The following is a 288,358-nucleotide window of genomic DNA, read 5'->3' as shown; positions in this document are numbered from 1 at the left end:
TGTAGAAAGGTAGGTGTGCGATAGATAGGGTGTTCACAAACTTTGATGCGTTCTCCATTATTGTTTCCCAGTAATTGATCGCCTGTCCTAGATTCTTCCACCAATCCTGTTGTTCCTCCTCACTCCATGGCTCTATCTTCATCATGTCTCCTGTCCCTCTCTCTGGGGAGGATGGTAGTCCTGTGAAAGGGGGAAGTATCAGCAGACTGAGCCTGAGGAAAGGAAGGCAGGATCTGCTCTGAGCCCTGAGGCCTCTCTTCTCCTCCACTGCCTGTAATGAATGGAAAGACTGACCTGGTTGTGCTGCAGCCTGTGCTCATATTGACCCGGTTCTCCTCCTCCACACCATCGTGCATCATCTCACCACTGTGGTGTTAGAGCAGCCCCGAGGCCCTCCTTTAACCAGCCCTCCCTCCCACACACTCGCGCGTGTGACGCTCTCGCAGAAATCCACAATGTCACTGCATCTTAAATCAGAGTTCTGAAAGGCCCCTGCAGCCCAATGGCTGACCAAATAAACCTCTCCAGACATCACAACAAAGCTTTCCAGTGCAGGCCTTGTAGAATAAAGGAAGGTCAAATGCAATGAATGGACATTTTTTTACTCGAAATGGACAGTTTCATATTTGGATGGACAAAGGTAATTGGTCATTCATTCGTGAGCAAAGATTTTCCCTGCGTTTCGCAATCCGAAGCTCTGTCTGTTTTATATTCGGGGTAATAAACACTCCCAGTCTGAACCGTTAATGGCCTCTGCAATTGAATGTTTTATTTTAGCCCATAATGAGGACTTTATAAACATTAAATATCCGCTTCTAATCAACAGACACTGGAGGCAAATCTTGAAATGACCTTATAGTCCCTTTTAATGAATTCGTATTAAGCCAGTGTCGCACGCTTTGTCTGTCTCGTTCCTTTATGCGAGTGTTTCGCAGTAAATAATTATTGTGTTAGGTGACCTGGTTATTTTTCCTCTGCATATTCAATTACTTTCAGTATGTGCAGGACAGCTAGTGGTTGTGCTGTTATGTAATGATCTGTTGCTGTGCAGGAAAAGCATCCTCTCCATGCCACACGGCGGACTGTCCCTGGGGCAGTGGACTTCTCCAATCAAGCTAATACAGGAGGAACAGCGTGGAGAACGCTTGTTTTTTTTTTTTTTTTGGGGGTGGGGGGGGTTCTGTCAGAACAGAGGGCCAAAAATTCCTCCTGATGTAGGGAGAGGGTTAAGAGAGAGTGCTTGAGTGTGTGGAGGGAGGTTGCCTGCAGCTGGACGAGTGTGGGTGAATTTACCTTTAATTAGTGTCTAATTACAGTAACTGGCTTTCACGCTAAAACTGTGCCTTCACGTCTGAAGTTAGAATGGTATTGGTGTCAAATATTTGGCCTTTGTGGGTAGTAGTGCACACGCTCTGAAGAGTTGCACATGTGAGAGGTGAAGTAAACAAATGAATGAAAAACTGTGCGGTGAAAATTAACGCTTTCATTTTTGTGAATATGTGCTCTTTTTGTGCTAATTACACGCCACACGTCCAGACGCTCTCTCCCGGACTTGTGAAGCACATAATAATAATATTAATAGTATTTTGTTGATTCTACATTTATTTGGGGATTCAATGCGTAAATATACACTACTTTGCAAAAGTCTGGGGTCGGTAAGATTTTATGATTACCAAGGTTAAAAAAACCTGTAATATTATTACAATTTAAAATAACTGTTTTTAATATATTTTAAAATGTAATTTATTCATGTGATGCATAGCGAATTTTTCAGCATCATTACTTCAGATGTAATCCTTCAGAAATCATTCTAAAATGCTGATTTGCTGCTCAAGAAACATTTATTTTTATTATTAATATTGTAATCAATGTTTAAGACAGTTTTGCTGCTTAATATTTTTGTGCAAACCTTTTTCCCAGAACATTTGCAAATGATTTTTTTGAATAAAAAGTTCAAAAGATCAATATATATATATATATATATATATATATATATATATATATATATATATAAATAAAAAAACTTTTATAAAATTGTCAAAGTTTTTGCTGTCACTTTTGATCTATTTAATGCATCCTTGCTGAATAAAATTACTTATTTCTTTCTTTCCAATGGTAGTGTATTTATAATTAAATTAGTCACAGCTAATGTGATTAATCATTGTTAATCATATAAAACTGTGCAGTTCATTAGTGAGAATTTATCATTATGTTCACATTCCTAATAACATTAATCATTTGCATTCCTAATAAAATCCCCAAATAAAATGAAAGTATGCTGAGCAAAGTATTTTAACATTGAAAACACCTTAAAAAAGTGGCTAGGGTAGCATCTCAGTCAGTGTGCATTGGATTTAAAATAGATAAGTGCTGGTGTTTTTGTGTGTGAGCGTTTGATACGATCGGGCCGAGCTGTGTTCGGCTCCCTGTTTTCCTCGGCACATCTAGGCATCTGTGATTATCCTCTCACGGCCACAGAGGGAGCTTTTCTCACTCTGTCTGCGATAATGAGGAAGAGACTCGCAATGCCCTCAAGTCATTTCCTTTCTCCTCCCCCTTCTCCTCTGTTTCACTCTATCACTCATTCTTCACCGGCATCATGACTTCACTCCTCCACACGTCTCAGTTCCCGCTCTACTATTTCATCTGTGATTATGGCTGTAATGACAGCTTCTTCTTTTTGTTTAGATGGTTCTCCACTGTTTTGTTTATGAACAAGCCATGCAGCCAAAGTTGCTGTGGAAAGAGATTTTGTTTTTCTGTAATTCACAGACAGGATTTATCCGTTTGACAATGCCTTAATGAAATGCTGTTTTCGTTCTAATACCTAGAAATAAACATTTTCACATTTTCTGTGCTGTGTGAAAATCTGTGAAATTCTTCAGAATGGTAAAATGTGTCACATTGCTGAGTACCACATTATTTTTGGTGGCTGAAGCATAATCAAATTATCCAAAATATTTAATAACTGAACACACACAGAGTTTATAACTTTTTGAATAATGGATGTTATAATTCTAGGCAATTCTGCAAAGCTTTCTGATTCCATGTGGGCTTGGATTTATGATGCTGCAGTGCTGATAAAACTGCCTTAATCAGTAAGATTCTCTAGCAGAAAGCTTCTCTGGATAAGATTTGCTGGCAAACAACATGACTATGTTGGTACAGGAAAACCAGCAACAACCAGCATAAACCAGCAATTTGTGCTGGTCGTTTTGGCAGGGAATTTATGTTTTGAAATCTATTGATTTGTGTTGTCTTCTATTAACAGGTGAAGGACTGCACAGCTGTTGAGACCTCCACCTTGTGGACTGATCTGATCATCGGGCTGCAGCAGATGTCATGGATCTGAAGGAGCGCAGGCACCGTACACTGACCCACGGCCGCTGTGGGAAAGATTTGCAGTTCACCACCTCCTCCCTGGACAACGACGAATGCCGCGTACCCACCCAGAAATCCTACAGCTCTAGTGAGACCCTGAAAGCATTCGATCATGACTCGCGCCTTCATTATGGAGGATGTGTGGCGGACCTGGTTCACCATGAAGCAGATGAGTTCACCAGACAAGGAGGTAAACACACAAGAGATATACCACAAAGTAAAGACACAACCACATATACAGCACACATGTAACTCAGAATTGCCGAAGATACAGCACTCAGTGTAATGATCATATACCACATGCATTTGACAGTGTTGGAATATTGTATATTTGATCTTTTAGGGCAATAGGAATGTGTTTTAAAACGTGAATCCTTGCTGAATACCTTCTTTTTTTTTCACGGTAAAACCATTTATAATGTTACAGAAGATTTTTATTCAAATAAATGCCATTCTTTTGACCTTTTTTATTTTTTAAACAAGAATCATGAAAAAAGACCACCAAATCAGCATATTAGAAGGATGATGTGACACTGACGATTAACACTGACCTTTGCCATCACAAAATTAAAGTAAAAATTACATTTCAAAACAGAAAATAACACTTTATTTTACATTGTCCGTTACATATGTTACATGTACTTACTATTGTAATAACTGTAAATTATACTTAATTACATGCAACTAGCCCTAAACCAAATTATATAGATCAAAATATAAGTACACATTGATCATTAATTTTATTCAGAATTTAAATGTATAGTTGTATGTAGTTGTATAGTAAATGTATAGAAACCGAAAATAGTTATTGTAATATATATATTTTTTTATCTAATAAATGCAGCTTTTTATGACCTCAAATCATGGAATGGCAGAATGTACCTGTATCAGTTATTCCATTAACTATGAAATATACTAAATTACACACAGTTCAGTTTAACTTTATTATTAATCGATCACATTTGATGGTTAGGGTTTTTCTTAAGCCGAATTTGCTCAGAGACACTTATGTGCACACTAGAGACAAATGTCTGCGTCTAAATATGCCTACTTCCATACAATATAGTAGGCGAAAAACAGTATGTGATTCGAACAGTATGTCCCAATTCAAAGTATAAACAGTAGGCGAAAAGTACCCGGATGACCTACTATTTCCGGTGAGATTCTGAAATGCGCATTCAATGGACATCCCATGGGAGAGGATATATGAATGGAAGATTGACAACGTGGTGTACGTAGTACGTCCAAATTTCATTCATACATTTTTTAAGGTCACAAAGTAAACTTTAATCCAAAATATAGTACCTACTATTTAGTATGCAATTTTGAACGCAGACAAAGTGTGATGTTAGAAACATTAGACGTGAAGATCATTTTGTGTCACTGCTCCTAAACTTTGGAACTCACTACCCTTTACTCTTCGTAACATCTCTTCTCTATCTACTTTCAAGACCCAGTTAAAAACATGCAATGCAATAAGAATCCAGTGACAAACAATTTGTCTGTCCACACTAGATGTGATCAAAAATCAAAGCCAATCAGAAGAGTGTGCGTCACAATGAAATGACCAAATTCATAAATATTGCACGATTTTTACATACTTAGTAACTGTAAACAATCTTTGTCGTAGAATACACTTGCTTGTTCACATTGAGTTCACAGTTTCTTTTCATGTATTCAGATCTGAGGTTAATTATCCATCGCTTTCAGTATGTCTATAAAAGTCATGCAAAATGATATTCAAAATCACATTCAATTATTTTAATATCAAATAAAGGACATGATCAGTACCTGAGATTATCATTGTCATACTTTGTATGTTGTTGTACCAGCCACAATGTCACAGAAACAAATAGAATTAGTTTTAAAATAGAATCTTGCCACCCGTTGCGGCTGGTTAGGACAAAAACTCTGATTAACATGGAAAAGATGCCGTTTATCCCATGTTACAGCTTCACGTCGGTGTGTGTGTGAAGCTTCACACATTGGACATGGTGTAAAAACAAATTTAGATGTATCAGGAATCATTTTGAAATCAGATCATAATTGCCTGTAGATTTTCATACCTAGTTAAGGACTAACACCACTTCACTCCCCTCTTTTTTAATAGTATGGTAGGTACAATTTTAGGGTGGATTTTGGATCAACAACAACAAAATCACATTGTGTCTTCTACATGACATGTGTTGTACAGAGAAGGGTTGAAGCATAAAAGCAGAATCGTTCAGTTAACAGACCTTCTCTGTTATTATGCATGCTGCTGGAGAGAAGTGCAACTCAACCTCAGAGTGCTTACTTAAATTACAGGAAGTCCCTCCAAGTCTGCCCCCTGCTGCTTCAAATGTGTCACCTATTCCCAGCCTGATGCCTCTGATCCGCCGTCACCTGTTCAGTCTTATTCGTCGTATAGCTTATGCTGGTCGACCCGCTTCATGCCTCAGGCTGTAGACTTGTTGCTGACTCTATGCAGGGGTGTTCGGCACAGTGCATGCTAAAATAACAGGAGACTTTTGATCGGTGCTGATTCAAATTGAAGGTGACTGGCTTACTAGCTCAAACTCAACTGATTGATTCAGATACGGTACCCTTTGTGTAATCTTTGTGTTTTACATCCCTTTTTGAATGTCTTTGATGATGCGAATAAGAAAAGCCAGCCGCTTCAACTGAGGCAGGCTAGAAAAGGAAGCAGTAGAGGAAGAACAGGAAGAGAGCGAGAGAGTACTGTCTAAATGCTACACCACCATAATGAGCCGGCTGCTGTGGATCCGGAGCGGGGGTCATCTTTAAAAAAAGCAGGGTCAGGCCTGCGAGTCGTCCTCTGCGTGAGCCGCTGCCGGTGCCGCATTGATTTCACTGAAATGGATTTCAACTCGATGCCATTGATCAGCGCCAGACCGGGTTTTCAGAGCGAGGGAGGAAGACAAACCCGCTGGAGAGATTGCAGGCTCTTTTCTCTCCATCCATTCAACTGTTTCTTGCCACAGCACTTAGCCACTGACAACAGATCCCAGAGCTCATGCAGCCCGGGGTGGAGTGGCCTGTGTCCCCTCGGGGGATGTGTGGTGACAGCGACAGTGAGCAAGAATTATGGGTAGCTTTAGAGGACTGGATTGAGGGAGGACAGATAGACAGACTGACAGGCTGTGGAGAAGCAGAGAGTTGGTAGCCGTCAGATTGATGCTACTTGAGGCGCTAGCGGCTCACTGACTGCAGATGCATCCGTGGGAAGTGTTGCCACGGGAGACTAACAGTGTGCAAGGGCCATATGTAACAGCACTCAAAGGGCACTGCCAAATTACGCTCCTCTCTCCCGCTCACTCACATAGTCATCACGGCCCACGTAAACGGTTGCGCAGAAAGGAAGCGGAATATTACTTTTCAACTTTTTTTAAGAGAGCTATTTTCTGTCCGAATGAACAGTCCAACCTTTCACTCCGACTGCATTCCGTGTTTAAGGACACAACATGCTTCTAATGCTCATGTATGTCATGCTGAGTGCAGATTTGACTCTAATGCTCCTCAATTTAAGCCTCTTTGCTGTGTGGGGTATGACAATTTGCTCACAGGTCAGGACTGTCATTCAGATAAGGTACTTAAAGCATTCAGACTGGACTTTTTTTTTTTTTGTATATACTATTTTTTTGTACTAGCTAATGACCTGTTTGTTTGTTTATTTATTTATTTAATTGGTCATGCTCTTTTCCAGTTTACATTTTTTACATTTAGCTGTCAACTAATGCTCACTTAGGTAATCCCGTTAAATGTAATCTTTAGCAAATCTGAAAATGAGAATTTACTTTCATACGTTATATTGTGATGTCTACATTAATTTGTAGCATATAAAGTGGATGATATTTTAAAGTGTTTATTTATATCTAAAAAAAATAGTTTACAATTTTGAAAACAGTAATTGGTTGTTGAAAAACATGAAGAAAAAATGCATAGTTTTGAATGACATGAGGGTGAGAAAATTATTGAATTAATTTTCATTTTTGGGTGAACTAACCCTTTAAGTCATTTGTAATTTGTTGTTAGCAGTTCCATTTTAGACAGAACAGTGGAGAACTGAACTGAATCAGTCAAATGGTCGTAAATTACATTGACTACGTTTACATGCAGCCAATAACCCGTTCAAAACCGGGATATTAGCAATAACCCGGTTGCGCACGGCCATGTAAACACCGGCAAAACCCCGGATATGCTCATATCCCGGTTTTTAAAAACCTGGATATGATCCCTGGGGTACCCCTTTTCTAACCCGAATATTTGGTCATGTAAACGCGTATCGGCATATCCCCATCAAAAGGAACATTGATTTGTGTTCTGCGCATGTTCTATTCGCAAGGAATCTTGGTCTTTTGAGTAGAGACGGCGCATACAAAAACCCGCGTGCAGTATACTGGAAGTAAACAAGAAGTAGAGGTAAACATGGCGAGACGCAGCACAGCACCACACTTTTGGAGCGAGGAGGAAATTGCAAACAAAGGCGATTGCTATCTGCCCCAAACTATTCACTATCCGCGTGCTGCTGCTGTTGTTGTTGTCTTTGGATACAGGAAGAAGAATCGGAAATGACGCATATTGCATCTTAAGGTTGTCCGTACGTCAAGACGCTAACCGTGCGTCGCCGTTTACATCGGGATATTGCCAATTCCATGTATACAGGAGTAACTCTCTCTACTCACGAATGTAAACGGGTTATTCCGAATGTTTCAGAAACCCAAATAGTGACCTTAACCCGACCATAACCCGAATATTGACAGCTTGTAAACATTGATTTGTGTTCTGCGCATGTTCTATTCGCAAGGAATCTTGGTCTTTTGAGTAGAGATGGCGCATACAAAACCCCGCGTGCGGTATACCGGAAGTAAACAAGAAGTAGAGGTAAACATGGCGAGACGCAGCACAGCACCACACTTTTGGAGCAAGGAGGAAAGCGCAAACAAAGGCGATCGCTTTTTGCTCCGAACTATTCATTATCCGTGTGCTGCTGCTGTTGTTGTTGTCTTTGGATACAGGAAGAAGAATCGGAAATGACGCATATTGCGTCTTAAGGTTGTCTGTACGTCCAGACGCTAACCGTGCGTCGCCATTTACATCGGGATATTGCCAATTGATTACAAATTCCATGTATACAGGAGTAACTCTCTCTGCTCACGCATGTAAACGGGTTATTCCGAATGTTTCAGAAACCCAAATTGTGACCTTAACCCGACCATAACCCGAATTTTAACAGCTTGTAAACGTAGTCATTGTATTGAATTGGTGAGGTGAGGTAGATTCCTAGCATCCCTTACTTTGATTTGGCCACTTATTCCTATAAACAGATGTGTTCTACATCTTAGGAATGGTCCCTCTTAGGTGAAAATGAAAACTGAGCTCTATGGCTCACCGGTGGCTCTCAAGCGTATGGTCCAGCCACGAGCGGTAGGCCAGTAGATCGAATGTTCCATCACTCTCCGCCCCTCTATGTCTTCACACCCCTGCAGGGGCACATCTGTGTCTACAGAGACACATCTGTGTCTGCACAGGCCTTTGGTAGAGATGCCACACTCATTGCCTGTCCTGCAACACCATACATTGCAGCAAGCTTTTATTTTGTTATTTTTTTTGCTGTAAACTTTGGTTGCACCTTACTATTTGTGATGGGGACACTATTGGCAACGCTTTGTGTTTGTGTGTGTAGTAATGCTAATTTAACTTAAGTTAGTCTAATTTACTATAAATAAAAAATGTATATATATTTTTAAAAAAAATAGCAGAGTAAAAAATAGTCTATTAACAGCCCTTTATGACTGTATAAAATGTGCATCTGGGTTTTTTTATAGACGTCATCACTCAGAATGACAAATAATTGCCAATTCGGAACTAACCAGTTTCACATTAGGGGCTTTAGGGATCCCTCAGGGGTGTTTATTTGGATCCGGTTTGATCCTAGATTTGTATGTTGGTTTTTGTTCCAAACGTCACAGGCTTTATTGTGGATTTCGGAGGACAGCAGCACATTGCCTAACCTCTAATTCCTACTTTATGAGCTAACTAAAACAAGCTGATAGCTTGTGCATGGCATTCAAAGAGGAACAAGAACAAGCTAGTCATCTTCTGTTTAGAAGTCCCCTAGCAGTTTGTTTATGAAATTGTACTTGACTTTTCTCTGACTCGTTCTTTCCCACTCCGTCCCCTCTCCTCACCCTACAGCTGTGGTTTTGATGTGGAATTAGCTGTCAAGTCACACATTTCATTGATTATTTTATTTTGTTGATTCTGTGCTTTGTTGGTTTATCGCAATAAATCTGGGCAGGAAAAGATCAAAGGGAGAACAAAAGAACCTGCCGGGTATTAAAAATAAAAGACTCTGAGATTAAATGCAGTCTCTCTCTCCCTCTCTGTCTTTCTGTCTCTCTCTGCCCTCATCACATTCTATTTCTCATTGCCCTGTAGCCTTGTCCACTCTTCCAAACACCCTGGAACTCTTTTCACATCAACCTTGAGACAGCTGAGAGTTTTCTTGTTTGCTCATTGATGGCTTGGGAATTGGTTTCAAGTGTCCCTGAAGCTTCCAGACGCTCCTCTGTCTGTAACTAGTCTGCTTGTCAACCCGTACAAGCAAAGCGGTTCATTTCAAGGCAAATAATTTTAAGCCTTGGGCTTTTAATTAACCCCAAAAACATCAGAAAAATGCTCTAACATTTATTTTTAGGACAAGGAACCAAAGTTTACCCACATTTCCTGACATTGTATATATATATTTTTAAATACCAACATTTACATCTCCACGTTTTAAAATGAATCAGACATTATCACTAGATTTGAGAGGATATGTTTTAGCACATACGGTATGTACCGTTTCAATTGTTTTATCTCTTTATTTATCAAAATTATAGTGTTGCATTCTGCCTCATACCCTTACAATAACCTGTCCTCAGACTAAACCTTAATATGTCCTTTATTTATAAATCTGAATACCACATATTTATGAAATTTGCATAAATATAGCCAATATAAATAACAATCTTGTTTGTAACGCAATTAGTAGCTTTCAACATTAGAAATACAAAAACATATGGCATGCACAAAATATAGTTTAACACCTTAAGATATTCAGACTAAGTGATGATACACTGGGCAACTTTTTGAACAATATTTCTGGTCAATGTTGTTGAGCAATGTTGCTTGGGCACTTTCCCATTGAGAATGGGAAACAAATTTCTATAGCCTATGTATAATTTAGATCGGTCGTGGGTCCTGTGTCTCACCTGGCTGCATGTTGACGGCAAGATTCCTCAAAAAGTTGCCCTGTGTATCATCACCTTTACAGAGCGTTCAATTGATTGAGCTGAAGATCATTTGAAACAATCCTGTCTCAGTTCATTTACTCATTGAAGTGTATGATACATATTTGACACATTATTTTTGTATCTGAGTGTGTGACACATATTGAGTGATAGGCAAGGGAGGAAAAATCATTTTGTGAAAAACTCAAGCAGCGGGAGATCACACCCAGACAGGCGAAAACTTCTGAACAGAAGAATCCAGCATTTATTTATTTATTTATTTATTTGTTTGTTTTGTATTTTTAAACTTAGGTTGTATGTATATACCAGCAGCCTTACAATGATTACATTAACATGATGTCTCTTAATCTTTTAAGAATTTAATATGGCATATTCTTGCTGAAAGCCTTTAATCTGTTCTGGAATCTCTCAAGGCAAATGCACATTATGATCACAGCCAACATTCTCTCATTATGTTATCCTGATTCCCCTGAGGGCTGAATCGTTATTTTATATACAGATACTGTACATGCATGACCTCTGCCCTTTGGTCTAAAGAATTATATATATATATATATATATATATATATATATAATTCTTTAGACTAAACGGATAATATATATACAGAGATCATGCATGTATATGTATATAAATAACAATTCAGGTATATATTACCTTATTTATTCTTTATTTTTTTATTTAATTTATTCAACTACTAATGTGTAAAGGTGTGGCACCCCACACAACATTTAACATAACAGTTTAACATTAGCTTACAGGATAAGCATGGGCCATTTTATAAAGTTATAGTTAAAATTGTTACAGTGACTTAAAAAAAAAAGATAGTTTTAAATTCTGATTGGATGATCCGAAGCTGCAGTAAAATGACTATAAATGCACACCTGTGAGTGCAATGTGAGTGTGATATAGATCATAGATAATACATTGCTTGGCAACCACAACCAACCTATACTGTTAGAATAATCTAATCTAATAATTCTAAGGCAGAAGTAAAGCATTGTAGCTGCAGTGGATGGCTGAGACATCTAATGAAGGAGCTTACCACATCACCAGGGCACAATATCCAAAAAGACAAGACTGAGTGGCCAGTCTGAGCCCTGAAGGCCATCAGGGGGTCAGTTGGCACTTAATAGCGCTCATGATATGCCGATTAAACTTACAGTTTGGACAGCTGTGTCACCTCTTCTGACACCAGCCTGCTAAGCTCTACCTAATTACAGATGTCATTCCTTGTATCTCTCAGGCTGTTGTTTTATCCCTCCGTAGAAATGATTCTTTTAATTATTAAATATTTTGTACAGTATTGCATGGCTAAGTGGCTGCGATTTGGGGCGCTTTTGCCCTTGGGTTCAATTATGGTACTACGGTGCTGAGTGCAGGGTATTTAATACTTTGTCAAATCCAGCCTTATACAGCATCTTACGCAGCGCCTCGAGACTCTAAAACATTCAGAGATTTCTTTTTTTTTTGAGAGAGAGAGAGAGGTTAAAATGACACTTTGTGTAATGAGTAGCGAGCTTGTGTTGTAATGGGAAACACTGAAGGTCTCATAAATTAGAGATACGTTTTGGAGCTCTCTGGTTTGATCAGTAAACACAACCCAAGCCATTATACAAGTGTAATGGAGTGCCAAATGCAGACAGATGTTTCGATAAAATTGTCACCACAAATTTACAAACTGTTAACCAGTATGGATCCCATCTTGAACGCTATCAGACTACCAAAAAAATATACTCACCCTCTTAGCTCTCCCCAAGACTTTAGATCTGCTTCTTTCGGGCCTTCAAACATGTTAGCGGTGAAGCCTTTTGCAGCGTACACGATGGTGTTAATATCAAGGGCTTATGTCAGGTGGTTTATGAGAAGCAAAATGGCTCCCTGTGGGGTCAGATCTATTTCTGCTGCCCAATTAAAAGGTGTTGAGTGGCCGCGTGGCGCAGGTGGTTCACATGGGGCAGGGCGTTTGACACTGAGGGCCCTGTTCTTGCTTAGCTGTTAACTCTATGTCCCAACATTAATGGGGGCCCTAATGATGTGCTATGCATCCTGGGAACAAAGTATGCTGCGAAAACTCACTGGACACCCACTGCTGAGCGTAAACCCTCTCAATTAACACCCTGCCCTTCTGAGACCACCGATGATAGCATACCACGTACGGTGCCAGCACGCCCCACTCAGGATCTGATGTCACAGGGACAGGTAGGAGGCTCTGAATCAGACAGTGTGCTATATGTGATCCTCACACGGTCAACCAAGGCGAAGTAGCAGTTTCCGCTCGGTATCTGCAGTGTTTGGAGACGTTATTTTTACAGTGAGGTGTTAAAATATTGCACACTTGCTTGTAAAAATAACCTTGTCTTGTCACATCTTTACCTTTTATTCTTAACGTGTGCCTAGTTACTTTTTCATAAATTTTTACATAAATAACAAATAACACTTCCATTCATTAGTTTGGGGTCAGTAACATTATAAAAAAAAAAAAAAGAGAAAGAATTTAATGTTTTTATTCAGCAAGGACACATTAAATTAATTAAGAGCGCCATTAAAGACATTTATAATGTTACAAAATATTTCTGTTTCAAATAAGTGCTGTCCTTTGATTAATCAAATAATCCTGAAAAAAGGAACGTCATTTCCACAAAAACATTAAATAATTAAAAATATAAAAAATATTAAAGGAGACATATCATGCTTTTAAATTGTTCCTTTTTACATATAAATCATACATTTGTGGTCTATATAAAGCGGAACTGCAATGCTTGGGTCTGAATTCCTCATTATTATAGCTCCACGGGCCCCTTTTTTACCCCTTTTCTGAGGTGCTTCTGAGATCAACTCGTTTTGGTGCGGTCTCTTTAAATACAATTGAGACACTTCATACCCCGCCCCCTCTCCAGGTTGCAGAGGTTCAACTCCACCCCGTTCGGCCATTTTTGTAGTCTGATAGCAGAGATAGGATTATCTAGCGGCACAACTTTTTATTCACACGTTATTAACAAAATGTCAACAACGGAAGACTTGTCCAGCCAGCCTTAGATGTTCGAGCCAGAGTTGGAGCCGGAGCGAAATGAAAATGAAGACGACGAACCTGCAGAACAACGTCTTCATATGGATGTATCGCAATGGTGTGTTACTGTATTTATACATGAAACTTTGGTCTTCCGACCTTTTACCACCGTGTCGATTTATTTTGATTAATATGTGCGAGGGAGAGAGAGCAAGACAGCGTCTAGTTTGGAGACGGTGATGTCTTGTTTACACTTTCGCCTGGCTCCGAGAGAGAGTGCGCGCGCGCGCGAGACCGGGTCTCTCTCTCTGCTCGTTCTTTCAGTTAAACATGCGCCACAAGCGCGGCAGTTCATCTACATTAGACGGTGTAATGAAGCGTGTGGGTTACTACATCCAACAACCGATCATTTTAACTTACCCTCTCGTAACTTCTGCATCCTTTAGCTTGGACTACAAAATTGCAGCGAGAAATAATAATGGCGGATCGCTCGAAGTGTTGGGCCGGAAGTCAATGTCCTTATTTGGCAGTTCCGCTGCAAATACTGTGACGTGATAGTTCACAAAACGTCATAGATAACAGAAAAATCGGAACAGGTTGAAAAATATGACCAAAACAGAATATAAAGATATCAACGAAGCACCTGAAGAGAATAATTTCATCTTTTCTGTACTTCTAAACACTCCAAATATACAACAAAATGCATTTAAGGGCTAAAAAAGTGCATTTAGCATGATATGTCCCCTTTAAGCAGCACAACTGTTTTCAACATTGATAATAACAAAAAATAAATAAATAAATAAATCTTAAGCAGTGATGCTGAAAATTCAGCTTTGCAATCACAACCATAAATTACATTGTAACATTACATGTACATTGTTTACACGTGTGACTTGTGATGTGCTACACCCCAACATTGTGTAACTGTGGCAGTAGCTGATTTCCCATGGAATGCAGTATGTCATCAGTCAATTATGGAAAATCTGTATCTCTATCAAATCTAAGTGTATTAGTTACTGGCAAATGATGGAGAACCCAACTGCGTCTCCATAGCAATATAATTATAGAGCACTACATTATCAAGTTGCTTAGAGAGCACAATACAGTGAGTGTTGAATAAGAGGTGAATCTGAATGGGTTCTGATTGATTGAAGGTGTCGTGATTGTGTGTGTGTGTGTATACGTGAGCTGAGAAAGCGAGCGGATCTAGGTGTAGATATCAAGAGGGATGCCGAGCCAGCTGTGTCATTTCATTAATGGCACCACATTCTCACAATCCACCTCATAGTAATGTCACTTACCTTGAACACAGCAGGCTGACCTTGATTTATCTGTTGACTGCATAAAACAATTTTTTTTTTTTTTTTTTTGAAATTACAATTTTCAAAATTCAGACACCTAATCTGCACTTAAAAAGTATGACTGTCAGAACTCACTTTCCTTTTTTGCAATGACATTTAGTCAACCAAGAAGTTGGTGTCATCTAAATAAAAAGAAAAAAAAAAGTGTAAAATATGGTCTATAAATAAATGTAATATAAATGTGGCTCTGGCTGATATTCTCACACAGAGGCAATTATTAATTTGAATGTGTCTAAAGTGTCCAAATTCTTTTTGGATTCACTGTACATTATATCTTATACATATTTTAGGTAGATGTGACAACCAAACGGCAACCTTCCGGTCTCTCTCTTGAATCCAACACAGAAGTGAGTCAAGTGACTTAAACTGCAATTCATCGACTGACCGTTAGAGACAGACTCCAAAAGAAAGTCAATCCCAATCCCCCATGTTAAAATGCCCAACTTTACAGCAGAAAAAACTATGTTTACAGCCTGGTACAAAAAGTGGTTTTGATCTATATAGCTATTTTTGCCCTTCATGACAACTGTGAGGGGGGTGAATTTTTTTATAACTCATCCGTTTAAATTATATTAAGCCTTAAAGTTCTGCATAATTACGGGCATGGTCACTTGAGTGACAGGTGGATTGCCGCTGCTGTCATTACTAACCGTTTGTCTGTTAGCCGTCACATCAACTCGCCTCAAATCCATCATCAAATCCCGCCTCTTTTGCCCATTTTCGGTTTTCCGGAGGTGACGTGTTGCCAAGATGGCGACGGCCGGCTCCGCCCACTTTGGGCTTCAAAAGTGCTCTTCAGAAACCTTGGGGTGACATCACAGACACTACAGTTGTGTCCTAATTCAGGGGCTGCATCCTCCGAAGGCCGCATTTGAAGACCGATTGCGTCACAGCGGCGCGACGAAGGCGGTCCCAAGCCGAAGGATCCTTCTAATGCGGCCTACTGTCAGTATTGTCAAGTCTGAGGTTTTCCCGCGGAATTGATCCTTCGCAAAGACCCGCCTCCCTTAGTTACTGTTGCTATGTCCGACAAGCTACGCTGCTCTCACGCCACACCATGTTCTCACGCAGTGAAAAATACATTGCGGAGCAGAGAGGAGACTGACAACACGCTGACAGACAGGACAGACCAGGTTACTTTTCGGTTACTTTTGATATTAAATATATTAAACAAAGTCTCACCTTTCAAATTTGGTCATTTTTTAAAAGGAATTTAAACGATACTTACCGTTTTGTGGCTCTTTAATGTGTCTGACAGATCGCTGTAGAGCATCAGTTAAAGCTGCTCGTGAACCGATCATCTCTTCCTTCTAGTTCATTTATAGCATCATGAATGAACATAAGAAGGAATGTTGTTTTAAACCGCGGAAAGGCGTCAGTACATTCCGTTTTTCAAGTTCAAATCCGCCCATGCTAATCTGCTATCTCTCCTGACTGCTTTGTCGGACAAAATGGCGGTTTATGATTGGTTAGATCGCCTGTCAATCAAGCTCCCTGCGAAGGGTCAATTGGGCTACTTTTAAGTTGTTGCAGTGGGTAAAAAAAAAAATGCGCAAAAAAAAAATGATTTCCACCCCCGTAAATATGATTTCGACACTCCAGCACCCCCAAACCATCCTTCAGACACAAAAATCCAGTGGAGAATTCGGCTGCCCGTTGGAGGTTTTTGAACTTTTGTTGCACAGACCTGGCAACCCTGCCTACTGTCCTTCATTCCCCAGGCTGCAAAGGATAGAACGAGGAACCAGCACCAGCAGCAGCCAAGAGAAACGAGACCGAGAGGATGAGCTGATCGAGATATTTAGGGAGGGCATGAGGTTTCAGAGAGACAGAGCTGAGAGAGAATGGACAGATTGTTTTCTCTTCTTGACAGATTGGTAGAGAAATCAACTTTTGGTTATGTGAATTAAAATTGGTAAATTAAACAATCGTATAGGCTTACATTATTTTTATGTAAGTTATAATTTGTAAATGAAACAAAAAAATAATTTCTTTGCATTGTTGCAATGCAAGGTATAACTTGTAAATGTAATAAATAAATTATTCTGTACATTTATTTTTGTCATGTCAATTAATTTGTACATTTCTATACATTTTTACTTACAGTAGCCTACTTTTTTATAACTATTTACACGATAAGTTACGTTTAAGATAAAGAAAAACAAAAAAAGTTTAAATTAACAGTATACATAAAACAATTGAAAAAAAATGTGAAAAAAAAATCTGTAGACTTTTATTGAGCTGAGCAGGAGATCCTGGTGGTGCTGCACAGAGGCCCTAGTAAGGCCTCTGCCAGTGGGACATCATCTGGGATCAGTGCATATTTCCTCTTTCCACTAACAGGTTTGCAGGGCTGACTCAGGCGTGGGCTGCCATGTCATTGGGATGTTCTCAGAAAGAGGGAAGAATAAAATAAATTAACTCAAATACTCAAAAATCAAACCATAAAATATTTTAACATGCAAGCGATGACAGCGGCCCTCCAAGACCGAACGTTGCCTATTCCTGATCTATAAGACATATTTTTACTGTTTCTATTATATACTGTTCTTATTTTTTTAAACAATGTCTAACATCATAATCTAATATCCATGTGTAAAAAGTAAGTTTTTCATAAAGTACATTATTTGCCTCTGAGATGAATTGGAGTTGAATAACAATCTAAAGTACTTCAAAATTATACTTTAATCCAGAGTAAATGTATGTCTTTACATTCCACTACTGGTTATTTGGAAAATGAAACGAACAAAATGTATTGTCACTAACAAATTGTTGCTAGCTGTATCCCGGGAGTTGTTCAATGAGACGGTCTAGTTTTGTCGCTTAGTAACTGTGACATCCATTGTGACGAGCGGCAGTAACATTTGTACTGGACTTTATATATACTTTATATAAGTTATATATTTATAAACATATAGTTGTAACTGCCTAAAAAATCTAAAAATGTTCACCATAGTCAATTTATGTACATGATAAAATCAAAAGAGTATATTTTTATTATTAGATACATTAGATTACTCGAACTTGAAACCCAATACTTACATTTAAAAGTGTAATCTGGCAATTTCGTCTCCGGCGCGCAATGAATTCTGGGATAGGCAAGGCTGCAAAGGATCCTTCTGATGTATCCTGCATTCACAAGAAAAGAAGGACACATTTGCAGGCCGCATTTTGAAGGAGCCTTCGAATTGGGACAGCCTTCGTCGCGCACTTAGAAGGACGTGGCCTTTAAAGGATGCAGCCCCTGAATTAGGACACATCTTACGTCCATATTTTTTTTACAGTCTATGGTGACAACTTAAAAATGGTGTACCCCACGCGTAACTCTTCCCAAAGTTTCCTTTAAAAGAGTTAAAGTTTAAATTTTGTCAAGTGGCAGATTTAAATAAGATTCAGTCAGCGCTCACTTACTCTCGCAGATTCCCACAGAGCTCCATTTCCTCAGTGCATGCCTTCAGTAACAATAATAACCATCAGCCCACAGAACATGAACAAACATGCAGCACAAAGACGCACTCTGGAGCAGGTCCATTACCCGCTATCATCAGTAGTGGGGTGTGGGGGGTTATAGAGACCGCAGAGAGGCATGCCGATCTGGACGCAGAAATCACATCCTTCTCCCTGCTGAAGCGGGGGTCTTTTTATATTACTCAAATGGCCAATCAGCCCACTCTCTCCGGAAAGTCAAATGCTTCTTTCATGGGCCTGATGAAGCATAATGACCAGAAGACAATTTACACTCTTGGGGCCCAAAATGGGATTGAGTCAGTCCTTGGGGATGTATAAGGCCCGTAAATTATCCCAATGTGTGTCCGGGCACCTGTACGAGGCTTTAATGCAAAAAAAAAAAAAGCCGTAACACACCTCCAGCCAAGACATCAGCACGGTATGTCAGATAAGAGTGTCTAAAAGCCAATTTTTTAGATCCAATGCAGCACCCCTACAGTCTCCAGAATCACTAAAAGTTGAATTTTTTTACTTTTTCAAATGACCTGTTGGACTGATTTGGCACCGGCTTCTAAAATGGAATGGGAAATGAGATGAAAGATTTTGCTAGGGTTTTGCACACACGCACGCACGCACACACTTTTTTTCTCTCAAATGATCTGCCTACTACTGTACCTTCTCTTCCAGCTTTTACTTTATTTATTTGCATTTATATTATACTTACAGGTTCATTAAAGTGGCGGGAAAGAGTTAAGACTGGAGTAAGGCCTGCTGAAAATTCCTATTTGCCACCACATTATGAAATGAATAAAAGTTATGTTAAATAATATTTCACAATATTATTTTTTGGTCAAAGAAATGCCTTGTAAAGCATGAGAGACTTCTTTCAAAAACAAAAAAAAATCTTACAAAACCCCATAATTCAGTATGAAGTCTTAGTCTTAGTCTTAGATGTTAAAAAGTCTTAACATCTAGTTTACAGTGTACAAAATACCATTCTAAAATAGAAACAAGAAAACAGCATGATCAAACTACATAGTGGGTTTGTGTACAATTGCATTTGCACGGAAATGTACTTGTCTAGTGGGTTGCACAGATACTTTATCCAGCCTACTCAATTAAGTTTATGCATTTCTCTTCCTATACCCCTCATAAAACAATGACCTGTAAACAGTTTCTTCAGATGGTGCCAAAATGTTGCTGGTCATTATAAAAACTGTGATGTTTTAGACAACTATGGAACAGGACAAATTGTTTTTCTCCCTCAGAGGCTATTGTATTTGATAGCTGCAGGAAGCAGTTTAGTAACCTCAGCAAATGCATGACATGTAAGAATTGAGTTCTACTATTTGAGGACCACTGTCAGGAAAAGAGTGAGCACAGGAAATATAAAGCCAAAGGTCAAGATAATATGGAGCATGGTGGCTCTTACTGCAGTTACTGGCAGGAAGAAGAAGAAAGAGGCATGATCCCTTAGGAGCTTATGAGAGACATGAGGACAAGAGTAAAGTCCGGATGATCAGAAGTAATGAAAAGTGTGTAAATGACTAAATAACTCACAAGAGAATAGGGGCAGAATCTCTTGTTTTAAAAAGAAATGCATCCACCACACTCACACACACACGTACACTCACACACACAATGAGAACTGAGAACTTTAAAAGAACATTTTGATGTTAGGAGACATTTTGATGATATTATGAGGTCTTCAGGATGGTGGGTCTTTTTTTGCGGCCTCTTACTGTGAAAGACCACCTTCTTTGGGAGTTGTGATTTGACAAGCTTTGAGTGTGCTTTTGGGATCGGTCCCCACTCCGGGAAAGATTCCCAGTTTGAGAAAAAGATGCCTGTTATTTTGGTTTACTATAGTATTTTTCCATCTGGCTGCACTATAAATTTGTAAACATAAAAAGGGAGCAAGATGGTCTTTTTTTTTCACAGTCTGCAGATTTCCAACAAACATTATGCGAGTACGTGTGTTCATGCATATGGCACTGCTTGTAAGCTGGACAGCAGAAAAAAAAAAATTACTGGAATCTTCTTCAAAAGTATCCGATAATTATACAACACTTTCGAATAATTTTAATTGAATGATTTAAATGAAATATGAAAATATGAAAAAAAAAAAAAAACAGCATTCTGCAGGTCATTGACAAATACGATTTCATCTGCATATACTCACAAATGCCACACACACATATGCATTAAAGTGTTTGCCATCAAAAATGTCACTGTTTCATACAAACCTGTTTTAATCTATTTTATACTTTTATGAAAGGCACAACAGTGTACAGACAAACCTGTTTGTGAGGTGATGGAAGAAATGTTCATACAGATCGAAGTACACACTGTAAACCTGACGTTATTTAGATATAATACATGTTCCAAGTTAGTGAAATAGTTGGGTATTAGGCTAAAGGTGGCATTTTGTGTTGTTGCCCTCACAGAGTACATGGATTTTTCCCCGTTCCTCAGCTACTTCAATTCAGGTACAGTACGGTCTGACTAGAATGATATGAGTGCTAGTTGTGTTTGTAGCATTACTAGCAGCATAGGAATATTCAATGTTATTGTGTAGCTGTGTAGTAATATTATTAGTAGGCCTAGTGAATGTATCCAGTTCTCACAACTTAAATGTAATTTTAAAAGGAATAATTACCTTTGCACTACTATAATCAAGTGTTTTTTTATTTTATTTTGCTTTATGTCCACCCACCGCATAGTCAGGAAAAAAGCAACTCTATTAAGGTCTCTTGATTTTAGCAATATCGATCCCAACTGCTGTAAAGATCCCTGCCTTAAAGAGCGTTAATGAATAAAATGGCTTCTTCATTTTCAGCTGATTGGAGGGCATGCATTGACTCCTTTAATTACTGGAGAGAAGAAATTGGTTGTGCATGCCTTATCCTTTAATTGTTTTTCCCACAGCCAGTCCTTAATTGGGACTCCCTTGTGTTTATCGATTCACTTTGATGTGCTTTAATTTGGATGACGTGCTATATATATATATATATATATATATATATAATAGTTTGCAGAGGGGTTCTGCCCAGCTCTCTGTGAATGTGGTTTGTGTCAAGGCTGTGTATGCGCATGAGTGCGGTCACACTCATCAAAGCAGGAGGTGTTATGCTGTGAGGGAAATTTCACAGCAGGTAAAGAGCTGCAGGATCAAATAGGCCCCTTAGTCCAGCACCACACATGAGATGCTGTCTGAATGCACGTCCACTGATTTGAGCAGTTAAACCTCGGGCTCCTGCTGCCCCCTTTTTCTTCGTGAGGTCTGTCTTAATATACTTTGAAAGTTTAGTTCAGCTCTATTCAGTTTTATTCATATATACTGTTTTTCACAGTAAATACTATATTGTTCCAAAGCAATTTTACAATAGTGCCTTAAAAACACCAGAGCACGTAGTGACAAGGAATCAAGACTGAGGAAGCACATTTAAATGCATAAATTGTTATATTCAAACACATTCAATTGTTATATATTGAACAAACTTTTAAGCTTTAGAATATTGATTGATTGATTGATTGATTGATTGATTGATTGATTGATTGATTGATTGATTGATTGATTGATTGATTGATTGATTGATTGATTGATTGATTGATTGATTGATTGATTGATCAACCGTGTTTCAGTTTTTCAGAGACAGTGTAGAGAAGACAGGACAATCATGAAAAGATGGGGGATGGCACAGAAAAATTACTTGAGCAAGATCAGCAACCGATTTAAAGCCACATTTTTCTTCCCCCACTAATGATAACATTATCAAAATAAATGGCTTTAGACTAAAGAGAAGTCTCTTCACAATGTTCAATACATTTGTATGAGGATAATGCATTAAATTCACATTGAAATTGATTTTATTGGCTGTTTTAAATAAAAGTTAAGTTGATACTTCTGTGAGGCTGTTCTTAATAAAATCAAGAAGAAGCGGGATATTGCTTTCAATGGATGAGGAAGAAAACCTATGTTCAAAATAGAAGCTAGTAAATCAGTCAGTTCTGTCTTTCCACTTCTAAAGTTAATAAGAGGATAGTTTACTGTATGAAGACTAATGACATATACACTTTTGAAGGTATAATTGTAAGCAGTAAAATAAACAATCATGATTTTGGCCTGGCCATGTAATTGTTCAAAGGTACTTGAGTAAAGTACACGTTTCATAACCCAATACGTATGTATAATAACTGTAGTATAATTACTCAAGTACCATACAAGTGTGTCACAGCTTCTCCTTTCTGTCCAGAATGAGCAGCAGAACAGAGAGGGTCGTCACAATGCCAGAGTTTCAGAAGTTGACACAAGTACCACTGACATTTCAAGATTTGTGATACCACAGTAAAAACTATTATGCTAAATAACAACAACCAAATTAAAACGGTTAAATATTATTATACATTTGAACAAATTAAACTAAAAGTGTGAGGCCTTCAAGTATTTCGTAATTAATAAAACATTACTCGTGCAATTATTCAAGTAAACAGTTAGAAGTAAATCGCAAGAACAATGAGTGGTTTTCCCTTTTTCTTGTCGATATTGTTGTTTGATTAATATTAATGCTCTAATTCTTGTCTGGTATCATAATATATGTTTTGTTTTAGAATTGAGATGCTGCCAAAGTGCTGCATTGTGTGATTAATGTCCTGCTAAGTGATGATTTTAGGTATTTGATGCTATTAGAGAGTGCTTTTGCAGTGCATTGACTGTGATAGACTAGTTCATTATGATTAAGATTAAGTTGCAATGTCTAGTTTGTGTAAATGGCTTGATTTCTTCACAGGGTGCATCAAGGCAGCATCAGTTCTATCATGCCAGTTCTTCCACATGCATCAACAACTAACTGATTGTGCTTTGTTCTGACCACTTTAGGGAACTTTACTTTAGCTGAGCTGGGCATTTGTGAACCATCCCCACATCAGAACGCATACTGCCCTGAGATCGGCCTCTTGCAGCGCGGTTACTCTCTGAGCGCCGGCTCCGACGCAGACTCTGACCCAGAGGGCCCTATCTCACCGGAGAGAGCCATCCAGCTGTGGGGGGGCCAAGGCATCAAGTCCCGTCGCAGTTCTGGCCTCTCCAGCCGGGAGAACTCAGCACTCACCCTCACCGACTCTGACAACGAGAACAAGTCTGATGACGAATCAGGTGAGAGATTGTTTCAGAGAGCGAGAAAGCAGCGAGCGAGTTTCGTGTTTATGAGAAACTGAGGGTGCGAGAGAAATCTTTAAGGCTTTTAGAGTGTAAGGTGTGTGAGAACAGATGCCAAAAATGTGCAACATGTGATAAAACATTCACTTTTATATGCTTTCGACTCATTTAGAGCTGAATGCATTTCGGATACCTTTTGTGTTTCTCTTACCTGGGTGTTATAGCCTCACTGTGCATTGGTAATCATTCCCCAATGACACAAGACGCTTTGTTAGTCAAACTGCAAGCTAATCTGCCACTGGAAATGCGTATAAATAGACTGGATACATCATGACATGTCACACTCAATTAATATAAAAAGATTGTACACTCAATTCATTTAAAAAGACTGTACCCCCCCCCCCCCCCCACACGCATCTCTGGATATCTTCTTCCATTGATGTTGTTGTTGACGACTGAATCCTCATCGGCACCTTCCTAGCTGGAATTCTGCAACGTGTTCCTTGTTTCCACACTTCCTTGTTAATTTGGTGGCATCCTTAATCTTAGTATAGTTTGTAGAAAATGTCAGAGTAGGTTAATGAAAAGACAAAACCCGTCCTAATTAATTGAGTTCTCACCATATCACACCTCAAGCAGATCCATCAGCTGTGAATTCCAGCATCGCACAAACTCGCTCTGACAATTTATCAAACTACTCTATAGCTATTAAACACATAAAGAAACACCTTGGAAAGCAGTCATCTTCATCTTGCCGGCTGATAATTGCCTCACAGATAATTGCCATGCTAATCTCCCGGCCGCTGTTTTTTACGGCACAGAAAAAATGCGTAGGCACAACATGTGCCAGTCACTGGATACCATGCCTGTCTGCTCCGACAGCAGTGGACGCAAACGGGACAGCGTCTCTCAGCTCTGCACCGTGGCTCATTCCCACTGAAATCCCAATTAAACATCACCTAGGGTGTGCCTGATAATCTGGGCAGGATGTGTCACAGAGGAACCATCTATGATAAATTAAGTAAAATAAAAAGTAAACAAAAAATGTTTTTTAAGCTTGTAATATTACCTTGCACTAACAGCAGTGATACTGAGATTCAATAAATATAGGTTTGAGTTTTTATGCTTTTTAGGAGACCAAGCAACAATTTACCTAAAGACACTTGGGCTTATACAATGCAAAACTTTGTCCAATCCCATTTATAAATAAATGTTGCTGAATCGGGAAAATCAAACCAATTTTAATTTTACCAGATACAGTATGTATTCAGTATGCTATTCCAAATAGCATAGAATATTTTTTATTATTTCTGCTATGTAAAGATAAGATTTCAGTTTGATACTATTTTTACAATATATATTTGAAGTAATTAGGCTACGTTTAATATTCAGAATAACATGCTATGAAGATATATATTTATGAAGAGAATAATTCAATATCCTATTCCAAATATTATTTCTGCCATTTAAAGATAAGAATTCAGTATGCTATTTTGAATAGTATACTAGCACACTACTCTTACTAGTTCTGCCATACAAAGAAAATAATTCAGTATACTTTTTTGAATAGCAAACTTGCATACTACCGTAAGGGTTTCTACAATATAAATATTTGAATAAAGGAATTCAGTATGCTTTTGCATAATGCTAGCATACTATTACTGTTTCTGCCATATATTAAATGAGTTCAGTATGTTACTACTAGCGTACTTCTCTTGCTGCTTCTGCCATATAAACATCAAAAATTATGAATTCAGAATGCTATTAAATTTAACATACTACTACTGTTTCTACAATATAAATATTTCAATAAAGGTTTTCAGAAGGTAATTCATATCTTAATATGAATTCAGTATAGGCTACTAAAGATGTAGCAGAAATAGTAAGAGTATAATGCTATTCCAAATTCAATTATCTTAACCATTTTACTGAGCAAATGTGGCATGTGGCATCTTGTTAGGGCCAAGGGGCTAACATACGTTTACGATATCAGTCAGACAAATTCACAGCAATGGCTGCCAAGAGCCAATCAAAATACAGCTGCCATTATTTTAAATTATGATCAATTGTCATGGACGTTTGTATATAAGTGTGGTGTTTCCATTAGGATAATTTTACCTAGTTTTGTGAGAACTGGCCTTAAGCGTCATTGGATTCACTCTGTTCTCAACACATGTTCTTAAAATGTTGCTTTTGGCTATTTGCATTTTATTTATTTTTTTCTGTGGTGATGCTAACATGAAAAAAAAAAAAATAGATAAGGTGTGACTTATACCTCTGTGAGTCTGTGCTTGAGAAAATCAAGCTTTCTTGCTGCTGAACTGAATTAGAAGCGGGATATTGCTTTCAGTGAATGTGTTCTCACAAGGAAGAAAGCATATGTTCAAAATAGAAGCAAGTAAACCTGTCATTTCTGTCTTTCCACTTCTAACACTCTTTGAAGCCTCACCCTCATCTTTGCCCCTTTTTCTTTCACAATTGTTGTGCATGTTGTTGCACTTCAATATCCTTCTCTCTCTCATCTTCCTTTTTTTTTTGCCCTGTTATATTATGGATGTGTCAGCAGCACCAATCACGTTGAAAGACAGGTGTCACTCACAGAGGGAGAGAGAATGGGGTCAGAAGGAAATTTTCATCCATTATCACCCACCGTCTGCCTCTTCCAAAATACTCTCCCTGACGTAAAGGCAGCTTTCAAAGTCTACCACCCGCTTTGACTTAAACATCCATTTGTGCTTTTGAGATGTTAAGTCTAGACATGGGCTTACTAGTCAATATCTGATTGGGCACGGAGTCAGAAGTTGTTAAGATAAAAATAGCAGCCGCTCTTCCAGGTTCTTCAGACAAGCAGCTTTTAACAAAGACTCGGCATTGCTGAAAAATACAGTAAAGACAGCAAAATTTTGAAATTATAACATTTAAGAATAACTGTTTTCTATTTTAATATATTTTAAAATTTACTTTTGTGAAGCAAAGCTGAAATTTCAGCAGCCATTACTCCAGTCTTCAGTTTTACATGATCCTTTAGTTATAATTTTAAAGACATTACTGTCACTTTTAAACAATTTAATGCATCCTTGTTGAAAAAACAAAACAACCCAAACGGTAACACTTTAGTTTAGGGTTCATTTCACTATTAACTTGTTGCTTATTAGTATGTATTTTACTAGGATATTGGCTGATTATTATTATTATTATTTATGCCTTATTCTGCTTAACTCTATTCTGCATCCCTTAATCAATTCCTTTCCAATACCTAAATGTAACAACTACCTTACTAACTATTAACAAGCAGTAATTAGGAGTTTATTAGGAGTTCGTTAAGGCAAAAGTTGTAGTTTATAGTGAGAATTGGACGCTAATCTATAGTGTGGCCAAAAAAAAACCCACATTTGAATGGTATATATCTTTCTAACTTAAATATGCATTGGTGCATACTGCTAGTTTGTCAGACAAGTTCCTAATACATAGTCTTAACATAATGGCTGTTTATGCAACAGGCCACTGGTCTTTTTAAAACAACCTAACATAATGATCACGGTCTTTGAAATATCATAGTTAATGTCAAATCCTGAGTGCCTTCAGATCAATGAAGATCTTGTAGCATGTAGAAAGTGTTTCAACAAACACACAAAGCACTTGTTGGTCAATGTCAGCTTAGCATTAATCTAAACTAGCTCTTGCCTGGGTTGATATAAGAAGTGTCACCGCCGAGAATTTGTTTGTAACAGTAATTCCATATATAGCACATCATTCACCATCATATCAAAAGCTTCATTCATACTGTAACTCGAACACACTAGATAGTGTTTCGAGTCAGCTCAATTTAAAAAAAGTCAATAGGAAATTAAAGAGTGTGATTCCCTCTGAGGCGGATAAAACAAACCCTCATTCGACTCTTTCTGCTTATCGATGGCGTCTGTTCCGTGTAATCCTCTTAGAAAATTTTCCTCGCACCTTTTTGATGCTAGGTAAGGTGCAGAGGGAGTTTGATAATGAGGCCAGGTGATTGTCTTATTAAGCAGCCTGGATGAAGCCTCTTCGATTTGAGTGACTGATTAATGCCCACATGCTACAGCTCTCAGAGCAAAGAGTCAGTGATCTTTACGTGTCTGGGGTTCCATTACACCGCATTGGTGCTGTCATTTTCTGCTGCTGTCTCTATAGTATTTAACTCTAGTATTTCCAGTGTATATTGCTATTCATGCAGGTGCGAAGCATTGGCCGGCTGTCCAGACGAGGGTGGCTGTCATTTCTGCACTCTGCCGCGTGTTTGTTTGCATAAGTAATTGCACTCCAGCCAGATAAGAAATTATCCCATCATTCGGTTGCGGTCCCATGCGAGTTACGTTAGGCAGCGGTTTGGCGATCAGTGTTTCGCATCACGTTCGGTAAACAAAGCCACATTGGCGCCCCATGCTGCGAGAAGAGTTGGGCGGCTTTTGTTTGCTGGATTATTTGTATTCTGCCACACTGATCTGACTCACTAAACATTTAAGAAGCTTTGTTGGGGACTCAGAAAAAAACAATTTTTTCTACTTGAATAATTAAGTTTGAAACTTAAATGTTTCCCTGCTGTGTGTCTGTCTGTCTGTGTGGGAAGCCCATGACCATAGACATGCAGCACATTGAGCATGACCGATAACTACTGTTGTGTATCAGAGAGGATTGTGGCACTGACCATTACGTTTCATTATTACAACAACTGCAATTGTTTTCCCTTTTTTTTTTTTAATCAGCTCCACTTTCTCTGAATGAATAACCATGAATCATGCTTTGGTTAATGTGAATTTTGCAACGACATGGGGGCAGTCTCGCATTAAACCAGCAAGATTGAACCAAACCGATTGTGCCCCTTTATGCAGACGCGTAGCACAAGTGAGATTTGTGCCGAAGATTATAGAATGAATGAGGCTCTCTGCAAATAACTGCAATCAATCCTGTAATGGGAGCATCAGGAGAGGTCTCGTTAATACGGAAGAAAAGAGCATCAGTAGAAGAAGAGAGAAATCAAAGTTGCATGCTGGGATATTCATATCTAAGAGGGGAGACTGGAATTATTTGATACTCGCTGAAATGAGTTGACTGCATGTGGGCTAAAGGAACATCGTACAGATGCATGAAGCGATTTGTGTGATTGCAGGATGTGTTTAATGAATATTGCACTATTTAGCATACGCTGCTGAAAAAGAATGCTGATTGGTTGGCGACCTGTGGGATTGTGCCAGAATATATTTCTTGAAATGATGTTTTAACTGTCTTTGAGGTGAACTCAAATAAAGAGTTTAATTGCACAACTAATGACCCTCGATGAAACGCATCAGCTTTTACGATTGTTTCTTACACATCTCTTGTTAGGCAAATGGAAGGGCTACTCCACGTCAAATACCAACTGTTTATGAACTCCAGTTCAGTTTTACTTTTCAGCCGCCGTTTTGTCCTTTGCCATTTATAAATGTTTAACTTCTTATCTTACGTTGAATAGAAACAAGAAATCAATAAACAACATTTTCTTATGGCTGCTCGTTGACAGTGAAGTGGATACAATCATTTGTGAAGAAGCCTCTCTCTTTTCTGTCAGAAAATTTTAGCGCTGAGGTTGAGTAAAAGCTTTTTGTGAATCTCCACAAAGGTTGTATCGACCTCCTCCACTAAAGTTGTAAAGGAGGGAAATGTCATTGATGGAAGGTAAACAAACTCTGACATGTTTAAAATGAACGTGCATGACAAAAAAAAAATGTTTTGATTGCAATACTGTGGTATATTGAATATACAACTGCATTTTATTATTATTGTTAATAATATTAATACTAACAAACAAATAGGTACTTTTTTGTTTTGTGCTTTTTTGTTAGTGGTTGATATTCACTATATTGTTACTTTTTAAAAGTGCATGCTAATTTTTTGTTGTCCTGGTCGATATGTCAGTGGGTTTGTCATTTATACTGGCACCTTACACTGACGTCAGAATCACACAGAAGTTGCAACACTGAGAAAAAAAAAAAAAAAAAACAAGAAGAAAAATTACCTTCAATTTTTTTTCTTTTGCAAGTATTGCAAGATTTAAGCCAATTTCAGATATAAAATTAAGTAAAATCTACTTAACTAATTTAAGTTATACATACATTTAAATAACTACTTTTAACTTGGCCAGTTAGAGTTTGTTGAGTAATTTCTACTTATTTGAAGTTTATTTAGTTTCAAGTACATTTTACTCAAACAATATAACATTGAATTAAGACGTTCTTTCAAAGTGTATGCTCTACTCAGAACATTTAAAGGGATAGTTCACTTTGAGATTAAATTTTGGTATGTTTTAGCTTACCTCAAGTGCATCCAAGATGTAGGTGTCTTTTTTTCCGCAGTAGTTTCATCGTAGTTTTGATATGCTTAGGTCAAACCATTCTTGTCTGTCAGTCATATAATGCAGGTCTATGGTCACCCCCTGAAAGAGCATGCACAGAGTCCAAATTAAAACAATTCCCCATCGTCCAAATTAAATAATTCCCCATCGTAAGTACACATTGATGGCCTAAGACACGAAACAAGCAGTTTGTGTGAGAAAACGAACAGTATTTATATCGTTTTTACCTCTTATACACAGCCACGTCCAAGTGATCTGAGGGCGCGCTCGCATCCTGGTGTGTGACGTACACAGACTGGTGCATAGAAATATACACTAGATGTCGCCTTAAAGACATTCGTTCCAATGAACTGCCGTAGCCAAGGCGACATCTAGTGTATATTTCTATGCACCAGTCTGCACACACATCACACACCAGGATGCAAGCGCGCCCTCAGATCACTTGGACGTGGCTGTGTATAAGAGGTATAAACGATATAAATACTGTTTGTTTTCTCACACAAACTGCTCGTTTCGTGTCTTAGGCCATCAATGTGTACTTACGATGGGGAATTATTTAATTTGGACGATGGGGAATTGTTTTAATTTGGACTCTGTGCATGCTCTTTGAGACAGTGACCATAGACCTGCATTATATGACTGGCAGACAAGAACGGTTTGACCTAAAAATATAAAAAATGAAACTACTGCGGAAAAAAAGACACCTACATCTTGGATGCCCTTGAGGTAAGCTAAAACATACCAAAATTTTATTTCAAAGGGAACTATCCCTTTACGTAAATAATACGGTAGATATTGTGTTGATAATATATCTACATAATAGAATGTGGTGCCCACAGGAACACAGAGACCTCAATGATAATATTCGTTGTGTCATTTTGAGTAGAAAATGAACCCCAGATGTCACAAAACAGCAAGTTACTAATCTAAACAACAAAATCAATGATAAAACATTGAAAATACAGCTGGAAAACTGTGAAAAATGCTACCTTAATAATTATGCATGCCCCCGTGCATGATGGGAACACCAGTATCAGAAAGTTGAGTATAGGTTTTATTATGTTAATATTTATGCTTTTAATTTCCACAAACTTAAATTGAGTACTAATATAGAATTTACTTTTTTTTTTAATTCTTGCCTGAACATTCACTGATAAAAATGATTCTGTGGTGGAATAAATATTACAGAAAAAAACCCTGAATAGTTTTTTTCTGTAATATTTATTCCACCAATGAATCATTTTTATCAGTGAATGCCATTGTAGAAATCTAATGCACACATTTAATTCCATGAAGTTATGAAGATTAAGCAAATAATATTTGGCTAGTCATTTAATCTCAACATGATGTGAAGTGTGCAGCTATTGTTTTCTGTTGACCTAACATACAAACGCTGAACAAACAAACAAATAAAGCAACAAACTGCTGCTCTTTTCATTTCCCCAAACGTTTAGGAAAATTTACGGGCAGCCAGCAGCTATGCTCGTAAAAGTCTTTATACTGTCGCCATTTGCAGGTGAAAGAAGAACACTTGTAAATTTCTGCTGCGGTGTCCATGTCCTACATCCAAATAATACTGATCTTGGGGAAGAATGATTAAACCATGCATTAAAATAGATGATATAAGAGTTGGCGTGGGCATTGATTCAAGCATTAAATATTCCTGCCTTTTACAACTCTCCCTTGAGAGGTCTCTTTCAGTCCTCTTCCTTGCTTCCCATCCAATATTGGAGTCAAGATTGCCATTGCTGGGTTCATTACATTGCAGCTTTAGTTAATGAAACGGACCCAGGCTGACGCAGGGGCCCTTTATGTGCTCCGATCAATCGGGCCCCAGTAAATCTGAGCTTAACCGTCCCCTTTCATCTCAATGTAATGTTGATATTTCTGCTTCCACTGGCCAACCGTCAGACACCACAATATATCATAAAGGGGGGTGAAGATGGAAGTTATATTTAGCTGCTTGACCTTTCTGAGACGTACATCTGTCTGTCACCCTACAGTCTTTGTGTGTGTGTGCTGTGCTGATTGTTATTTACTGTCGACAATGCTGGTCCTAATGTCAACTCGGGGGGCTCTATTAGTCGAACCTGTGGTGCACACACACACATTGGCTAACAGACACATGGTAGCACAAAGTCACGTCATATTTAGCGATCCTGCTACATGAAAAAAACGTTCCCACCTCGCTGTGTTTTTATATGAAAATTCAGGCACAATCAACATGTGTCTTCTTTATAGACTTTAAACACTGGTTCTCATCTTTTCTTCTCTCTCTATCTATCTTAAAAATAGAAATGCATACATACATACACAATCTCACCGCTCCTACGGAATTATTGTGTTGAAGGGAGCAAAACAATAGTGATTTTAATGCACTTTTATCTGCATCAGGACCAATTTACTGTTGCCTTCCCAAAAAACTAAAATTTCCATTGCTAACCAAACAGCATGTGGTCTCTGCTGTGCCTACATCAATGCAGCCAGGAATCATTGTGAACGCCACATTGTATAAAGACTTTTATAGTAACAAATAATGCTGGGATTAAAACAAAAAACAAAAAAAAAAACAGCAGTGAGTGTGTGCATTGCTTTCTAATGCTTTCTCTTTCTGTAACTCTCATTCCCTTTTTCTATATTTGTCAAATACACAAAGTCTATGTTAATTTGTCAGACATGATCACTATAGAAACAAAAGTTTGATTGTGGGAGTGCAGTGTTCAACTGCCGGGCTGATTACTTTATACAACATTTGATGTCTACAATGTGCTCTAATTTGCTGTTGTAATGGAAGTCATCAGTGTTAATTCTCAGCTTTGATTTTCTACAAAAGATGGTGATTTAGCATTGCCCGTGGTCTCTCAGACACCTGATGTTCTTTTATCAGACTTGAAAGCAATTTTACTATTATATTTAAAAAAAATCACATTTAATAACACCCCCACCCCACCCCATCCATTCATTTTTCTGTGGTCAATTTTATTTTTCTTACTTGTAATCTACTTTGAGCACCATAATGCCAGACAACTGCCCTTAAATCTAATGCATTGTAGGCCTACTAGTAAAAAACAACATGAAACATTTTAAAAATTACTGTTTAGATGTGTTGATTGTTTGTTTGTACTTTTACATACTTGAATATGAATATTTGCCATTTTACTAGGCTCAGTGGATTGTGGGATTGACTTGGTACCTTGGTACTGTATGTCTTATTTGCCTATTGTTTTGAAAAAAAAAAAAATTCTTCTGCCAAATAATGCCATAGAAATGGCCTCATAGACATGATGACTTAATATCCTCACTAGAGTTTGGAACAGAGCATTTGATACAATTGGTAAATTAAACAGTCATTTTTTTTAAGAATACCATACACAAATGAATCATCGCAAACACAATCAACGGGGAGTGTGTCTAACTAACTCTTCTTGTATTTAGTTTATATGCAGCATTGACGTAATAAAAATTGCTGTATTTCCTTTTCTTCCCACATTTTTGGCCAGTGTTGTCAATCCAGAATCAGTGAGTGTAACAGAGCGACATACAGCAGTGAAGGCAGGCCCCCAGGGGCTCGATCGCAATGCGATTCGTGTTTGGGTCTAAATAAGTTGATTGAGTTTGCTGGTGACAATGTATAGTGCGAAGGACTCTGTAATGTTGTTAGAGAATTAGTACCCCATGATGAATTGCATGACAGAGCGGCTCTGACAGCCCCATGGTGGTTTACTCTTAGCTGTGCAGTTTATACTCATTTAAACACCAAGGACTTTTCACTTTTGTTTAAGGCATTTATTCCCACCCCCATGTGTGACAGCCCAGCTCACTGTTAAATGGTAAAAAGCCCTATATGTTTGGATGAAACTTGTAGAGTTCTCTGCCTTCTAAGGATTGCTTTTTTGGGGATGTTGAAGGGTACCGTATTTCCACAGGGTTGCAGAGAAAGCCGAATTGGAAAAGAGCCAAATTCTCCTCTCGTCAGAGTCAGTGAGCGTTCTCCATAAAAGAGAAATAACAGTGAACAGGACAAATCCAGCAATGAATACAACTGTGTTTCTGACTCAATAAAGACACAGGATTTGAGCCTGTAGGGCTCAAGATATTAAACACTTTAAAGTGCACTTTTTAATGTGTTGGCTTGAGTTGCTATAATTCAGTGAAGGGGATTATTGATCCTGGCTGCCATTTTCTTTTCTCAGTCACTTCATAAAGAATCGGATGACTGGGGAGGGACTGCTGGGTGTGGCATCCTTCTTCTCTTTTCTCCATTACTTTACCTCCTGATGGCATCGATCTCCAGGCTGGCCTCCTCTCCAGAGAGCCGCCAGAGGATCTCTCTGGGCTAGGCTAGCTGTTATTACAAACCTCTGTCTTTATAAATGTGCAGTTCCTCTCTAAATTATGTCTGGAACAGTTGTCTGATCATTTTGTACCAAGCTCTAACCAAAAGCACACACAAGAAGAAAAGAGATTATTGATTATTTGAACATCACATTGTAGCAGAACAAACACCAATAATTGGGAGGGAGAACCCTCCTTGAAAGACAAAACTTTATAGAATGAGTCACAATTCTTGCATCCTCTAGGTAGGTTTTAATTTGTTTGCATGCCTAACACAATGCTTTATGTATGTTTTCCTTCTCTCTATTGGTGGAATGACAAGCAGAACACGTTGTGCCAAAAACAGAGATGTTGTCTGACAGTTTAGCAACTCTAGACAAGTCTTTCTCTTGTCAACTAGGCTACAACTAAATCGCTTTTCATTACAATTCGAAGTAAGTTCAAAACTTACTCAAGGCTAATGTTAATTAGAGCATAACACTTTCTTAAGATTATTGTGTTGATGTATGAAGTTAAGTCAAGAAATAATCCTCCTGACTCTCCTCACTGTCTTCTTTTCTATCGAACACGGTAGCTGATGATGATTTTTATTTTATTTTATTTTATTAACATTAATGACAGACAACAGCAAGAATACTAGGCTGCTGTCACTTTAAGAACGAATGGATGGACCGAATATACTGTTCACTTATGACATAACCGAGAGAATACTTTTCCAGAAATAATTGACATAATTTTGTGTCTATGTGTCTGTTTAAGCGCAAGTAAACGCGAAAGACTAATCATTAATAAACACACTTATCATCATGATTGCTATCTTACCAGAGATGGAGAAAAATCCTACTCTTGTTTCTTCTTCAGGTCAGTCATATTCCACTTTAAAACTTTACTTTTATAGCATGTTTGATTGATTAGCTATGCACTATTAATGCAAATAAGGCAGAGGCATGAAATAAACATATCAAGTTGTGGTTGAAAAATACTGCATTTCTAGAGGGATGTTACCTTATGCTGTGGTTGTTACGGTGGTGAGGAGAGAGTGTTCTGCTATGATTTCTGTTCTAAGTCATGGTGTTGTGCTGAGTGAGAGCAGGGCTCTCATTCATGCGGGTCCTTTAGTGGAGCAGTGGGCCGCACCCTCACCCTCACCTCCATCCTTTCACCGTCCTCTTTCTAATAAATGTGCAAATTGCGTCGGTTTGTGAACCCAGGAGCTTGTGCTCGTCAAGGTCACTCCATGGCCATGTTGACGGCAGCATGGGAGTGGAGAAAGAGAATAGAAAAGACTACATTTCCACAGAGACAAAAGCAGTGTGGCCTCTCTGCCCCTGCTGTGGGAGAGTGGATGTAAATGTATTTATACATATTATTGAATACTGTAAATACACACTTTCTATATAAAAGTGACCTTGAAAGTGATCTGATGAATAACCCTTTGTAAATCAAACTGGTTCTGTACATGAGCTGCCTGAAAGAACTGATTCACTAAAATGAATCGAAACCATGCACAGCTTAAAAGGCCACAGCCATTCAAGGCCAGGGTTTCCCTGGGGGTTCGTGGAGGAACTGTTGGGGGTTTGTGTAAAAAAAAAAAAAAAAAAAAATGGATGGAATATTGCATGTCATTTGACCATTACTAATATGTTGATAAACGATTGAAAATTTGACTTAAAATCTCAATGGGTACATCAAGTAAATATTTTTGTTCAATGCGGTTCGGCTTACAAAATAATTGGGAATCCCTACCCTCTGCAAAAAGAAGCTTATTGATATAAAATCAACACTGTTTTGAAAGCAGCTAAGCTGTTGTCTCGCTACTGAAAAAAAATATTACTAGCATCACTGCTGTTTGTTACCTCCTAACACTGATCAGTGTCATGCCAATATTAGTTCATCTCTGTCAATGTTGCCCACGATGACAACAACACTGGGTGAATGGGACTCTATCCTCCAGGTAGCCACTGCACTCTCCATCTCAGCATATTCAACACCCATTAAAAATTCCAATTATTACTCTCAAAGCCATACAGATCCTGAAAGCTTATGCATCCTGTACTGTGATTTGCTTTGCAGCCCCTTATGGGTGTCTCCATGGGAGCCATAACAGTAGTAAAATATTACCCAACATTTTTTTTAAAACGTGCTGACTACAACAACACGCAGCTAATTGAGAACTTACTCGCCAATAATGACTTATCATACTCTGCTCAGCACAGTGCTGATGCAGGCAGGCTCATTTAGCAAGCCAGAGTTTACCGCTTAATGAAGTCTGAAAAAGTCAGATGGAGAGAGAGAAAGGACAAGGGGTTGCATATGGATTTGGCCACTTGAAACCCCCTCACTGCAGTGTCCCTTGAGTATGTATTTTTGTTTTTTCTACAACCTTCATTTACACATTTGCTTAATGGGCAATTCGGTGAAAGTATCTAGGAGTGCTGTTTTTATTTATGTTTTTGCCAGGTCAGTAGGCTAAATGTGTATCATAGCCATTCTCTGGTGATGCAAGAGGCAATTTTATGTATCACTTTCCTAATATTCTCCTGCTAAAGCTATTGAGGCCTGTTGTCCCTTTGCCACGGCCTCCACTGTAAGCTGTCAGTCAGTGCAAAAAAATTCAAAGTGCATATACGAGCTGAGTGTACATTGTATGTGTGGTTAGAAAAATCGAGCTAAACGCATCCGCGTACACACATACTGTGCTGATGAAGAAATTCCTATCTCCCAAACTGTACACATAACCTAGCGTATGCATAAAAAAAAAAAGAATACTAGCCGATATCATTTTCTTTTGTAAGTCATTGCCCCTAGATTGTTGTCTTTCTGTCTTCAGAATGTATGCATCTATCTCCAATAGGTGCCATTTAGGTTGATGGATTTGGATAATCTTTCTGGATCAGTTCTTCATGTATCTCTCTCCACATACAACTAGTCACACATGGCCTGATGAAGGCCAGATCAAATATCTTAACATTACCAACGGTGTCCCACAGGGGTCAGTTCTTAGCCCCATTCTGTTCCTCCATCTATACTCTCTCATTAATTGAGATCGTAAACAAAAGAGGCATAACGTTTCACAGCTATGCTGATGATATACAGCTCTATTTTAAAAACTACCCCAGTGCTTCCACAGCACTAGTAAAGGATTTGCCTTGATGGAATCAGCCTATTTGCAGCCATAATCATAATGTTCTATCCCCTTTTAAGTACTCTTATCTAATTCTCTTCTCTGTTCAGCACTCTGAGATTGCTTAATGCAATGAAAAGTGCTATACTAATTGAAATGATTATTAGTAATGGAGTAATAGTGAAGATAAGATTGATATTTGCACAAGCATGTATGCTAGGTATAAACACCCTGATAACTAGTGTTGCTTTCGTCAACGAAAATTATGACGAAATATTGTCGTCAACGAACCGTTATCACCTGACGAAAACGAGACGAGACTAGACGTAAATGCATGGTCATGTGACGATGACTAAAATACATGTATAATGCAATATCGTTGACGAATAAAAACGAGACTAAATGTGGTTTAAAAAAATAAAAACTATGCTAAAATGTCTCTTCATTTTCGTTGACCAAAACGAGACGAGACGAAATGTTAACGTCACGACGAATGAGAGATTTGTGCGTGAACCCATAGCTTTGTCGGCTTTAAATTCTGGATTGTGATCTGGTCACCCGATTATCAGCGAATTTAACAATATATTACTCCATTAGTTATTCTATTAAAATGTCTCATTGATGTATTTGACACATTCATAATCATTACTTTTGCCGGTTCTTTGTGACAGCTGCATGTCTCTGGTTACATGAACACGTCACCGCATCAGCGCCAGAACATGGAGATTTTATTTTAGAGAATAATCGCAAAACCTATTCGATATCCTATAATTAAATAAACTAATCGAATATCCAAAAATCGTGACTCATCCCTGCATGGAATCTCTTGTTTCTTTTCCCAAATCTTCACTCACGTCACGTCTCACCCATTTTCTAAAGGTATTATAACGTTTCTTGGTTCGCTTTTAATTAGGCCTATTATATTCGTATTCTTTACTGTGGTAACGTAGAAAAACGCTGTAGGACAGATGGCCTACATTTGTACTTGCATGTCAAATTCTTTTTAACACAGTTTGGGCTTGTTATATAGACATAGGGCGCGTTAAGTTTAGTTGTAAAGCGCGCTTCACACGCGCGGGTGATTTTTAGTTTCACTTTCTCTGGCAGCGCAATCTCAAACATAGCCTAAATATTTCGGCCTTGTGGAGGATAAAATTCGCTCTTCAAACCAATTTATATCAAGTAGAAAAAACAAAGATATCATACAGAGATCGATATCTTCGTGTTTTCCTGCGTCCCACATCCCTCTCAAAGCGCAGAGTGTATATCACGCGTCTTTGTGTGGAAATATAAAACGAGTTTTTTTTTTAAATAACCCCCCAACCACCGCCGGTAGTTGGTCCATTACCGCGGTGGTAAAAAAAAAACCTGCCACCGTCACAGCCCTAAATATAGGCCTACTAAATAGCCTATAATAAGATAGCCTTGTTTGAAATTCTATATTGACTGGGTTATATAGAATCACATTACTAAAAAGAGACTAAAATACAATTTTCATTGACTAAAACTAGACTAAAATGTCATCAGTTTTCGTCGACTAAAACTAGACTAAAATGTCATCAGTTTTCGTTGACTAAAACTAGACTAAAATGTCATCAGTTTTCGTCGACTAAAACTAGACTAGACTAAAAAGAGTATGAATGTGACTAAAACTAATAAAAACTAAAATGACAGCCTGACACAAAGACTAGACTAAAACTAAAATTAAAACAGGCTGCCAAAAACAACACTACTGATAACTGTATAATTTTTCAGAAGCTCTCTTTGTTTCCGGTCCTACTTCTTCAGTCTTTACCTACTGTAAAGTGATGGTAGCTATTGTTCTGTGGCAATGACATAGATGAATTGAGGTAGGGATGTTCTAATTGTTTCTTGTGAGGGAGGCTGTCTGGTCTCCTCCCCCTTTAAAGTAGGAACCTCCATTCCCTTTTCTCTGTGCACAGCTAACTGTAAGTGAGAGCTGTTTGCTCACTCACATGTCCAACCCTTCTTCCATTTTCATCCCTTTCTTTTTTTACCCTTCCAGATCTCTCTTCCATATTCTCATCTAATTCATGCACTGTTTCTTCTTGACTGATCCTTTGTCTTTGTCTTCTGTTAAATTCACTTTACCATTCTGAGCTGCAGTATTGGGACATAACTATTAAAAGAAACAATAGTATTAGCATATTTTTAATTGGTTCACCTTAAATTTAAATTTATTTCCGCTATTTAATTTAAAGAAAAAATCTTAACAATTCATTTGTGTCCCTTTGAGACACTTTACGTTATGCTGCTGTTTATTTATTTATTTTCAGTGTCTCTTTCTCGGGTTACATTGTTACGCCAATAGATGGTGACAAGTGTCTTTTGACTGCCATTGCACCATTTAATCAAAAGATTTGTTCAAAAAACCCTGATTAAAAAAAGAAACATGTGGCTTATGACCGAGTCATTGAATCATTCTCTCAAACTATTTATTCAAAAACAAAGCAAGCGACTGTCTTTATGAGCGAGTCACTGAATCATTCACTCAACCGATTTGCTCAATAAAACAAATGCATATTGCATATATCATTAAAAGTCATCACTACTGCGTGTTCCTGGGTGTAGCAACGGTTCTGCTGGTTTGGTTGGAACTATTTTTGTTGGCAGAGCCAAAGGTAACTGTAAGTTATTCAATATGAACCTTTCTTTGAGCTGTTTTATAAAAGCAATATCACACAAGCGTGCAGGCAGCATTGTTATTCATCAGAAACAGCCCAAGCCATTGTTGCTACTTCTGACAGCAATCCCTAACTGCCAGGAAGCACCAACCACTGACAGTTCACCTGGAGAGATAGGGAACATGTTAAACTATGAGCTTAAAAGCAGCTGTTTGCACTAAAGCATCAGTAACTCATTGGTCGAGATCACGGTCATTTGACCATTTTAACTTCCTTGAACTTCCGTAAAACTTTGATCATATAAAATTATTTTAATAAGATAGTCATAATAATAAAACAATGTGTTTTGGTGCAGCAAGAGTGATAGTGTACGCGTTAAATTCAGAGCTCACCAGTTGGGATAACTGTCATTTGACCGCTTTAGTTGTGTTAAACCTCCATAAAACATCAATCATATAACATAAAAAGTCCATAATAATAGGTAAACAATAGTAATGTGTTGTAGCTTCCAAATTGGTATATCTGTTTTCATTCAGTAGTTTCTATATCTAGCTGGGGTGGCAGGTAGCTGACCTTCCAGTGGATCGTGGCAGGTCATGTGACCTGCCAGTGCCGGCTTTGGCTAGCCAGCTGAAGATTGAACACCCACTCACTTGTAACGTGACATTTACGAAATAGTAACAGTTGGCTGAATCATTCATACTATGTGCTATAACGGAAGATTGTATAGCGGCACTCAGAGTGTTATATTATTTGTATTATATTTTTCTGAAATAGGTAACACATTAAAAGTAGCTTCTCCATCACTGCCGATGTCGTTAACTGCTTTTAATAGTGAGGCTGATCCAAGAATGGTTTTGGTTCAATTATTAGCTTTGTTCAGTCCAGGCCACCTCAAACTCTCAATTCCATTTACAACACTGCTTCAGCAGGGTCTCACATGCATAACAAGATGTGCCTTGAGTAATGTTCTCATCTGCTGGAAATAACACAACTAATAGTGAGATGCAACAAGGCCTTGCCGCTCCTATAATAAATATGTGGCACAAAGCGAGTGTGGCTCCACGGCAGATGCAAATTAGAAAGGGAGAGAAAGTTGTCAGATTCAGTCACTGCTGCTGAAATCATTCTAATCTTTTTACTGAGGTAAGACCACAGGAGAGCTCAACAACATGCAGGCCTGTGGCGTATAGTCACATCCTGCACGTTTGTGAGAAATGAACCTGTTTAAAACATGAGATGCAGCTATAGAATATAATTTACCTGGGTAGTGGTTTCCGTCTCGGTGCTTTAATATATTGTGTGTTTGGGCTTTTCTTTTTTGCTTTTGTTTTCTTTTACATTCATCTTTTTGTTGTCTCCATTGTCTTCCTTCTTTCCCATTATGCCACTGAAGCGTACCTTGAAGATGACATGGATGATTTCGATGACCCTTTCGGTGATATTCCGTTCCGTAAGTTGCCACTGAATCTCTACCCCTGTGAATATGTCCAAACAGAATTCAATACCCTGCTCCTCAAGGAGTATATTTTGTTGTGTTTTATGTATTTGTGTGAATCCATCCGTGTGCTTGTAAAATAGAGAGTTGTTTCCTGTGTAGCATCTATTAACCTGATCCACCTGCTCATGTTTATTGTGCTTGAGTTAACTTCCCAATCAGAGGCTTCTGGCCAACGGATGACACAAAGTCTACTGTTATTTGTTAATCATTGGCTTTGCCACTTGCAATATTTTTTTTTTACAATGATGAATTTCTAACCAATTTATTTAATATTTCTCCACTTGCTTTCCTTGGACGCAACAAAAAAGGGATCCGGGCACTCTTTCCTGGCCTTCAGAAAGGTACATGCTGGACTAAAGCAATAGCTGTTGGTGAAATTAGTGCTAGATTAGATTGTGGTTGTTAGTATTCAAAAGCAGTAGATTTGTTTGCATCACGGGACACTATTTCACCACTTAACTTTGCCACTTGTTAATTTGGTTTCCTGTACTTGAAGAAAATTTCCCCGCAGACTCTTTTTTTGCCTTCAGATCCAAGTCTTATTTGCTTTGTCTTGAAGCATGGATTCATGGGTAATGCCTTCTTATTGAATTTTAAAGTTTTCATTTGTAGCCAATTACGCTGTGACAGCGGACCGCATTGCATTCAGCTTTCTTTCATTCTAAGATAGTCTCTGCAATCCCAGAACGGACTGCTTAAATATATTAAGATGACTAATTATCTCCCTGATCATCGGAATATACTCACAGAACTGACATCCTCGCATGGAAAATGGATCAACCCCTTCCTTAGACTCGACATATAAATACGAATATAAAAATGCAGACACTGTGTGATAGGGAATAGAAAGGAGCCATCTGGCAGCGTTGTGCGGATTCCGACGAGGAAGAGGTGAGATTTCATCAGATGCAAACAATCACTGTGCCTCTGAAATGAAAAGGAGCAGTTCAAAGGTGACCTTGTGAATACAAAGCTTTTGGCAATGTTGTTATCAGAGGGTTTGAAATAGCATTAGTGGCAACATTATTAATTTTAATCCGTTTCTTCCCGATTTGTTGGTGGTACTTATGAAAAAATCGGTCGGTTGACATACCACACACATGGAGATCCACTCATAATGCCCCTGGAGTTCGATTGGGACTTAGAAGAACAGAAGACAAGACCCTGTGGAATCAGTGCTGCTCACTGGGTCTGATTGATTTGGTAGTGTTTGTGGTGTTGTCAGATTGTGTCTCCAGGAAAGTGTAGGACTTACCCCATCACAAGCCTACACATTATAAACTCCATTAATCATTATTCTTTAACAGACTCTGTTACCAATTAGTTTCAATGTTTGGCAAAAAAAAGGATTTTTAGTCAATTTATCATGGGCATTGTATAATTATTAGAACAATTACCTTCGCGGCAGAACATGTTGTTGCTGTTTTCCATCAGGGGACGTGAGGGGTCCACGTCTCCTGGTCCTCCGTTCTAAATGGTTTTGCAGTGACAGCTTAATTTATGTATTTCATTTTGATTTTAAGGTGGCAAACGATTATAATGAGTACTTGTTTCGCTTTGGGCCATTTAATGCATCTCAGTCGTTCTCTTCTGGAAGCTAAAAAATATTTCTATCGAATTGAGTGTAGGTGGTGATGGGACGCTGGACTAGCAAATTGTGGTTAAAAGTAATCTTTCAAAGAGCCCCTTTTTATATCAACTGTAGAATGTTTATAATTTTATGTTTTTAAATAATAAGATGCTTTTGGTCATGTGACAATGAATTTAAGCTTGTCTGTTTAAAGGTTGTCTGTCTTTGTCTTTTTTGGTTATTTAACATAAGTTAGCCTGTGTCAAGGTATTGACAAAGGTATTGGCTGCTTCTGCGTCAGTGTTTAAATGTGCTTCTTGTGTATGAAAAGTATCTGTACACATGACAGGTGGCAAAATTGCAAGAAAAGCCCATTTGAAATACTCCCTCACCTTGCTGGTATTCCAAGTAGACATTCCGTAGAAATGGAAAAAGTAATTTGACAGGAATTTGATCAGTAATCTGACAGTAATTTGAATGTAGTCTTTGTAAAAAAATATCAACCAAAACATGAATTTGCTAAATAAAAATGTACACGACTAGTAATTCCAATGTGGACTAGCAGCAGCTGTATCATTTAGTTGACTAGTCTAGTGTATCTCTTGTATGTGCATGCATTTATTTTTCTTACTAACGGCAGAAGGTCTGGGCTCCATAGTAACTTTCATTGGCGAAAGACCGCCCAGAGGCCGTCTGACCGACATGTAATGCAACCAGTCATAGTTAATTTTTTTCAGTGTCATGTTTTGGGACATAAAAATGTAAAGTTGATGTCCCGTGCAATGCATTCAAGAATGCAAGTTTACTGTAACAATGGCACAATAAGCGCTCATTGTCACACGACAGCTTTCTTCTTCCATAAGGGGGTTTGGCATCATGGCGGCTTTGTTTCCAGGTGGACCATTAAAGGGGGGGTGAAATTCTATTTCATGCATACGGAGTTTTTTACACTGGTAAAGAGTTGGATTCCCATGCTAAACATGGACAAAGTTTCAAAAACTAAGTTGTACGTTTGAAGGAGTATTTTTGGAACTTCCGGTTTGTCACAAGTTTCGGAAAGTTTTTTTCGAGTATGGCTCTGTCTTACGTAAGATAGAGCGGAATTTCCTTATATGGGTCCTAAGGGCACTTCTCCGGTAAGATCGCGGGCGCGCGCACTCGTAGAAAAGAGCAAGAGAGTGAAAGCAGTTCGCCTTCATAGCGCCCTGCCCGGCTTTTGGGAAGTCAATGTCACCAAAGAAGTGTGTTTTTGGTTGCCAGGGCAAGCAAGGGACAACCCTGCACAGATTCCCAAAGAACCCAGCGTTAAGGCACCCGTGGATGGAGTTTGTTTTCCTGAGCATAAACGGAGTTGTGTAAGACTGTTGTTCCCTGCATTTCGACGATGATTGTTTTATAAACTAAGCCCAGATCGACGGATTTGCAGATCGTCTAATGCTTAAGGATCGAGCAGTCACAATGATAAAGGTTTGCGGTCGTGCGTTGGAACGGTGAGTAAAACTGTTGAACAAATGTCTCTGTGTGTTGTTAGCTCGGCGCGTTAGCACAGCTAAGCTTCGTCCACACGGCCCGCCCCCAGCCGCTCGTTTTTTTCCGGAAAGACTCGGTACAGCCAATCTTTCAATTAAAAATATAATAAAACAAAAGACTTTTTGGAGATATGAATGATGCAATATTACTCTATAGGTACTCAAGATTAACAGGAGATTGAGTGAAAATGAGCATTTCACCCCCCCTTTAAGGAAAGCGACACACGTGTCTCCCGGAAGTCCTGGAGAATTCAACCAATCAGATGACGACTTCGAAACTATCCATGTGTATCCTATTATGTGTGCCATATTCATCAGACATTCAGCCAACTGTCCTTGAGACTACCCTAGTCATACCTTTGCGGACTTATATAATCTACGCACACCAACTCCCGGAAGTTGTGTAGCAGCCAACCAATAGGCGATTTTAATCAGCACTCATCATTTTTATATGCAATATGCATCAGGCGCTCCGTGAACGGTCCGTGGGTGGTGCCGTCTGAGGCAAAGTCTGGTTTCTGATGTCCTTCTAGACCCTGAAGGATTGCTCAGCAGTCACAGTGCTAATTAATTACAGCGGCAAAGCCATCTGGCTATCAGTAATCCCAGGTAACAGCTTCAGACAGCTTTCAGCTTTTATGACATCGTTAGGGGTTATGCTGTATCATGGCTAACATACGCTTACTTTGTGACATAATGTTTTCACCATGAACCATATAGCTCATTTGACTTGTGATAGTACTGAGCATTTATTCTCGGCTATGGCATTTGAAGTTGGCATTTCTTTCACACCTTCTCTCAGCATTCCTCCTTCCCTTCAATATTCCTCCATCACATGCATTTCAGATTCTTGCAGTGAAGCCGAGGGCCCGATTCTGTTTGTTTTGCCAAAATCTTCAGGTTTGTTAATTAACGAGAGTATCAGGGTGTAATGGTCACGGTGCTGCGGTCTGGTCATTTTGAAAACACTGCAGGAGATAATAACAATAGAGAGAAAGAAAAAGAGAAGTGAACTTGAAAAGAGCCAGGCAGAATAAAGGTTAGGGAAACGGTAAAAAATTTCGCCCACAGTGCTGCATAGAGATGGTGTATATTTCTAGTTTTGGTGATAGATGGTATAAATTAACATTTGCCTCCCCCACTGGCACAACAATACTTTGTTTCTCTCAAAGCTGAGTTGTTTTTTTCTCTTGTGTACAGTCTTAAGTCAGTATGGATTCCAGAATTGTCTCCAGCATGTCTCCGCAAGGCCTCACAACACATTCATCTCAACCTCCCAGAAGGATCTGATTGGTTTGCCATATCAGGTCTGGAGACTTTAGTTTTCAGACGCTCTCAAAAGTTACAGTGCTCAATTATTATTCAGTCCTCGTCTTCTAAAAGATCTTCCTCCCAGCCCTGAGGCATGATTGGACGCCCACCCCAGTGTGCTGCAGGCCAGCCTCCGTCGGCTCAGTGTGGCCCCCTGCAGGGCTTGGCAGGTGGGCATAACTGCATCAGTGTGATGCTTAGACGTACTGGCAGGCTAGCAGATGTGCCTATTAGTAGGGTGAGCAGGAGTCTCCATCCAGCAGAGCGTCTCTTAACACTCATCATCTTTACTGGTTTATCAGAGCCCCAGCGGTGTGTCTGAAATCTCCTAGATAACCACCATCCTCCTCCTCCTCCCACTCAAGGTGACCAAACCAGTGCAAACCTCCTGCTGCTTTCTAGGAAAGTGTTGGGGTTGGACGTCTGCGATCTTTAGCTTCTTAAAGTCCCACTTAAACCTCTCTCCTGTCATTCATATCTCTCCACACAATCGCAGCCTCGTTTTCCCCCTCAGTCTGCAAAGTACAAAGTACGCTTACTGTGTGCTGTTTCTAAGCTGTATGACTGTGTGTCTTCAACTATGGCCATTTTTGGGCCGTGGATCTTTAGTTATACTTCACAATCTCAATAGTTTATTTCAGTTGTCGATAGAATTGGCAGTGCATACAGTATGCGGACAAAATGTAAGAAGTTCTGTAATTTAAAAGTCTGAGTTTTCTTGGGGGCATCATACACATTTATTTTAACACTATAAATATTGAAAGTAGTGTTTGATTAACTTTTTAGATTAGATTTAAAACATTAATTCAAATGTTTCATAAACATAAAACTTCATATTTTTGTTGGATTTTCAGTTTTATGAAAGGTAAAACGTGAACATGAAAGGTAAAAATGGTTGAAAAGTTGTAAAAAATAAATAAAGGTATGATGAAAATGTTTTAATCAATGTGACATTCATTTAACAAAAAAAAAAAAAAAAAAAACTTAAAAAAGGTCAACCCCTGAGATTTAAAAGTGATTAAAGTTGAAGAAATCCATATACTGTGTGGCAGTAGAAATGTGTGAACCGTATTCTGCTGTTCTGTTTATACCGTGGCATATATCCAATTTTATAAATCTGAAACTAAGCAGAAAACTGTGGCATATTCTCCAAATTATAATGCTATTCTATTATATTTAAGCCAGTAAATAATTTATAAATAGGCATGTGTGATTATCTGATACATTCAGCATTTTGCCATTTTGAATAGTTCAGCTAAAATACCTATTGTGACTCACCATTACTACAGACATCCCAACCTGCACAAAGTCATTTCCGGGAGTCAAGAAATCTCCAACGGGGGGGGGGGGGGGGGGGGGAGTGGGGGGGTTTATGTATTCGGTTCGAGAAATCTCCAACGGGGGGGGGGGGGGATTCGGTTCTGATTAGTTCGGTTCGAGAAATCTCCAACGGGGGGGGGGGGGGGGTTCTGATTAATTCGGTTCGAAAGTAGAGATAAAATCCCGAGGCACACACGCACACTAGCGCACACACGCAAGGTCTCTCGCTCCCTCTCTCTGCTCTCTCTTGCTTCCGGGAGATTTTAACTGATTTGCGGGCATCAGGGAGCCGCTATCAATATGCGGGAGACTCCCGGAACTTCCGGGAGACTTGGGATGTCTGTTACTATACAATTACTATGATTTTAGACATGCCACCCACACGGTTTTCCTACAGATGGATTTTTTTGTTGCAAAGGGTGGCTTAAGCTCAAGATTTTATACTTTTTAAAACCCCCAAATCTTTCTGCTTTGCTTCCAAATCCTATCAATATTCATCCAAGCTCCCATGGTTCCATCTCACACCCATGATTCTCCCTGAGGGCTCCTCTATGAGCCCCCTGCTGGCCGCATACTCTCGCTGCAGGATGGGGAGGGGGCCTCCCAATGCCTCCCGCCAGTGTTCTAATCCAGATTGATCTGCACGGCACGTGGCTTCATCGATCGTCCCTCTCCAGGCTCTAACAGAGGCCCTGCAGTCTGAGTCTGTTTTGCTTCCTGTTGGCAATCCTATGCATGTGTGCTTGTGTGTGTGTGTGTGTGTGTGTGTGTGTATGTGTGTGTCATGTGTCAAAGCATTTCAAATTGATCTACTTCAATTCATTAGAGGTCTCTGCGCCAAGACTATTCTTGCCATAGATTCACCTGTGATCTTTCCCACCTGTTGTTGTATGTGGGGTCCCATCTCTCCCAGGTCTACAGCTTTGGTTCATCTAAACCTAACATGACCAGTCAATAAGCTAATCGTTACCTAATTGGATTTAGCAATCTTTGTGACTTAGAGAGCCTATGAAAAGGGATTGTTTCTCTTTGATTAAGGGTGATAGTTTGTGTTTGGAGTCACTGATCATTTTTATTTCTGTGTCCATGGAAGAGGCCACAATAAAGGTCTGTATTTGTTATTATAATTCAATGATAGTTCACCCACAAATGAAAATGTAATTCCACATCCAAATGACTTTTTCCCCATCAAACACAAAAGTGGAACTTTTGAAGAATATTCTGGCCACTCCTTTCAGTATAATCTAAATAAATGAGCCTGGGAATATCAAGCCTCAAAAAGTATTGAAAAGCTTCATAAACACTTAGAGTCAATTTAACTCCAGAACTTAATCAGTCAGCTTAGGGAATTAATCATTCCGATGATTTCGTGAACTAGATCATCAGATTGATTGAACATTTCTGACTCAAAATAATAATTTGTACTCAAATCAGACATCATTTCTGCTCTAATGAACAATCATGAATGTTCCCAGGAAAGCTACAATTTGCAGTGAATTTAAATTTTGGTCTGTGTCTTGCACACATTATATATTTATACTTTTATAGTGTTTTTCTATCATTTTGAATAGAAGTTCAAGTCAAAAAAGAATGGACAGGATATTCTTCAAAAATTCACTTGTTGTGTTCCACAAAATATTCAAGATATTCACAAATGATCTTCGTTTGCATTCGGCAGAAGAAAGAAATCATGCAAGTTTGAAATGACGTGAAGTGAAAACAACACTTCAATTATTTTTTTCTGTAGTGAACCAGTGTTTTAATGACATCTTGTATCGTTAGAAAAATATTACTCCGAGGTAAGATCCAAGGGGCAGATTTCTATGATACTAGGCTGAGGAAGGGAATTACTACTAACAAGACTGACAGCATTTGCAAATGCATTAACCAATCAAAGGTAACCTTCTCTCAAATGCCTCTGCAGTTCCCATGGCAATAGGCCACCTGTTGCAATCCCTCAGGGAAAAGAGCGTAGATTTCACATGACACGTTCCCTTGGTGACACCTGTATATTTGGGGTTAAAAAAATACTGGTGTATTAACATGGGAGTAATTGCCATCTATTGAATCAAGAGCAAAAGGGCTAAAATTAAAAAAAGGAGAGAAAAGAAAAATTTCGATTTCGTTTCGATTTTTTTCCGACTGTAGATCTCACAACAAAATCTGACATTGAAGATATTGAGTGGATAAATGAAGCATGGTTTTGCTCACCCTCCTCCCCCCGGGCTGCAGCCAAGGCGTCAACCTGATTTAATTCTGCTGCTGTCTGGTCTCTCTGTTGCTGACTTACCGGGGGTGAAGTGACATGGAACTGCGAGTCCACAAATCCATTTTAATTCTCACCTTCAAAGTGAATCTAGTCTTATCCATGGAAGAGATGTAGATTTACAGCAATAACAACAGCTGATCCAATATGCTTTATTTGCACATTGAGACAGATGCTAGTCAATTTATTGATATCAAATAAGAATGCGCCATTGATCGAAAACATTGTTCAGCAGAAAAGGTGTGGCGAGAATGCCAATATTCTCATTTAAATAGGGCTTGTCTCAATCGTTAGACCCTCTAATAGGCATGCTTTGCATTATAAAAAAAAAAAACCTGCATAATGACAGAAAATAAATGTAAAAACCTACATTAACACATTTGTTGTTCAATTTACAAGAAGCTGCGTTTCGTTGAGGGTGCTAAACGCTACAGAAATACAACAGATGACGGCTCTTAATAAGTGGGCATGAAACTTTGTGCAGTGAACAGATAGATACAGAGAAACAGATGTCTGCCACAGTGTGTTCGATAAACGCTCAAAAAACGTTCTCTAAATAGGGCTCGCATCTCAATTTAACCTCAACCTGCCAGAATGTTCTCTCTCTCAGAGGATCTGCTCGGTTTTCAGATCAGGCAAGATGAGTCGAGAGAGTTGCAGAAGATACAGAGAAACAGATGCCTCCATGCACAAGAAATGTTCTCCAAATAGGCCCTTTTCTTGTCCGCAACAGACACAAACACAATGTTGCTGAATGTGCAGTCTTCTCGGTTGCCTTTCTTCTTTGTTGTTTCTTTCTGTCGTATATGCTGTCCCACCGGTCTGCTCTGCCGGGAGCCAGAGCTCTGATATTTCCGATGTTTTTTAACCAGCTTTCCTACAGGTCTAATGCAGAGTACATAAACCTGAAGCTTAAAGACTCACAGTTTCAAACCGTTTCTGATGTTCTGACTAGGTGTGTAAAGACCAATTTCCTCCCCTACTGTAGCTTCAATCTCTAGTAATTTCTGTGGCCTTTTTCTTGCTTGTTCAGGTGGTGCACATGAAGATTAGTAAGCCAAATTTCAAATTATTCACGCTATAAAAGTGTTGGTAATCTTGGGTGTGAATTGGCTAAAAATCTGGGATTGCAAACGTAAAATATTGAAGTGCAACAAGAGTCAGTCTCGTATAATGACTTTGGCTTAAATACCACACATTTGTTCTACTGTGTTCCCCTTCCTTCCTCCAATTTCAAGTCTGTAAATTGAGGCTAGTTTCAGCTATATGATTCAGCCAGAAGAGATGGCAGCTCTATAATTGTGCTAATGGTTTAAGTCCTCTTGCACTTTTTCTTTTTGACTCATCAGGGGTTGTTTCTCTCTCTTCCTCTTCTACTTCGCCTCACTCTCTCTTTATCATTACGTGTCAGTTAAACTATTGTCCTAGCAACCACAATTCAATCAATTCCAATTCAGGATCAATTGCAAACTCCACAAATCCATCCTGGCAATCCATGAAGCTTGCCTTCCCATTGGCTTCATCCACTCTGTCCGTGATCAATAGGTCACTCCTCTCAGCCCTATTCCAAATGAACAGGATGGTCTGTTCAACTACAGTATGCAATTCCTTAGCTCCGCTGAGCTCACACTTAAAAAGAGTGCAGCTTGTTGCTTTCTTTCACTGTTAGGCCTTCAACTTTAAATATTGAGATATTTGTTAGCAAAGTCTTGACCTAATCCTAGTTCTTTCAGTGTAAATATATGAGGTATGGCCCATATATCCTTCAGCCTCAGGTCTTTATTCTATTTATTCAGTTCAAGTCTAAACTTAATCAAGATTGTGAAGTGGTTATTTGGTTAAAAAGGGATAATTATAAGAACATTGTGCAGTGTGTTTTCTAAATGGTAACTTTACTGCTACCTGCTTAAAAGTCAGCCTTGGCATTCATAATATAAATCATGGTCATTATTTACAGATTTGAAAGACATCAGTATGCTCTTATTACAGTGTTTGCAAGGCTGCTGTGATGATATTACTGTATATGAAAAAGATTTTTTTTTTTTTTTTACAATGTAAATGTAGGCTATTGGTACTTTTGATCAAACTTGCAAAGCTGCCGAGATGATATTAATAGATTTTTTGTAACAATATCAATTTATTGGTACTTTTGATCAATTAACCAGGCAAAAAAATTATAAAAAAATTAAGATATAATTTAAGATTTGTACTATTTATATTACACAGTGACCATGTGTCACTATGTGTAGAACTAAAGTCTACAACCTAAACATACCTTTGTACAATTTATGTGCTGCCTTAAGTGCTGATTTTTTTTGTTTTCTTTCTTTTTTTTCAGGATTGGCAGATTGGATTTCTGCATTGTACGACCAGTATTTTTGTGTTTATTTACAAAACTGCACATATGCCTTTGTTTGCAGTCAATGAGGTGTTTCGTTGACTCCTATTATAGATGATTTGGTCATTACACACATGCAGCCAACAATTAATGATTGACTCCAAAGCCCTTGGCTCTGGTTGACCACCTTCACCTCACTGACAATCAATGTATTAGTCCTTTCACCTTTCTTATGAATCGATAAGTTATTTACTTCCCTATTAAAGATGAATAGCCACTTCTGCTAAATCTTTTGAACATTCTATACCATATGAATAGTCCCTCCTCTTAAACTAATGCACAGTTAATGAAACACTCCTGTGAACCCAGCTAATCCTATATGCACTTCCACTGATACAGCCTCCTACGCGTAGGAAGGGCCACAGGCCTTTTCTCTGATGCAAGCTCTTGAAGCTCCCAGATGGTGAAAAATGGAAACAGAAAGTGGAAAATTAATTGTGACCGCAGTCAAAGCTGTTCGAAATGGATCGGTGTAGAATATGTAAGAAATGTATGCGTTTCCATGGTGACAATAGAAGCTTGGTTGTTGTCAAATGCAGAGGATGATGTGTCACAGAATTTGTTGGCGGGAATGTTGTGTACCTCTGCCTCACCCAATCTCACACTTTTGGGTGTATACATACTGTATGCCAGGATGGATTATTGTCCTGCAAGAGCCAGGGGCACAAGTCTGTTTTAGGCCTCCTTTTGTCACCCCACATACTGTTTCTGTCAGAGAGGGCATTGTATTATTTTGTAACTGTGGCTTTTGTGCAGTTGTGCAGGTGTGACTTAACTTTGATTTCATTTTTATTCATTTTTTTCTCAATTCTGACTTTATTTCTTAAGATTACCCCATAAAAATGAGGAATTTTGACATTAGCTTCTTGTAAAACTTTTTTTTTTTTTTTAAATACATCTTGACAAGTGGCTGTAAGCTTTATTTTCATCCGTGTTGAATTCAGTATGGCGTCTAACCTGACTAAAGTCAATAGTCTTATTTATTGTTGTTTGTGTCAGTGTTTGTATTTAATCCATGTCTACCAGACAGTGTTCATGTATAAGGCTTTAAAGTTGGAACAGAAAGTTGAAATTGCCGAACATAACATTTTTGTAATTAATAAGAAATTGCATTAAAAAGATAACTAATAATGTAGCAACTGCAAGACATTGTCACACTTACTAGAAAGAACACACTCTGTATTTAAAACAAAGGTGACAAAAATCTGGATTCATGTATTTCACATTGTGCCAGCAGTCATTGGCATCCATTCAAGTGCTGATTGCCTGTATTAATTTTACACTTGCAGTGCTTTGTTTCTGGGTGCCAGGCCACTGTGGGTCTTCAGCTTGGTGTCCCTGGCAGTCAGGGGTCCCACGGCACTGGCCCTATTAGCCCGAGACATAATCCATCCTTCCACTCAAGCATGGCAGTTCATGCTGGTCGGTTTAGCAGGGAAGTATATGAAAGTAGCATTGTTGTTATTGACTAAAACTATTTTTTTTTTTTAAAGAAAGAAAGAAATCGTTGAAATAAAGTAAAATAAAACATATTTGAGATGAAAAAACTTAAACAACATGCAAATTAGAAATCTTACATTGGCAACCAACTTAAATAATTTGAGTTAAGGTTAAAGTACTAAGAAAATTAAAAAAATAAATAAAACTGAAATAAAAAATCTAAATCAAAACCTATATAAAATAACACAAAAACGAATAAAGATGACAAAAGAACATACAATTACTAAAATTAATTAATTGAATTTAAAACTGAAGATATTAAAATAAAAGAGAAATAAAGATAATGAATAGATACTTTAACATAATTAAAGGGATAGTTCACTTTGAAATTAATTTTTGATATGTTTTAGCTTACCTCAAGGGCATCCAAGATGTAGGTGTTTTTGTTTCCGTAGTAGTTTCAATTTTGATATTTTTAGGTCAAAAAATATGACAGGTTCTTGTCTGTCAGTCATATAATGCAGGTCGATGGTCACTGGCTCAAAACACAAGCACAGAGTCCAAATTAAAACAATTCTCCATCGTCCAAATGAAACAATTCCCCATCATAAGAACACATTGATGGCCTAAGACACGAAACGAGCGGTTTGTGTGAGAAAACGAACAGTATTTATATTGTTGTTATCTCTTGAAAACAAAACACGTCCAAATGATCTGACAGCGTAGCCAAGGGGTATAGATATATACATAGATGTCGCCTTGGCTACTGCAGTTCATTGGAACGAAACCGTAGCCAAGGCGACATCTATGTATATATCTATACCCGCCCGCGCTGTCAGATCATTTGGACGTGTTTTGTTTTCAAGAGATAACAACGATATAAATACTGTTCGTTTTCTCACACAAACCGCTCGTTTCGTGTCTTAGGCCATCAATGTGTTCTTATGATGGGGAATTGTTTCATTTGGACGATGGAGAATTGTTTTAATTTGGACTCTGTGCTTGTGTTTTGAGCCAGTGACCATCGACCTGCATTATATGACTGGCAGACAAGAACGGTTTGACCTAAAAATATCAAAATTGAAACTACTGCGGAAACAAAGACACCTACATCTTGGATGCCCTTGAGGTAAGCTAAAACATATCAAAAATTAATTTCAAAGTGAACTATCCCTTTAATACTAAAATATCTTCTTGAATTGTACAGTACATACTCAGCCTTACAATCACATCTGTATAAAGGGACACATACACATGTACCCAAACATGCAAATGCAGATAACCTTCCTAACTGAAATCTGTTGTGGTATTTGAGATATATAGAACAGGAAGTTCTTTAGATGACAGCACATGTAGGGATTATCATCATGCACACAGAGTGTCTATTTGCATGTGTGTGTGTTTGCTCAAGGCTTCCTGTGGGCTGTGTGAGAGGCAACGCAGTGTTTAGAGGACAGCAGCACAATATGGACTCTGCCCTGACAGAGAGGGAAGAGGAGGGGACTGATGTGATGAGTGTAGGACCAGAGGGGTTGTGCAGGCTTTAGGGTCCATTTGCTGCAGGGTGGTTGAACAGCTGTTCACATACACAACCCAGCTAAAACCAGATTGAAATGTTGTTCATCTCTGAGTAACTGTGGAGTCTGTGAGATAAGGGACATAACTCGTTTGATGTGAATGAAAATGAGGCTAGTAACAGTCCATTTGATATGTAGTAGTATCATAGGCCATGCCTAGGCCCCACACAGAATCGGGGGACTTTCCAGTGCTGATTTTGAGGGACATTGTGCAACGGTACCTTAATGTCATTCATTCATCCATTCATTCATTCATTTGTTCGTTCGTTCATTCATCCATTGGCTGAATATTCAAGAATCGTTTTTCATTAGTTATTTATCAGGTGCAAATGCAAGAGGTGGGGCTTTTTTTTTTAAGGCGATATACTACAGGTGAATAGGTTCAAAATTTTAACTAGCAGATATCACCATGAAACTTTCCCAGTTGATTACCTACATTACGATGAGAAAAAAAAGGTATTACAAGTTTTCTGTAATTTAATGTTTTAATATGCAAAGTAGGCAATATCTAATTAAATATGCGCTAATTTGCATATATTAAAAAAAATCTGAGTATTGGACAAAGCCAGGTTAAAATTATTTTTTCATTGTGTTCACATATTAGATGGGGAAAAAACATTACAGAGGGATTTATGGATATCTACTTTTGGTATCCTGTAAATCAGAATATACTGTCAATAGCCTAAAAAAATGATTTTTGCCATGTTTTTTGGAATAAAATGTTATATAAATCAAGCTAGGAATAATATATTTACAAATCCCTCTGTAAAATGTCTTCATAATATAATTAGGTACAAGACTGGAAAGTTTGGTGTATATCTATGGAAGTAAAATAATGTCAAATGTTTTTGAAAAATTTTATGAATGAATGTCTTGTTCTAACTGTTGCTGGTCTTCGTCAACAACACGAGCTTTTGCACCTCCTGCTGGTGAGGTTGACTAACAGCAGATGGAGAGTATCTCGGTAGTCTATTGCTTTTCCTGCAGTTCCGTTGAATTTACTGTCGAATTTGAACCACTGAATTTGTGGAAGCGAATTTTGCAAAGCGAAATAAAATGGACCGAAAATTGCCTGTTGAATATTATAGGTTGTATTTTTAAACAGTTTGAATATTTTGAAGTGAAATATGAAAGGTGAATATGGATTATTGAATTTTTAATAATGAAAATGTGTTTGAAATGTTTTTAATTGAAATATTCACAGCTTAAATATTCAACCATGCTGAATTTCAGCCCATAAAAATGCAAGCCCTTAAAATACAATGCATTAAAATGCAAGCATGATTAATGCAATGCCTATTTTTTTTCAAGTAGTGCAATTCAACAGGCTTTTTATTTCAAAAACATTTGACATTATTTTACTTCCATATATATTGGTGCTACTGAAGTGCAGATTTCGGACTTGGAGTATGAGAGAAAAGTCATTTTGAGTAAACGGGCTTTAAAGATTTATCATCAGCCAATGAGATTGCGCATTCAGTCCTTTTAGTTTCACGATTGGTTGCTGATAAAAAGGAAATGACCATATTTGGATCCGACAGCATTGTACAAGAGAGAGAGAGCTTTCTAACGGTGTATATGATGACAGGGAGCAGACAGCGATCGCGGAGCAGCTAGATGTTTAAGAACGCCAACTATTGTTGAATTTATGAGAAATCTACAGACACAAACAGACAAAGTGTAGTAAAATAAAGACCTAAATGTGTATTTCGGATTTTTTTCACCTCAAGTCTGAAAGAAGACATGTTATTGAAGACAAATATCCAAAAATCTCAAAATTGACCAGTAAAAAAAAAAAAAAAAAATGATGTTTTTGCCTGCCGTGTCTCGCCTTAAAATAGACTTTGTTTTTATCAGCTAAAATTGTGGAAAGGCATATTTTATGCTTTGTTTGCTGAATAATCAACACGGAGGTAAACATTGTATGACAATGAACAAGCTACTTCTATCATCACAGCCACATTTTTTGGATGTCAGTTTAAAAATGGTGGCAACAAATAGAATTGCTTGATTATGGATTTTGCAATGATTATTTAAAAAAAAAAGTTTTCCCAAACATTCTGCCTTTGTGTTGGTTGGATAAACAGATATTCTAAACCAAAGTCATGCCACTGTTTGAGTGAATGTTGCTATATTTACACTTTTCAGGGAAATCATCAACATACAAATGGCTTATTATAGTTGTGTCTGCATTTTAAGTTGTGATAGGAAAAAGTCAAAACAGACTGCCTTTAAAATGACTGAGCTATTGAGCAATGCTTTGTGACATTTCATCACAAACTGTCCCATCACTGTGTCTCTGCGGGTGTGAAGAGACATATTGAAAGATGTTTAATGAACTACTTGACCCCTCGAGCAGCAAATGTGCATGTTCATGAAGACATGAAAGCTACTCTTGCCTTTTATTTTTGGATATGTGTGTGTGTGTGTGTGTGTGGATTTCACTCCTCTCTCTCTTCATCAGGTTGCTCATTAAATGAGCATGTCTTTGATGAAAGCATCTAATCACAACCCCTACTTCTGTTAAAAATGATATGACCAGTTTTGATATTTCAACCCAGATATTTCTTGTCATCCTACAAAAGAGCCCAAAATGCCTCTGCATTTGCAAAATTCATACTTTCTAAAAAACAAAACAAAAAGGTCATAAGGCAAGACAGGTTAGGCTGACCTGTAGTAGACATAATAGAGAAAGCAATGTGTACAGCTTGTAAAACGGTACCCACGACAGGCTTTTCCTTCCATTAAATTGTATTTACAACTCTGAAAAAAAAGGCTTTTACCGGGTGGGTCTCAGGGGCTGCAGACGTGTGACCTGTTTCAGACACGCTCTCCTTTAGGCCCTCGAGACTATGAGACCAGACTGAGATTTCTGTGATCAAAGGTGCCACTGTGACAGACCAAGCTTGCCCTTGTTTTGTAAACCACCACCACCAATCTTTTTGCCTTTTTATTTGTCTCAGTACTACATGACTAAATTAATTTACATTTCTTTTTTTTTTCTTTTTTTTTTCTGTGTGAAATGCACTCTTTACTCTTCTTTACAGGGATAGTTCACCCATAATTTATCCACCATCATGTCATTCCAAATCCAAATTGCTAAGCTAGTCTTCTATACAACAAAACAAATATTGTGACAAATAAATAAATAATGAATTAATAACAATAATGAAAAAAGCATGGTCCTACTTTATATTAAGTGTCTTCAACTGTGCTAACATTTAAATTAATCATTTGATATAGTCATTGTACCTATATTTAAAAATACTGTACCTGCATGTAATAGCAGCTGTAATTATTTCCCGTACCTGTAGTTACAAATATATATGGAAGCTTGTTTCCGCCACAAAATAAAAAAAATAAAAGATAATTGCGACTTTTTATCTCACAATTGCGAGTTTACATCTCGCAATTCTGACTTTATTTCTCAGAATTGCGAGATATAAAGTCAGAATTGCGTGATATAAAGTCAGAATTCTGAGATATAAAGTCAGAATTGCGTGATATAAAGTCAGAATTCTGAGATATAAAGTCAGAATTGCGAGATATAAAGTCGCAATTGCGTCTTATAAAGTCAGAATTCTGACTTTTTTTCTCGCAATTGCGACTTTATATCACGCAATTCTGACTTTATATCTCAGAATTCTGACTTTATAACACGCAATTCTGACTTTATAACACATAATTGCGAGTTTATATCTCGCAATTCTGACATCTTTTCTCAGAATTGTGAGATACAAAGTCCAATTCTAAGGGGAAAAAAAGACGGACTTTTTTTTTTTTTTTTTACCTCAGAATAGTTTATATCTCACAATCCTGACTTTATAACACGCAATTGCGACTTTATATCATGCAATTCTGACTTTATATCTCCCAATTGCGTGATATAAAGTCAGAATTCTGAGATATAAAGTCAGAATTCTGAGATATAAAGTCAGAATTGCGTGATATAAAGTCGCAATTGCGAGAAAAAAAGTCAGAATTCTGACTTTATAACACGCAATTGTGACTTTATTTCACGCAATTCTGACTTTATATCTCGCAATTCTGACTTTATATCTCAGAATTCTGACTTTATAACACGCAATTGCGACTTTAAAGCACGCAATTCTGACTTTATATCTCGCAATTCTGAGAAATAAAGTCAGAATTGCGAGATGTAAACTCGCAATTGTGAGATAAAAAGTCGCAATTATCTTTTATTTTTTTTATTTTGTGGCGGAAACAAGCTTCCATAAATATATAATTAGACTGTTGACCCTTCCCTTAACCCTTAAAGGGTTAGTTCACCCAAAAGTAAAAAAAAAATGTCATCATTTTCTCACCCTTAAGTCATTCCAAACCTTAATTTAGGCTTTTAATCATATGTAAACATTCATCAAAGCACATACAGTATCAGTTATGGTAAACGGAAGCTCAATCATAAACTCTTGACGTGAGAGACTCAATGATGTGTTATGCAGCAAGTTTGAGCTTCCGTGAGAACAGAAAGTACAGTTGAATACCAGTACTTGTAAACCTGTCCCCAACCTTACCTATATCCCACCTCAATGGCAGCAAAAGAGTTTTGAAATACAACAAGAATATAGAATAGAATAGAATAGAATAGAATAGAATAGAATAGAATAGAATAGAATAGAATAGAATAGAATAGAATAGAATAGAATAGAATAGAATAGAATAGAACGTTATTGTCATTGTCATTAAAACAACAAAAGACTATTTAGCAGCTCATAAGGATTGGCTTGTACATAGTAAGTGCAAATAGTAGTTAACGAAACCTAATATAAAGTGTGACCAAAAGTACTTTAATTTAATTTTGACCTAATTGATCTAATTGTGTCTATTGTATGGCCACAAGTGAGTTGAAATATAGTGTATAAATAACCTCTTTTAAGGTTCTTGTGTTTTTTCCAAAAAACAAAAACAATATTATCCATTTAAAATAAAATGAGGGTGTATAAATTATGACCAATAAAATTGTAATACAAATACAAATTGTATTCAATAAAAATCCCCCCTTTTGTTTCATATATTTCCGATTCCCTGAAATAATATATAAAAACAACAGTTTAATGATGCTGTTTAGACAGAGAGCTGAGTAAGTGGGTGTGTTTGTGTGTGAAACACAGTCGTATTTTCATTTTATGTGTATAGATGACAGAAGATATACAGGCAGTTTCAGACCAAAGCGATCGACCAGCTCTATCAAAGGGACAATACTGACAGTCATAAAGCTTTCTGGTAGGGCTACTCCACCCTCACACTTATATTGCAATGCTTTGCTTTTGTTTTTGGGTTATTTATTTAACAATAATAATATTTTTTTCATACTTCAACTTTCAGTTCATTCCACCCTCCCTTCCTCACTGAAACTGCACCATCAAAGCTCACTGAGACCTTTATGAGAGCACAGAAAGAGCCTGGTTTGTCTCTCATTCTCTTTGTCCTTTTGTTCCCTGTGCTGAGAAGAGATGAGAGGGAGCTGAAATGATAGAAGAGCTTGATTTGGTTTTGTGTGTCTGTGTGTGTGTGTTGATAGAGAAGACTGGATTTGGCAAGACCAGCCCACACAGAGGCCCTTAACACACGCTGACCTTTAACACACACACTGACTCTTATCTCACACTGACCCCTACCACACAGAGAGTCTTATCAAGCAAAGACCCCTGCTTCTCCTTGTCAGACGTCTCAACCTCCGGCCGCAGTTAAGAGATTGAAACACCTCAAATATCAGCGTTATGATGTGAAGTTCAGGACGTGTACACGTTTTAAATCCTAAAAAAGCATACCTGTAGTGTACATATAACCTGAACTTAAATTTGACCATAGATTTGTTAATAAAGGTCTTATTGTGCATGATTTGAAAGTGCAAGTTATTCAAAAGAGAAGAAATGTCATCATCTTCCAATGTACTAACTTCTAATTCAGAAATGATATTTTCTGCTGGCATAATCAAGGCCACATGGGTTAGAAAAAAATATATATTTAAGATCCCATGAAACCCAAATTAAATGTATGGGGCTTTTAGTCATGTCTATTGGCTTTCAAACAATCTATATGCTAGTGTACTCCTAAACGTTGACCTTTAATAGATGTACACATTATCATAAATCTATCTAAAAATAAAGAGTTTTTTCTTCTCCTGGGAAACCAGACCAAAAGTGTTAATGACTCATCTTTCTCCCTAGGCTCTCTAGAATAACCTGATTGGCATTAGCAAATAGAAATAGTAGATCATGGTTTATGACTTGACTACTATGAAATACAATTACATTTTGCAAATACAAATTTATATTTGAACATATTTTAAAATGTATTTATTCCTGTGATGTTAACGTTGAAAAAAAACCCCAGTAATTTTAATCATTTTAATAATTTACTCACTTTACTCACTTAAATACTTACTAATAATTTACTTTTAATAATTAAACATTATTAACGACAAGTGAACAGTAATTAATAAAATAAGAGCAAATACGCAAACTACAAGCATAGATAAATACAATATAACAAAGTTAAAAATAAAGGTCTAGCTAACAGTAGTATTTAGGTACAGAAATGTAATCATTAAATGTATAAATTAAATTAAGACCTAATGAACAGATCCAATATAATGATACACAGCCGATTTCTTTCTCCAAGTTTGTTCACTTAAGACATAACCGACTGTGTTTACAAGAATACTTAACATAATTTTGTGTGTATGTGTCTGTTCAAGCGCAAAGAGATGCGAAAGAGGGATCAATTTTGTGTTTGCGCGGTATCTCTCCCAAAAAGCATCAAGTTTCATGCCCTTTTGTTTTGAGTAAATGTCTTGCTAACACGTATAAATCTAGGCTTCACAGTGTTCATTGTGGCATTTTTGTCTGTATAATGACAGCAGGTTGGCAAGTGATTACCTCTGATGAGCTCAACCCAAAATAGAATTGATTCATATTTACATTTATGCATTGGTCTATCCAAAACATCTTCCAAGTAAACATTTTAGCAGCATACATGTTCCTCGGTAGTCAAACCTGTGACCTTGGCATTGCATTGCACTGTGCTGGACTGCAAACCAGAGGATAGGCCTCTTCCTTAATGGGATCTAGTCAATATTATTCCTTTTTTTTTGGCACTGTGAATGTTAAACTCTGCTCTTTGTTTGCATTTCATTAATACACAAATGCTTTGTTTAATTAATGAAATTGGTTTGTACAGATGACACGCTGTTCTGTAAGAGAAAAAGAGGAATGGGAAAAAAACCTAGATATCCACACACGCACAAAGAGAAGTAATTGCTAATAATCATGCTTGACTCTGTGAGTTAAGCACTTGTGGAGTGGCTGTCTGTGTGTAGGCTATGACTGCAGCGTGCCGTTCGAGAGCGAGCATCCTTATGCGCAACATCCCACTACGGCCTCTGCCGCACACACACGGATTGCGCATCTAATAAGAGGTTATCTCCCGAGAGAAAAGCCCCCATCAATCATGCCGTATTAGTCTATGGAAAGGAGCTGCGTGCTGATTGGTCGGGAAGCTTTGCTAATTGGACTTGCGTTGCATTAGTGCTGCTGCAGGGGGGCCGTGTTTTTCCTCTGTAATGACGGATAGAGCAGACGGAACGCATATGTGTGTGTGCGAGGAGACGGCGGGCCGTAGGAATGGTGTAATGGTGGGTTGAAGGGACAGATTAGGAAATGGGAAGTTTAATGATCCTGTCTGCAGTGCCGTCTCTGAGCCAGCTGCATGTCTGCGAGATCTAAAAGAGACGTTTCCCTGAGGGAGTCTCCTCGGATGAGCACTTGCACACACCGCCGATGCTCCTGTCATGCCATTTTCATCTCAGGATACGTTGGCGCGTGACTTGACTGTTTTAAAGATATGCCGCTTGGATGTGTGTATGATTTTGCAGTTTATGTAACATTCTCACTGACATACATTGAGTTTGAGCATAAGTGTTCACAGGGTTGGAATAGTGCATTCAAAGGCCATGGCGCACCAAAAAGCTACTGTGTTGTTGCCTCGCCTCGGTAGCGTCTGGGCCAAAAAGCTGCACTTGAACAGACCAAAAGGACTAAAAGTGACAACATGCTCCATCGGCCAAAATACCCCCGACTGGGTCCAGCTAGTTCCACTGGTGCGGAACACACCACAAAAACTAGGCCGGCTGACACTCAACAACGGCCAACGCCCGAACATTGGCTTGGCGTGTCAGGGCCTTAAAGGATTAGTTCACTTCAGAATTTAAAATTTCCTGATAATTTACTCACCCCCATGTCATCCAAGATGTTCATGTCTTTCTTTCTTCAATCGAAAAAGAAGGTTTTTGAGGAAAAAATTCCACGATTTTTCTCCATATAGTGGACTTCAACGGGAACCAACGGGTTGAAGGTACAAAATTGTAATTTCAATGCAGCTTCAAAGTGCTCTACACGATCTAGCCGAGGAATAAGGGTCTTATCTAGTGAAATGATCGGTAGTTTTTCGCCCTACCCTACATTTTTCGCATGACCTTTCCAACACGATTACGTAATGCATGAAGTCATGGACGTGCAAGACGAGCATTTGTGGTTAAAAAGTTTTTTTTTTTTTTTTTAAATGACCAATCGTTTCTCTAGATAAGACCCTTATTCCTCGGCTGGATCGTGTAGAGCACTTTGAAGCTGCATTGAAACATTGGTCCCTGTTGAAGTCCACTATATGAAGAAAAATCATGGAATGTTTTCCTCAAAAACCTTAATTTCTTTTCGACTGAAGAAAGAAAGACATAAACATCTTGGATGACATGGGGGTGAGTAAATGATCAGGTAATTTTAATTCTGAAGTGAACTACTCTTTTAAAGGCTTTTCATTCCAGAAAGTGTCTCGTCAGGGCTACACAAACCCATTACTTTAAAGGCCTGCTGTCAGATCAGTGCAGCAGAGGCCGGTCACTCCGATTGAGATGCTTAACGTGAAATCTACAGCTGCTACATCATCAGAGTCCGACTGCGATCAGGAGACGAGTTGTAAACAGTGTAAGGAGTGTTTGTTAGTGTATGTAGTATGGAGGAGGCTGTGGCAGTTTCCCAAACCTGAAACTCGACCGAACTTTTAAAGCTACTCTACTTCTAAGCCTCTAAAGACATCTTTATACTGCAAAAGTGGCACTGAAAGATATAAACCACAAAAAGAGAAATTCATATTTACATATAATGTGGCACACAGGCAGTATATTTTTACATTAATTTACACAGGAATCACAATCTCAAAAAAGATTGGCAGATTTTTTTTTTTTTACAATGTTACCTTCTGTGTGAATTTGAATGCACAGCTGTCAGAAAACAAGACAACAGCAAAGTTTAAGGTAAGTTTAATGCAGTGTTTCATTTACTGAGATGTTAACGACATCAAGCTGTCTCTGACACTCAGAGGTGAGGCAGGCCAGAGCTGACAATTTTTGTCAGTTGTCACTGAGCATTCTGCACTGCCTTCAATGCAAAGCAAGGTTGTTGTCGTTCACCATAGGTATAGAAAGTTATTCTCTTTCTCTTGTTGCATCTCGTCTCTTTTTGTGATTTTTTATTTATTCTTTTCTGTTATTGGCATTATTGTTTTCCACACAATATTGCCAAAGCATCATTCTGGTCCTGGTAATGGTGGTAATAATTGAATAATTGAAACAGTATATACAGTATATATTTAAATATTAGTTATTATATTTGATAATTAATAAAATCCTTATAATTAAATAATTCAATCAAATTAAAATGGAATAAAACACTCTGCAAGAAATGAATGAATACTAATACTGGTATAGATATACGCAGGCTCCTCTCTTGTCTTGTCTCGTCTCACATACAGTACGTACACATATGTAGAAAGAGAGAAGGTGTGTAAGCGTTGTGCCGTCAGAGCCTGACAGTCAATCAGGTCACACACAAACAGATGAATGAAGGCACAGATGCTGCACTCTTCCGAGCCTCCTCGGCCGATTGGCAGTGTGCTGGGCTGTTGATAGAGCGCTGGCAGCCGTTCAGCAGACTGCTCAACCTCGCATTAAACACACACCCGCCCATTGCGCTTTTATGCCTCTCCGTAAAAAACTCTGTTTGATCTGCCTGACAAAACACACAGGCTCACATACTGTTACGTGTGAGCAGCCATGAGACGTAAGCCTATGTTTGCGCTGTGACATTCTCTGAAAAAAACATCATGAACATGTGTTAGGGCTGCACGATATTGGGGGAGAAAACAGACATGATATTGATTTTTCTTTTTTTTGGGGGGGGGGGGGGGAGATATAGCAATAAATACACAATTTTTCACTAAATTACTTAAATAGTTTAATTAATTAAATAGTTTAATTAATTATTATATCATGAGCTGCACAAGTGTAAATCAACACAGTGCCTTAAAAAAAAAAAAAAAAATCCTACTATGGAATTTTGTAAATTACAATATTTTTCAGTTTCGGTTTCACTGTGTAATGTGGAGCAGGTTCCGTGGTCAGATTGCGCTGCCGGTCAACGACAGTAGCGATTTATGACAAGTGTTTATTTCCCTACAAGCCTAGAATCTATGCACTCCTTGCTCATAAATAAATCAGATAAAAAATGATGTATGCACCTGCCATTTCAGATGCGGGATTTGTATTTATTTGTATATATTTTATGTATATATATATATATATATATATATATATATACACTCGTCATTGTTTCTTGAATTTTTTTTCATAAGATTCAGCTATGGATGTCAATGTTGTAAAAGCTGAACCGGTGGTTTAGGATGGTAGGTTGGGACTGAATGGCGCTCGTTCATTCTCCTCTCTGTAGCCGGTCCTGTTGGTGGTCACTTTGCTCATTGAGTGTGGGCTGAGAGACCATCTGTTAGTCTCGTCTACCGCTGTGACCCTCAAAAGAGCATTTCAGCAGACAGGCCAAACCCTTAGAGCATCAGCGATGGTCACAAATTGTATTATAGACTGTTGTCCAGCAGCATAACTGCTGTTTCCATCAATCTATGTGAATGTCTAATGTGTGTGTGTGTGTGCGCCTGTGTGTTGGACATGAGGATTGGCTCAGTGGACAGGTAGGCTCTTTGGGGGTCACTGGTGTAACAGACTGTCTCCTAAACCCCCTGGCTTTCCAATCCACCTGTCTATGTGAAGTGATGAGGGTGAAATCCTGCTTGCTGCACCTGAGACCCTCCTGCACACATGCACATAAAAGATGCACACATAGGCTCTGTTCCAAAACACAATGAGCTGTCTGCTGTCCACATAGCCAGCTACCTTCTAAGGCAGCAAATAGAAGCTCACAAGCAGGGTCCCAAATTAGCTTTATCCAGACCTGCCAATGCTGAGTGAATTGCTCAAATTACCAGCCAAAAAAAAATGTTTATTACTGTATTTTTTTTTTCTGTTAAAATAATAGTCCAAATGACATTTGAATTTCTTCATGTTTTCACACAAACAGTGTATTTGTTTTAGTTGCTTGATTTGAGGAATAAAAAAAAAAAATGTAAAGGCAAATAATGTCTGTAAAACATTTTATCAATTTGAGCCTATTAAAGATACAATTAAAGGACTGTTAGATAACCTACAAACCTAAACTTTCAACTATGGCTGTGAATAGAATAAAGCAATTATTTCCAACCAGTCTTTAGAAAGCGGAATCAAATAATAATACTGCCAAATGTTATGTATATATCTATTTTTTTATTTTTTTATGCTATTTATGCATTGTAAAACACTGCTGTTTAGGTAAATGTTTAGACATGAAGACACGTTTTTAGACTATCACTTGGCACTTGACAGTTGTTAATTATGGACATAAATTTACTATGTAGCATATAAGTGGTGTGTTTTAATTAATTGAACTTACTGCTGTGTGTGCTGAAATTTCTATGAGGGAGAAGCACATGCTGTATAATTTTGCATTGGGAACAAACTTCACACCTGGGGCATACCTGTGATGCCTAAAAATGGTCCCTCAATGGGTAACTTTCTAGGCTTTGGAACTACACATTTACAGTTCACAATAAAGATTATACTAGCTAGTAGCTGGTAACTCAGCCTCTTTTGCTGAGCAGAGAGAGGTTGTGCTCCATGTTCTTGTTGAATCGGATCTAAACGACCACATTGTATCTTGTTGTGGGAGAGCGATAAAGAGAACATGTGTCCTGTTTTGCCCTCATTTTCATGGTTCTCCATTCTAAATGGCTGTGAAGTGCCATGGATTCTCATACTCCTTTATGAGTATTGATAGCTCTATCTCTCTCTTTCTCACTCTCTGCCTCGCACGCTCGCTCTCAACTATAATGTTTTAAAGAGCAGAAAATGTGAATTCGAGAGTTTTGTCATTCTCGCTGCCATGGTAACCACTTCGGCATTTGTGGGGCCTGTGTGATGGTAGTAGTGCAGTCAGTTAGTGGAGTGGAGGGCTGTGCGGGGCCATGCTGATCAGCCATCATTCAGAACCCAGCATCTCACATGCCACCTCATGCTTTGGTCCTCTTGGTCTTGTTTTTCCTTGTCTTTACACTGCAAAGTCTGATAAGAAGCTGCAGCTGTTGTAGGGTTATGCCGAGACAATCATGTATCACTCTTACTTTAGGTCTTTTTTATTCATATTTATTGATATTTATTTATGTGTTTATAAAAGAAAAATGTTTTCTGATGGAAGCAGGCTTCACATGGTTTCTAGTACAGTATGTCAAAGCTATTAAGCTGGTAATCATATTCTAAAACACAGCTTGAACTGATGGTCACTAGACATTTATTTTAAATGTATTCATTTAGCACAGCGGTTCTCAAAAATTATTCCTATTTAATTTAAAGGTAAAATATTTAACATATAGAGTTTTGAGTCAATACATCATCAATCCTTCATAGACAACATGTTTTCATCTTACCCTGATTCATTATGGTAAGTCTAGTGTTTATATTCGGCGGGATGGTTTTTGCGGGAAATTGTGCACATGCTTCACTCACCCGTGTATGTCTCATCATATCCGTAAATAGAGAAAAGTTCCTCCGGCCACTTTGACGCATGTATGGTGAGGGAGTGGCAGAGGTTAGTTGCCACAACGAGCGAGAAAGGTTGACATGGAGCAGCTAAATCTCGATCCTCTGGGGAATCACCTATTTAAAAAAAAAAACACTGAATAGAGGAGAGTCTGCTGGCAAAAAGAGAACGCAACAGAGCACATAATAAAACAAGAATCAACACTGGCTTGGCTTTTCGGAGATGACGAGAACTGAGGGATTTAAAATGTTGTAATTATGGGTTTGTGTAGCGCTGTGCTGAAGTACCTTGTCAATTAATGGGTATATCTACAGTAACGTCTTCAGCTAGTCAGCTTATGATTCTTTCCATCTAAACTGGTTAAATCTTTTAAACCTAGTAGTGAATGTTTTATGAGCAGTAGGATTATCGCTCTCTTTTTTTAGTTATGATAAATAACTTTTTACTTCTACTCAAAGCAAAACACATCTGCCTCCTTTACCACCATTATCTTCAATTGAAGCTGACTCGGATCGGTGTAAATATTACATTTACACAACCAAAATGTTCTTCTGAAAAAATGCATTTTTGTTTTTTAACCGCTAGAGGGACAAAAGTTACATTTAGTTAAATGAACAGAATCTTAATTAAAATGCAAAATGTACAACATTAAACTGACATCATATTTTGAGTTTATTTTATTATAACAGAACTATCTCAGGTACTGTATATATCAGCTTAGATTGAATACTGTCTTGAACAAAAGGGGGCCTTGGAGTCAAAAAGGTTCTGATTAAGCAGATGCTTTTATTAGCTAGTTCACATTGGATAGTTAGACTACCAGCTGTTAAAGATTAATTGATCAGCCTGGTTAGAGTTGATAGACCAGTTTGGGTAAGTTGCTGGGGACTTGTTTAACTCTATTCCAAAGTGAATCCTGAACTGGCTGAGCACTAGCTTGTCCGTTGGCTTAGCTTGTTCTAGTAGACAATCTTGGGCAGCGTTGCTAGAACTAATAGAACTAATCAGATTAGATTAGGTAGTTAACCTAAAAAAAAAAAAACACATCTTAAATGATTTGAACTGCATGAACACCATAACCTGCCCTGGGTTTTCTGGAAAAGCACAAAACCAAAGTTGTATCCAAGTATTTACTGAATGAGCTGGTCAGAGTTGACCATTTTAGTGCAGCATTTATGTAACATTGCATCTTTTTACAAAATTTGGACGTGCACAGAATGTTCTTATCAATGCAGAGTGAAGACTCTTGTTTTCAGCCATTCATACCATGTCTCCCTCTCTCTCTCTCTGTCCTGTCCTGTTCTGTTTTCACCTTGTCAGAGGACTGGGCTGAGATCGGATCTGTGCATATGCATTATTGATTCACAACTCTTCTCTCACACTGACCAGAGTTCACAATGCCCTTAATCTCCTTCATTTTCCCCTCTCTCTCTGTGCATATTTACTCACTCACTCACTCACTCACTCACTCACTCACTCACTCACTCACTCACTCACTCACTCGCTCACACAAGCTTCTGAAGAGAGACTTTGTGTTATCTTTAATGAAGTGTCAGCCATCATGAAATGAAACAAATGTGTTAAGAAAGAAAGAAAGAAAGAAAGAAAGAAAGAAAGAAAGAAAGAAAGAAAGAAAGAAAGAAAGAAAGAAAGAAAGAAATATTAAAAGAAATATTGAAACTCATCTAAATTTCTTTATTAGTATTATTACCATATTTTGATATGCAGTGGAAAAAAATATTCCTCCCCATTTTTTAGGAGGGTCTTGGGGGTCCCTGATAATATATCCATCATAAAATTTGCCCATAAAATGTTCTTGTGTCCATTTCCTGCAAGTATCAGTAGATCGCAAAAAACATTACTATTGACTATTGATGCATTCAAGGCATGTCAGAAAGTTTGTAATTACGAGTTGAATGCACATGAACATCACCACAAAGTCATAATTACGAGCGGGAAGCAATGGCGGAAGAAATTAGTTTTCAGTCATGATAAATTTAATTCTGCATGCCGACAGTACAATGTAGTTTTAACACGTTATGTGTACTGTTAATGAAGAAGAGAGATAAAGTTTGCCAGAAAACTGGCAATTTACTCATTTAGCCAGTTTATGAGCTGATAAGCACGAGTGACCAAACTACATTTCCCATCATTCTCTGTGGCAGCATAATAATAATAATAACAACAACAACAATAATAATAATGACACATATAATGTGCATTCTTTGAGTTTTCCAAACTTGTAAAAACAAACTTGATATTGTTTTGATATTGCCCTCCCTATGATATTGCCTGAACAAAAGTGGTCTAACTGCACAGTGTTGCCCTGAGACAACGAACAGTTTTAGTATATAAATAAAAAAATGCACATGCATATATTTTTTAATATAAAGTTATTTGAACTTAAACATGTTAAAAAGTGATATTTATCTTACTAATTGGTGGCGCTGTGTACCATGTGGCTTTGCTTCATTAAAGGACTGCTCCACCCCCAAACAAAAGCTCACACCGACTTCAGCCCCTCATTTCATTTGAACAGACTTGTCAGGTTATATTATATCTAAAAAAATATATATATCTATAAAAAAAATTAAAGGGGCGGTGTGAGGTCCAAAAAGGTAGTTAGTTGCCTGAGGCCAACACCATGCCATATAGAGGGTTAAATGACATGTTTAAAATCAGAAATAAAATCTGAGAACTATGGTATCATAAATTTTGCTGCTTCAGCTCAAATCAATCAAAACCTTTTTTCAGCCTGTCCAGCGAACATATTTAACTAAAAGCGACTGGCTCTTTGAGCTAAAAGGTGAGACTTTAATTCCTTTAGCCACCATATTGAGCCATGCGTTTTTCTTTCTATTGGCCTATGCATTTCTAGTCTACTATTTCTCCGTCTTCTCCCTCTCATACGGTCCTTGATGCATCGCTAGTGTATTATTGACTGTTTTTTACCTGTCCGTCATTAGTCACTACGTGATCATCTGAAACACGTGACACCTAGTTCAATAAAATCCATATTTTTTCCATCTTATAAGTGATCTCATGCCCAGCGCCGCAGGCCTCACTCTGGTCTTCTCTTCTTGCTGTAGCAGCGCTCTATTCCACCACTGTTTCCACTTCTCTCCTCTCACAGGCCCTGCTGTTCTGCTGTCTCAGACACCTGCGCCAGGGTGACCGCTCTCCCACATAAACACGCCCCATCCCGTCCTGGCCTGTCCTCTCTGACCCAAAACTCCTTTCCGCAGCTTGCTATTCCTTTTCCCCTGTTTGAACACTTGCTCTGTTGGTACGAGGGGCGAGTGTTGCCTGTGTTTGCACGTATAACTAAGAGAGCAGAAGTGAATGAAAGATTAGGAAAGATAAAGAGGAGGAGGGCAGAGGTGAGACAGAGGAGAGGATAAAAGAGGGATAAGGATGAGACAGAGGGAGATGAGAGGGTTCGAGTGCAGAGTGGGGAAGAAGAGGAAGAGAGGGCTGCTATTTTTACAGCTCTCTACAGGGAGCCCTTGTGGCATACCGTTATCCATCTTAAGACCATGCACACACTGAGACACTGAGAGAGTGCATGTACTCTATCTGTATTTGCTTGCTCTCTCTCTCTCTCTCTCTCTCTCTCTCTCTCTCTCTCTCTCTCTCTCTCTCTCTCTCTCTCTCTCTCTCTCTCTCTCTCTCTCTCTCTCTGTTACACTCTGTTAAAACTGTTACACTCTGCTGCTCTCTCATCTCTTTGCCTATCTGTTTTTTTTCTCTGCTTTGACTGTATTCACTGCTTTCTTTTCCTTTTCATTTTTTGTCCTTTTGTCCGTATTCTATGTGTTTGTTGTTTTCTATTTTGTTTCCCTTTTTTCCATTAAGCAGTGTGTGGTAAGGTAAACTTCTCATCCTTATGTTTAGGCATGTTTCATGATTTTCACTTCTTTTTGAGGAAAGGTTTGCTATTACTTTTACTAAGTAATACATCTCAAAAGCTGTATTCAAAATTATGAACTGCCAGAAGACTTTGTGTTTAGTAGGCCTACTTCGGTTCTCAACCATATTGACCCGAGTGAGCCCTCCCATATTGGCTAAGCTATTTTCTCTGGTATTTCTGTGTAATTATGTAATGCTATTAATTATGGCAATGCCTTTTGTTTTCAAACTTAATAACTTATTAACAGAATTAACAAGTGAATGTTATTTTAATTAAACCCAGGAGATTAGGGAACACATATTCACTGCTAACTAGGAGTTTTCCCTCAATAAACTCCTAATTACTGCTTATTGGTAGTTGCTGTAGTGGTTTTGTTTAGTTATGCGGTAGGATTAATATGGTCATGCAGAATAAGACATTAATATGTGCTTTATAAGTACTAATAAACAGCCAATATACAAATAATATGCATGCAAATAAGCAACTTGTTAATATTGAATGTGTTCCCTGATTTAAAGTGTTTCTGATTTCAGTTTACATTTAGATTTTTTTAGCATTGTAATTAAAAATTAAATAAATCAAAATGTAATTAAAATGCTAAAAAAATCGATGTATTTTCCCCCCTCAATATCTATTTGTTTGAATTAAAAACTTACAGAATCAGAATCTTATAGAATTAAAATATATTACAGTTTCAGTTAAAACAAAAGGCATTGTCATAATTATGACAATGTTTTTTTGTTTTAGCTGATACTGTAATATATTTTGATTCTACATTATATAATTACACACCGGAAAAAAAATAGCTTACCCAGTATGGGAGGCTCGTTCAAGTCAATACGTTTCAGAACCGCTGTACTACAGTATACACATGCATATTTATTAAACGGTCCAAAAGTCTTCTGACAGTACACAATTTTGAGAGAGAAGTTTTCTTAGGGCCCCCCAGGTCCCCGGGCCCCTGGTTAAGAACCGTTGGTTTAGTATGAATAAAAGACAGACACAATATATCGGTCTTGTTCTTGTCCTTGTCATGTTACCTTCAGCCATATTTTAAAACTGACCTCATGGGATAGAAATATGTCCGCCAGATGCACAGATACTTATTCTGACATGCATATTTTCACATAGTATATAGTAGAAAAGTAGTTACATTGATAGAGATAGACTTAAGTTGTATCCCAAATGACGCACTATACACTATGCATTTATACACTGCACTTATGCATTCTGTACTCAACCGTGTAGTGCATGAATTTTATAAGGTTATTTTGTCATTCAGCAATGATGCCCCTACCCCTCCGCTACATAATTAAAGCTGCGACAGCTGAGTGCATGAAGTGTCCAACATTCCACATTTCACAACAATTCTCTCTTTTTTGCAGTCTGTTCACTTGATTCACCTTCATCTTTAGTGATAGAAGAGTAATGGAACAATCTGACAGTCACATCCAGGGGTACGACTGACCATGAGCCTAGACAGAGTATTTGAATTAAGATTTATAAAGGCACTCTCTGTACTCGCCGTATCTGTTTCTCTCCTCCCTGCCGTCTACACAAACATTGGTGCTTGCTTTTTCCTGTCACAAGCAATTAATCCGACCATTGCTTACATTTATTGATCCGGCTAAGATAAGCAATGTAATCTATTCAGTTTTCCAAAGAGGCAGATTTAATGAATGATTTCAACTCATGTTTGCAGGCATGTAGGAGGCATGGGGAAATCAATGCCTATGTTAATGTGCTGCCCTGTTCCGGGAAGAATCCCGGGCTGGTGCCAGCTTGCACTTGGATAAACGGCGAGAGCGCCATCAGTGCTGGAATGAGGATCAGCGTTCTTCTTAGGACACAGAGAGGGTGTTAGGAAGTCTACCAAGGCCAGAACGAAACAGCTGAATTTATCATCTTTAGCAGGAAAAAAAGAAGGAAGTGTTTTGATCTGGTGGGGCTTTGTGAGAGTGTAGTAGGGATCTGGGCAAGTGCCATGAGTGTGAGCCACTGTGAGCCTATCAGCGACATCCAGACCACTCTAGACGCTGCTTAGATTATGATCCTTCTGTTATCCCTTCTTCAGAATGCTGTGTACTTCCCCTTGTCTGTCAACTGTACACTTATCCCATTAGCCCGTCTTAAACCCATCCCATTATTAGTCTGTCTGTCTGTCTGTCTCTCTCTCTCTCTCTCTCTCTCTCTCTCTCTCTCTCTCTCTCTCTCTCTCTCTCTCTCTCTCTCTCTCTCTCTCTCTCTCTCTCTCTCTCTCTCTCTCTCTCTCTCTCTCTTTCTCTGCGTGTGCGGGCGTCTGAGGAGTGTGTGAGCGAGTGAGTTGTTACTTTTTTCCTAATGTTTACCTGATGAGTCCATAACAGTTGAGAACTGTCTGATTGCGATCAGCAGCAAAGTTGGTGCTTGTAACATTGTGTCCGCATCAAGGATGAACAAGGCTGTTGTTGTCTTTTTGAGAGAAGTCTCTTTGATTCAGCATTTAGTTGAATTTGGTTTATCTGTTTATCCGTCATCGTACTTTTTTATCAGTTTAGAATCCTTCTAAGAAGGTTATCCTTTCAAATGTGCCCCCATTCATTTCTAAAGATTCACTCGAGCGTTTGTTAGGACGCTATGGTAAACTAGTGGGGCCGATTAAAATGATCCCTTTAGGATTAAAAAATCCAGAACTCAAACATGTGATGTCATTTAGACGTCAGACTTTCATGATCCTGAACGCTGAATTTCAATCTTTGAATACGTCAGCAAAAGCCACTGTGCTGGGTAAAGATTATACCATTTATATCAGTACTGAATCAATGAGGTGTTTTACTTTTGGGAAGTATGGTCATACAAAACTGGTATGTTCAATGAATAATGAGGCTAAACATTCATGTGATTGAGCTTAATCCTTCTACGGAACAATTGCCTTCTGCTCCAGGAAATAATGAAGGTGAAAAAATAACAGTGACAGAATTGATCAGGGAATTAAAGCGTCTTCTCTCTATAAAGATGGAGAAAGTGCTAACGAGCCTATTATGAACGAGCATGTTGACGATTTGGTACATTCTTCTGTGAATTCCGTTGTAAGTGTAAATGACAGCACAGTGCGGGCTGAAGTAGAGTGCGCTGACGCAGATCCCACCGGCACAATCGGTGAACCGGAGCGACCAGTAGAGCGGGCTGAGCTTGTGATGCTTGGTGGCGAGTCAGTCGATTCGCAGGCATTAGGATTCAGCCTGTCTCAGGGCGATGCTGGTATGTTGATAGAAGGAAGTGAAGTTCAGTCAATGGATTCTGATAGTGACACTTCTGACATTGCAGAAAATCGTACTATTGCAAATTCTCATGGAAGTTCTTCAGCGAATGGTCACAATCTTAAATTAAAACATTCCAATTTTACAGTTCACCAAATTAATGATTTTCTAGACAATACCTTTAACCAGCGAAGACCAAAACTTGAAAAACACTTCCCAGATTTACAACTTTTCGTTGATTCATGTACGTTGGCAATAAGGAAGGCAACACTGGAGGAGCTTGATTAGCCTAAACGCTACAGGCTCAAAAAACATACGAGCACTGTTAAAAAAAGATTAAAAGCTCATTTTAAGGACTATATACTGTATGGGGTCATGATTGCCAGTTTATTTTTTGGGGTCTTTGGATACCCTAGCATTATCTTTTCTTTTCCATGGCTTTCATAAATATTGGATCTTTTAACATCAGTGGATGTCAGGACACAAAAAAGGCAGACATTATTATGCTTCAAGAGACTCATTCTGACTTAAAGAATCAGACACAATGGAATTGTTATTGGAAGGGAAATGTTTTAATGAGCCACGGGACTAATCTTAGTGCTGGTGTTACTATACTTTTTTCTCTATGTGTTATGTTTGAGATAATACCTGGTCGACTTTTAAGAGCAGATATTATGGTTGGACAAATTCTTTGTCTGGAGCGTGACTTGACCGATTTTACGTTGCTAAGAGTAATAGTGGTAGGTTTTATAACAGCGTAATAGTACCATCTTTTCTATCTGACCGCCATTATATCTCCGTAGCTGTTTCTGTCCTGTCTTCTAAAATTCACACTGGCACTTTAACAAGAGATTATTACAGGATCACTCTTTTGGTCACTCTTTTGGCCTTTTTTGGCAATCCTGGAGAGAGGAGAGATGTAGTTTTCCTTTATTACTGTAAGTCAGTGGTGGGACATAGGCAAAGTGCATATTAAGTTGTTTTAAGTTTACACCAGAACTCTCAAAGAAAAAATGAGATCACTTGAAGAAGACATTCTGAGACAAAGTAACCATGGGGCACTTTCCTATTATGAGGACCTCTACTGTGCTGAACCATGTGACAGATCAGCAGCAGAACAACTTTTATGTTATCTAACACAGTTATCAGAGGAAGATATCCTTGAAAACCCTATATCATTCACTGAACTTTCTCTTGCCGTCCAGGAGCTGAACCGCCTGGTTTGGAAGGTCTTTCAGCGGAATTTTATCATGCCTGCTGGAAATTGAGTGGAAAGGACTTGTATGCAGTCTTTCTGGAAAGTTTTAACCGAGGGAAACTTCCACTGAGTTGTCGGAGGGCAGTCATAACGTTGATTCCAAAAAAAGGAGATCTTGGGTTCCTTAAAAACACTGATATGTGTTGATTTTAAAATTCTATCTAAAACTTTAAATCCTTCTAAGGAATTGCTTATTTCAAAAAGCTTTTGTGGATTTTTTTTGGGGAACGGTCAGCATTGGTTTATTCCTGGTATACTTTACCTTCCTGTGGCCTTTACAATGGGTTACATTTGGGTTGTCTATACTAACAGATTTTGGTGGGATAGGCCTTGATAAACAGTTGTTTTTAATGGAAAAGCCCTTTGAGGAGAAGGCACACTGTTTCTTCCCTAATTTTCAGATGTCAGTAATTAAATCATGGAAATATTTAAACTTTTCAAGAACAGAAGATGTGCACTATGGGGTTTCAGAACCTTTTTTTAAATCCCCTTATAAAACTACCATCTAATTTGTTTAAATGCTGGGGTTAGTAAAGCAATGGATTTAATTGATTTGACACAATGTCCGTGGCGAACTGTGTTATCACTTATTACTTAAAATCTCTGAGAACTGTGGATAGGATAATCAAGTGTATTAGGGATACTTTCCCCCCTGCATTAATGTACTTTATAAACTCAGCCCTGGTAAATGGTTTTACACCTCAGAACAGCTGAAGGTGATCCCTAAATATGGAGGACTTGGGGGTAACGCAAACCAGACTACATTGTTTAAGGGATATGGGGATTTGGTTTTTCATAATGTGGCTAAGAAAAATCTGTATTATATTTGTGTTAAATCTGTGCATGTTGGACATTTGCAAGAAAAACAGATACTAAATGGAGGGCTAAGATCTCTATATGTGAAGAAGTACATCCATCATGGAGAGTATTGTATACACCTCCTATCTCTAAGCGATGTGGAGATCTTCAGTGGAGAGTACTCCATTGTGCTATTGCCTCAAATAGCTTGGTTTCAAAATTTAATAAGATGGTTCTATTATGTCCATTCTGTAATGCTCATGATACTGTTTTTCATATGTTTTTTGAATGTTCAAGATTTGGTCCTTTATTTGGAATGCTTGAAAAGTTGATCACAAAATTTGGGTTTTCATATAACAATACCTTGTTTATATTAGGATATAAATATAGAAGGTCATGGCAACAATGTGCTCTTGCCAATTTTTTAATTGGCCAAGCTAAGTTAGCCATTTTGAAATCCCACCCATGTAAAAGTGCAGGAAAAGAAGTTGATATGATAGCTATGTTTAGGTCTTTAATAGAATCTCGAGTGACCATTGAGTATACATATTACAAACACACTGATAATGTTGCTTTGTTTGAATGGAGATGGGGTGTGAGAGAGGCACTGGTGACTGTGAGTGAGTACCGAAGTTTAGTTTTTAATTGGTAAAATGTTTGTCTTCTGTTTAAAGGTGATCTAAGTAACTTTTACCTTAACTGGACAGCTTCGGAGTCATTGGAATGGTTATATTACTTATTTCGGGTTAAATGGTGGTCGTTTCGCACCCCCCTGGTGCCCGTGAGCGGAAATCCGCACTTGCAACTTTGAGCCGGCGGGCCGCCCACCGTCGCGCCAGGAAGTATCGCGTGATATCAGGTCTTGCGATGTAAAGAATTGCTTTACGGCCAAAAGAAATCTGCTAAAATGCTGTCATTATTGCGCTTCCTCAGGCTGATCGAACCCGAATGAAGAAGACGTTTTAAAGAATGTCCAATCTGCTTTGATGTCGTTGATCTACTAGCCTCTGGTGTCTGAGAATCGCCAACGAGTTTTTACAACAGTGTTGTCAAATATCTATTCCGAAGCTCTGGGGGGAGCTCTAGAGAGAAACATGCGAGCAAAAAGCGAGAATACAGTGAAGAAATCCCGAAACTACTGAGCCCCGCTTTAAAGGTCCCGTTGCATGCGATTCCATGTTTCAAACTTTAGTTAGTGTATAATGTTGCTGTTAGAGCATAAATAATATCTGTAAAATTATAAAGCTCAAAGTTCAATGCCAAGTGAGATATTTTATTTAACAGAAGTTGACTACAAAAAACGGCTCGATTGGACTACACCCCTCTACATCCTGCATTAGTGACATCACCAGAACCGTTTCTTGACTAACCTCCGCCCACAGGAATGCTCCCTCAACTCTACTGGCTACTTGCGCACTTCTTATAACTTAGCCTACTGTGTTTACTCAGCTCTTACGGTGATTTTCTGAAGTAAAACTGACGCTTCATCTTTTGTGTGATGTACAATAAACTTTATTAAACTCATCAGTACATGTTTGATCATCATTCAGACAGCAGACTTGTAGGCTATTAATAAATAATGGATACATAGCCTACAAGCAGATGACAAATACGTTATAATAACCGTAATTAAACTACTAAACCATACCTGTTTCATCTCTATACAGCAATCTGACTCTGTAGGCATTATTGTCCGACTCGAAATGAACGCCGTTACTGAGAGTTTCTGATATTATCATCATTCCGTGAGATGAATTTTTCCTGACAGACTGAGCACGAGCTCATGAAGCTCCGCCCCCTGTGTCGTCCAGCAGCACCTCATTTGCATTTAAAGGGCACACACTAAAACAGTGCTTTTTTCTGAGCCCCAAAAAATGTCAATTTAAACATGCTGTAAAAAATGATCTGTTGGGTATTTTGAGCTCAAACTTCACATACACACTCTGGGGACATCAGAGACTTATTTTACATCTTGTGAAAAGGGGCATAGAACGGGACCTTTAATTGATTGAAAATGTATTTTGTTTATATATTTTTTTTAAACCCTTAATTATTCTAAATAAAAGGGGTTAAAAGTATCTCTCTCTATATATATATACATTAAAGGAGATAATATGTTGAGAATCTGCTTGTTTGTGTGTTTTTGTGTAGTGATGAAGAGCCACTGATAGCTGACATTTCTGATTAGTAGATTTGCTCATACTTCAGATTTCATTATCACCCCACCACTGACTGATCAACACAGCACTCATCACTCTGTTTATCGCATGCTGCTATGCTGGCACATAGGTGTAAATATGCTGGCTATAATAGGCCTGTCTGCATAGAGATATGATACACTCCAGCAACCATGATGACACACGTAAACCTGCAGAGGCTAGTTGTCACTGTAGACCTGCTTTATATCATTCATTTTGCCTTTGTGTGTGTGCATGCATGGGTGCATGTGCTTCTATACGTGTCCCTGCCATTTTGTTAAGTAGATCTGACGTGACTTTTAGCAAAGGTGCATGAACGTGTGTGTGACTAATAGTACATTTTTCAGCATATCGTTAATGATGTTATTTCAGTCACTCAGATGAAGGCATGTTGAAGCACATTATGTTAATGATGAAGAGACTTACGATCTTACATTTTCATAGAAAGATGACTGAACTGTCTTTTAAAATGTCTTTGGCTGTAGCCTTACACATAGCTGTTACACACATACACACATCGAATTTTCATGCTTTATGGGGACTTTCTTTTGACGTAATGTTTTTTACACCATACCCCTAAATAATACCCCATAATATGTTTTATAAGCAGTTTTCCTCATGAAGACCAAAAAATGTCCCCGCAAGGACAAGGATTTCGGTTATTGCAATTTTGGGAATAATGTAGGGAATACCTAAACCACACACACACACACACACACACACACACACACACACACACACACACACACACACACACACACACACACACACGCACACACACTCATACACACACACACACACACACCTGTGATCGGCATCAATTTATTTCTGTTACTGCGCATAGTCTTTATAGCTGCATTAAAAAAAAAACTTAAATCAGTGTTACACTCTGCCTCTTTTTGCTTTATTAAACATCTTGATGTAGTCTTTTACATTCTTCATCTTGCATTATTTGTAAATTATCGTTAACTTTTTTCCATTCTTCACAAGAATATTCAGGAGAAATGAAAAAGGAGCCTGAGAAGTTGTTTTTATTTTGAAAGCTTTTCTGTGACTTTCAGAAAATAGGATAAATGTTACACTTGGCAACCAACCTGGTTCATTTCTATGTAATTAACATGTGAGGGTCCAAAGGGCTGAGATCTTTGCTCTGAAAGAAAGCCTTCACAGCACTCTTTATGGCGCACAGGCACTTGGCTTTGAGATGAAAAGATGCGTGTTGTTCGGTGTGCGTGTACGTATGAATTGGTCTATGAAAAAAAGAGTTGTAATCTAAAGGTTGAGCATGTTTATTCTTATACTCCTGCAGATGACGTGTGCATGTGTGGAGGAAGTACACAGATGCACAGCAGGAGGTGGGACAAGGAAAGTGAGTTTTTACGTCATAAAATGCTTGTTTTTCATAGTTCTCCAACTTTATTATACATTATTATTATTATTAGGGGTTCAAGCAGGGTGCGATTTGTGAAAAAAAAACAGAGGGGCGGATGTTTTGAAACATTTTTATTCATAAAAATAAATCATGAGAACATGAACTTCATTCACTGCATTTGCTGCTCTGGACCTTTTTCATTGTTCCCAGCTAGCTAGCTAGAGTTTTCAGGCTGAACAATTACATAAATATTTGTACTTGGTGACATTCTGAAAAGCCGTACATGGATCAAAGCTTATGGACAGGATCAGATAAATCAGAGCTTAGATTCTCTGCCCGAGCCCGAATTTGACCCGACCCGGGCCGGGCCCTTGATCCAGCACTTGTAATGCAACACATCACGTGTCATGCTCAGCGCCTCCTCCACTCGGGATAATAATCTTTAAAAATATTTATTTTGTTTAAAAAATATTCTATATTCTAAAACCTTGTTGAATTAAATTAGAGTTGTAGCCTACTAGGGCTACTCCTCCTAGGCCATCCAAAGTTCATTCTTGTTCATTTTCTGTGTTCATTATTTTTCACGTTTTATTTTTTATTTTATTTTATTTATTTTTTACGTTTCTTCTTTCAGATCCATTTGCGATCCATTTCATTCTGAATAAACAAACAAGGCAGTTTACATGATTTGTCCTTGTTGCATTATTCATTATGATAATAATTAATAAATGCATGCACAATTATCCGTGAACTTGATAAATGTTGCAGATATGTTTTACTATGCACAAACAAATGCCTTTCAACATATGTGTGCAAAATTCAGAAGCAGTAAATGAACGTGCAGCAATTTGTACAAATAGAGTGTCTGTAGGCCTACTATATGTGTTGTAGCCATTAAATAAGCTCATTTAGTTTCATATTTGTAAAAATATTATAATGTTATTTTTTTCCATCTATGTTGATTTATGAAAAGTGAACAGCACGAGTAAGATAGGATGTGCAGTATATTGGGAGACTTGGAGTGGGTTAGACATGATTTTGACCATTTCATTAAGTTTTGTTTTGTAGAAAGCCTTTCTTTAAAGTGAATTTCGTTTTGTATAAATTGTATCTTAATTTTAATAAATTTTTCATCAACGGATTGCATGTATTTAATAAATAAGAAGCAAATATAGCAGACATAGGCTATATACCTTATAGCTTGAACCCCGATAAATGCTGCTTGCAGCTTTAATTATTATTATTATTATTATTATAAAAAGCTTGATGCTTTGCTCTGTGCGTTGGGGAACGTTGACTGAAATCACACAAAGGGTCTTTATTCATGTCCTCCAGCCTTCTGCAGGCCTGTTAACAGAGCTCACACATGTTGTACGACTACACTGAGAGATCAGTACGCATTGAATTTGCTGGGTTATTTTATTCAGGACAACCTGATATCCGGTGGGCCCCTGGACTCCAACACTTTGTCTATTCTAATCTGATCAGCCTATACGAACAGCCACATTCCAACAGCTCCATAATATTCAGACTATATGGATAATATACACAAACACACGTACATCTGTAGCGATATGCATCTCACGGCATATGTGTGGGTGTGTGGTCTGAAGAAGACCAGGGGTTGACAGGTCCCAGGTGTCCAAGGTTGGGTCTACAGGCCCTAGAGAGTTGGAGAGTGGCACCTCTCCATGAGGTTCAGCTGTTCTTTCGCCATGCCTCAGGCCCAGTGAAGATCTCTTTGATGGGCAGAGACAGACACCTGCGGGCCCTGCACCCACAGGACCTCTGGATGTCTGACTCAGACACCGTGCCAAAATCACTCACCTGACACACCTCAGGCTGTCAATGTTCAATGGTGATGCAAACAGAAATAAATAAGAATGTGGACACCCACAGAAGTTTATATAGATGGTGCTGTGGCTTAGCAGTACATGTTCACTGAAATGTTCCTTGGTTTACATGTGGGAAATGTGGTTTTGAGTTTGGCCTGAAAAACTCGCATGTAGTTGGAATTATTGGTTCTACCTCTTTCAACTATTTTATTAAAATATTGTATTTAAAAACATTATTTTTATTTGTACCATTATTTAATGTGTTTTTGGATTGCTCTGCTGACGAAACACTGCAAAAAATATCTTCTATCTTCTACTACTCGCATGTAGTTGGAATTATTGGTTCTACCTCTTTCAACTATTTTATTAAAATATTGTATTTAAAAACATTATTTTTATTGGTCTTATTTTTAATTAAATAATTTATTATTTTATTAAAGTATTTATTTTATTAATATTATTTTTTCTCATTTATTATGAAATGTCTTAATTTATCAAAGTTGATATTTATTTAATTATTTATTTATTATTTTTTTACATGTATTTTATTTTTGATGAAACATATTTTAAATGATTTCTTCTCTTCTTGTTCTTCTTCAAATTTATATTAAAGCATGAAAGACATACATATAGATGTACACAACATATAAAAAGCTTTATGTGTGTCTCATAGATCTTATTCAGAGCAACGTCATGACAGCCATTAAAAGACCTGATAACTTTTAATTTTCCACAGCTCATGTTGCCTGTAGTTTTTTGTCTACTGAAACTTCTTAGAAAGATATTTTTTGCAGTGTTTCATCAGCAGAGCAATCCAAAAACACATTAAATAATGGTACAACCCACTTAAGAGATGTATGCCTGTCCCTCACAGCCTCGCTTTCATTCCTGATAAAAATCAAAGATGGCGCTGCTGTGTATAAGGTCTGTTGGTCCACACACTCAGTGGCCTCAATTTCACACCCACTAGATAAAAACACCCACATTCAGAGGTCAGTTTCCGTTTAATGGCGAAATTGAGCATTATGTAAAGGTCCGCGCTGGATACGAACCCCTCTATAGGATCGACGGATCAAAAGCTGAGCTCTGAAAGGCCACATTGATGAATGCGGCTGCTTTGTCACTGCACACACTCTGTGGCTTCTGCTGCTTTTGTGCCGAGTGTGTGGGAGAGATAGAAGGCAGAAGATTGATTCAGACCTGTTGCCTTGCACCTATGCGAGGGCTATTGTGGGCATAGGAATGAGAGGCCTTCTCTGCTTAACACTTTGATTGAAAGCGAGGGAGCTCCTCTGTCAGGTAGCTGAAAGCCTGTGACTGATCTCTCTGTTGGCTTGGGGCGTGGCCAGCTTTGATTGACAGTTGGGTTTCTATAATGGGCAGACTTCTCTTCTCAGAGGGCTGACAGAGTGAGACATTAACGTGTGGCTGACATTCCCTGCTAAACACTCAATGGGCGTCATCTTTGTTGCGGTACAAGTCCTATTCTAAGTGTGACTAAGAACTAGAAGTGGCCTGTCTGGCTAATGTGTTGTTGTGTCATGAAGCAGTTTTGGCACTAACTGTTTTTTAAAGGATACTCAGACACACTTACAGACCCACACACACATCTCTCTTTCTTAATCAGTGGTGAACAGTTGGGTTGAGTCCACACTAAGTGCCTTCGTCACCCGTGTCATCGTGGTGGTCCTGTTCCCCATGTCTCCTCTCACGTCAGACTCTAATTAGTAAATAACTCATTAGCATGAGGTGATTAATCACTCACTGGAAGGGCCTGTGGGTGACAGGCTGCTGAAATGCTGTTTGCTTATGTGTGTGTGACTTTCATTTCACTTAAGAGCAGTATTAAGGAGTCAAGGGATATGGGTTAATGAAAGAGCAAAGGAGGAGGTTTGTTCTTATCTCAAAGACAAGATTTTCTTCCAAAATAAGTTTTAAATAAGAATTTGTCTCGTCATGAAAGTGTGTGCATGTGTCATCCTCATACCTATGGCTTTGCACTAACAAAGTTTACAGTCGTCATTCATTCATTCATTCATTCATTCATTCATTCATTCATTCATTCATTCTGTCTGAACATGAACCATGATGTATATACTGTAATTATTCATTACCCTTGACTATAAGGAATCCAGGGTTGGCTGGTTAGCATGGTTCAGTTTACTACTGTATTGTCTTATTTTGGTGTGTGAATCCATTTTACTTGCATCAAAAACTCAATACTGATTCATACTCAAAAATCAAAGATTTCCATTACTATTTTTTTTTTATTAATATATCCCATATTATTAAAAATAGTGAATGGAATCTTGTAAAACAACACCATGTAAAAAGTAATTTTGTATTCTGGCAATTTTTCTTTTATATTATATTATATTATATTATATTATATTATATTATATTATATTATATTATATTATATTATATTATATTATATTATATTATATTATATTATATTATATTATATTATAACCTTTTTTTTAATTGCTCACATTTATGCATTATGTGATTGGCTAGAAAACCGAGTGGCTGTGAACAAAGACAGAAGTATTCGAACTTTACTTTCTTGAGGTCATGCGCCAGCTGAGAAACAAACATTGACATGATTAGGAATGCCAACGGATATCTTTCTCCAGGTAGTACAGACTTCCTTAGTATATATTTACATACCATAGTGTTATTATCTCTTACATCACTGTACCATGGTATTTATATATAAGAGCAGAAGTATATGACCTGATTCAGACAGACCTGGCTTTCCTTCGAACCTCGGAGCTCTTGTGAAACCAGAGTGAGTGCTCAATGAGACGCCATTTTGACTGACCCCATGTCCTCTACCTCCAGCTAGATCATATATTTTCCTCCTCACATATACTCTCTCTTCTTGCTAGTTTGCTTTTTTGTTCAGTCTTTTTTCTCTTTTCTCTCTTCAGTCTCGAAACTGTCTTTGTTTCTTGTCTAACCTCCACCTTCCCTAAAGATTAGTATGTGTATAGAAGTGTGCTATAACCTGTGTTCATGGGACAAAGACAAAGGAAGTGAAGGAGAGAGATGGATTCAGAGAGACGGGGAAGAGCTGAAAGCTACCGCCAAAGATAGTTGCATAGAGATGTTGATTCCCCCTGTGACTCTCTCCCTCTCTCACTCTCTCTCTTAACTTGTTAAGGGTAGAAGCTTCATCCAGCTGCTCCATCCCTCTGGTCTCATATAATCTAGTCCTTCTGCTCCTGCTGAAGGATCCTCAATTACAGACTCATAATTCTGCCTCCTCTAATGTCACAGAAGGCCATCCATTAATCTATGTCTTAATCTGCAAGACGTCATCCACCTCGTTCCAAGTTTTATGAGCCTGTTAGCATTTGTGAGCTATTGTGTCCTTGCATGGGGTTAAGCCCGGTGCACACTGTGATTTTTGCCATCTGATTGTAAAAGATCCATTTTGTCTAGGAAAAATTGCCAGTGTTGGATTGCTTAGTGCAATCAGATGGGTTAGGGTTTTGAAACTGAGACCTGGGGACTCTCAGGGATCTGCAAAATATTTGAGGGAATTTTTTTTTTTACAAAATTATTATTTTTAGAGTTGTCAAAGTTAATGTGTTCATATAAATGAAATATGTTACAAGGAATAATTTAAAAAATTGCTTTAGTACAGTACAAAAGCCAGTTATTTAATTTGAGTTTTTGCAATGTCTCACTTTTTTCCTCACACAGTATAAATTAGTTTTTATCACACTCTTTTTAAAGTTGAAAATATATACAGTAACCATCTTTATGTTTTAGGAAGGGGGTCCTTCACACATATACCAGACACAACATCTGCAGCATTAGCTCCGTGGTTTTTTGTGGTATCATTTCAATTTCATGTGTAAATGAACATGTCAGAACGGACTTGGACTGGTGAGTTAAAACACCCAGTTAATGCTGGCAATTGTGACTGAAATCTTAGTTAAGCTTTAAAAGACTGTTGATGTGGCATATTACCACACTTTGGCTTTTACCTACAATCTCATTGGGGTCACATTATACAATTTGACAAACAACAATCATAAAAGACAGCAAAAATTACATATCCAACTTTGGTGAACTGGAATGTCAAGTCAAGAATTTCTGTTTGTCACTCCTCTTTAGGCACTTTTATTTTATCTATGTTATGGGTCAGTTGAGTTATTTGTCTGACAGTCATTTTCCAGGGAGGCTGAAATGTTTGGTTATGAAATTTGAAAGCTATGATTATGAATGCTTGTGTATCTTAATTCTTTATTCTTATCACCAGCTGTTTGTCTGTATCGATATTTCTCACTAACATGACGCTTTACAACAGAAGATGGTCTGCCTCCAGTCATATGTGCATATTGTTTTGACTCAGTGGCTTTGTCACTCTTGTAATTGTTCATGACTAGCTTCCCGCTGCTGTGTGCACATGATTGGCCTTCTCGAGTTGTTGCCATGGCAATGTTGCCTTGAGTGACAGGCTTGGAGGCAAGTTTGGCAAATGACGACTAAAGCTGGCCACTATTACTAACTGGTTTCTCAATGATGACCTGCTGGTCAGTATACCAGTACCTGAGACTGTCAGGACTACATGAGTAGGCATAAGTCATCCGAAATGAGTGTTGATGTGTTTGTTAAAATCAAAGCTTGTGTAAATGCTTGTTAAAAAAAAAAAAAAGCTTAAACCAGCCTAAGTTTGGTGTGCTGGTCTCAGTGTACAGTAGCTGGTCTCCCAGACTGGTTAAGCTGGTGTTTACTTGGGCGAGCAGCTGCAAAATGCTCAAAACTCCTCTAAAACCAGCCAGACGAGCCTGGGAGACTAGCTAAAATCAGCAAACCAGTTTAGACTGGTTTAATACATCTCTAGTAGGTTTGTCGGATGCAGTTGTAGACTTTCATACTTTTGTGCAGTGCAAATATGTATGTGATGGCATTCTAAAGTCCATACACTAATAAAAAACAGTTTGCATAAATACATTGATATGGCACCAATAAATTTGCAATTATAGTCGGCAAGAAGATTTCTGTAATCTCTACATATCTACATATAGTGCAACGGCTACAATCAGTCTTTATGTCCTTCCTCATGAGTAGAGGCGACCCAGATGTCAAAAGTGCCTAGCACAGCGTTTTGCAAGGTATGGGTCTCTGAGCATCAGACATCTATTTTCCCAGAGAAAATTTTTCTTGGTTGATACTTTTTCTGGGTTTTTTCATTGCCGGTAGCCTCCCCAGGGGCTTCCCAGGAAAGGTTAACTAGTCTTTTCTTAAGCCTTCACCGGATGACAAATGGCTGTGTTCAACCCACGGGTCCCTTCGCTGCCCATCCCGTACCTCCTTTAGCTCATTCACATTCACTTCCTCTCACCCTGGGCCAGAAGAAAGAGGGCAAGAGATGAATGGAGAGATGAAAGAACAGTGAGATAGTGGGATGTGTGTGATGTAAACGTAGTGTGATGGAACTCACAGAATTGTGAAAGCTGATCCACCCTTTGTTGTCTGACCTTGTCCTACTCTTCCTCAGCAGCCATAGATACTAGTCACTACCCATTCTCACAACTAAATCTAGTGTATGTGGAGTCTGTGATTTTTTTATCACATTACCAGGGCAGGAGCCATTTGCTGTGAGGCTGTGTCGCTGTGGAATGGTGCCACAAATTATTACAGGCTGTTATGACCCTGTCTAGGATGAGGCTACTACGTACACCGGAATAAGAATTAATTATCTTCTTGACTTTTTTCTTGACATCAGAGGTTGAGCTAGTCTCAGCCGTTGGCTGAACGTCTGATGAATATGGTACACAAAATTGGAAACACTTCAGGAGTTTCAAAGTCGACAACTGATTGGTTGAATTCTATTTCCGGGAGACGTGTGTGACGCTTTCTTTTACGGTCCGTCTGGAAAAAAATATGCCATGCCGCCAAACCTCCTTATGGAAGAAGCAAGCCGTTGTGTTTACAACTGTGACAATGAGCACTTAACGGATCAACTAAACGCTGGATTTTCAAAAGTATGTGAAGTACTGTATATAAAGTTCATAGACTCTTTAAAATATGTCCAAGAGTTTTACTCACCAGTCTGTTATTGTAGGGACATCGACGTTGAATTTTCACGTCCCTAAACAAGATGCGGAACACAAATAACATGATTGGTTGCTACATGTCAGTCAGATGGCCTCTGGGCGGTCCTTGGCCAATGAAAACTGCTATGGAGTCCAGACCTTCAGACTGATGGCAGAAGGTCTGGACTCCATAGCAGTTTTCATTAGCTATGTGAGAGTAGGTTTGAGCATACACCAAAACAACAAACCAAAACATATCTTCAGAACAAACCGATCAAACACACTGTAAATGCAAACATGGTATTTAATTAAAAATAGTAAACTGACCTTAATCATTTTTTTTCTACCTGCAATTAACACTCGCTTTTAGTAAGTTACTTGTACTTTGAGGTTGAAGAATCATAGCAGCTCAGTAGGGCTGGGTATCGTTCCAAAAATTTCGATACCAATACCGATACCGATACCTTGATTTCGATACCGGTTCCTGACCGATACTTTTTTCGATACCAATTTTATGAAATCCATTTTAACAAGATTACATAACACATTACCTCAGAAAAACTTTGGTTTTATTTTTTCAGTTTGACTCGTGCTCCTTAGCCAGTGCACAAAGGAACAACATTTTTTTTTATAAAGAGCTCATGCTCACCAAAGGTGAATTTGTTTGATCAAAAATACAGTAAAACTTGTAACATTGTGAAATAGTATTACAAAATGTAATTTATTCCTGTGATGTCAAAGCTAAATTTTCAAAATCATTACTTCAGTGTCACATGATCAGTCAGAAATATGAAAACAATGGGCTGCTTAATATTTTGGAAACTATGATAAATTTTTTCATGTTTCTTTGATGAATTCAATTTTCAAAAGAACAGCATTTATTTGAAACAGAAATCTTTTGTAACATTACACATGTTTTAAGGTCATTTTTGATCACTTTAATGCATCCTTACTGAAAAACAATTCTGACTAACCAACAATTTTTTTGAACGGCAGTGTACACTCATGTCATGTCATCTTCTTCCGCTTAGTGTACACTCTGTAGGTTATTATTGCAATATAAACACAGTCAGAGTGACAACAATCTACAACAAGGTATCTCTTCATTTACCAGTCGAAGACGAACCAACTTTCTGCTCTTATGTTTACTCCGTGCACTGTCAAGGGCTTCATCATATCTGTCGCATATTGAGCAACTTTAGGCGTGTCGTTGTGCATTTCATATGTATTTGTTTGAGCACTGACGTTGACGAGTTAACCCCTTAGGTATCGAAATCTGGTACCGAACAAGAAGTCATTTTTCGATACTCGATAGTATCGAGGCAATTCGGTCGGTACCTAAAAAGTATCGAACTCGGTACCCAGCCCTACAGCTCAGTCTACTTGAGCTGGATTCATTTAGAAAAAGTAAGTTTATGACCTGTGGGCATGCGCAGATCTGTCCTCTCTATGCTAGACGGCAATATATGGCCACGCCAAGACCCGCCCTTGAATAGCTGCTATTGGCTGAAGGAGAAAACCGTAATTTTAAGCCACCATTTTGGTGATCAGTGTTTCTTTTAGTTGGGCTCTTGACCCTTATATCATTAATTTTAGATTTTGTTTGGCTGTACCTGAGTTACAACAGCCAGATGAACAAATAGAAAAGGTGATCTGATGCTGTTGGTTGTGTTTTAACATAATCTGTATTTCACAATCATTTGACCTGATTCACTGAACTCATATAGAGCCCAATTGCTGAGTTAGGTTTACTTTATTAATTATAGCAGCACTGTCCTGGTACAGCATATTATTTTTAGCCATTTCAATGAAATCCAAATAATCAAATAAATAATAATAAAAAAAACTCTTTTTTTTATGTAGGTACACACAGACATCAAGAATTAGTGTATGAATCTCAGCAATGGTGACAAACAGATCACCTCTGATCATAAGCTCATTATTTATTCATATAGCAATGCATGATGGGAGCCATGAATGAGTTTTGATTGGTTGCACCCAGAATGTACTGCAACATAGCAAATATAATTGTCACCATTGTTGAGATTCACAGGCTGATTCTTGATGTCAATGTGTCTAAAAACTAAAAAAAATGATTATGGAAACTTTTAAGAAATTTGAAATATTATGCTGTACAAGGACAGTGCTGCTATAATTAATAAAGTAAACCTAACTCAGAAATTGTTTTTTTTTTATTATTAAAGGTGAACTTGCAAAATGAGTGAGCAATGAGTGAGCTGAACTAAAAGTGTTAAATTGTAGGTATTTAGTAATTCTAAGTGGGGTTAAATTTATATCAAGCAATCCACACAAAATGAAAAAAATAGGTTAACACTAAGCATTGCTATTAAGTTACATGAACAAAAAAATGTGCTAGTGGTACTACCTGATTTATTACTACACACTTAAAATAAACACACTTTTCTAACTCACCAATCCTAAGATTACTTTGCTTAATTTTTTTAAGGCAATGAGTTTGCATACTTTTTCAAGTCAACTAATTACATTTTACAGTGCACTCTGGAACTGCATGACAAAACTGACTGGCTGATGGCACCACAAAAACTCTCTTTCCCTATAGCAACTGTAATGAGGTATGATGTAAGAGATCGGGGAAAATAAAAGTTCATTACATTCTTTTAAGAGTGTTTCAAAAATAATTACTGGTTTCTAGATACTGGTAAATCTTCCACTATAATGCAATTAAATATTTGTCACAACATAATTTAATTGTGTACCTAATCAGTTTTTTTGTGACTGCTTGAAAATATTTAGAATGAACAAACTGAACAGTGGATTTGTAGTTCTCAGCTTGATTTGTGTAATTACAAAATTGTTATTTTGTAATATTTCTTTGTTTTTGAGCATTTTGAGCGTGTGTGTGTGTGTGTGTGTGTGTTTGTGTGTGTGTGTGTGTGTGTGTGTGTGTGTGTGTGTGTGTGTGTGTGTGTGTGTGTGTGTGTGTGTGTGTGTGTGTGTGTGTGTGTGTGTGTGTGTGTGTGTGTGTGTCTGTGTGTGTGTGTGTGTGTGTGTGTGTGTGTGTGTGTGTGTGTGTGTGTGTGTGTGTGTGTGTGTGTGTGTGTGTGCGTGTGTGAAAATTAAATCCTGGGAGAAGAGAAGAAAATTGTAGTATTTACTGTTCTGCTATGAGTATTTCTGTTCTGATTATGCATGTTGCTTTAATGAGAAACTACTTTCCTCTTTACATGTCCATGTATTATATAAAAAGTTACATTTAACATTAATTTTATTGGACCCACATCCCGTTCACACTATGAAAGATAAATACAAAGCTCTGTAATGTCAAGTCAACTTTATTTATATAGTGCTTTTTACAATACAGATTGTCTCAAAGCAGCTTTACAGTAATAACAGAAAATGAATTCAACAAAGATTGTTTTGGCTGTACAGCAGCTCTAGAAGAAAGTAATTGTCCAGTTTAAGTAAATTCAGCACTGATTCATTTCTGAGTGTAAAACTCATTAGTTATTAATATTAATTAAACTCTACATTGGTCTTTAACTCAAACGCTTGCAGTCAAATCATTCTCTATAGGTCACAGCTGATTGGTTCTACTGTGTCAGTAGCCAATGACCTCACATGCTCAACCTTCAAATACTTGGTTAGTATTTGCCTTAGCAGTCATGCACTCTTTCAGAAACCCTCCACCTCTCCCCAGCTCCACATTTATTGATCTGCTACAGGTAATTCATGTACGCTATATTGTACAGAAGCAGCATGTCTTTCTTGCTCACAGCAGCGTGTCATGTATTGGCAGTAGCAAGTCCCGCACTTCTGTATTGGTGTCCACACCAAGGACGATAACAATTTGTTTATTATAAGCGCAATGCCATTTGCAGCTTTAAAGGTCCCGTTCTTCGTGATCCCATGTTTCAAACTTTAGTTAGTGTGTAATGTTGTTGTTAGAATATAAATAATATCTGTAAAATTATAAACACTGTAAAAAATTTGCTGTAGTTTTGCAGCTGTTTGCCAGTAACTTACTGTAGATTTAAATTTATTTTATTTACTGGCAACAGTTTGTTCAAAGTTAAATGAACATTAAACATTAACAAGTCTTTGTCTTTAAAGAATAAAATTATAAAATAACAATCTAATGCAAAGCATTCTGGGAACCAGAAATCTTCATCAACCTTTTTCTGTTTTTTTTCCTTCAGATTTTGGTTCCCAGAATGCTTTGCATGAGGATGTTATTTTAGTTTTATTCTGTAAAGATAAAGACTTGTTAATGTTTAATGTTCATTTAATTTTGAACAAATTGTTGCCAGTAAATAACATCAATTTAAATCTACAGTAAGTTACTGGCAAGTAGCTGCCAGTAATACTGTAATTTCTACAGATTTTTCTAACAGTGAAGCTCAAAGTTCAATGCCAAGTGAGATATTTTATTTAACAGAAGTCGCCTACATCGAACGGCCCGTTTGGACTACATCCCTCTACTTCCTTCTTTAATGACGTCAGTAGAACAGTTTTTTGACTAACCTTCTCCCACAGGAATGCTCCCTCAACTCTACCGAAATTCGTTTATGTACTTGCGCACTCTTACGGTGATTTTCTGAAGTAAAACTGACGCTTCATCTTTTGTGTGATGTACAATAAACTTTATTAAACTCATCAGTATATGTTTGATCATCATTCGGACCTGGTCCGAAACAGCAGACTTGTAGGCTATTAATAAATAATGGATACATACAAGCAGATGACAAATACGTTATAATAACCGTAATTAAACTACTAAACTATACCTGTTCCATCTCTATACAGCACTCTGACTCTGTAGGCATTATTGTCCGACTCGAAATGAACGCCGTTACTGAGAGTTTCTGATATTATCATCATTCCGTGAGATGAAATTGTCCTGAGAGACTGAGCGCGAGCTCATGAAGCTCCGCCCCCCTGGGTCATCCAGCAGCAGCTCATTTGCATTTAAAGGGCACACACTCAAACAGCGCGTTTTTCTGAGCCCCAAAAAATGACAATTTAAACATGCTGTAAAAAATGATCTGTTGGGTATTTTGAGCTAAAACTTCACATACACACTCTGGGGACATCAGAGACTTATTTTACATCTTGTGAAAAGGGGCATAATACGGGACCTTTAAATACACCAGACCTTAAAAGTCAGAAGGATTCTGATTGGCTGTCAGAGTTTTTATCGTAGTTTAAAAAAAATCTTTATAAAAGTGATTTCAGTGATATCGTTCCTTTGTGTCATTATTGTTATAGCTATGGTATGTGCTTTCCCATTCTTACAGACTTAGAACAAGTATTCAAACTTAGTTAGGACAATAACTAAGTTAGATTAACATTAACAAAGTTATGTTAGCATTCGCATAAATGCACAATAACGTTCTGTTGATCGTAAGTGTGGACTGTGTCAGGTAACTCAGATAAATGGAGGACTCAATAGCGGTGACAAACGTGAAAAGTTGATCAGTAAACTTTGTAACACAAAATAAATGCAAAAATAAACGATTCACAGTATGGTGGTTCCCGTGCGCTCCGCACACAGACAGAGGAGACCCTCGAGAGGAAATTAGCACAGGATGACCACAGAAAGACGGGCCCCAAGTCCAGCAAGCAAGATAGTGCTGCTACAGACTCCTCGTCTTAGGTTCCTGAGCACAAATAACATACAGGTAAGTAACTGAAGTAACACACATGAAAGTGAGCACAGAACATGAGACAGACACACAGCAAAGATAGTGAGCAACTGACAACAAGAGGTAGACACAGCTGGAAATATAAAGAGTAAGGGAAATTAACAACAGGTGGAGGAGATCAGCTTGTGATTGTGCACACAGTGCTACCAGGCAGCACAGATTGCTCAATTCACAAGCTGCAGAAAATGACAGGACCATGACAACAGAGAAGAACCAGTGACACACACTGACCCGTGACACACTGCAGTTATGCTGTCTTTTACTTTAAATCCTCAAGCTCTTTAAAATCAGGTGGGTTCTGATTGGGTATCAATGTGTTTATCTTTTATCAGCTGGGGAAAAAAAATCGTTCTAAAAAAGTAATTCTAACTATATACTCGCCTGCGCGAAAACAAGTTTCAAAAAACAAAAAGATGGAGATCTTTAAGTTATGTAGTTCAAACTAGCTACAAATTACTGTTGCTTACCTCCAGTTCGTGTTGCAAAATGGATTAACCATTACCCACGTCTTCCAAGCCACCTGCGATGTACACTTTGCCTCTTTTATGAATTTGTTAAACAATGTTTTTGAAATAAAGCTGGTTTTAATTTTCATTGATGAATTATTGCAGTGTTCGGACATATTATAGACTGTTAAATATGCCTATAATTCATTGTAATCGACCTAAATGTTTTAGACAATTTTCAATGAGGAGGAGTAAGCTTCTATGTAATATTTTCCTCACCGCGCGTTGGTTATGCGGTGATGCACTATGAAATTATTGCGTGGCAATTTAATTATAATAGCCTATCAATTTAATAATAAAAGTAGCCTTCCCTAATAATAATAATTGAATACATAAATTGGAAATGCTAAATCATCTTGATATTGATAGCTTATGCTTGTTTTGACAATATCTCTGGATACATGATATCGTCTACAGGCGCAACCCAGCACGAGGGTTTATCGCGCTGGTTCGCGCATATTTCACACGTATAGTGTGAGCAGTGAAGTCATCGCTCGACGTATAGTGTGAGCACATAAATCCTGAGCTTTGGCTTTACATCGCATGCGATCTACTCGTTCAGTGTGAGTAAATACCTTGCTGAAATCGCACAGACATCGCACAGTGTAGGCCTATGCCCGCCTTTAACTGTTTAATGATTTAGCCCAGTTCATTAAAGGCTGTTTACTTTAACACGTGACTGCCTTGGAGTATTTAGTCTACATAGGCCTGGCTGCAATACTTGTCAAATTTCTTTCAGAAATAAGTTACGTGTACAGTAAGCATGTGTACACGCGTGTGAGTAAGTGTGTGCATCCACGTCTGTTGAAAATGACGGATGGCACGGTCGCTGGAGCCGTCAGGTGGAAGGTTATATGCGTGTGTTTGAGTGCAGCATGCGTTTTGTATATTTAAGCTGAGAGGTGTAAGTGCTGTGCTCTTTTTCAGCTCAGCAGGTTGGAAGCCTTTAGGCTGAATAGCCTTTAATACTGCAGGAAGGCTCTGTCTGCATTGATTACAGAGCCTCAGACTGGACGCCAACATCGTCCATATCTGCTGCTCCGCACACCAGTCGCTGCTCCGCATCACAGCTCAGGGAAGACAGGTGCTATTCTACTGAGGTCAGGAGAAGTGATTACACGTGGAAATTCTTCCTCTTTAGTGCATTTTCTTCTGCCTGAATCTGTTTCTTCTGGAAATTCAATAGTTTGGCATTGAATCTTTTTTTACTCTCTGGCCCATTTAAATACATATTCTGCATTCAATACAAGTTAAGCTCAGTCGGCAACATTTGTGGCATATTTTTATTATCACAAAAAAGTCATTTTCACTAGTCCCTCATTTGATTAATTTTTTCTTTTTCTTTCTTTCTTTTTTTTTTTGCAATAAAGCACAAATCAAGGTTACGATGAGTGCTTACAATGGAAGTAAATTGTGCCAATATTTGAAAGATTTAAAAGCAGAAATGTGAAGCTTTATAAAATTGAATTAATAATAAAAAAATGGGCTGTGGTTCTCAAAAAGGGGGTCACAGAATGACTTAACATTATTATTTAATAACTGTAAAATGTGTCAAATTTCTTTAATTTTAACTTTCAACTGTTATTTTGTTGTTTAAAGAACATGAAATCACAGAAACAATTGTGGTTAATTAATTTAATATATGACTCCTTTCTGTAAAAAAAAAAAAAGTTTGAAACAAGCAGCTTTGTCATAATATATGCAGAAGATACTGCAGGAAATATTACATTTTATTTGAGGGTCCATTGAAAATTGTCTTGGACAATAATAATTAATAATAATTTGTTACATTTATATAGCGCTTTTCTGGGTACTCAAAGCGCTTTACATGGAAGGGGGAATCTCCTCAACCACCAACAATGTGGGGCCTGCGAGTCAAAAAGGTGGAGAACCATGATTTTAGGGTTTGGGGCATTGCGGTTTCATTCTTTTTTTTCTTTTCCACACTAAAATCTTGCTAACACACTTTTACACATTGTGGCTAGACTAAAAGTATTTTAATGTTAACAGATTGCCCCCGTTCACTGACTGTAAGTTTTCACTGTTGTTGATTGAGCTTAACTGGTATTGCACCATTGATTTGTTACAGGCTTCGTCTCTCATGACACTTAACAGTGATTGCAATAGCTCTAATGAAGAGTGGACACTGATAAAAGTCTGTTTGATAAGTTCTCTGTAATTTGAACACAATATGAGGGGAGTCTGATATGAACTGAGCACAGATGAATGCATCCAGCTGTCTGCACTTCTAGCAGTGTGGCCTTCCAAAACTGCTCTCTTCATTAGAGCTCTTGCTATGGGTGGGTGTTTGTGTGCGGCCAGATTGCTTATTATATGTACAGGATCCAGTCCCTCCCTACAGTACTGTGAGCACAGAGAGGGCAGAAGAGAGAGTCATTGGAGTAGATTGGCTCTTTGTCCAATCTGGAAGGGTCAAACGGCTCTAAATATAGAGGCGTTGCAAATATAGCCACTTCGGCTGGAGTGTGTGTGTGCTTGTGTGTAACTCGGTGACAGGAAGCAGGCAAGATTGGAACCAGGATGTGTTCTAGCTGATCTGTAACCCTGCCCTCTGTTGGACAGAGCAGGAAGTTCCATGGCCAGCTCCATTCTGAATGCACAGTATTGGAGGCTGTTCCCACACTCCCATACATAATTTGCTCTTGCATGCAGTCTGAACTTTGAGCTAGGCAGTTTTAAAGTCAATATAAAATCAAAATTTAACCTGTTTTCTTTCTTAATACACATTCCTAGTATTGTTTTTATTTGTCTTCATATCCTTTTATCAAAATGTAATCACTTCTTCCACCTTTGAATGAAGTGACTTTCCCTTTTTACTGACTTCACCTACTGTATGGCATTAAAGGAATAGTGAAAGTGATGACAGAATATTGGGGTACAGTATGCCTTTAATAATTGTAGTCTATAGGCAAAAGGTTGTATAGGCATTGTTTTAATCTGGTGTTCTAGGAAATGCCACCTTTTTATAATCTTACCATTAATGTACCCTTTTATGTAATCTTACCATTTTAATGTAGTAATTTAACTCTGGTTCAACTGCAAAGCATTTCTGTAAGATCACATAGTCAAGCATGGCACTAGCAAGTCAATGTCATGGGTTTCCCAGGGAAATCAGGGCCGCGTTTCCCGAAACCTTCTTAACGCTACGTCGTGCTTAAGTTACACCTTAAGCTGTACCTTATCATTAATTTGTGTTTCCCAAAATGTTCTTAGTTAAGTATACCTTCTGTAAGTCATACGTTCGGACGGTTGGTCTGGACCACTCTTAGCTTTACCTTATCACTGTTGCAAATCAATACGAATATAATCCAGATGTTTTAATACACCCAGACAGTGTTCAATTAGGCTAATTCAAGTGTTTTCATGCAAAGAATAAAATTGTCATTATACTAATTGTTGTTAGATTTTTAATTATATTATCCAAAGGTACATCAGCTGGCAAACCATTAAAGGCTTAATAGTCTATTTAAAGGGAATGATTGTGGTGGGGAGTTTGCTCAAACGCTCAAAAGCGAATAGTTGCGGAGCGCTTTCTAAGGCCAGTGAAAGCATAGGCTACTGTCAGTTAAGTCCTATTCGGATGCTAATATTGTTTCTCATGTGCTCGCCTGGTATTTTAAACATTTACAGGGGTAAGTCTGTGATTTTATTGCCTTCCGAATCCATAATGTCAGTGTTTTTTCTCACCCAACCCGCATAAAAATCCCTGGCTAAATTAGCCTACTGTTTTTTGACAAACAGGTCGTGTGGTAATTTAATTGCTGTCTAAATCCACATCTCTGAGTTTACAAGAAGAGATTCAAAATTCACTGTTTAAATCCTTTTTGATCACTGCCGAACACCGTACGTAAGATATAAACTTTTATTACTGAAATGCTGGAAAGAATTTACAAGAACAATATTTCATCGCAGCTCCACCTCAGCGAACAAAAATGGGAAAGAGAAGAAAGCACGAAAAAATTTGAGATGGTTATTATGGCAGCAATACATGATACATTTTTTAAATATGTAGGCTAGGCTATTATAGTTTGGTTTATTTTTTATAATATCCCATGAGTCCTAATAAATGCAATTTAAACTATTTCTGAAGTGCTTCTTTTATAAAGAACACAGCTTTCTCACATTACCGCAGAGAAGCAACCCCTGCATGAGTGAATAATTGATTTTCGAGCCATCTCTATCAACCAATTCAGCAGCATCGCCACAGACAGCACCTGGTAACATCGCACGTAAGAAGGTATATCTTAAGCAGCTTCCTAAGGTATGGTTCGGGGAACACGCCTAGAAATGGTATACCTTTAGTTAAGTTATAAGTTGAGAGTCTTCATAGCGCGCTAAGAGACAACGTTATCGGGAAACGCAGCCCAAGTCACATTTGGATAAAAATGTCTTTGAAATGTATTAATGTAAATTTAAAGGGACAGTTCATCCATTTACTCTCCCTCATACATTCCATATACACTTTTTATATTCCACAGAAGAAAGAAACTCATACAGGTTTAGAGCAATATGAGAGTGAGTAAATGATGAGAGAATTTGTACATTTCGCCAACACGTTAATTTGAGCTTTTTGAGACTTTTCGTTTTTTGGGTGAATTATATCTAGTAGTTAACATCATAAAGGTGTTTAAGGTTATCAGAAAAACATATAATAAAGGTTACAGCTATAATGGCAAATAATGATTTGAACATGAAACATTACCATTGGGATTCATCAACATGTTCTCAAGAGTAAACTTGACCTTTAACCTCTACTTAGTCAAAAGCCTCTTCAAAAGCAGGGTTATATAGGGAGGTCCACTGCAAACTCCTCATTCGAGTATGTAACGCCCACTTTTTATGATTCAGTGAATTCATGGGCTGTGTTTACACTGGCACAAACAAATAAGGTTTTTAGCTATCATCTTACAAAGATCAGATATTGTTGCACACATTTAAACACAAAAATCCTCAAGATCAGAATTGTTTCTGCGTCCGTTTCGAGTCACTTCCAAATATGGTTTTAAGTAAGATATATATATATATATATATATATATATATATATATATATATATATATATATATGATATCTGGACATATGACCTACGTCTAAACACGCATATCTGAATCCCATTGGAACTCTAACCCACCACAAGGTGAGGGAAACACATTTAACACTCTCAACTCTCTTTTATTGAGGTGTAAATTTCAATGTATTTTTTTACAAATTAAATACCTTTGTTACTGAAAGCTATGCTATATTTTTCAGCACCGAGGCGATAACGTCGCTGTTCTTGAACTAATTAAACTCGCAGCTTCACTATATAGAGTTGCTGCACAGAGAAAGGTGATTCACACAAAATGTGAAGGGCATTTTACGTTGACTTGAACTTTTTCTCAAGTTATATCTTGAGCTAAATCGCATTTTATTCTCATACCGCTCTTCTGGTGACATTTCATGCAGTTGTTTGCGCTGTCATGTAATGCAAATAAAGAATATCATCACATAGGCAGTGGTTGGGTTTTGTTGGGTGGTAATGTCAGAGGTGTGTGCGAGAAGTAAGAGAGCTTGCCTCTTCGGCTTGTGTATTAAAGCACTTGTTCTCAGCGTGTTTCAGTTCCAGATCATGTTCTGCGCTCAAGATCTGGAGCGGCTGCCAGATCCCCAATCTAACATTCACATATCCAGTGTTGTTTTGCGTGAAAGCATGGTGGTACAAGGTTATGTATTTTTAGCCACACGGATGCTTTTTAGTTCAGCGTGTTGTGTCAGCGCCTTTGATGCTGAAAGCCCTCCTCTCCAAAGCGACACTCTTGTGCATGTAAAGAAGTGAAAATCTGTCTGCCTGTGCACGTTAAAGAACGAATACTGACCGTTCTCGATGTAACATGGCTTGACACGTTCTCATCTCGGCTAGACGGAAGAAACATGCGCGATCTGCCTCGTTTTCTCTCCTCCTCTCTCTTTGATGAACATGCTTTGTCACATTCCCCCATCCTCACCCCTCCTCTCTCTCTCTCTCTCTCTCTCTCTCTCTCTCTTTTTGTGCTCCCCCGCACTCTTGTTCTCTCCCGCACCTCTCTCCAAACCTCTCTCTCTTTCTCTCATGCTCCGCAGCGATGCTGTATAATTCTCAGAGCTCAGAGTCTGTGCAGAGCTCCAGTCATGTGCAGATGTAGGATGGAACAGCCCTTTGTATTATTTTCTCCGCACTCGCAGAGAGATTGACAACAACTCCGTTTCCTTTCTCCGGCATTCATTCATTCATCCGTCCTTCTCTTCCGTACTTTAAGAGCTTTCCCGTCGGTTTGTGGACTAGAGCGGCGTGCGACCAGGAAGGTGGAAAGTGGCTGTGTGCCGTATGCACGCGTGTGTGAAGTTGTGTGAGAGAGGGCATACGGAGACAGAGAGGGCAGAACTGCTTCTCGTAGGTGGCTTCTGAAGCCCCTCGCCCCTGTGTCCCGGAGAGAGAGAGATCGCCTGGGGACCGCGTCTGACGGTTCGGAGAAGAGGAGAGGAGGAGATACGAGGCGAAGACTCGCGCTAGGAGCAATGCATCACTCAGGCAGCACCAGCAGCAGAGCTAAAGCCCTCTCTCAAGAGACCGGTAAGAGCTCTGCAGAACCGTGTGTGTGTTTTTTGTGTGTGTGTGAGAGAGTGCTACTGAACTGTGAAAGGTTGCAGATGAAACTGCTTCAGACCGTGCTGGAAAAACCAGCACATGTCATGTTTTGGGTACTGGTGGCTTCTTGGCTAGCTAAAAACTTCCTTCGTCAACCGTCTTCTCCAGAAGGACCAAGTTTTCCTGGTGAACATCATGGATGTGATGCTACCCCAACTGGACCAGCAACCAAACCAAACGAAAATTCAGGCTGATTTATTATTTTTTCAGCTGGGAAGCTCAATGTAGACGTCAAAGAACGCTAATCATTCTCGCTTGCGTGCCTCTAGCAGTCAGGAAACCACAGAAAACGGGGCATCCATTCATCTGAGAGCTTATGTTTCTTCTGTTTATGCTTTTTAGCTGCCAACTTCTTTTTTGTAGGTCTCGGTAGACACGCTTGGCACTTAAGATTTATGTTGGTTGACAGTAGTTTAGATGAGTGACGTTCGACTTATGGTGGCGAATGGATGCGCCTATGGTTGATTTGTTTCCTCCCTCTCATTTAATTATTCATGCATGTGCGAGTTTCAATATTTACAAGCCCGCAGTTTAGCCTAATTTACCTCCCTGAGTAAATGGACCAAATTGCCAAATTTGATCAAATTGGCATTTTGGCAATAAAAAAACAAAGTGAGCAATTTGCTGTGTTTTGACTGCTTTTTAATGATTTTTAGGTTAAATGCCGACCACGTTCAGGGTGGGAGTGCCTGAGGCAGGTTGTTTATAGCTGTCTAACTGAAACTGGCGTCTCAGATGATCACATGTGTCTGTTAGTAGCCATAAGTGAGATGTTTGGGGATCTCATGGTGTATTGGGGTATTGTTCTATTGGTCTGATTTAGTATTCTGGTGATCTCAAGTAACCAAGGTGACAGTTAAGATGTGAAATACCATTAGTTGTTAACTGTGTGTGAAACCTTAACGTGTGTGAATCATCATGTTTTTTTGTTTGAATGTGCATCCATCCTTGAAACAACAGAAATAAATAAAATGCAAAAAAAAAAAAATCTATAAAAATATTTTTTTTCCTTTGTTCTCTCACATACACACACATGTGTGCGTGCGAAAGCTCACAGCACTTTGATATCCGTTCATTTCTGCACCATATACGTCTCAGAGATTGTGTAAACAGACCTGACTAGAGAGGTGAAGAATACTGCGAGAAAGAGAATGAAAGGGTGAAAAGATAATAATAGCAGACCTGATGATAGATACAATTTAATTTAACCCAGTGCACAGGCTTGAGTGTAAATGTGTGCTTTTAGTTGTATACACAATCAGTGATGGCTACATGTAGGTACAAAGCACTGAGCGGCCCCTGATCAAGACCCCTAAATCACTTCTAGGCCGGACTGAACTGATAACGGTGCATTTTGAGGATTTTTAGTCCAGGGGCACACATTCACAGCTGACCTCAGCAAAACACACACACACACACACACACCACACACACACCACACTACACTTCTTACACTGCAAGCCGATGTAGAATTAAAGACAGAATCTCAGTTTTGGAAGAAGCAAGAGTGGATTAAGCGTTCCCTCGCTTTCCATCTATTTCTTCCTGTAGTGAGCTAGTTTAATGGGCCCTGGGTCTGTTGTGGAGCCATATGTCTGATGACAGCTCATTTGATCACACAAAACTAACTGTGAGAGTGATAGAGTAATCAAGAGATGGCGAAACTTAATTGGCTCTGTTTACCTCACTAAGTTGAGGCCTGTTTGTGGTGACGAGGACGCCGTCCATCAGGAATAGAGAGAGAGAGGGAGATTTTAATTGAAAATATGGATTCTATTAACCCTGCCGCCCAGGGCTCTCATTAGCATCTCATTAGTGTGGAGGAAAGGTAAGGAACAAATTCTATTATTGTTGCAATAGGTGGCGATTTTTCATTTACAAGGTCCAGAGTGTAAACGCAGCCACTTGTTCTGTCACAAACACCCCATATCAATAGAAACTCTCCGTGGAGAATCAAGCCACAACATGTTAGAGAATAAACATGCAATATGAGTAATTTTGCGCTGTTAAATATTACATCTATTTTTTCAGCAAATATCCGCACCTAACTGATCGGATTACCATTATGTGTAGATAAGGCGAGTGTGTGTGTATTTGGACATTTTCTGTAATCATTTCTAGTCGAGTTTTTATTAGCCAGAGGCCATGCACACATGCAGGGCATGCTGGGAGGCTTGTGGAGAGGGGAAAAGAGGAGAAGAGACAGCGTACAAGACTCATGCAGTCATTTGCACGCCTGGCGGTCGACAGACCTCCCTGCTTGTCTTGAGTCTCTAAAAAGCTCACCCCCCCACCAAAGCCATCAGAAAAATATGAATTCTAGAGCAAAAATATATCCCGTCATTTTCCAGCTCTGTTTGACATTCTCCCCTTATCCCCCCCTTATCCCCCCTCTCTCTCTGCTCTCCGTAACTCAGTCACCAGCCCCCCCTGCTGGACACTTGAGGTACTGCACACACACTCTGGCCTGCACCAGCAGCGCAGGTGGGCGAGTCACAGCACGTTTAACCCCAGAGCACAGCATCCACACTTCCCGAGCTTCTGTGATGACAGTGGGCGGAAATTGAAACGCTCTTTATTGTTTATTCCGCTCTGCTTTCTTTTTATTGTGTGTGTCACAGGAGCAAATCATCAGCCAACACGTGATTCTTGATTCTGATCTGATTTACATGCTGGTGGTAAATATTCTTTCATAGTGTTTGTATGACGAACAATGGGTTAAATTAAGTCAGAGGGTGTGTTTTGATGTGTGTGTAGGGGACTTTGAATGAGTCAGGATTTGTTGGTTAGGTCGACTAATTTATCTAGATTTTTTTTTCTCTAAATTGGTGCTTTAGATTTTAGGTGTTAATGGGTTAAATTTAGAGAAACATCTTCTCTAAGAGGATTTTAGGGAGATGTCAGCGTGCTGGGGTGTCAGAAGTTTTCCTTAAATTCATCCTCTTTAAAGCACCACTACTATAGCCATCAAATACTACTTGTGTAATAAAAACCATTGCTGTCGGACCTCAGATCTTTTTTCTTTCTTTTTTTTTTGGCATTAACCTCTTGAAGCACACTGACCCAACCTCAGGCTTGACCTCACTTAGAAATAGTAATAATGTTAACAAAGTATACATCTTTTGAAATGTATAAGGGTTTAGTGTCAATCTATGCTGTCTGTTTTAGATACTTTATTTAACATTTATATTTATATATATATATAAAATTATTCTTATTTACAAGGAGTGAAATGAGACCAGAATATATAAGACAAGTCAAAAAAGAGATATGACACAAACTGAAATAAGACAAAATGAGAAAAGAGACCAGTTAAGTCAGAATGAGACAAGGAAAAAAAGTGATGAGATGAGACAAAATGAAACAATAGACATGTTGATATATTTTGAGACAGGAAGAGTTAACAGGATGAGACAAAAAGGAGCGAGACAGGACAAAACAGGAAGAGAGATAGGACGAGAGAAGACATGAGACAACGCAACCCAAGATGAGATGAGGCAAGTCGAGAAAAAATAGGATGAGAAAAGAAATAGTTTCATCAACATGTTTTGAGACAAAACAAGATAAAATGAGCTCAGACGAGACAAAACAAGACAAGAAGCAAGAGTACAAGAGGAGACGAGACAAGAGGAAATGCACACACAAAATCACATTCTCACTATCTCCTTCTTGTTCTCAGTTTCAGTTTAATGTGCTTTATTGGCACGATAAGTAATTGTACATTGGTGTTGCCAAAGCATTAGTAGCATTTCTGCATTCTGTCTCTTTCCTTCACTGATGCAGGGAGTTTGTGGCGACTGATTTACAACACCGCTTTTCCTTCACCCACCCAGACACCTCCACAGAGACACGGGAGTCTCGATTCAATCTCCCACTGACCTTCATTGTGAAGGACAGAGCACTAGAGAGGTGCAAAGTGGCAAAATGCATAATCTAAAAAAAAAACACACACAAATGCTTTCAGTATGATTGAAGACGTGTCGTCCTCACAGATCGGCCCAAAAGCGTGAGGAACCCAAGAAGATCAGTCATTTTCTTGCTAAAACAACTCCTCTCTGGTTCAAACCGAATGGAAGAGCCACGGAAGTTAATTGAAAGTGTTGAAAAATGAGTAAATGTGTGAAGTGGTGACAGAGTGAAGCTGCAAAAACAGCATGTGCTATGGAGGAGCTGAGGGAGCTACAGAGGATGTGATTAAGTTGTAAATACTGTCAGTGTAAAGGTCAATCACTGAGTTTACAAGCGTCAGTTGTTCGAGAAAGAGACGGATAAAGCGAGAAACAGAGGGAATGAATGAGAAAACGAGAGAGGATGTGTGGGCTTCGTGTTGCTGAGATGGAAATCAAGCAGCACCCACATCACACAGAGCTTTACAACCATCTGCTATCACACATGCTTAATAGCGCACACATGACACACACACACACACACACACACACATCCTCTTCAAGAGCTACGTCTCCAAGCCCACGGGGGCTTTGCTATGCTGCCCCCATTAGGGATGTGCAAAAAGACATATTTTCATAAACCACTAGTCGGCAAGTTAAGGAAGGCCAGTATAATCACGCTGGTTTAGAGGCGTCTACGCAAAGCAAATTCTAGCTGTCTAAATTCTAGCATAATTGAATAGGTTGAATAGGTGATTTCCAAAGTTTTTCAACTCGACAAGTCCTCGGTAACCGGAAGTTGCAACCGACTTTACTTCAGTGTGGTGATGTACAGTATTTCCAAAGCTAATTTTCAGATTTTTATTAAAGATTACCACAACAAACCTTTTTTTTTTCTTTTTTTTTCTGTATATTAACTTGCACTGATTATTTGTTCACCACAAGACCAGTAATGTGCACCAACAAAGTGAATAGGATAAATTTTGATTTCATGGCAACGTGACAAAAAGACGACTGTTATTTGTCGGTATTTGACAAATAATAAATAAGCAAACAGAAATAGTTACTACCAGCTAAATTATAAACATTAAGACAACCATTTAAAAGTCTGGGGTCAGTAATATATAGATATATACATTTCTACAATCTAATATATAGAACATAATATATAATATATATTAACATTAACAAAATAGGGTAAGAACATTTTAATATTGTGTAAAAAAAAAAAAAAACTCTTCTCTTCTCGTGTTATCTTGAACTAGATAAAGAGAAATAAAGAGTGTGTGATGTAAAGAATTGTATTTTTTCAGTGTGTTGTTAAGCAGATCTGTTTAGTATTGATGTACTTCAATAGTCACGATAACAATATGTGTGATTAGTCTCTTACACTTGAATATTAAATGTCTGAAAATGCCATATGAAATGCTCCCTCTACCCACATAATGGTACATTGTAAATGTGCAGTTGATTCATGTGCGGAATTCACAGTCAAGTGAGGTGACTCGACAGTTGAATAATTAGCTCAGTTAAACTCAACCACCTAATATCCCTTTGTGACACACACGGCAGACACGGCCAACTGCTGTAAACAGCATTTGTTCTGTTGTAATCAGGTGCTGTTACAGCCAGATGAATGAGGGGGAAATTAGCATGGTGAGGCCTTGGAGAGACAATCTTGAGATTTAAGTGTTTAAACCCATCATTGGTTCACCTGTCATCTTCTCCATGTGTACAGCATTTCCACAGATGTGCAGAAAAGAATGAGAAAGGGTTTGCAAGAGTCTGTGTGTGTGTGCTAGGAGAGGGCAATATGAGCAATTAGATTATTTTCTCTTTTTATCTGGAATTCAATAGACACAAACCAAAAGATTATTCATATAATTTAATAAGCCTGTCATCAGTGCAAGAAAACAACTTAAACTACAAGATTCTAGTGTAAAACAATAAAAAAAAAAAAAGCAAGACAGTTTTCTCTACATTTTTATTGGATGAACCACATTCAATTGTGTTGTAAAGTACCGTGTTAAAGCTTAATTGTATTTTAGTTTGGTTGTGATGTCACTCAGCACCTGTAAACAAATTATCGTCATATTGCCTTTTTGGGACACATCTGGCTGTGTACATTCTTCTTCCTTCTAAGTATCACGTATAAGTATAAGCAGCCCATCCTATTAACATTCACACAAATATATCTACTGCAGTATTAACAGTATAGCAAACCCTTTATTAAGTGGCATGTCTAGTGTCACACTGTTATCAGCCCTAGTGTGTTTATTTGATTAGGCATGTCGATATTAGTGTGCTATGAGTGTGTGTTTAAGTATGTGTGTTTAGTGGGACTGGCCTGTTGCTATGGATGGATGGAGGTATTCATTTTCTCTGCAGTAATTTGGCCGCTTATTTTGTGTGTGTATGTGCGTGTGTGTGTGTGTGTGTGTGTGTGAGAGAGAGAGTTTGACTGTCTGGCAAGCTGGCCAGTTTCACGCATCACTTCCCTGGCTGCTCGCTCGAGCGCTGCTCGCGCATGTGAACCAGCTACGCGTCTCACAAACCAGCATTTCTACACCTCCCCGTGTCCCATGGACCCTCTGTCTCCTTCACCTAATCTCTCTCCTCCTGTCCTCTGTGCTGTTGCGGGTGATGTAATCTGGGTGGTGCGATTGCTCATTGTCATATATTAAACTCTCATTGTGTTCCAGATATATCGAGTCTCTCGAGACCGTGATACTCAGTAGCACAGCGGTCCCTTGGTGCCAAGAGGAACGAAGCCCCCTGGCCAACACTCATTAAGCTTTTTGTGTGGCTATTCAGGTACCTAGCGCTGTCACACCTGTGTAAAGGAAAGCCTCTTGGCGCCCGTGACGCCATCTGACAGCTTGGCTGTCAGTGCACATCGACCTAAAGATTACTTTCCACAATAAAAGTGAGAACTTCGGTTAGAGCCAGCTGTCAGCGACACATCTCCCCACCCAGACGAAACGCCAAGTTCACCTGAACCTAAACTCGAGAAGACACACCTAAATGCGAGCGCAGGTGAAAATGACACTCAGCTGAAGATTTTCCCACCCTGTCTACGGCTGGTGGCGTGAGGTGCGGGAGCGGGTTAGTCGCTAGTGCTTGTTTGCCCTCCACTTCCCGAGATCGACATCCTTTGATACGGGTTTGACTGTCAGAAAGATTGAGTTGCTCTCCGCCTTGTGAGAAAGGTCACGCGGACGAGAAATGATGTGTGAATGAAGAGAGAGTCCAGGAAATAGATTTTAGCCTATTTGTTGTGAAAGAGATTGGCATGAGAGACAGTTTGTGCCTCAGAGTCTTGCGCCCCTGTGTATACAGGTGTTTGAGGCACACGGACATTTGCACGCCCCGTGTATGTATTCGGGAGACAGATGCCTGAGAAAGGAGATCTGTGTAAAATTGTGTATTGAGCTATTATCTGAGCAGACGCTAATGATGGGGAGAGGGGCGACGGCAATGTGACCTTGCCTCGGGGACAATAACAGCATGAAATCGAGCCCCATGCATCTCTGTGTGTGTGTGTATGTTTGGCTCTGAGGAATGGCAGTCAGTTAAATGGGCAAAGAGGCTTGGAGACAAGAGGGCAGTGTAGCATTTTCATCCATCATTCTTGATCACCCAGTGACGCCACCTCTGAACACGGAGCGCATCTGTCACTCTGCCCGCACACGCGTACACACTCACTCAGATGCATTTGCTGGTGATTCTCTTATGTGGAGCTGCATTATGTACCAGTAATAAGGATGGCCTGCATATTTGTGTGTGTAGATAGATAGATGTATACAAAATTCTTACTGTTGTGCATGTATGTGTAATTTCCATCACATGTGTTTATTTGGCATGTGGATTGCACAAACGTAACGTGGGGCCGCTCTTGGCCTTGTGCCATCTGAAGCAGTGTGCTATTAGCATTCCTCGTGCTGACTCCAGATTGGTATTGATCTGCCATCCGCTCTATTCATTGCCAATTCTCTCAGCAGCGCACGCCAATACACCTGCCCCTGCAAACATCCACACATGTACTGGCACAGTGTATTAACAGGTGTGTCCGTAGATTCATTCACATGCAAAGCCCCCATTCGTATGCCTCCGTCACATTCAATAAACACCATCTCGCTATAGGAACTCGTTGGATACGAGAGCTTTGTTTTCAGTGTGCTGTTCCCCGTGGATCTCAAATACGCTCTCTCGCCACCTTTCTCTCTTAAACCTGGCAGGTGTGGGCACAGATGGCACACAGGCTTATCGAATATCAACACACAAAAAAAGAAGAGAAATCCTTTAAGTGCTGCAGTGGGGGAGGGGGACAGTTTCTTTTCCGCGCTTCGTCCTCCTGGGAGCCGGTGTGTGCGGCTTGTCTCGATCCTGAATTTAGAGTTTTTCAATGGCAGGGCTTTGAATTTGAAACAGATCAATGGTTAGAAGCAGAGGCCTGAGCTCAGTGACTTTCTGTGGAAGAATGTCCACATCCCTCCTCTCTTCCTCTGCTATTGTGACGAGCCAACACCCTGCTGTTCACATTACGGCCCGTGCACACAATGTACTCCACGTCTAAGTTCTTCCACGTCCATGCTGTCACTGTGTGTGTTGTTACAGTGGTCTCTCTACGAGCAGTCCCGCTGGTAAGTGCTGCCAAAGCCAGAGGAAGTGCAGTACAGCTTGCTGAGAAATGGATTTGGGCAGAGCTGCTTCTCGCCGACTCAATTGCAGGAGAGTGGCTCTCTGGCTTTGATTTAGAACGGTTGTGATGGCTGATCTCAGAACTTTGTGTGTGTACGGTTGCTTGACACAATACACTAGAATCTGCTTTTGAACCAGAGCTGTGGAATATCAAATTCTGAAACTAATGAGAAATAAAAAGTCAACAAAACTGACTATTTATTGACCTATTTTCCGGCTAATGTTGAATGTCAACCTGTAACCAATTAGCTTTTAAGGAATAGTTTTAGGCCACTCATTGATATCCACAGCTAATTAAGTATATGTATTGGTTACACTTTAGTTTGATGGTCAGCTTTAGACATTCTACTGACTATACGTGACTTGTCAACTAAGAATTAGTAGACTGCGGTAGACTGTTAGGTTAGAGTTAGGTGTTAAGGTTAAGGTAAGAATGTCTAAAGTGGACCATCGAAATAAAGTGTTACCCATGCATTGTATGCTTTGGATTGGCTAATGAAACTAAATGCATGCCTTTTCGAAATAAATGAGTAAATGTAAGCTTGTATGTAGTTTATTATTTTTTTAAGTTATGTTTTTGGCCTTTTTGTGCCTTTATTGGATAGGACAGTAGAGATTTTGACAGGAAAGCATGGGGTAGAGAGGGGAATAGGATTGGCAAAGGACCTCGAGCTGAGAATCAAACTCGGGTCGAAATTGAGCTATACTTTGAAATCTGCAATTCTACAATTGGCTTTACAGTGGTTTCCCATCGGTCTCAACTGTGAGCCAGAGCAATATTAATAATAATAACAGCCCCTTAAATGTATTAATCAGCATTATGCATTATAGTTGACAATATATATTAAGCCGAAGCTACGTGACCATATATTTAAAAGTGGGTGCTGATTGTGTTTCAGGAGGGCAGTAGTGCTCAATAAGCAACAGCAAACTCATATTCAGGACTTCACTGATTAGAGAAACACTCTTTTTATGATCCAATTAATACAGTCCCATCCTACTTTATTTATTTTTTTTCACAGACATCACAGTGCATCACATTACTTAAGGTACTAAGTGCTCTTTCATGTTGACTTTAGACAGAAATCTTGAGAGCTGAGTGTTTTCCATTCAGAGAGATCAGAGTTATTGTTATGGAATGCTAATGAGCAAAGCCGTCAGCAGTTGTGCTCTATATTACACAGGAAATCAAACTGTCAGACAGAATCCATTTGATCCGAGTGCCTGGAATTGTACAGATCATGCATGTCCCTGTAATACCATGAATTTGGTTCATGACCTGCATTTCTGTTACTTGATTGGCCATTTACATGCAGTATTGTTTGTGTGGTAGTGTTTTATGTGTGTGTGTGTGTGTGTGTGTGTGTGTGTGTGTACGTGGACTTGCCGACCGTCTGCTTCGCTCAGGGTAGATGTGTGTTATCAGTGTGGTGCAAGTATATCACTATCATTTGCATATCCTTCTCCTCTCTCTCTCTTTCTCTCTCTCTCTGTGAGGATGTGGGCAGGAGGATTAAGAGTGTAATGCTGTCTAATCCTGTAGGTAGACTCCATGACTTCTCCTGATCACCTTTCCTTCAGCATGGAGCACAAACGAGGGGTCGGAGAGGAATGGCCCACTTTTGCATTAAAGGGGTGGTTGATTATGATTTCACTCTTCTAACTTTAGTTAGTGTGTAATGTTGCTGTTTGAGCATAAACAACATATGCAAAGTTACAATGCTCAAAGTTCAAAGCAAAGGGAGATATTTGCTTTTAAAGAAATCGCTTTTTAAGGACTACAACAAACGGCTGTTAGGGACTACATGACATTCCTCCAAGCGGGAAGGAAGTCGACCGGAAGTTGAAGCCGGCCGCGTGCCACCATCTTGTAGCAGAACTTCACCTGCTGTTAGCATCCCATTGACTCCCATTCATTTTGGCGTCACTTTGACAGCGAATAACTTTACATCTGAGGCGTTTGAAGACTCCATTTGTCCATTATTTATTTCTAAAGAAACACGACAATGTATAAAATGCTCCATTACCTTGTAGCTTATGTTATGGCCCTGTAGAAGCAGTTTTTGTAAAAGTAGGCTAACGATTGCGTTATAACAACGCAACTCTCTGTCGCACAGTAGAGAGATTACCGTATGGACAGGAGGAGAAGCTCACAGGCAATCGGGGAGACGTGGAGGCAAAATGACAAAATAATTAATCAGAATACCTAGCAAAAGTTTATCCTGCTCCTAGCTCATTGACAGCTCCTACTCACGCTCTCCGTCTCTGCAAGATTCGGAAGGGAATGATTCAGATTTCTCATGCCACAGCCACTAGAAGACAGACGGGTTGCTCACGTCACATCTACGTCATCAAGCTCTGTTTGAGTCGGTTTGAGTCTGCGCGTCAGGAACGGAAGTCCTAAAAAATCGCTAAAAATGGGCTTCACTTGTCTCAATTGAGTTCCAATGAGATGGCTCTGTCCACTTCTTATACTGTCTATGCATTCCTCCCAGCTTAGTGACATCACCATCCCTAGAATTTACATAAACCCCGCCCCCTGAACACGATTTATAGATTATCAAGACAGAGTATGCTAATCAATGACTAGAAGATAACTACACATCAGCTACATAAATTCATCAACTATCCATTCAGAAATGTCCTGTTGCATGTCCTGTTGCTGTTGAAGCTCCGCCCTCTGTGCCGGGAGCAGCAGCTCATTTGCATTTAAAGGAACAGACGCAAAATTTCTACACTTCAAAATTCTAATTTATTGCACAAGATAGCAAGGCGTTTAAATTATAAATTAGAATTTTGAAGTGTAGAAATTAGTGTAAATAAACAAATGTTGTATGTGATCTATAAATATAAAAATAAATAAATGGATAAATGAAAATCTAAGATAAAATATAAATATTATAATTTATTTGCATTTTAAATGCACATTAAATATTGACATTTGTTTTGTATGAATAATTGTATATACTCAAGATAATGGCGAGGTAGAGGCTGCACTTTAATATGTTCCAAAATTAATTGGAACATATTAATTCCAAAATGAATTGCACTGTGCGCCTCATGCGATCCTACATACATACACACACACACACACACACACACACACACACACACACACACACACACACAGAGAGAGAGAGAGAAAATGGAAACACACTCAGATGCATTCATAGCATAAAGTAAATGAATGAAGAGGAGGAGGGGTGGTAAATGTGTGGGTGAGTGTGGTACGGAGGCTCGGGGCATTAGCGCTCTGGGTTGACTGTGGCCATCGATCGCAGGCTGGTCTGCTGATGGGGATGAATCATTCTCCCTCTGTCTCATTAAACACAGCCTGGCCTGCCCTCCACATCATTACTCTTCTCCCATCCTCTCCTTCACATTTTCCGTCTCTTACTCTCTCTCTCTCTCTCTCTCTCTTTCCTCACACATACTCCAAGATAAGGCCTTTCCGTGAGTACACTGTTTACATGAGGATGGACCTTTGACCCAGGGTGATGTTGCTGTTTTTAGCTTCTCTAACAGCTCAGCCTCAGCCTGACGTGGCCTGATAAAGGTATAAATTCGTATTTTCTTTTATATCTTTAAGTCAAAAGGTTAGTGAAGTGCTAGAGTGGTTAGTAAAGCTCAATAAAGTGGACAATGATTGTTGTCTCTCACGCTCAAAGACACTGATACAAACACACACACACACACACACACACACACACACACTTTTTTATATTTCTCTTGAGCATCTGTGAAGCAGTTTATTCCATCGTTTGAAATGGGCTGTGAGATGTCCTGCTCTGTAATTTCCCTTCCCTTCAGATTTCTAAACCCTTGAAGATTCAACACCGCACTCATGTAATCAAGGAGTCATTAGGAGAGAAATTGACCCTCACTTTATTTTCATTCCCACCATTTTACACTTGGTGGCCTCCTTTCAGTCCTGTCTCTGTCATCTCCTGTCTCAAGTTTTCTGGGCATGCTGTTAAAGGAGTTGTTTACCTAAAAAAAAAACATTTCTGTCACTATTTCTTACTATTTTTTGTAGCTATTTCTGGCTCTCAAATCTCAGAGAGAAGTCATATGTCTGCCACCAATGCTGCATTAATTTGATAAAAAATACAGTAAAAACAGTAATATTCTGAAATATGATTACAATTTAAAATAACTAGGGGTGTTTTGTACAATTAATGTTTTCTCTTGTGATGTATTTTAAAATGTAATTTATTCATGTGATGGCAAAGTTTGATGGTCTTTATACTGTCACTTTTCTTATCAATTTAATGCATTCTTGCTGAATAAAGGTATATTTATTTATTTACTGTTATGAACAATAAGTTGCATAGTTCACTTCAAAGACTTGGAATTTGGCACGCATGTAATTTGGGAACACTTTTTTGGTGTTTATGGTAATTTTTTTAGAGCCCCAGTATCCATTCACTTTTATTTGATGTCAAAGAGCACTCTGATGCACCTCAGGGTTGGTTTGACGTGATGCTGCACTTTTCCTTGTGATCAAAGTCCTGTTATGTGATCGCTCCAGATTTTACTTTCACCTAAATATCTTCTGAAAACCTAAAGAGAAAATTATATAAGTATGACCTCAATAGCATAGCGGACTGAGGAAGAGATGCAGAAACCAGGCAACGGGACACATCTAAGTTGTCAGAGAATAAGCAGTAAAAGTGTTCCTATAGTACAAAGCACGATCCATTAACCGTATCACAGAACTAAAGCTGAATTCCCTCGTCTTTCTTCCTTTGAACACATTCAGTTTCCTAGAAGGCTATTAAAACATTCAACCTGCACAATTAATGTTTGACAAACCAATAGCCTGTATCATCCTTGCCATCAGAATCCACTGGCATGTTTAATTTTCTAAAGAACGGCATGTTAGAGAAAGTATGGTTGAAATTTCAGACCTCCTGGTGTTTTCTGAGAAATGAGGGTCTTATGGACTGCTATGTTTCCATGCCAACTAACTACGATTCTGATTCTTGTGATTGTTACCAGGCCCTAATAGGTCATGTACCATGTTATTAGAGTGTATATGTGTGAGGAGGGTGGATGGTCTGTGGTGAGTTGAGAAAAGATGAAGCGTCATGAAGGTCTGTATCTATTTTTAGAGCCGTATCTTATTCCTACCGTCCCTAGGGGGTGGCTGATAGAATCAATGTTATCGTTGATTAGATCTGAGTGAAGAAACAGTTTATCTGAAACACACATTGCTTGTCCATGGCCCTTATTCAGGTTTTGACCTGTCATGTCAGCAGGGAGCACCATCATTTTTATTTTATTTATTTTTTATGGTGGATATGGTTGGTGCATGAGTGTTTGGCCATGATGAAGAGCTCTTAATGGCTGATGGATATATTGATGAGCTGTGCAGCGTGTAAACTAGTGTAATTGGCAGGCTATTGCTGCATAATAGTGCTGTTTCTCCTCTCTCCCTTACAGAGAGAATGCTAATGCCCCAAGCGTCTCTACCGCACACACCTGCTCACTCTCCTGTCTTATTTCTCAGCTTGTGAAGGCAGCAGCGGAATATGTAATTGTGTGTTTCAGACCGCTTGCAAACCTTTTGCCTGGAGCATAGTTTTCAGGGCTCATAGATATATGCCAAAAGGCCCTCAAACAACAGCATCTCTCAGCATGTAAGCTCCATTTTACCTCTTCGCGGACTTACGCCGTGCAAGGCTGTGATAACGCATTAGAGCCAAATCATGTTTCTACGGTACAACAGACGTCTCTTGCTGTACCGAACTCTCTACAGTCATTAGGAAGTCCGTTTGAAGACGATGCTCAATGGCCCCATGGGAATAAACTGCTCTCTCTGATATTAAACCTATAGAAAGCGTTTTTGATCTTCAAAAGGTGCACCCGGGTTTTTATCAGATGCCGTCAAAGATTTTATTTCTTTCAAATGTGGCAGAAATCCTGCAAATCAGTGTCCTACAATCTTTGTGCAAATGTTGTAATTAGTCCTAATTTTTTTTTCCGTTCATTTGAGCAGTATGATAGAAAGAGATTTTGTCTGGTTAATTACAGTGCCCAAAACGCTTTCTATCTGGCTGATGAGAAGAGGATGGGGTGTGGAGAGTGTGTCATTAAACCTCAGGGAAGGGTGTTCAGCTTCGGTACGAACTACTCTGTGTGAATGTCTGGCTGGAGATTCCTTCAGAGAGAGTCCTATTTCCAAAGAGCATGTCAAGGGGAACTTTTTCTTTTCTTTTTTCAAAAGAATAGAGTTGGGAGGGGGAAATGAATCAGTTGAGTTCACTCTGTATTTTACCCATCAAGACTGAACTATATAGAACATGAATGGTACTTACAGTAACCACATAAAAGTCATTACCACGATGTAATCTAAGTGGATGCTAAGGTGTCCTGAGTTGTTGTTTAGTGTTGCTATGCAGTTGCTTGTTTTTGTTTTTTGTTTTTTTTTATTATTATTAATTACTTGTCGTTCCAAACCCCTAAGACTTTTGTTAATCTTTGAAATGCAAATGAAGATATTTCCAATGAAATTTGAGAGATTTATTTCCCTCCATTGACAGTCCATGCAAATTCCACTTTGACGCTTCAAAGAGTTTATAAAGAGATATGAATGAATATGAATCGAGCAGCTTAGTTCAAATTTTCTGAAGAGACTTGATCTCTTTATGTGATTAACAGATTTAATTTAGGCTTTTATTCACATATAAACATTGATCAGCGAACATAAACAGAAGCTCAACCGAACCTTCTTGACACGTGAGAACAAACCTCATTTGTTCTTGCTGAAGCTCGAAACATGCTGCATGCGTAACACAAGAATGAACCTCATTGGTTCTTGCGGAAGCTCAAACGTGCTGCTTAACATGAGGAGGAACCTCATTTTTTCTTTCTCGTCAAGCGAACATGCTTTCTTTTACCACAACTGATATGTGAATAAAAGCCTAAATTAAATCTGTTCATCATATAAAGCGATCGTGTCAGTTCAGAAAATTTGGACTTAACCTCTCAATACACATGGATTAGATTTACAATCTCTTTATGAACTTTTTGAAGCGTCAAAGTGGTAGTTGCAAAGTTCTCAAGGTGCTCTCTTTGCTCTTGAAACTATTACAAGGCGGTGAAGGCGAGATCAATGTGAAAGCAGGTGTAATTTGAATTCTCTGTGAAGACGGAGAGACAGGAAATGAATGTGACGGGATCACAAGACACCGCTGCTTTGTTACGGATCTCAATTAGAGCCGATTGCAATGGGAGAACTTCAAGTATTGATCTCGAATACGCACAACAAAGCTCTCTAAAAGAGTCAGGCCAGTAACAGGAAAGTAATTTGGATGTGCTGGAATCTGGCTATTTGAAACCTAAATTCTATTTCCTCTGTTTCTCAAACAATGAAACAATCAAGACATTTAAAAAAAAAAAAAAACCTTCCAACAAAAATTCCAATGTTCTTTTAGCTCTTCTAAAACAGAACAGCAAATAAATGTTGACATCAATAAGTGCATAAATATGTAAAGTCCAAAGCAGCGGTATCAAAGGCTTGTTGTTGTTGTTTGCAGTTTTTCAGCACTTGACGAGAGCCTCATTTGAAAGTGTTTGCCTTCTCTCCATCTGGGTCAGCTGAAAGCAGGAGTAAGCCAGACAAACAGGACATCACAGGCAGGGTGAAAATAGATTATTGATCTGAGGCCAAGACTAGACCATTCTGACAGCAACTCTCCTGTTTGTTTTACCACAGCCACTTCTGCTTATCTACTTGCTCCACAGGAAGCTCAGCCCACCCTTAATATAAGACTTTGGAGAGTGGTTGGTTGTGTACCAGCCCATCTAAATCTGATACCTAAAGATACCTAAAGTTTTCTACCTCCAGTGAAAACTTTTCTACTTCTAGTGAAAGTAACAACAGGTATGTTTTAAAGCTGAGAAGATGTTTTGGAAAGTCGCATCATTATTCTTTGTCGAGGGAGGACTGCAAGCTTACACATCAGCTTGTCCACTGTTGTGGAATATTGGTGGTAATTAGAACGACGGACTGGAAGAGAGAGATCTGTAGGCTCGTGGATAATCAGTACGGCTGGTGTGGGGATTGATAAATCCTGCTGCAAGTCTTCACCAACTCTAGCGCTAATGAGAACGCCAAGGAGACTGGTAGATCAAGGCCGACTTTCTTCCCGTCGTCTTTAGACTAGTTAGTGGTGGAGAAGGAAATCCTGGAGATGAAATTCTCATGGTGTTTAAGAGCTGGCACGCTCACTGAATACATGTCGGAAACAAGCGATAGGAGAAGAAATCATCACGTATGCTGTGCCTTGACAGCATAATGGTGCTGAAGGGATGTTTAGTTCTAGCACATCCAGGGAGTGTGAGATCTGTGCGTGTGTCAGAGAGTGGAATTGACAGCGGACACTTCGACATGCTTTTTACGCTCTGCTGTCTGGCGAATTGAGCCGCCGAGTTGCTGAAAACCTTAATCACAGCGAATGCTCATTCCTGAATTTGTATTGCACATGAAATTTTGATGCTATTTATTTACCACATAGCTTGTTCTTGGCTGATGTTGTATTAAAAATTTAATAAGGGGCTTTTAAAATCCATGTATTTTATGATTTGCCTGTCATGCAGTCTTAATGCATGCAGAGTAATACTAGATTTTATTTCCTCATGACCCAGCTTTAAAGAGGGGTTATCAGGACTTAAACACAGTTTTCACTTGTACATTTTAATAACAATATTTATCACTCTCAGAGCAGCATGCTATCACTTTTTTAATTAATGCTGGAAGAAAGAATAATCAAATACTACATTGCTCGTACCGGTGTTAATCATTGGATTAATTAAACAAAACTTATCTCAAAGTTAAACAGCTTGGAAGAAAGAGATTTTATTGGCAGAGAGCAGCCTGGCTTCTCTTATGATGTCAGTGCTGTGCTTCTAGCCGCTAGCTCTGTTTAAACACCTAGTGTTGCTTTTTTTAACGAAAAGTATACTTTTATTTAGCAAGTATACATTGCATTGACCAAAAACCAAATAATAATAAACCAAAACTGGGATTTCACAGCGATGTCAACCATTTTCTTAGTGTGAAGAACATTTAAATAACTAAATAACACTTTTTACACTAAATAACCTATTAAGTAATGGAAAGGCTCCATGGATGTTAAAGGTCCTTCATTGAACCATAGATGCCAATAAAGAACATTTATTTATAAGAGCGATAGGCAGCTCAATAGGCTTTAGAACTGAGTGGTGATATTGCAGGAAGAGGCATTTCTCCACTCCTCTTCCACTCTTTTCCCCTGTCCTTTTGCTAAACCAAAAAAAAAATATATTGCATCCTTCACTTTTTGCTCTTCTTCCATTAACTCTTCTCTCCTGGTGAGCTTTTTCTGTCCACTTTTAGAGCTTTTAGTGGTACTCCTGAGAGCTTCAACACTGGTCCCGCTTTCAAGTTTTGGTTCTTTCTGCAGAAACAGACACACACAACTGCAACCTCCATGCACCACTCTCTGCCTCTGCCCACGGCTCCTCCTGAGGTCACACGCAGTAGACTCTCTCAAAGTCATGCAAGAGATCTGCAGTGGTTCAAGTGCCATATCTGATTACCAACTGCTGTTTCCGTCATTTGAAAACATAAGGGCTGGAGCCGCGGGCACTGATTTCTGCTTTTATTCAAAGTGCATGGGACGTTTACACCAGGAGGAAGCTTTGATATCCCAGCTCTGAATGTTCTGCCCGAGTCGTGAATAATTGATGAATGAGTTCCTGCACAGCGTACTCTAAGAGTCTTTCAGAATCTGATGCTTTTTCATCCTGCTACTTTGCTGAATGTGATTAGAGTTCTGTGTACAACTTCTCCGTTAGAGATGGTGGATGGATGGAGAGGGATGAAATGATAGAGGGCCTTGGACACTCAAGCACTCATTGATTTGCATCGTCTTGGGAATGAATGGTTCAAAATGAATTCTAATCAAATGCCAAAGTAAAAAGTGACTTTGGCATATAAATTAAACACCAGTTTGCTGGAAACTTTATTAGGAACAGTCACAAAATGTTTGATGTAGAAGTCACAAACTGCACAAAAGTTTGAGGTCGGTAGGATTTTGTAATGTTTTTGAAAGTAGTCTCTCATGCTCACCAAGGCTATATTAATTTGATCAAAAATTTAATATATTGCTTGATGGCAAAGCTGAATTTTGTGCTGCTTAATATTTTTTGTGGAAACCATGATACATTTTTTCAGGATTCTTTTATGAATATAAAGGTCAACAGAACAGCATTTATTTGAAATAGAGATAGTTTTTTAACATTATAAATTTCTTTACGTCACTTTTGATCAATTTAATGTATCCTTGCTGAATAAAAGTATTTATTTCTTCAAAGAAATAAATCTTACTGAGCCCAAACTTGTATTTAATAGTGCAAACTAATATATTCAAGCATGTTACTTGCTCGCAGTGTAGGAAGTTTTCAGTGTGTAAACATCCAAATAAATTCATGGCTATATATATGTGTGTGCGTGCGTGCGTGCGTGCGTGTGTGTGTGTCTGAGTGGAATAGAACATTTCAGTGGGAAATAATTCAGGATACAATCATATCCATTGTGGTTGGATTGAATTGTTATTGATGGACCATGATGCTATTGGTTAATATTATTTTCCCTGCCCTCACAGCCTTGGTTACATCAGCAGAAAAGTAATTTCAGAGGCGGAGAGAGTTATTACCTTTTGATGAAAGATTATAAAAACAAACATTTGTTTGTTTTTCTTGTAGAATAACATGCATGAGTGTAATAAGCCCAGGGACATTTATTAAGCCAGGGTCAGTCTTGAATTCACATGGTCTTGAATCGTTCAAGTATTGATTTATCCGAGCTGATTTGCCGCTGAGTGACTCATTGAGCTGTGGGAAGGAGAGAAGACCTCGTTGGTTCTTTCTTTTACTCAACACACCTGCCTAACCCAGTTCTGCACTTCTCTGCTGAGATGCTGCTTTATTCGTACGTATCAGCACAATGCTAACCAAGATGAGAAACACCTTGGTAGCATCACTGGGGCTAAATGTGTTATTATGTCAGATTTACAAATTCCGTTCTCTGGGGTATACAATGACCTACATAATTACAAACCATAGAAATAACAGAAATGGCCCAGTTCTTTCACTTTACCTCCCCTATTTTTCCTCTTCCCTTTGTGTGTTTTTCCACTGCCTCAACAGCGTTCCACTAAATAATGAGTCTGTCGTCCCTGAGAGTGCTGTGGCTCTGGAGGGGCGCTGCTAGATTGATCTAACACTTCAAATAATAGAATAAACATCTTATACACAGGTGGATCCGTCTAGCAGCTCTCTCAGTAGGGTATGGTCATATCTCATGTCCTCATGGTAATCTGAGGACTTTATTTGAGGAGGAGGGTGTGCAGTGTCATTTTCTGCTGTCTCTCTCCATCTAGATCTGTGGCTTGGTCTTTCAATACATTCTCAATGTGTTGTCACTTGAGAAATGTTGGAAGGTTCATCAATATACTGATGTGAATGAGCTTTTGAGACAATAGGCCTCATTGAGTTTTTATTTGTTTACATTTACTTGAGATTTTTTTTTTTTTAGTTGCATTAAGAATTACATTCAGACACATTTCAGAGTGTAACGTGTAACACATTTTTTATAAATCAAAGATTTATTGGGAATATGTGTATAATGGCTTAATGAGGTTTTTGAGTAGTAAATCCCATGTGCTTCCCTTGAATTTAAAGTCCACATTGAATGTGATTCAGGCTATTTTCAGCTCTAAATGCCCTTATGAAACATTTACCTCTACCATTGCAGATGAAGACGATTTCCATCGAAGAAGAATCTTGTCCTCAAGTGTCAGTCATCATGTGAATATCTCATATTGGGCATCTCTGTTGAACGAGATGGAGAAAGAAGACCGTTACCGTCCCTCGTTTTAAAGAGCAGGCTCCATGGGCCAATGAGTCAAATCGATCACTCAAGGTTTTTGGCCGGACCAGTGGCTTAGCAAGAAATTGACCTTTATTTTTCAGCCAGACAGGAAGAATAACGGCTGGCCTCGTAACAGGCTGAGCCCAGCAACTCTGCGGCTGTAAAAAGTAGATATGGGCAAGAGTAGACATCTGAAACATCCAATGTGCAAGCTCACATCGCTCCTTATCTGTGCAGATAGCAGAGAAAAACAAGCTCTTCTACAAACCTGCACTTAAATATATAAGCCTGAAGTTTAAACCACATATATCAGTCTCTTGAATGTCACTAGAATCTCTATTTCTGCATTTCTCTCTGTTCCAAGTTCATTCGTCTTTATTATCACAGCAAAAAAATGATATGTTTTCATGAACATGAGATGAATTATTTGAGAATGAAAACAAAATAAAATGATTCAAAACGTGATTATTAGAAAGAGAGTGTATCTGCGTTGTCGGCAGTGGCTGGCGGTGGGGTCGCTAGTGGCCGTTTTCATCACCGGTTTATGAATGACATTCACGGATGTTATTTCATGTTGTAGACATAGAATCAGTTTTCTTGTTGCGAAAAACAAACATTTATCGAGGGAAACACTAAATATATAATGAATCAGTATATCACTTGGAGTCCGCACTGCGAGTACCCCCATATGTACACAGAGACATATCATAAATTAAGGGAAATTCGCTGACCGCTAAAATAACTTTTCCTCCATCGCACCACCGACACGTCAATACAGGATGTATTGATGGATCATGTGCGCTCACTACTATTGGTTCCCCGAAAGTCGCTCTTCATTTGCATAAATTTAAACATATCTCAACTTTGTCACGTCGCTGGAGACGCCTACATCCTGTCGGCAATGGTCACTGTTGCTCATGTTGCCAGAAGTCGCCAGCTCTCCATTGAAATGAATGGGATCGTGCCGCTTTGTCACTGCATTTCACTGGCAGTGTGAACGCAGCTTGACTCAAAGAAAAGGTGAAGATTTCCCTGCTGGGGGATAAAAAGTTTAAACCAGGCTATGGTAGGACTAAAGGTTTTTGGCTCTCCCCCCACTACGTTTCTTTTTTCTTTTCCTTTCCCTTTATTGTTTCTTTTCTTTCTTTTTTCCTTGTCTTTTTTCAGCTGATTTTTCTTGCACTTGTATTCCTCTAACAGAATAAAAGTTGAATAATTTCCCACCCTTTGGGGATCAGACAGATTGGCGGTTTTGCATACTGTGAAATTGAAGGTGTATCGGTGAAATGTTATTGATAAGCTTTTATGAATGTCTTCATATTTTATGCAGTCAGTCAGGCAATGCAGTTTCATCTCAGTTTTATTTGTCTAAATGTGTTTTTCTTGTGGCCGCCATTACTTTTGGGCTTATTTTTTGAGTAATTTGTATTTGGTTTCCGGCTTTTTATCAGTCACAGTGGATTTGTATCCTGCTATAGTATGCTGGGTTTTTAACACCAGATAGCATGCAACACATTTACTCTATTGCACAGTTTTTGAAATCACTTTTGTGTTGTGATCAGGTTTAATCTACCTCTACACATTTTACCACATTACCATTTCATTTCATGTCATTTCATTATAGCTAGTGTCACTTGGTTTGCTTTTTTCCCATTCATATTTTGAAAGAGAATATAGAGGTGAATTCATGTTCCAGTAATAAGGATTTTTTTAAAGCAACTCATTTTATTAGTGTCATAATTTGAATCAATTAAACTTAAATGACAGGGCTCATGTAGGTCCTTCATGGTGGGCTGGTCTCTCTCTCAGTTTCTTTTTTTATCTCTCTCCCTCTTTCTGTCTTGAGAGAAACTGATGAAGATTGATGGCAGGCAATGGACATGGCACATATTGATTCATCTGGTCCATCTCATTGGAAAGAGAGATTTTCTCTGTGTGGAAGAAGCACACATACACAACAAAACAGGGCAAGTCTTCATTGTTTTGTGGATGTGAGAGCAGGTGAAGATTCATTGAAAACCAGCAGAACAAAGCAAATAAAGCACTGAAAGTATTTCAACGACTGAGACAGTTTTACCTCTCAAGTGTTTGTATTTCTGTTTGTGTCTAGTCCCAGAGCGCTGTGAGGAAAAAGCATGTCTGTGTTGACTAGAATCGAACTTTGAACACATTCCATTATTTAGCAGCATTTGAACATGGTGACCTTGAGACGGAGCCCATCCAATGGGAATGATCGTGTGAGCTTCACAGTGCTGCATCTCCATCGAATGACACAAGCCACATCAAACATTCCCCTCAGGCCAGAGTCTGAAGCGCTCTGTCAGTTAAAGCCTTAATTTACATGACCTTGCTTAGACTGAAGGTCACTAATGCATACGCATCTCCTGTGCTCATTCTCAGATTTCTTCCTCTCTGATATGTGCAGTGAATGCAAATGTCCCACGTGTGGCTCAGTAATCTTTATTAATCAAAATAAGGCAGGTGAGGTGCGTTTCTCTTGTGCTTGATTAGTTCTTCTTCAAAAGTACTTACTGTATCAACCCAGTACCTTGTTAACCAAATTTTACTGATGAAAAATACCTACATACTAATCAGACTGGAACTGGTGATTTCTGTCAGTGTAGGCATTTTTTTGTATGCAACATTTATTACACAGTGTGCTATCTTAAATTTTGACATTTAAAAACAATATTGTAATTGAAATTATCTCTTTATTACTCTTATGCTCACCAAGGCTGCATATTTTTAAAATACAGTCAAAACAGTATTATTGTGAAATATTATTATAATTTAGAACTTTTAGCATCATTACTCCCGTCTGCAGTGTCCCATGATCCTTCAGAAATCATTCTAATATGCTGATTTTCTCCATTTCTATCATTCTATATCAATCTTGGAAAACTTTGTGCTGCTCATATTTTAGTGAGAAAAGTAATATATATATATATATATATATATATATATATATATATATATATATATATATATATATATATATATATATATATAATATATATATAATATATATTAGGGCTGTCAAAAGATTAATCGCGATTAATCGCATCCAAAATAAAAGTTTGTGTTTACATAATATATGTGTGTGTACTGTGTATAATTATTTTGTATATATAAATACACACACATGCATGTATATATTTAATAAATATTTGCATACATATACTGTATATATTTATATATAATTTATATTATATATAAATATAAAAAATTTTATATATAAATTACACATTTTTCTTAAATATATACAAGCATGTGTGTGTATTTATATATACAAATTTAATTATACACAGTACACACACATATATTATTTAAACAAACTTTTATTTTGGATGCGATTAATCGCGATTAATCTTTTGACAGCCCTAATATATATTTTATGATTCTTTGAGTATGAAGTTCAAAAGAACCTTTTATGAATGGTAGTCAATGCATTCATAACATCTAATAACACAATCAATTCTAATGACACTATTTTACAGTTCATTTTTTTAGGTGTTTATTACATTTTAACACCGTTATCTGAGCGTTTCATGCCCCTTTCTCTGTTGCATTTACTTTTTTTCTTCTCTGGACTAGGAATGTTGATAATTATTATGTTTGCAGTTCTCATGTATGATATATTGGCACTTAAAGTAAGGTGCATGTATTTAAACCTACAGGGAGTGATGGTCCTGCTGTGTCAGTTTCTCTCTCGCTATAGTGCATTTCTGTGTATCCCTCCCTCTCCTAAAAACACAGAATAATTGCGTCCACTCTGATTGCTTAGGTAATGTTGAAAGTACATAAATCCTGCCACCAAAACTGTAATTTATCATCTGATTTGGCATGTCCTTTTTGTTTTCTTTCCTTTTTTGCTACACAGCTACTAACTCATCCCTGTCTTTGCATCCTTTGACTATTTTGTTGTTCCGCCATGTCTAGACCCCTGTTGTAAATATTTCCCAGCAACCTCCTGTCTACAGAAGCCCTGAGGCAAGGTGATTTTTTTTTCTTCTATTTCCTAATTTATTTAATTATTACAAAAAATGAGCAAAGGAATAGTAATTTTTTATTTTCATAATTTTGCTTTTGTTGTCCCCCCTCAAATTTAAAATACCAGTTTTCAAAACCAGGATCACATGATTATAAACAGCAAAACTACTTCCTGTCTGTACATTTCGCTAGCATCCATTCAGAATGATTCTGCTTGTGCGTTGTGCTTCTTAAGCGCGCAAAAAAATGCCATTTAGAATGCCATGACACAAACTGGTGACCTGCATTTTGAGTCGGACACTCCCAGCAGCCTGCGTCCCCTCTCTCACATACATGATCTCATTTAAACGACTTCATGTACGCGTCTGCTGTAACTCATCCCTGCCCTTGTCTCACCCACGAGAGAGACTGAGATTACAGCGAGATATAGAGAGAGACAGCGACTTCTCCTCTCAGGCCTGCTTGTTATCCCACTGTGGACTTTTCCGTACGGAAGCACACCATTAGCTGCAGCACATGTGGTGTGGTATGACAGGTGTCAGGGAAGCGGGCTGACATCGGCTCGGCTCGTCCGTCCATCCATCACATGGAGAAGAGGAGGAGAGAGTGATGCGATTTTCACATCCAGACTCAGGCTGAGGCGCGAGTGAAATGGGGGGTGGCGGCTGTTTTCTAGCCCGTCGGCCATCAAGACTTATTAATGGCGTTTTTGGCACTAACAGATTACAGCATCAATGCAAATCACTCTAATTTGAATATTAAATGGAGGAGGGGAGTCAGCGAGCTGTGTGTTATAAAGCGCAAGAATGAAAGACAAATAGAGAGAGAGAGAGAGAGAGAGAGAGAGAGAGAGAGAGAGAGAGAGAGAGAGAGAGAGAGTTGACACTGATTCCCTTGCCAGCTCCTTTTGCTGAATACCAAGCACTCTCTCAATAATTCATTAGGCAGCCATGGAGCCATAAACGAAGCAGTTATCGCTGGCATTGGGACAAGTGCCGTCCCTTTCTCATAGACTGCATGTTATCTATCATTCAGCATTACGTTACAGTACTGTTAGACAACACTTTCCCTTCAGTGTGCGTTTTTCGAGCTTGTTTACTCTCGGCCGTTAGCGCTAAACGAACAAATATTTAGTTCACGCACAATCCAACTGTCATTTATTCATCGATTTTTCCAGTTCCCCCTCCTCTTGCACCGAGTTCTTATGGGCTAATTGCCCCACATCTGTTAGAGGTGTGCTCTCGATCATAGCCCATCAAGGGCAGCCAACATCAATCTCTTTAGACGTGAAACTAGGTTTAGACATCCCAGCCTTAATCAATCAGAGAGCTGGCCAACATAGACTGACTGTCTACAGGAATCACACACACACTCTCGCACTCACACACACAGTTTCTCCCTCGCTCAGCAGTGTTGTAAAGCCCCTGGGTATTTTACAGAGATTAAACAGTAAGTAGCCGCAGGTGCACGTTGGCTCTAAAGGGCTGTTGAGTGGCTCCCGCCGTAGCAAAGGGGCCATGGGGTCAGTCCAGCCCGGAGCCTGGAGCCCGGCACCTCGCGGTGTAGGACGGCACGCCAGGTCTGTTCTAGAGATCTGTTCTGGTGCGAGTGTCATCTTGGAATATTTGTTCCCTCTCAGACAGTATAGCCATGAGCAACAGTGTTTTGCTATGAAAAATGCTCTTGGCTCAAAATGAGAAGCGCTTAATGAGGTGAAAGTGGAAAATCTGTGCATTTTGGAGGTGTGTTGGGTGTGTGTGCGCACCATGTGCTCTAGAAATCATCTTCCTTAAAAAAGTCATTAACCTGTCTCGCCTACAGGGAAATACAGTAGTCTCTTAATATGTGCTCTGCTGCTTCCCCAGATATCTGTTACACTGAGTCAGATGTGGGATATTCCTACTTTATATCTCTTGTTCGAGGCTCAGATTATGATGTGTAAAGAAGTTCAATGACTGTGCAATAGAGTATTACCAGTATATATGGTATTACATTGATTTAGTTTTAGATATTGTATGTATAAAAAAAATCAAATGCAAATAATGCGTAAATAACTGGATGGATGGATGGACGGACGGTCTGGACTGTTTGGGCTAGCATAGTGTTGATATTTCTCATGCTGAATGCCTTTATAGCACAAGGGAAGACATGAGATATACAGCTTAGCTTACAGATAAAGCTTAGATGAAGCATTTCCATCTTCACCTTGAAATCCTATATACTATAGTCTGATTGTGTGAGATCTGTCAGTTGGCTTAAGGCTTTTCTTGTCAAAGTAAAGCAACCTCTAACAAAATACTTTTTTCCCTGGCTCTTTGCATTAGCCGAAATTGGCCGCTCTGTTCGGTTGTCTTTGTTAGCGAGGCACTGTCAGGAAATGGATGTGTTTGTGACAGTGTGGTGTGCAGTGTCTGTGTGAGCTTTGTAAGTTATTGTGATCCCGCTCCTGGTGGCTGGAAGCCAATCAGGCTTTGCTGTTTTCCGTCTCGGCGATCGATAGGTCACACGTCTTATTAGACCCCGTCACTCATTGGCCTTGCTTAGCTTCTGCGCTCAGTTTTTCTTTGCTTGCTTCAATCTCCCCACAATTTAGATGAACTCTGGCCTTTCCTCCTCCCTCGACCGCCCATCACTCTATCATTTATGATACGCTCTCCCACCAACACCCCACCAGGATAAAGTGATCCCATTTTTCTTCTCCTGTTACTTTCTTTTGCTAAGTTCACATCATTATCATATCATCTCTTGATTCTCTTTCTTTCTGTTTTCATTCATTCTCCCTAGCTGTCTGTGTGCCTGCGGGTTTAGTTGTCACACTGATTGTAACGTGTGTGTGTGTGTGTCTGTGTCCTCTGACAAGCAATCTCAAAAAACCCATCATACTGTGTTTGAAGGAGAACAGAAAGGTCAGAAATGCTTTAGTCTGTTCTGGTTTACCATGTTTTCCCAGTTTCTGTCATCTAGGAGATGGAAATGTGTTTGCTCTTATGTTTTTCCTAAACCATAAACAAAAATGGATTAGAATTCAGTAGATACTAGGAAAAAATGGGTTAGATGTCGTTGTTTATATCTTTGGTGCTGTCAGACTGAATAATTGATGCAGAGGTTCAGAAAGAGAGAGATGATCTAACAGGTGCTGGAAGATCAAACCAAATACTCCGGATTATAGGTTACAGGATTATTTATGATGAGGTTCTGCTGTATACATTAGTTATTGCATTAGTTTTTGTAAAATAGCAACACGTGCAAACTTGACAATAAGGTTAAATTAGTTAATGCATTAGGAACAATGAACTAAGAATGAATAATATATATACAGTATATATACACTTTTAACATGTCAAGTTTTGTAAGTAACATGTATCCATGATAATACATTACAAATTTTATATTCATTAATATACATGAATGTAATGTATAACTATTTCTGTATGTTATTAACTGATGTTAACAAACACCCACAATTATTAATATAGTTGATCATGTTCATAATGTATAAAATAATGTTAACGTATGAAGTAATGACGTCATTTTACGTACATATTTACAACATTAACCAAGATTAATAAATGCTCTAAAAGTAGTCAACTGTTAGTGCATGTTAAATATTGGGTTAACTCATTACCTTATTGTAAAGTAATAATACATAAACGTGTGGCTTTTTTCATCTCACTCATTATGTGCTGTTGAACATAACAAACATTAAAATATTTAAATATTGTCTACACATATCAAATATTGTGATTCTCAGTAAGTGTAAACTGTAATATTTCAGACTGAGATGGAGTCACTCGGGAGCTTTCAAGAAGAAACAACATTAGCTTTGTGTCATTTTATTGAGGTTCATAAACAAATAGGGAGCTTTTCCTTATTTCTGTAATCTGAAGGGAGCTTTTACCCATCCAGACTTTAACTGAGTGGAAGTTATTCTCGTTCCCTTCAGCACTCCCTCTACTCTCGTCAACTTCATTTTTTCCTCCAGAATGTGGGTTTTTAGGATGTGGTGGGATTTAGCAAGGGGACTGGGAGAATTTGACGGACATTGTCGCCGTGATTGAATTTGAATTTCTCCCCAAAATACACGACAGACACATGGGGTGCGGCAGTCCGCTGAGTCCCCCCCGTCTCCTGCGGGACACGTGTGCTGGTTTCCATGCAAGGACGATAGCAATGGTATCGCCAAACAGCATGTAATGACACAGTTGCAGAGAAGATGTTCAAACTTTTTGACCCCTTAAACATGAGCACCACAGCTAGAACACAAGTCCGCAGCGCCATCTTTTCAACCTGGTCTTTTAATAATGATACATAAACAACGTCAAGCAGGTGTCGTCAAACATCGGCATCTTCGCCAGCCTAACAAGCCATGCAACCAGCCGTCGATTACCTGGATCAGCCTTGCTGTCTCTATGAGAACAGGAAGTGCATGCCATCCTCAAACTCATGTGGACTGCGAACACAATGACCTCGTCCTGATTAGAGAGAGGGAATACGGTTGCCATTTCTTCCCAGCATTATTGTTGTCTCTATCTCTTCTCTCTATAACGATGTGGTGTAGATGTGGCTGGGGGTTTTAATTAAAGTGCCACCGCTGGTGAGGGCATATCACGTCTCATCTCATCAGCACTGCTGTCTTGCACCTCTCAATGTCACCCAGCTCTCACACACACCGCCGATGTGTTTGCATGTGTGCGTGAGTGCTTAAGAGTGTTCGTTAACGACAACGTTTCTGTCGAATTATGTCACGTCAATTTCATCTTGACTTATATTGTGCGCGACTTCACACTGTTAGAAAAATCTGTAGAAATTACAGTATTACTGGCAGCTACTTGCCAGTAACTTACTGTAGATTTAAAATTATGTTATTTACTGGCAACAATTTGTTCAAAATTAAATGAACATTAAACATTAACAAGTCTTTATCTTTACAGAATAAAACTAAAATAACATCCTCATGCAAAGCATTCTGGGAACCAAAATCTGAAGGAAAAAAACAGAAAAAGGTTGATGAAGATTTCTGGTTCCCAGAATGCTTTGCATTAGATTGTTATTTTATAATTTTATTTTTTAAAGACAAAGACTTGTTAATGTTTAATGTTCATTTAACTTTGAACAAACTGTTGCCAGTAAATAACATAAATTTAAATCTACAGTAAGTTACTGGCAAACAGCTGCAAAACTACAGCAAATTTTTTACAGTGCACATGCTGGTGCTCTAAGTTGGACCTGGTAATTGCATGGTTTCTTTTGTTTTTGTTTAATTTTAGTATGTTGCAATAATGCAAATTATGCTCTGGGAACATTTTAAAAGTGCTTTAATTAATAAGTAATCAACAAAAAAAAAAGTGCTTACCAGATCAGTTGTTGATGTACATTCAAAAATGCATAAAAAATTAATGAAAATGTTAAGAAAATGAATTAAATGAAAATAACTATTTAAATGTAAAATTTTTGATTATCTATTGAACAGGTTCACTATCAATAGTTTTCTAGATTTTTTTCATAATATTATTTCACTTTACCAAACCGTTATAATTTATAGTTTTTATCTTAGTTTTAGTATTATTATTACTAGTTATAGTCCGTATTGTTTTGACTTAGCTTTTTTTTTTTTATATATAAAAATATAAAGCTTTTACTTTTACCTTTTTTTTCATTTTTCATTGTTTGTTTTTTTGTAATATTTGTCATTTTAATTTTAATAGTTTTAGCTTTATTTTAGTTTTAGTAATTTAAGATTTTCAACTTCAGTTAGTTGCAAAGATTACTTTTAAGTTTACGTTTTTCATGTAATATTTACTTCCTTTTTTATCAATTAACAAAAACCATTTTTAATTAGTTGAAGTTTCTTTTAACAATAACAACACTGTTCCAAGTATCTAGAATGGAGCCAAACATGTTCTGCATTTGATTTAGTAATTTTAGTAAACTCAAAATCTTTTCTAAGTAATCTTTACGTTAAACTTCATCTTTAATATTCATAATCACATATTCACAATCATAACTGCTAAATAATAACTAAGGTTGCAAAGAGAAATAATTTCTGAAACAATGTAACCTTTTGTCATGGATTGGACAAACACATAGCCCCGCCCCCCGTTCACACCATTGAACAGTGTTGCTGTGTCAAATAGAATTTAAAATAGCAATGTTTTGATAGTGCCATAGAGTTAGAGTGTTCACTCGTTTCAGAGAAATCAGCTTATGGGAAGCTTACTTTTAGTCATGTCTGCGTATCAAAATAAGATAGAAGAAAGTCTTTAAAGATTATTCACTTCAGCTTGCAGTTCAATTCGTGTGTTAACAGCTCAGTGTGGTTTAAAATCCCGACCCGTCTCCTCATTTCCACGGCATACATAATCACTCATGTATGGCAAATAGATTGTATAAAGGTAGACTCATTCTCGCTCATGGCGCAGTGAGAAGGGCCGTGCTAACCCAAACAAAGCTGGAAGCGGTGGGCCTCGCTGAAGAACTAAACAGATGATGGATGGGACAAGCTGTGAAAGCAATGGGCTCTCGCGTGTCTCTGGTGGTTTGTAATTGCAGGAGAAAAAGGATGCTCAGCAGCCCATAGTATCGCCCTAATGGGATTATTCCCCAGCCATCCTCGTCAAAAGAGAAGGAGAGATAGAAAGAGAGAGAGAGAGAGAGGCAGTAATCCAATTCTCTTACTGTATGTCACTAAAAATCACCCGCTGGATTGCATACGCATACATACATTACGCTTGGGAGAGTGTGTTATTTGCTGGAGTTGATGCCTTTTCTGTATGCATGCATGCATTTGTTTCTGTCTGTTTGTGTGCATGTGTTCATCCTTTTGTGTTTGTTTATGTTATGTTTGCATGTCTTACATTACTTTCCAAAGTAACAGTACAGTATAATTATAAAAGCTGTGTTGGTTATTATTGCAATAACTCAATATGTTACTTTTGCATAATTATATATTTTTTCTCACAGTCAGCTGACTGTCTCCTCCAGGTATATCGATGCACTATGCTTGACTTGAAGATATATTTTATATCGCTGGTATAACACACTCTCAATGGAAACGTCACTATGGTGACTACCAAAATGTCACTTAGTAACAATTTTTTAAAGGTCACGCGTACCGTTTTTAGCTGATATCATGGGACTCCGTCACTTTACCCAGGGCTAAACTTTAAAATGGTAAAATAAATGAATTCTCTCATCGTTTATTCATAAAAGTTTCATTTTTTATTTTGATTGTTGTAGGACACAGAAGGAGTTTTCTAATATCTGAGCTGCAGCTCTAAAAACGACATTTATAAAACATTTATTTGACAATAACAAGTACAACTGGATTCCAGTGAAGCTCTTGAAATTGTTTTTGTTCACTAGCAGTTTATTAAAGTTTTCTAAAACATCCTTGGGTGAGCTGAAAGAAAACTATGTACAGTACATTCTATGGTCAAATTCCATTCTGAAGTGTGTGTGCGTGCGTGCGTGCGTGCGTGTGTGTTCCTGATCTGTTCCCACCATATCTATATTAAAAGTGAATTGTGAGGACTTGTCAGGACCATAAACAATTAAATTATGTCGTTGAAGTGACCATCAAATGTTCCCTTCGCTAACGGACTTGTGGAAGGGCCGTTTGGGATTCAGTTGTTCACTTTCAATTTGGAAATCCCCTACATTGGGCGTCCACTTCCTGAAGTGCCCTTCAAGGGTGTAAAAATGCCATTTTGGAATTCGCCCTAGAACTACACAGCACATCATGCAGCATCATTGTATGTTATGAATATTGTCGTGACATATTGCTCCTCACTTGTAAGTCGCTTTGGGTAAAAGTGAAAATATAATGTGGTAATAAGTAAATGGGTTATTATAGAGTAAATTTTACAAGAAACTTTTGTGTTCGCATTTTTCTTTGTGCATGTATGGGTTAGGTTACTTATGTATTTTTGAACAATAGGTTTATAGTATTATTTGTACTTCATACATGATCAGTCATAATACAATAACTGCACTCAGCGGTTTGTTCTTCAATAAGAGCCCCTCTAAGGAGCATAAAGCTGCTTTATGAATTTTCATTTGAATTCATATCAGCCTCATTTTGGCCATCATGCAGCAAGTATATTAAATATATTTGAATGCACGCACAGCTTGAATGCACACGGCATGAATCAGAGATTTGCTTGAGCGTATTTGTGTGTGTTAAGTATCTTAGAGCAGTCATTGGTTGAGATGGGAGTACCTCATCATTCCAGATGCCAAATCCCTTTAAGTGTGTCTGACAAAGAGCAAAATCTCTCTCTGCCTGTCTGTCCACTCTTTCTTCAGGCCTTTCTTTCTATGAATATCCGTCTCTCTCACTCTCTCTCCGTTAACAATGACTTTAAGCTATAAATCTCCTTTTGCATTGATGGAAACCAGTCCATGTGAACGAGAAGACTCTTAAAATTCATTTACTGTAGGGTGAAGCTGACACACTTTTCGCTGAAGGTAATACTGCATCATTGACATTTATTTGGCTTGTATCTGTACTCTAGGACTGGATATTAAAGTATTTATTGTGAGTTCTTTGATTGTGGTCTTCAGTCTCTTTTTTGGTTAAATTTTCTCTGTTTCAGGAAGAGAGAGAGAGAGACACATAGAAGCAATGTGACTAAGGAATCCCTTATTCCTGTTGCAGCTTGCAGATGGGTACTGCAGTGAGCGAGAGAAAGAGAGAGAGAGAAGACATGATAGAGACAGGGACAGAGAAGGTCTTCCACAGCCAAATGAAAGCTAATGAAGAGTGACAGCTTCTTTATAGACTTGCAACACGGACACAAATAGGATGAGAACGTTTAGAGCAGCATCCCTTCTCTCTGTCCTCCATTACCCAGCAGCCATCTCTGCAAGTGCTGGACCACAGGCCATTTGGAATAGAGTCAAACTATATTTTCTATTGTCAACTATTGATCTACACTCTTAAAAGTATTTTTTTTTCTTTTCTTTTTTTTTACATATAGGCATCAATGGTTCCATTAAGAACAAATAACATCCATGCAACCTTTCCATTCCATTTTCCATTTTTTTGAAAAGAGTGGAAAAGATTATTTAGATATTTTAAATGTTTTTCAAACTAAGAAAAAAAGAAAGAAAGAAAAAGGTTATTTTAAGAACTGTTTATGAAAAATGGTTCTTCTATAGCAGTGCTGCGAAAACCCATTTTGGAACCAGAATCCTGGTGCACAAAAGTTGACTAGTGTGTATGTGTGTGTGTGTGCGTGTGTGTGTGTGTGTGTTATCTTAAATATGTGATTTTCATCAGCAACTGTTGCTGATGAAAATCTGCATATCCACCATATTGGAAAGGTCACAATCTGCTCGTAAACACCTGAAAGCGAATTAATTATAATTAAAGTGGTGAAACTAGTTTTCACAGTGGATTGGAGAAATTCATCTTGCCACAAACCAGTTTTTTTGTTAGCTGAAACTTTTCAGGTTATTTTTTGTTAAACAACTTTTCGTTAATTGAAATAAAGCTGAAATAATATATAAATATTAGATGAAAACGTAAGCTTAAAACACCCTAAACAAAATTAGAAATGTTATCTTGGTATAACTGAGTAACTGTTAAGTAACTGAAATAAACTAAGTTGATGTACTAAAACTAAAGCTGATATAAACATAATTTGAAGCTAATTAGAAATATAAAAAAGAAAAAAAGACTAAAGCACCTAATTCAAAATGTCATTAAATACTATAAATAATTGAAAAATTATTTAATAGTATACAGCAGATATCATTTGCAGTCATTTATTCCACTATATATAATAAAGGTAGCTTGTTGTAAATTACATAATAAATTATCTGAGATACAAATGAGATGCATAAAAGATTACCACCCCATACATTTTATTTTTGTTCACGTAATATGTTAAACTGTTTCCACACAAAAACAGTAAAAAAATTTAAGCATCTTTTCCATTGACTTCTGCAGAGCCCTTAAAGGGACATGGTGATGGAAAAAAATGGGAGATGGGAGGAAAAAATGTACTGAGGTGGGTTCCCCGGGAAACTTTGCGTTTGCTTGCAAAACCTTTGCGTTCCCCCGAAAAATGTCCCGTTTGAGAACTCAGAAGTTTTGAGAGCGAACGCAAAAGTGTCCTTGGGGAGAAGCAAACCTTTTGCGAGTGAACACAAAGTTTTTTTTTTCTTCACCATCTCCCTTTAGGAGGTCTGTAGACTTCCACTTAAAAAGAGCTCTTTATCTACACTATCTACATGCATTAATGTCCAAGGTTTCTATATCATGATTGTATTAAATATAATTTAATAAGTGCCATCCTTCTACTTTAAGATATAGCCCTTAAAATAAGATTAGCAGTCTGTGTGCTTCTATGGGTGCTGCACAGTGATATACATAGTAACTAGCCATTTTGCTCATAACGGCTATTATATTGTGTGTTTTAGCACGGCAGGAATGGCTTAATGACCGATCAGCATCCAGGGCCAAAACAATTTGTTTTATAAAGTAGAACACAATACTTTCCAGATGATGCACCCTTTCAGTGAAATACTCTGGAATGCACTTCCTGGGAGGCGTATGGAAACCAAGAGTTTAACGCAAAACCAGCTAATTTCCATTGCTGCTGAGATGCACACTAATCCAAAGAGCTTTGTGTTTTCTGAGGCACAGGGGGTTATAGTTCATTAAGCCGTATGGGTCCTGAGAGAGACTCTGGCCCTCTCTCTGTAAAAGACGCCTGGGCTATTAACGCAGCAGAGGACAGGATGAGTTCTCCTCCATTAGCTTAGCATGGCTAATGACTCCCATTCATCCACTGTATGTAAAATGGAGCTCTTTTAGAGGCGGTGCGCGCCATCAAAACAGCTGGCGAGATATTAAGCGTGGAGCTGTGGAGTCAGGGCATGGATGGATGTGAGTCTGGGCGAGTCACGGTTGGGAAATTGTTCACAATGAGAGGGGCTGCGGTTCGCGGCGGGAGACCGCGGCACAGAAACGCTGCCTTAGATCTCAGCAGAAGGCCAGTGAGTCAGTAAGCACAAAATATCCCTCAACCCGCGTAAAGGACAAACAAGAAGCTCAGCAAGAAGAGCCAAGAGAGGGAGAGAGCAGAAAATGTTGAAGAAAGGGAAACCAAGAGAGATTAGCTCAGCTGTACTGTGTTCGGGGAAAATCACTCTCCGTGCTGAGGGAGACAAAACATGAGGATCCGTGTCTTCAAATCACATAAAATCACGAATCCAGAGATACATCGCAACCCTAAGAGTCGAGTCTATCTTTGCGTGTGTGTGCGTGTTTTAAGAGGGTGTTTTAGCGTTAGCTTGTGTGCTAATTATGTGACCTTTTCTACAGTGCATGTATTTTTTTTTGTAAGGTGAGGAAAAGAGAGGGGGGGAGTGCTGAAATAAGGCATTGAATCGGTGTGTGCGTTTTTCACAGTGTGTGCCTCGGTGTGAGAGGGAGCTGATATAGTGCTGATCAGGTTCCTACGATGGCGCCTGCACCTCACAAGGATAGGAAACGGTACAGAGGACAAAAGCAGACGGAGAGGAAACGAGAAGGGAAAGCAGATGGAGGAGAGGACAGATGGGATGAAAGAGAAAGGGAAATGAAGGCTGAGAGAACCTGAGGAGGTGAAGATGGTGGGGGATGTCGGGATATGGTGCGAGCCGGAATCGGACCAGCACCTTCCGCATGGCCCAGTATATTGACGTGTTTGTATAACAAGTATTTAAAAAAAAAAAATCTATAATAATAAACCAAATATCTGGTCAAGAAGAAGTTTAAGGCTGATTCAGAGAGAGAGAGAGAGAGAGATAAAAAAAAAAATTAAACCAGCCTATGCAGCTGCTGGTCTCCCGAACTAGTCTAGTTTGCGGGTTTTCAAGGGGATTTAGGCACTTGTCAGCAGTTCAGGCTGGGAGACCAGCTCGCTGACTGGCAAAACCAGGTAACACTGACTTGACCGCACTGGGAAACCAGCTAGACCAGTTTAACCCAGCTTAGACCGGCAAATCTCCATTTCTTTCAGCAGGGAGACCCCACTGAGTGCTTCTATGGTGACACTACTTTCATTAATGTAGTGAAAATTAATTTCGTTAATTAGTTTTTGTTTGTTTTTTAGCAATTCATTTCACTCAGATGTACATTAAAATACAGAAGAAAAGATCCGTTGCTACTTCAGTTTCATCGCAACTTTAACACGGTCTAGGTTAGGTTACTTAACTGAGTACAGACATCCACTAGTGGACTCTGCAAAGTCTCCCTTTGTGTCCCTGCTTTGTTTACTTTATTAATTAGTGTTTTAATTTTTCGTGAGGCCCTGCGAGGTTAATTAACGTCAGTGTCGGCATGGTTCCTCTCAGCGTGTCCGCAGAGAGACCGAAGCTCGGCGCAGAACCGCTTCCTGCAGTCAGCCAGAGACAGGAGCGTCTGACGACAGCGCTGACATATACGGTGGCCGTTCATGTGTGTCTGTCTGTCTGTATGTAGATAACACGTCTCTGTTCTGCTCTGATTGTCTCCCACGCAACCCATTCTCTCACACCAAAGTCCCATAAAGTGTCCGAACTCAAAAAGAGGCCACGGGTTGTTTGTGTTTGCCGGATCCCGGCCTACAGGCATGCATTAGATCCCCACAGATGAGGCTGAGGTGTCTGGCAGAGTCGATGTGACTCTGCTTCCAAACACCCTGATTAAAGACGCAGACGGTAGGACAGGGCCATACGGCCGGCGTAATGAGAGAGCCAGATGCACATTTTATGAACATTCTATAATCAAATGCAAAACTTAGACATTAAAAATGTAAATGTTAAAAAAAAAAGTCTCTTTCTTATCACAATGTCCCAAACAATTTTCTGCTTGGCTCCCTTTCTGCGCAGAGCTGGTTCCTACCTGATTGGGATTGCGTCCTCTACAGAGAGAGAGAGAGAGGGAGACGCAAAACAAGAGACACATGGGAATACATCCACCTCTCCCATTCTTATGTCCATTCCCCTCATAATGCTATCAGTATTGACTGTCATTAGGAGGAGTATTAGAGTATTACGATGACTAATGTTGATGGAAAAGAGAAAGAGACTGAAAGAGATTATGGAGAAATCTGAACATGATCTACATCAGCACAGGAAAGGAAAGATGCAGACCGACTGAAAGAGAGATATAAGGAGCAAAAACTGAAAAGAAAGTTATAATTTTCCAGAGGTGCATTGCAACTTTTCCACTAGTTCAGAGCTGTTTTTATTGTATTTTTTATTTTATTTTCACACTTTGTTCGCTACTTTTTCTGTGAAGGTAGTGGTGTAGCGCGACCCACACACTGAGGGAATAGTCTAACACACTCGCCTAAATGGTCCTCGTGTAGCATTGGGAAGTTTGATTCATTCTAATGAATCAGTTCATCCTAAATAGTCTTATCTTTTATGTTGCATTGGAAAGTCTGGTTCATTATAGTGATTTGGATAATCCTATATTACTCTCTCTCAAATATAGTATTAGAAAATCTGATTCATTCTAGTGAATTGGTTATTCCTAAATGGACCAAGCTCATTTGTAGCATTAGACAGTCTGATTTATTCCAGTGAATGGGTTCTTGTAGACGGTTCATACAAATGTACAGAACAATGATTTACTGATTCAAGTCCCTGCACTGTTTTGGACAAGTAAATGAATAAATTATTTTATTTTTTGTATTTAGTATACATTTTTCTCTTCAGTTTTGATACTGTCAACCTAATTGAGATTGTTCATTCATTCAAAAGCACTCACACATTGTTTTTGTGCCAGCAAAATTACAGACCTGCTTAAATTGATATGATGCATATGATTGGATAGTTATAGGTTTATTATTATTTATAAAGCATAGTCTACCTCGTAAGTAACATTAGTGTAGTCATTACTTTTTGTTTTTAGCTTTTAGGATAGATAACTACTTCAAAACAGAAGCTTGACTAGTTTAATTACTTTAAATTATGCTTAACTGAACAAGTTACAGTTTTTAATGTAGCTTCCTCAACACTGGCAGCTGGTTCTGCACAGGCCTTGTTTACCTCAAAATCCTGTTTGTGTCTTCCTCAGCATTTCATTTAAAACCAGTTTATTAACTTTGAGCAGCTTTTGTCATCACAGTCGTGTGTGAAGGGTTGTGATTAAGTTGCTCGCAAACAAGTGAGCTCAATTTCAGCTTCATTTGTGTTTGCCGTCGTGTCACACAGTAATTAGCATCTGCGCATTCCTCCATCCAATCCACTCTTCCACTGACTCACACAGTGTGATTGTCTATCAACGCTGAACTGTCCATTTCCTCCATAGAGCAGATGCGTTACCAAGCACATGAGGAAACAAGCCATGTTTGTATGAACTGGTCCAGGACAGATGAAAGTCTATTACTAGAGCCTTGCTGGAAACACATCCCAGTGATGTCCTGAACGCTATCTGTCTCTCCCAATTAAATCCAATACCAACTAGAGAAACCTAGTTGTCCTCTTTGCAGATGGGAATCTGGAGATCATTCTATTCATAGCTTTAAGTGTCCCAGAACTCCTCAGATGGCTTTCATCTCACTCTCTTTTCCTCTTTGTCCACCTGTCTTCCTGACTTGTTACTCTCAGATTTCTTCCTAGTCTTATCTTTCTTGTTTTCATTGGCTGTACTGTGGAAGTGGGGTCTGTTTTCGCAAACTGGTTTGGTCTGAACTGACTTTTCCGTATAGAGATGTAGCTCATAGTTTCATTATAAGCCACTTTAAGGTAATCTGCATATTGCTATGGTGAATACAGCTGAGCCCGAGTGGAGGACTATTCAAAGAAGAATCCATTTGTCACCGAATTAGCACTAATTAGCAGAGTTTGGGCATGCTGTATCATAATTGGACACATTTTTCTATGTTTCCTCCAGCTGGGTGCTGGAATTCTGGCACAGGAAGCGGAAGATGCGAGCAAAGGGGGCTGAGGTGGGAAGAGGAGGCGGTGAAGTGTACAGTATAAGTCCCTTTGTTGATTTAGCTGGAAGCAACTTTTGGCTGACTGCACCCGCTGGCAGTGTTCTTGTTCTCTTATATAGAGTTATACGTATGCTTTGAGGCACACATCGGAAAATTAAATGCAAGGAGAACGAGAACAAAAGGAGAAAGAGCAAAAGAGATGGGGCGTAAAACGCCTGTTCTGCAACTTGCAGCTGGATCATCAGCGCAACCTAATGAAGGTAGAGGCATCCCACTGGTTTTATACTGCCAGCCTCGCACAAGGGAATGCCAATTAAGTGCCCCCTCCCTCCTCAATACACACACATGCATGCCCAAACACACTTACGCACAATGAAGGATGCAGTGATGGGGGAGATGTTTGGCAAGCCCTGGAAAGATGTCAAGATCCTGTCATTCCGCTACCCTTGTGCACCGAGAAGCTGAGAAAGCTCTCTTTCTCCTCAGACCCTGGATCTCATCATGTGAGTTGATCTGAAAAACAACTTCCTTTTCTGTAAGGATGACTCGCTTCAGAGTCAATGTGAGGCTGAATGTGGTGTAGAGAGCATGACTGAACAGCAAGAGGTCTGGTCCACATTGCAGCTTATTCTGGCCAAGAAACGCCCACTTAGGAAGAGGGTCTCTGACTGACATGAGCGAACAATTACAGCTTGCCTTGTTTTTATATGCTGTTTAGAGGAGGGTTTATCTGAAATAAGTGATACCATAATAATAGACCAGTGTGGTAAATAATAATAATAAAAAAAAAACTGTAATTTATGTAATAGTATGGCAGTCTTTAGCAAATATAGTGACAAGTCACATGATATGCAAATCCCATAATAAACAGTCTAAAAGATTTGAAGTCTGTTTGTGTTAGTTGATATAGATGATACTACATTCATTTATTATCCAAAATTTTGTTTTTTTGACTGTGAATGTAGAGCCTGGTGAATGATTGTGTCAATCTATTTGACTATAGATCAGTTTCAGTTACATTTCCAGTTACACTTATGTCTTTATATTTTTGGAAATGTATATGATTTGTTCCAAAGTAATCACATTGGATCTGATCAAATTTCAGGTTCCACGAAGGTAAAGACGCTAAATAATCACAATTATAGAGCAGCATGGAAAAACAACACTTATTGAAATACTACTACTTTCAGATTGCAATAATGGTATGGCAGTCTCCACAAAATATAGTAAATGTGTAGTTAGCAGAATTTCTGTTCTTTCAACACTTATGTCTGGCTCAGATTACACGATTGTTTTGTCTGTTACGATAGTCCCTGTGTCAGATTACACGATTTTGACTCCTAAAAATCTTGTCATGTCATGGACAAGAAACATGTCAGACTACACGTTGCTTTCCGACCAGTCACCGCGTGCTGTCACACGCACACATTCACTCGCACGCGTACACACACACACACACACACACACACACACACACACACACACACACTGTCCCTCGCTCACTCACTCGCGTGCGCGCGCACACACACACACACACACACACACACACACACACACACACACACACACACACACACACGCGCACTTACACACAAGTTCACTCGCACACACACACTCGCGCACTGGCGCACACACACACTCACTGTTGCTCGCACTCTCACTCACTCGCGCACACTCACTCTCGCTCACATAGGCTACTCAACCCGTCGTGGAGGACCGTTAAAAAATTAAACATGCTAGTCTTTCTGTCGTGATGTCGTGAAGCATCGCAGACGCGACGTAGGTTGTCGCCCACTATGAGACACTATACGAGATGAAACGATCGAATCTAGCGTCCCGGCGCCCGTTGTCGTTTACGAATCCCCACGACACCCTACGTCAAACGGATCGTGCTAAAATCGTGTAATCTGAACCAGGCATTACAAGTGCTTATGATTTGATGTACAGTATCTCAGTTGCCACTAACTTTGACAAACTTTGTCAAATCCAGTAGTTCAAAAGCACTCATTTTACCAGACTGGTACATGGTAAATATGACTCTGTTTCCAGGCAGATCAAGTTAGCCAATTAAATTGAATTCAAATTTGTGTTCAGTATGCATCAGGCGGTCAGTGGGTGTGCCGTCTGAGGCTGAGACTAGGCGGAATGAACCTGAAGAGCTTTTGTGGTGAATATCGAAGACATTATTGTCCGTCTCATTTTCTCAGGCCTTGCTCTCATTTAAAGCACTCTGTTTAATGTATGGTGTTTGTACCTCGTAAGCGTTCAAAGAGCAGCTCTCTTAAGTGCTTTCGTAGCCGTGCCTGCTACATCAGGACATAGTGTGAATGTGATGTTTGCCTTCACAACTTCCCTCCTCAGAGAGATGGATGGAGGTGCACGGGAAGAATTAGCCTAAAGTGAATATAAGAAGATGTTGAGCCTGCAAAAAAAGGCAGGATAAGAAGGTCCCTTTGAAAACCCCTGGACGTGATGTGACTGTCCCCATCCAAACGCAAATCAAAAGCGTCCACCCGGCTCTACAGAGACCCTTTACTAATGGCAGCAACATGCAGAAACTAGACCCAAGAGAGGGGGAGGGAGGAGAGGAGGAGGTAGAGAGAGAGAGAGAGAGAGAGAGAGAGAGAGAGAGAGAGAGAGAGAGAGAGAGAGAGAGAGAGAGAGTTTCCTTTATCTCCTCACTCTTAGCTGAAGTCTCTGTGGAAGTGAGGCACTGACAGCAGCACAGTGAAAACTGTAAGTGTGTCTCCTAGTGTAAATGAATCAATGAGACAGACATTCTGACAGACATGTTGTCCTCCTGTCATGGAAGGGTGAAATAAAGCAGACTGTTGCAGCATGGAGACCGGAGAAGGTAAGACACTTGTTTTTACTTATATATGGTGTCAGACTATAGGATCATTTCTATATGGTCACAACATTGATTTTGGTGAACCACTCTGTGAATGTATTGATTGTGGGGTTGGTTGGAGAGTGAGTTTGTGAGGTAGAATTGTGGGAGACTATTAAGTTGTGCCCCGTTTGGCTTTCACAAGGTCAAATATGGTCTCTCTTATTCTGACTTGAAAGCTGTTTAGAATGACTCGATATATTGTAGAGAGATCAGGTGTGCAGGTGCATTTATTAAGCACCCTATCTACTAATGTACACAGCCATCTGTTCAGTGTGTTTGTGTTGTGTGTGTGTGTGAGAGAGAGAGAGAGAGAGAGAGAGAGAGAGAGAGAGAGAGAGAGAGAGAGAGAGAGAGAGAGAGAGAGAGAGAGAGAGAGAGAGAGAGAGAGAGAGAGAGAGAGAGAGAGAGAGAGAGAGAGAGAGAGACTGCGTGAATGTGCGTGTGCACAGGCATTCACAATTACATGAACCTGTGTTTGTTTAGAACAATTATCTGTTTTTGTATGTAGCACACACTTCTTTGCATTATTAGACAATACATTATCTAAATTAGACTACATTATGAATATTAGATGCTTAAATGGATTTATAAGGATGCATGAAGCTGGAAATGCAATATTTGAAAGCACTTTCTATTAAGCCTGTAAATATATTTCATCATTATGAACATATTTGTAATGCCTTGCCTTATAATTTGTAAAAGTATAATGCATTAAAACACAAAATCTCATGTTAATTCGTTTTTTACAGCAAGAACACATTAAATTGATCAAAAGTGGCAGTAAATACATTCATGATGTTATAGAATATTTCTATTTAAAAATTAATTGTAATTAATTGTAACTGTAATTTTAATTTTGAAAACTGAAATAAATGTATCATGTGTTCCACAAAACTATTAAGCAGCACAACTGTTTTCAACATTGATAATAATAAGAATTGTTTCTTGAGTAGCAAATCAGAATATTAGAATGATTTCTGAAAGATCATGTGACACCGAAGACTAATGAAGAGTAATGATGCTGACTACTGAGCTTTGACATCACAGGAATAAATTACATTTTAAAATATTTTAAAATAGAAAACAGTTTTTCATTGTAATAATATTTTACAGTATTACTGTTTTATTGTATTTTGATCAAACAAATACAGCTTTGCTGAGCATAATATACTTATTTAAAAAAACATTTAAAAATCTTACAGACTGAAAACTTTTGAATAGTAGGGTATATTGGTTTCATAAAAACAAGTGTTATTTAATATTTCCATATTAAAATGTATATAATTTTCTGCAGTAGTGTTGTTTATTGGTGGATTTACATTTTTCATGAAACGTAATAAAACATTTCGTCAGATATCACACTTCTGCGACTTCTCTTTTGCAATGCTGTATGATAAAACATTATTCTTTTCTAAAAGCAGTATTTTTTTTAGTTGTGACATCCTCTCGCTTCATTAAGATCTTGTGTTTTTGCTCTTCTGACCACAAGATAACAGCATGCGCGTATTGAAAGTTCTGTAATTAGCGGATGTGTGCTATCATCACAGGTGGTTGTGATGAGAGCTGGAGCTTCGCCTGTGCTCACTCAGGTCCAATCACATGTAGTTAATGAGCTGACGGGGTTAGTTACCACTGGGTTAATGACGCACATTAATATGTTGCTAATATACCCCAGGTCATGCAGTAATTAAAAATCTCATTTTCAACTCATAGAAAGCACAGACTCTCCTTCATCTTAAATGATTTTGTAAAGAGTGAGAGAGAAAGAGCGAGGTGTGTCGATTATGATTCATTCTTAATTCCCCGTATGTTCAATGTCATGGTTTATGGCAGTAAGTAAGAGTGTGTGTGTGTGTGTGTGTGTGTGTGTGTGTGTGTGTGTATGTGTGTGTGTGTGTGTGTGTGTGTGTGTGTGTGTGTGTGTGTGTGTGTGTGTGTGTGTGTGTGATGTAATTTCAGGTATCACACAGGAGCGGTTGCATCAGGTGTTTAGGGTTCATCCAAACACTTGAGCTCAGGGACACACTTTCTCCTCAGGGTCAGCTGATGCAAAGGGCTGATGAATTTACCTCATAGTAGCACTCCAAACCATTGCCTATGTGCGTGTGCGTGCATGTGTGTGTGTGTGAGAGAGAGGTAGAAAAACACCCCACTCTCACACTGCCTTGTCACGCCTATAAATACTTCCGATTTGCATTTGTTTTTCACACATAAAAGAAATGAGATGTATACAAGGCCCTTACAATTAAAAAATAAATAAAATAAAAAATACCATAGGTTCTTTTTAGTACAGTAACATCTTAATAAATTCATATTCAAGATTTTTATTTGCATTGTCTCTGTTTGTTTGTGTGTTCTTTTGTTGATCACAGATTGTTGTAGTATGTTGGCGGTTACCATGGTAGCATACGGCATACTTATTTCAAATAGAAAATATAATAATAATAATAATAATAATAATAAATGAAAATACAATCATGAAAGTAAGTTTATGCATATAACATATCTAAAATATGTTTTATTATTTTTATTTTTATTTAGTAGTAGTAGTAGTAGTAGTAGTAACAATTTATTTTAAGAAGTTTTATTTTATTTAATATTCCAATATTTTTTTTTTTTACATTTTAATAATAAATTATAATAACAAATATAAATTATAATAAATAATATAATAAAAAATATAATAAATTGTTATTATTTTTTTGGATTGATTTTATTGGTAACTTTATGTTAAAGGTGCATTGCGCAAGTCTCTGAGTTTTTGCAGAACTATGCCCCCTCTGGCGACAAGCGAAACTGCAACACTGCAACTGAACGCGCATGACGTCACGCCCAGTCTCAAATTCCGACCCGAATCCCTCTTATTTATTTTACTGTACACGATTATAGAGGCAATCGCAGTGATCAGAGAAGGGCTCATTCAGCCCATCAGGCAATTGTTTAAAGGTCCCGTTCTATGCCCCTTTTCACAAGATGTAAAATAAGTCTCTGATGTCCCCAGAGTGTGTATGTGAAGTTTGAGCTCAAAATACCCAACAGATCATTTTTTACAGCATGTTTAAATTGACATTTTTTGGGGCTCAGAAAAACGACCTGTTTCAGTGTGTCTCCTTTAAATGCAAATGAGCTGCTGCTGGACGGCACAGGGGGCGGAGCTTCATGAGCTCGCGCTCAGTCTGTCAGGAAAAATTCATCTCACGGAATGATGATAATATCAGAAACTCTCAGTAACGGCGTTCATTTCGAGTCGGACAATAATGCCGATGAAACAGGTATGGTTTAGTAGTTTAATTACGGTTATTATAACGTATTTGTCATCTGCTTGTAGGCTATGTATCCATTATTTATTAATAGCCTACAAGTCTGCTGTCTGAATGATGATCAAACATGTACTGATGAGTTTAATAAAGTTTATTGTACATCACACAAAAGATGAAGCGTCAGTTTTACTTCAGAAAATCACCGTAAGAGCTGAGTAAACACAGTAGGCTAAGTTATAAGAAGTGCGCAAGTAGCCAGTAGAGTTGAGGGAGCATTCCTGTGGGCGGAGGTTAGTCAAGAAACGGTTCTGGTGATGTCACTAATGCAGGATGTAGAGGGGTGTAGTCCAATCGAGCCGTTTTTTGTAGTCAACTTCTGTTAAATAAAATATCTCGCTTGGCATTGAACTTTGAGCTTTATAATTTTACAGATATTATTTATGCTCTAACAGCAACATTACACACTAACTAAAGTTTGAAACATGGAATCGCATGCAACGGGACCTTTAAGCATGTATGGGTTAGAAAAACGGGTATTTTTAACATGAAATGTTTAAGTTGATATAATTATACGTTACGTAGTAAAACAGTAAGTTATGCATAATTACAACTAACCCAAAATAAAGCCTAATCTTAACCTTATCGTATGTAGTTAATGAATATTTCTTAATACTTATTTGTGTAATACTGTACAGTATAACAATGTCACCTTAAAATGGTCTATTATTATTACTAGTATTATAATTGTTGTTGTTATTATATAACTGTTCATCTGTTCATCCGTTAATCTTAAATACACAAATTGACTGTGTCCTTCTGTTAAAATTTAAAGCCATGGTAATATGACATAAGTTTATCACATTATGCTGGTGGCATGAGGGTGAAGAAACTTTAATTGAGTGAGTGGAGTGCAAAAATGTGAAAAAGTGTGCTCAGAAACACGTGATCCAAAAAGCCAAACAAACAAGGCAACAGTGATAGTTGTGACAAAGTGGTTTTGGATGAAGTCTGTTATCTCGAGTAAAGAGAGTTATTTTTTTCTCCCCGAAACACTTTGATCTTCAGTATGAGTGAAACGGTTTCCCAAGACCACACAATCGAAGAGCTGGAGGGAGAGGTGAGACGGTGAGACGACAGAGGGTTAGGGAGAGGGGAGAATGGGAAGACAGAAGTTTGTCTGTGCTTTATTTCTTTTTAACAGTGCTAAAAATAGGCTTGCTTCTATCAGAGTCACAGACATCAAAGAGAGTCAGCTGGAACATAATTAGCAATTCATGTACTTTCACACAACAGCTGATTTGAATGAGGATAACCTGCTGTGCATGACTCCGTTTATTCTTTGTTTTGTGGATGATTTCAGTTTGATGCACGCTAACTTGGTAAATAGACAGCCGGTGATGATGTCATAATAGTATTTCAAAACTTAAAGTGATAGTTTATCCTAAAATGAAATTTAAATCATCATTTACTCACCCTAGTTTTATTCTAATGCCTTATGCCCTTCTTTCTTTATTGGACCACAAAAGGAGAATAAAAAATAAAAAAAAAAGTGCCACTCGCGCTCGTCCAAATAAGACTGTGAACCAGTATCAAGAGGTATACGATAGAGTTTGGTGAAAACCAAAATGTAATGTATTATTTTACCAAAATCCTGACCTTGGCCATTGGTCTTATGTGCTCACCATGCGTTCATGCCACTCTATTATTCACTTCGACCCGCACAGAAAAAGCACATAAGTTGTGAGAAATAAAGCTTAATAAAAATGCAACACAAATTCAATTTGATCTTCACTGAGGTGAATATATCTGTTGTGTTTGTCACAGCAAGAAGTTATTGCACAGCCGTGCACAGAAGACCAATGGCCAAGGTTAGGATTTATATTAAGCAATACATTAAATTTCGGTTTGTTTTCCACCAAACCCTATTGTATACCCCAGAACACCCCAGAAATATATGACACGTGTTGAATGAGACTGTTCAGTGATACTTCTGCATCTCTTCTAAAAGCTTCATGCTGGTCGCTATTCACTAGCAATATATGGACAAGCGTGAACGGGACATTTTCTTTCAATTTCTCCGTTTGTGGTCTGAAAAAGAAAGAAGGGCATACTGCATTAGAACAACACCAGAGTGAGAACATTTTCATTTTAAAGGAGCATTGCGTAGGTTCTGAAATTTCTAACAGTTACTGACACCAGTGGCCGTTAGAGGAACTGCAGCCAGTCTCATGCTCGTTCTCGGTGCGCACCATTTTTTACAGTCTATGGTGCGCACACGCTCGTACGAGCACGACCACATCAACCAGGGTTGCCGCAGCAACCACTGACGGCTCATCGAGATTCACCAGCATAATGTTTGAGGTAAGAAAACACCATTTGAAAACACTACCGATTGCAGCTGCTTACTAATAATGGCTGCCGTGCCGTACGGATGTAAGCCCAAGTAGACGAGAACGCGCATGACGTCACATTTTGTGAATTTTCGCGCCGATTCGGCCCCGACTCCACCACACACAATTGAGCCTACAGGCTGATAGAGGCAACCGTGGTGGACAGTCAAGGTGTCATTCTTTTTATTACATCATGGTTGGCTCATACATGTACAAATGAAAACTATCTTAAAGATTTTTTTAAGTAAACACCTACACATAGCCCCTTTAAGGTGAATATCATGATTTTAGAACACATTGTTTTCATTTGTCATTTAATTTGTTTGCAACGAGGCGTGTGTGAGTTTGTTGTGTTTGTAAAGACTTGAATGTCTGGTAGTGTGTGATCCTCAGTTCTTTAGTGTATGATGCCAAGTGTTTTCAAATCTGTTCAGCTATGTAGTGTATTCCATTGGTCTCCTTTCTTTTATTTGTTTGCATACTGTATAATGCTTAGCCTTTGCTTTCTTACATTTATTTAACCATCTCTAACCATCTTTACTTCATCTCTAGTCTATTTTTACAGGGACATTTTAAAACTGTATTTTTGCTCTATTAGCATTCTTTACTGTGGGAATATTTCAAAAGTAAAGACATTTACAAGACCTTTCTTTGTCGTTCTTAATCCATCCTTGCACCAGGGATGCTTTATCGTTTTCAGCTAAATGCAGCACAACAGAATGGAAAAGAACATACAGTAGATGAATTGAGACTTGTTTGTAAATGTTGAGGTTATTTTAACTTGTCACTGTACAATCACTGCAAAACAGCAAAAAATGTGTGAATGTTTTTTTTTAAACGTGGCACAGAGGCCACATCGTGTGTTGATTCACAGCCAACTGCAGTTTTAATGTGCCATTTCATGTAGTGAGAACCAAAGTCTTCAAACCTAAGTAAAAACTTTAACAATTTTCTTTAGTTCTCTTTGTTAACCCTATGCTCTCAGTGGCTTGAAAGCACCTTCAGGAAATGCATATAAAGTTTTTGGCACTGACCCTTTGTATGAGAACAGTGAACAGTCACAGACCCTGATTTAGAGCAGAGCTCTGCAGTCTCCAGCAACAGGTGTAAAGTTCATCCTAGGCAAGAGATCTGACAGTTTTTGACACTAAGAGGCAGTGACATCACTTCTGCAGACACCCCAGCCGAGGTTGCAATTTTATGATGTCACCACCTTATATCAGCTACTCCACTCTTCAGTTCAGCCCCGAAGCGTATGCCTGTATGTCAGCTCTTCCTCATGTGAACTTCTTCCTTGAGCAAAATGCTATAGTGCGCATCAGCGAAAAAAAAAAAGTTTTTTTTTTTTATGGGGTAAATGAGGTTGACGCCATGTCCTCACGATGTCAGAGTAGACATTACTTTTTAATGCTGGGTTTTAGAGCTTTTTTTGTCTAGCCTTGTAAATAAACAAGTGTAGCATTTCTCAAGGATGTGTGTGGCTGGCAAAAAGCTGTTTATGAATATTGTAGGACTTGTTCTGGGAGTGAAATGACAAGCATTGGTGTGTTCTTGCTTTATAGAAATATCACTCTCATATAAAATGCCGCTCAGCATACTCTAGTTCTTTGCTGCATTAAAGGTGCAATGTGTCAGAATTGAGGTAAAAATATCCAAAAAATTAGCTAGACGCATCAAAAGAATGAGAAGAAATAAGGGCGATGATATCATTAAAAAAATGACAAGTTATAGTGCTGCAGAGATATCAACCTGAATTAGCATTAGCATTATTAGCCACGGCCCGACAGGTGTCGTAATACCAGTTTCGGTCATGGGAGGCGGTATGCGGGCAACATAACCACCAGTCAAACATGCAATACACGAATAACTCGCACGGCTTGTGGGCGTACTTGAACCTGATGTCAATCGTGTGGAAAGTAGCCTACTGTCCACTACTACATTCAAATAAAATCTGATAAAAAAAGGAACAGAACCAGAGTAAACATTGGCACTGCTTTCCATCGCTGGAGACAACTAATGGACATGAAAGAAATGAGGTTCGACTCTGAACTTGCAGCATTTCTTTTGGATTGGTAAGTAAGATGCTGTTAGTATTTCGTTAGAAGTTTGTTTTATATGTTTGTGTAGTTTTTTCGGGAAGTTATAACATAGAAATGTATCGAAGGCTGTTCGATAAACGTATATAACATACATAAATATAGTATTGTAATAGTACACATATATAGCACAATCTCTATAGCTCTTTTTTCTTGCCAACTACGTGACCTATATTATGTTTATTAAATGGCTTTCCTGAGGTAAATCTGACATAATTGTTCTCCAACTGTGTTATTGACCTCTTCACGGTCGATATTATGTATGAGGAATACATTTTGGTAAGTTGTAGCCTACTGTATCTTTCAACAGTGTTCGTGTTTTTTTACTATTAGTAGTGATGATCGGTTCACGTGCGCTAGGGATCTGTCGTGTAACATTTACAAGCGCCAAAACGGTATTTATTGTTTGAATTGCGTAATAAAATTGGCAGAATCTCAGAGCTGAGATTTTTTTATATCATAACTAACCTGCTCTGTCTAGTCTGTCGGTATCCGTGTCCTCTTTGCTTCGCGATTTTTCTGTGCGTGAGAAAATTGATGTGTGGCGTGAGAGCGTGTGAAAAGTGTCAATTGCGTGTGTCTCACGGTGAATGCGTGAGAGTTGGAAGCTCTGGTTACGTTGGCGCTAGCTTGGTCAACATCAGCGAATGCTGTCTGTCAAATTAATGTAATTCAAACTAACAATAAAAATGTAATATGAACAAAACGAATATGAACATATTCACTGGTAAAGGTGAAGGGGAGTAGCTTGAAGATGTCATATTCATATTCTAGAGTAGACCAACTCACTTTCTGGAGGTATACTGCCCCCATCTGGTATGGAATGTGGAGTATGAATTATTATTTTTTTTGACACAAGGCACCTTTAAACACCTGTGATATATCTTGATGCGCACAGTTTTATTTCCTTTTTTGATGTAAGTGTTAAGATGGATATATCATACAGACTTCCAGCCAAAAATTTAATTTAGTTTTAGCTAATCAGTTGCAAATGGTATTGGGGGCGGGGCATTATTATTTGTGCATTTGATTGGACAAAAATATGTGTAGTCCAGGATGAGTCATCAATATTGGAGTAGACTTTTCATAAGGAAAAATGAATATTATATTATAAATATAATATAATATGCATAAATACATATTATAAATACTATCTAAAATATTTTTAACATAATAAATGCAAGTATTACATTAACAATAATATTAGTGGTAGTTGATCAAAATATATTTTTGTCATTTTTACAGTGTAGTTATAAAACTATTTAGAAATTCTTTAATAAAGAAGTCAACAAATTCAACATTTGTATTTTGGCAAGTACAGTGATTTGTTTTTCCTGTGAATTGCTGCTAAAACACTGTGAGTGGTGAATGTCTGAGTTAGAGGACCTTGATAGTGCTGAACAAGGACACAGATGGTTGTCCTGTTTATGTTATATTTTGCTAATATGTTTCATGATGCAATGTTTTGCAAGGCCAAATATAATTGTTCCAGTTAAAATATTAAACAGATTTTTTAGGCTGAACAGGTACATGTATCAGTGTAACTGTAGGCTCACAGTTGGGGCTGTTGAGTGATGGAGGTTATTTATTCCTTCTCTCTTCCATAAGGTAAACTGTGGATTGATGACACTGTTATGGATTCCATACAAAGACAACACAGATGTAATTTATATGGAAATGACGTGCAGAGAGCGGACAGAGGCCTGAGCATAATTGACAGTGAGTTTATGAATGTGTGTTTGTGTGGCTTGCTACACTGGAATTATTTTCTCAGTGTCAAACCATCATGGTCTGGAGGAACAGGACACACTGACACCTGCTATCGGTGGAGGACGGGTTTTAGTCAGTGATCATGAATCAAAGTTCAGTGTCCTGCAAAAGCGCAGCAGTGCACGGCCCAAACAGTAAATAAGCATAGCGTTGAATAGATGATGAATTGCTATCATTACAGAGCAGAGCATTTAGGATGCTGATGTGTAAAAAAGGGAAACAAACAAAAGCATTTTTAAAGAGATAGTTCACTCAGAAATGTTTAAGCATGCTCCTTTAAGCTTTAACTATATAGGGCATATCCTTAAATTTAATCTATTACTACTTGGTTGATTGCAGCAAGTGCATGATAATGGTATTTAAATGACCACCCATAACCAACAAGGTCAAAATCACCATGATGGACACAAAGCCCAGCATGATACATTGCAAAGCATGATAACAAAAGAGATGCTGCAGTGGCCATCGACACACCTGGACTCGCCAGATTCTATTAAAGTTCAGTCTTTTTGGCTGATCCTCCATTAAAGTTAGAGGAGCCGTGCTGGTGTGTCTCAGTGCTGCATTCTGTTCCCTCATGCTGAAAGATTTAACTTGCATTTCCTGAAGTCATTCTCAGACAGACAGAAAAAATGAGCAGGATTATAAAGGAGTATGCAGGCTTGAAGTTCAACATCAAAGGTATTTTGTGGAGAGAAACATATATGAATTCACTTTTGAGGTGAGAAATGATAACTTTCTAAATTGTGGAAGGCTTAAAGTAAGTTTCATGCTTTGATATTTGCAGCTGAATAGACCAGGATGAAGGGAATAGGATTGAGCCAGTGTGTGTGTGTGTGTGTGTGTGTGTGTGTGTGTGTGTGTGTGTGTGTGTGTGTGTGTGTGTGTGTGTGTGTGTGTGTGTGTGATTATCGAACTCAGTACTCTACCATTACCATTGGCTGATGGTGTGAAATGGGCGTTAGTGTTCTGACAGGCCCCACTGAGTTTAGTGGTTGTAAAGATTAGGATCCTGTCAGCCTGTTTGACACAACACAACATCAGAATAAGCAAATGGAGCCAATCGCAGAGAATCCAGACAATTTAGACAGAGCAGAGACAGACACTGGACCAGGGGCGGCCATTTTAGCGACAGTGGGCATAAGATGGCATCCTGCCCTGGATATCACGAGAGATCTATGTCACTGCCCCTTAGCTTCTTTTTACATCCACTATATTCACTCTGTTCCAAATCAAGGAGCTGCCTACTGCCTACATATTTGGATGCACTCTGTGTAAGCATTCAAACTGAAATGGACCCTCATGAGTAACTGATTTGGAATGCACTACAAAGACAACAACTGATCCCAACATTAAAGGGATAGTTCACCCAAAAATGAAAATTGTCATCATTTAATCTCCCTCATGTTGGTCCAAACCTGTGTGACCAAAAAATGTTGTCTTTTGTTGTTTTGCTCATACAATGAAAGTCAACGCAACCCAATGTTTATTCTTCAAAATATCTTTAATTGTGTGCTGCAGAAGAAAGTAAGTCACACAGGTTTGGAATGTGTGACAGAGTTGACAGATAGACATGAGGGTGAGTAAAAATTAATAGAATTTTCATTTTTGGGGGAACTTTCACTTTAAGTTCTCCAACGACTCCATGCGTTTTAATAAGTGCAAATATATATAGCCCACACAAAATGTATTATTATTTAAATGGATTAAAACACACACACACACACACACACACAGACGGTTAACTATTTCACATCAGTTTTTCATCCTACTCTTCTTCGTTCTCCTCATTTCCTCTCTCACACCTGTATGGTAAACTATGTGTTGCATTTCTTATATTCCAAGGTCCAATCCGCCTCCTTTTCCTCTCTGTCTTCAGAGTGGTTGAATGCAGGTGTTGGGTGACGGTTGAGCTAAACGTGTAGGTGCGCTGTTGATGAATAGAGGGAAGGAGAGAGTTTGGTCGAAATGATGAATGGCTCTCATTAGGGCGGTAATTTGTCACTTTCCATCTGACTGGGCTCCAGCTGTCTCTTCCTGAGCTTTTTGGCCTCTTTGGCTCACCGTCTCCTCACCGGCCAGATGGGTGGAGAGATATTGTGCCGTGCCCCATGTGCTAGCTAGACCCAGACCGCGGTATTAGAATACGTCTGTGAGCGCATTCGTGAGAGTTTGCCGAAAGGAATGCCTCAGTCAGCGGCATGTCGACTTCCATCTCATAATCCGTGAATCTACCGAAATGATTTTCACATAATGGTATTACATTACATAATCTAATTTTGGGAGCGCACTTACCCAGAGGCTCCAACAAGTGATGGAAAAGTTAGACTCAGCAGCAATCAAAATAAAACAAGACACTGGACAGGCTTAAACTTTATGAATTATGAGCTGTGTGAAACCAAGCGTCACAATGCAGTTTCATGTAGTCTATCCACAAACTTTCTCAAATCGAGTTTTGTCAGAATGGACTAAAGCCAAAAGCAACGGCGGCGAAGAAATGCTGGGTAATGAGAGACTGAACCCAAAGTACAGCTGACGGCTCTTTTTAGCTATAGCAGACCAGCCATGTATAGCTTCTTGTCAACAAAAGGCACACAACTGATGCTCATGGACCTCAGTCAGAGTAGACGTCATATTTAATTTTACCTTAACAAAATCAAGCCTGTGAGGGATAGAATACAGTCGGTTCAAACGACTGCACCTGGGTATTGATTTTTCATTTGGCAAAACATTGAAAATGTTTTTTCCCAAAAATTCCTGGTAAAAAAGTACATGAGCAATAAATTATGACAGCATATGTTTTTACATTGAAGCGTGCATTTTTTTGAAGTCAGTTTAGTGTAATTTAAAACATCCGAGTAGATTGTACTTAAAAATTAAGGGCAACATTTTTTTTTTTTTTTTTTTTTTTTTTTTACAGTGTATAGACAAAAAGTGTGTGTGTGAGGAAATACACACTACTGTTCAGATGGTCAGTAAGACGTTTTAATATGTTTGAAAGAAGCCTCTTATGCTGAGCAAGGCTGCATTTATTTAATCACAAAAAAACAAAAACTGTAATATTGTGAAATATTATTACAATTTAAAATAACAGTTTTCTATTTGAATATATTTTAAAATGTAAATTATTCCTGTGATGGCAAATCCGAATTGGGAATACTGTGAGGTATACCGTCTTCCGTGTCACATGATCCTTCAGAAATCATTCCAATAATGCTGATTTGTTAATATGCAGTGCTTTTTCAGGACTCTTTGATGGATAGAAAGTTCAAAAGAAAAACATTTAATTTAGAATATGCATCATATTTTTCCCCAGCCTATTTAATTTGTATTTTGCTATGAGCAGCTCAAACTAATTGTGCAATGTTTTGAAAGTGCCACAAAGTTAACACTCTTCAGGAAATCAAAAGGTGCCTCTGCACATTGAGTTGGGATCGGAGAAAGTATTTCAAAAAAAGTTGAACTTCAGTGCATTCAATCTACCTAAGGGCCAAACCAGGGACGTTCAAGGTCAAATCAGCTTTCCAGGCCAGCAGATCCACAGTAGCACATCTTCTCCCATTAGATAAAGGGAATTTAGGAAGGACGGCAAAGGAGAAGAATCATCTAGAGGAACAGGTGCCCCCCCTCAGCCCCCTTCTAACGAGCCTTTGTTCTAATAACACAAAGCAATTTATACTGACCTTTATAGAAATGTAGCAAAAATAAATTACAATAGTTAAAAAATGCCCCTGAGCCTAATTGCAAAGGAGATTAAGTTTCCTATAATTGCTTTTGGCCACCTAATGCATTTTTTCCTTTTTTTGTAATTAAAGTGATTTAAAAATTTAATAACCCCCAACACACACACACACATACTGTAGGCGTATACACACAAAGGCTTCTCTTGTCCAGTGCCATAAATACTCTCATTATTGAGGCAATGGTCCATTGAAAATGGTGTCATGGTTTTGTGTGATGAATATTATGTGCTTGTTAAAATGAGTGCAACGACAATAAACATTCTGCCTCTGAACTGTTTTAAATATTTATTGAAACTTACCAAATATTATTCTCTGTTTCTGTTCAGAGAAAATGATTCATTGGTCCATCTACTAGCTTGACAAGAACACTCCTGCAACTTCACAGAATTCCTGCAACACTTCTGTCCTCAGATGCCCATATGCGTTCTTTATTTTTACGGCCGTATTCTCCATCCATCTTTTTAGAAGTCAAGCTAATCAGCCAGCAGCACACTTAACCTCTCGCTCTTTCATCTGCATATTCGCTGAGCTTTTCAGAGTTTATTCATCTCCTCGGTGCATTAGTGAAGATCCCAGTATCTCTCGCTATTTCTCTCCTCCCATTTACTCGTTCTCAGTTACATATGCCATAGATGCTTTTATGAAATGCTGACCATAAACATAACCTTCCATCCTCGTCTTACTTTTTTATTATTTAACAGGACTCTGCCCCGTGTCCCTGGGGTCTGATTAACAAGCAGTCCAATCGGCCCGCTTCTTTACATAATATGCATCCGTCTTCCGAACAGAAGAAAAAGGAGAAAACAGTATAGGACACATGGCAATTCAGGGTTATTATTATTAATACATAAAAAGTGTTAGTTTTAAAATTTCGTAAACTTAAATGGCTATTTAAATGAAAATAAAGACCTATATACTACATATATATAGTAAGTCTAAGTATATATAAGTATATCTAAGTCTAAATATTATTGACAACTGAAATATATCATATTTAGACTTAGACAGTTATTACTTTTACATTGTTAAGAAATATTTCTATTTCAAATAAATGCTGTTCTTTTGAACTGTTTTCAACATTGATAATAATAATAAATGTTTCTTGAGCAGCAAATCAGCTATATCAGTAATAATGCAGAAAAATCCCATCTCAAGTATACATTACATTTTAAACAATATATTAAAATAGAAAACAGTTCATTTAAATTGAAATGATGTTTCACAATATATCCGGTTTTACTTTATTTTTATCAAATCATACATTTGTAAATGGTATTAAAAGAAATACTAATGTGAAAACCTCTAATAAGCTCTGCGTTTTACGTGTTGGTGTGTGATTCTGGCACAGGGCAGCGCTAAACCAAATCAATAACACAAGGCACAGCCAGCAACCTCGACTCAATATCCCTGAACGACCGCAGACTGTACTGACAAAGGAGTCACGGGGAGAGGGAGGACGAGCGTGTGCGGCTGTGCGAGGCTGTGCTCGAAGAGGAAAGTTGAGTCAGTACACTTTCAATATGCTTTCTGCATTCAAGGTCTTCTACAAAAGCACCTCTTCACCCTCTCTCTTTCCTCCATTTCTGCTAACAGGCAGTCAGGGTTTGATGCGATGAAAGGAAGATGAAAGGGTAGCTGTGTGTTTGCGCGTGATAATCTGTTTGTGTACCCATGCGGCTTTTTGAAGTTAAGACAGAGAGAAAGTGCACAGTCTCCGTTTGATCCCAATTAAAACGATGGTCAATATGTTGTCATTTTAGTTTTACTGATATGAATCTTAAAAGAGCTCCACTCGGATGTCTGCAGGCCCGATAACAGCGTAGCACGATTGTAGCGAGCTCCGTCTTTTCCCTCAGTGCTGTCATTTCAGGAGTAATTAAGGCAGGTAATAGCCTCATAATTTCTCCGCATTTATGAGGACTGACTGCACACAGTTCTTTAAAAGAAGAAGAAAAAAAGCCTTTGCAATTTTACCTCCAATGTCATGGCAATTACTCAGAAGCTCAGATGCATTGAAAGGCACTCGTGCATTTGCTTGGAGTAAGAAAATTACATGCACTTCATAACTGCTGGCTCTTTATTGTCATATAGCGTATGTATACGGTTCTATTACAGGATCCTGTTGGGAAATCACATCCGAAACATCTGTATTACAGTGATGAAGTAGAATGTGTTTGTGTGTAAATGTACTCATGCAATGCTCCCAGCGTGGAGTTTTACTGGATAAAAATGCTGTGATCAGCTTTTCCGGTCTGCTGTTCTGCAGTCCAAGCACTCCATAACTCACAAACGCGCACACATGTACATGAACACACTAACTATTTACTTCTACCTAAATTTTCTTTGTACATTGTGAATGCGCAGTGAGTGTGATGTCATTTTCTCATTATCTATGCACAGGTGTGAGCAGATCATTTATGTATGCATTCGTGAGCACATATAACTTGCACTGTAAATTTAGTTTGTGGCCTCATAGCTTGCTTTTATGAGAAACACCTTGGAGCTCACTTTATGAGAATTATTTTATGAGTACATTCATTTGTTGATGTCCACATCACAGGGGACTGTTGTGGTTAAGGTCAACATGACATCAAAATTGACCCTATTTACCTTCTTACTGCACATATCTGGTATTATTGAGCACATTTTTATCAGCACATGTTCTAAAGTGAAAAATGAGACCAATTAAATTGCCTTAGAAACAACTTAATAATTAATATTAACTGATTGCCAAATAGATACAGGTGCATCATTTTAGGCTATACTGTTGTAGGCAATGCAGCCTTTGGTTAATTTTTACAACAGTAACAGCAAATTACGATAGATTTGTAGAAGAATTACCATTGGAATTTATAATAATGTTCTCAAGGGCCTCCACATATCGTAAGCTTCTTCAGAAGTGAGTGTCCATGGTGTTTCAGGAGGGGAGTAGTACTAAATAATACTAAATACATATTCATGATCAGAAACAGATCACAAACAGACACTTTCATGATCCATGGTCAATGCAGTCCTGCATTTTTGTATTATCGTGTTTCACTTGCAAACACATAATATCATGGAAGTAAAATGGGTTGTAAACATATCATGTTGATCACACTAGTGGGTGCTTATCACATAAATGAGAGCATTAATATCATTTGTCTATGTGCTTCACGATTCAGTGTAATCTGAGTGTTGTAAAACTGTTTATATGTTGTCTGTAGTTTGTTGATATCTGCCGTGTCATGTCACATGATCAAGTTTGTCTCCTCCTTTTCTCTGTCCATTCCTCAGGTCGTCCTCTCCCTCCCTCCTCCTCCAGCCTCCTGCCCCCTGCTCCTCCCCCACCCGCCCCCCTCCATTCAGCCCCGCCTACCATAAGGGAGTGTCAAGTGCCCCTGCTGGACAGCAGCTCCTCCCACACAATGCTGGAGCCCCACCCAGAGGACCAGATCTCCAACTCATACCTGCTTCGGGCACAGCCCCCCACTGGTAAGCCCCTCCCACTCATATCTCATTGGCTGACACCCCCATCATCATCTTACTCATTTACTGTGTTCTGTATTATCAGTGGGTTGTCTGCTATGAAAATAGTAGTGTCCTAACTAGACGCAACAAAATGAGCAATAAAATCAATTAGGCTACGTTCACACTGCAGGGCTTAATGCTCAATTCCGATTTTTTGAAAAAATTCGATTTTTTTGCAAGGCCGTTCACATTTCCAATTAAATGCGACCTTTTGTGATCTCCTGTGTGAACGTGAAATGACCCAGAAGTGACCCGCATGCGCAGAAGAGTACTCAACGGTCAACGACGTCACTTGTTGTTTGCGGAAGTAGCTAAACTTTAACCAGAGCCCGTCTCTGCTTTAACTAACTGTGATTCTCTCACTCTCACACACACACGAGCGCACGCAGCGACCGTTACACAAGAGCCAGACAGCAGCCGCTGACCTATCTAATATCAGATTCAGCACAAATAAGTTAACATAATGGCCGTGGGCTTTTTTTTTTTTTTTTTTTTAATTAACGGGCTCGTCGAGGTCGACCCGTTCGGCAGATTTACCTCAGCTCGACGAATATGCAGTCCGTTTTCAAACCGACGACTACTTCAATGCAGAATTATGACGTTTTTCGCGTATCAATGACGTGCGGGTCGGATACATGCGACCTGGCCGTTCAGACTGAAGTCGCATTTGAAAAGATAGGATTTGTATCGGATTTGGGACCACATACCCAAGTGGCCTGGGTCGCATTTGAAAAGATCGGATCTGTGTCGTTCAGACTCTCATGAAAAGATCAGATACAGGTCGCATAGGGGCAAAAAAATCGGAATTGGGTCGTTTCAGCCTGCAGTGTGAACGTAGCCTTAGAGCATTTTTGATGATAAATTTTGGTAGCCTAGAAATCTAGATGCACCATAGCGGCAGCAAATTTTATTTTGCAGCCAGGGTAGTCTAGCAACTCTCCATAGACTTTCGAGCTGGAAAAACCAAACTCTAGTCAGGCCAATCACATCATGTATAGAGTCGGTGTGCGGGCTTTACATAATGACGACAGAGTTGCGATGGTTCCCTGCTACTTGAAAACAAAGAATGGCTGCTGCTGCTGGCGAACAGCGGTCTTTCGGATCGACTTTGGCCGCGACTCTGGAGGACTTGGAGTTAAGCTTTTCTTTGAGAAAAGAACAAAGAACGGCACTTAAGTCATTCTTAAAAAAAGGAAGATGTGTTCGTAGTTTTGCCGACCAGATACAGCAAAAGTTTAATCTGTCAGCTAGCTCCGCTGTTGGGAAAACGCTCTGGTTGGTTGTAGCGCTATCCTATTGCGTGCAGAGGGAATTTCAAAGACAACTGTTTATCCCGCCCCTCGGATTGAGCCGTGCCAATGGTGAGTTCCAAGACCCAACATCTTGATGTGGGTCTGGCTTGCCAGGCTATGATTTTGGTCCTTTGTTACATTGTCAATGGCTGCTGGATATCTTCAATCTCCCACTGAACATGAATAATCGGAGTTTTCTTTGGCTTCCGTCACACTGCACTTTCCTTTCTTTTTTTCCTCCTGTTTTAGATCTGCTTTTAGACTATTCAGTCACTTTTGCTGGCTACCTCAATGGATAAAATAACATGGTCATAGTAACAGGGTTCTTATTGTTAAAAGTGCCTAATTATGCTTTTATATATATATATATATATATATAATACCTTTCATGCAGTGTGTAATATAGCTGATTGTGAATGTTAAAGGTCTGCAAAGTTTTAAAGATCAAAGTGCACTATAAATAAAGTTATTGCCTCCTAAAGAAAGAATCAATTCTGAACTGCCGAAACGAGTCGTCAGCAATTCCAGTCTCACTTCCTGTTACATACCAATGTAATACATTTGCATAATGCCAGCCTATGGTCTTTATTGGCTGCCCGTGAACAATGCCTACTTAGACCCGCCCTCAAAAGCTCTAGTTGTAGCTGAGACCTGGAAGGGTTTGGTTCGTATTGTCAAAATGTAAAAAAAGACGCTGTTTTAAGTGCTGTGAATCCACTTTGCATGCAGGACTTGGGCTGGAATTGATACAAAAACACAAAAAAACAACTCCATTACTGTTCATATCACCTTGTATCAAGTGCTGAGGAAGTTCTGGAGCTGAAATTCAGATATCGTAATGGACGTTTAATTTCCAACATGCTGTAAATGATAGACCACGACCAATCACAATTCATGTGTTTGTTTCCAATCTGACCAATCAGAGCAGAGTAAGCTCTTGGAAAGGAGGGGTTTAGAGAAGCTGATTCTTCTAACAAACTGTTTTCAGACAATGTATATTACGAGAAAATTTAAGTATTTGAAGTACTAAAATGACTAAAACTAAAATTGAACTAAATATATATAAAAAATAAAAATGACAAAAGCACAGAACAAAATTAGTCAAATAAAAACGTAATGTAAAGAAAGATAATTTAGAGTATTAAACAATACTAAAGTAGTATATATATCTTAAAATAACACTGCATATTAACGATACAAACAAACTTGTATGTTTAAAATGCATCTGGCTTGTAAAATTTCAATTTCATGTGTTTGTTTCCTGGTTCACAATCCAAAAAACACTAAACTGACATAGTTTGGAAAAGCAGGAAAAATAAAGAAGAAAGATTTTTGCTGTTTTCCTACCTGTGTGAATGTCCCATAACGTAGGAGAGATGGGGTTTATCGTTTGTCATTTTGTCATGTTGCGCTTGGCTAGGACATAGTGTTAGTTGTTGTCCCTAAAAAGGTTGTTTTATTATATGCTATTTATGACTAGTGAAGCTCAAGGTGAAAACAAATGGATATGATATCAAACAGCATTGGTTTCCTACAAGGGCATTAAATATGAAGCACTGATTTATGTTATGGTGACTAATTAGACTTTCTCAGGTTGTGTAGAACCTCACTATGCATCACTATATCACAGCTCAGACTGAACAGAATGTGTGTCTGAGTCATCCTAGTACAGCTGCTCTCACGCAGAGTAATTAATGCTCCGTACGCTGCACAGTCCTCCAAACTTTGCCCCGCGTCCAAATCTGCAATCCAGGGGATATATTTAGCGGAGAGGAGAAAAAAAAAAAGTTGTTAATGTAATTTCTGCTGGAATATAATCTATTGTTAATGGCATTAGCCTCTCCTTTGATCTGCTATAAATCTTTATTACGTCTGATCAGGGGCCCAAGTTCAGGAGCAACGCGATTATAAACCTTTTAAAATGACATTACATCATGCCTCTAATTGGTTTACTGTTTGCTGCAGCAACATCAATCATTTGCAGACTAACCACGCTGTAAATAAATTCACTCCAACACTGCCAGCACAACAGCTCTAGACCGACGCACCAGAAGGATTATGGATGAGAGAAGATCAAAAATACAAGAGGGGAAATCATATTGTCTTTCGGTGCAGACAAGGTGACCACTAATAATTTTATTGAGCCTGTTAGTAGTCTTGCTTTTCCTTCTGAGCTGCCATCAAATTTGCATTTGCTGAAAAGAAACAGCAAAATAAGAAAGATTTTTTTTTTTCGTCAGAATCAAAGAATGTAATCTGTGATTAGTATTTTAAATATGCCAACAGAACAGCGACAATAGCGATGATGATGATGATAATGATAATGATGGTAATAATAGTATAACTATTAGTTATTTTATTCTTTCAACAATTTAGTACTGTATTAAATTCCTGAATATAAATGCTCTAATCAAGCTGTAATTTTGATGTAGATGCAAATATCTATACATTTCTAGATTCTAATCAGCTATATGAGAGAAAACTTTTTTTGCTTTGGCGAATGCCGTTCATTGTGATGCAGTGTTTTTTTTTAACCACATTTCGAAAAATAACTACTTTGAATATTAAAGGCTTGCAAATCATCATTCTTATTTCATATTCTTTACAAGTTTGTCATATAGTTTGCATTTCCTTGATCTGATGACACATTCAGCTGAGAGGAGTTTCAAAGCTCGCAATTAGCCTGAAAATAAAGCGCTAAATAATTGCCTTATTATCATGTTGCCTTGAGCTTAGATTTTTGTGTACAAGTCTGAGAATGTTGCTTCAACAAGTGAGTGTATATGTGTGTTTTACATCTTGCTGTGTTAGATTGAGATTGAAATGTGTGTTTGCGTGAGACAAAGTCCAATTAAATGTCCTGCAATCTTGTCGAGGGTGATTGCTGTGCAGGAATTGAAATGTCTGGCCAGTAACCCAACGTACCGAGGCATTACAAAAAGGAAGAGTGCTCTGAGTAGATGTTGTGTGTCTGGTGAGTGCATTTATTAATGGTTGGTTTTGTATTTAAATACATAAAAGCTTCAGAATTCGAGATAGGGGAGTGTATCTCTGTATTTCTGCTTAGTTTATTGCGGGTCTGTGCTCCAGTGGGCGACGTGCACAGCTGGACTGCGTCTCTGCCAGTGGGTAGCGCTGACACTGGTGGCATGCACACCGTGCCACAGTCATTACTTGAGCTATTGCAGCTGTCAGCAAGACCCTGTGACTGGCTGCCTGACTGTGTTAGAGAGAGATCTCTTAGAAATCTGACGAAATGCCTCCTTTTCTGACATGAATTCTATGTTAAAAAAAAAGGAAGACATAGAAGATTTGGAAATACTTTCTTTTAGACATATACACTAAAGAAATATTTCAAAATTATAAATGTCTTTACTTTCACCTTTGATCAGTTTCATGTTTTTATGCATTATAGTAGTACTATTCATGATTCTACTTTTAAAGAGTCAAGAGTTTTTTAAGTTGCGCTTTGAAGTAATTTCTCCCATCTAGCGGTGAAATTGTATTTTGCATTCAAACGGATACTGCTCTCTAGTGCCTCGCTTTTTCAAATGCGTGTTGCAACTACAGTAGCCATTATGTACCAAGAAGCTATGACAACATGTCTTCCAATAGCACTTCATCGAGTTGAACTATACATGTTCTACTGTTATGCTGCCTAAATAATGAATTACACTGAAAAAAAGCTTATAATTTAGACCGTAGTATGAAGTACCGTGCAGTGCAGCCTTTCATATTTGCCGAGGCAGTGAAAAGCGCCTCTCACTGATCTCCTTGTCTGCTGGTTTCAGTCACGTGACGCTGGCTCTGAACGAAAACGCGTTGTGTAAACGCGTTGAGGAAGGCTAGTGTTTTTTGTCCCTCTCTGCTATTATATTTTTTAAAAATGGCGGAACGACATGGAAGCCTCCTTGGATTTACTTGTCCAATGTGAATAAAGATAAGAAATTCTTTGCAATCATTGGCAGAGGTAATTTTACACCAATGAGGACATATTTATAAAGACATTGATTTTAGCCTATAAAATAATTAAAAAACTACACAGTGTACCTTTAACATCTGCCATCTCTCGTGTGTGTGTGGGGTGTGTGTGGGGTGGGGTGACTCATGTAACTGTGGGGACCCCATGAGGAAACAAGCTTATTAATCATACAGAATGAGAGTTTAAAAAAAAAAAAAAAAAAAAAGTAAAAAGGCAGAAAGTTTTCTGTGATGGGTAGGTTTAGGGGTAGGGTCAGTGTAAGGGGATAGAATATACAGTTTGTACAGTTTAAAAACCATTACGTCTATGGAGAGTCCCCACAAATATAGTAAACCAGATATGCGTGTGCGTGTGCGTGATAGAGAGAGAGAGAGAGAGAGAGAGAGAGAGAGAGAGAGAGAGAGAGAGAGAGAGAGAGAGAGAGCAAGAGAGAGTAGTGTTTGCATCGCTATCCATTTATTATAAATGGAGAGTGTCGGCTGGCTATTTTTAGCAGTTTCCAAAGTCACATACTCCTGCCAGTGAAATCAGCCGTAGATCCTAATGCGATGCATTTTTAATCACTGTGTGTTTTGAAGAAATTCTGTTAAAACAATTTAGTTTGGACTGGATGCCCCCTTAAAGCTGCAGTCCATAGCTTTTTTGGGTTAAAAATGATCCAAAATATTTGTTTTGAGCAAGTACATAACCAGCCAGTGTTCATCAGCCATCTGCTTGATTCAAAACGGTAAGCTTGAAATAATGTTTTTAATTCCAGTGGTTCTGGTGGATTTCCACGGGAAATTCGAGCATGTCTTTGCGTCATTACATCACATCTATACACATAAAGAAGAGTCTAGGCTAGTAGGCTATATTGCGTCATTACGTCTCATCTGTACACATAAAGAAGAGTCTAGGCTAGTAGGCTATATTGCGTGTGAGGATGTTGGAGGTGGAAATTTATAGCCTTTTCTCACAGCACTTTATATAATCAAACTTATCAATTTGATGGCGGATCCAGAAAGGTTAAGACGACAATCACCAGTGACAACTGGAGATTCGCCCGTTGTAAAACACGAAAGACTTCGGACTTCTGAGAAAAAAAGAGACTGCAACCGGGCTCATGCGAAACAAGGACAAATATCGGAAGGGCTTTAACAGGTTAAATATAGTCACGCAATGCTGATGTTGTTAACATTAACAATTTGCGAACAAAGTATAATTTGCACGGTTTGACGTGATATGATAAGCGATCATTGGATTTAATCGGCGCGATTTACTGCAATGCTTTTTTCCCCTTAGTTGGTCAGAACGAAAGTGGATGTTACTTGCTTGTTCAGACGACATTTTCCGGTGAAAATTCTTATGTTGGTCATACTTCCAAAAAGTAGAATCTGTGATTGCGAATGACAGTATGCACACCACCAGCGCGGTGACTGACAGCCGCACATTCTTCTCAAAACATTGGATTCATCCGCACAACCCACGTAAAGTTGATAATTTCGCGAATAACTGCAATTGCAGATTTCGAACAGAGAGGGTGACAAAGAAGAAAAACTGTGGACTGCAGCTTTAAAGCTAATGTTATGCTGTTTTTAGTAGTAATTAAGGTTGTGCTGTTGTATAATGGTTTTGTTTTTTTGTATTACTGTGTTTAAACCTTTGTATTCAGAACAGAGGGCCGTGTATGTTTGTGTGTGGGAGGGTTTTAGAGTGGGGTTTCAAAAGCCTGTTTGTATTCAGGCTGATTTGATGACTCCTCTCTCAGACTGTTATTATTGCTCATTACAGGAGGGGATTGGGCCAATGAGACTGAATGTGAGGGAAATGTTTCGTTCAGAGCCCAGCACACAGCTTGGATTTACTTCTGTTACCACCAACCAAGCTGTGTTTTAATTAAACCTCCTCTCAGAAAGAACGTCATGAGTTCAACAGCATGACCTCCAGACCAGCTGTTGTCCCTTTATTCTGAGAGAGCAGGTATCAGTAAATGTCTTTTTGAGGGATAAGAGAATGCACTGGAAAAACACTGGGATTCATTTTAGGGATTCACTACATTCAATGAACCTGTTCATTTGAGTGATCGTGTTGGATGAAACAGTGGAAACAATTTAGTGTAGACTTGACACTGCCTTTAAAAAGCTAATTTTATTCTATTTTGCAGTGGTAATTAAGTTGTATTATTATTTATTAATTTTAGCTGTTCATTATGTATTAGCATGAAATGTACTGAAAGGTTGCAAAGAAAAATTGCATAGGGAAGTCAATTCATTTAGCGATTCAGTTTTTTTCGAACATAAAAAACAGTCACTTATTCATTTGAGTCATCATTTTGAGGAAACTGTTGAAGCTATTTAGTTTAGACTTGACACTCAGATTTAAAAGTTTTGCACATGTAATTAAGGGTGTGCTGTTGCATAATTGTTTTTTAAATTGATTGTAACATAAATTAGGTGATTTTTATTTTATTTTCAATTAGGTTTCAAAGATTGTGTCAAATTGTGGTTCCAATATGATTCACTCTTTTGGTCAACTGATTTACAAATGCTTTGCAAATCAGTTTGAGCCGGTTCAAAGAAATGTTTTGTTTGTCGTCTGCCACTTTAAATGAGCTCTTTAAAGCGGAATGGATTCTGATTGGCTGTCAATGTTTGTATCATTCATCAGCCGGGAAAAATCAATCTGACAATGATTCCAACAATATGATTTCTCTGTGCCGTTATCAATATAGTTAAGGGGTGGACTCTGCTATTCTTTTGTACTGTATTTAGAACGATGTTTAGAACTACAAAACATCTTTATAATTATCATTATTGTCATCATCCTTGGTGTGAACAGGCCTTTAGACTTGTTTAGGCCAGCGGCTACGCTTGTGTGAGCCTCTGAAAGGAAGCAGAAGTCCTGACGCCTACTGCTCCTCTTGGCTGTGGCTGCTGAGCGGGCATCCTTCCTCTGCATCCGACTCTTGTGTTGAACCACAGAAAATATCAATAAACATTTTTACTGAGGCTGGGCCTGGAAAACAAACATAGTGGCTTTCTGTTCCCGCTGCCAGTGGGCCTCCGGAGCGCTACTGTGAAACTAATGCAGTGTACTGAAAGCCAATTCCATCCTGCCCAGTGCCTCCGCTTCGCTCTGCCCAGCACAGGCACGGTCCCAGAAAGAGCAGGGGGTGGGTTTAAGTGCTAACCTCAGGCACGCTGGACTGTGTGTGGGGATCTGCTTTTAGTAAGAGTGAGCTGAATCATGTAGGTTTAGATCTGTGTCAAAGATGAACTCCACGCTGCGCTATTGAGACAGGAACAAAACTCCACTATGTTTACACACACACACACACACACACACACACACACACACACACACACACACACACACACACACACACACACACACACACACACACGTACACGTACATTCACACATTCACACAGTGCTTTGATGTACTTAAATTGTAGGGTTGTGCATGTTTCCAGTGTACAAGTAGTGAATTATTTTGGCACGCATGACCGTGAGTAAACTGTCAGATCATATTTTTGTGTGTGAGTAAAAGTTTAATGTTTTTTTTTTTGTTGTTGTTGTTTTTTTTTGGTGCATTTAGAAGGAAAAAAAAATATTTCTTAATTTATAAATGATGTGTCTATTGATTGGCTCATCCATGCCTGAATGTTTTGTTATTCTATTTACTAGGAGTTGCTATTAATGATGATTAATGATCAGATGTTTGCTGGAATGTTGAGTGCGGAAATAATAAACTTTAGTTGCAAGTAAATACGGTTGCACTGTTTAAAATAACTATTCATATGGCAGTGATGTTTCAAACTGGAATCCCCAGGCGTCCGTAAGGGAGTGACATGGGTCCGTGGAAAAGTCTACAAAACAAAAGGGGGAAAAAATATTATCATTATAAAAATGAAATAGTAAAATATATAAAAATAAATAATAATTAATAATAACATAAAAATAATTAAACAAATTAGATACATAAATGCATACAACATGATTAAAATGAAAATTATTAGTTATCAATAGGTTAAAGTAGATCAAAATATGTAAATAAAAATATAATAAACAATACATACATATATTGAGTAGAAAAAAAATATAATAATCTAACTTAGAAACTAATTCAAGATTTCTTTGAGTGTATCAATTTGGTTTTATATTATGCATTTTTATATCATAGTTATATAAGTATCTTTTTATATTTGATTATTTAAATGTCCATTTCACATATTTTACAGAGCTCTGTAAAAACAAATCAGGCACTATTTAACTGAAAATCATCTGAAGAAAATAAAAATCAATTATATTCCATCTGAACATACAGCTTTTTTTATATGGCCATCAAAAGGATGCTTTTTGTAGTCAGATGATGTACTTCTCGCATCTATAAGAGACTAACTGGACCCTGCCAACCAGCCAAACCTTGACCTTTTGATTATAAAATGAATGCAAAACTCTTTCTGTGTGATTATTTTCTGAAATGACTTTCATATTCCTTTTTATTGCTGTCATGTACAAGTGCATAGGGAGCAGGCAGCTGTATGTGATGGGCCTTGAGCCGGGGTCTGCTGTATATTACATCTAGCCTCACTGTAATCTGCCTTGAATCTTGGCACTCTCCATGGCGAGAAAAAAACACCTTGTTATCAGTGAAAATGGTGGGAGGGGGTGGTTGCATTGGGATATAAGAGTAGGGGGTCTAAGTGGCTGTTTCCTAATTACACACTTTTATTTATTCACACGCAAACACAAGCCTGTGGTCCAGGGCCTCTCTCCAATCTCTTATATCATCCCAAATTGACGTTTTATGTTCTCACTCCTGTTATTTCCTGAGGTTTCTGCCACTTATGTCCAGCGGTTTATTTCAATTTGTGTTGGCTGTTGTTGGTTTAACTGTAGCCAAAAAGAGGAATTGGGCTTTAGCTCCTTGAACGTATCCTTGGTGCATGACTGACTGCTCGTTTGTGCAGACATTTCAGTTGTATTGTTAAGCATCTGAGAAAAAGTGCGCTCTCATATTTAATACAGTTTCCAGAATAACTAATGTGCAAAAGTCAATCTGTTTATAATAGGAATCAATTAGTTTTATAAAACATTCATGGACAAAGAACCTCGATTATCCTCTAAAGTAAAGCTTCAATTAGTCATTCCTAAAATAAGCGTGTAACTCTGTCAGTGTCCTACAGTAAAGGAGACATCGAGAGTGAAAAGGACAGCGATTACTGTGCGCTGCGGGTGTGAGTTTTTACCCTCACACACACAGAGCCTCTACACAGCCATTTCAGAGTTGACGCGGGATAAAAGTTGATGATGCGTGCAGAGGTTTACGAATGAAGAATGCTTCTTCATGAATATGAAATCAACCTTTTCATCAGTCCAGGAAGGGCTGACGGGGGAGCCTACAGCGTTTCACCTCAACCACAAGTGACTTGCATTTGTTGTTTTCTCAAGCAATGTGCAAACAAATATTTCTCTCTTTTTTTTTTTTTTTAAGCTGGTTGCGCAGCAATAAGCACAAAGGCATTTGTGAAGAATGAGGGAAATAGATGCTGTTATTTAACCTTGAATATTTGAAGGGAAACAATGGACTGACACAAGCAGGAGCTCTATTTAGCTTGTGCGTGATATCTCATCTGTGATTCATAAAAAATGTCCTTTTGACAATAGGAGTGGTTTGAGCCATAATTTGTCTTGTTTTTTAATGGTTTGTCAAAGTAAACAATCAGATGAGCAAACTCGATACACTGACTGTCATTTGTCGAGTAAGAATAATTATATTACTTGTGATTACATTCAATTTAACTCTCTTTAGAGATGCTGGATAAGACAGTGACAAGTTCTGTTGTGTACACTTACTACACTTTCATTCGATTGCCGAGTTCACGCGCGTGATCGTAGGTACTAAACCTATGCGCGTGAACTCAGCAATCGACTACTTTGGACTTCACCCGAAAACAGGATGTAAACACAGGTATTTGCGCTGGCTTAAATAACATTATTTTTATACATTTCTTTCACATCTACTGCAGTCAGATTCACCCGTGTTCACTCTGAAGGAATCACTCACATTGGCTGTGCACTTGTAATGACACATCAAGGATGTTAAGAGGCTAAAAGCAGGTTTAGTACTTGCCCCATTAAGTCAACAGGGTGCAAATTTTAAAAATAGAATAACTCGGTGTAGGCAACACCGATTTTTGTCGTTGTTCTCTGTATTGACAGCACTCCAAATGTACAAAAAAATGAGCTCAATGTTAAAATTGACCGGAGTTCTCCTTTAAGCAGCATAACTGTTTGCAACATTGATAATTAAAATAAATGTTTCTCGAGCACCAAATCAGCATATTAGAATGATTTCTGACGGATCGTGTGACACTGAAGACTGGAGTAATGGTGCTGGATATTCATATCACTGTAATAAATTGCAATTTAAAATATATTAAAAACAGTTTAAATTGTAATATTTCAGAATGTTGCTGTTTTTACTGTATTTTTTTATTAAATAAATACAGCCTTGGTGAGCATAAGAGGCTTTTTTTACATAAAAAACAAAACAAAAACATGAATAAATCATATTGACCCCAAACTTTTGAATGGTAGTGTATGTGTTTATGAAAAGCAACTGAGCAACAGTTATGTAGTTAGGTTAACATTTCTAAGCTACTCAAGTTACCCAACAGACATTCTGAGTTTTAATTATTTTGCTGTCCTTAAATGTTTTTACGCATGCATATTTATGCGTGTGTTTGACCGTGGGTTTGTGTACACATCCTCAGGAGAGTGTTTGAGTGTATATTGGCAGATGCTAAATGTCTCTCTCAGGTTAAGGGGTCACCCCCCTCCCTCCACATTGAACATCTGTACACTGCCCTCCCTCACCCTGCACCTGGGCCCAAAATCAGGCCACGTCTCCCACATTCACTGTTATAGCAGCATGCTGACGAGGACTTTTACTACAGCCACAGGAATCATGCCTCTAGAGAAGAGGAGGCATTCATCTTGTGGCCTCAGACAGCCATGCATAGTGTTACAAACAAACACCATATAGAGCTAATGAGAGACAGGGGCTAAACTTTACTTCACCTTAGCACTGCAGAATCACTTTCATAGTTATATTCTGCAGATCTGGAATAAACAGAATGTAGGAGAGAGTGGGGTAAGATGTGTCAATGGGTAAGTTGTGTCGCCCCCTTAATCTAGAAAGTACAATTTTTGATACGTTACGATAAAGTGACCACCGTGTGTTTTGTATGAATTTTTCTCATGTCAGAGTATGTTTTTTAAGTGGTAGGTAAATTTTATATCAAAGTTAATGTATTCAGTTCTAAAAATACACATTATACTTGTTGCTGAGCTGCCAGTGTATAAAATCTGTTAAATTATCTGACTATGAACATTAAGTAAAGTGGCAAAAATAAATTTTCTCATCTTCTTTAGAGATATTTTCACAATATATTTAATATATTTCACAATATATTTTGCTCACTGATGACAGATCTGAGTTTGGGTCATCAGAGCGATAGAGCCACAGGGCCACTTAGCTCAGATCAGTCCTGCATGATCTTTAGACAGGGGGTCAGACCCCATCACCCGCCCCACTGTGCCTGTGCGCCAGGATCACTCCCAATTCCCAGCACTCAGGGACCGGCTTTACGCTTATTCCATGTTTGATCCAACACTGTTGCCATTGTAATACAGCGAGAAACAGCAGATTACATGGCCAGGCCAGCACTGATCCACTCTACTCATGCACACACACACACACATACTCACATTTACTTTATCTGTTCTCCTTTGGTTGGATTTAGATTCTAAGAACGTTCTATTTGTCAATACACTTCGTTCATGAATTGAATCCCCCACACATACACATCCTTGTCCTTGGCACATGCATGTTCTTGTATTAAAAAAGAGAAGAAGAGGATAAGAGAGAGAGAGAGAGAGAGAGAGAGGCTTTTCACTGTCGCAGATTTAAACATGGGTCAAGCCGACAGAAAACGCAAAAGTCTTTGGCTACATCATTGGTGAATAGGAGCTTGCTACAAATCTCTTGTCTGTGTACAAAATAGGAAATTAATCTCATTGCATAGCTAAAGGGCAGTTTATTTAGATTTGAGAGTGAGCAATTCTATTTATTAATTATTTTGTTCAAAATTAAACTCAAGGCTTGGAAAGTGATTTGAAAGTTTTTTTATTAGGGCTATCAAAATTAACATGTTAATGCACACAATTAATTTTTTCAGTTTAACATGTAAAAAATATTTAACGCAATTAACACAGCATCCTTTTTTCCCCATCATCCTTTGGCTAGCATTACATTATATGACCACGCTCTTATACATGCAAATGCTTTTAAACCATTCAAGCACGATAACACACAGTGCAGTACTGGTGCGCACCAAACAAAATGAGTCTTAAATGAGTCTTAAATGAGTTAAATGAAGTCTTTAATGAATATAAAGAGTTGTGAGAAAATGGGATGCACGTTATGTGCTGCAGGTCTTAAAGTGACAGCAGCCTAATAAACCCGCTGCTGTTGATAATCAAAGAACAAAAGAAAAAGAGAAAATCACTCCCTGCTCTTGACTGAATAACTTTTTTAGCTTTAATAAGGACTAATCTATATTTAATTTATAATTTATGCAGTGAAGACTGTGAAGCGTTTGATAACTTTATTCAATTTCTGTATATATCCTACTTGTTAAATCTGTCAAAAACAATGAAAACAATAACTTTTTGTGCTAGATAGAATAGAAAAATTTTAGCCCTGATATATTGAAGGGCACAGGTAAATGTGACAATTATTATAATGGGTTAATGTGAAGATTAACTTAAATTAAAAGTATTGGTATCGGTGATGCCTTCTTTAATAAAATATAGACTACTAGACTCACTATGTTGTTTCTACATTAATTTGGAGCTTAAAGGGATACTCCACTTTTTTTGGAAATAGGCTCATTTTACAACTCCCCCAGAGTCAAACAGTTGAGTTTTACCGTTTTCGAATCCATTCAGTCGAGTTTCTGATATTTAGAAGAATATCAGTAACCAGACAGTTTCTGGTCTCATTGACTTCCATAGTAGGAAAAATATATATACTATGGAAGTCAATGAGACCAGAAACCGTCTGGTTACTGATATTCTTCTAAATATCAGAAACTCGGCTGAATGAATTGTTTAAGTCTGGGGGAGTTGAAAATAAGCCTATTTCCAAAAAAAGTGGAGTATCCCTTTAAATGTTAACTTATTACAATATAAATATATATAAAAAATAAAATAAAATAAAATAAAAATTATTTATATTTACCATGGTATTCATGGTATATTCATATATTTACCATGGTACTTTGATTTCCATATTAAAATACCATGGTATTACCTTTCAGTACCAGCCACAGTACTTTTAGCAAGCATGTGAGACTCTTCATATTATTTTAGCCTATCAGCTCATACTGATCAGACTCCTGACAGCCATAGACAGGAGATCAGGCCATGGGACTCGCTTTCAGGCAACTGTCATGGATCAACAAGCATGAGATGGGCAACCTGAGAAAATGGAAATGGTTGTGGGTGTTGGTGGAAAGAAAACTTGGATTGGGAGGTTCATCTTTATTGCATTACTCCGTGTTTCATGGGAAAACATTATTAGGAGCTTGTTTGATGCTTCTTGTCTGGCCTCCACCTCCTCCCCGCTCTCTCTTTCCTCTGATAGACAAGAGTTATAAATGTAACATGATAGAGAGATTTGTTTTCTTTTTGTTTTAAAATGATATGCTAGACAATTCCCAAGCACCGCAGGTTACCTCTTACAAAAGCAGCCGAGAAGTGAACAGCTTCCGCACCGCAGGCGTGTCCAGGTACAAAGTGTTTCACGGTAAAAGAGTCAGAGCCGGTGCTTCCTGCAGATTCATGCTTTGAATTCAGGCTGCATTAAGGATTACATGGAGCCAAACAATGTCAATTAATGCTGCTTCATGAGGTACAAAAACGCAGCATCCAGCATCGCTGGCGCAGCTTAAAAAGTGAAGACGGGAGTTTCCTGTCTGACAAGTGTCTTAACAAGCTGGGTGGTTGAGTGTTTTAGGGGCTTCCTGCCGCCACGGAATGCGAATTTGGAAAGAAAGAATAACAACACAAACAGCTTTGGCAGGCTGTCATCACAGAGTGCGTCCTTTCGTCCCTGATTTGATGTTTATTCTGATTGCACTTCACCCTCACACTGCTGCTATTCCGTTTGCATTTCCTGCATCGCTTAACACAGTTTTTGACAATGCCAATTGATAATTGATTGACAGCCTGATAAAAGGGTTTTTCAATATTTTTTTCCCCAGGAGCTCCAAACCATCACAGCCAGACCCTGCGGCCGCCCATCCCTCCACCGCACAACCACCAGACGCTATCGCACCACCAATCCTCTGCCAACTCCCTCAACCGCAACACGCTGAGTGGCCGACGCAACCCCATCCACGCCCCTCCGTCCGCCCCGGGTGACGGGCCAACCACACCCGAGTCAGTGCAGCTGCAGGACAGCTGGGTCCTCAACAGCAACGTCCCATTGGAGACCAGGTCAGTGGCCACTTTTTGCACACAACAAATCTGTATAAACAAAGAAATGAACAATGATTAACTTATATTTTAGACACAAAGTATTGGATTTATTTTTATCTGCACCGTTAAAATGTCATTTCCTGACAGACTGGAGAACCAGATCTAACTGTTTTAGAAATAGAAATAAATGACAGTTTTGCATTCAAGAAATTTTACCGTCACACAGTTAAAAACACTGTTGTTAGAGACATTTCTTGCGGAAAAGAGACTTTAAATAGCAGGTTATATCCTAATTCTGACAAAACAATCTCTTTCTGCCCCCCAGGGCGCAAGATTATTGAGTACGATGTGACAGAAATACCGTCTCAATCCAAATAAGTATTTTATATTAAAATCTAGGAGTGTTATTAGTTGGGTGGAAGCAATTTAGGTATTTTGACAGGCTTGTCGTTTTAAAATATATATTTGTTTTTACCTATTTCTGCTAATAATTCTGTAATATTCTAAAATTACAGAAATAATAGGTTAATATTTTATTATTTTCAAATACAGAAACTAATTTGAAAACAATGCCTTATTCTTCATTTATTTATTTAATTATAAAATAATATTATAAAATTATAAAATAATATATAATATATATAGTAACAATACATCAGCATCCATGATGTAGGGGGCATGGTCTGAAACCTGAATATGCGCCACAATATAAAGACCTCATAATGTAGGTCAAACCAGTACACACACACACACACACACACACACACACACACACACACACACACACTACCATTCAAACAAATGTTTGGGGTCAGTAGTTTTTTTGTTTTTATATGTTTTTAGGAAGTCTTGTAAATTTATTTAATAAAAAATAATAAAATTTTATTTAATAAAAAAATTCCACTGATGGCAAAGCTGATATTTTAGTGTCACGTGATCCCTCAGAAATAATTGTAATATGCGAATTTGGTGCTCAATATATGTATTCAACATGTATTCTTATTATATTAATTTTGAAAACAGTTTTGCTGCTTGAAGAATATTTTTCGTTGAGAAACAGAAAATTTAAAGAACAGCATTTATTTGACACCGAAATGTTTTGTAACATTATGAATGTGTTTACTGTCATTTTTTAATCCATTTAATCTGTCATTAATTATGTGCTTACAGAATATATATCATTATAGTTATGTGACTTTCATGCTCAGTAAGTTTTCAAACAGACAGAGTACTGTGTGCTTACAGATCACAAACATACACTGTATTATGCATGCACAGCTTTTAGAGGTATTAGTATTCATAGTTCCCTCAAATACAAATGCTCTGTCTCTCATGCGTACACACACACTCACCCCTGTGGCTCAGATTTTGCACACACACACACACACACACACACACACACACACACACACACACACACACACACACACACACACACACACACACACACACACACACACACACACACACACACACACACACACACACACACTTTCTCTCTCTCTCTCTCTCTCTCTCTCTCTCTCTCTCTCTCTCTCTTTCTATATATATATATATATATATATATATATTTTTTTTTTTTTTTTTTTTCTGTATCTTTCTCCTGCTGGGCAGAGGGTCACCTCCTCTGTTCCCAGATCAGAGAGGAAGCATACCTGCATGTACTATTCATGAGGCTGGGCTGCATGTTTAATTCACAAGGACAGGTCTCAGGCCTGTTGGAAGTGTAGGTTCCTGACTGGCTGTAATTAAAGCAGAGCTGATAGGCTGTCCTGTATGTCAGCATGGGTTATCCAGCACTCAGACATGAATGCTTTTGGGACTGCTGGGGCCGTTGTGTACAGGATTGGATAGTGGCAAGGTTTTGTTCAGTTCAAGGTCTGTATACGCACACATATATTGACAGTTTGCCCGTGACCTCCAGCGTTAATTGTCTGCTGGGTTTGATTGGTTTCTTTGTGTTGGTGATTGTGGACACGCCCACCGGCACCTTCCTCATCAGAATTTACCCAGCAGACGTTTTGTGGTCTACGTCGGGGGTTTTCAATCTTTACAGATCCAAAGGCCCCCAAAGTCAGACTCCCAGCCAAAATAGAGACTCCCAGTATTAAAATGTAAATATTCTCTGAAACGCTTTAAAACCTTCATTAAGAACATTCAACTTATTATAAAATGCAAATACGTCTTTATTTAGAAATGTGTTAATAGAAATGCCATGAAAATTTAAGCTCTTTATATTTTATTTATTTTCGGCATGGAACCCCTGGAGTACCCTCGGGGACCCCCTGAAGGTTGAAAACCCTGGGTCTACATGAAGGGTTTGCAGTGGAAAGAAAGATAAAGAGCTACGGAGTGCACTAGAATGTAATTTCAGTTCAGCAAATCTAGTTATTTTTTAGTTCTTGATCCTGACATTCTTTAGAAAGTTTATAATTAAGATGAGATTATTTATTTCATATAGTTTATGCTCATGTGCTTTATTTCACGTCATGTTTCTAGCTTGTTCATGAAATAAATACAATTAGTGTAATTTAATCAGTTTTCACATTTCCCAGAAATTTTATTAATGCTAGATCTCATAATATATTTCATTATACATGTTTTTTATTTACAGAAACATGGAAACATTTAGTAGCACAGAAACCTGTCAACACTGCCCCGCAACTTTTATGAATAAATTAGCTTTGCTACTGAACTGCTACATTATATTACTTAGCAATGAGGAGGTATGTTGCTGTTTTTGCTGTTTAATTAAACTCACAGCTTCATTTCTAGTAGAGAGTGCTGCACAGACGCAGGTAATTCACATGCTCATCCCTCTCTTGATAGACTTATTAATTCAAATAAATGTTATGATTCCATCAAATAAATGTAATCTTACCACACTACTAGGGTGACCGGTTAGTCCTGAAATTGCTATTTTATTTCATTATTTTTCATTTTATTTGATCTTTTTATCCATTTTTATAATATATATATATATATATATATATTAGGGCTGTCAAAAGATCGCATCCAAAATAAAAGTTTGTGTTTACATAATATATGTGTGTGTACTGTGTATAATTATTTTGTATATATAAATACACACACATGCATGTATATATTTAAGAAATATTTGCATATATATACTGTATATTATTTTTTATATATAAATTACACATTTTTCTTAAATATATACAAGCATTTGTGTGTATTTATATATACAAATTTAATTATACACATTACACATATTATTTAAACACAAACTTTTATTTTGGATGCGATTAATCGCGATTAATCTTTTGACAACCCTAATATATATATATATATATATATATATATATATATATATATATATATATATATATATATATATATATATATAGTATCATCTTATCACATATATAATTAAAATATAAAATATATTTTATAAACTACTATAAATGTAAATACATAAATAAATGAATGTAAATTCATTTGTCCATAACCACTCCATAAAGCCTATTGTTTCATATTAAACCTCTGCTAAGAAGCACTAACCCTGACAGGTAACAAATGATGATATTTCTTAAAGTACTCCTGTCGGGAAACTCCAGTGGGTTCCAGCATTTAATTCTGTCCTTCGGTTCTCCACGCTGTCGTCATAAATCACTGGAAGTTGCCAATGTGTGTGATATCTATCGGCTTTATGCCTGGGTAATATTTAGACAGCTAACTGGCACTGGATAATTGTCACACAATCTTTCCTCATTTGCACCCAAAATTATGAAGCGATCTTAAAATGAAGGGCCGCCATTCGGCATTGAATCATGAATGTTCAGGTGTGTTAGAATGGGCTCCTGTACTGAAGCCATCAGGACTACCCAGCAGCACTAAGCCTGCCATCTGCTGAGACAGAACCACACTCCCCACACCAATCCAAACCTCACTAAGCCAGGAAGCCGGCCCAAACTCTGGCCCCTCTCCCCGTTCCCCTGCTAGCAGGCCCCACCCCTATCACTGCAGCTTTTTAATTGGGGTTCTGTCAATGCAGATGGGCCACCTGTCACACACATGCACGTGCAATTCACAAACTCATTTCCAATATATTCACATTTATTAACTGCATTACTCATTGCATTTGCGGAGGCTTTGAAGTGTGGCGAGAGAACTCACGAGTACAGATTGGAGCACCAGCAGACCACCCAGGATCTGTGCTGGCATTGCCCAGCATCACACACACCATTCATGGGCAACAGGCGAGTATGTGGGCCTTCTGAGTGGAATCATGCAAGTGCCTGTCCGTTTCAATTTTAAGTGTTAACCGCAGAGACAGTGATCCACATGGACACAGTCTTTTACATATACGTTTTATCAATGAGTTAAAGAAATAGTTCACCCCAAAATGAAAATTCTGTCATTATTTACCCACTGCCATGTTGTTCCATGTTCTTGGATCTTTTGTTTCACTGAAGAAAAAATTTAATTAAATAAATAACAGCATATGGACATAGGAGTGACATGATCTGAATGTCTGAAAATAACGGATGGATTTTAATTTTTGTGTGAACTATGGAATATGATTAAAGCCTGAACAAATATATAATAATTTTTTAATACACTTACACTTTTTTGGTTAAACAAAATTTAAATAAAAGAATAAACTATTTTTTGATTATAACGTTTAAAGGTATTTTGTCTTGAGAATGAATTAAAAATATAAAATGTTGTGTATATTTCTAGAATAGACATTAAATTTTGCATCCCTATATTACTTATTAAAGTAATTCTATTTTGAGTTTAAATGGTAACACTTTACAATAAGGTTTCATTCATTAACATTAGTTAATATTAACTAACATGAACTAACTATGAGCAATACATTTGTTTATGTATTTGTTAATCTTTTTTAATATTAGTTAATAAAAAAACATTTGTTCATTGTTTGTTAACAGTGCGTTAACTAACATTAACAAATACACATTTTTATTTTAATAATGTATTAGTAAATGCTGAAGTTAACATTAACTGAGATTAATAAATGCTGTAGTCATAAAGTGTTGTTCATTGATATGTTTCATGTTAATTAAAACAGTTAAATAATGTTAACTATGAAACCTTATTGTAAAGTGTTACCGTTTAAACTTAAAACGATCATTTAGATGTTACAAATTATAATTGTGATATGTGTGTATTTTGTCAACAGAGATTTTAATTATTATTATTATTACTTATCTATTCTGTAAAATAATACTGCATAAATCATTGATATGTTTCACGTTAATTAAAACAGTTAAATAATGTTAACTATGAAACCCTATTGTAAAGTGTTACCGTTTAAACTTAAAACGATCATTTAGATATTACAAATTATAATTGTGTTATGTATGTGTTTTGTCCTCAGAGATTTTAGTTATTATTATTATTACTTATCTATTCTGTAAAATAATACTGCATAAAACTCCCAGTTTAATTTTGTTGTACAGTAGATATAGTGGAAAAGGCTTGTTTAATGTTGATGCCCCATTCAGGCTCTCAGCTGTTTTATCTCTGAAGGTCTCCAGTTCAGTTTTGCCCCTAGGTTTCTTTGAACATAGATGAGTAAAAGGTAATTTGAAAATGAAATCAAATATTTCATAAAAAACCAACTGCCATATTGTGCTTAAAATGGGATCCAGCACATTAAGTAGCCGAATAGATCAGAGATGTGTTCAGCTGTGTAAATAGCACAGAATGTCACATGGACAGTTCCTCAGTGTGCAGAGATGGAGGCTTGGAGAGTCTGTGTCTGCAGAGGCTCATCTCCTCTCGCCTCTGGGTCACACAACATAAGCCGACACACTAAAGTTAATAGGCCTATTTTTATTTCTGTATCAACACTAACAGAGAGAGCATTTTCACACACTGCCTGCCTCTCCCTCTACAGGAGAAAAACCACTGACAAAATCCACCTTTTATAAACCAAAGAGAGAAAGTTTGGAGGAAAATCTCCAGCCCTGTGATGCAACAGCAGCCTCCTGTAAGGCCGTGATCGGAAGAGTTTTGGGTCGTCACTATTCTAGTCACTTTTTTGTTGACAAATAAGTTAATTTGCGAGCGGTGCATGGCGAAATGTACTGTATGTCAGCTCAAAGATGGGAATGACATGAGCTCCCATAGGATGAAGGGTTCATTTCCCCTTCAGTCTCCTAGTCACTATTTCCGCTTTATCACCCTTTTTTCTGTCTATTTGTGTGGCTAAAGGTGGGCAGGCATCATCTATCCATCCAATAGAAAACAAATAAACTTTTAGCTTTGCTTGGCTTTGACTTTGACTAAATTGATCATTGGCTATTTTTCCAAAGGGCATTTTCATTCAATGAATGTAGACAACTCCACTGCTCATAACTAAGACGTTGTGATGAGAAGACTGATCACAAGATGCAGATGTAAGATGCCTATACAGATAAACAACTACATTGAACATTAATCTCTCACATCAGTTTATGACTTGATGCTAAGGAAGATTATCTCTGTGTGGCCATCCGGATGGTCTTGATTGAGTAACATGACATTTAAAAGCAAAGAATATTTTTTCTTTCTTTCTTGGAATTGGAGGTCATGCCTGTTTCTGTTTATGTGGGTGACTTTTATAAGGGCTTAGATTGATTACCCTGAATATTCCACGTACAGATTAACACCTTGAGCCATTTAGAGAGGAACACGCAGCTCTGTGTGTGTGTTCTCTATGTAAATGATGTTATTTTATAGGTCAGGCCTTTCCTGCTAAAGAAGAAACCAAACCTTTCTCTGAGAGGTGCCTGCACAGCTGCCAGCACCGGAAGATTGATTGCCAAAGTATGCAGTTGTCAGACAGGTAGAGGAAGGGAGAGAGACAAGCTGGGGGGAAAGGGGGAGGATCCGACAGATTGCTTCGGCGCAAGAGAGAGAGACGGAGAGAGAGAGAGAGATCGGAAAACAAGAAGGAGGGTGGAATCGGTTTTCGGCAGCATAAATGACTGAAGATGGCCCGGTCCTGTGAAGGCTTATTTCCAATCATAGAGTGAGGCCTCTTCACCAGCTGATGCCTGCTTCAATTTTACTCTCATCTCAGGACTCGCAAGCTGCTCTCTTCCCCTTCCATACAGACTCGTGCACACTCAAATAAGATTTCCAAGCAGGTCGCACTATCACAATTGAACCAAAGAGGAGCAGCGCTTTCACATGTACGGCATAGGGGATGTTTTTGGAGGTGTGCATTGTCGTTACGGCCTGGCTGGTGTTTGGTTTCGAGTGTGTTTGTAGCAGGGTCCTGTGTCAACTTCTTAAAGTGCAGCTTGGGTCCGTTAGCCATGAGAGAATTTGATTTGTTTGTTTGTGCAGATATCAGAGATTCAATTTGAGTTGTGTGATATGCTGTGCACACATTCACAGGTCCATGAACTCTTTGAACCAGATGTCTCTGCGGTTATTTCTGCATTTGATGGTAGTATCCATTCTGCATCATTTCACCTCCATTAGCTATGGGCCATGTAATTTTTGACCTCAGAAGAGGATTCTTGTGAATGTTTAATTATAGCACTTGCAGTCTCACTCATGTTTTTTATTCACATACACTTTTCAGCACAAACCGCTTAATACTGTAAGATCATTTAGTAATTTTAGTGATTCGTCAATTTAGCTCAAATGAATTATTAATTAATTTATAGGGAATTCGAAAGAGTCACTTATTACAACCGAGCAAATGACTCATTCGCGGTTCATTTGAACTGGCTGTAACTATCAACTCTGCAACGGATATAAATATCCGAACTATAGTGAAACACTATAGTTAGCAAGGTAACTTAGATCAGAAGTTTAAGACATAAAATTCATAAGCACATAACACAAGTAATACTTCTCTTTAAAATACAAACAAGACTTTATTGATTATTCTTACACATAAAACTAATATCTAACACAAACACACGCACACACATTCATACGAGTTGCAGAAAGAAAGAGAGTGAGGAAAGAATAGGTTTTAAGAGTGAGATGATGAAATCCCAAGTTTCTATATGCCCTTATAAGACATGACCTGGAACGAACCATCAATCATTAATTAACCCTTCTATCGTTTCTTAGACAGGTTATTACATTTATATCAATACACCAGTTCAGCTTAAGAGTCTGGAGGCAGTACTTGCTTGTCTTTGCTTTGGGGATTCCCTTTGTCTGCGTAAAAGGGGTTTCCCGAGTTTGTTCGTCTCCTCGTGCCTGATGTCCGGCGCGGCCAGTCACGTGGTTTGCTGGCGGGTGAATGAAAGTCTTTGTTGAAGCTGGCTTTGCAGAAGAAACGTAGACCGAAATCTCGCCGCAAAACTTAACTTAGAACCGAGACTCACAACGGAAAAGAAAGGAAACTAAGAAAAGAAAGGAAATTGAGACGAGAGTAGATGATGGCTTGAATGAAGTTGTTTAACCCATGTTCTTCTGATCTTGATTTGGGTTCTTTTGTCTGCGCGTTTACATGGTTACTTGTCTGTCTGGTCTCTTCTCCCTTCGCGCACTTTTCTTGTTGAGAACTCTTCACGAGAGAGAAAACTTTGTTCGGGTCTAAGATCTTAAACTCACATGTCCGCCCAGCCTCCTGGATCAGTTCTGACCAATTAGACACTGTCTTTATTTAGGAGGTGGCGTTCTCTTCACTTCTTATCATAAATCAAGCTTATCTGTGCTCTCCTTACTCTCTAAGCTCTAGCAGAGAGGACATAGGCCACAGTTTAGACATTATTACTATTATAAGAATACGAAACATTTTACACAATCAAGCCATCTTTTGAATTAAGAACATACGATCATGCTGATAGGAAGCACGACACACTTTCATTCAAGCATCTAATAGTTATAACAATTACATGAATTATATAGGATCTAAGCATATTAGACACACATATATTGTAGAAACAACATAGAATCATGTAGTTGCATGATGTTTTTATTATAAGTCCATTGAAAATTGTTATTGAATGAGTTTATGTATAGTTATAGGTAAAATCTCAGTTCTGTGGTTTGAAAAGATTTTACACCCTGAGGTCACTCAGAGGTCCTAAGAAGAAGATGGTCTGTTTTGTATCTGTGTGGAGTCCAGCAGCTTCTCTGCTGTTATCTTGATCGAGCACCGAGCTTTTGCCATCTCTGAACCAATCATTCTTTTCCAAGCTATCTCACGTTGACAAGTTCTTCCTTTAGTTTGGCCATAAAAAGTTCTTAGTTGGAGGTTTTCGTTGGTTAGGTAGACTGGCTGGAGCCTCCTTTTATGGCTCTGGGGTTGGTGATTTGATGTCTGGAATGTTGAGTTCTGTGTGGAATTATGTTTGAACAATTCACCTGGAAGATTCATTTGTGTTTGTTTCGCCCTCAAATCCTACAATACATTCGTACTTTTGTTGTATATGGAAATGGAATGGAAATGGAAATTGTTTTATTTGAAACAGGGACAATGCACAAATAAACATTAAAATTGTTAAACAAGAGAATATGTTTTGGGCCAGGTTATAGCAACAATTGCTAATTTCCACCTGTAGTCCCTGGTGATTATATCAGATAATTTCACATTTATACCAGATGTGATGCTGTAAAGGTACCTGGTTAAGAAATGGTGGTAGGTGTTCTCTGTAGCTGAAGTTTGATTGTGAAGTTTATTCAATATTCATCATGAAAATCCCACATCGACTTAAAACGTGTCCTATTCACATACATTTGACTGCTATATAAGTGGCTAAATTTCCTAAAGCTAGTAGCTGTATTAAAAAAAAAAATCTAACAAAAGTACACACAGGAGAAGATCACAGGAGAAAGCTTAGCAAAATAACCATGTTTAACTTGTTGATGACACCAAACAAATAACTGAATGAACCGAGTGTTTAAATACACATGGGAAGCTTATTAACAGAAACTGAAACAGGTGTGTAATTCAAATCAGTAACCATAGTGGCGGGAAATGAGAACAAAGGAAACAGGAACTAGAATTAAAACAAAACGTAAACGTGACATTAACAACACATAAGGTATATTTAAAGAGACATCTTCTGTAAAACTATAAAATATTTGTATAATTGCAAATAAACAATAAATACAATGTAATAAAAAAAAAGTCTTCCATTTGAGACAAGACTATTCTTGTAAAATCCACACACTAGATGGCAGAGTACAGCGTGAAGTGTAAGTACACATAATTCGGGACCAAATCTCACCGACAATAAATTTGTGGTCACAATTTGTCAAAGTTTTGTTGAAATTTTCTTTCCCCATCACACAAAATTTTCAATCTCATGGATTGCTATTGAAATCACTGAATTTTGTCTGTGAAAATTCACTTAACAGAGATCAATGTGACTGCACATTAATGATGCCATAGTATTATTTGCATACTGAATTGTTATTGATCTTTATTGCACATTATAGTAAGTTCTACTATTTCCTTCATGCAAATTTAGTTTGCACCATTTACTTCCCAGCCTTTTTTTCAGAAAAAGAGGGAAGGAGAATTGTTGCACAATTTTAGGTCATAAACGCAGGAAAATTGTCCTAAAAGAAAATTGTTTGAATTCCTGAGCTCAGGCTGAGAAGTGAACAATGCAACACTCTGCTTCTCTCTGCCTCTTTTCTTTATTTCCCTCTATTCTTTCACCCCCCTCTTTCTCTCCCAGACTTCATCAGTGGTTGCCAAGGTATCTGTGTGGGGCAGATTTAAATTCTCAGCTGCGCTCCGAGGCCAATTTGTTATCCTAACAGGAGCCAATCAGAATACAGGTGCCCGCAGCTCGCTGAAGATTTATGGGCCCTCTCTCTACTCGTGCCGCGCACAGATCATATTCTGGATATGGCACAGCAATCCCAGCAAACATAATTAGACAAGTTTTCGGAGACCTTTGTTTTGGTGTTTAGAATACCCCTCACCCATAGTTGGATTAGAGGTGAAGAGGAGAATGGGAAGTGAAGAGAAGTTTTTAAAAACCGAACAAGTGTTGTTTGGGTCAGGGAGAAACTTGTCTCAGTGAACTGGGTGTTTTGGTATGTGGGTGTTCCAAAAAAGAAAAAGTGGTTAAAAAAGTATTTTACTCCTATTACAGTATGCACAGAGAGGTATTTCATGACCAGTCACTTACATGTCTTGATATGCGCTGATGTTGGTTATTTAAAGTGGAGAAATGATGTATATAATGAGGGTGTCAATCAGAGGTGTGTGGGCAGCGAGTGTGAGATCAGACAGTTAAATGAGGGATAGATCTGAAAATGGAAAGTTAAAAATGAATAAATAAACACTGGTGTTTGACACTAACTACATGTTTGGTGATGAGGGGTCTTCTGGGGCTGTCACAACTAATGAGTGGCAGGGGCCATTTTCAGCAATGCATATTTAATAGGGCTCAATGACACACACACACACACACACACACACATATATATAGAGTGAGAACACACACCTGTCTGACTGAGACATGGTCATTAATCACCTCATGCACAACACACACCATGACCTCAACAATGACTTCTTCAGTATCTGCAGAGAACTTACAGAAAATACCTCAGCTTATATCCTTTTTTTGTCTCACGTTGACATCTTCTCTTCTCTTCTCTTCTCTTCTCTTCTCTTCTCTTCTCTTCTCTTCTCTTCTCTTCTCTTCTCTTCTCTTCTCTTCTCTTCTCTTCTCTTCCCTTCCCTTCCCTTCCCTTCCCTTCCCTTCCCTTCCCTTCCCTTCCCTTCCCTTCCCTTCCCTTCCCTTACCTTACCTTACCTTACCTTACCTTACCTTCCCTTCCCTTCCCTTCCCTTCCCTTCCCTTCCCCTCCCCTCCCCTCCCCTCACCTCACCTCACCTCCCCTCCCCTTCCCTTCCCTTCCCTTCCCTTCCCTTACCTTACCTTACCTTACCTTACCTTACCTTACCTTCCCTTCCCTTCCCTTCCCCTCCCCTTACCTTACCTTACCTTACCTCACCTTACCTTCCCTTCACTTCTTCTTTTGTTTCATCTCCTCTTTTATCATGTTTTCTCTTTGTCTTGTTTTGTCTGACCTCGTTCCATCCCATCAAGTCTGTTGGTCTGTCCTCATCTTATCTTGTCTCTTTTTATCTCCTCTTCTATCCTTTGCCTATCTCTCCTCATCTCATCTCTCATCAGTTCTCCTTGTCTCACCTCATCTGTTCTTGTCTCATTTTATCTCCTTTTCTCTCCTCTCCTGTTTTTCTCACTTCACGTCATCTCATCTCTTTTAGTTCCTTGGTTTTGACTTCCGTTTTCTTGTTCTTTTTCCCATATCTTCATCTCATCTTGTCTTCCTTGACTTTCTTTTTTTCGGTTCTTCTTTTCTTGTCTCCTCTCATTTATTTTATTTCATCATCTGTCTCCTCACTTCATTTTTTACCCTCTCATTCCTTCATCTCTTCTCCTCTCCTCATCTTGTTTCACCTCATCTGCTTTCAGCTCTTCTCCTCTGGACTAATTTGTATCTCCTCTTCTCTCCTCCTTTAGTTCTTTTGGTCAATTTTCCCTTCCCTTGTCCTATCTCTTATGTGACCTTATCTTGTCTCTCTTCTTTCTTCAGTTCGTCTCTTCTTGTCTCATCTCCTCACCTTGTCTTGACTCCTCTCCTTCATTTTATCTCTTCTTCTCTAGTCTTATCTCTGCTGGCCTTAGCTTTTCTTTTCTTAGCTTTTCTCTTCTTATCTCACCTCCTCTTCTCATATTGACTCCCCAAATCTTTATTTCATCTCCTTTTCTCTCTGCTGTCCTCTTCTCATGTCATCTCATATCATCAAGGTCTCCTTGTCTTATGTTGTGCTCTCCTCTCCTCTCCTCTCCTCTCCTCTCCTCTCCTCTCCTCTCCTCTCCTCTCCTCTCCTCTCCTCTCCTCTCCTCTCCTCTCCTCTCCTCTCCTCTCCTCTCCTCTCCTCTCTGCTCGTTCATTTGTTTTGATTTTGTTTTCTATAGTCCGATCTTTAATTATCCTCATCTCATGTCCTCTCATTTCTTATTTTATCTCCTCTTATGTCATCTCATCATTAGTATCCATTTCTCATTTACTCTCATCTTGTTTCACCTTGCCTACTTTCAGCTCTCCCCCTCTTGTCATCTCACCTCCTCTTCTTGTCTTGATTCTTCTCCTTTCTCAATTTGATTCCCTCTTGTCTCAGTTCATCTCTTCATCTGGCTTCTCTCGTTGTTCTTTCTCTTCTCCTCTCACTTCCTGTCTCCCAGTAAACAAGTCATGTTCCTCCTTCAGATCATTATGTCCCTAGTTTCTCAGTCCCTGTGGACTTTGAAAAGTGCAAAACTGCCATTGTCTCCAGACTGTCCTCTGCATAACCCCACCCTGTCAGCACTCCTTTTTTGGGTTCAATCTGGCCTCTCTTTATTTCTGTCCACCCCCTGGTCTGGCTTCATCTCTCTCTATCTCTCTTGCTCTCACGTCTTCCATCATCTCAGTTGGCTTCAACTCTTCCCCCAGCTTCCCTCCCAAACAATGCTCGACATAAATCACTGTCAATTAAGCACACTATGTAAATCAACCATTTTAATTTCATTCCGCAATTAAGCCACTCCATCCGCATTCGGCTTCCCCTTACTGTCCCGAGATGAAATGAGCTTTCAATAGAGATTCAGCCAATAGCTATGAGTTACACTTCAACTTGAGTGCACACGCTTCCAAAATGACCTTAATTAATTTCACTCCGTCACCCCTGTCAGCTGGCAAATTAGTGGCTGCAACCTTCTGCGTGGGTAAAAATGATTTGGCATTTAAGTGACTGACTTGACCTTGTGAGTGGCCCAACTTCAGACGGCGGAGGAATGACACAGAGGCGGCCTGCAGGAAGTTAGCAGAGCTATATTTTTAGACGTGCACTTCTGCTGACTTCTTGTCACTCTGCTGCTCATTGCAGGGCTGATTACTGCCTACCTGCAACCTGCTAGCTTCCCTTTAGAGTTTGTGCACGGTCGCACCTGACAGGAAGAACGGAAGCGTGATGACGCAGGTTCAGATAAAGGCATGGAGCTGGAGGTGGAGGTGCCACCTGTGGCATCACACCATCATTTGGAGAAGCGAGAAGGGGCGGAAAGAACGTTATGGAGAGAGAGTGTGAACACAAAGAAATGCGAGATTCTGCTTTTTTCCACAGCTGACTGAGCCTCCCGGTTCATGCACACAAGTTTTGCTTGAGTTTGTGCACTTCTGTGTGTATGTGTTATGCATGCATGTGTGTGAGTCAGTGAGGCCTAAGGCAGTGTAGATGTCACCCTCAGCTGGGGAAAAACAGCTTTGTTATGTAAAGCCACCGTGTGGAATCCTCTGTGTGGCCTATTTTCATTATACGGCTGCATTATTATCATTTATTACCATTCATTACGTTTATCAACCTGCTCTCACTCTCTCCGTCTCTCCCTTAGTGGCTTGTGTGAAGGACATACCTCTATCTTTTTCTTTTGTATTTCTTCTGAGGTTTATTTTCCCTATTGTGGAGAGATGAGCGAATACAGACGTGGTGGGTATGGCGTCATGACTTGGAGAGGTTTTTTTCTTTTTTTTTCTTAAGGAATCATACATAAGATATTAACATGGGACAAATTAAGTGTGAGAACTAAAAGGGTGTCCTCACTATGAGTGCTGATATACAGTCAACCAGCACTGGAACTTTTCACTGTTTCACTCTATTGTTTCTGTGTTTATGCCTTTCAGACAGATTGTACTTCTGTGCAATAGTGGTGGGAAATTTTCATTGTTTCACCATAGTAACAAGTGACTTTCTTTATGAGTGAGTCGTTGAATCACTCACTCAAATGGTTTATTCAAAAACGTTGATTCGTTCAGAAATTAAAAAAGTAAGTGACTGTCATTAAATTATTGTATTATACATTCAATCAATTTGTTTAAAACACTGTTTTATTCAGGAACAAAACAAGTGGCTTACTGAATTGGTTAGTACTCTTACTATTTCTTTATTTAGAACATATGTTTTAGACACAATACTTTTTTTTTTCTTTTTTTTCTTTTTTTTTTTGCTCCATGACCATAAATTGACAACTGTCCATATTGTGTCTCAAATAAGTTTAAACAGAAATAAGTCAATATTAACTTATTTTTTATCAAATTTTTGGGGGCTTTTTAATATATTTTTTTAAATATATTTTTATGGTTTTTTTTTTTTTTAATAATTCAAAATATAAAATGACCAGTACTGTTTGTTAAACTGACAGTTTAGTATTATCTGGTCATGTTCTCTTGTGTATAAGTAGGCTACAGTATGTAAGAAAGCAGATGTAGGTGCACTGTAGGTTAAAGCTTAAAAATCGCTTGGTGATAGATTAGTTAGTCGCTGACCCCCGTAGCCCCATCAGGCCTGATTCCAGGGGGGTTCAGTCTGTCCATTAATGGGTGAGTGTGGGATGATAGAGGGATGTATGGGGATAGGCCGATAAGAGATGGAGGTAATGGAAGGGCTGGAGCACGACGGAACAAAAATCAGCTCTGGAAATGGAATCCACCGCTGGAACGTGTCCAGAGATATTGGAAGGCATCTTGTGGAAAGAGGCTATTAAAGATCACAGGAGTGAGCAGCCTGTGGCCGTTACCCTTGTAGGTTAGAGGTATGAGGGATGGATGTGCCTGGGGGTAGTGTGTGTGGGCTGGTCCAAAGACAAACCTTTTAGGCTTATAACTGACCGAACTAAAGCTCTCAGCCTCTCGATTCGGTATTAATAGAGAACGGGACCCGATGAAACACGACAAACCCCATGACCCCATGCTAATCACAACGGCAATGCGACTGCAGCTAATCCATTTTACACTACATCTTTTTTTAACACCGCATCCGTGCTGCTGGCATGACCAGGCTTAAAAGTTCTCATTTGTAGGGCAGGAAACACCAGCATGGGGCTCAGAGCAGTAATTAACTGCTAAATTATTTAAGTACAATGCTAAATTGTACAAGTTTCATCAATAATCTATTGAAGCATTAAGGCTATGTTAGTAAGTGTCACAGCACTGAATAGAGACTGGAGAACACCAGTGTGACACCAGAGAGACCGCTCTGACAGCTACTTTCCGTGTGACGTAATTTCTTAAAGACGAAGTGTCTTTTTTTTCCTCAGTGTTAACCAATAAACCTTTTTTTCCCACACAGAGCTGTGTCATGGCTTCAGTAGTCATGTTTAACATGATTTTAGGTGTTTCGCATCAATGTTGTTCATTATTAATTTTGTCACAGATTTCTGTTGTATTATCAGTATTGATGCACTGATAATAAATTATCTTTTTTTCATGTCAACTTTTAGGGAAGAATTAGGAGTGTTTTGGAAACAATTCTGTGTATCACAGAAATTACACTTTTAAAGGGGTCATATGATGCTATTTTTAAAGATGGGTGGAATATAATATGTTAACATGCTTTAATGTTTAAAAAATACATTATTTTTCCACATACTGTACATTATTGTGGGTCCTCTATGCCCGGTCTTTCTAAAATGAGTCCCTCCTTCCAAATAGCGCAGTGTGCTCTAATTGGCTAGCTGACCCAGTGCGTTGTGATTGGCCAAACAACTCAAGCGCGTGTCGGAAATGCCACGGTGCATGTTACCATAATTGCAAGCTTCGGCTTCCAAAGCAATTATAAAGACAGTTAATAATATTGTCATTTTTATCTGTTCGAGCCCCATCGGATTCTGAAAGCGGAGAACAGAGGATACTATGTTTGTGCAAATAAATCTATCTCTGCACTTTTGATTGTAAGAAAGACAAACAATATGCATTACTCTATTTGGGCGGCTTTATGCGTATATTTCCACCTTGTGGCGTAGGTCGTTGAGGGAGAATTCGATTGAGGCGTTTTAGCTAGGTCTGGATCTGCCTTTTCTTTTAGATAGAAGTCTTTTTGTGGGAGACTTTGAGCTTTGTAACTTTGCAGATCTTATACATGCACAAACAGCTACATAACACTAGAGAAAAAGGAAAACATGAAAACGCATTATATGACCCCTTTAAAGCTAGTCGGGGGTAAAAGTGATTTGTGATGCATTTGTTAGATGTTTCTAATTGCACACTGTAGTGAAAAGCATTCTGTGGGATCCTGCCAGGCTGTTGTTACATGACTCTGTGGTCTATGAACCACATTTTAGCTTAACGCTGATTATCAGTGAGTATGTTCTGTCTCTCTATAGTCTAGGTGCCGAGACTGGATATTAACAAATTACATCCTGTTTGTCTGCACCAAGAGTCAGTTTATAAGGCTATAATGATTAATCTCTCTGTGAAGTACACAGCAATATCCTCCTGTCTATATGTTTCTATTCATCAGCTCAGCGGAAATGACCCTGCACCAGAGAGCCGAGCTGCTGCGTACGGTCTCAGTGAATTGTGTCTCTGTACAGTATGTGTTTGTTGTTGTACCTGAAAGGAGCGGAGCCTCTTGAATTATTGAGTGACTTTGTTGTATAAGTGTCCCTCGGTGGGCCGGGACAGGCCTGCGGTGCCGTGTGTTCGTATGCCATATGTCCACTGCACCACACTGAGGCGCTGCATACACTGTCCTTCACCCCCAACAAGTGCCTGCGACACTCAGCGGTCAACACAACACACACACACTCATACCTTAAAGCTGGAAGCTACAGCTGAGAAGGTTTGATACTAGGGATGGATGTGACCTTCCATGTGTGCTTGAAATACTAAAAGCGCTATTTATCTTTCTCTTTTCTGCAGGCATTTCCTGTTTAAGACCTCTTCAGGGACCACACCTCTCTTTAGCAGCTCATCTCCAGGTTACCCTTTGAACTCCGGCACAGTATATTCGCCCCCACCGCGGCTCCTACCCAGAAACACCTTCTCCAGAAGCGCCTTCAAACTGAAGAAACCGTCCAAGTACTGCAGCTGGAAATGTGCGGCCCTGTCGGCGATCACTGCTGCCGCTCTGCTGGCCATTCTGTTGTCTTACTTCATCGGTAAAATATCTCATTCTCTCTTTTTTGGCTGTAGCTTTTAATTGTTTTTGTATTGACTGTGATGTACCATTTTTAAATCAGACACTATAATGTAGGAGACTATTACGTTATTGCATCATCACTTTTTTAAATCATCTGAGAGACTCATTTAGGCATTGTAATGAACACTTATATCTGTACAAACAGTTGTTCAGCAATAGCAATAAGCAGAACATTTAATTCCACATAGAGATTAAGTAGGCTATTCATCATTAGATTAGTGTGTATGTGTGTGTGTGTGTGTGTGTGTGTGTGTGTGTGTGTGTGTGTGTGTGTGTGTGTGTGTGTGTGTGTGTGTGTGTGTGTGTGTTTACTGTATATGTGTGTGCATATTTTATCCAGATGCTGCTCATTATTGAATGTGCCTGAGGAGAAATGTAGAAATGTTACCTAACTCATACCGGATGATCTGTGACTAGAACTGTGACTAGAACCTGTTACATTGTTAAGATCTGAATTATTAAAAGCAACATCGCCTTGTGCTTTATGCATCGAAGGTACCCAGCTGGCTTTATTCAGTGTATATCTTAGAAGGACCCTGTCTTCTACAGAAGACCATTTCTGCCACAGAGTGAAAAAATTGATGGCTCAATCGGATTGAAAATCCTTCATGTAAACATGGTATGTCATCAAGGCATAAACGACAATAATACTCACTGTAGCTCCGGTGACATTAGCTTTCTCCAATTCTGAATGCAGTGACTGGGGCACAGCTCATGCACTGACGTTTTGTTTAGAATACTTAAATGCACGTGTAAATAAAAATGTTAATTTGGACTGTAAAGTTTAGGGTTCATATAAACAGACCTTTCAGAATTTAAAATCGGATTGGATTTATTAGGATAATAGGATTGATGAAAATTAGTGCATATAAACATACCTGCTATGCAGTGTTAATTTTGACTGCAAATTTTGATTTAGTTTTAGTCATGGTCGTTTGACTAAATGCCATTTAGTTTTAACCATATTTTAGTCATCTTAATTGTATTAGTTATAGTCTGGTTGTTGTCAAATATCATAATGGGTTTAGTTTCAATTTATCTTAAAATCAAACCACTTATGATAAAGAAACAGGAACACGGTATTTTCAATTAATGATATAGGCCTATGCATTCTTTATAACAACTTGCATACAACATTCTTCATTCTTTCAAGCACACATCTATATTTGTATAAATTAAATATAGATTGATCCTTATTAAAGTAAATAAATGATTTCACTCCAAAGGTATAGTTCACTTTGAAATTAAATTTTGGTATGTTTTAGCTTACCTCAAGGGCATCCAAGATGTAGGTGTCTTTTTTCCCGCAGTAGTTTCAATTTTGATATTTTTAGGTCAAACCGTTCTTGTCTGTAGATATATACACTAGATGTCACCTTAAAGACATTCGTTCCAATGAACTGTCGTAGACAAGGCGACATCTAGTGTATATATCTATGCACCAGTCTGCGCACACGTCACACACCAGGATGCGCGCGCGCCCTCAGATCACTTGGACGTGGCTGTGTTACAAGAGGTATAAACGATATAAATACTGTTCGTTTTCTCACACAAACCACTCGTTTCGTTTCTTAGGCCATCAATGTGTACTTACGATGGGGAATTGTTTAATTTTGACGATGGGGAATTGTTTTAATTTGGACTCGGTGCATGCTCTTTGAGACAGTGACCATAGACCTGCATTATATGACTGAAAGACAAGAACGGTTTGACCTAAAAATATAAAAATTTAAACTACTGCGGAAAAAAAGACACCTACATCTTGGATGCCCTTGAGGTAAGCTAAAACATACCAAAATTTAATTTCAAAGTGAACTATCCCTTTAAGGTTGAATGTACGGATCCAATACACTGATACACATCTGATATTCTTTAAGACATAAATGACTTTGTTTATGTGAATATTTGCCAAAACAGACATTTTGACAATTGTATGTATTTGTCCATTCAAGTGCGAAATGGTGCAAAAGAAAAATCAATTCAGTACTCATGCTCTGAGAGGCAGCTTTCTGTGTGTGCACAGAAAACCGGATTGATTTGAGCTCTCTTTCTGCTCCATACTTTCACTCAGACGGCAACTACTCAGTTCTGACTGGATCTCTACCCAAATTGTTCCTCCCTAACATTTTCGCCTCTTTAGTGGGGAAATCCTATAGGCTGATTTATTTTTGCGTTGTTTTATAATTTGGCTTACTTAAAGGAGCTGTATGTAAGATTGTGGCCAAAACTGGTACTGCAATCACTTTCAAATTACTGTATAGAGCGGTGTATCCCCTCCCCCTCCCCCCTGACTTGAGGTTGCCAGATAGGCTGCAGGATCCAGCAGGAACGTTTGTAGCTGCAGCTGTGGTAACTAGAGCAGAGCTGGCAACCCGGTTGCAGAAACACTACTGACTTCGTGATTGGTAGATAGATGGAGGGCGGCGCTTCAGGCCAAAACACAAGATGACAACATCAACATCAGTTGAGGGCTGCAACTTCACTTTTTAAATGACAATATCCTGGCCGTAATACTGTTGTCAGTGATATAAGTATTTGAAATGAACATGATTTCTTAATGTCTAGTGACATATCAGGGCCATTTTATGATTAATTGAAATACATTTCTTACATACAGCTCCTTTAAATAAACTACATAATATACTTGTGAAAAATAATTTCAGTCTATTTACAACGCCTTTGTTTACTCGATGGATATCCAAGTCAACCTAAAGACAAAGTCAACCTATCGTGGAGGACACTTTAAATGCAAAGCATTGCCATGCGTCTTTAACCTTGCACTGCGCTTGTTATTATTTTCAATAAGGTGTCTCTGCTTTGTCTTTTGTGAGTGTAAGTTATTGGATAATGGAGAAGCGTTGGCCTTCCCCTCACACCTCACAAAGCATCGTAAAGACCCCCAGTTGAGAGCAGAAATGAGTCCTCGCTCTTCACACTGGATGACTTTAATACTGAGGGTGTGAACAGCATGAGAACGCAAGATAAAATGAGAAAATGAGAAAATGCACACTCTCAATGAACATCAGAGAGAAAGTGAGACAAGGATAAAGGCACAAAGCCACATAGACAGACAAAAGCGGACACAGAGGAAGAGGCTGGCTTTCTGTGGCCTCTATTAGAAGCACACCTGGGCTATGGAGTCTTGCTCTGGCAGGATGCCTCAGTCCCCTCTGTGTCTCTATTTAAAAGCCCCAAGCAAGGGGCAGATGTGTCACACGGACCCGCACTGCCCCTCTTCTCTCTGGAGACGCCGCTCAACAGATGGGGCAGTCAGCAAGTGCAGGAGTCAGCACAAACGCCCTTGTTCTTCCTGCCTGCGTCGCTGTACGTGTATTCAACTACCCGTCTGCCTTTCCCATGTCCTTCAGTGCTCCACAGTCTTTTGTGCTGTCTGAAACTCGGCTCAATTATCCCGCTCCAAATAACACTACACAGAAAGCCAGAGGAACGATGTTTCAGCATAGAGGCCTCAAAAAGTGTTTGGTGTGAAAAAGTGTGAAATTTTAAATATTGTCATTTTATTGCAATTAAAATGAGCTGTTTTCTATTTTAATATAATGCTTTAATATTGAACAAATCAAATTTATTCCTGTGAGGGAAAAGTGGAATTTAATTTAAAGATTTAACTTCAAATTTATTTTAAGATTTGTTCAGTTTTAAAACTTAAAACAATAGATAGAAGATAAAAAAAAGTCTTAAGTCTCTTTCTGGTTGTCAAATGTTATTGGAACATTGTTAGTTTATGTGATGAACTACACATGTGGATGAATTAAATTAATTAAAAGTAATTTAAAAAATATCTGAAAGTGAAAAGTGAAGTTAGTACTGACAAAAGTATCTGGCTTCATTTGCAGATATAGGCAGATTAACCGTTTGGGCAATTGGCCAAGTACTCTAGGTGTCAGTGCCCAGGGGAACCAAATAATCTTAATGCGGATTGTCTCACTGTGCAGATGCCACTATGTTTTGTTAAGAAATTCAACTAAATGTATGTATTTGTAATTGTTACTTAGTGTCCAAACACATCATCAAATAGTAGTTACTCGTATAACAGCTGTAAATTGTTTGAAATCAGAGGTCAGACTTTTATTTTGGTCTGGACAGGATTCATTCCAGTGGGATGATTCATTTAATAAATGTGTATTTACTTTTCTAAAGGTAATTCTATCGGCACTGTCAGCAGTATTCAGTTGATGGAGGTATTAACTGTCAGAAAATGCCCCTGCTTAAGCTGTGTTTATGGACTTGTGCACATTTTGTGTGTGTGTGTGTGTTTGTATATTAGTGCATCCCCACAAACAGATAAATGTGCCACTGCGGCATTTTCCCCAACACAGACGTGGCTGCTAGTCCGCTGAGAGATGCCCAATCTCCCTGGGAATGGAAGGAGCTTCCAGGGGAGAGAAAGAAGTAGTTATTTTTATTTCCGCATCTTTTACTGGAGGCCTGAAAGTCTCCTTTTTGCTGCTTTCTCTTTGGGGATGGATAACTGTCCCAGAACGGCACTGTAGCCCCTGAAAGCCTAAATTCAGCACCAGGAGAAGAGAGCTCACAGATGCTCGTACTAACACATATCAGCTCCCCCTGGCTTACACACACACACACATACACGCACACACACACACACACACACACACACACACACACACACACAGGTGTGCAGAGTAGTTATCTATGAGTAGAGCAAATGAGAGGAAAAAGAGAGGAGGAGACACAAAGAGTAGCATCAAGATGAGATGAGACAAAAGAGAAGAGACTATATAACCTCGTAAGATGAAGACCTGGTGAAATGAGTTGAGATGAGATACAGTAAAAGGGGAAAAGGGATTAGACATAAATGACACAAGCTGAGACCAAACGAGAAGTGAAACAAGATATCAAGATAAGACAAGAAATAGAGATGAGATGAGAAGCATTGAGACAATAGAACCGAATTAAAGTGGAAAGATGTGGGGGGAAATCATGAATTAAGACATGATAAGATGAGACAGAAAGAGATGAGACAAATTAACAAAACAAGAGGGGAAAATCTAATAGAGACAGGGCAAAATTAAAAAAAGGAATGAGACAAATGAGAGCAAATGAGAGGAGAAGCGTCAAGATAAAACCACAGGCAGAGATGAGATGAAATGTTAAGAGAAGTCTTGAGACAAAATAAGAAGGATTTAGATGAGAATGAAATGACACAAAATAATGAGAAGAGAAGCGTCAAAATTAGATGAGATAAGACAAGAAATGGAAATTGCACAAATGAAACAGGATGAGAATCGAATAAAAGTCTCAAAACAAGATATGAGAATAGGCTGTTGAGAAGAGATGAGACCTGACGAGAACAGACATGACAAGAGAAAGCCAAAACGAGAGGGGAAACATCAAGATGAGAGAAACAGAGATAAGACAAGAAGATAAGACAAGTATTTAGACCAGAAAGAAATGAAACAAAGATGAGAAGAAAATTATTAAATAGAGATAATGGGATGAGACAAAAGAAACAGAGATGAGTCGAAATGATAAGAAAGGCGTTGAGACAAAGGAAATAAATTCGACAAATTAACACAAAATGAGAAGACAAACAGTGAAGAGAAAAGACAAAATGAGAAATAGAGATGAGACAGAAAACATGACGAGAAGAGAATAAAAGTGTCAAAGCAAACAAGAGAAGAGACTTGTTGCATGCATTCATGACATCACTCTCACCACTGTTTTGTGAGGCTGCTACAGCAGGGAAGGGGTTGCTGGGATACAGGTGAGCGGTCCTGATGCAAAAGAGAAACAGGTCTGTCATCATATGTTGTGGAGAAGACAAACGCTCAACAGCTCCCTCGCGGTCTCGTCTGCGCTAAAGACTGCTTGATTCATTGGCCCAGAGTGATCAAAGAGAGGAAGAGGGAGATAGAGGGAGAGCGGACAGGGGCAGATGGAATGTGTAACAGAGATAACAAGGTTTAGACTCCATCGGGCTACATGTTGATTCCACAGGCTGCAGTCTGAATGGCTCAGAGCCCGGTGAGGAAAAAACACTACATCAGACCAGCAACAGGAAGATGACGACCCACTTATGGCACACTGACACAGCTAAAATACACACCGTAAACTGCAAGTCAAGCATACTTGCTGATAAACACGTTATACACAAGTAGACCATTTTCTTTCATCAAATTCTTGTTGGTCCTGGAACTTATTAACAATCAGATTTTAGGGTGAGGTTCAAGCATAGGGTTTGGGTTAGGTTCCTTGAACAGCAACCAGTCCTTGTCCACTGATTCACTAAGGGTTATGTTGGGATAATGATTAGGGTTAGCACATACATACATACATACATGCAGGGCTTGACATTGACTTTTTTGCTCACCAGCCACTGTGACGAGTGGTTTTCCAAAGTTACTACTCAGCATTTTCACTGGCCACAATTTTGACATTGATACCATGGGGGTAAACTGCCATATAGATATTTTTAAAAATGATCTCAGTTTGGCAGCAGATATATTAGGCCGCTGTCAATTTAAAAACTCAACTTTCTCTTTCATCTTTCTCAACTGTTTACGTTCACTTCAAACATATTTTTTTTACGGAAATACTCACCAAGACCGGCATTTTGACATTATTTTGTGTGTATTTGACTGTTTAAGCGCAATAAGCAGTGAAAAAGAACTAAATTTAGTACTGAGAAGCGGTGTTACTGAATATGCTCACACCCAAAAGCTGCGGGATTGAGTAAAATGATGCGCAATCCTAAGCCGAAATGCAAGCCCTGTAACACCAACAATATTGGAGCAAATTAAACGAGTGAATGAGGGGAGGCTGGTTTGTCAACTCGTTGTCGGAGAGATGTGATCTAGAAAGCACAGCTGGAATCGTGTGTTTGCAGAAAATGAGTATTGGAAGCGTTTCAGATATTTCAGTATCGATATGTATTGAAAAATCTATATTTCACGCAACACTAGCCAAAAGTGGCTATAGTAGGAGTGATTGTGTTACACACCACTACTGAAATCCACCCGCATTTGGGTTAATGCCGAGCCCTGCATACATGCATACATACGAACATACATGAATGTATTTATTAAAATTATACAATTATTTTTTTACAAAGTATTATTTGTATAATTAGCATTAGAGTTATTAATATTTATTTATCTTTATTAGTGTTTTTGATTATATTATCATTAATTTATTTAAACTATTAATATAAAATGATTAAACCAATTATGAATTATTTAATTATTATAATTGCAAATGTATTTATTGCTAAATGTATTTTATCACAAAGGACTTTTATTTGTATTTGTTTGTTTATTTAGTTAGTTCCAGAACCAAAATAATATGTTGCTCTAGTAACTAACTTGCTGCTAGATTTTCCGTGCGCATCAGTGTCCTTGAGCCGGGAAAGTTGTGCGTGGGTATGGCGATAGTGTGTGGTGCATGTGAGTTCTGTGTCACCTCTGTGTTGTGCGGATACAGAGGCAGCTCATACATCAGTGGAGACAGGCCGTGTGGTGAGTGTCATGGAAGTAGACAGAAGACAAATTTGCGCACACACACTCTCTCTCCCCCCCCCCCTCTCTCTCTCTCCCTCTCTGTATCCCCTTCTCTCTGTATTTTTAGCAGCATCATCACTTCCCTTCATTGCCCACCAATGACTCAAATGCTCATCGCCACTCTGGGCCGTTGACCTTCACGCCAGCCGATGCGTGCACCTCCATCCATAACGCACCGCTGTCTGAAGCGTTATTGAGTAATCAGAGCCGCTTTCTCTAACCGCATGCCGCAGTGTTGGGGCGGTCTGAGGAGTCAGGCAGCATCCATAAACATCACCCCACTACCACCGAAAACACATCGATTGCCTAAGACCGTTTTAACTGCATGCTTCCTGATGTAGCTTAGGGATCTTAAAGAAAACATAAAACTGCATTAATTTCCATAATGTGATGTATTTTGGAGTGAAACAGAATGTTCACTTGCACATTATGTAGAGCAGGACTTTGTTGTATCCATCAGGATGTTTTATTGGATTGTGATTGTTTAGCTATTATATTATTGTTAATATTGTTTTCCACAATCCACAAGGCTTTTAATCAGCAGAAAAGAAAAGTAATTTCAGAGGCAAATTTATTACATTTTCATGCAAAAAAAAAAAAAAAAGGTTTATGAGTAATGTAAACTCATGGATAATGCACAATAACATCACGGACATTAAGTTAATACAAACGATTTTAATTTCACATTATTTTTTAAACAGAGAGTTCACCCAAAAATGAAAATTCTGTCATCATTTACTACCCTTATGTTATTCAAACATGTGTGACTTTTTGGGCCCTATCTTGCACCCAGCGCAATGGACTTGTACACCGACGCATGTGTCATTCCTATTTTGCACCCGCGCAAAGCACGCTTTTCCCTCCACAGAAGCACGTCGCTAAACTAGGGAATGAACTTGCGCTCATTGGCCCTCATTTATCAAAAGTGCGTACACCAAATTTCCAGCGTACACCTGGCGTACACCCAAAACCACGGTGACTTTGAGATTTATCAATATGGACGTTGGCGTACGGCACGCTCAAATCCTACGCCAGCTCAGGAGGTGGTGTACGCACGTTTTGAGTGCGGGAATGCGCAGAAAAACAATTCCTAACACCACAAAACGCATTGATATACTAAAAGATATAATATATTATGACCCACTGTAAAAAAAACAACAACATAGTAATTATAAACTTCAGTGTTTATTTTTGTGCAACATGGACTAAAATGTTTAATTTGTGTGAATTTACCAAAGCATTTGAATTGTAGGCATATGTATTCCTTCAGTTGCGAGCCTGTGCGCTTTACCTGACGATTCAAGCCTTGTTTATACTTTCGCCTGGCTCCGCAGCGCGAGTCTCCGCAGAAGGCGCGCGCACCTCCCCAAACGGACGAGGCGTTTATACTCGACGCGCTCGCCGTTGTACTATTCTTTGAAACGATGGTTAGGCCAGGGTTAGGGCCGGCAGGTGTGCACGGACTGGGTTTAGTAATGAAAGGCCCAAAAATATAATTCAGACTGACAAAATAATAAAAATGCCATTCTTCTTATTTTAAATAATAATAATAATAATAATACAAATAATAATAATAACGACATTCTTCTTCTAAATTACAATAAGCGTCATTAATAATAAATATTATAATAAAAAATAATAATAAAAATCTAGAAATCAATTTTGTTTCTTTCCACTTCCCTGGTTTCGCTTTCTCTTTCTCAAAGAAGTTTCTCTTCTTTGCCACCTTCCGTGTGTCCATGGCGTAAAATGAGGGCGTGGGGGGAGCGGAGACTTGAATATTTAGGGGCGTGTTATTCTACTGACGATCGATTTCAGCCGCGGCATTTATCAAGGGCAGGTATTGCGTACACCAGAATTTCAAACGTACGCACAGCTTCATAAATCAGGCGATGAGAAGAGTGTAAAAATAATCTTACGCCAATATATACGCCCGTTTCGACGCAAGATTGATAAACGAGGGCCATTGGGTGGTTCAGCGCAAAAAAGGAGGCGTGTTCCGGCGCAAACGTTCCTTCATGCTATTTTGCAGGTTTAGAAAACAATTGCGCCACTAACCAGGAAAAAATAGTTTAAAGTCAGTGGCGCATTGCGCATGTTATTCATAAGCTATTTTAAGGGCGCATGCTTGGCCATAATCAATGTAGCATGTGCACAACGCGCACTTTGATTCTCTCATCTACACAGAAGCAGCAGTTTTCATTTTTGCAAATCATACATTATTATGATAGATAGATCTATCATGTTACGCCCAAACCACACCTATGAATAATGAAGCTCTTCAGACCAACCCATTTTAGATTTGCGCCTGGTGCAAGAGTCATTTATCCCGCCGGGAAAATAGCAACAGCGCCAAGACCCGCCCACAAAGTTACTTGCGCTTTGCGCTTTGACACTTGCGTTTCAGATCGTTAAAATAGGGCCCCATGTCTTCATAGATCACAAATGGAGACATTTTGAATACTGTGCTGGTTGCTCTTTTTCATTCAGTAACAATGATTGGGAAAAAGATGTGAAAGCATCATAAAACTTTCCTAAACATTATACATCTCTACCGTTTAAAAGTTTGGGGTTATTGTTTTTGAAGAAGTCTCTTATTTTAAGCAATACAGTAAAATCACTAATATTGTGAAATACTATTACTATTTAAAGTAACTTTTCTATTTATTCCTGTGATGCAAAGCTGAGTTTTCAGCATCATTACTCCAGTGTCCAGGGTCACATGATCCTTCATAAATCATTTTAGCATGATGATTTGGTGCTCAAGAAACATTTCTTGTTATTATCAATGTTGAAAACAGTTGTGCTGCTTAATTTTATTTACATTTTTTTTAAGGAAATTGTAATAGAAATAGAATAGAAAGATCAAAAGAACAGCATTTATTCATAGAAATCTTTTGTAACATTATAAATGTCCTTACTGTCACTTTTGATTTAATGCATAAATATTTACTGACCCCAAACTTTTGAATGGTAATGTAAGTCTTCTGAAAGCATGACAGCTTTGCATGAGGAAAGTAACTATTCATACACATACACATATGGTGCACTTTTATGATGATACTAAGGAAATTAAGTCATACAGGTTTGGAATGACATGAGGGTGAGTAAAGGATGACCAAATTTGCATCTAAGTTGCAAACAAGATGAAGAGTGCTGCTGTGTTTAGTTACTGTATATGTGTGTGCATAAGCATGTGTGTCAAACGAGCAGCTTTATTCCACATTGTCATTGTGTCTCTGAGGTGACCTCGACATGTCATCTCACGGCAGTCTTGAGGGACATAGAGACAGTGAGAGAAAGAGGAAGCTGGACTTTGACACTGCACCAGCATATGGTACATAGGAAACAGGAAGCATATGGCGTGTATGGTGTATTCCTGGTTCGGGAGCAGCAGGAGTTGTAGTCTGGAAGCTGGTGACTCTCAACAGACTGTTTAGGTCAAGAGAAGTCGCACCAAGGGTAAAGGGACACAAGTTCACTTCAATGCGGCGGGCTGGAGGGGAGAGCATTCGCGCTGGCACACATTAGAGTGCAAGATCTCTCTAAAGAGGAGAGAGTGCGTGTGAAGGACGGCTTTCATCTCCTATCTTCTCCTCTGTTCATCGTTGTCCTTGTCGGTTTTGATTGATGCGTTTCATTTCTGGCACGGTGGTCAGCCGATCGCATGCACACGAACCCCCTCATCCAGTGCTAATGTTAGCAGCGCTTATGTTAGTCCACCGCTGCTCTGGCTGACCCGTACTGTCCATCTGCAGATGGACCTCCTCTCTGTTTATGTGTGTCCCTGTCTAACAAAGGGCCTTCTCTGAAGTAAAACTTTCAGTCTGTAACCTCTATCATTGACTGATTGGCTTCCAACACATCAAGCGCCGTCAGTAAAAAGAAACGATGACCGCTGACGACCCGCAATAAAAGAGGCTATTGAAGGTATTAGATTGATTTCAGCTCAAAAACTGTTTATAATCATGACATTTGAAGTGGTTGCATTCGCTGATACCAGTAATCAATGATGCCACATGTGGCGAGTCTTTGAACTGGACATGAGGATGTGTGCTACTTTAGAGTGGAAAGAAAGAAAGAAAAAACAAAGCTTACTATTTCATAGCTGCAAAGACAATTATGCAGTACTGGCATACAAATAAACAATCTCCATCACAGACATCAAGGATTTTCTGATCTCAAAGGGAAGAAAGGAGGATGTGAAAAAGTTGGATATAAAAGATGAACAGTATGAAAATACATCAAGAGAAAGTGCCGATATGATCTCACCTGGGACGTGCGATAGCGTTGGACCCGTGAGTGCTAGAGACAGACCTGAAATACGTCAGAATGTCTCGTAATGAAACCAGAAGAAGAGACAGAGATGGAGGGAACGAGGGAGGCGGCCATAATGAAGACAGAGAGATAGGGCGAGTGTGTCTATCTCTGTGTGCCATTGATCTAGCTCGTGATTTCAGCTGCCTCTCATTTCCTGTCGCTAATGTGAATGGATGAGCCTCTAGGCACAACACACACATACACAGACTGCATACAAAAACAGCATACCACAAGCTCCTCACTTTGTGTCTTGATAAGCAGGTTTGCAGAGCACCAGCCATTCCTGCACTGTATTGAGCTCTGCACTGAAAAACTCTTATCAGATGTGTTTGTGGCTCTGTTTCTCATATGGTTACTGACTCATGAAAACTGTCAAGACGTCCAGTTTACATTTGACCCCACATCAAAATAAATAAATAAGAATGTGTGTTTGTTTGGCAATGAAGCCTACTTTTAGTACCCTTTTTTTATTACAAATAGGCGAATTTTCCTTCCAGTTCTCAAATAATTATTCCTCTGATTTTGGTATGACCTGGACTTTTTTTTATTTTTAGACTGGCAAAATACATTTTCACTCAGTACATGTTACTGTGCATATAGCCTAAATGATAGATTTAATGCATGTTTGTGTTCTGAACATAGGGGTGAGTGACGAACAACCTTTGGAGTGCAGGCAATGAGCTTTCAGTTGCATCATTTAGTTGGGCTGGGCCCCTGGAGGAAGTGTGTGTGTATTTGTGTTTTTCTGTGAGGACAGTGCTTCTCTGATGGATTAGGATGCTATTGATGGTTGCCTCACTCATTAACTGTGTATTTGAACTTGCCCCTCTCTCAAGAGACAGAGGCCAAGGCTCTTTTGATACACACATGCATATATACACAGAGCCCATGGGAATCTCCCAGTGCTTTGTAGCTCCATTTCAAAGCCTTTTGACCAGGCTTCTTATTGGCATTGGCTCTACCCTGTAGCCTTACCCTATCCCATTTCCCACTCCATAACACATTTCTGATGTAGTCTAGCTATTACTGTAAAAAAGTGATGTATTCAGGTATGTCCATTTCTGATTGATGTCAGCTGGACAGTTATAATCAGTGTTGGTTTATTAGTAACATGTTACTCTTTATAAAAAAATTGCATTGCATTACATTAATATGGAAATTGTTCATTCACATTTGCATATCGATTTCTAACCATCAGCTGACAGAGACTTGCAGACATGAAATGGCAAACTTTGCTGTGTATTAAAGGTGTGGAATAATGCCCCTTTTTACAATATGTAAAATAAGTCTCTATTGTCCCCAGAGTGTGTATGTGAAGTTTTAGCTCAAAATACCCCACAGATAATTTGCTGACTCGTAGGTCACATAACAATGACAACATGGCAAATGTAGTACATCCTGATTGCATTCATACTACACACATTCCTACTTTGAAGAACATAGTTTATAACGTTCATGAAGTTTGTTCCTCATTAATGTATCTATTCAGACAGTATATGATTTTGGACATAGCTCGGATCTTGTTTTCTTTAACCTTGTGTATTTTTTTTATTAGGATTAGGGTGTTGGTATCTGCCTCATTTGACTAGCTTCATTAGCATATGACTATGCATGTTAGTACGTATCAGCACCTATTCATTCTTAGTAGTAAAAACAGCATGTTTGCTTCTTTTATTGTAAGCGTCAGTGAGAATGCTAAGTTGTTATTGTTAATGTGTTTCAGATGAGATGTTGGAAAAGGGTGAGGGTTTTTTTTTTCTCTTTTCTTTTACAGTAGGTTTCGTAAACCAATTACAAATGCCGTCCAGGATAGTCTCAGCTTACAATTAGTGTCCTAATTGAGGTCAGTCTTGTTAATTTAGCGGGAAATTAGAAGAGTTAATATGCGTTTATTATGGAGGCCAAAGGAGACCGCAAAAATAAGGTAAGGGAAAATTACCTTTTAAGTAATATGAGGTCTCTTTTGCGCTCTAATTATGGCTGTGTAATTGTGTGATATGTTGAGTAGAGGTGTGTGTGTGGATGGAGGGATAGGATGTCCTGGTTTCTGCCGTGTGTTGTGGTATGTTAGAAAGGTGACCTGAGAGTATGTCCCTAAGCTCAATGACACACACACACAATGCCTGGAGTGTTTTTGTGAGATTCTCTGTCAAGAATTGCCAAGCGAGTCAAGGAGCGTTTTCCCACATTCGTTGTTTGCTTATCGGACAAATTTGAGCAGGGAAAGCTTCCACGAAACGCACAACTCTGAATTCTCAAGAAAGTGCCTGTCAGAGGAACTATGCAGATGAATTGCACATGGACACACTCAAGGCATGAAAGAATTTAGCTGCATGCCACTCATTGGTGTGGACGCTAGAAGCTGTTAGCACGTGTGATGAAAGAAAGAAAGAGTGAGAGGGAAAAAATACAAACAGATGAAGGTATGTAGACAGAGTTGCTTCTTCTTTATGAAAAATGTATTTGCTTGCCTACAGAGAAATTCATGCAAGAGCCCAGCCTCATATATAACATCTGCAGGGAAATAAGCGCATGTATTCTTTATGATGAGCAGATATGAAGACATCTCTTTCCTCTTGTTCACTTCATATTTAACATCTTAGGGAGCAATAGTGCTTATAAAATGTGTGGCCGTGAGATTTATTTTGGTTTCTAGCAGGCCCGCGTGGACTCGGAACTCAGCAGAAACTTCCACATTTCCTTGTCTGTTCAGTTTTATAGCTAATGAGCTAATGTTATTATACTGTCAGCCATTAATAAGACATCAGCTCCATTTAACAGATATTTCCCCCAAAAATGTGAAAATGGTGTGTGTGTGTGTGTGTGTGTGTGTTTGTGTATCTGCTGTCCATTGTGTTATTTATAGCCATGTCTCGGGGTGAGGTTGGTCCTGGCCGTCCACTCGCATGTGACTTACTTTCCACTCGGGCCAGAAGCAGCTCAGCCAACACCAGCATAGTACACAGGCATATGGATCCGTTCTAGCAGAGAGAAACCTGCCACCTGCTTATGACTATATGTGTGTGTGTGGTCACAGAGGTCTAATCGGTGATGACAGGTGCGGCTGAATCATAGAGGGACATCTTGCCAGACCTACTTCAATATGCACATACGTCCGCTGACTTTCTCTTTTTCTGCGTCTCCCGCTCATGCCCACAAATAAACAGACAGGAACTGCCAAGAGCTTCCTCCAGGTCCATGTCACGTAACTGTGCCTTAAGGACAACCTTAAACCCATTTCAGCGGCCCCTCTTCACACTTGTTCTGTCTCTCTTCTTCTCTGTTGTATAGCATTTCTCTCACCCTATGTCGTTCCATTGTTCCCTCGATGCATTAGCTCTCCTATTTTTTCCTTGCTCTATCCATCCCTTCTTTCTCTCTGTGCAAGGTAACCTTGTAGCAGGGCTGTTGTCATGTCAGGCCAAATTTTGAATTCTGGAATATTCCAGCTGTAAACATCTGCCACTGTATAATTATGGTGCAGACAAGACAGCACACATGCATACACATATACACAAATCAATCTATCTATCTATTTATCAGTCCATCCATCCATCTATATGTATATATATATCTATATTATGCATCGATTTATACAGTTTTAATCATACACATTTCCTCACAAAGCTGAGCCTTTCAGTGAATATTCATTAGGAGACTGTGAATAAAGCTGTTATCTATAGCCTGATCTGCACACATGCGTAAAATAGCAGACAGCTTAATGTTGTGCAAAATTTGCGTGAAGACAGAAAAGGAGATCACATCCTCTGCTAAAACAACCGTTCATTTTAACGTCAGTGACTATCAAGCAAGCCATCAGCTTTGGTTCTCTTTTCCTCTCACGCTCATTAGATTGGTCTCATTCCCTCGCTGTTGTATTGAACACCCGTCACTTCATGCAGTCAAGATTTAACTCAATATTGCCACCTACTGGTCCAGAATATATTAGGCTTATGCTGCACGCACATACACACAGCATGGAGGGCAGATATCCAGAGTGTCTGAGCTGCAGTTAATCTGTCTGAGTCCCGTCTCTCGATGCTTTCAGTTATTGTAGTTCAGTGATTTGTTTGTTAATTATTTAATCGATCGAAAAATTCGCATTCAGTCGCTCTCGACACGCACCATCAGAACAGAGAGACAAATGAAGATATAAAGAGAGAGATAATGAAGGACAGGAGGTTGAGGAAGATCAAAGGAGTGGAAACGTTAGAGGTGAAGGAGTAGATTGAAAAGCACGGAGAAAGGACTGGAGGAGAGAAAGGCTATCTCAGTGTTTGCTCCAGACCGTCTGAAACAAATAAAAGAGCTGACAGAGACAGCAGAGACACACTTAGAGTGTCAGCGCTTTCCTTTAACTGAGAAAGAGGCAGAGAGAGAAAGGGAGAGGTTTAGAGAGAGAGAAAAGGAGAGGGGGACTATGTCTGAGCGCGGGCAGAGGGGGAGATGGAATTTGACAGAAGAGAAAATTGATTTTCTGGGATGCGATTTAGGTGTGATAGGCAAGCAGAGGAAAGGTGAGAAGAGGGGCGGAGTCACTAAGACAGTACACCTGTAAATCCTGTAAATCTCCACCGGCTGAATCAAAACCACAAGATGCAAAGAGAGAGAAAGGCAGGCAGAGAGAACGTTTACAATGACGAAAATGAGCCAGAAATCGTTAGTTTACAAATAGATTTAATGATTTCCAGTGACAGAGACAGTTAGCGATGTGATGTGTAAATGAGCAATGACATGATACAGCGCCAACCAATCAGAGTGCAGAAAGTGATTCACTACCTGATACAGATGGATACTGAAATTGTGTAAGAACACCTGCAAGAAAACAACAGCACAGAAACTTGGCAACTTCCAGCAGTTTAATCATTGTTAGTGTGAACAGGGCTTTACAGAGCGAGACAGGCAAATAGTGAGATAGAGAGTGAGACAGGCAGATTGAGGGGTTTGTAAAGTCTTAACATGATAGGATGAATGTGAGAGATGGAGAGGGTGAAACAGTGAGGAAAGAGAGAGGCAGGTAGAGAGGTATAGTGAAGTACATTGAAAATATAGTGAAATTGAGAATGGAGGTAGGGAGACAGCCAGAGACAGAAGAGAGTTAGATAGTGAGGTAGAGAGTGAGAGAGGTTTTTGAGAAAGGGAGAGATACAGTAGATTGAGATCGAAAGTTAAGAGTCTGACAGACAGAGATGGAATGGAATGGAATGGAATACATAGTTCCCACATGACGTCACATCATACGGGCATTTGCCAACCCGGCGCCATTTCTGAGGGCAGAACACAACATTCTTACAATGCAGAACATGAGAAGAAGAAGCTGAAACGGAAATTTTACGATTAAAAAGTGAAAATAGTCATCTCCTGCTGGGTCAATGGATGTCCCAATCGTGCCGGAGGTTCAGTTAAATGTAGTTTTTTAGCATTTGCCGACCCACCGCCATTTCTGTGGGCAGAACAATATTAGAAGAAGCTGAAGCGAGTTAATTTCGTGATAAAAAGTAAAAATGGTGATCTCCTGCTGGGTCAATGGATGTTTATATTGTGTCGGAGGTTCAGTTAAATTTGGATTTTACAGTATACCCGTCATTAGACTTCATGAATGTGAGAAGACTAAGCTTTTGTCAGAACAACGACGGAGGTTATGGCTGGCGAGGATAAACAGGAAAGAAACTCCCTCAAAACACGCAAGAATTTGTTGTTTTTTATTGCGAGTGTACACAAGTATAAGTTAACACTTTGCAGTTTGAATTATGTCCTGTATGAACAAAATGACGAGATATTAAAAACATACAAAAACAACATTGTTTCCACTGTTCGATCGCGCCCGCGACTCTCTCACTCTCACTGTCTCACACACACACATTCCAGCACGGCAATCTCAGATTACGTCCCTAAAGAACCCGCGTATAAAGTAGTTCCGCATTACATTAATTCATTTGCACGCGAGTTTTATTTATTTTCATACCGTGTATATTACCGTGTATATTCATATTCATGCACATATTTCCAGGCTCGGAATTGCTCACATGTATTAAAACTCCGCATTAGCGTTAGCGCATACGGATCCACACCATTTATGACTGAAATTTTCGCATTGTACCTCTCTCTGTCTTGTGTTAATAGAGTCTCTTTATAATCTCTGTCACTCTTCATGATTTTCGTAACATTATAAATGGAAAGAAATATTCAAAATTTGCTTGTAAAACTCATAGACAGTATGGTAAAACATTGTAAACACAGCAGCTTTTGCCCTCAAAGATGGCGTCTTCGGGGAGGTCACGTGACATTAATTGGCCTGTGGGAACTATGTATAGAACTGAACTGAATTGAATTGAGATGCAAGGTAAGAGTAAAGGTCCTTGCACACTGAAATTTTTGCACGTTAAAAAATAAATACGACCTCATTTTGTCAATCACGTTTACATACTGGCACTGAAATTTTCATACGTCATAAAAAAATTCGGATCGAAAATTTCAGACTCAGTGTGCAAGGACCTTAAGACAGGCAGAGAGCAGGGTATACAGACAGAGAGAGAATGAGACAGAGAGATCATTTGAAAGGCAGAGCGAGTGAAACAGATAAAGAGTGAAAGAGACAGTGAACGAGACAAGAGAGAGGTTTATGAAATCCTGCCATGATAGGATGAGGGTGGGAGATGGATTTAGTCATGGAGAGATAGTTTGAGATAATAAGGGAGCGAGTCAGACAGGAAGAGAGAATGAGATACTGAGGTAGAGAGTGAGACAGGCTGGGAAAGAAGAACAGAGTGAGACAGGGAGCAAGGTATACAAGTAGAGAGATAACGAGACAAAGTGTGAGACAGGGAGATAGTTAGACAGGCAGAAAGAGTGAGAGATTTAGACCGAGAAAGGCACCGAGAGTGCCAGACGGACAGAGAGTAAGCATACTCACTATTCTAATAGTGTGTGCACATTTGCACTATGGATTCGCAAGTTAGTAAAAGAATCGTGCAGTAAAGGAATTCACAAATGAGGTCACACACGAGAGTAACACAGCACCTCAGTATGAACCTCCTCCTGTGACTCAGACTACTGAAGCAGTGATGGCTGCCGTCTCTGATGACTCACAATCTCACACAATCTCAGCCCGTCTTTACCGCCACTGTGAAGAACAGATGACGCAGACACACAGGAGCGAGAGATAAAGCACAAGAGCTTCCTCTCTCCTGCGCCACCTCTGGAGTTCAGCAGACTAAGCGCTCCTCTCTCTTCTGCTTGTGATAAAAGTTTCTTGGCAAAACTAGAAAGGACGCGGGTCGGGAAGAGATTCAGCTGACGAACTGCGTGCAGGCCTTGGAGCGAACAGACCAAAATAAGCTCCACAGGCATGAAAAAGAAACAACAGCCCCGCAATAAAAAGAGGAAAGATAGAGAGAGATCTGCTTTCTTTCAGCTGTCACTCAGATTGTCGCTGCTGAATCATGCCAGCTCGACATGAATGCTGTCAGGTTTCTGCTGCTTTTCTGTCTACGCATTTGTTAACTTTTTTTTTAACCTGTTGAGGTGCGAGTAATTCCTACAGACGTGGGTCTCGCCGCCTGCTTCTCTTTCTGTCTGTGTCTTTAGAAGCGTGTCTACATCGTTTCCTCAGGGCTTCAGTGATTGAATGACTGAAAAGACGCACGCACACAGTTAAAGTGATTTTGTTAAGAACCAATTAGATCTGTCACCCAGTTCCTATAATCTACTGTACTTGCAGAAAATCATTTTGTGGCACTTTCAATGAAGGCTCTATATTACATTACACATTTTTTGTATTTTTTATAAATAGTAATTATTTATAAACAGTTATAATACAAATGTATGGCTGTCTTTAAACACTACAATTCATTAGTAGGCCTACATAAAACATCAGAACAGCAGACATTTGGTGTTAATCTTGTGCTGTTATTATGCTATTTAAAGACCTGACAATTATTACAATACTGCAATCATTTACAAAGACATGCAATGAATTATTAAGTGTATTATAATTTATTATAATGCCTTATATTGCATTGAGTACTGTATACTGTACAAGCTTTACAAAAAGAAATCTTTTTTGTGGCATTTTTGCACTTATTTTGTGGGAAATATGTAGAAATTCTGTTGAACATAATCTGGTAATATTGCAATATATGCACGTCATTATTTAATATTTCATATATTCAATAAATAAATGTGCAAGGTGCGGGGCATGTGCTAAATTTAGCTGTTCAAATTTGGTGTAAAAGGAGTTTTATTATATTGAGTTATTGCTACAGTCAGAGCATTTTTAAAAAAATTTCCGATAAATAAGAGAAAGCCCAGACTGGTTTTATACAAACACACAGCGCTGTGACATGTATCAGAGTGAGGATCAAATGCAAGTGTCCTGTGAGTGGCAGATGGCTCCTCAGTCAGTCAACATCAATCAGGCAGGCAATCAATAAAAATGACTAGGCTGTCTGTCTTTTTTTTTTTTTTTCTCAGGGAAAAAATAAACCACTTCATCTTACAGCCTCTCTCTGTCTGTACTAGGTTTAACAGATCAATATTATACATTTTAGATTTCGTATTTAGTTTTGTTTTGAATCATTTGTGCTCTCTTTGTGAAGCAGCAGTAGCCTAGAGTAGCCTTTGCAGTCCTCGAGCTTTTCATTTTCTTGCTACCTTTCTTTTCACATACCTGCACTGTTTACACTTTCTTTCTTTCTTTCTCTTTCTTTCACTGTTGCTCTCTTTCTCTCTCAGCCATGAATCTGTTGGGGCTGAACTGGCAGCTGAAACCTGTGGTTGGTCCCATGCTGAACAACGGCTTGGGAGCCGGACTGCCCAGCAACAGTGATGTAGCAACAGCGCCCTCTGGAGGCAGAGGTGAGCAGCACAGCCTCACAGCATGCTGTAGTCCTGCACGCTCTTTTCCATAAGGAGGACGTCGAGATTGACAGAAAAACACAACGGGAAAAAGGTCTATAAACTAGATTCAGGGGGGAAAAATCAGTTGTGCTGAAACCTCCATGCCCTGTATATCAATTTGTTTCCAGCTTGTACCCATTTATTTTGATTTGTGTTTAGTAATTTGCTTCTCTGTCGCACACTGAGGTCCCATCATGACAGCACATTTATGCCCACACACACTTCTCTGCCTGCTTCCACGATCGACAAAGGACATTATTCTCCGGGCTTCATTTCTGCGTGTGACAAGAAACCAAGTAACCATGTGATTAGGTAGAGCAGCAAGGTATTGTGGGCCAGTGATGCTGTAAAGGTGATTATTTTTCAAAAATAGTGGTGAAACTGTAGCCTATGTGTTACGCAACGAGAAACATGTCAAAAGGGCTTTCACACTGCGCGTAACCCCGTGATATCGTCATTCTAAGCCCTGCTTTCAACCCTAGGTAAAGGAACGTCTTACTCTTGTAATTTGGAAGCGAAGTTAGCACCACTTTAATATCCTGGGTTATAAAAACCCTGCTTTTGCGGTGTTAATTCCCCCAAACTCGTACAGTGTGAAACAATGTTGACAATGTTAGATGCTTGACAACACACACCAAATTGCATTCTTTGGATTTGCATGCTTTGGGCAGTGACAGAAACACATGCGTCGTGACTGCTGTCAAATGGTGACTGAAAAAACCCTTCATCTGGAGTGAACAAGAGACTCCAATTGTTTTATTCTTACCTTTATAGAATGAAAGGGAAACATTTGATAGTACCCAACAGTGAGTGATAAATGAGGATGTGCAAAGCTAGAGCCTTATGTAAACACTTTGTGTGCGCTGTTCGTCCAATCAATGACACTGACACAGCAAATATGCAAATAAGAACGTTAACACAGGCTTAACCCTCTATGGTGTATCGTCATTATTAAATGACGCAGAGAAAATTGCATTTGAAATACAATAATAATATTCAGTAAAACAAATAACATTTTAGCATTATCATATGACATCCCCTCCAGCTACTAAAATTAAAACATATGTGCCATGTGCTTGACATTTTTGACAACAAGGAAGTTAAGGAGACTGCATCAGAAATCGCTTCCCTACTACTGTATTAGAGTATTGATGATAGTGACAGCAGTGCATCAGAAAATAAGGTCTTAGTAAGAAAGGAAGAAGTTGAAGATCAAGAAGAATAGAAGCAGTAAGGGTGATGGCAGAGATGAAGAATAGAAGTCATAGATTGTTGTGAAAGTGAGGCATTTGGGTATATTATCCTATGCCAGTTTGGAAGATGTGATCCACACTACAACCGGAGGTCAGGAAAGACTCACAGGGATGCTCCAAAAATGAAGACTAACACAAGTGAAGGCAATCACAGTGATCAGAGAAGGGCTCATTCAGCCCATCAGGCAATTGTTTAAGCATGTATGGGTTAGAAAAACGGGTATTTTTAACATGAAATGTTGCGCAATGCACCTTTAAATAGTAGCACAAGATGAAATAGAATGGTACTAAAGCTTTTTAAAGTTTTTGAAACCCTAAGACATTTTCACTACTTTTCAGAAAGTGAAAATGTATTTGAATGTGTGTGAAGTTTCAGACAATTTGCCAAAAAATAAAATTTACCCTAATCGGACTAAGTCAGTTTTAAATGATGAAACCTTAAAAAAGGTCAATGGTCAGAGATATAGAAAACTAATTTTGGAGAATAAATGTATGTAAAATATAGTCTTTTTTTTTCTAGCTGTGATTCCATAATTAGTCCCATAGAGGGCTTAAGGAATGTAAAATGTCAGCTTATGAATACCCAGGATTAATTGTTAACCCCGGGTGAAGTATGAGCAGAGAGATTTTTATTTTATTTTTTTACATTACCTCATTATGCACATTTAATTTGCGAATGGTGTTCAGTTATCATCTTACACACACAAAATTTCGCATTTTTAATTCAATTTTGTGTAAAAACAATATTCTGTAGGAGTCCGATCAAATAATTACTCCAGAAAAAGATGTTAGGGGTCATATGATTATTTTTATTTGAGTATAACTTTAGAGTATAATCTGTTTGTGTGTATAATATCTGCAAAAGTTTCCGTCATCGTCTCCCGTTACATTTCCGACACACGCTTGAGGGTCTGCAACGCACTGGGTCAGCTGGCCAATCAGAGCACTCTGAGCTTTTTGGGATGTGTTTATCCTATTCTATTAACCCAATAAAGAAAATAATGAACTTTTAAACATTTTGGAAACAGAAGGTCAACAGAAGTTGATTATTGTATTCTGTACAAATTGTGCTGCAAACTTTTTCCCAGATATAGTAGATCATACAAGTATTACTGTACATGCATAACACAGTATTCATTCGGTATACTGCAGATATTGTAGTGTGTAGAGCAGTATGGGATGATATTTAATTGCAGCCAGCATAATCCCACATAATTAGCACCTCCTCATAACCTACTGATAACTCTGATTTTTCCAGCAATCAAACTTTCAATTAAAGTTGATTAACATTGCAAGCAACAACCCATTGGCTTTCACCTATATCTTTTCCCCAGCTCTCTCTGGCTGTCTCTGTCTTGATCTCACACGCTCACAGATTCACAGGAAGTGTCCTAGAAAACAACATCACCTCTGTATGAAGGACAACACAGCCTTTTTTTTTTTCTTTACAGCAGGCAGTGGCTAGTCATGTTTGAAAACACACACACACACACACACACACACACACACACACACACACACACACACACACACACACACACACACACACACACACACACACACACACACACACACACACAGAGAGAGAGAGAGAGAGAGAGAGAGAGAGAGATCTGTTACAAAACCTAGTGAGCAGCAGTAGAGACAGCATTGTAAATCAACATAACACAACAAAGTGAAGCTACTTAATTAGGCTACCTTCTTTTTATCAAGGCAGCATCACCTAAAACTGACAATTTCACCCAATATTTGCATGTTTGGTGCCGTTTGTTCATGATAATATAGCTGCATTAGGTTAGTAAATTCCTTACTAGTGTCTCCAGATTGCAGATGCAGTCTAAGAAGGCAGCTGCCAATGTAAGTAGCTCTGCGACATTTGAAACGGAGTCGATACATGTTTACACAGTCTAATTTTTTCCTTCTTCTCTCCTCAGTGCCACGTAAACACACCTATCTCTGTAATTACTGTGGATTATGTGGCGTGAAAGTTTGCTGTGTTTTTGTTTGAGTGTGAAGGTAACAGAGTGAGTTTGTGAGCTTTGAAACAGCTCTTCACCTCAAGTGCTTCAATCTCACCTTCTCAGCATCCATACAGATATGACTTCTCTCTCCCTCTCGCTCTTTCTTTTTCTCACATACAAACATAATGTATTCCACATAACAGTGAGATTTCATTAATCATACATACACAGACAAAGCTGCAATGAGGCTATCAGGCAGATGTTGCTGATTGCTCTGTATCAGTAGCATAACATAATAAGTTTTGTTATTTTGCTGTGTCTGGTGGTTGTTGTTGCTTTTTTTTCTCTCTCATCCTCTACTGCATCTTTGTGTAGGCCTATAACAACAGTTATATCCTACCTTATTGTCTGGCATATTGTGTTGAGATGCTCGAATCTGAGCTTCTGCGGGATGATTTGATGCTCTGGTCTGATCTGTGAAATGATTTGTGTGTGCTTCTGCCTGCTGGCTACATTAGCTTATGATTGGCCTCTCTGCACTCGACTGGATTCTGTTACGGTACTTGATGCTGTGCTTAGACACTCAGATTCAAATGTGCTATCTTTACGTTAGCTCTGATTCGAAACCTACTAGGCTGCCTCTATGGGAAACTATTTGTGTATGCTTTTTGTGTCCAACATATACAAAATAATTAAAAAAATAAATAAAATAGGCTCTACTCTAAAGGGGGTCGCACACCGGAAGCGCAGCGCCACATCTTTAACATTCGAACACATTATTCTCTCTGAGTGTACACACACCGGCGGCGCCCAGCAACGGCTCAGGACCTTGTTCAAAATCCTGCCGCGCCACAGAGCGCCATTTAAAAAGTTTTATATTACACATTTATTTGTCTCAAATCGTAGTTAAGGTATACTGACTTCACCCTGTGCTGCAATATACATTTAGTTTTACATTCATTTACATAAATCAGCTGCTTAAATGAAAATTGCTGATGTTATCGGATTTTCAGGTGATATTCTCAATTCATTAAGGTAACAGACGCTCTGAGGTAAAGTGTTCAGACTGCAGACTTAGCAACGGTTGTATTTAATTGTACAGTACAATAACATAGTACAGACATTATCTTAATTCCACAATGTCCTTACATAATATTGCTGACCTTAAACTGAGAAAGTGCGCGTCCGGTAGTGTGTGCGATACCTCGAGTTGTCCTAGACGCGACGCGGCACTGCGCTTCTCGTCCGGTGTGCGACCCCCTTCAGTTTGGAGTCAGTACGATTTTTTAAATATTGTCTCTTCTGCTCACCAATGCTGCATGTACAGTATCTGATAGAAATTAGTATTACTGTTTAAAATTACTGTTTTGTATTTTAAAGGTGATAATATGGCCATTTTCACAAGATGTAGAACGCGCCATTTTTGTGTGTGTCCCTTTAAATGCAAATCAGCTGCTGCTCCCCGCCTCAGAAGACTGATGATCCTTTAGTTTGTATGCAATAACAAAACACGCGAATAATCTCACTCATCCAAAATCTCAGAAATAACCAGTACGGAGAGACTCGGGAAGAGATTGCATCTTTTAGACTGCACCTGTACCTTTCTTAAAGGGGTCATATAATGTCATTTTTGTACAAGCTAATATGATTTTTTAGGGTCTAAATTAAAAGTTTGTAATATACTTTAATTAAAAATTCTCATTAGTATTGTAAGAAAACACTCATTTTACCTGGTCAAAAACAGCTCTGTTTTCAGCACGCCGTTTAAAGGAGAACTCCAGTCAATTTTAACATTGAGCTCATTTTTTTGTACATTTGGAGTGCTGTCAATACAGAGAACAACGACAAAAATCGGTGTTGCCTACACCGAGTTATTCTATTTTTAAAATTTGCACCCTGTTGACTTCAATGGGGCAAGTACTAAACCTGCTTTTAGCCTCTTAACATCCTTGATGTGTCAATACAAGTGCACAGAAAATGTAAGTGATTGCTTCAGAGTGAACACGAGTGAATCTGACTGCAGTAGATGTGAAAGATATGTATAAAAATGATGTTATTTAAGCCAGCGCAAATACCTGTTTACATCCTGTTTTTCGGTTGAAGCCCAAAGTAGTCGATTGCCGAGTTCACGCGCATAGGTTTAGTTACCTATGATCACGCGCGTGAACACGGCAATTGACTACTTTGGACTTCAACCGAAAAACAGGATGTAAACAGGTACATGGAAACAGGGAAACATTTTCAGGAATTTTCTCCACACCACAGTTCGTCTTGTCAGAGCCCGTCTGCCTTATTAGACATTCTCTGGTCTTTTGCTGTTCTGCGACGCGCCGTGCTTTGCGTCATCACGTTGGAAAGGTCACGCGTCACGTCTAAGTTATTTGTCTGTGTACTCCTGTTCAAAAAGGTAGGGAAGGGCGAAAAAAATTCCATCTCATTTTCTCTTCCAACTTCAAAATCGTCTGACATCTTTGTTTTCATTTATTATTATTATTTTCGTCGCAGACCAGCACCAAGATGGGCGAGTCGCAGACCCCCCCCCCCCCCCCAAAAAAATAATCTTATTCACCCCAACTTTTGAATGCTAGTCTATAAAAGCACATTATGGATTACATTATTATGTTGTTTTATGCAATTCCAAGAAGTAGGAATCTTAATTGCTATTTTTTGCCAATTCTAAGTAAGCAGACCCAGAATGCACTGTAAAATAAATCCAAAATGGCAGGCGAAGTGAAATAAATTTTGATTATAGATACATTTCATGACATACTGGAAAATCTAGCTAAATAAATAAATGATCAGTAATAATTAAAATAGACTATTTGTGTGCAATGCAAACTTACATGTATATTTTTTATTTATTAGAGATGTGTATTACTCTGTGTACAGCGTTCCAAATAATTCACTTATGCCGTTCTGTTCCAGTGAGGATGTTAGGCTACCTGCAGTCAGTGACATGGCTCACTATGTTTTGGAACCGATCTATTGTGTTTTGTTGTGAAATAAAGCTGGACTATTGCTTCAGCCACAGTCGCAGACTGATCGCTCCTTCCCTAAGGAAATTCTCGTCCGGCCTCCCTCGCTCTCTATTTTTCCTTTCTTTAGTTCCATTTCTCCTCTGTCCGTGCTCTTACTGTATTAATGAGGGGGGCTATTTCATCTCCTGTTGCGGCTGCTCCGTCCTGATTGTGTTTTCATTGTTCTTTATTTCCTCACCATTTTTCACAGGTTTTCTCTGTCAAGGCTACGGTCTCCAGTGTAGATCTGACCTGATTACAGGAGAGCTGTTTTTCGTGTGTGTGTGTGTGTGTGTGTGTGTGTGTGTGTGTGTGTGTGTGTGTGTGTGTGTGTGTGTGTGTGTGTGTGTGTGTGTGTGAACATCACAACCATAGGGACAGAGGGAATCTGTTGCATGCAACCTCCATTTACACTCGGCCATTGCCGCTAGCTACGAGCAAGAGATAGAGAGAATAAAAGACAGAGAGGGAGAGAGCAACCATGGATTTTCCATTAAATGAAAAGTGGATAACAGCTTGTGTGATTATGTTGGTAAACAGGATGGTGGTGTTGACATGCGGTATGAGCCAAAGCCTGAGGGTGGAGAATACACAAACTCTCGCTATAGAAGAGATCTCTCCGTTGGCCTGAAAGTCCACAAACACCAGAGACAGAAAGATAGGAGGAGAGAAAGTGAAGTAGGGGATAAGTGAAAAATCAACTTATAACTTTAAATTTCAATTTCCTTGCAGCACCCTAAGAAAAGAAAAACAACAACCCATGAACCCACTTGTGGAGAATATATTTATATACATTTTTCCAGTCTTCGGTGTCACATGATCCTTCAGAAATGATTTCTGAAGGATCATGTGACACTGAAGACAGGAATAATGGCCATCACAGGAATAAATTACAGTTTAAATACATTAAATAGATGAAGAGATTAAATGGTAATAATATTTCACATATTTAATTTAATAATATTACTGTTCTACTGTATTTTTGATCAAATAAATGCAGCCATAAAAGACTCCTTTTAAAAACTTTTTTTTTTTTTTTATCTTACTGACAACATTTTTTGATGTTTGGTAGTGTGACATCTTTTCATAATTCCCATGCTACATTTATTCCACTGATTATACTATTTCACTATCACATTATGAGAATAAAGTACTTTATGAACGCTGTTTCATGTCGACTTTAAGAGTGTAGGTCTTTCTGAAAACCAGATGTCGTTCGTAATCGTAGAGCCCTCACACATTTGAAAAAATGCTGTTATCATGTGACAATTCCAGTAAAGCTCAGCTTCTTACAAGGGACATTAACTTTTCATCTTTAGAAGTTATTCCTCTTTTTTTTCTGCTAGCATGTGTTTGAAAAAAAACACACTCAGATATTCAACAAAGAATCCCCTATTCCCGTTCTCTCGGGCTCTCTGCTTTTTAACGTGATACGCTCTCGGCTTTATTTGTGCTTGGTGGATACAGTGAGGTTATGGTCAAAGAGACTTCAGGAAGCAGCATTTGTGTTTTTCAGCTTCCATCAGATAAGTGTCTCCCAGAGAGAAAGCGCATTTGTGCGGTTTCCCTTTGTTTTCTGTTTTCAAAGCAACTGCCTCTGAATCCATAAACAAGGGGCAGTTGCAACACAGCCGAGGTGAGAGATTGATTTTTGTTTTATTCCTTCCTTTCTGTCTCAGGTCCCTGGGCCGCACGCAACAGCAGCATAGATACGGGCAGCCTGGAGGTGGGCAGGCGCGTGACCCAGGAGGTGTCGCCCGGGGTGTTCTGGAGATCCCTGATGCACCTCAGCCAGCCTCAGTTCCTCAAGTTCAACATCTCCTTGGGCAAGGATGCACTGTTTGGGGTTTACATTCGCAAAGGGCTGCCGCCGTCACATGCACAGGTGTTTATATCCGTTCTATTTACAGAGAGACCACTCTGTGAAGTCCTTTCAGGGAAAAAAAAACACTCTTTCATCACAACAACGGATCAATCAGTCATTGCACATACATTTTATAAGTCAGCAGGTGTTAGATAAAATCTTTCCTTGAGCTCGACTTCAAAGTATTTCACCGTTTGATATGTATGAATGCTGTCAAATCACTTGAGATCACAAAAATAAAAACGTCCCCTTTCGTTCTGTGTTTCCCCTCTGTGCAGTACGACTATATGGAGCGTTTGGATGGAAAGGAGAAATGGAGCGTCGTGGAGTCGCCCCGCGAGAGACGCAGCATTCAGACAGTGGTTCTGAACGAGGCCGTGTTTGTGCAGTATCTGGACCCCGGCACGTGGCACCTGGCTTTCTACAACGACGGCAAGGAGAAGGAATCTGTCTCCTTTAGCACAGCTGTTCTGGGTCAGTTACTCACACACGGGTTAACCTCGACATTATACATTTGCTTCCTCAAAACACGCACTATACCACTCAACTGAGACGCGTTAATAGAGAACGGGAAAATACAGTATATTTAGATGATAGGCAAGCATGTAATCAAATATTCAATATAAAAGTGTTTTGTAACTTAAATGAACATATATGTTCATAAAGATATATAAGTTAATTGTGTGTACCATTCAAAAACGTTTTAATACGTTTATTCAGTAAGGACACATTAAGATCAAAAGTAACAAAAGACATTCTCTGAATTTCCTATTCATTAAAAAAAAAAAAAGAAATTCATTAAAAATGATGCACAACTGTTTTCTACATTGTTTCTCGATCACCAAATCATCATATTAGAATGATTTCTGAAGGATCATGTGACCCTGAATACTTTTAAATTGTAATGATATTTCCACTATATTACTGTTTTACTGTAGTTTTGATCAAATAAATGCAGTTTTTATAAAACTATAAAAATGCATTTCAAAAAATCTTGCCGACCCCAGTCTTTTAAATGGTAGTTTAAAACTAAGTAATGAATGAGAAAACTAAATTGCCCGAAGATAGATATTCAGAACAATTCACACAGACATTTGTTCAGCTTGTTTCATAAATGAGGTCTAATAACAGACCAGTTAATTTTAAAATATGAATAGTTTTTTTGTCTGTATAGAATTATAGATGAATGTGTCCTTGCCATCAAGCAAAAGTGAAATAATTAAATAATGTCAATCTATTAATGTTAAACAATTTAATATATATCATCATCCTCTTGAAATGAGATAAGCACCTTGTGGCTCTGTTCTATGAATATTCACATGCATGAATTCTGCGAATAAGTGGTGTCTCACCAATTAACCTTGCGCTAATCTACTGTGATATGGCCTACTTTCATTGCCGTGATATACTCATGGCTAATGAAATGGCGTGTGACGCTGTTTGAATGGGTTGTATCAATAATGACCAGAGACCGCCACTCAGAACTGGAGTGAAAGAGAGAGAGGAACGATGCAGTGGAGGAAAAGACAAGATGAGAGTTGTATATGGTGGTTACAGCTGTCATTACCATCAAAGTGGCCTTTTTTTTTTTTGAAAGGTTTCATTCTTTTCACAGACTCTGTGCAAGAGTGTCCCCGTAACTGTCATGGTAATGGAGAGTGTGTGTCAGGAGTATGTCACTGTTTCCCAGGGTTCCATGGCATGGACTGCTCGAAAGGTAAGAAACACTCCAATTAAACCCCGAACTCTGTCGAACAACGAGAGAGAGAGTGAGAGTGAGAGTGTGATCCATTAATTTCGTGTTTAAAAGGATAGTTCACCCAAAAAAGATCATGTTGTCATCTTTTATTAACTCTTATGTCGTTCCAAACCCATATGACTTTCTTCTTTGGAAAACAATTTCTTATAAATAATTTTTATGGTGCATTTTTGTCATTTTGGTGTTTGACAGCCCCAGACAATGAAAAGAGTGACTGGTAAATTCTTCAAAAACTCACCACAGCCCGTTCTCATCCCAAGGCGTCATATACTGACGCTTTTGACATTTCGTCTACATCGAACACACATGGCACCCTTTAACGTCAATATGAGACGCAGATAGATATGGGCCAGAAGGCGCCTCCTAGCGGTCTAACCCTAACCCTACACCAGACCTAAACCTACCCATAACCGAACAAAGCTCTGTGCGTCTCATATTGACGCTAAAGGTTGCCATGTGCGTTCGATGTAGACGAAATGTCAAAAGTGTCAGTATATGACGCCCTAGGATGAGAACGCGTTGAAAGTCATACGGATTTACGACGTGAGGATGAGTAATTAATGACAACATTTTCATTTTTGGATGAACTGTGCTTTGAAACTGTGGATTAGTGGTTTTGCACTCATTGAAGGTTCTCTGTGCCATTCACATCTTCATCAATCATTCCTTTTCATCCGTGTACTTTATCAATAAAATATTAAATATTAAAATTAAAATATTAAAAGTTGCAAATAAAAAACAAACATGCAGATTAAGGTCCAGACAGACATAAAGAAAAGAAGAGCACATGCGATGGGGAACAGCAGTGAATTGTTGCCAGTATGGCAGGAGCAGTGGGATTCAAAGAGCTGAACACATCAAAGATGTGTGTTAATCTCAGCTGTCCCAATGGCTCTAGACACTCAACAGCTTTGGGTATAGCCCAAGAGTCCAGATAGTTTTTAGATGAGCGTGTGTGTGTGTGTGTGTGTGTGTGTGTGTGTGTGTGTGTGTGTGTGTGTGTGTGTGTGTGTGTGTGTGTGTGTGTGTGTGTGTGTGTGTGTTTCTGACTTAGCTATACATTTTGGGACCAATTTGATGAAATAATTCCCAACTTAATTTATGGACCATCATCAGAAGTTAATAAATAGGTGAGTATCTTCTAAAAATTCTAAAACTGCCAAAAGTTTAAGAGGTAAGAGTTAGTCTGTAGCAATTATAATTAGCTAAGAACAACAAATGTCAATGGGAAGTCCCCATTACCCCCCCCCCCCCACCCTTGTTTGCGCTGTGCAAATTGAATTAATTTGCACATTTTGACTGACAATACACTCACTGTATTTATATACTTTACTGTTAAGAACATACTTTAGTTGTATGACTCATTGAGAAACTGAGATCTGTGTGTTAGTGGAGGTCTCTCTCTCTCTCTCTCTCTCTCTCTCTCTCTCTCTCTCTCTCTCTCTCTCTCTCTCTCTCTCTCTCTCCCCCCCCCCCTCTCTCTCCATCTCTCTCCCTCTCTCTCCCTCTCCAAGGCATAAGGATGATGAATGGCAGTTCATACAGCCCAATATCTTCTATTGTTCACCTGGGAAGCTCATGATTAATAGTTTTGTTACCACAATGTTAAATTACATTTTTTTTTTTCATTACAGTTTTCTCCAACCGATCACAGCTGTGTGCGTGTGTGTGTACACATTAATATATTTACAATGCACAGAGCCTTGAGACTCTCTCATTACTGAAATCACCTTAGGAAGTATTTCTAGACTGCTGGCTGCTTAATTGACATCTTCTCACAGACAGGGTGGTAGTGGGTAATGTAGTCTAAAAGTTACAGTTACATTTTGTAATTTATATAATGCTGTTACATGTAACTAGTTACTCCCCAACACTGGTTGGACCATGCACCATGGTGATATTGTGTTTTTAGGACACGTTTAATGTTATTACCATGTTTTTGGACACGCACCATTACATTATGTTTATATGCACAATGGTAATATTATGTTTTAGAACATGTACCACGTATTACCATGTTTTTCTTTTTGGAGTAAACTTTGAAGGACCATGAATACCATAAAACTGTATGAATATGCACGAATATGTAATCTTGTTGGCTCTTTTTTTGACAAATAACTTGTTTTTATCTAATTTGTAAGTTATTTTGGATAAAAGCTAAATAAAGAAATCTCAATCATAATTTCAAAAGTCACAATAAGAGAATACCACCGAGAAATCCACCAAACTGATTGTACTTGAAATTTGGTGCCTATATTTTACATCATATGTCCTCAGTGTGAGACTTTTCTGAGCCCATTGTTATCAGATATGGATTCTGTCCTCCCATGTTCTAATTCCCTATATTACACCATTCTTAGTCAATCTCTTTGTCAATCTCTTTGTAAACTTATACAGATTCTTTTGTAAAAATATCTCTCCCGAAGCGGTCTCATTTGTCTCTCATGCTATTCATTATGTATTTAGAGACAAAACATGAATAAGAAAATATCAGACGTCACTCATATCAAATCATTACTTATTCTCTTTCTGTTTATTTCTCCAAGCGGCATGCCCGGTCCTCTGCAGTGGAAATGGGCAGTATGACAAGGGATCATGTATCTGCTATAGCGGATGGAAGGGTCCGGAATGCGATGTTCCCATCAGCCAGTGCATCGACCCCCAGTGTGGTGGTCACGGCACGTGCACAGAGGGCACATGTGTTTGTACTCTTGGCTACAAAGGAGATAATTGCGCTGAGGGTAAGTGTGTGTGTGTGTGTGTGTGTGTGTGTGTGTGTGTGTGTGTGTGTGTGTGTGTGTGTGTGTGTGTGTGTGTGTGTAGCTTTCTGTAGACATTGTTTCATTGGCAATGGCTTAAAGTGATAGTTCACACAAAAATGAAAATTATGTCATCATTTACTCACGCTCAAGTTGTTCCAAACCTGTATGAGCTTTTTTTCTATCCGGGTCTCTATTTTAAAATGGGAAGCGCACATTCTAGCATATTTATACAGTCGTCTTTGGCTGTTTCCCTAGATTCTCTGGTAGGGCCTAATAGGCTCCAGCAAAAACACTTCTCAGATATGAGTAAAGGCTGTGAAATATTGATCTAGATGTTGAGAACAATAGCTTTGGTTTTGATTCATTTTTTTTTGTTATCTGTAAAGCTCAGTGGCTCTTGAGTAAGACAGTGACTGGCAGTAAGATAGAGAAGAAAACGAGAAGATTCCCAGCCTCCCAGGAGTCTAAAAATGGAAAGGGAAGAGAAAGAAAAAGGCAGAGACAGAAGAATAAAGATGATGTATAAGAAGACTCGGATGAAAACAGCTAACAAACATAGAAATAGGTTGATGGAAAGCGGAGTTGATGGAAAACAGAAAGTCTGCTCATTACAGAGAGACAGTGATGGCAGCTAAACAAACAAATAAATAGAACAACAAAAGCCTTGCATATTAATTCTTTCTGATTCTCATTCTCCAAATCTCTAATTAATTTTTGAAAGTCTGGCATCAAGTCCCCATATTAAAATGTTTAGAGAGGGATTGAATATATTTAAATAAATAATTCACCTAAAAATGAAAATTCTGTCATTGTTTACTCACTCTCATGTCATTCTAATCCTGTGTAACACAAACTGAAATATTAAGAAGAATGTTCATCCCACTCTTTTCAATAAAATAAAAGCATAGTCAACAAGGGGCTATCAAGCTCCAAAAAAAGCAACACAAATAATGACAAAATGTACATTTTTGGGATAGTAATATGTTTGTCAGTCAAGGTTTGTGTACACAGAGACATTAACTGTTACCAAGAAAAAATTTACTTAAAAACACATATATTAATAATATCTAAATGAAAATTGTCAGTCAAGGTTTCTGTACTCAGAGACATTAACTGTTACCAAGAAAAAAATCACTTAAAAACACATATATTAATAATATCTAAATGAAAATTGTCAATCAAGGTTAGGTTTAGGGGATAGAAAATATCATTACTAAGAAAAAATAAACAATAGAATATCAATGGAAATCAAAGTTCCCACCATAACAGAAAAACAAATGTGTGTGTGTGTGTGTGTGTGTGTGTGTGTGTGTGTGTGTGTGTGTGTGTGTGTGTGTGTGTGTGTGTGTGTGTGTGTGTGTGTGTGTGTGTGTGTGTGTGTGTGTGTGTGTGTGTGTGTGTGTGTGTGTGTGTGTGTGTGTGTGTGTGTGTGTGTGTGTAAAAAGTGTTTTTTTAGTGGGGCACTTGGATCTTGAGGTATTGCAGATCACAAGGTCAGCACTTTAGGTCAGCCATTCTAAGATTTTCAAATCAGATATTCATCACAGCAGAGTCACTCAAACAATTTACCTGAAGTGCTGGTGACATATAAATCGATAGTCGTGATGTGCAGTTTCTGCAGCATCAACATTTGGCGTGAATGGCTTTATGCGCGAGAGGGGAAAGAGCGGCACTTCTGTCAGCTGAGGGGGGCTGAGACAGGGGTGTCACGCAGGGCACCACAGGGCCGGGTAATTTCTCAAATGGCTTTCTAGCACTTTTCATGGCCAGATCTCTTTCTTTCAGCAGTCGATATCAATTTTTTGAGGCACCTTGGATGAAACATGCGAGAGACAGGGTCAAAGTAAAAAAAAAAGAGGAAGGAAGACAGACAGAGATGCTGAGACAGGGAGAGAGAGGGTTTGAGAGGTGAGTGTGAAAGCCTCTAGACAGGAAACTGCTACTCACACTTAGGGTGTAGTATATTGAGTTTTCATGCTTAGGTGAAAGTTGTAGTATGTACTTGTGGATGCTTCCAAACCTATTTATAAGTGCAGGGATTAAAGTTCTCCGTCGCTACGATGGATTTCCGTTAATTGCAGCGAGTCTACGACGGATTTCCGTCAATTGCTGGGTTCCCACCTGCCCTTATGTCTTAAATTCACTTTTCATAATTTTAAAGCTCCAATATGTAGAAAATTTTCACGACAAGAGGGCGCTGTTTCCAACAATAACAAAGGCGAAGCTTGATGACGCTATGAAGGAGGTGACGATGGGAGATGTCGTTTTTAATGCGTTTTCACCATCTAGCGATGTATCTAAATGGAATTAATGAATCAAGATCACGGATGAGGTCATTTATTCGTTTTTGTTTTACCTGAATGTCTGATCGTATTATTTTATGTCATCATAATTAATGAACTGCAAGGAACGTGAAATGTTATGCTATATTATCCCGTTACAACTTACAGCTATTTGTCATTAATTCATATCTATTAAAATCATCTTTACTGTAACTATTACGTTACTTGTACAATAAAAAAAAATTGATTTGCTTACCTGTCTATCAATACACTCGCGAGAGCAGAGTCTCTGTCAAGTCCAAGATTGTCGCGCAGCTCTCTCCATCTCGAAAACGCCTGGCCGATATTTATCCGTGTTTTATTCCTCCGTTTGTCACACAGTCTGCGTGTATCCGAATATGGACGCTTTCGTTTTGTTGGCACTTCAATACTCGCCAAAGAGTAATCGTGATCCATAACAGCTATAACCATACAGTCTATGGCTATAACGCTATAACCACCACTTCCGCATTTGACCATGTGATATTCCACCACACCGGAAAAAAAGGATAGTGCGGACATTGCGTCACTGAGAGGCGACATTTCTTTTCCGGGACGGACAGTTATTTAAAATCGGAATTTCTCTTAAATAAAAAATCTTTGGAGACTTTTGAGATATTGTAAGTACACAACTGGAGGAAATATATCACACTGTGCAAGTTATTTTCGGAAATTTTATTACAAAATTGTTACATATTGGAGCTTTAAGGCTGTAAATATGCTTACATTTCTCTTAAATTAAGGAAAGATGAGGTGTATTCACCCTGCTGAGGTGGATGTGATCAAAGCCTGGAGTGGAGCGAAAGCACGTTCCTCCTTCTGTAATCACTCCACTCACAGAAAAACTGCTCTGTGTTCACTCCATTTTAAAAGTTATTCTAATACGTTTATTTTTTTATATCATGAACGTCTGAATTTATAATACTATGTGTAACGGTTGGGAAAGTATTCTACACGTTTAATAAATATAATTACACAAAAATGCCCAAATGTAGTGAAAGCGCCTATAGAGAGAAATGCACATTTTATACGGATTAGCCTACATCAGAGAGTAGTCGTTTTGAATTGTTTTGCTTAAAAGTAGACATTTCAAGCTTTCTATCTATCTATATATATTTCTATCTATCTATCTATCTATCTATCTATCTATCTATCTATCTATCTATCTATCTATCTATCTATCTATCTATCTATCTATCTATCTATCTATCTATCTATCTATCTATCTATCTATCTATCTATCTATCTATCTATCTATCTATCTATCTATCTATCTATCTATCTATCTATATCTATCATGTCTGACCCCCTCCATATGTCTCCTGATAAATTGTGCATCTAATGATGCTATCTTATTCATGCTGTTCACTTTTCATATAATCAACATAGATAAAATAAAAAAATAACATTATATTATTTATTTATAATGCTAAAAGGGTAGGTTAAAAACAGATATTATGTATAGTTTTGTGATATTAGCTCACTTTTTGGCAAAAGCTCTGTTTGGCTTTTATTATTTGAGAAATAAAAACTTGTGTGAAAGTTATGCAAATGGTTAATTATTGTATGACTACATCACAAAGAGAAAAGTCTTGTAAAAGCATTAGATTGAAAACACTGAAATTTCATAAAGTGTGTAAATAATAGAAACGCAGTTCAAAATGGCCTTTCTTTAAATGCAAATTATCTTTGAGTATTTCATTTGTGAAGGTAAAGCATGTACTCTTAATTACAAGAAGAAGAAAAAACTGCTCTCAAACTGAGTGTGTGACATGCTGTGAAATGGGGTTTGGCCGAGGAAAAATTTTCAGTCAAAAGATTTTTTTTTTTTTTTTTTTTGCTTTAACTCCTGCATTATGTGATTGCTTTTTTCTTTTCTTTGTACGTTTATGTTCTCAGCATCTAAAGATATACAGTAAGACTTATGGATATAGTGATTTGGTCTAATAAATAATTAAGTATACAAAAAATAGAAAATAGGACTTTGATTAGTTCACATCTACTAATTTTTAGGCTAGTTTACTAACTAATGTATCCCTAGTCAAAATGTATATTTTAACGCATAAAAATATTTTTCCTATATGACTCATATTTCACTTTTTCATTTTCTACAATTATATGATGTCTAGAATAAACAATGTCCCTCAGCTAATACCAGTATTGACTAAATATAGCAAATTCATGATCGTGGTTGACACAAACTAAAGGCTTGGCCTTTAACAAACAGGGTCACGCCCTTCTATATCCTTCAATATTCCTTTTTCAATAGAAATTGTGTCAACACAGAAGAGAAAACTAAGTTTATAAACCAATATCATAGGGTCTTCAATATTTATGACAGATGAATTCTCATTCATGACTCCCACATGTTGTACGCAGTTGACTGCTTGGATCCAACCTGCTCAAATAATGGCATCTGTGTGAACGGAGAGTGCCACTGTAAACCAGGCTGGGGCGGACCCAGCTGTGAGCTGCCCAGAGCACAATGCCCAGATCAGTGCCACGGTCACGGTGCTTTTATTCCAGACACAGGCGTCTGCAGCTGTGACCCCAATTGGATGGGCCCTGATTGCTCTGTTGGTCAGTCTGCATGTTTGATTGTACCCTCTGTAATAATGTTTTAGCATAACCTTTCATTTCATTATTCCTGATTTCTAATGTATGATATGTAAATTGTGGCAATACTGCTCTATTCTTCTTTCCTCAGAGGTTTGCTCGGTTGACTGCGGGACACACGGCGTATGCATGGGTGGCTCGTGCCGCTGTGAGGAGGGCTGGACGGGTGCGGCTTGTGACCAGCGTGTGTGCAACCCACTTTGCGTGAAGCACGGCACCTGTAAGGATGGGAAGTGCGAGTGTGAGCAGGGCTGGAATGGAGAACACTGCACCATCGGTAGGCATATGCCCACCCCTGACCCAGACTGTGACTTTTTCCTGCTCCCTACACTCACCATTACAACAGATACCACATGCTCTGCTTATACTGTTCTCATAAACATTGTATAGAGACCTTCCTCTTATCTGTCCTTGAAGCTTAACACAAGAGGCTCCTGTTTTTGGATCATCATTGTTGGTCCTGGGGCAAAATTCGTATCAACCAGTTAGATTTCAAGAAAAAGGGGTTAGAACTAAAGTTAGGGTCTAGAACTCTCTCATTTTAGGCACAGATTGTCGTTTGGGAAATTCCTTCACCAGGACCAGCAAAGGATGTTGATCTTGGAACATGACCTATTCACATGCAGCTCAGGGATTTAGGAGAACTCCAGGAAAAATTGATACTTGTGGTTCTAGTGATCATCCTTGTGTGATCCATCAGGATGGGGTATAGAGTACATCACTATAAAACCTTTCCCTTTCCCAAATTCTGCTCAAAATGCTTGTGGTCCTCCTCAGAGTCTACACATTGGTGAGGTGCATAGAGGGCAAATGCTGTAGCGGCTACAAAAGCAGGCGTTTGTGAGCACCCATCTAGATCAAAAAAACTTTTTTTTTGTTTTTGTTTTTAAATAGGACACCCTATGCCAGGGGTTGTCTAAAACTCTGTAGGAACATTGCCGTCCAGGAGCTGGATCAAACACCCCTGTCCTACAGTCTTATGAAAACCACAGACACAAGTGACAGTCATTGCAGGACCGCAAGTACAAATCAAGTGCGTCATTAGAGTCAGGGCCCAAATCTCTGGAGAAGTTTTAAGCTTTTAGATAATAGTGGAGAATAGCAAACTAAAAATCTTCCCTTCAAATCTCTATGTAATCACATTACCATAGGTTTATATGAGTTGTAAATAGGGCATTAGACACACCAAGGAGAAATCAGGAACAGCAGGGTCAATAGGTGTAGGAAAGATCAATGATGGCTGTGCTCAGGTGCAATAGTGTGTGGTAGTTATTGAGGATAATTAGACTGTTCCTCTGTCTGGTGTTGGACTTAGAACAGATTTAGTTGTGTTTGATCATGCCTCAAACAGCAGAGGCAGATGAGTGGGCTGCTGGGTAATGAACAGTCCTTGCGGAATAGCTGCGGCTGATTGAAGGCAGAGGCGTCTTCACCTTGATAAGTCACACCTCTTTTTGCCTTGACTTCTCTCTTTCAAAAATAGACTCAAATTTTCCTTTTCCTTTCTATCATCTTCTGTGGGCGTGTGTGTGCATGTTTGTGTGTCACTCCAAAGATGATCTGACAAAGACTGAAAGTGCACTGCCTTTAATCCTTCTCCCCATTGTACACCACGACAGGAAGTCTGTTTATCGTCTCCAAACTCTTTCTGTAGGCTAAAAAACCCTTGTGCTTCCATCTTCAGTTTCCATTTTTATTTCTTAGAATTCTTCTGTTTTTAACTGATTCAAATGCAGCAAACACATGTATTCATTTGTCTTCTTGTTTTGATGCATTTTTGTTCTCTCTGAATGTCCTCTCTGATGCAGACTTTTGGGATGGGAGTATTGAAGGTATTGTACCTCGTCGTACTGTGACTAGTGCTAGCTGAACTTTAGTCTGGTTGTGAGCAACTCCTCCGCCTCTGATAGCTTGGCTGCATAGCGACTGTGTGCTTCTGTTTGTAGAGTAGCCGTGGTGGAGTAGAATGTTGTGTCGAGTAGGTTCATAGTGCTAGTCTGTGTTCTTCAGCGTGTGTGTTTATATTCGTGTTGTCAGTTGATGATAGTATAGCTCTAATCATCTGTTTTGCACTTTGAAATGACCCTCTCCAACAGCATTAACTGAGCTACGGAAACTGTCCAATCTGTCTGATCTACTTGGAAAGAGCAATGACTTGTCAGTCCTTCAGAACTTAGGATAATAAAACTGTTACACATATTATTGATGTTTATTAATCCAAAATATTGACCACATCTTACAGTTATTACAGAGAGAATCCTGCTGGAGTAACTTTGTTCAAGTTGTTGCTTGAGTCAAAGAACAATATATGACATAATATTAAATCTCAATGCCAGTGCAACTGGTTCCACTCGAACAGGCACCTCTTGAATGCATGGAATAGAGGTTTATCTGTACAGCTCCTCTTTGCTTACCTCCGCTACACCAAATCATCATCGACTTTACGAATCCTACCGCGGGAAAGGTTTGACTTGTGAATGCTAATTTGGTGATTAGATGGTCCTATAAGGTTATCTTTTAATTTAAGCACAATCTTATAATGATGAGCCAAGACATTGCCATGATGTCACAGCCAGTCAGTCTGTCAGGTCTGTAGCGGAGCAAAGGTTTGAAGACAATCTTGCAGAGTAAATTAGATCGTGTAACAAATTTTAAATATCTAATTGAAAAGAACCAATAGAGTTTAATGACATTTAAATTTAACTCTATTGCTCCCTTAAGTACTGAGCTTTGTTATCACCACAGTAATACTGTACGAGAATCCTATGCACAACAGGACCACACTCTTGCAATGCGTAGACCACGCAATTGCATTAACCTTAAAGTCTTTCTTTTTGTAGGCATTAGTTTGTGCATCTTTGAAGAAATTCACAGAATGGTGCCAAAACTGGAGCAACATGAGGTTAAGTGCCTTGGTCAAGAGCACAATAGTGATGGCTTCTTGTGGCGGATGGAACCGGCAAACTCCAGTTAATAAACTTGAGCTGTAACCACTACAGTACACCACCCCCATTCTCTTCAACTGCTGAAGGAGCAGAGTTAAAGGCTGGGCCAACTACATGACTCTAAGCAAAATGGGAATGCCTGCTTTTAAGTACACTGCAGTTTCTACTGGAGGTAGAGTAGTGCTCACCAGCTCTTAGCAGTCTGTTTGAGTCTGGCTTTATGTTTGCACAGAACAGAGATGTAGGAGGCAGTCATCCTACTCTCTACTTCCATCAAGTCCACCTCAGACAAAAGAGCTAAATTAGAGGAAACTGCAAAGTGGAGACAAAGTAGATCACATAGATTTTGCTCTACCTGAGGGATGCAGATATTGCGAGGAAAGGGATCGGGAGGGAGTGGATCCTACAAGCAATGTTTTTACTGCACATATTTCGGCACACAGGGTGCAGGGCCACAGGAGGCATGGTAATGACTTTTGTCTCTGTGCCTGCATGAGTTCCAACTCATAGGATGATTACTAATGGAGGGGCAGGAGTGTGTGTGTTTTCCTTAGAAGGGAGAGTACAGTGTGTTTGCAGGGAGTGTAGGATAATGAAGAGTTTAACTGCAGGGCCCACAGTGATCACCTGAATGCTCATGCATCAGTTGATAGGAGCGAGTCTAGAACAAGAGCTAGTGATAATAGCTACTCGATTTAAATGCACATCTCTAATTGGCTGAAATGACTGCAGATTAATGGCCACTGGAGGCATTGACTTTGTATGCTAGAGTATCCTGAGTGGATGTGAGTTACACTTGATCAAATGCATGATTGGCTCATGAGTGGAAACCACACCCACCCTGGTAAAGAAGCATACAAGACAAATGCATCCCAGCTTCCCAACTTCACATCTGTTTGGTGGATTTCCTTTTAAGGAATGGCATTATCCCCTTCTGCTAAAGTTCAGAAGCCATTTGAGTGAGAATTTTCAGCTCCTCGCTATGCCTATGTTGAAATTCAGAATGTTATTTGACTTTGTAGTAGTACATGAAACAGTATAGGTGAGGAAAACCCAGACAGAGGGCATTTAATACAGTAGGTGCTCACTCCCTGTGGGACTTTATCGGTCTCTTCCTAAGGCGAATTTGGAGGATTTATGAATCTAACCTTTATTTTATGACCTTTAAAGACGAGAGGGCTGCAGGCCAGTGGACGGGTGCCGTTTTAGGAGGAGCACTAGATTTATCTTCCACACATTCTTTCTCCTCCTCAAAATCCCATCCTTTAAGACATTTATTTCTCCTTCCTTCCTGCCTTTCATTCCTTCATTCCTTCCTTCTTTCCTGCCTTTCATTCCATCCTTCCTTCCTTCCTTCCTTGCTTCCTTCCTTCCTTCCTTCCTTCCTTCCTTCCTTCCTTCCTTCCTTCCTTCCTTCCTTCCTTCCTTCCTTCCTTCCTTCCTTCCTTCTTTCCTTCTTTCTTTCTTCATTACTTATTTTACGCTTCATTACTTTACTCTTTCTTTCTTTCTTTCTTTCTTTCTTTCTTTCTTTCTTTCTTTCTTTCTTTCTTTCTTTCTTTCTTTCTTTCTTTCCTTTTTTTCCATTTTTCCTTTCCACCAATACATCTGTCTCTTTCTATCCATATCTCCATCCATCATTGGCTAAATGTTGCTATGCAGTGTGCTTCTTTCCCAATCTCACCTTTGCGTATCTCTCTCATACCGTGTGCGCTGACCCATAACTCAAGGCAATCTCAGCTCCTTTTTAAGTAGATTACAATAGAGTCAACCCACATTACTTTAGCCAGATAGCTTAATAGTTTGTGAAACCCCACTTTATTCTAGTTAGTGTGCTGAGAATCGACTGGCCTTTGGCATGAAAGAGGGACCCTATTCAGTGCTGCTCAATGAGGAAGATCAATGGTCACCATAGATTTTACTGTTCTGGTGTTTCATAAGTATTTGGCTGCTTAAAATGGCAGCTCCATTTAAAAGGCAATCATTGCTAAGTGACTTTTCTCTCAGCTCAATATTGCGTGACAATCGATGCATAGCAGGCTGTTAATGTGGCATCTCAAGGACCCCAGACATTGAAAATTACATTAATTAAAGCAACATTTGATTTGAGTTACAATGGTTGATGCATCCCAGTGCATGCTGGGTTTTCACACTTCTCTGATCAAGGCCATTTCTTTTTCCCTCATCACAAATCATCTGAAGTGTCACCTATGCTAGGTCAGCTGCCTAATACTATATAGCCTTGTGATGAAGGAGACTGGCTCCTTCCAAAAGGCTGTGTTTCCAGGGCAACCATAAGCAGAGGCTGTGACACGCTAACAGAAGTGTTAACTGTTGGAGATTAAACTCCGAGACACCAGCAGTGGTTTCTGATGACACAGTGTGGGGTCACAGCATGGATTTTGTTTTACAGCGAGGTAAGAGACGATGCCCACGGCTGTGCTGAGAATTTTAGACCGCATGTTTTATTTACACACAACTCCTGATGACTCGGAAATGTCAGGTCACATCTCCAGGGTGCTTAATTATGGACTGGTGCGGCTAAAGAAGAATAGTGCTCAGTCTTTTTATTTTTATTTTGTGTTTGTATATCTCAGTATCTGGCTATCCCAGAGAGAGCTTCCTTAAAACATTCACATCAATCCATGCTCTTCTTTTTAAAACTTTTGTGACGAGATTGTTTTCCGCTTGTCTCTTTTAGGATGACTGTTTATCCCCTAACTGCATACATTAAACACCCACATACATGCCACATTTCACTCCAAAAAACCTGTGGTATATTTATCAAATCACTTCTGTCTCTATCTATAAAACATCTTTTAAACAAGTATACTTCCACACATCTGTTTTCTCCCACACTATGTTCTTTTTCTAAAGTCTTTGTTTCTCTCTCTCTCTCACACACACACACACACACACACACACACACACACACACACACACACACGTGCACACACACACAAACGCATACACGCATTCACACACATACACACACACAGTCTCATACCTCAACCTAAAGAGCCGTCCTAATCTGATCTGTGGACTCCGGTCTGTCCTAACCACATTCTTACATGAGAGCATTGCTCTCTATCCAGACAAATCAAATCAGCTACTGTAAATGAACAGTCGGAGAGTGTATGTGCTCTTTACAAATATCCCCTCCTGAATGGATGAGTTCAGATAAATTCATTTGCTACCAACAGCATCTATCAGTGGAGACTACCGAAGATAATTTAATTGCTCTCTGAGAGTTTGAACTGATCTGAGGTGTGAATAGTAATGCTTTTCATATACTTCACCCCCTCAGACAGGCATTGAGTGCATTGGTGGCAGATATATATGTGTGTGTGTGAGCACTGATGCATGTCTACCTATAGTGTTACGGCCAAAAGTTTGAAAACCTAGATACATATTACCATAAAGGATCATTCTGATTTGCATTTCATGTTCATTTGTGGCAGTCAGTTTTGATTGTCTGGATTATGTCTGCCGTTTTCATGTTAATATGCTTTGTGTGCTGTCTCAGAGCTGGTGCAAACAATGCCAAAATTAAGTTTTTTTCTAATCATCTACTAATTTTGGTTCAGTGGAGATTCAAAGTTTAGCAAATAAACAGCTGAACAAAAAGTTTTTTGTCAAGATCAATTTATGAAAACTAAAAAAAAAAGAAAGATGGTAACAAACTGCATAACTAGAAAACAATTTAAAAGCCAAAAGTATTTTTTGTTTTAAATCACAAAATAGATATTTACAAATATATTCAATAACTATTCAATAGTAATTCCATTTATTTTAGTTCTATTTGATTCCATTAAATTTAATTTAGTTTAATTCAACTTTAAAGCAAACCTAAAGCCTAGAAACCATTTCTAGCTTGTTTTCCAAATTTTAGGTCACAATCATTGACACATCAATGCTCTTATGACTGGCATGATGGATTTCTGCCTTTCTCAATCCAACTTCCTTCTCTCTCTGGCTCTTGCAGATGGCTGTCCTAACCGATGTAATGGAAATGGACAGTGTCTGCTGGGTCAAAACAGCTGGCACTGCGAGTGCAAAACTGGATGGAGAGGCACGGGCTGCAGTGTCGCCATGGAGACTTCATGTGCAGACAACAAAGACAATGAAGGAGGTGAGAGATCTTTTGTTTACTCTCTGGGAACTTTGTGTCAAAGACTGCATGTTATTGGAACAGTCACATGTGCACAGGAACAGCTGCTGTGTGTATTTTTGGTGTATTTTACATAATTCCAAATGGAATTGAGCAAAGATATTTACAGATTTCACAGACATTTATCCTGTTTGCCATTGTTCCTGCAAACAGGTAGTCTAAACCCAACCTTACACCATTAATTGAGCAAGAAGTTGCTGTCAGACAGTTTATTAGCACCACAGTATTTACACTTTTCGAGGAAGTCATCCTATGAATGGCTTGCTTATAGTTGTCTCAACAAATTAAGCTGCCAAAGTTTTTTTAACATCAAACAGATTACACCCCACAGCTTTAGTGTATTTCATTTCTCTGATGGAATGAGAGTGAATGTTAAGTACACTCAGTCGTTTGAGGTTTTGGAGGTAAATGTGAAATTCTAACCAGACTTGGCAACTTTCTGTCTGTCTGTATGTATATTTCTCTTCACAATTCATATGAATTTCATAGGAATAAGCTAGCCTTTGAATTATGATGACTGTGCTCAGAAAATAAATAGAATTGGACTGTTGGCTTTCATCTGAAACAAGGAATTACAAAAAGGACGTCAGATGTTCTGCAGTAAGTAATTTAAATCAAAGCCTAAAGGTGAGGAAAAGAAGAAAGCACTTTTCAAACTCTTTGGTAAACGAATACTGGGACTGAGGTAAAATTCTAATCCCACATCTTTGTGTTCAAAACGAACGAGAACACTTTGATGAAACGGCCTCTTGTTCAACAGATGAAGAATGTTTCTTTTTCTTTCTTTTTTTTTCAACAGAGAAGGAGATGAATAGAGAAATCTTTTGCAGCCTTAGGCAGCTCTGATTGATTGTGCACCATTGTAATATGACATTACTCATCACACCACTGTTTTGTTTCTTTTAGATGGTCTGACTGACTGTATGGATCCAGACTGTTGTATCCAAAGTCCCTGCCAAAACAGTCCACTTTGTAGAGGGTCTAGGGATCCCTTACAGGTCATCCAGCAGGGCCAGCACCCTGAGCAAAAAGTCCGCTCCTTCTATGACCGTGTCAAGATGCTAGTGGGCCGGGACAGCACACATATAATCCCTGCAGACAATCCCTTTAACGCAAGGTAACTTGCTCTACTGCATAAAACAACTTCCCACCTGCTTAGTTGGGAAGTGAGTAATTGTCATGTCTCCTGCATTGTATGGTTGGAGAAAAATGAAATATCCACTGAAGTACACACAATTTGTTGAGAGAACATTGAATGCTGAGATAGTTATTGTCAGTTTATTTCGTAACCCTGAGCTATTTTTGAGGAACTGTATTGATTGGTGCTACAGCATCTTCCTGTCTATCTTCTACTGGATATTTCATAGAAAGACTGACAGATTAGTTCACTAATGAGAAATTTATGATAATTTTTATTTTATTTTATTTTTTTATGCTATCTCTTTGGATATATTGGTTATAGATGTCATCTTGTTTGTTCTGTGTTCTCCAGTCTGGCATCACTGATCAGAGGTCAGGTAGTGACTACAGATGGAACCCCGCTGGTGGGAGTTAATGTGTCATTTGTCAAGTACCCCCAGTATGGCTACACCCTCACACGCCAGGATGGAACGTAAGTTCAATGTAGTATTTCATTTCATTCATTTCATCATTCAGAGTTGTATGCCATTCAGAATGGAATTGATAATACCACTTAAATAATTCCAGTTCAATTCCTGAATTCAAATTGAGGTAGGAAAGTGGATGCATAATCGCAATTTGAATTTTAATGTAAGAAATTCATGTAACTGATTTTTAACTAGAAAAGAATGGACGGATGGAACACACATCCAAGCAACAAACTACCCTTTCCCCTCTGAAACACTGATTATTTCTGCCGCCAAGCCTTATTTTGTGACTTACTTGTTTACATAAGCTTCTAGTGATTTAGAGAGCTACATTCTAAATGAACAAATCTTTATTAGATTCATTTAGAGCAGAGCAAACTCAGTCTTTCCACTGAAATGACTGCAATATATTAAAACAATGAATTATCCCTCCCAGCAAAATGGCATCTTTTAATGGTTTAAGCATTCAGAATGTAATAGCGCTATCAATAACCGAGAATATCACAAGTACTTTTTTTGCACTCTGTTTGCCTTTCCCCCTTGCTCTCTCTTTGTGTCATTAGATTTGACCTCATTGCCAATGGTGGAGCCTCTTTTACCCTACGCTTCGAGCGAGCTCCATTTCTGAGTCAAGAACGCACGGTCTGGCTCCCTTGGAACATTTTCTATGCCATGGACACTCTGATGTTAAAGACAGAGGAGAACACCATCCCAAGCTGTGACCTCAGTGGATTTGTGAGACCTGATCCTGTTGTAGTGGCCTCCCCCCTTTCCTCTTTCTTCAGTTCCAGGCCAGGAGAGAGGTCCATCATTCCAGAGACACAGGTGTGATGAGATCCTGGGTTCCTTGAGACCTCCATTACTGTAATTAGCAGATTAATGCATTTTGCACTGATGGGATTCTTCAGTTAGACTTTACCCTTCAATTTTGCTAATTTTAGTGCCCCAAATATTGTTCTTTTATTCATGCGCCCTGAGCACTCTCTCTTAAATAAGCTGACAGGTTGTTAACCTGACAAAACTCACAGGTCATCCCTCATCAGCCACTTTCATTCTAATTATACTCTTTCCGTTTTTTTGCCATTTCCCTGTCCTCTCATCTTTCTTAGTCTTTCTTCTGCCCTCTGACCTTCTTAATAATTTTCCTTTTTTGTTTGAAAATACCCTTTTCCTATGACATGAAAGTCATTCCTCCATCTGTCCACCAGGTTCTGCATGAGCAGCTAGAGATTCCTGGCACCAGTCTGAAGCTCTGTCACCTCAGTTCCCGGACCTCAGGTTACCGCTCCTTGCTCAAGATCACCATGACTCAAGCCGTGGTGCCCCTCAGCCTAGTCAAAGTCCATCTGATGGTTGCTGTGGAGGGCCACCTCTTCCAAAAGTGGTTCCACGCCTCACCTAACCTCGCTTACACCTTTATATGGGACAAGACTGATGCATACGGTCAGCGTGTCTACGGCCTCTCTGATGCAGTGGGTAAGCACACACTATCGATTGTGACTGAATGCATGGCTTAGTTATTAGCACACATGCTCCGACACAATTTCCCCATAAATGTTATCATCCCATTGTTCTTATCTATTTCGGTGAACATTAATTCATTGTTTGACCTGTATGAGCACATGCTCATGTTTTTGACGCAGAGTCGCTTGCTGTTAATCAGTGATGCACCTAAATTTCGCCAACCGCATATACTCCATTTCCTTTTATTGATTCCGGCCCAAACTGAAAATTCATTTTCATCTGAAACAGTTTTGAAAGGCTGAAATAATTTACCAAAACGGTGATGTTTAATTAGCACTTCTCAGATGGCACTTTTTTGACTGTTTCAGTGTCTATTTTGTGCACATGAACCGATCATCTCTTTACTGCTAGTTATTAGGGGTTGTGAAATTAATCGTTTCTATGATGCATCGCGATGCAGACGAGGACGATTCGGTATTGGTTCAGTAATAGACCATAACCGATTATAATGTACGTCATTTGTCGCGTACGTGCTTTGTCGCGGTAGCATATTATGGCAGAGGGAGGCGAGACGCTAGTGCGAGTAATTAAAAATGCTCTAACTACTTTAAAAGCCTACATCTGAGCTTTTATGAACAACCTGGTAAGCACGACCTGGAGAAGACACATGCTGTATGTCATGCACAAATAAAATATGCAGGGGTAATACCACTAACTTGAGAAACCACGTCAGCCGTTTTCACTCCGAGCTGTTAACGCCTGGCAGAGCTACTGTCTCATGTATGTCGTAGATGAATAGCAGCTATCAATTTTAGTATTTACTTTTGTGTGTTCTAAATGCTCCTGTTGTCTTTTGTGCCCAGACTTGTGTTTTGTTTGATGTTTGATACATTCAAGAAGCGTGTTTTCTTTGAGCAGGTAAAATTGAAGGTTCAATTCATATATCTGACTGCTTGTATTCATTGACAGAATTGTATACATGTGAAGTAAAATTGAAAATTGAGGATGCAGTACATCGTGATATCGAATTGAACTGAATCGATGACATGTAAATCGTAATCGCACCGAACCGTGAGAACAGTGTAGGTTCACACCCCTACTAGTTATAGCACGAAATATGCATGAATGAACATCAGAAGGTATGTACAGTAGAAAGAAACAGTACAACTTACTGAAATCTGTCTTGTCTCATGTAATCGCTTAATCAGTGTTTCATTTGCAGAATGACATCAATAAAACCGATTGTATAACAATCTGTCACGTAACTACTTTTATCTCAGGAAAGCCATTCAGTGTTCATAGCTGAATATGTAGCCTTTGGTGCAGTTTAATTGCTTATATACAGCTTCATTTTTGAGTGTTGATTAGTAAATAAATTTGATTAATTATTTGATTATTAAATAAAATGTATTTTTGGTTTTGGTTTTAGGCTAAATTAAAAAAACTTTAATTTAGGTTTTGGTAAAAAAAATATTTTTGGTGCATCACTACTGTTAATACAAATTGTTTGGCGGATGACTTTCAGTTCATAACAATTACAGAAAAGGAATGTAACCGTAAAATGTAAGTTATGCGCTGGTAAATGCATAAAACACATCACTCAAGTGCATTAAACTGCACAAATGCTGTCAGCACTTGACGTGGTACCCGGCCCACATTAAACTCTGCTCTTATAGTTAATGGTACTGTAAGTGCTCTCATGCTTTGGAGAACTTGAGTCGTGCTTTTTTCCAACCGCACCATTTTTCAAATTCGTCTTGTCATGTTTTTCACTACTGTAAATTACGTTACTGATAGATGGTCTCCGTGTCACAACACACAAATCTAGTGTAACTAATCCGTTATAAAATTGTCACCCTCCGGATTGGCTTGTGACACTGCGAAATTCACCTGCCAAATATAAAATTTACCCACTTTTGCCAATTGACGGTCGTTGATTTGGGACCCTGGCCGGCTGTGTTGACCGTTCAGCATCCTGGACACACATCAGTTAAACAGGAATGGTTAATCGGTCACTCTACTGACTGAACACAGTGAGAGTTAACACATCAGACAGGATTTGTGCTCATCCGTGTGAACGTAGGACCCAAGGATCATTCAGCCTGACCGTCCCTGTCAGAAAAACACACAGGTTCAGAGAGCAGCCGCAGTGAGCCGAAGGAAACGCTGAGAACAGCACTCTGTCTAGGGTGACCTCCTTATAACACCCACTAATCTCTCTTTGTCTTTCCCTTGCTTTCCCAGCCTGCCTGCCTTCCAGCTCTCGATCTCTTCGTCTTTTTTATTATATTTTGGGGTTCTTATACCCTCAGTTCCTCTCGCGTCTATGCAGCTATAAATTCTCACCTGCCTCGTTGGTATATATCCATATGTATTTATGCTAATGGCTTCATGGAGTTGTGATCCACTTTTCATGAACTGGAAGGAGAGTTTTTGTGGAAACACAGATCTTGTAATGACCCTGTGGCAGCAGCACAGATCACACAATCCTGTTTGAAAAGTTAAATCTGAAGTCATGTCCAGCCACAGGGTGTCTGAACAAATCATGTTCACACTTTACCAAGGTGCTTTGTGGTTGTGAAAGCACCCAAGCTGCAGTGATTTGTGAAGGCTTGCCCAGAACCTGATATGTCCTACTTCTGCCCAGCAGTTGGCAAAGCTGGAATGAGAAATGTGATGATTGTTGCAGGGTCACTTATTGCTTTTGGTTGCCTCATATGTGTCTCTAAGTGCTGATTTTTTTTTTTTTATTATTAATTTAGCATTTGGTTTTCGAATAAATATTGATATTCTTCCTCACTATTTCCTTGCTAGATTCCCCATCCAATCTGCTTGCATTGTATGTAAATTAATCATCTTTAATATTGGCCTGTCATGTAGTTAATTAATTATATGCTGTTTTGATACATTTCTCTCTCTCTCTCTCTCTCTCTCTCTCTCTCTCTCTCTCTCTCTCTCTCTCTCTCTCTCTCTCTCTCTCTCTCTCTCTCTCTCTCTCTCTCTCTCTCTCTCTCTCTCTCTCTCTCTCTCTTTCTCTCTCTCTCAGTCTCTGTGGGGTATGAATATGAATCATGTCTTAGTCTGGTGTTGTGGGAGAAGAGAACGGCTATGCTTCAGGGCTATGAGCTGGAACCTTCCAATCTGGGCGGCTGGTCTCTGGACAAACACCACATACTCAACCTGCGCAGTGGTATGAGCCTTCTGTTCTAATTTGGGGGCAAATGCATCTGTTATTCATTCATTCATTCAATCATTCATTCATTCATTCAATCATTCATTATTTAAATTTTTTGCACATTTTAGTTAATTCTTTCATGTTCGTCAAATGATGCATATATATATTAAATATATAATAATTATAATATATATGTATTATAGCTGTTTCTTGAGCACCAAATCAGCATATTAGAATGATTTCTAAAGGATCATGTGACACTGAAGACTGGAGTAACAGACCTTAGTCAAGTTTGACTTTAACGCAGATGAAAACGAGTCTGTGAAGGACAGATGTAGAGTCTGTATAAAGGTTTTATGTCATTTTTGCTTACTAAAAGATTTCGTTTTTTGGAAAGATGTTTTGTCAGCTGAAAATCGGTATGTTGCTAAACAACAGTGCAATCTATTTAACGCACTCTATTCTATCCCTCACAGTCTTGATTTCAGTTGTAATAATACATTATGACTATTTTTACTATATTTCTGATCAAATAAATGCAGCCTTAGTGAACATAAGAGATTTTTTTCAAAAATATTTCAAAGATTTGATCATTTTGTGAACTCTGTTGTGTAATAAGTAATTATACTCATTTCAAATTAGAGTCTTGATTGTCACTGGTTAAACTGTAAAATAACGTTTTCCAGACCAGTCTCAGACCAGCTGAGTCTGAGATTTGGAATGAGTGGAGGGCCATACCTCTGTGACACACTGAAAATCTGATGCAATGTAATCCTTGGCTGCTTTTAGTGGAATAGCCTCCTCTTTTGATCAATAATTTAATGTAATCCCCTGAAAATGTGGTTGTAATGTTCATAAATGGCTCAGGTAAACCACTTTTACTAAAATGGTCTTTTGAAAATGGCTCTTTCTTTTTTTCCATTTAAATAGTTATTGTTTCTTTATTTGTCTGACACCAGGCATCCTTCATAAGGGCAGCGGTGAGAACATCTTCGTGTCCCAGCAGCCACCCATCATCACAAGCATCATGGGTAATGGGCGTCGGCGAAGCATCTCATGCCCGAGCTGTAATGGCCTGGCTGATGGAAATAAGCTGCTGGCACCTGTAGCCCTGGCAGCAGGCATTGATGGCAGCCTTTATGTCGGAGACTTGAATTTCGTACGCAGAGTTTATCCCAACCTCAATACCACACGCATACTGGAGCTCAGGTATTGAAAAAGGGCCAGAGGAGACTTTTATTTTACTAATAATTTATAAAAATCAATAGAAATTACTCTTATATAGGTATACTCTTAAATTAAATATACAGTATATGTTTGCCATCTCATCGTATTAGCACCATAATTGTGATTCTTGTTCTTTTCTTCATTTACAGAAATAAGGATTTTCGACATAGGTGAGCCTCTAACTTTAAGTTTGTCTCTCACATTTGACTCTTCGGTTGGATTATTCACTCAATATAATGATAGAGCAACACATTATAGCTAATTACATAATTGCAGGACTGACTCTGTAATTACCTAATTTTTCATAGTAACAACCCGACTCATAAGTACTTCCTGGCTGTGGACCCAATCTCCGGGGCTCTGTTCATCTCTGACACAAATTCACGGCGAATCTACAAGGTGCGATCACTCACAGGGGGAAGACTTTTGGCCGACAATGCCGATGTGGTGGCGGGCACAGGAGAGCAGTGCCTTCCTTTCGATGAGAGATGCGGGGACGGGGGAAAAGCTGTAGAAGCCACTCTCATGAGCCCCAAAGGTGAGGTGGAAACATCGAAGAATACCATAGCAAAAGTTAAATCAGTTGTTTTAGTTTTAAAGCTTATAGAGCTGGTAAGTCCCGCCCCTTCCGCAAAACCCCGCTGGACCGCAAAGTTGAAAAACCGTCAATGCAAGTGAATGGGAGAAAATAATTATTTTCTGGTCCCGTTTGAATTGTGCCATGAATGTGAACATATGTTGTCTGTGAATTTTTTATATAACTTTTCGTGTAAAGAATGATACAATTTAGCGGGTAGAAGTTTGATACGGTAAGACTTTGTGTGAGAGCACTTTGTGGACTACAACTCTCGACGCATTTGAAACGTCAACACCACTAGCACACGGACACTAGCTCACGGATCCCGCTAAACACGGCTGTGTCTTTGGTGCACTTCACTGCCTTCTTTCAGGGAGAGGACAAAATCGTTGAGGTTGGCAAAAACCACGGGTAAGTCAACTTTATGGGGTGACGTCACATAAGCGACATGTAGTCTTTCTCGTTATGTCTTTTCCACAACTGCTAGCCGAAGAATCATATCATATACTGTCAAACTCGTAACATGAAAAGTTATATAAAAAATTCACAGACAACATATGTTCACATTCATGGCACAATTCAAACGGGACCAGAAAATAATTATTTTCTCCCATTCACTTGCATTGACGGTTTTTCAACTTTGAGGTCCAGCGGGGTTTTACGGAAGGGGCGGGACTTACCAGCTCTATTGCATGGGTTATCCCCTTCACATCAGTTGAAATCACGCTAACATCTTCACACTTGTCTGAGGTGAAGAAATGTTTCTGCAGGCTGTCTTTACATCTGTTTCCTTTGTAGCAGTGACACCTAACAAGGATAAAAAGAGCCTTATCCTCCAGCAGCTTCCACAATCACAGAGAACGTTCAACCTTAAGCTATTAATTAATTTCTGAATGTGCTATGGGGAGTGCGAGTCTCTGGCTTCGATTATTGGAGTCTCTTGGTATTCTCTCTCTCTCCGTCTGTCTTTCAAAGATAATTTTACTTAATGTGCTGGCTCTTTTAACTCTCAGATGTTACAGTTCAGAGCTGTGAGTGAGCATATTTCTGTATTATACAGAGTTTGTGTTTAGGTAGATCAAATAAAAAGAAAAATCACAGCAAGTTTTCTTGAATATTTCATTTTCTCCTAGATCAGTGGTTCTCAACTGTTTTTAGCATGGAACCCTAATTTGTCCATGGTCATTAAGCCATGACCCTATTTTTTTGTAATTTGACCTAATTCCAAAAAAAAAAAAAAAAATATATATATATATATATATATATATATATATATATTTTTTTTTTTTTTTTTTTTTTTTTTTTTTTTTTCAAACATTCCTTTTGCCATTAATTTTGTTAATCCAGTGAGATTTTTGTATGCACAAGGAGTCTGACAACAGCCGGTATGATCCACATGGAGATCTGATCATCATCGAGTCCGTCTGGGATTACATGAAGAAACTGAAAAAACTGAGACAGACTAAATCCAGAAGAACTGTGGCAACGTCTCCAAGACGCTTGAAGAAACCTTCCTGCAAATCTATCTGAAAAACTATGTTCATGTGTACCTGGACAAAAGCTGTTTTAACAGCAAAGGGTGGTCACACTACATATTGATTTGATTAAATTTCATTTTTACACAAGTGCCTAAAGATTTTCACAGTACTGTAGCCTTGCAGGAAGGTTTCTTTATTACTCGGGTCAGTTGTCTCATTTGTGTTTAGTTTTTCTGCTTAAAGAGGAGTTACGGTAACATCTGAGACAGAGATGATAAGTAAACTGAGAACTTGATTAATTCTCCTGAGCTATGAAAGAGCAACATCTGAACAATTACATTTTACCTCTAGAGATTCTCATTAGCTTGTTGTATATAAACTGAAATTAATTTTAAAGGGTTTATACTAGTTTATGAATTTTAATATTATGTACACCAATGATTATAAATAACATAAAAATGTATTTAAAAACATAAAAAAACGTATTAAATCTCCATTTATAAATTTGTATGAATATAATTCTACATACATGCAATGGGTGAAGTTCAACATAAACTGGAATTAAAGCACAACATATTCAACCAAAACAAATATATAGCAATGAAAAAAGAAAGATAAAGGTGCAATGATAAGTTAGAGCAGGTTTTCAAAGAGAAATCCAGGTTTGGTGTAAGGAAAAAATAGCCAGTCTGACACCAAACTGTCAAGGATGTCACATTTTCTGTATGTGACGTTGAATTTGAGCAGCTGGAGTGAGAGAAAGAAAGTAGAGAGGTGACAGACTACACAGGCCTCATTACCGATTCCCAGATGACTTCACAGTGAAAAGACTCAGTCAAGAGCACTCAGTCTCTCCCCTCATGCTATTTGTCTCCCTGTCTTTTTGTTCAAAGTCCCTCTGCACCATACACCTACACAGGTCCATTTTATGAACATCTTCTTGTCAGCACTTCGAGATATTCTCGTCTGCTCTGCCTTCTGTGTCTGATAAGGGGAATTGATGAGTTGACACAGGAGTGACGGTTGATGGACGTGTATTATTTGCTAGCTTATATAGGACAGGGACTTGGGAGGGAAAGACAAATTGAGAAGAGCCTGAAGATAAACTTAGAACAGGTTGAAACCAGATCGAAGATTCACTTGGTCTGATCATTAAGAACCACAGAAGACAAAAATAAACAAGTCTAACAGGCAAAGGGTTACTGTGTCTTTGTCACCCCTGAACTTCCTAGCTGACTCTTTACCTGTTTGTTTCTCTTTTCAGGTATTGCTGTAGATAAGAACGGGCTTATGTACTTTGTGGATGCCACCATGATTAGGAAAGTCGATCAAAACGGCATCATCTCTACTCTACTGGGTGCAAACGACCTCACTGCTGTGCGCCCACTGAGCTGCGACTCCAGCATGGATGTCAGTCAGGTCAGCATGTCGACAGCCCATGTTATAAATTGTTTGCAGTCAGAGACAGGAGCTTGGATGGTTCATTTGATCACAAAATCTACTTCTTTAAATCTTAAATCTTCAAAACAGACCCTCAAAGCTAAACATGCATATATGCAAGTATTAATCATGTCTAGCAGGCTTGCAAAACCTTAATCAGAAGCCCAGAAAATGATGCAAGAAAAGTCCTTGGTGAATCTAAAAGATTCTTTTCAACTTTAATTCGTTTTTTATCCAGGTGCGCTTGGAGTGGCCCACCGACTTGGCAGTAAACCCCATGGATAACTCTCTTTATGTGCTAGAGAACAATGTTATCCTACGCATCACTGAAAACCACCAAGTGAGTATCATCGCGGGGCGGCCTATGCACTGCCAGGTGCCTGGCATCGACTATTCCCTCAGCAAACTTGCCATCCACTCAGCCCTGGAGAGTGCCACGGCTATTGGCATCTCCCATTCAGGCGTGCTCTTTATCGCCGAAACAGACGAGAAGAAGATCAACCGCGTGCGGCAAGTCAGCACCAACGGAGAGATGTCGCTGCTGGCTGGCGCTGTGTCGGAGTGCGACTGCAAGAACGATGTCAACTGTAACTGCTTTGCAGGAGACGACGGTTACGCTACAGATGCCAGCCTCAACTCACCGATGTCTCTGGCTGTCTCACCCGATGGCACGCTCTACATTGCAGATCTCAATAACATTCGGATCCGCGCTGTGCGCACTAACCGACCGGGACCTTCAGCGCTGGGGCTATATGAGGTCGCGTCCCCTCAGGAACAAGAGTTGTATGTGTTTAACGAAGAGGGTCTCCACCTACAGACCATCAGTCTTGTGACAGGCCTGCCCCTCTACAACTTCAGCTATGGCCCTGATGGAGAACTGGCCACAGTGGTGGATAACTGCAATAATACAGTGAAAGTGCGTAGGGATGGGGCTGGGCAGGGTGGAGCGGGTCTGCTCAGGCTCATCCTACAGCCTGATAATCAGGTGGTTACGCTGGGACTGGATCCTGCAGGAAGCTTGCGCTCTATCTCTGCTCTCAACCAGGAGATCGTTCTGCTGGGATACAATGGAAACACTGGCCTGTTGGCCACTAAGGCAGACGAGACGGGCTGGACAACCTTTTACGAGTAAGTGTTTGTGGTCTATGACATGTTGTGTGTACATTAAATTCTTCATCTACACTCAGCAGAAGTTATATGTCGTATTTTCTCTATGTTCCATTCAGCTTGGAGAGTCAAAATGCCCAACATTATTCTCAGAAAAGCACTTGAAAAAGAACTACAGTACATTTATATTCAAATCCACAGTTTGAATGGAAAATAGAAAGCTTTGACAAGATGAGGGTGTAAGATGTCACATGAACATGGCGGCTCCTAGGGAGATACAATTCAATTCGATTCACATTTATTTGTATAGCGCTTTTCACAATACACATCGTTTCAAAGCAGTTTTAAAGAAAATGCATGAGCTCACATTGCAATTTCGAGTGATCTGTTATCAGAGGTAACTGTCTAAGTTATGTAGATACAAAGTTAATGATGAACATTCACTCTTAAGCAAATAAAATGCTGACAAATCAATAAAATGAGTCAAAACTAACATTTCTTAAGGATAAAACCTGATAGAACATCTACAGATGTTTGCAGAGACAGATGTTTAAAACACTGCAAAGGATCCTCTCTGGTGATTAAGCATACACTTGCTTACAAATGCTTGAATTGCACTTTTTGTGTCTTTTTGCAGTATACCATTCAAAAGTTTGGGGAAGTTCTTTTTTGAAAGAAATTAATACTTTTATTTAGCAAGGATGCATTAAAGGAGAACTCCGGTCAGTTTTAACATTGAGCTCATTTTTTTGTAAATTTGGAGTGCTGTCAATACAGAGAACAAAAATCGGTGTTGCCTACACCGTGTTATCCTCTTTTTAAAATTCCCACCCTGTTGACTTCAATGGGGCAAGTTTTAAACCAGCTTTTAGGCTCTTAACATCCTTGATGTGTCATTACAAGTGCCCAGCCATTGTGAGTGATTCCTTCAGAGTGATCACGGGTGAATCTGACTGCAGTAGATGTGAAAGATATGAATAAAAATGATGTTTATTCAGCCAGCGCACATACCTGTATTTTCTTCCTGTTTTCGGTTGAAGTCTATAGTAATCGATTGTCGAGTTCACGCGCGTGATCATAGGTAACTAAACCTATGCGTGTGAACTCGACAATCGATTACTATGGACTTCGACTGAAAACAGGATGTAAATACAGGTATGTGCGCTGGCTGAATAAACATTTTTATTAATATCTTTCACATCTACTGCAGTCAGATTCACCCGTGATCACTCTGAAGGAATCACTCACATGGCTGATGCACCTGTAATGACACATCAAGGATGTTAAGAGGCTAAAAGCAGGTTTAAAACTTGCCCCATTGAAGTCAACAGGGTGCAAATTTTAAAAATAGGATAACACGGTGTAGGCAACACCGATTTTTGACGTTGTTCTCTGTATTGACAGCACTCCAAATTTACAAAAAAATGAGCTCAATGTTAAAATTGACCGGAGTTCTCCTTTAAGTTGATCAACAGTGACGGAGTAGAAATTTATAGTCACAAAAAAAATTATGTTTCAAATAAATGCCGTCATTTTGAACTTTCTATTCATCAAACAATCCTGAAAAATGTAAAACAGTTCCCAAAAAATTATTTAAAAAACTTCCTATCAAAATATTGAACACTGTTTTCAACATTGATAATAATTAGACACAAGTCATCATACACAGTATGGTTAAAAGCTAGAGGACTATCCTGTGTAGGACTATCATTTATTTAACTTTGAAAGGAACACTAGATACATTTCTTTCCTGCCGAGTTCTGTTCCAACCTGGCAACACACCTGCCTTTAATTTCCAAGGGAACCTGAAGATCTTGATTAACTTTTTCAGGTGTGTTTGATTAGAGTTGGAACACTCTGCTGGAAAGTAAATCTCCAGGAAGAGGACAGAGCAACCCAGCTCAGAGAGAGAGAGAGAGAGAGAGAGAGAGAGAGAGAGAGAGAGAGAGAGAGAGAGAGAGAGAGAGAGAGAGAGAGAGGCTCAAAAAGCATTTATTTACCAAAATTTTAAAAATGCAATTTTACATTATTTTTCCAGGACAAAAAATATCAAAATGCATCTAAAATAAATAAATACATAAATAAAGAGAAATAAATAAAATTAAATATACAAGTCCAAACAATCATCACTATCAATATCACAAATACACTGATTCACAGCCCATCGGTGTTTAAACTTCTCCATGTTATTTACCAGTTTATGATATGTGAACTCAATTTTTATGCGAGATTTTACTAGTCCTTTTAATATGGACACAATATCATCTGACCCAGCCCCGTTCAAACGATATTTTCTTGATAGCCAAATTGCCAATTTAGCTTTTCCAAAAATAAAATTAATTAACACATGCACCTCCCTCTTTCTTCTACTGTATTTTGGACCATAAATAAAAGAAACTGGTGTAAAGATTTCTCCTAATTTATGAGACCACTCTTCTAAAATACAAAAAACTGGTTGAAGTCTTTTGCACTTTAAAAACAAATGAAAAACTGTCTCCTGTTCCCCACAGAAAGGACAGCCCTCCCCTACCTGTGGATCAAGGTGTGCTATGTGCCTGTTTGTAGCTATAATCCCGTGTACTATCCTCCACTGCAGGTCTCCAGACCTCTTCTCAATTGGGAGGTTTGTACAGGGACCTCCAGCTGCCTTTGGGGGAGGCACCTGGCCCAAAAAACTCTTGCCATTTGGACTCACTAACAGTCTCTAGTGCTTTAAGATGCCATGATTTCACACACATAGTGTATATGTCCGTCTTATCAGCATTGCAAAAGTACTTCGGCTGATGAGTCTTAAAAGACAGCAAGCAACCTTCTTTCTCTTGCCATGTACCATTCTCTGGTGAAAAAATCAACTGAGGAAAGCTACAGAGATCAGTCTCTTTTTCAAAACTTTCCATTGCCAGTTTGTAATCCTGAGGCAGGGTCTCAATTATCTGAGTCAGCACATTTTTTATCAATCTGACAGATTTAATTTTCAATTTTTCAGCTAAATTCTCAGGGTTAATCCATTCTTTATTGACTCGCAAATGTCCAATCTTTAAGATGTTTGCTGCCCACATGGCTTTTCTAAGAGTGTCCGATTTAAGAACATCCACATCCAGAGCAGGATTAAAGAAAAGCGGCTCTTCATTCAGCCACAAGTTCTGAATGTCACTTCCATCCCGTGAGAACTTAAAAAGTGCCCATGATTTAAAGAGTGATCTGTAAAAGAGACTCAGTCCAGACAAATCCAGTTTGTTAAGATCCATCAGAAACAGGTGACGGTCTAGTCCCATGTCTCCTACTCTTCTCAGGAGAACACATGCGATCTCAGCCCAGCTCACATCCACACCATAGATTAATCTCCTTGCTGTCTGTATTCGAAAAGCCTTTAGTCTCGATTTGATGTCAATCAGCCCCTGGCCACCTTCTTGCCTTGGTAAGTATAGCACAGCAGCCTTCAGCCAATGCTGTCCCGACCAGAAGAAGTCTACTATCCGCTGCTGTATTTCTTTCACCAGCTTTTCAGGAGGTTCTAGTATCATCATTTTGTGCCATAATGAAGAAGCAACCAGGTTGTTACATACCAGAACCCTCCCCCTATAGGACAACTGGGGTAGCAACCAGTTCCAGCGAGACAACCGGGCACACACTTTCTCCACAAGGCCCTCCCAATTTTTATCTCTATACTCCTCTATTCCTATAAAAACCCCTAAATACTTAAAACCTGTTCTCCCCCACTGTAACCCACCAGGAAGTATTGGACCTTTAGAAACCCTTCCACACCACAAAGCATCACTTTTGCTCCAGTTCACTAAAGCGGACGAGGCTTTACCATAACACTCTAAAGACTCTTTGAGTACCTGAATATCACTTTCCTCTCTGATTATAATTGTGAGATCATCAGCATATGCAGATAATTTAACAGAGTAATTCATGGTATTAACCTGTAAACCCATTAGTTCCCTTCTCAGTTTGCATAGCAATGGTTCAATTACGATACTGTACAATTGTCCTGAAATTGGGCAACCCTGTCTGATACCTCTTCTTACATTAATAGGGGTACTCAACCCACCACCCATTTTAATCATACATGTTGCTTTGGTATAAAGAAGTTTGATCATTGAAATAAAGCTTTTCCCAAAACCAAAAGCATTAAGGGTATCAAACAAAAAAACATGATCAACCCTATCAAAAGCCTTTTCTTGATCTAAAGACAAAAGACCCAGATTAAGATCATTACAATTGGCATAATCAAAAACATCCCTAATTAAATGAAGATTATCTGTAATTAACCGATTTTTAACACAATATGACTGATCTTTATGTACAATTTCATGCAAAACTTTGTTTAACCTATTTGCTAAAACCTTCGAAAATATTTTATAATCTGTACACAAGATTGCAACCGGTCTCCAATTCTTTAGGAGTGTTAAATCACCCTTTTTCGGGAGCAAAGACAAAACCGCTCTTTGACAGCTGGTTGGAAGAATTCCTTCATGACAACATTTCTGAAACACTTTAAAAAAGTCCTGACCTACAATAGGCCAAAAAGTCTTGTAAAACTCAGCTGGTAGTCCATCCATTCCCGGACAACGGCCTGAAGATAGACCCATCACAGCTCGAGAGACTTCCTCAAAAGCGATATCATTCTCTAATGACAGCTTTTTTTCTTCAGATAAAACAGGTAAATCTCTTAACAGTTCAGTCCTGGAATGTTCATCTGAGCTTTCAGCAGTGTACAATTTAGAATAAAAGTCAACAGCAATTCTTCGCATTTCCAATGGTTCTGATGTGACATGTCCATTATTGTCCTTCAATAAAATCATTTGTTTCTGCTGACCCACTTTACGCTCTAAGTTAAAGAAATAAGAAGTGGGAGCGTCCATGTCCTTCAAATGTACATAGCGGCTTCTTATAAGAGCCCCTTTAACTTTTTCATCCAGTATTGAACTTAAAACATTTTTCTTTTCAGTCCACAAGTCTTTTAAATTAGCATCATCATTAACAGTCATATTTGTTTCAATATCAGCAATTTCCGCTTCTAGGTGTTTTAATGTATTTTTCAACCGTACAGAGGAGTATGCAGTATATTTTTGAGAGAAATCTCTTATATGGGCTTTGCCAACCTCCCACCACTGAATAATATCTTCAAAATTACTCTGTTCTATTTGCCATTTCTCCCAAAAACACTCAAAATCTTCACAAAAAGACTTATCTTCTAAAAGTTTAGTATTCAGATGCCAATAATAGCTCTTATGTACACTTTTAGACAAGGTAAACCCAACTGTAACAAGCTTATGATCAGAAAGAATATTGGGGATAATTTCTGTATTAACAACTCTATTTTTCAGGTTAGAAGATATATAAAAACGGTCCAAACGTGCAGCATAAATCCTCTCATTAATCACTTTCACCCATGTATATTGTTTTATAGAAGGGTTATTCACTCTCCACACATCTGAGAGACTGAGCTTTTTTAAAACACTAGCCAAACATGAGGCTGACTGTGCGTGTGGTTCTTCCCCGTTTCTATCTAGAACAAAATCTATAGTGCAGTTCCAGTCCCCTCCTACAACAATAAAGAAATCATCACTTTCTTCTTTGATTATGCTTTCCAATTTAGCAAAAAACAACTTTCTTTCCGCTCCAACATTAGAAGCATAAATATTTACAAAAAGAAAGTTTAAATTACTGATTTCAGCCTTAACAATTAAGAACCTTCCTGGTACTACTTCTTGTTTTGATAAAATTTTGACATTAAATGTAGGAGAAAAAAGGACAGCTACGCCAGCACTTAAATTAGTACCATGGCTAAGAATATAGTCTCCCTTCCACCATAGGCCCCAGTTAACTTCATTCTTGCAATTGCTATGAGTTTCTTGCAAAAAAGTAACACTCAAGCCTTTCAAACCAATCATTTCTGATAGTAGTTCATTCTTTTTTCCATCCCTCATCCCATTAATATTAAGAGATCCCACCCTCAGAGTCTCCATAGAGAGAAGAGAAGAAAAGAAAAAACAAAAGAAAAGAAAGGGAAACTTTACAGCCATAGTGATTATCTAAATTTTCCCCTCGCTTTCCCTAGCTTTTTACCTAGGTTTGTTACATGCTTTTTAAGGCGGTATCTTTTTTGCTGAGTAAGTTCCTCATAGCTGCTGACCTTCCTAGCCCTCATTGCAGAAACAATAAATTTCTCCGTATCCGGGAAGTAATCACTTATCTCAACCCCTGATTTACCTTTTGTTTGATCTAAAAAGGAATTGATTTGCTCAACACTGTACAAATCCTTCTCAGCCTCTTTAGTCATCTCAGGCCACTCATCATCTTTCATTCCATCATCAGTGCACTGTGATAAACACTCAAACTCATCATCCATTTTCTCCTGAGAGCCAACTACCTGTACAACATCACTGTTCATACCTTTATCCTCAGCATCACCCACATCATCAATACTAGCACTCACATCTTTGTCAGGTAAATGACTACCTCCAGGTTGTTCCACACATCCAGCATGATTAACATTAGAAACACTCACCTCTTGCTGTCCCTCCACTTCCTCTGTAGCACCATTATCTTGTTCTTCATATCTCGGAGTTTCTACGATATCTACATGGTGTTCGCTGTTATTATCGTCAGCGCGAGATGTGGAAGCGCGCACTTCGCTTTTTTTCGGACATGAAAATCGCTTATGGCCCAAGTCTCCACACTCAAAGCATCTCAAACTTTCCGAGCTAGCATAAACCATGAAAGAGCTCTCTCCGTGAGTTACACGGAAAGAAGCCTCCAGTGTCCTCTCCGGAGAACTGAGAAACATATAAACCATACGTCTAAAGGAAAGCACGTGCTTTAAAGCGGCGTCTTTACATCCCAGAGGTACCGCTTTAATAGGGCTCGCAATCTTACCGAATCTTAACAGTTCTTTAACAATGGCTTCGTTTGAAATGAACGGAGGTGCATTAGAGACTATAACTTTAGTTGCTGGAGCGGATAGCGGGGTTACTGGTACAAACGACTCTTTTACCCATATTCCGCTCACAGTCAACTCATTAACAAGTGCTTCAGTTTTTAAAAACACAACCACCGCTTTATTCATTCTGGAGGCCGATACGATGTTATCGAACCCTATTTTATCACCAATAATCAACAGCATTTCCTCCACGGTCACCCCGGGCTCAGGTACACACCTGCAGCCATTCCTGAGGGACAGGTTAGATGTGCCCTGCGTGTTGGTAGTCGCCATGCCAGCGGCTACCAACCACGCACGCACACAGAGAAACTTTTTTCCTCCCTACCCTAATAGCGGACGAATCTAGCGAGGGGAAAAGATAGGAGAAAGAAAGAAAGAAAAATAATAATAATAATGTTGAAAGAAAAAAAAAACAAAAAGAAAAAAGAAAACGCCCTCAACAGCAGCGCTCTCAACTCGCTCCGCACGTTCACCCCCAACAATCACACCGGAAGTGAGAGAGAGAGAGAGAGAGAGAGAGAGATAACACTGAACCCATATGGAGTCATTGTCTGCACATTACTAGAACTTTCAGTCCTTTCCCTCTACTATTATAGGCTCTGTTAAGAACATCTACATTAAAAGTAAACTAATTTTCAAACACCTGTTTGTTAATTACTTTACATTAGTATTAAAGAAATCTTAGATGGCTTGTTTTCAGTTGAGCTAACTGGCTTCTAAAACCAGAACTGCCTGACCTTCTAGGTCCAGCAGACCTTATTAGACTTGTTTTAAGCACGGACGAAACTTTTTTTTTTTTTTTAGATGGTTTTGGACATAATTATAATAAGTCCCCAGGGTGCTTTACTTTAATATGAACTTTAAAAATGGCCATCCCTAACATTTAGTATATTTGCAGGTATGACAGTGAAGGGAGGCTCACCAATGTGACGTACCCCACGGGAATGGTTACAAGTCTGCATAGAGAGATCGAAAAATCCATCAACATTGACATTGAGAGCTCCAACAGGGATGATGACGTCACTGTTATCACTAATCTTTCGTCAGTAGAAGCCTCCTATACTGTTGTGCAAGGTATGTCGGCTCAGTAGCCGTTTTTTGATATGTATTTGGGTTTTCATAAATCATTTTGAAAATGATTATGTGCTCAGTTTAGTTGGTTTAAATTTCGTTTCACTCTTTAACTTAATTGTTTTATATATCAGCGCCTACAGTACAAACTTACACGGCAAGACCCGACATTCATGTGGGAGGCTAGAAGCGAAAGTACTGTATGATTCAGTGCAGAAAACATCATTTGTTTTCTCTCCCAAGCCTAGCACTACAGTTGTGTTTTGCTGTGATGCATATCATTTGAGACAAATTCATTACCTTATCCCAAGTAAATATTCACCATCTTCATCTGTCCTCAACCACAAACCCCGCTTTCCCAAAGCTTATTTCATCTGTTAAGATGAAAGAACAAAAGACAAAGGGAGAAAGCAAAAATGGTTTACTTCCTTCCCATGGCAGACTAAACAAAAAAAGTAAAACTTCAAAACAATCAGACATAACACAGGATGGGGTAGGAACCTTTTGAAGGAAATACAGAGGATTTAGTCCAAGGAGAACGTCCCTCAGAGGATGCTTTTGAATCTAACCTTGACACGCTCATGAGGCGAATAATAAATTGACTAAATGCCTTTTAAAAGCTTCCTTATAAATTATAAGCGATATTATCTACAATTATGAACGTACCTTCTGCTCATAAATTAGTTTCATGGATTGTAATTTATTTATAGTATGTTTTGAAGCATAATAAATGTTTGTGGCACTTTGAAACAAAGGGATTCAGGGATCCACATCATTTGTTATGAACAAAGCACTTCTCTTGTTATCTTTTACGATCCTAAGATAGACAACCAGACTGTTCTTGAGCTGATAAATGCCCCACAGCCCTTTCATGAGTTTAAAATACATCAAGCCATTTTTGTTGTTGTCGTTTTGTCCTCTTGTCGTGTTGATAATTTGTTAAGAAACATTTTTTGCTCTTAATTTTATGGTAATTTTATATGTCACTCTATTGCCCCCTGCAGATCAAGTACGGAACAGCTACCAACTGTGTAACAATGGCACACTAAGAGTAATGTACGCCAATGGGATGGGAATCAGCTACCACACTGAGCCCCATATCCTGGCAGGATCAGTGAGTCCCACCATCGGCCGCAGGAACATCAGCCTACCCACTGACAACGGCCTGAACTCCATCGAGTGGAGACTGCGCAAAGAGCTGGCCAAGGGCAAGGTCACTGTGTTTGGCAGGAAACTTCGGGTGGGCACTTGCTCTAAGATATTAATTACTGTAATTAAGTACATTATTTTCGCATTTCTGTGCACATTGCAAGCAAAGTTGTACAAGAATCCTGCTTGATCTGATAGATCAACTAATCAGTAACCAAATCATCTCACCAAATGGAGTGGTTTTCATGCCAAATATTTGTGCAATTTGCAGGCACATGGGCGCAATCTACTGTCAATAGACTTCGACAGGAACACACGGACGGAGAAGATCTATGACGACCACAGGAAGTTTACTCTGAGAATCACGTATGATGCCCAGGGCAGACCAGCGATATGGCAACCCAGCAGCAGCCTTGCAGTGGTGAATGTGTCGTACTCCAGTACAGGCCAGCTGGTGGGTCTGCACCGAGGCAGTATGAGTGAGAGAACAGAGTTTGACCCGCAGGGACGAATACTCTCACGCTCTTTTGTAGATGGAAAGGTGTGGAGCTACAGTTACCTGGACAAGGTGAGATTATTGATTAAAGTGAGGTAGGAATATTGGGTAACACTTTAGTTTAGCGTCCAATTCTCACTATTAACTAGATGCTTATTAGCATGCAAATTACTAGGATATTGGCTGTTTATTAGTACTTATAAAGCACATATTAATGCTTTATTCTGCATGACCATATTCTACATCTCTTAATCCTACCCAATACCTAAACTTAACAACTACCTTTCTAACTATGAGTAAGCAGTGATTAGGAGTTTATTGAGGCAAAAGTCATAGTTAATAGTTAGTTAATAGTGAGAATTGGACCCTAATCTAAAGTGTGACCGAATACTGTTTTCATATTTTAATGGCTTTTATTTAGTCATTGAAATAAATACATTTTTAATTCTTCAACACTATTTTTTACTTGCTTTCCAGTAAAATATTGAAATATCTTGAAGCATGTATTTAACACAATTTAGTGATATTCATGCATTGATGTAATTGAACTAACTAAACAAAAAAAATATCTTTTTGTTTTGTTATGTTTTGTTTTAAAAACCATATAATACATTATATATATAAATTCATTTAGTAATTGTTTTTTAATTGAATTATCCAACATTCGGAGCACTTTGATGCCTGATTTCATTTCGAATTATGACAGCTTGTTAAAGATGTTGTTGCTAATTAATATGAATGTGATAATGATGTTCTGAAAACATTTCTCTCTACAGTCCATGGTGCTTCTCCTGCAGAGCCAGAGACAATACATCTTTGAGTTTGACACCTCTAACCGCATCACGGCTGTCACCATGCCCAGTGTCGCCCGTCACACCATGTTCACTCACGTCTCCATCGGCTACATACGCAACACCTATAACCCACCAGAGAGCAACGCGTCCATCATCTACGACTTCAGTGAGGATGGACGTCCCCAGGCCACATACTTCCTGGGTACTGGGCGTCGTGTCCTCTACAAATACGGCAAGCTGGCCAAGCTCTCAGAGATCTTGTATGACAGCACAGCCATCACCTTTGGCTACGACGAGACCGCAGGGGTGCTAAAAATGGTCAACTTGCAGAGCGGTGGCTTTTCTTGCACGATTCGCTATCGTAAAATGGGTCCCCTTATCGACAAACAGATCTATCGCTTTTCAGAGGAAGGTATGGTGAACGCACGCTTTGACTACACCTACCATGACAATAGTTTCCGAATCGCCAGCATGAAGCCGGTGATCAGCGAGACGCCACTTCCTGTGGATCTGTACCGCTATGACGAGATCTCCGGTAAAGTGGAGCACTTTGGAAAGTTCGGAGTCATCTATTACGACATCAATCAGATAATCACCACTGCTGTGATGACCCTCAGCAAGCATTTCGATGCTCACGGGCGAATCAAAGAGGTTCAGTATGAGATCTTTCGCTCTCTCATGTACTGGATGACGGTGCAGTACGACAACATGGGCAGAGTAATCAAACGAGAGCTAAAGATCGGCCCGTACGCCAACACCACGCAGTACCGCTATGAGTACGACGGTGACGGACAACTCAGCGGCGTCAAAGTGAACGATTGGTCCACTTGGCGCTACAGCTACGACTTAAACGGCAACCTGCATCTGCTCAACCCGGGTAACAGTGCCCGACTCATGCCGCTCCGCTATGACCTTCGAGACCGCATCACACGGCTCGGTGACGTGCAGTACCGTCTGGACGAGGACGGTTACCTCAGCCAAAGGGGCGGCGATGTGTTCGACTACAACTCTAAAGGCCAGCTGGTGCGCGCCTACAGCCGTGCAGCTGGAGGGTGGAGCGTGCAGTACCGTTACGATGGCCTCGGACGCAGGGTGTCTACTAAGAACAGTCTGGGTCAGCACCTCCAGTTCTTTTATGCTGACCTGAACAACCCGACTCGGGTCACGCATGTGTTCAACCACTCCAGCTCGGAAATCAGCTCTTTGTACTATGACCTGCAGGGCCATCTGTTTGCCATGGAGGTGAGTAGTGGGGAGGAATACTACATCGCCTCTGACAACACCGGGACGCCACTGGCGGTCTTCAGCAGCAACGGGCAAATGATCAAACAGGTGCAGTACACCGCTTATGGGGAGGTGTACCACGACTCCAACCCTGAGTTCCAGCTCGTCATCGGCTTCCACGGAGGGCTTTATGACTCACTAACCAAGTTAGCGCATTTCACGCAGAGAGACTATGATGTTTTAGCGGCCAGATGGACATCGCCTGATTACACCATGTGGCAGAAGATCGGCAAAGATCTGGCACCCTTCAACCTGTACATGTTCAAGAACAACAACCCGCTCAGTGACATGCTGGATGTGAAGAATTATGTCACAGGTGACTTTATGATTTTATGATTGGGTGCCTTTGCAGCTTTGCCAGCTTATTAGTTTTTTAGGGCTGTCAGTTTTACACGTTAATTCTTTAAGTCTTTATTTTTTTTATAATGTAATAAAATAAATACAGGTTTTTCTTCTAATGTTCAATGATATGGAAAGAAAACAAAAAATGTATTCAGAGACGTAATCGTAATGCACATCACATACACTACCATTCAAGACATCTCTACTGCTTACAATTTGATGCCTTTATTTGATAAAAAACAGTTTTTTATTACTTTATTACTATTAATTACATTTATATAACTGGTTTATATATATATATATATATATATATATATATATATATATATATATATATATATATATATATATAAACACACAATGGAATTTATTTCTGTGATGGCAAAGTTAAATTTTCAGCATCAATACTCATTCTAAGATGAAATCATTCTAAGATGCTGATTTGGTGCTCAAGAAACATTTCTTATTATTATTTCTTATTAAATTTCGGTAACACTTTATTTTATACAGTGTCCTTGTTACACGTTACATATGGTTACTGTAGTAATAACTATAAATTATGCATAAATTCATTCAACTAACCTTATCCTAACCCTATAGTAAGTACATGTAGTTTCTTATCATTACACTGTACTTAAATGTATAATTACAATGTAACATGGACACCTCAAAATAGTGTTATCTAAATTTCTTATTAAATGTTAAAAACAGTTGTGCTGTTTAATATCTTTGTGCAAACAGTGATAGTTTTCTCAGCATTCTTTGAAGAATAGTGAATAGTATTTATTTCTAATAGAAATATTTTGTAACATTATAAAAGTCATTACTGTAACTTTGATCAGTTTAATGTGTGAATAGTAGTATTAATTTTTTTTTTCATAAATATAAATGTAAAGGCAAATAATGCAATTAATGTGTTTCAGGATTTTACTTGATTGACAGCCCTATATTCAGTAAATGAATGACCCTTTTTATTGCAAAATCACAGCTTAAACGCTCCTTTTCTATATACATTTCATTGCAGATGTGAAGAGTTGGTTGGTGATGTTTGGCTTTCAGCTCAGCAACATCATCCCAGGCTTTCCCAGACACACACTTTACTTTGTGGATCCGCCATATGAGCTCCTCGCCAGTCAAGAAAGTGAAAACGGGCAGGTGAGTCACTACCTTAATACCATAGTAAATCTTCAGAGGAATTACTTTTGTATTTAGCAGGTCAGTGAATATTGTACTATGCGATCTTGCTTGCATTTACCAAGGCCTTGAATTGTCTTCCTGCAGCTGATAACCGGAGTTCAGCAGGAAGCCGAGCGGCACAGCCAAGCTTTCATGGCTCTGGAGGGACGGCTTCTTGACAAGGAGCGCAAGACCAAACACGAGAAACCGGGCCACTGGTTTGGCACGAGTACCCCCATCATTGGAAGAGGAGTGATGTTGGCGGTGAAGGAAGGCCGTGTGGTCACAGGGGTCTCGAGCATGGCCAGCGATGACAGCAGGAAGGTGGTTCTAGTGCTAAATAGCGCTGTCTACTTAGATGGGACGCACTACACTCAGGACGGCCTTGATTGTCATTTCTTTGTGAAGATAGGCTCAGCTGACAGTGACCTTCTAGCTTTGGGACTCACCAATGGACGTAAGGCACTGGAAAGCGGGATCAACGTGACGGTAAGCGGTCGATCGCGGCGTGGGGTCATCGTTGAGTTCCGGGTTCCATCTCTGTCTCTGAGTGTACGTTACGGTTTGGCGTCAGACGTGCTGGATGAGGAGAGAGCCCGGCTGTTGGAGTTGGCGCGGCAGCGGGCGCTATCGGGCGCCTGGTTACGAGAGCAGCAGCGGGCGCGGGATAATAAAGAGGGAAGCCGCTTGTGGACTGAAGGAGAGAGACAGCAGCTCCTTTCAACAGGGAAAGTGCAAGGGTACGACGGGTACTACATTTTACCAGTGGAACAGTACCCTGAACTAGCAGACAGCAGTTTCAACATCCAGTTCCTGAGACAGAATGAAATGGGGAAGAGGTAACAGTCCAAATCGTTTTTTTTTTTTCCTGTTTCTTTATATTTCGCTTTCTCTCGCCGCTTATACCTTTACAGTTTTCAGTTCTTTTTTCTCTATCTTTTTCTCTCTCTTGCTTCGTCTTTCTCTTTTCCCCTCACTTTCTTTCCGTTATCTCCTGAACCCATGGAGAATAATTGAACTAATGGGGGAACTCACTGAACGCTGCAGGGACTTTTAAAAGAAGAACACTCAAAAAACTTTGTTAATACTGCCTCTGGCAAAAAATAACAATTTGAAAGACCTCGTCTTTGTTTTTCAACAATGGACGTCAAAAAGCACTGATAAACTGAAAAACAAAACAGAGCTACTGTTGCTGAAATATGAAAAAATCCCCTTTTTAAAAAAGAATAGATATTTTTACCCATATTTTTTGGGTTACTGAGAGGATGTTGGTGCCAGATGGTACCCTTGTGATGGTGGGATCCGGATCGGAGAGGTGCTGCGAGTCTCATGCGCCCCTGGTGAGGTCAAAACTGAGGAGTAACATCCATCAAGACAAATGTCAGTCTCAGGCCTCATATTCTTCAATTGCCACCGCAGCATATTCCATCGTCTACAGACTGTTTCTTCAAGAGAATTCCAGTGGAGTAAAAGTGATGAGAAAATCCAAGTCAGACATAGTTTGTTTTATCACTGATAGAGAAGTACTTGCATTGTATCCGATAACAGTGAAGTTCTGAGTGTGCTTTAGATGCGATAGTTTTGTACGTCCCAGTCGCATTAGAGTAACGAGACCTTCACCAAGGCACTTCTGTATAGAGATATCAGAAAAAAAACACTCACAGTCTCCAGATTGAAAGGTTACTAGTGTCAGAAACTATTTATTTTTACTTAGTTTGTTTTCATTTTTATCATTCATAGTACTATATGACAATCATAAAGGAGTCACCGCTTTTAGCTACAAAGATGAACATTAATGGTTGAGTTTATTTTCCTTTGTATGATATGTAATAATTTTTCATTTTTGTATTACATTTTTTTTTTTTTTTGCTTCAAAGCAAATTCTAGTCATGCACAGAAATAATTTATGTAAAGTGTTTTAAAATGGTTTATACTTTAAATAAAGTTTAAAAACTGTGAAACTTGTTTTTCAAAATATATCTGTATGTACAGTGTATAGATTTACCTTTATGCAGCACAGTAGAATATTGTTCATAATATCAACTTTTATATTTCTAACAGAAGGTGGCTTGTTATGTGCAAATCAACAGCTGGTATTAAAACACTAGAATTTCGTGACACTCAGATATCACAGATGAATAATATCGACGCCCCGTTTGATGTTCTGTTTTAGTTTTGTTTTTATGCAGAAAAGTTGCTGTACTAGAACCCAAACCATAGAAATGGATTTGTTCCACTGTGAAGAGACTCATTATGGATGTCATGATGTACCAAATCAGTATTGAGGGATGATTCTTACTCAAGTGAGACTCTTCTGAGACCTTACCAATAAATAGTTTAAATCATGTGAGTCTGGCTAGTCTCGTGTATTTGTGAATATGTCTTCACATATGTACTGCTGTTATAACATGTCATTTCTCCACAGCTCATGGGTGAACTATATTCTTTCCCTTACAAAAAGTAACCATGCTAACCATAGTTTCTGCTAAAATAACAGTTTTTACTGTGGTAATAGGCTTATTTGATATGCAATATGGTAATGAACATGTCCTATTGTAATATCACGGTAGTCTTTGTTACTTAGCGTCTGATACACTGTTTGAAGGAGATTCCATCTGATATTTTTTATGGTATGCAACGGTAACAATAACCTGAAAACTCGTAAAAGCTGCTTTGGAGGAAACTGTTTACCATGGTAAAATGAAGTGCTGCCTTCACACAATCAAACGTACCCCAAGTGAGCTAGAGAGTATAAGTACTATTCATAATCATCATCACACTTTCTATTAGTAATAATAATCAATGTAATAATGATTTGTTTTTATTATTATGACTGCTATTGTTATTTGTGCGCCTTACAAAACTTTAATAATGAAAGTGAAATGTATGAATTTGGAGGAATGAAAAAAAGTTACCTAAGCCCTTACATGCACAAACAAACAGTATATTTCTTGACAGTGAAATCTGATTTGTATGCAGTTTAACCACGATTGAAGTCATGACACAAGATTAGTGATAATATGTATGTTTGCAGCCTGTAGGAAACTTGGGTTTTCGAATTGAAAGTGTTGCATGTGCCACAATCTAAGCAGTCTTTTATTTTGAAGCTACGGGTCTTTTATTATGAAGTTAGCTGAAGCTACAGGAGGAGGTGAGCTTTTACACGACCACGCATATGCTTAGCCAATAGGAGATGCCTTTTAAAAACTTGAATGACAAGGAAGGAAAGGTGTTGTCACCTGGTGAATCGTCTTAATCTTTTCAACATGGCAAGCAGCGGTAAGTTTATTTTCATCTAAATGTAAGCGACATACGTTACTTTCAGAGAATTAAAGAAAGCGACGTGTGAAACTGCAGGTGTTTTCTTCTTTCACTCCTTTCTTCCTACAGTAAACAACATGAGCATTTGTTTGCGTTCTCTGTTGTAGTCAGGGTGACAGTGCCTACTGTATGTGCGCCTTGATAAACACTTCCATTATCTCAAAATTGTATTACTTACAGTCATACCAAGCTGACCGTTAATATCTTTGCTAATATTCTGTGGTGCACGTTCTCTCAAATTTATTATGTTACCTTTCCTAATGCTTGCCTGCTGTCCTATTCTTTATTTTCGTTATTGTTTGTTATCTCATCTTGTGACGTAATTATGACTTGCAGAAAGTAAAACATTGTGGTACACACGTTCTGGATTTTGCATTGTATATAAAAACATGAACAATATTCTGGAACATCCAGCCATCGAAACAATTTAAACCAGTAAATAATCATAAGGTAACCAAACAAGTTACATAAGAAACAAACGAATAAATAAAAATGTTTTTTTTTTATAATACAAAATGTATTTAATTAATAAATTAATTTTCTAAAAGTAAAAGCGAAAAGGCTGTTATATGAGCTAGGCTATAACATCATAATCAAATCACTTTCATTGCCACTTAACCATTAGTTAACCACACAGGACAGGTGCAGTAACATCTTGGGTGCGGCTGGGTATGCATATTCAGTTCTAGAACAATTTTTTTCTTTTTTTTTTTTTTTGAAATAACCTATTTGAAAACATCAATTAATGGATAAATCTCAACGAAAATAATAAATTAACATTTACACTGAAAAAAAATTTTCTAACCTCCCCACAATTTTCTAGTGACTGGTCACATCTAAATTTTTCAATCGGCCCAAGTGAAATTCTTAAATGTAATTTTATAATTTGGGGAGGTTAGACATTTTTTTACAGTGTAGGCCTATAAGTATAAAATGCATGTACATTTTGTTCTCATTGTCTGATGTCTATTACTCGGATCAATCAACAGTGTTTAATACATGACAGGTATGTAGACGTTAACTGCATTTTCATTGACCTAATTTCCACATTCCTCTCTGCTATAGATAAGGATATCTCCTACAGCGATCTCAAATCTCTCTTGGAGAAGGGCTCTGGGTTTGTGGTGGATGTGCGCACAAAAGATGAGGTAGACAGAGGGCGTATTCCAGGCTCCATCCACATTCCAGGTGATAGGGAAGATCCACAATCATAATTTATATAAAGTGCAATATTTTAACTTGAATGTAGGCTACTTAGTTATTTTTAAAGGTTACTACATGAAGCACATTTTTACGGTACAATTATTTAAAAAAAAAATTACACAATGTTGTACTGTAAGTGGATTGGCCAAGTGTAAAAACAGGAGCTTTTTCTTTTTTTTCTTTTTTTTTTTGGTCCAATTTATTTTAGTGGAAAATGTTGAAAGTGACATGTCCCTGGACGCAGCTGAATTCCAGTCTAAGTTTGGCGTAGGTAAGCCATCTCTGGACTGCTCTGAACTGGTTTTCCACTGTCAGATGGGAAGACGTGGAGCTGTTGCCACAGAGAAAGCCAGAAGCCTGGGGTTCAAGTGGTAAGAAACATGCCATCGCGATTTGTGAATGCTTAAACATGCAACCATAGGGTTTTGCTGAAACTGTAACACTGTTTCCTTCTCTCTCTTCAGTGCCCGGAATTATGCTGGGGGCTACAAGGAATGGTCAGATAAAGGGGGCAAATGACAATCTTCAAAACGCTTATAAGACTCCATCTTAAAAAACAGAGATCAGGGACCTTTTTTACTCTAATTCAAATTAATGATAACATCTTAATATGTGTACATGTGTTTTAATAAAGTCTGATAACTAAAAAATAATAATTGTTGTCCTTGTCTTTGGCATGAAATAAAATGAAAAAGGTTTTAGGTCCATACTGGTTCAGATTCAATAGCCGATGATTCAGTTACATTGTTTCCGATGCTTTTCCTCTTTTAATTGAGCATGCGCAGATCGCGCAAAAGCCTTCACCCTGAAGCAGCAACAATATCACTCAGTGAAATGTCGTTATGATATGCTGCTAATTAATGGACACTTATAGTGATCTCTGTCAATCGTTCGGGTAATATTCTGCGATTACTCCTTTTTCTCTAAATGGTTGAATGTAAAGATGTAATATCAGTGTTTGAATCGTGTGTTAAGTCGATTGTTTGTGCAATCAACTTTTAACTAGTGAATGCCTGATTCAGATAAGTACTACAGTAGCAGTCACTGGAGACTTAAAACTGCTGTAGTTATGATGATGACTCACATAAGCTCTCCATATCTAGTGTGCCCCTCTGGGTGGGGCCGTTGCTGCACGCGGCCTCCAGGCTGAAGAACACCGACCGGTTTAAACGAAGAAAAGTTTACCGTTTAATCCAGCGTCAGTTAGTAAGCGTCACCTTGCATTTTAATCTCATTTTTACTTTATTTGGTTAATCTTAACGTTATGTTGACAGCTGAACAACAGGGTCGGATGCAGTACATGTGACAAACCCACATATGTGTACCCAGCTGAGCTCAAAGAGATGGTCCGATCTGCCTTTCCAAAGGACATCTGTGACTACGACGACCCCTGTCACGGAAATGTGAGAGCCCGATTAAGTTGATCGTTCTTATTGCACTCAAATGGCCTATGGATAACAACTGATTCACCTTTGTTGCAGGTTGTTGCCGTCACTATGGAAGACTTTAAAATGATGGAGTTCTCTTGTTCTGGGATGGATTTGACAGTTAAACTGCAGTTGCAGTAGATCTAATGGTTCAGAATTGTAGGCTGTGTTATGTCCATAAAATAATGTAAGTTTTGATCATTTACTATGTTTAAACTATAGGCTAACCTTATATAGGCCTATGTACTGTAAATAGTTCGGTTTCCTTACATAAATAGGCTTTTGTTATAATATAGCTATATATCCTCATTTATAACCGCTAAGTGAGTTTGCGTTTCACTGCAAAACCTATCCTTTGCGACTGTAAACTGTAATGTGCAGGTGCATAAAAATGTAAAGTGCATAAAATAGTATTTATCTCAAACGTTTTGTTGTAGTATTATTTGTTTAGTGTTTGCTGTTGTAAGAAAGTGAACGACTCTGACAGTCCAGCACTGAGCTGCTGGACACCATGGCAACGAATACACAACCTACACGAACACATAAGCAGTCGAGTTAGTTCTATTAGCCTAAGTTACTGACTGTTTAACACAAGGCATACACAATTCGAGGTAAGTAGGCTATATATTGAGCCATATTATATAATAGTGAAAGTATAATGCATACTGGTGTAGGTTATCTGCTAAATGCAATCATAGCGTGATGATCTGCTTAAACTAGTTTGCACAGCTGCGCTCATGTTTCCACATTCAGATCTTTTTCTATTCCTTTTCTTCCATAAATGCTGTGTATCAAACTTTAGAAAATGCCTTCAGAAGGGAAATCTGACATGGAGCGGATTGGCATCTTTAAAGAGTTGGGATACATCTCAATAGGGGACAAATATACACCTTTTATTTACCGTAAGTGTAACGAACATATTAAACTGTATTAGTAACAGTTGGTGGCGCACATGCGCAGTGTGAGTTTGTTGCGAAGAGCACATCAACCACGGTAACTTGCTTCATTAATAAATAAAAATGTTATAGTCACTAGGTACAAAAGCTGTTACTGGGGTGGCACCTTTTCGAAAGCTAATTTTTTCCTTTTAGTTACTAGTGTGTACACTTTAGGTAGGCTACTAATATAAGTTAAGTAGGCCTAACAATATGCACTCTTTAGGATATGACCACCCCAGTGACAGCTTTTGTAGGCCTACTTTTTTTCTGAGTAAAATCGAAAATGAACATGATATTTCCTAATGTATGTAGCTAATGTTCCTAATGTAAAATAATGTAGCTTTCACAGTCTGTAATTTTGTTTTTATTTACGTGTGACATATCAAATCACCACAGTTGTAGCCGCATAGTAGGCTAATAGCCTTTTAGCAAACAGGTCACCATGCCAATTTATGTTGTTATCTACTGAGGAAACTGGCTACTTGTCACGCGTTTACCCCACTGAATATTTCTCAATTCAGTTTCTGTAAAGGCACACATAATTTCAACCCGTTTTCACAGACATGGCTTAAGCCTGTAGTCCTAGACTAAAATGCATGTTTGAGCCGTTTTAACTGAAAGCAACTTGCACTGGTATCTTAAAATATGTCACTGCCATTGTTTTTTTTTTTGTTTTTGTTTTTTTGTTTTCTGGATATGCACACCAAAAGTAATAGTTTTTTTGTTTTTCAAAGGAACATTTATAAAAGCTGCTAAAATGTCTTAATTGAATTTAGGCCTAATCCTGACTTAATCTAAGACCTGTCAGTGAAAAAGAGTCATAAATCCCTGTTTCAGCACCATTTATTTTTGGCTTAAAAACTTGTGCTGAACGATCACAGTTCAGCTTTTTGAGTTAAAATAAATAAACCTTTAATAGTATGCTGCATTGTCACTGTGACTGTATTGTGTTCATGTTCATTAAAAAAATATGATGCTAGCAATACAGTACAATATGCTTTTTTGTATACAATGTAAGACACAGGATAATGTTACAGCTGCATAACATAGAAAAAATAAAATGGTTAATATGTAATGTGTGTGTAATGCACTTTGTTGTCGCTGAAAGGCCCATTTAATGACTCCGCATACAAGAACAAACAGATGCTACCAGGAGGATTTAAATCAAAGTCTGCGCTTCAGACGGGATACTTCGACACAGAGTTTAAGAGGATCTTTGAGAGAGAGGCGCTCACAGACCCTGTCAAACTAGCCAGACAATACAAGATACAACAGGCCAAAAAGAATATAGGCAAAGCCTTTCTTCCCAGTAATGGAGAAAAAAAAACGTAAGTTCTCCTTTCTTTCTGTGGTACACAATTTGTTTAATAAATATATTTTTATATATATATATATATATATATATATATAGTATTCAATGATAAACAATTGTGAAAATATAAGAATTAAAAATATTTGTATTTGTAGTAGTAGTAGTATTAGGCCTAACTGTTGTTGTGGCAATGGACTACAAGATATTACAGGGATAATTTCTCCTTAAAAACGGTCATCATTTTTCTCATTTTGTTGCAAACCTGTATGGCTTTCTTTGTGTTCAACAGAAGAAAGTCATACAGATTTGAGCAACATGAGGGTGAGTAAATGAAGACATAATTTTTGGGCGAACTATCCCTCTAATATTCGGTAGCTTTATTGAACCTCGTAATAAAGTGTACCCCACTGGTGTAAAGAATATCCAGAAAGATATATTGAATCTGTACAGTAAAGAGAACGAGGTTGAACCTGAGATGTATATGTTTCAAGGCTATTTCATTAGTGTGACATTTGGTATGGTCTATTAAAATCTAAAGACATGAAAAACACCCCAGAAACCTAGATTTTGTTTTGGACATGCTTTGTGCTTTTTAATGATGTGTTTGACCCGAAAACAAGATAAAATCCTCAGTTTTTCAAAAACAAGGATTTCACCATAATGCAATAGTTCAAAGCATCAAATGCAAACAGTCTTTTCATGTGCATCTGAGAGAATGCAAAAAAAAAAACACAAAACCTGAGGAGTAATAGTGTTGTTTTCCCAATTTATACCAGAATAAAAAAAAAAAAAACTGCCATACAGCTATCATTCCTAATATGGTCTTTGCAGTTGCTTAATAGTTTTCTCTGATTTGTAGATGTGGGATGGGCAGCTATTATGGGACAATTGGGGGTCCCATTCAAGCAATGAGTACCCTACAGATTCCGAGGAAACCAAACAAATCAGCTGGGAAAAACTTCTACACCAATCCACCCAAGAAGGGAAGTTATGGGTAAGCAAATTACATTATCCTTTAATATGCAAGTGTCTGTGGTTTCGTGTCAGATGTATTGATTTGTCCCTGTTCTCTAATAGCTATCCTGACATCACTCTCTCCAAGATGGTGTCCTATTCCTCAGACCCCTATGATCGAGCCAAGGAAATGCTAAAGGTATTTTTAGCTCTACCTAAATGAGATTTTTTTTTATCAGGCTCCCAGGTCCTTGTTTTAATTAAGATAAGGCGTCCGCTGAGTGCCTGACAGTATAATTCTATGCAAGCATACGACTGTGTTCTCTTCCTCTAATGAGAGAGATAATTTGTTTACCAGCGTGAGATCATGTCACACAAATCCATGCTGAAAGGGGGAGCGTTTCGTTTGAACCTTCATCCAAATGAATGCTTTGACAGCAATCCTTACAAATTTGACAAACCTCTACCACCTCCAAAGAAGGCTGATGGGAAAAAACACTTTATGGTGCCCTTCAAACCAAGTTCACCCAGTAAAAAGGTACATAATATGCCTAAAAGGAGATTTTTAGGACATTTTGTGGAGTATTATTTTGGTAGTATGCTGAGGTATTGTATTCTTATTTTCTGCAGAATGGAGGCATGAAAGCTGGAACATTTGACTCCTACCCCAGCTACTCTGCAGAACCCTATGGCACCAAAAAGACTAAATCATTGATGACAAATAAGGAAGGAAAGATATTTCACCCCTCCCCTGGTCCAAAGAGTACACCTGTCAAGAGCATCATCAGCCTCAATGTCAAAAAGTAAGCTGGGGTCCAGGACCAAGACACCCATATCACACTCCAAACTGTGCTTAATGCTTTGCATAATAATGATCATTAATATTAGTTGCTTACCAAATTCCACAGGGAAAGACACTTGAGGCTCACAGTAATGTACTGTAACTTTATTTTGCAGGGCTGTGAACGGCACAAACTACAATCAAATCCTCTCAGTCATGGCATATTGAGAAATAGGCATATTGCTTTTTTCTATTTCTTACAGTTTGTGCGCATTACCAAATACCTTGTACATAGATGATGGTGTATTTGAACCTGTATTAAACCTGTATTGCGTATTTTAAGAATAACTGAAACCTAGTATGATTGATGTGTTGAAATTTAAGATTTGATCTGCACAGATGCCTAACATGTAAAACCAGAAATGAGAGAGTTTACTCATGGCTTTTCAACAAGAACTGGATTACGGCCTTGAGAAAAAGATTACACCTGGCATTAATTTTTTTTTTCTTTTTTTTTTTTTTGTGTGATTTGGATCACAAATGGTCAGTGCTAAATGCCCTTTTTTGGGTATATAACGCTTTATAATCATTACACTGAAACATACAAATGTAGTCAGAAATGCATGTTTCCACCTTGCATTTGTAGTGTAAACTCTATCTGTCCTAAATGTGTCCCGAATCGCAGTGAAGCAACCAAATATGCACCCATGCACCAAATGTGATTGTTCAGGGACAAGTTGTTCGAAAGCGCACCAAAGAAAGTGATTCAATCTTTGCTGCATTGCTCTAAAACATGCAGATTATTCAAAATAGCTGTTTTTATTCTCTTCCTTTCTTGCTTGTAAGTCACGTAAGCCACGTAACATGGATTTGTTCATAGTGTTCATGCCCTGCACTCTGTTGTAGTGTGTGGCAAAATAAGTGTCTCGTCAAAATCTGAACACAAGTAGACACAGAAGATCAATTTGAAGCACATGTTAATACCAGGTGTAAACAGTAATCATATGATCACTTGAAATGCTGTGGTATACAGGGTCAAAAAGTTGCCTCGCGTTCTCTTTTATAAAATAATATGAAGTTTGAAGGTTCAAGCTCTATTCTTACACTAACCAGATAGGACAAACAATACAAATGGTCTAATTTCAACTGTCAGTTGTGTGAGTTCTGAGTTTTTCCATCCCTCTAAGCAGTGGGATATACAGTAACTAGATCATGTCCCTCAGGTGGGGTCATTCGCATTCGGGCATGGGCTTCACAGTACAACTGTCCCTCCACAAAAAAGTAGCCCTTCTGTTTCATGTTCACACCACAGTCTGAGCACACGAAACAGGCTGGATGGCGGTACTTGTCCCGAGCTTTCACCACCGTTCCTCTGTAAGCCAGTTGTAGAAACAGTTTCATTTAATGAAGTAGTTAAAATGCATGAACACAATTCAGTGTAGAAGAGTTTGGTCATATATTATCAAAGAAGACACCATTTGTGCGGTCTCATGCTGAATGCTGAATACTCACACAATGCCGGTGCCACATTTATCACAGAGAGGCAGCTTCTGCAGGGAGGATGTGGCCGCTTGTGGTTTTGACACTGGGGCTTTTACACTTCTAGTCACCATGGGCCTTGTGCCTGTCAGAATAATAAAGGAAAGAGGCTCAGATCCACTTCGGGAATGTGAAATGCTCCCTCATAAAAACTCATCTGAATCCAGACCATTAAAAGATCAGCAGGCTCTGACTGATGTCATTAGCAGAATTGCTAAGGGATCTTGAAGTCAAATTGAGTATAACTTTGACTTCTTCATCAGTGCTACTAGCTGTAATTTCTGTCTTATGAATTCAACATTTCACCCTTCTAAAGACGGGTGGTGCTGTAATAAATAAAGGCAGCTCACCATCACTCTCGACATAGTCTTGCAGGGCCTTAAATGATCCAGACTGACGTGGTTCATGTGGCAGCTCATGGTCCTCCTGGAGCATACGGTATACATGGGATTCTTCAATGGATGTCAGAGGTTTAGGGCTGAAAACGGATAAACGGCAGAAGCACATAACGTTTGTCCATTCAGTGAAAATTGCCATTCAATGTTATATAAAAGTTTGGCAGAACACATTATGAGTATTAATGGCATATGTTTTAATGGCGGTTTTTGGCTGAAAGAGAAAAACGACGAATAAAAAACGAAAATAAATGCCGCCGCACCCTTAGTGTTCAGCGCTCAGGTTTCACTCTCGTTCTAGCCGTTATCAGTGCGCTCTATGCTAGGGGTTAAACGGATCATAGTAGATCCGTGATCCGTACGGACCAGGCCCCATGGTTCGGCACTGGTGTTTTCTGGATTAATTGCTAAGTTTCACCATCAATTCGGTACTCGCTCACTATTATCTGCATGCACAGCACAGCCGCACACACCCGAAGGCCGCGCACATACACGTAGAGAGACAGCACGTGAATTGATTCCTCTTTTGCATCTCTGTGCTCTTGAATGGACACATACACACAAACTTATGTCAAAATACCAGTCTCAGCAAGTATTCTTGTAAACACAGTCAGTTATGTCTTAAATGAACGAAACGAGATGAGAAAGAAATCGGATGTGCATCACTATATTAGATCCGTGCATTCGGTCTTAAAGTGACAGCAATCTATAAATACCTGTTATTAATGTTAATCAAACAACAAAACACAGCTTTAACAAAGATTAACTTAATTTTTACAGTGAACACAATAATGTTTTTGTTGTTTTACATTTAGGCCTATCATTACATGTCTGTGCCGGAATTCAAACTTACTTTATTTGTAACTTTGTTATGCTGTGTTTAGTGTATTTGAACCCACCCCTCTCCCAATTCAGTATCATTAATGTCAGCAGCCATATCACCCTGTAGCCCAGGACTGGTTGCCCACTGAAGCTAAGCAGGGCTGAGCCTGGTTAGTACCTGGATGGGAAGACCTCCTGAGAAAAAACAGGTTGCTGCTGGAAGAGGTGTCAGTGAGGCCAGTAGGGGGTGCTCACCCTGTGGTCTGTGTGGGTCCTAACGCCCCAGTGTAGTGACGGGGACACTATACTGTCAAAAGAGCACCGTCCTTCGGATGAGACGTAAAAACCGAGGTCCTGACTCTCTGTGGTCATTAAAAATCCCATGGCATTTCTCGTAAAGATTAGGGGTGTAACCCCGGTGTCCTGGCCACATTCCACACATTGGCCCTTACCATTCATGGCCTCCTAATAATCCCCTTACATTGAATTGGCTCTATCACGCTCTCTCCTCTCTCCACCTATACCTGGTGTGTGGTGAGCGCACTGGCGCCGTTGTACTGTGGCTGCCGTCGCATCATCCAAGTGGATGCTGCACACTGGTGGTGGTTGAGGAGAGACCCCTGATATGATTGTAACGCGCTTTGGGTGTACAGTAGTACATATATGAAAGCGCTATATAAATGCCTCATTCATTCATTCATTAAAATGACTGAATTTCATTAAAAAGTCTAATATTAATACAATTATACAAAAATAAGCAAATGTAAACAACAAATTTTGGTTTTGGTTTTTGACAAAGCGCATCCAGAATTTTCGGTTTCGGCCCAGAATTTTTTATTTTGGTGCATCCCTAGAATTTTAGTTAAAGGAATGTCCCAGATTTAAAACAAGTTAGCATAAACATGCTGTTGATTACCACAGTAAATTTTGACCTGTGATGTCTATGGGACGAGGCGTTCCAGAGGGTTTAATAGCAAAAACTGCAAAGCTCATATTTTTGTTTTTCCATACAAAGACATAATGTTTAAATTGTAGGGCTGTCTAAATCATTCTTTCCGCAGTGAGGCTACTGTATAAGTCGATGGACTTCTAGTTATATAATAAAAGACACCGTGTTTTCTGGCTTTGTAAGAGGCTAACTGAAAAGTTAGCAAGCAATTTTATCAAACTAGTCTCATATGAACCCATAATGTTTGTATTATGTGCATTTATTTTAAATAATAGTTTTTTTTTTTCATCGAGCATTATTAAACTTGATAATTTATTACTTTAATTACTGTAAAAACAATTCATATTGAGCAAAACCTATTAATTATAAAGAAATTTCCATGATTTAATATTTTATTAATATCGGTGTCTTTTCCAGACCTGTAGAACATAACTGAAAGTTTTCCCTTTTTTTTCATCTGTAGGAACCCTATTAACCTGTTTTTTTATTTTTTTATGCTTACTGTATCAGCATGAGCTGGTACATTTGTAAGGTGGTGTAAAGCAAGTGTGATGGAAACAAAGCTCTGGTTACCTGGGCGATGCCTGACTGACTACAGTGGACATCTGAGCCTGCTGCAGTGTGTTTGAAACATTGTCTGCTGAGTATAATGCAATAGGGGAGTTATACTGTGCAGAAGGAGATGCCTTGGACCCAGCCGATGGGGTGCCAGGCATCTGAGCTACATTTCCCATCAGCGTCTGGGATGTACTGTCACTGGAGTTGTGTAAGGTCAGTGTATAATAGCCAGATGAACCAAACCAGGAAGCAATCAAATCAAAGGGGCCACATAGAGGAAACAGAAAATGACAAACAAGACAGAAAAGAATGGAAGAAGTAGTTAGAGATGTACATAGAGCTTCAGTATATAATGCGCTTCTGCTATATAATACATCAGAAAGTTTGTTCTAAGTCATATGAATGTAAAATATAATAATTCTACTGTGATTATGTGACCATAATGACTACATGCAGGGTGCTTTTGTCTAATGACCTCCTTTGGCTTGCAGTTGTGAAGGGCTTTGGTCTGACATTAAACTTGTGTTCGAAGTAATCAACGTCCTGTAAGACATAAGAGTGAAGATGTTAATAGACAGGTGAAAGGAGCAAAAGTCCTCCAAGATCCAACACTGCAGGCCCAAATGTGGATATTTGTCTGCTATAACGTACTGGTATTCAGCATTAAATAAGGGGTTGGCCTTTCTTAACATCTTTCTATCATCATTTTCTATCCAAATGCTTATATTCAGGCTGCAGGAAGTCTTGTGAGGACTTCTGGGGTGTGTTAGTGGTAAGTGGACAGCCGGTCTACAGCAAGCAGAGGGAAGTGTCTTAGTCCATATGGCTGGGGTGATCCAAGTTGGCACTCACCCCTCAGGCTTTTCATGCACCAGACCCCGGATCTGTCCTTGCAAGGCGTCCTGGATGTTATCTTGAGAGTAGAGGCCTATGGGAGTGTTGTAGGCGGAGCTCACCACCTGTGTTTTGTCATCCAGACTGGCGGCAGCCACAAAGGGCTGTGCTCTTCTGTTATGACCTGTGCCAATAGGTTTATACTCCTGCATGTGTAGGACAGATGGACACACTACATACTTAAAGCCCCACACAAACACAGCATTCTCCAGATATGTCCTTTTGTTAAAGATGCTTAACTTCTCGAAACATTTTTAATGGTTGCATATTTTTTCATTTAAATCTGGCAAATTATATGCGTTTGTGTGTATGTGTGCATGTGCGTTTGTGTAAGTATTTATATGGCTTTACTTTAAGTTATATTGTGTTGGACAAGGACAAATCTACTTTTGGTCAAACAAAACATAGCAGACTTGCACAATTTTTAAAAGGGATACTTCACCCAAAAATGAAAATCCTCTCATCATTTACTCACCCTCGCGCTGTTCCAGATGTATATTACTTACTTTCCTCTGTGGATCACAGAGATCTTTAGAAAAATAACCCATCTCTGTCAGTCCATATAATGCAAATGGATGCTTGCAACCCTCAAAGTTGACGCTTCAAAAACCACGAAAACAAACACGACGGTAACCCATATGACCCAACTTGATGATGCAATGTCTTCTGCAGTGAAATGATAGGTGTGAGTGAGAAAAATACTAATATTTTAAACTTTTTAAACTATAAGCCAGCTTTCGGCCTACTGTCATATGTGGGTTCATGAGATCCCCCTTTATGTAAACACCAGCACATTATGAAACTCATGCGAGAAGTGATTCGGAAGCACAAAGGACCGTCAGTTCTTGCGTGAGTGCTTCACAATGCATTTGCGTCAATGTTTGAATTTCTCACACACACCTATCTTCGTTTGTGTTATACATGAGAGAGAAAGGCATATACATCTGGGACAGCATGAGTAAATGAGACCATTTTCGTTTTTAGGTGGAGTATCTCTTTAACATGCCTCATGCACTCTAGCATTTCTTTAAAAAAAATAAAAAGTCTTTAATTATCCGTTTTATTGCTGCATGTTATAAGCAGATACAAATAATGAGCTGTGCATTATCTTCCAAGTGCACTTACTTGCTTCTCTGCCTCCAAATTGATTTTGAATGGGTTTACTTTCCCCTCTTCTATAACCTGAGGTGACCACATTTTAGTTTCTGGCCTGCAACACATAATGCATACAGTTAGACACGATGTACTCGCCTCCTGTGAAACTGTAAAAAAAGATCAAAGAGCACTAAGGGGTGGGGGTGGGGGAGGTGGGGGTCATTACTGGGCAACATGACCATGACCTCTTCTAGATAGTAAAGTAACGTCAACAGTCTGGCATGTACAAGCCAGGTGGTTTATAGGAGGGTATAAATCACAGAGGAAAGACACATTCATCGTTGTCATAAATAAGGCTCTGTGGGTACTGATGGACACTTTCATAGCAAGGGGTAAAGACAAATTCTTTTGGGACTCCTGCTTACAGTTCTCTGTAACTTTAAAAGGAGGTGAGAGAACATGATATAAAGTTGTTGAAAGACTCCTAACGCTGTTTGTAACTCTATCCTTTAATGAGAAAAGCTCATGGTACCTCTCTATCTTGAGGAAAAGCTGATTGGTGGAGTCTTTGATCTTGTTCTGAGCTTCAGCGTGAGTCACACCGTCTGTGGACACTCCCTGGATGGCCAGGATGATGTCTCCGGGACACAGGTTGACCCGAGATGCCTTACTGCCTGGAGTCACCTGAAAGCAAGAACCTTTTTTGTTTTAGTGAATGAATAATTCATGATTTCTTTTATATATATATAAAGTGGGGGAGGTTTCACTGCATTGTGTTTTTAGAGTATTGAACCTTGAAGATGGTATACACGTTTTTCAAAACCAAGGAACCAAAATGAATAGAACATTTCTTGGACTTAGATAAAAATTATTAATGCTTTATGGGGGTGGTGTAGGATCGTGTCCGCTCAGGACAATGGGTTTCTACATCACTTTGGATAAATATGCTAAATGGTTCTTTTTTTTTTTTACCTTCTTTTAAAGTCACAGTAAGTTTCCAGCAAACCATGGAACAGTTTAGACCTAAACAGAAAGTGACAGGGGTAGAAACAATCTGTTGACCCTCTGGTTTAGAAGTGGACTAAAAATAGCACGGCGTGGATGTGTCAGTCAAGGCCGTGTATCGCCCTCGGGGGGAACTCAGTCAGGCCTATTGGCGGTTGATGATCTGACTGTTCTGGCATTCACCCTGCAGCCCGGTGTTTCTCTGCCCTCTCCTTCCATCTAGCTCTCTTTCATTAATGGACTCTGACATCATTCCTTACTCCTCTCATCACTGACGGCTCATTTTCTTAGGTATTCTCGTCGTCCCCCTAGTCGTTTATCTCATCACCTCGTCCTGTGTGCAGGTCTCGTTCTATCTGCCTCCTCCTGACTCAGCTACTCTATTATATCCCAGTACCGCTGACCTTCTTCTTTTTAGGTCTGCCTCTCAAGAGGGGAAGATTTATACCAGGTCAAGTCATGCCAGTTATTTAAGACCAGAGGGTTTTAGTTTTCCATCATCAGTGCTTAATGTCATGAAGATTTGTGATGTTTTATTCCATATGCATAATTTATTGACTGATGAAGCTAGCAGTGATTAAGCCTGTTTCCTGTCAAATAACAGTCACTGTGTAATATTTCATTTCCTGACGCCTTTCTCACTTTGCGTACACAACAAAATCACCTCTGTCCGCCTGTATTTTCTAGAGAGAATACATCTTTGATGATGCCATTTAAGAGACATTAATCTCTGGCCATATTTAAGGCAACAAACAAAAAAAACTAGACTTTATTTCCCCTGTAGACATCTATTATGGGGGCGTCTGCAGAAGGGTTGACTGTGAAGAAATAAGCACCCAAATTGTTCAGAATGGACACAATGAAAATGAGATTGTTCCCTTGACACTACTCAAACAAATGGAGGATGTGTTTGGCTCAAAAACAAAGACACTCTGTTTAATAGATGGAAACAAAAGGAGCTATGAACTGAGATGAAACCATCGAGTGACTGGTATCTGAGCTTCAGTATAAACAGAAACATGAATATAACAGTTTTAGCTATGCAGCACCTGTGCAGAAAAATCCCCAAGGTGACACAAACCCACAAGAGAAGCATGTAAGGGCAAGCTGAGCATTAGACATTATGTTCAGAGCAACATCAGGCGGAATAAATTAAAGGGATAGTTCACCTAAAAATGAAAATGCATTTACCCTCATGTCATTCCAAAGCCATGATTTTCTTCAGTTAAAAAGGGGTCAAAAAAAGTGGTTTTTCAAAGTATCTTCTTTTTTGTAACACAGCTATTCCTTTAGTTTTTTTCTGCTGACTGAACAAACCGACACGAGGGTAATTAAATGATAAAATGGAAAAAGCTCAAGGTTGATGCTCAACCATGAACTATCCCCATCATGCCCTTTAGCAAAACACTAAACCCCAGGTTGTTCCAGGGGGAATGTCCCAGTAATAAATGTACTGTGTCGCTTTCGGTAAAGTATCTGCTCAATGACTGGATTTAGTCAGTTACATTTTTAATTCAACAGTATAATTTAGACAGTCTGATTTGGCTTCTCATAAAAGCCCCATCTGTGCTGGCATGCCCGCATCAATGGAGGCTAATGTTACTCGAATAAGAACATCAGGGCTCAGAGAATGAGAAAAGAACCACCTTGCTGGCATCAATATGTGTATGATTACAGACAGCGGTTATACAAAGAAACCACACGTATTCTGCATTAGTCATCAGTATTTCTCCGCTTGAAAACATGATATATTTAGCTTTCAGGTTCTGGGTATTGACGTACACAAAAATAAGAAACGCTCATTCTAATCCGTTTAAATTATGTTTGAGCTGGTTTTATTGCTTTTGTTTGAAATCAAATCCAATGCCATTTTCACGAGGATGGAAGTTATTAGCAAGGAATGTTAAATAAACCTGATTGGTTTATTTTAAGAATGACATCATTCTGTTCAGCTGAGACTTCACATTTAGTTCACCTAGAAGTTCATTTTCCCACTAATGTGGCCAAAACCAGTGATGCATTAGAAAAAAAATACTTTTTGGACGTTTCATGGTTAATAACTTTGTATTATCTTGGAATACCATATTAATAAGTTAATCATTGAAAAACCATTATACCATCTTATACCAGCACTGCGCTATTCATCCAACCACATTCTTTTTTCAATTCGGATTTCGTAAGACCTGCAGTTCTGCTTCTAATCAGGGAGTATGAAGACAGTCATTTTTACGACGACCTCTCTGTTCTCCGCTGCATTTTTTCCCACAATTTATGGTGAATGTCAGAACTGGCTTTCTTAAGTATAAGAATATACTTGAATGTCATGATCAAAGAGCTGCTGTTGATGAGACTGAGCCACTAATCAAACTGCTACATTCCACACATCAGAATGCAGCACTGCTCAGACACAGGCCTGCGAGACAAAAGTCATTATGTAGATGCTGTGTAGCTACAATACATAGCATTTTCCCCAGTCACACTCCCAACAGATTTCTGAGAAGGAGAGAGACAGCACAAGTTAGACGAGACTGCTTGCACCATGTTTCTGAATTAGGGAAAGTAGTAGTTTTATTCTGGTTATAGGATCCTTCACCAAAACTGTGCACTTGCAGAGCATAAATCTAGCATGCCATTGTACCTGTCTCTTATTCAGTTCAAAATAATTACATATATGAAATGACACGCTTTCACCACCATCCAGGTGATCTAGTGTCAGGCATTTATGAACAATCCTAGTGGATAAGAGGTCTGTTATGGTGCTGACATTGTAACTTAAATTAAAGAGATTGTTCAATTCATCTCTCACATGGGTGCTGTTAACCTTTGACCTCTTCTTTTACCACAAATGTTCAGACTTCATTGGCTGTTTAAAATATTTTTGGACTAAGAGCTTCGCAATTCATTCAGACAACAGGTGTAGAGATCCCCTCTGGAGCCTGTGTGTGTGTGTGTGTGTGTGTGTGTGTGTGTGTGTGTGTGTGTGTGTGTGTGTGTGTGTGTGTGTGTGTGTGTGTGCGCATGTGTTAGTAGCTAAGAGAAAATGCCTCACAGTCATTTTTGCAAATCAAAAATACAGTCAAATCAGTGATATTGTGAAATATTATTACAATTTAAAATAATGTTTTTTAATATATTTTAAAATGTAATTTATTCATGTGATGCAAAGCTGTATTTTCAGCATCATTACTTCTGTCTTGTCACATGATCCTTCAGAAAGCACTCTGAGCTGATTTGCTCAAGAAACATTTCAATGTTGAAAAAACAGTTGCGCTGCTCAATATTTTTGTGGAAACCGTGATGCATTTTTTTCATGATATATTAATGAAAGTTCAAAAGAACAGCATTTGTTTGAAATAAAAATCGTGTAACAATTTAAATGATCACTTTTGATCAGTGCATCCTTGCTGAATGTAAGTATTCATTTTTTAAAAAGCACTACTAGAGAAAGTCACATAATAACATAAAAAAATATATGTGAGTCAATATAACAAACATAGAAAGTCTCTATTGGGAAATGATTCCCTGACAACCAAAGATGTTTCTAAAAATGAATGTCAATTTGAACTTGTGACTCTAAAAATATTTCTCTGAAATGTTTCTCACTGTCCTCCTCAGTAACGTCTAAAGTAAGGTCCTGGGAATGTTTTTTATGATCCACCCACTGGTTTCTCATGCCCACGGCGGTGTTACCCAGCACATCAAAAGCATCATTATATCTTGAGTGGACTGTGTGAAGCAGCAGAGACTTTAGCCAAAGGCTTCCACTTACCCGAGTTATCGTCAGCGGCTGGTTGAAATCTTTGCCTCCTGAAAGCCGAAATCCCCAAGGGGCTGGCCCGTCCAGTACCACGTTCTGTGGCATTTCTGTCTTGTTCTGTTTAGTCTCTTTCTCAAAGTTGAACTTGGTTCTTCAGTGCAGTCTCTTCTTATTGGCGAGAGATCTGCAGGAAGAAGAGAATGATCAGCTCTATCCCTCCTACCCTGGACGAACTGCTCACCCTACCACGACTGGAAGCCAGTGCCTGTCTCTGAATCCCTTTTAAGCATGAGTGTGGGATTAGGAGAGTGAATGAAAGAAAGATGATGCCAGGATGCCACTCCTCTTGTGAGGTCATAGGGTAGACTGAGATACTGAGGGTTCAAAATCTCTCCCCACCTCCTTCAGATCCAAACCTTACACCCTTTATGATTAATCCTCTTTTCCCATAACTCTTAGCTGTTCAATAACTAAAATCTCCCTTCGCTCTGTCATCACCCTGTGTGCTGTCTAGACTTTTCTTTCCTTAACGCTGGCCAGACACCTGTGCCTGAATGAGAGGAGAACTCGTCATGAAATTAAGGCTGAGCGTTGAGTCAGAGCCTTTGCTGTCGATGAGCAGATTGAGCTATTTACAGAGAACAATAACAAAATCATATCATGTCATATTGTCATATCAACACAGGACTTTTTTAAACATGTCCTCTTAGGAATGTAAACAATTTTAATAGCACAACCACATAAGGGAACAACTGTGAGGATTTCAGTCCAAGTGATAATTCTCTCATACAAGAAAAAAAGAAAAAATGCCTTAAGGCCCCTTCACACCAAGGATGATTACTATAGTTCTAAAACTTCTCAATATTAAAGAATAGCAGTGTTCACACCACAGCTACGATACAGGCTCAGAGAATCGATATCGAATCGCTTTCAGAACGATTTTATCCAGTTGATGGACGATACAAAATATTGACAGCCAATCAGAATCAATTCTGCTGTAACGAGCTCGAGCATCGAGTCCGCTGGTGTGGACGCTAGTTATCTATAGTTATCGTTCTTGGTGTGTGGACGGACATTTTAATGTTTAGGGTGGTTACAACTTACAGCCAAATAATATCATTGTAATTTGCTTTGGATAATTAAACATTAGGACCAAGTGGCATGTGCAAATAAATTACCTTTTCTTCGATCTAACTTTTCGCAATGACTGTTACCAACTGGTGTTTTTTAGGTGCTTTTTTATCGCGTAGAGTTCTCCTCAACTTCACACTAGCACAGTACCACAAGTGAAGTTCACCACATTGATATCTAATAACTTCTGACAACAGACGTAAGTTAAATCTGGTTCAAAACTCGATCTAAAAATGCCACTGTGCTGCTTTTCAATAGCTTTTCGACTTTTTGTAAATGCGTAACATGGCATCATCTAGAGAGCATGCGCACCAGTCTGGTTTATTTAATAAATTTTATTATTTTAATAAAAAAAATCTATATTCGCAAATGTTTAAAGAAAGAAATAGAACATTAGGCTATATTGACTCATACGATTTTTTATGAAGCAAAAATCTACATCAAGCCCATCTAGTGAGCAATTGTTTGTTACATTTATGATGTATTTTCTTGATAAAAAAAAAAAAAATTGCAGGTAGACATAATTCATGAAGTAAGTGTCCAAATAGCCTACTTTGATTAACATAAGTAGCCAAAACTTTGGATGCCATTCATTATTTCAGAGCTGCCATAAGGAGTGTTTCTATTCATCAGTAGGCCTACGGCTACACAGGCACCCCATCAAAAAAAAGTGTCCCCATATTTTTACACTCATGAATATGGATTTGGCAAACATTTCACAATTTAAAATAGGTCCAGCCCCTGGCTGTCGTCATGTTTATTATGCGAAATACAGGCACATGCTCACGATGCTTGCTTCCAAAGTAAAGTTTATGTAGCCTAACTGCACAGAGAGGACTGTGTACTTGTATGTGGCACTGGAGTGGCCTGTGTGCTCTTCGTTTGAAGGCCAAACATTCTAGCTTGAGAGCACTTGTATTGTAGGCTTGAACAGCTCCTTGTTTGGTGTGCCAGGGAAGGGCTATTTGTCATGGCCTCGAGCTACATCAAATCTATGAAACCAGAACACCAGAAAATCCTTCTCTAAGTCAAGTCATCACATTGTGTACCTTCTAATAATTAAAAGGACAGGCCATCCAAAAATTTTAATTCTGTCATTTACTCACCCTCACGTTG

At 38.7% G+C, this 288,358-nt stretch overlaps 5 protein-coding genes across 8 annotated transcripts; 4 read left to right on the top strand and 1 right to left on the bottom strand.

Moving 5' to 3' along the window:
• The first annotated feature begins 94,546 nt into the window (after nucleotides 1-94,546).
• Nucleotides 94,547-194,897, top strand: LOC308700339 (teneurin-2-like). The gene is made up of 5 exons (XM_081381934.1): nucleotides 94,547-94,663; nucleotides 95,806-95,978; nucleotides 160,410-160,607; nucleotides 176,231-176,465; nucleotides 194,121-194,897. The coding sequence occupies exons 3-5, from the start codon at nucleotides 160,541-160,543 to the stop codon at nucleotides 194,398-194,400; spliced, it is 582 nt and encodes a 193-aa protein (XP_081238060.1). The 5' UTR covers nucleotides 94,547-94,663; nucleotides 95,806-95,978; nucleotides 160,410-160,540; the 3' UTR covers nucleotides 194,401-194,897.
• Nucleotides 194,898-197,402: 2,505 nt separating this feature from the next.
• Nucleotides 197,403-267,510, top strand: LOC308700468 (teneurin-2-like; the record flags this gene model as incomplete). Its single annotated transcript, XM_081382102.1, has 29 exons — nucleotides 197,403-197,433; nucleotides 197,520-197,724; nucleotides 201,862-201,896; nucleotides 205,183-205,275; nucleotides 214,992-215,114; nucleotides 223,067-223,272; nucleotides 223,530-223,725; nucleotides 224,867-224,968; nucleotides 227,557-227,751; nucleotides 232,473-232,673; nucleotides 232,801-232,986; nucleotides 233,410-233,499; nucleotides 239,640-239,786; nucleotides 240,732-240,942; nucleotides 241,318-241,437; nucleotides 241,996-242,257; nucleotides 242,641-242,908; nucleotides 245,943-246,086; nucleotides 247,031-247,280; nucleotides 247,448-247,468; nucleotides 247,607-247,836; nucleotides 250,618-250,772; nucleotides 251,032-251,921; nucleotides 259,748-259,923; nucleotides 260,925-261,160; nucleotides 261,341-261,637; nucleotides 262,342-263,959; nucleotides 265,010-265,140; nucleotides 265,267-267,510. 29 exons carry the CDS (start codon nucleotides 197,403-197,405, stop codon nucleotides 266,002-266,004), a joined length of 7,557 nt encoding a protein of 2,518 aa, XP_081238228.1. The 3' UTR covers nucleotides 266,005-267,510.
• Nucleotides 267,511-268,272: 762 nt separating this feature from the next.
• On the top strand, nucleotides 268,273-271,533 carry tstd1 (thiosulfate sulfurtransferase like domain containing 1). Its single transcript, XM_081382838.1, has 5 exons — nucleotides 268,273-268,440; nucleotides 269,548-269,670; nucleotides 269,894-270,056; nucleotides 270,150-271,088; nucleotides 271,167-271,533. The coding sequence occupies exons 1-4, from the start codon at nucleotides 268,374-268,376 to the stop codon at nucleotides 270,202-270,204; spliced, it is 408 nt and encodes a 135-aa protein (XP_081238964.1). The 5' UTR covers nucleotides 268,273-268,373; the 3' UTR covers nucleotides 270,205-271,088; nucleotides 271,167-271,533.
• A 384-nt stretch (nucleotides 271,534-271,917) lies between these two features.
• cfap96 (cilia and flagella associated protein 96) lies at nucleotides 271,918-275,448 on the top strand (the record flags this gene model as incomplete). Of its 2 annotated transcripts, none has more annotated exons than XM_081381918.1 (7): nucleotides 271,918-272,014; nucleotides 273,159-273,378; nucleotides 274,222-274,356; nucleotides 274,440-274,515; nucleotides 274,675-274,854; nucleotides 274,947-275,119; nucleotides 275,274-275,448. In XM_081381918.1, 7 exons carry the CDS (start codon nucleotides 271,918-271,920, stop codon nucleotides 275,323-275,325), a joined length of 933 nt encoding a protein of 310 aa, XP_081238044.1. In that variant the 3' UTR covers nucleotides 275,326-275,448. The 2 variants fall into 2 exon arrangements, with proteins under 2 accessions (XP_081238044.1, XP_081238043.1); XM_081381917.1 differs by lacking the exon at nucleotides 271,918-272,014 and adding an exon at nucleotides 272,058-272,105.
• pdlim3b (PDZ and LIM domain 3b) lies at nucleotides 275,237-286,659 on the bottom strand. 3 transcript variants are annotated; one of them, XM_081381914.1, is made up of 8 exons: nucleotides 286,124-286,659; nucleotides 281,882-282,033; nucleotides 281,380-281,464; nucleotides 280,213-280,400; nucleotides 279,376-279,558; nucleotides 276,987-277,114; nucleotides 276,610-276,721; nucleotides 275,237-276,469 (listed from the first exon to the last, which is right to left on the bottom strand). In XM_081381914.1, the coding sequence occupies exons 1-8, from the start codon at nucleotides 286,214-286,216 to the stop codon at nucleotides 276,280-276,282; spliced, it is 1,131 nt and encodes a 376-aa protein (XP_081238040.1). In that variant the 5' UTR covers nucleotides 286,217-286,659; the 3' UTR covers nucleotides 275,237-276,279. The 3 variants fall into 3 exon arrangements, with proteins under 3 accessions (XP_081238040.1, XP_081238041.1, XP_081238042.1); XM_081381915.1 differs by lacking the exon at nucleotides 280,213-280,400 and adding an exon at nucleotides 279,836-279,903 and having other exon boundaries at nucleotides 275,247-276,469; nucleotides 286,124-286,407; XM_081381916.1 differs by lacking the exon at nucleotides 279,376-279,558 and having other exon boundaries at nucleotides 275,247-276,469; nucleotides 286,124-286,407.
• Between the last annotated feature and the right edge of the window lie 1,699 nt (nucleotides 286,660-288,358).

This window comes from Scardinius erythrophthalmus (genome assembly GCF_964197995.2).
Source record: "Scardinius erythrophthalmus genome assembly, chromosome: 13".
NCBI classification, from domain to species: Eukaryota; Metazoa; Chordata; class Actinopteri; order Cypriniformes; family Leuciscidae; genus Scardinius; species Scardinius erythrophthalmus.
This window is presented reverse-complemented; position numbering and strand designations above follow the sequence as displayed.

Coding starts and splice junctions, on each gene's coding strand:
- LOC308700339 (XM_081381934.1), top strand. CDS start 160,541: ATGCTGGAGCCCCACCCAGAGGACCAGATCTCCAACTCATACCTGCTT. Junction 160,608..176,230: donor TCGGGCACAGCCCCCCACTG/GTAAGCCCCTCC, acceptor TTTTTTCCCCAG/GAGCTCCAAACCATCACAGC. Junction 176,466..194,120: donor AACGTCCCATTGGAGACCAG/GTCAGTGGCCAC, acceptor TCTTTTCTGCAG/GCATTTCCTGTTTAAGACCT.
- pdlim3b (XM_081381914.1), bottom strand. CDS start 286,216: ATGCCACAGAACGTGGTACTGGACGGGCCAGCCCCTTGGGGATTTCGG. Junction 281,465..281,881: donor CTTTTCCTCAAGATAGAGAG/GTACCATGAGCT, acceptor TATGTGTTGCAG/GCCAGAAACTAAAATGTGGT. Junction 280,401..281,379: donor ATTTGGAGGCAGAGAAGCAA/GTAAGTGCACTT, acceptor CTACACATGCAG/GAGTATAAACCTATTGGCAC.
- tstd1 (XM_081382838.1), top strand. CDS start 268,374: ATGACAAGGAAGGAAAGGTGTTGTCACCTGGTGAATCGTCTTAATCTT. Junction 269,671..269,893: donor AGGCTCCATCCACATTCCAG/GTGATAGGGAAG, acceptor AATTTATTTTAG/TGGAAAATGTTGAAAGTGAC. Junction 270,057..270,149: donor AGAAGCCTGGGGTTCAAGTG/GTAAGAAACATG, acceptor CTCTCTCTTCAG/TGCCCGGAATTATGCTGGGG.